Source organism: Girardinichthys multiradiatus, chromosome 4, assembly GCF_021462225.1.
Source record: "Girardinichthys multiradiatus isolate DD_20200921_A chromosome 4, DD_fGirMul_XY1, whole genome shotgun sequence".
NCBI lineage: Eukaryota > Metazoa > Chordata > Actinopteri > Cyprinodontiformes > Goodeidae > Girardinichthys > Girardinichthys multiradiatus.
In genome coordinates, this window is record NC_061797.1 from 35,540,484 (window position 1) to 35,788,740 (window position 248,257).

Sequence of the window (248,257 nt, forward strand, 5' to 3'; positions counted from 1 at the left end):
CTGGCAATGAAAGGAACAAAAATGCACAGGTCCACAATGTCAAAGGTGCAAATGACCAGCACTCAGCTGTTTTATCTTCGTTTTAAAATACAAAATTTTAAATTGAAATAATTGTTGTTTTTCTTTTTTGTGGTCACAAACACGAAAGCAGAAATGTAAATTTGATTAGATTTTCTTTTCATGTTTAAAATAGTACAAAAAATGGCATTGGCAAAGAGAAATAAAATTATTGGCCCATTTTCTCCTATTCTGCTTCACCCTGTGACATCACGGCCCATACAGGTCCTTCTCAAAATATTAGCATATTGTGATAAAGTTCATTATTTTCCATAATGTCATGATGAAAATTTAACATTCATATATTTTAGATTCATTGCACACTAACTGAAATATTTCAGGTCTTTTATTGTCTTAATACGGATGATTTTGGCATACAGCTCATGAAAACCCAAAATTCCTATCTCACAAAATTAGCATATCATTAAAAGGGTCTCTAAACGAGCTATGAACCTAATCATCTGAATCAACGAGTTAACTCTAAACACCTGCAAAAGATTCCTGGGGCCTTTAAAACTCCCAGCCTGGTTCATCACTCAAAACCCCAATCATGGGTAAGACTGCCGACCTGACTGCTGTCCAGAAGGCCACTATTGACACCCTCAAGCAAGAGGGTAAGACACAGAAAGAAATTTCTGTACGAATAGCCTGTTCCCAGAGTGCTGTATCAAGCCACCTCAGTGGGAAGTCTGTGGGAAGGAAAAAGTGTGGCAGAAAACGCTGCACAACGAGAAGAGGTGACCGGACCCTGAGGAAGATTGTGGAGAAGGGCCGATTCCAGACCTTGGAGGACCTGCGGAAGCAGTGGACTGAGTCTGGAGTAGAAATATCCAGAGCCACCGTGCACAGGCGTGTGCAGGAAATGGGCTACAGGTGCTGCATTCCCCAGACCTGGGCTACAGAGAAGCAGCACTGGACTGTTGCTCAGTGGTCCAAAGTACTTTTTTCGGATGAAAGCAAATTCTGCATGTCATTCGGAAATCAAGGTGCCAGAGTCTGGAGGAAGACTGGGGAGAAGGAAATGCCAAAATGCCAGAAGTCCAGTGTCAAGTACCCACAGTCAGTGATGGTCCGGGGTGCCGTGTCAGCTGCTGGTGTTGGTCCACTGTGTTTTATCAAGGGCAGGGTCAATGCAGCTAGCTATCAGGAGATTTTGGAGCACTTCATGCTTCCATCTGCTGAAAAGCTTTATGGAGATGAAGATTTCATTTTTCAGCACAACCTGGCACCTGCTCACAGTGCCAAAACCACTGGTAAATGGTTTACTGACCATGGTATCACTGTGCTCAATTGGCCTGCCAACTCTCCTGACCTGAACCCCATAGAGAATCTGTGGGATATTGTGAAGAGAACGTTGAGAGACTCAAGACCCAACACTCTGGATGAGCTAAAGGCCGCTATCGAAGCATCCTGGGTCTCCATAAGACCTCAGCAGTGCCACAGGCTGGTTGCCTCCATGCCACACCGCATTGAAGCAGTCATTTCTGCAAAAGGATTCCTGACCAAGTATTGAGTGCATAACTGTACATGATTATTTGAAGGTTGACGTTTTTTGTATTAAAAACACTTATTTTATTGGTCGGATGAAATATGCTAATTTTGTGAGATAGGAATTTTGGGTTTTCATGAGCTGTATGCCAAAATCATCCGTATTAAGACAATAAAAGACCTGAAATATTTCAGTTAGTGTGCAATGAATCTAAAATATATGAATGTTAAATTTTCATCATGACATTATGGAAAATAATTAACTTTATCACAATATGCTAATATTTTGAGAAGGACCTGTATATGGCATGGGTGAGAGTTTTTGTCTCCAGCACAATTTCTTGCCCCCTTTCCTACCTACACGGTTCCATTACATCGCTTCCTACAAGCTTTTTGTACACATAAAAAAACAATTTCATTCCCAAGTGTGTACTGCTTTGTCCCATCAAATTAAGTCATAGCTTTCTACTTCCCATTGGGAGTGCTTCTAATTTTTGTGGCATGACCATTTGGTGAGTAAAAAAAGATAGTTTGTAGCCACATTTATGTTTTGTGGATTGAAGAAAGTATAAATAACTATAGAATTATAAGGGAAGAACGACTCAATATTTTCCCATTACTGTAAATAGAGGGCTAAACCATGTGATATATTAAATCCAGGTAGAAAAATGTAATTGAGGTGGGTATGAATCGATGCATGGTTACAAAAAAGTTGTGTGTGAAAAGGCCAAAACTACAAAGGTATGGTTAGGGGTAAAAGGATCAGCACCCATAGGGGTGGCACTCAATACAACAAACATGCGACATGTTCTGTGATGAAGAAATGCGTGGGACAACACCTTTGAGATGTAACAAAGAATGAGTACCTCCTTCAGTCACAGTATATGAGAAAATGGTCCAACTGTGGTTTCTCATAGCAGGTGTTTTGTTGTTGTTGTGTTGTTGTAATACAATGAAACCAAATGTTTAATTCTTCTAATCTGTTTTTGACAACAAAAAAGAAAAAATGGCTTGTATTTCGATTTATTTAAAACAAAATGACAATCAAATGACCACAATTTTTTTCTGATTTTTCTGATAAGACATCTAGTTACTGAAATATTAACATATCCTGCTGGAGACACTGTTTTCTCTGTAAACCTCAAAAGTGTTGTCACACTTCACCAAATATAGATTAACAGGAACATAAAAACAAATACACATCCAAAACTCTGAGTTTGGACCACCATAAGTTTTCAAAAAAGTAAATAGTTTTCCCCCATGTGTGCTCAATGTGAAAAATGCGTCCTCTTGCCATACATGGGCAGTGATGTCACAGGATGAAGCATTCTTTGCTAGCCCAAGCTGAGGCCAATTTTATCTTTCCCTTTGAATGCGAGTTTAAGTTTTTTACTATTTTAAAAATAAAAAGACTATTGAACTAAATTTAAATTTATGCTCACCCATTTTTACCACAAAAAAGAAAACTAATTTTGTCTTTCAGTTTTATATCTTGTATTCTAAAACAAAATTCAAATCACCTCTCTTATTTTTATTTTTCATTGGTGGAGTCTAATTAGAAAATCAAATAACCAAACATGCTTCAACCTGACAGCTATGTCTCCCAGCTAATTTGCTTCATTTAATTGGATTGGTCTTCCAATTGGCCCAGGCATTCGCTGATAGATTATTTCTGATCATGTTTGGCCCTCAACCCTACCTCTCTGTGTGGGTCTAATCCAGGTTAGAACAGGTAAGTGTAATGACACACTGCACTTTTTACCTTTAGAGCCCTCTAGCCAGTCAGTACCAAAGGCCCTTTGGTTTCTAATCATCATCATTAACCAGAGGTGCAGGCATGAAGATTTAGGGCAGTTCTGCTGAAACTTCATCTTCTCCTTAATATATCTTAAAAAGCATGTTTATTACCCATTTATTGCCACATACTGTGAACTGTGTGAGCTTATGCTTAGTTGATTTGAGTGGATAATGTAATCATAATACTGTTGTGCAATAACACTGTTGATTTTCACTATATTTCGCTTTCAGATCCATCCTGTAAATAATGCATGGAAGTTATCACAAGCCATTAATGATTGTTTCTTACCTGAAAGGAGGAAGGAGTACATGTGCGGCAAGAATAAAGCAACAGTCAATCTGTCTGTAGGTTGGGTGTTCCACTCCTTTTAACCTCTGTGCCTCTTTCCAGCTTATCAATCTCCTCAGGTTAATCTTTATAGGGTAAACAACACTGAGGATGATGCACGTTAAGGCCATAATGGGTTGCTTGCTTTGATTGTCATCTTGGCTGACAGCATTTGTGTTACTGAGCAGTTATTTCCTGCTTCTAGTCTCAACTAATAAGTTGTGGCATGTACACATCACCCTTCTAAAACACATGTAGCTACTGTATATAACAAATAAATCATGTACTAATGCCAATTATACATTTGCCCATAAAGAGCAATAGACGAGATCTCTCTTTCTCAAGCTAGTGTGTAATGTTTTACCAAAGGTTTTTGCAACACTGATAAACATAGTTATAAACTTTTATGTATAAACACATAAATGCTGCTGTTAAAAAATCTGTCAAAAATTACAAATATTTTTGTTTTTTATGATTGCCCTGCAGTAAAACTAGCTATTGAGATATATCATTTATGTTCAATTCTATGTCAGCTTTTTGACATATGGACTTAAAAGCAGTTCCAACAATTAAAATGCAAAATATCCCTTCAATTTTCTTTGAAAACTATGTTGGCAGCACACATTTTCAGTTGTTTTTAAAGGTTCTGCAGATGACACCCTCTTATTTTTCTTACACAGACACTGTGCATGTACATATGCTCGATGCATGTGGGCGTACAGACAAGCGCTCAGCTCACAAATGCAGCTCAAAGCATCAATATCACATTTCCTGTGGTCTTTATTTCACAGCAAATGTACAAAGTTTAACTTTTTTCCCAACTTACAGCAATTTTCTCCATATAGATAATCTGTCCCTTTGTTCTCCATATGAGCCTGGTTACAAACAAATTTCCCCTCATCTTAATATGAACAGTAAAAGGAATTCCTACCAAAGTTTTTATTGTTTGCTACAACCAACAACATATAACAATATATATTTAAAATAAAGTTAGGTTGTCTAACAGAAATTATATAAAATGAAAAAAAGAATCTAAAATATTGTTTCTTATTTGGCCACTTAATATATTTATATTACTTCACTTTATTTATACTTACTGTCCAGGTTACCATATACATCCAGAGCCTGATATGATTTACATATGCAAAGAAACAACGATTTAAACAAATTTGAGGGGAGTGTTTGACTAAGTCTCTTGTGAGTATGCGTCTTTGTTCCTTTTCTTTTTTTCTTTTCTTTTCTTTTGAACTTTTATAAATAGCATTTAAGGAATAATATTAAATACTAAGCAAACATTTTGCATCAGTTTTGATGCTCTGTTACTATTTTTTGTATTTAAACTGCATATGATGATAGCAAAAACTCTCTATACTTTCTACTACTTTCCTCTTAAAGTGACATTGTTCCTAAACGTGTGTGTCAGTGAGGAGAATGAAAACTCTCCAATGTTGAAGTCTCCAAACCCACCCCAGTCTAATTCAGGTTACCTGCATCTCTTATCTTCGTTGATGACCTTTGAAAGGAGAAGATTAAGAAAACAAATTGTGTGGGAGGCTGTAGATGTGGTTTATGATATTTTGTTCTTGTAAAGAAAGTTACAGAGGAAAAAAAAAAAAAAGAAGAACCACACACTGTCTGCCCCCACACTGGTCCTGTTTCAGACGTGTCACTCTTTCAAGGATTGCTGCTTGCACTCAGTGCAGAAATGCAGCGGAGCACCTTGACAATGTGCTGCAACTTTACACATAAATGTCAACGAATATCAGCCTTTATGTGGTTCTAAGGAAGAATGTCAACTGATAGAAAAAAAAGACAAAAGAGTCTCCTCCAACTGCTGTGGAAAAAAAAAGAGAACTCTCAAAATCTAGTATCAAAAATTGTCAAACATTGTGATCGTGTAATCCAACAGCACCTCAGGTTCATGTTTTATTTTGCTCAATACTTTTTTCTGTTAAAAATTCTGACATTTAAAACCGGACATGCATTACTGAGAGGATTTCAGGGTACTTTTATGGTGCCCTCTTATGTTCAGTATGTAAAACTGCATGTTTGCTGAAGCACTCAGATCAACCCATTAATTGTGGATTAAAAATAAAGTCTTAGGTGGAGCAAGGATTACATTTCATGGAAAACAAAAAAAGCAGCTCATTACACTGAAAAACATGTAGAACACAAAACCCTAGATTTCACAAAAGTTAAAGCACTGTGTGTTACATTAAAATGGTCATTTGCTAATTTTGTGAATGAAAGAATCCACTGATTTAAGGTGTTAGGTTTGATTGTATAAAACAATATGGTATTTGAAATGTGTTTCAGCATGTTTTTTTTTAGAAAAGAGGAGATGTAATTGGTAATTAAAAAGTAAATTCAGATAGGATTTTCAGATTACAGTTTTTCTCAATTGCTAGGACAAATTTCTCGAAAGCCGCTCCCCTTTTTTCCAAACTGTGAAATTGTGCCCCGAGTCTATCAAACTTAAAAACACTACTGAGCAGTTTCTAAACACTACATAGAAAAATGGGGGGGTGGGGGGCAACTGGCTAGTTCCAGTTGCAGGAGATTTACCCTGGTGTAAGGTTACCATTCATATACCTTCCACTGACATGAGGAGAAGAATTCTTCAATGGGGTTCAGGTAAGGGGAGTATTGTGGAAGGCAAAGATTGATAAAACCTTCGTTCATTTTGAACCACTCTCTAACCTGGAGGGCTCTGTAAAATCTCACATTGTCCCAAACAACAACATCGATGAGATGTTCATCCTGCTGCCCTAACATCTAGCATCTCACAGGTGATTGAGGAAAATGAGGAGCTGGTGAGTATTGTAGGACCCCAGATTGGCATGATGGTGGACAACCCCATGATTGCTCATGGCAGCACACAATGTGCCCAGGGACACCAACAATGGCCTGTTGACCAATAACGCTACGGTCTCTCCTTCTTTGGTGAGATTAAACCCAGCTTAATCCGTATAGATGTATTCATGGGGTTTACTGTTGCTGTGTCATGCGCAGTCTGTTGCGCTTGAGGACACAATCAACAGTAAAAAGGCTGACACTGATGATACTCTTAAAATGTACATGGTCCTCATGATTTTCTGCTAAATTTCACACAGTTTAATGGTTTTGTTCTCCCGGACCATATTGACAATTAGGGTCTCTTGTTGTGGGGAGAACATACATGTCCTCCCACCCCTATGTGGCAGTCTTTCAGTTCTACAAAAAGTGAACATGCAGTTACAAAGATATACATGGAATACTAGGCCTACAAACAGACTAACCCTCCATTACAATACTACAGTACATGAGCACAGTGATGTACTGAAACATATTTACTTACAGTATACTGTGGTACAGTATATAGTATAGTCATACAGTAACTGCTGTCAACATTTACAAACTATAATGTCAAAAAAGGTAACTACCTGTTCTCTAAATCTTCGGCTATGGTGGACACAGTGAGTCTACTGATGTTTGGTTATACCCTTTGTCCAGCCTCTCTCATTCTCATACCATAGACAAGAACATGGTGTTGTGACTATGAATCTGAAAATATTATTTAATATTACTATTTTAATGTTTTATTAAATAATATTTCAGTCGGTTAAGGGTTGTCCTGTGAATACCAGCCCAGTAAGGCGATGGTATCAGGACAAAATAGAAAGGTGTGAGACGAGCTCTGACATTATTGAACAGCAAAAACTCTGCACACACATGGAATGAATTCACACAATTTCTTAAAATACAAGAATTTATTAACAAAAATAAGTCAACTCAAAGTCAAACATATTCCAATCAACAAACTCTTTACTACGCTAAAACAATCCAACTAAACTACCAAGTAGAATTAAAGAATAACGAAGACTAATGGGCTACGTACAATATAAACAAGTTGATTAAAATCATGACCAAAAGAGAGATGCAACATTATCATGCAATGTTCATGTTTGAGAACCAAGGATTATCTTGAAGAATCTGGAAACGGAGTTAAGTTAGTCTTGGAACTAACTTGGGCAATAATCAATACACATTTAGACAACCATTCACAATGCAAGATCAGATAAAATATTTTAATAAAATAATGTTTAAAGAATGATCTGCTGAATAAAACCAACCTTCTGGATGACTAATTCTCAACGGTGTCTCATTATATGCCTTTATTTATTAAAATAATATTCAAAGAAATATTATTAAGGAAGTGGTAAAATATTCATGGAAATATTTTGGAAAAGAGCCAAAACTTTCTGAGGAAATGGGACATAATGGTGTTTACTTAGTTATCAAGTTTAGTAAAATAATGTTTAGGGAACTATTATTTACTAGATTGAAAGCTAACAACCTTTCTGAAATATTCTTTAACAGCAAGCACATGTTCTTACCTGTTACCAGTTAAAGCTAGCAAAAGAAGTTGATAGCTTAGCCCCAGAATCAAACACACACCTTGAAAATACCGTCAATAAAATGGTTAAAATGCATAAGTGCGGACGGCGCGTTATGATCAATCTTCTGTTTAAAATCACCCTTTAAAGAAAGTTTGTCTTAACTTTAAAAACCCACAAACAGAACACAAAACTGAGCACGTGTGCTGCAGATAGCCTGCTAGCACTAAAATAGCAGAGTTTCACAAACAAAGCCAAACTTCAGAAAATGAAAACGTTCAGGGCGCGGCGCTGATGGTGTAGGGGTTAAGCGTGCGACCATATACGGAGGCTACAGTCCTCGAAGTGGCTGTCCCGGGTTCGAGGCCAGTTTTTCTTATGCTCTGCATACTACCCAAAACCATGCACTGTTTGCTAATGCACAAACCATGCACATTGCTAATGTGTAATATACACATATCTTTATGTGTGTATATTAAATTTGATTGTCTTTTATACTAAGCAGTGCTGGTAGAAAAGGTGACGCTGGAGGACCTCATAGGACCTCATACTAGACTCAATTTGTTTTTCAATTCAATTTGAATTCAGTTATATATATATATATATATATATATATATATATATATATATATATATATTTACAAAGTCACTTTAATCGAATCATAAAGATTTCAAGATAGGTACCTACATTCCAATTAATCCTAAATACCAAACAGTGCAGTCAAATTTAGTTTATTATTTTAATTGGTTATTAAGTTTTCTATTTAAGCAAACCCGGCAGATTGAACCGAGTCAATGTGTTGCAGCATTCACTCCTCCTGGATGAGCATGTAGCGACAGTGGGCTGTCACTTTCATTGACTTTGCAGCAATCCCTCATACTGAGCATCCATATAGCGACAGTGGAAATAAAAACTCCCTTTGAACAGGAAGAAACCTCTAGCAGACCAGGCTCAGTGTGAGCGGCCATCTTCCACAACACAGTGGCGGTTTTAATTTATATTGTGAAATCCATTAAAATGAAAGGTACAATACTTGCGTTAGTAATTCAAATAATGGAAAAGATAGATGGAGATTTTAATTTATTTTTTTACTGTGAGTGACTAAGTTCCTGTTATGTAAAGGTCACTGTAATGACAGTGCCAATGAGATACTGAAGTATAAAAGTGACTAGGAAGAGAAACAGTGTATTTAATGTGCAGTATGTTCACAATCCTGTGTTAAAAATTTTTTATGTTGAAATCACTACAAAACATTACTTCTTAAAGCCACTTACAGCAAATAATTTTCATAAAAGCATTAAAATGTCTCAGTTTTATATTGTTTATGTTTATTATGTTTTTTGAAAATATACTTTAAATGATGTAAATATGTTTTAAATCTTTATTTGATGGTACAACACCTGGTCTGAGTTTCTTTCATGCTTTCTTGGGATGCAGCTTACACCTTAATAGGGGCTGTGGCCTGCCAGAGCTTTGGCCTGGCAAACATGTGAGACCAACTCTCTGACTGAAAGCACAAGCGATGTTCCCTAAAGCAGCACCAGATCAATCAGTGAGTTGATTCATTCAGCACATGTTAAAGGTGGTCGATGCACAATCAATGCTAAAAATGCAGCTGCATCACTAATGCAGAACGGGGTTTATATGTGTGTGCTGGACGCATAATTATACGTATAAGAAAACCATAGAAGGGAAGATATTGTAACAGAAATAAAAAAGTAAAAAATGAAAACTCTCAGTTTTGGAGAGAGAAAAACAAGAAAACAGCAGAGATCTTTGTTTCCTTTTGGAAGCTCTGTTGACGCAGGGTTGGGGAGAATAGTCTCCTCTTTTATGAGATTACTCACCAGAGGCAAAGCAAAAATGCTGGATTATCACCATAAGAACTCCACAACAGTCATGCAAAACAATTTGTTGTGTTTTTCTCTATCTACTCATTTATATGTGAAAATTAAATATGATTTCATACTTGACTAAAATCTAAATAAAAGATTTTTGCACAAACAAATCACCGAAATACACAGAATTTGTCAGCTGCTTCATTTTGTTTTTTGATGCTAAATAAAGCATGACTCAAAGTCATGTGGACTTATATTGACAACCACAGTTGTGTCAGTGACTGTCCCTTTTCTCATCCTTGTCAAATCTATTATAGTCTGTGACATTACAGTGCTGACTCACTAGGCCCACGATCTGCTGATTGATTCATCATTAGAGCATGCATACAGTGTAGCCTACAAGCCATTAAACACAATGGTCAAACAGGACACTTGTTACTGAATTATAGATTTATATATCTGCAAAGGGTAGGCTGACATAACACTAAACCCTATGAATTGAGAATGGGGGGTCACTCAATTTCATATGTGTGTGAAGGAAGTTACCTTTGGCAACACAGTGTGCATACATGCGAGCAAAAAGTTCTGATTAAATATTTATTTATTTATTTGTTTGTTTGGTCAAGAACAATGTGAAGGAACAGCCAACATTTGCCAAAATGTCCATACAAAACTGATATTTTGAGGAAAGCTGAAGATAGTTTGGAGTTGTATTTTAATTTATTTTAGAACATTTTTAGAGAAAAGAAACCCTTTCCAGAAAACCGAAGGGATGCAATAATTTGTTGTTATTTGCTCCGCCCCCATTTAGAAACGTCGTCACTCTGCGACACTGACATCTTCAGTAGTCGCCAAAAAGCATGGCGTTTCACTGTAGTTGGTCGGGATGCTAAAAAAGCTACAGCTTTTTTAACTTTTGGAGATTTTCACCGATCTGCAGCGCATGTAGCTGGTTTGTCATCTTCTGGTTTGTGGTTTTCTTATTGAAAAGTTGCTGCTGGATGATTGAGGGGGTACTTCAGCTTCATAATGCAGACTTTGAAGGTCGGCTGGGTAGCTCCAGCAGCTTTAAAAGCCCTCGGATCAGGCAGGCTCTTCTACCCTGAGCTCATCACAGCGTCTTTAGGACATCATTTCTCTATAAGACAGTCTCGCTTCTGTCGAACTGGGCTGAACTCAGAGGACACGGTCGTTATCCGCATCCCTCGTTACTTGACAAAGCGCGTAGACAATGTGAAGCAAACCCGAGGCAAATCCCAGATCAGAACCGTCAAAGCGGGCCCGCTGATGATCCAGAGCAGGAACTCATCCCTAAACCAGTCTACTGGGTACATCGTGGGGAAGTTCGAGCAGCCCGTCCTCTGCTCGAAAGGATGGAAACACAATAAGTCAACCGGTGACTACTTCACCATCAACAACACTAAGGAAGTACCTCCTTTTATTGCAGGCATCCAGAAGGAGGATACTGAGCAGAAAGCATCCACAACATTTCAAAACTTTCACATCTGCAAGGAGCTGGTTGAAACTTTGGAGAGAAACGGGATCACGCACCCCACTGTTGTCCAGCTGCAGACCATCCCGAAGGTTATGAGAGGTCACAACATCCTGTGTGCTGCAGAGACGGGCAGTGGGAAGACCCTGAGCTACCTGCTGCCTGTTGTTCACAGACTGCAGGCAAATATGCAAGCCGAGAACACAGACAGGATCCGAGCTCTGGTTCTGGTGCCCTCCAGGGAGCTGGCTGAGCAGGTGGCAGCCGTGTCCAGGACTCTGTGTGCTCCGTTGGGTTTACGCACAAGGACTGTGGGTGGTGGCCGAGGTGTGGGCCACATTAGGATGGTCTTTAAAAAGGATCATCCAGATATTTTAGTGGCCACTCCAGGTGCCCTGGTTAAAGCCCTGCATAGAAACTGTTTGGATTTCATTGAGCTGAACTTCTTGGTTGTAGATGAGGCCGACACTATGTTTGACCCCAGCTTCTCTGGTTTACTGGAGGAGATTTTGTCTCATGCAAACATTGCGAGTGATCCCAGGGAGACACGTGGCCTGGGTCATAAAGCCCAGCTGCTCATGGTCGGGGCGACCTTCCCAGATGGTGTTGGCGAAGTTCTCAGCAAGGTGACAGACCTGGGCAGAATTATTACAATTAAGAGCAAGATGCTGCACTTTCTAATGCCCCACGTCAAGCAGACGTTCCTGAAGGTAAAAGGTGCCAGCAAAATCCTGGAGCTCTACCAAGCCCTGAATAAGCTACAGCATGAAAATGGAGGGGGAGCTGCTCTAGTGTTCTGCAACAAGTCTTCCACTGTGAACTGGCTGGGCTACTCACTCGAGGAGATGGGGGTCAAGCACTCTCGACTGCAGGGGGAGATGCCTGCAGTGGTGCGGGCGGGAATCTTTCATTCCTTCCAGAAGGGCACTGTAAATGTCCTAATATGCACTGACATAGCTTCACGTGGCCTGGACACTACCAGGGTGCGCTTGGTTGTAAACTACGACTTCCCAGAATCCCACACAGACTACATCCATCGAGCAGGGAGAGTGGGGAGAGCGGGAGGGGTGGAGGACGGGGAGGTGCTCAGCTTCGTCACTCACCCCTGGGATGTGGAGCTGGTGCAGAACATCGAGATGGCAGCTCGCAGGAGGACCAGTTTGCCAGGGATGAAATCTGATATCCAGGAACCAAAAGCTAATGTGGTAAACACACAGTAAATTACTCATGTGTTAGTAGATATTTACATAAAACAATTACAGAAAGTGATTGTAAAACACATGAATGATGAATACAATTTTTGTAGTATTGGTATGTCATATTTCTGTGATTATTTTTAGATACATTTTAGCTGTAATTGAGGGTCTATGTCTGAAGTGTGGCCGGAGTGCTCTTAGCAGCCATTGGAATAATTGTGTGTGGCCTTCGCCATCAGTTCAAGAATGGTACAAATTTGGCCCTGCAGCAAATAGAGCTGATGCAGTTGGAGAGTTTTTATTATTTGTTTCCCTGACAAATTTCTACCCTTAATGGGAAATGTTAGGCACAACACAAATAGTTTTTCTTTTATTAGATTTTTTTTTTTTCTTGCTTTCATCTCATAGTTAGTACAAACTATGTACCACAAACATCACAGTTTTAGTGAAAGCCACCTGCTTGTTTTCAGTGTTGGTGGTGCCAGAAGATGTTATGTCTGTAGTACAGATAGAATTCTCATGAAATTGAACAACCAAACTGTATACTTCAGTTGTTGGGAATAGTCTAAAAACATTTTCTAAAAATAGAAAACATTTGACCCTAAAAGTTAACAAACTGTAAACCTTTCTTTTATTAAGGCCTACAAATAATTTGTTCATTTCTACTGTGTGATTAAAATATGTTTAATTTATTTTAGAGCAGGTCAAGAGAAAAGAGTTCACAATAAGACTGTTTTTAATTGTTGCCTTAAAGAGATGGTAATAAATTATGAATCATTATTTAAAAATTGTTTATTTCTTGCCTGATTAGAACTCTCTGTGTTTGTTTTGCTTAAATTAAAAAATTACATTTTCATAAACTTGACAGTACGATTTGTTTGTCCTGTTTTTTTGTATCTTTTTTTCTATTTTGAGCTCACACTTTTATGTAGCTTGTAGTATGTATCCTTAACCACACGGTGGCGACTTTTACTTGATTGCTAATCAGAGAAGTTGTATACCTTTTTTCTGATTCTCTTGTGGAAGACCTTATAAGTAGTTTTAGTGAAAGCTGCCTGCTTGTTTTCAGTATTTGTGGTGCCAGAAAATGTCATGCCTGTAGTACAGATAGATTCCTCATGAAATGAATAATCAAACTTTAACAGACAAAATTCTACAATTGTTAATATGTTGACTACTTTAAAATAACCTGAATTGTGACCCAGTTATTGTAATTAAGTGGGTCTTATTAAAAGCAAATGGCAGTGGATTGCTGGAATGCTTGTGACTTTGTAGAGATTATTGCAGTCTGTGTCAGGCAGACTGTGCTAACTTTTAAGTAACAAGAGGCTAGTAACAGAATGTCTGGTATTTAGCTGTGGTTATCCTCCTCTAGCCAAGGGTCAACATCCTTAAGCTTTGACCCCTCCTCATTTAGGATGGTGTTTTTTTTATCCAACTGTACCCTGACAACACAGACCCAGTCTCCAATTATAGCATGTGGAGCAACAGCTACCAATCCCTTAACTTATATTTTTAACTGACCCCAGCTAAAGTAAAGTATTATTAAAGTGAGAAACATGTGCACATCATGTATCACACTTCCAGCTATCAATTGAGCCTCCATTACTGAACAGAGTTGGCTGAAAGAGTCGGTTATCTGGTGGAAAGTAGCCTACTTTGTGGCTTTGGAGGTAAAATTGAATAAAGAGGACAATACAATAGAATATGTTTCTGTTAGTTAAAAACACTTAATACCAAGATTAAGTAGCTTCCTGCACCAGGCAGACTGACTGAGGAACTGACCAGTCAGGGCTTCAAGTCAGAAAGGGGGACCTTCATTAGAAACTGGTGGAAATTATGATTTTTTTGGACAGACATCAGACTACAGTGTAGGAAATATTATTTAGTTTAATATGATTATTGGGGGTCACCAAAGTGAAAGTGTTTACTTTCAAGAAGAGCAGAACATTGCACCTCAAGAAGCATTTTATTAGACCTTCATGGACAATTTTACTACATTGGAAAACAGTTCACCCTTTATATTCAACCATTTACCCTACTGCTTTGAACACAGTGTTAGTCAGAAATCTTTAGGATAATTTTAAGAAAAAAAAAATTATAATTTGTGGGAATATGTTAAGGTTTGTAGAGTTTTTGCATAAAGTAATATAATTACATGAATTTGCATTAGCTGTGTTTTCTGCAGACCAGCTAATTTGGAGACCAGTCATGGTCTAACAGTTTTCTTAAGAGTGGTTTGCAAAGAAACCTACCAAAAAAAATATAAAATAAAAAAGCTAAAAAAATGGGATAAATGAGTAGTTACAATTGAAAAAATACAATTTAAAAGAATAAACACAAAAGGGTTACATTAGGATGTTAAACCCCATTAAACATTAAAAGAAAATTAAACAGATGAGTTTTCAGGAGATTAAAGTCTTTTTCTAAATAGATAAATTGTTCCACAGAATGAGTTCAGCTACAGCAGATTACAACTTCAAGAGTGCTTTAAATAAACACCAGCAAGGCTCAATAGACACTCAATAAAATCTTAAAATGTATCCAGTAGCGAACAGAAAGCCATTAAAGCAAGGTCAAAATTGTTATATGTCATTCAATGAGGGAGAAAGAAGAGCTGGTAGTGTCCAGATTACTAATTATTTAGACTATTTTCACGATTTTATTTTCACCTGATCTGAACACATCTGGAAGCAGTTGTTAATCTGTGTCTCTGACTGGCAGAAGATAAAGTTTTCAGATACACAGTTGCATCTTAATAAGTTTGAATATCATCAAAAAAAGTATAGCTGTAATTGGCTGCAAAAGTGAAAATCATGTTAAATAATTACAAACACAATAATATATTTTATTATAACTCATAGCTTGTGTCAATCCAAAATGAACCTTCTCATAAAACTAGAATATTACAGAAGACCAATAATAAAATCAATTTTGATACAGAAATGCCAGGTTACTGAAAAGCAAGTCTATGTATTGCAATGTCTATGCATTCAATACTTGGTCGGGGCTACTTCTGCAATTAATTAGTACATCAATGCAGCATAGCATGGAGGCGATCACCCTTGAGTCTTGACAACAGTCCAGAGATTCTCTATAGTGATCAGGTCAGGCCAGTTTTCTGGCCAATCAAGCGCAGTGAGGCCATGGTCATAAAACTAAGAATTGGTACCTTCAGCAATGTGGGCAGGTGCCAAGTCATGCTGGAAAATGAAATCAGCATCTCCATAAAGCTTGTCAGTGAAAGGAAGCATGAAGTGCTCTAAACGTTCCTGGCAGATGGCTGTGCTGACTTTGGACTTTATAAAATATAGTGGTCAAACACCAGCAGATGACATGGTTATTTAAACCATCTCTTACTGTGGAAACGTCACACTGAGGGGCCATTTGTGGCAATTGGAATAGTTTGTTGTGGTCCTCGTTCATGAATGGTAAAAAATTAGTCCCCCAGCAAAAGAACCTGATGCAGATAGACCTTTTTTTTATATTTCTTGAAGCTAGAGGTTTTCAACAACATATTTATGTCTTCTTAAATGGAAAGTGTTTGGTACTAAACAAAGTATTTTCTTTTATTTGCCATGTTATTTTGCTTTTTAATCCAAAACAGACTTGGGCACACCCATTCATTAAACTTGACGAAATACAGCAAGAGTTTTCGAAGAAGGTTCTTGTTCTTTTTACCAGACATAGACAAAAATAATTTGAAGATGAACAAAATAGAAAACATTTAACCCAAAAGTTAGGAAACTGTACACCTTTCTTATATTAGGGAAAACATGAGACCTTTCTTAGTTTGTTCTTTTCTACTTTGTTTCAGTAAAATATTGCATATTTAGTTTATTGCTTAGTATATAAAAATAAAATAAGTCACAATAATATTTTGTGTTTTTAGTTTGAAATAAATTAGACCCTGAGTGCTTTCAACCTGCTGACGTTGGCCCGCAGTGAAAAAAGTTTTGAAACCCCTGCTCTAGACTCTTCAGTCTTGATAACCAAATGAAATGCATACTTTACATTCATATGAAAAGGTGACTCTGGACCACTAATCAATGGTCAAGTCTTTATCCCCAATGCAGATAAGACTATTTAGATGTCCCTGTTTACAAGGAATGCAGCTGTTGAAGCTCCTGTCCTGGATACGTCCATGTGCTTTGCCTCTTGAAGCACTGACTCTAGTCACATACCACGTCTGGTTAATCTACCTCCGCCTCTTGAATAGCCTTTGGATTCAAATTCCTCCCAAATCTGCAACAATCTCAGTTGCTTGTCCGTTCTTTTTCCTTCTACTTAACTTTCCATTAATGTGATTGGATAGAGCACTATTTCAGCAGTGCTCTTTTGTTGCTTACCGTCATTTTCTGTGTAAAATTCCCCTTTTTATTGGTCTTATGCAATATTCTTATTTTCTAAGAAACTGAAATTTGGGTTTTCATTAGTTGTTAGTCTTACTCAACAAAATCAACAGTTAAATACTTGAACAATATAATTCCCTGTGTACTAAATCCTTATATTTTAAGTTTCGCTTTGTGAACTTAATTTCCTAAATAAATAAACTTTTCAATAATATTTGAATTTATTAACATTCAGCTGTATGGAATATCTATTCTGACTCATGTAGTTTCAAGAGTTGCACATCTGAACCGACGGACTACAAAACGTTCTGGCCAGTAATAATGACGCATTTCCTCTTTGTCCCACTCCCCATTTACACACATCCACGCACATCTAACAGTGTCGCCTCACCGCTCTCTCTCTCTCACACACACACACACACACAGACACACGGTCCGGGGCCACTTGGAAATTTCTCTCACCGCGCAGGATATTTCAGTGCTAAGCAGCGGGACTGCAGGCTGGCTGATTGTCGGTGCATCTTGTCGCTTGAAATGCACCAGCAGCGCATCTGAAGGTAGGTCTATACTACAGTCCTGTAATCGGCTTATTGTGGAGCTCATCTCCTCCGCAGATCTGGGTGACCTCCTCTCTTTATTATATTCTAACAGCGCGCAGCGTGGGTCCCAGCATGCAGATGGGGGACTGTTAGTGGGTGACTGCACCGTTTTATACTGTGTGGATATTTCTGAATTATACTGTTAATTCTCATATGAAACAAGGTAACTTGTTCGCTGGCTTAATTTTTTCGTTTGGTTTTTGCAGCGACTTTGCAAGCCATAGGGCTGCTACATCTGAGGGTCGCCTGGTGAGTTAACTGGTATTAAAATCTAACAATCGTGCTCCTGAAGCCGCAGGATCCAGCTTGCGAACTGCGGAGGGGATTTTCGCGGTGGGCGTGCAGGAGTCATAGAAGCGTGGAGAGTTCACGGAGAGGCTAGTAACATGAATTTCACCGCACTGGCCAGAGAGAAACCAGGCTCCGCCATGTTTCCATGTCAGTCAAAGCTCCCACTAATTCCAAAGGCAATTGTTTCTAACTTTTTTAACCTCCACAGAGACGCACATTTTAACAGTGACAACCCGCACAAAGCGCGTTTCTCATTTGTTTTGGATCACACTTTATAGAACTTGTAGGGACGCGGCTGTATTCTGGAGCGGCGACGCTATCGCTCAGTCCAGCGTGGGTTCCCACGCTTTGGTGTCCATTCTCCAGAAAACCTGCGTCTGTGATTTCATGATCAGTGCTGGAGGAAGCATCAAATGTAACGCAGTAGCAGCCTGCTTGTGTTGGATAAACGCTGAGGATGCATTGGTGCCTGTCTGTCTCGGCTTCGCTGCCACACCCCTTCATTGAAATCCGAGGCGCCGATATTATTTTATGTACAGGTGATCACATGCTGGTGCTGCTGCGGGAAATCTCGTGATATCTGCAGATGTCATCGCCCCTGCTGATCCCTTGTGTCTGTTTGCATGTGCCAAGTTTGTGCGCACGGATCAATACGCTCCCATGGCTGCTGTAGTATTGCAGCCGAGTGGGTCAATCAGCAGCCAATGTATTTCAGAGTGGCTGTGTGTAGACTGAGTCGACCAGGAGGCAAGCGTGACGGGTCATATGAGATGGGGGGTTGGGCTGGTGGGCAACCCACAATCTTTGATGTGCAAGTGAGTTTCTGTGGCCATTTTAATGGCCAAAAGTAAATCCTCTCAGTAGCCCTCTCACCTCTCACACACTCATCTGCTCTCTCCCTCTGGCTGCCTGAACCTTGGTTTGTCAGAAAAAGACACATGACCATATAGGCTGCAGGTTCTGCTTTGTGTGTGTGTGTGTGTGTAATGCCTCAAGAGCCAGTGCTCTCCTAACTGTTGTCTTATACATCTCACAGGTATGCCTGACATTAGCCTGTGTGTTTGGGTTAGAGGTGAAACTACATGGAATCCCAATCTTCGTCACAGTTGCAAAGGAACTGCTTACATGCATTAACACAGAAATAATAGATTAAGCCAGTTAGATGGACTTTCACTGTCTTTGGTGCCCTAACCTCACACACAGGATGCATCTAAATTAATTTACTCAAAAAGTTTAATAATTTCAGTAATTTGAATTCAAAGTGATTTGATTAAGGATTTGAAACTCATGTCGATTCTTTACACACTCAGTGATATGTTTTAGGCATTTCTTTTAATTCTAATATATTTGGCTTACCGCTAATGAAAACTCAACATTCAGTTTCTTAGAAAATTAGCCTGATTAAAATGTATATTTTGATAGACATTTTATGATATGACCTATGTAATCACAAGGAGGGTAAGTGCATCATCGCCAAAAAGCTGAGTGTTCAGAATTGTGTAACCATGTATAATTAATGGAAAGTTGAGTGGAAGGAAAAATGTGAGAGAAAAAGGTGCATAAACAGACATAATCATATCTTTGAGAGAATTTTGAATCAAAGGCGATTTAAGAGTTTGGAGACGATTCAGAAGTTTCTAACAGTAGCTGTGCTCTACTTGAAGCGCTACCACTGTCACCTTCTTTGTGTAAATCCACCGCTGCACCAGATACATCAGAAGTGTCTTGCTTGGACTAAGGAGAAGTATGGCTGAACTATTGCTCAGTGGTCTGGTTTACAGATTAGAGTGCATTTTGTATTTCATTTGGAAATTAAGGTCTCAGAGTATGGGGGAAGTGTTGAGAGGCAAGGAAAGTACGTTTCTTGAGGTCCAGTGTGAAGTTTCCACAGTGAGAGAGGATTTGTCAAAATTGGCGCAGCCAATCAAATTTTAGAGCACTTAATGGTCCTCTCTGATAAAAAGCAACATGGAGATGCTGATTTCATTTTCCAATCGGACTTGGGGTGGAAAAATGCTTAAGCTTAAAGAAAGTGGTGGGGAAAATATGATGAACACCCAAAGGAAGAGTGAATCTATTTCTCCTAATACCATGAAGCCCTTAGTTTAGACTCATTCGCCCAGTAAAGATGGTGTTCCTGTGGGAGTGAATAGCATCCATCCTGAATCTGCAGCACCAAAAGAGAACATTGCTGCCCCTCCGCAAAGGGTCCCATATTAAAAATCTGTCCTTTCAGAATGGTGTCTCCTTGTCTAATAAGCCAGGCCTTTTGCGCTTCTGCGCCCATCGCCTCTTTTTCCTTTCCCTTAAAATGTCATATTTTTCACCTAAACCCTGTAGTTAAGTCTTGGCTTCAGCTGCTGCTGCTTCTGCTTGGTATGCTGGTCTGTCCTCGGCGACAGCTCCAATCATTTATTTAAGCGGCCAAACTCGCATAATGACAACAATCAGCAGTCTTCTCATTACATTACTAACTGCAATGACCTTTGGGGGAATGTGTTTATTAGTGTCTTCTGCTATTTCATATTCTTATAACAGAATTATCAACCAATAAACCATACAGAGTAGCTGTTCAGTTATATAGTGCTGAAATCACTTTAGGAAATGCACTGGTAGTCAAAGTAACCCTTTTAAAACCATGTTCATTTTTAAAGCATAAGATGTAAAATGAATCTGTTGTGAAGATTTAGTAGAGTCTATATAACGTCTGTAGGTGGATGATGAAGAAAGCTGTAAAGTATCAGTTATAGTCATTTGTTTTGCCAGTATCCTTTAGGGACTAACATTTCCTCCTGTTAGACAAACAGGGCCATCATTGTAGGGGTTACTCAGCTACACGTGGCCAATTTATTGATCTTTCTCTTTGTTCCGCATGAAAACAGGCCTCTGTCATGACCAGTGGCCGCTGAGGAAGTAATGAGCATGAACCCATAATGAAATTTTAATCACAATGTGGATCACAGAAAGAGGGAGAGCAAACACTTTGCCACAGCTGTGCTCGGTCAGGTAGCCCTGCTGTGCAGTCAGGGAAAAAATGGCCAGTCGGGAAATGTTATTATCATCCAGGTCAATCGCTGGTGCAGAGGTACGGTCTGCAAGTACAGCTTGGTTATTACCATTTTCCTGCAGGAGACTGCAAGTAATGGTGTAGGAAACAGAGTTTGCGATCGGTGTGATTAACAGTCGTTTAGATTCAGGTGGATAAAATGCAATTTTAACACACGCAATTTCTGATTTGCATTTGATACCTGTTCCAGTGATGCTTTGACATAAATCTAAAAAATTATGATCTTTTTTCCCTTTGCCTGTTTCTTTTTCAGTGTAACATTAAAACATGTGACAAATGTCAGGAAGTGGTTGCCATGTTGGTAACTAAGCAAGCTGTGTTTGGTGGCCAAAGTTGCCAAATATGGTTTCTGTACTGTTCTTTCCTTCCCCCCACTTCAGAGAGGTTTTCCCAAATTGGAGGTTATCATTGCGTTGTAGATAAATTGAGAGAAAAAGACTGTTTGGCTGAATTTAAAATTAAATGTAACATGTTTGTTATTCAGAGAGGAGGACATTGTTCTGCTGAGAGTCTACTGTGGACCAGTTTAGATGAGAGGTTGCTATTATGTTATGACTATTATTTAATGGCTTCTCAACTGGAAAGTGGAAGGCATACCCTGAGTTGGGAATGATTCTCGGCTTCCAGCAAAGGAGTTCAGATATCTAGATGTCCTCTTTTTGGGTGATGGGATGATGGAGCAAAAAATACACAGCTACATCAGGACTTTGTGCCCACCCAGTAAAGAGAGCACTCCACCGGACTCTGGGGGTGGAGAAGGAGTTGAACCAGAACACCAAGAAGCACGCGATTGCTGATACCAGTGGCCAAAATTGGTTTCTTTCAAAGCATGTCTAGGATTCATATTTGGTCACTCCAAATGTCTGTCTGTGTCTCTGCTGTATCTAAATCAGCAAATTTATTTAGCCTTCGTTTTAGCAACCAGACACTTCTTGAAACCAATTACCCTGTCCACCCTAATCTAAATATTTAGCAAAAAAATATGAGGCCTTCTCCACACATCCGCTCTGTGGCTTTCAGTGTTGTTTTTATCTTGTTTTCCTCATCGGTCGCAGATTGTCCTGACTCTATCATTGCTAAATTTGAAAGAAGTTATTGGCATTTGGGGAATGGTAAAACTCTTTAGCCATACAAACTGTTTAGGATTTTACCTTCAGGCCGTCGCTACAGAGCACTGTTCACTAAAACCAGCCGCCACAAAGACAGTTTCTTCCCCCAGGCTGTTTCTCTGATGAACATTCAATAGAGTACAAAACAACAGCATATAGATGTTGCAAATGCACCTTTTCTATTAGATATGTGTATATTGTACATTGTAAATTGTAAATTTGTATATTCTGTAATGCAAAAACAGAACAAAAGAGCAAAGTGTACCGGAGTCAAATTTCTTGTTTGTATGCACGAACTTGGCAATAAAGCTGATTCTGATTCTGATTCTGATACTTAGGATTTTTATGCTTTGTTAATGTTGATGTCATCACCTCCTGCTGGCACAAAATTGTATTTTAGTTTTTGTTTGAATTATGGAAGGTATAGAAAAGTTTTTTCTCTTATACAAAGGGATGACAAAAATATCCAAAACTCTATTTTTGGGGCCCAAGTGAAATAAATATAATACAAAATACTATAATATTAAAGATACATAATAATGTATCTTTAGTGTTCTTCTGGGAAGCTTTGGGTCTTTCCATACATTTAGAATTTCTTTAAAGCAGCGCTTTTAGCACACTGCACTAATACTGCTGCAGAAAGACGTCCTTGTTAAGAAAACTCTTGCCCCGTTTGTTTTTTTATAATCACTATTTTTGCTTTGTACTATAGTTGTGCTTACATATAACTATATGGTTAGAATGACTTGTTCCACCCATAAACACTTAAAGACACATAAACATAAACCCTCCGTTCTGCCTCCACACCTTTACAGATCAGTTTGAAACATGCTTTTGACATTTTATTGAAGGTTTAGCTTTCAGTCTGTCGTGGTTGGCCATAATACATGAGAGTTTCATGATTTCCAGCCCACTTTTGTTTTTTCACCAGTTTATTATGTTTGCCTTGCTGTCTGTAATTGCTGATCTGTGTTACAGTTAACATCATTAGTGGTGGCGGCTGCTTTCCCTCAGATTGGCTATATACTCATAACTACCTTTTGCTGTTCTCATGCATTTCTGCCACAGTAGATTTTTAAGGATTGCTGGCCGCTGCTTTTGGACTAACCTAACCTGACATGCCAGATGGTTTACTTCAGAGCCATCTGGGAAGTTCTGTATGTAAACTGTTTACAAAATGACGGCATCATCCCAAAAATATCACAAGAAATTAGATGGTTTTGTATTTCAAAGCATGGTGGAAACTGTAACCACACAGGTGATTTAGGCAGAACCCCATGGAAATGACCCTCAAAGTATTGAGCACCAATTCTTCTAAATTCCTGTTTTTATTTTTTCAATGCAAATTGATTACTTGGTGGTGGTGAGATGGCTGATCACATAATCGGACATACTGCGTGTCAACCTGCTTTGCAAGGTATGCTGAAGTTAAATCAGCACAGGCTGACCAAGGCAACAAGAAGTACAATGTGAAAAAAGGCATTGGAATGTGAAGCTCCATTGCTGTGCCAGATTCTGAAGTTTGGTGGAGGAATATCTGGCCTAGTTCAAGTTGACAATATTGCAGAATTTCAAATTTTTTTGTGATCATCCTTGGCCTATGGAACCTTTTAAATCTGAAAGTCACAAGATTCCAAGTAGCAATTTTATAAGAAAGGCAAGCTTTCAGTCACTTTCTTTCACATTAAAACTAATAAACCTACTATTGTTGAGAGTTTAGTTTTTGGTCAAGCTCCACATTTGAGAAATACCAATTTATTAATTAATTTTGAGACTACATTTTTATGAAACCAAATCAAGGCGTGACAAGTTGTGAAGCACAGAGGCATAGATATAGATGCCGTATATTTTAGATTTAGACATAATTTGTATTTCTTCTTCCCACCTCACACAAACTTCTCATTTGCCCACCTCCCACACAGTCCACCATCTCATCTAATTTGCACTAGAAGCAAATACCAGGAACAACCGTTGCCTGCATAATAACAAAAATTTTCTGCACTTTTGGCCTTTGAAATTGGTTAATTTTAAATACTTAAAATAGCTCTAAGATAGGACATGTTTACATTTATTTATTTAGTCTATAATTAAATGAAGTGCCTGTTTTTCTGAGGTGGATCAGCCTGCAGTGTGAGTAAATGGTGATCTGCAGCAGTCTGTATATAAGGCTCATTGTATCCTTTGATGCAACTCAAAGATCCACCAGTTTGCACCAAATATACAACAGTTTGAGCATGTTTCAGCATTTTGGAGCCAAATTGGTTGTCATAGAGATGAGGGGTTGAGGCTGCTCTCTTCTTAGCAAAGATTTGGTGCGACTGGATATGGGCATGGGCCAGTATGAGATCCTTCTACTATGAAGACAAAAATACTCATGGTATTTGTACAAAAATATACAACATAGGTAGAATTTCATCAAATTGCTTTTATTGTTTTATGTTTTATTGCCACTTGCACCTTGTCAACCATAGTTGAAAAAAATTGTTACCATAATCCTGGTGTAGATTCTTATTCATCCAAGACAGGTTGATCCCAAGTGCTTAAGTAGAAGGCAACTGGATGACTTCTCTTGTTTCTTAAAGATGTTTCGCCTCCCATCCAAAAGGCTGAAGAACTGAAAGAAGCCTTTTGAATGAGAGGTGAAACATTTTCAACAAATAAAGTCCAGTTGCCTTCTACTTAAGCAATTAGTATTGTTACCTTAATAAGAGTGGAAGGTGGTGCTCCTGGAGTTCCTACACCACTGTCAGAGTATATGCTCAGAAATGGGTTTGTGGCCTCTTCTGCTGTTGCTGGACTGCCCCTCTGGCAGAAATCCCTGCTGCCATAGTTGCTACCACCTCCAGGCTCATGCCTCTTACGTCACCAGGGCAGAAATGTAACCTAATCAGGTGTCTCTGGCTCTCGGTACATAAGCACACTTCTCTGCAAACAGTGTCCAGATGGCTCTGTTGTCCATAGCCATGTGTCCCCAGTTACTATACAAGAGCCTGTGATTTTTAGATTTTTCCTGGTGTTACATTTAAAAATGTTTTTGATGGAACAGTTCACCCCCTGTTTGATCTCCTTGTTGTTGCCATTTGATCTTGAAACAGAACGCCCAGTAGCTGCCCAAAGGTTACAGGAGAATACCTATTATATTGCAGGGTGGGATCCATAAACTGAGACAGAAAGTCTGCAGTCAGGAACTGAACCAAGCAGCTATCCTCCATTAAGTTTAATTTTAGAAGGACCATGTAGATTAAGGCATGTTAAAGCTGCAGTAGAATTAGAAAAACGGCTTATAGTACTTATAGATCGCACTGTAAATTGAGGAGAAGAGGGTGTTGGCTATCAAAGTGTTTGAAGCAAAAAGAAAAATCCAGACATGACATGGACGAAATTCCCACTTTTCTATTTTAAAGATGAGGCCCCCCTCCCCACAGCTATGGAGGTCCCTCAGCAGCTGGCTGTAACCAAATCTGTTGGAGAAAGAAGTGGTGTTCTCATTACTCAACAGGCTTGTTGACAAATTTCAACATTTATATCACTCATCAAAGTATGTCTGTCTCTGTAACACTCGTTTGTGAAAATCTTCCAATGTTGGAATCCCCCAGGAAGTGACTTTGGGGTGGCTCAAAGCTTTGTTTAGAAGTTGAGTGAACGATCATGGTGGGTGTATACTGGAAATGTATCCCGCCCCCTTTCGGGCCCTCCTGCAGACTGGAGAAGCTATTCTTGGGTTTTCCAGAAGGAAAAATTCCTATTTCAAATGTTTAGCAGCTGACTTGAATGACACATTGCCCCTCTTAGGATAAGGGCACCATGCTGGCTGAGAGGTTGCATGTAGCAGAATATCAAAAGATGCGACACACTAGAGAAGTGAGATGAGCCCATACATCAGTATACAGGAAATTTTTGTTTTATTTTCATTTGATATTTATCTGTAACAACACACAATCTGTTTAGGAATATATTTTCCCTTGCCTAAATCTTATACAACGCTAACAGTGTGGTAACTTGGTTTAAAATAAAGTATCATTTGCCAAACCTGAGACAAGTATGTTGACAGCAACTTATTTAGTCCTTCTAAATGAAAAATATTGTTCATGTTGAGTCATATGACATGGTTTTTATTATTCTTATTCTTTTTTATTTTTTATTAATAATGCTGTTGTAGAGTGAGGCACCAGTCAATCAGCCAGTGTTTAAAATCAAATTCCTTTAATCTAATATGCTGAAATTTCTTTTTTTGAAATTGTGAAATTTGTTGTCTGTAACACATCATTGTCAAACAGCACATACTTTGATGTGCTTGGTTTTGAGTTGAGTAAAAACCAGTTACGGTTAGCCACATGTTCCTTTTTTTTTTTTTTTTTAAAGACTAATGACACTAGTGGCCTTTATTATTATTTTTTGTTATTTTCTCAAAGTAAGCAGACAGGAAGCAGGTTGAAGAAAGGGGGAAGACATGCACCACAAGTTGCCGGGACTCGAACCCAGGACAGTTGCGTTGAGGACTGAAGCCTCTGTTTATGAGTTGCGCGCTCGACCACTTCGCCATGCCCCAGCCACTTTTCTGATGCCCAAACTGGAATAACCCCGTAGCTCATTTTCTGTTGGACTCAAAACTTACACGTCTGAACTTCAGCCGTCATACGATCATTGTTACATCTAAATGTCAAATTAGAACAGTTTCTATACATATGAGTTTGAATGTTGTAGGTTGGATTTAAAAAAAAGGCAAAAATCTGGTTGGACCAATGCATTGTGTTGTCATGACAAGCACCTTCTCCACCCTTAGTAGTTATTTGCATGAGTACATTTAAAGCTTAAGAAGTCAGACTTTCATTTAGGTTTATTGGCTAAAAACATATGTAGATTAAAATGACATGTAAAAACTGCTGACAGGGAGCTGTGTGAGCCTTCAGATCCCGATCCCGTGTGCTGTCTGCTTTTTATTACAGGCACATCTTCATGATCTTATTGTTTGATCTAAAAAAATAAGCCCCGCTCTTTATCAGTAACACCTATTATTTATCATCTGTAGGTATGAATTTCCAGCTTGTAGCCTCCTCCTGTCTACCCACCTCGCCTGCTCAGTGAACCAGCCCCTTGATCTGAGGTGTGGAGCTGCTTGGAAGTTTATCACATAAAATATGTGTTGTTAGCTAGTTAAAAACATCTGTTCTCAGTTATTAGTCCCTGTAGCTATAGCTGAATATAGCTCTAGCACTTCAAATATTTGTGGGTGGCAACACTATGTTAAGCTCCATTTGACATGAAATGCATTAACGGATGAAAATAATTATCCACTAATGACTCTGCAGTCTAACTTACCCAGCTTTGCAGTTGCAGTGGGTAGTAATAGTAAATTCACTCATTGACACATTGTGAGTCTTCAGAACGTTTTTAAACGGCAGGTATACAGGAGGTACGGTAGTTTAGGGAGGCTAATTATAATGTTCAACAATTGGTATGCTTTTGGAGTCTCTTGTTCATTAAGTAGGAAAAAATCTAAATGCTTAACTTTTGTTCACTTGGTTTCTACAGTTTGAGACCTACTTGGGATTAAATATGGATCCAAAAATCTCAAATGATTAAGTTATTACAATGTATTTGACAAGCAACACATTCTGCATGCGATACGTTTATTCATAGCACTAAAATTATACTCCTCTATGCTTGGCTTCTGCCAAGCAGTGCTGTGTACACAAACAATATGTGGATATGTAAACTATTATTGGGCCTATTGGCCAAGAAAACGCCATTGCACCTGAAGTTGTTGGGTTTGCATGAATCATTTTGCTCCAGAATTTATGCCTTATTAGATATTTGTGGCTTTAAAATAAGCCCTATCAATTTTCTTGAACTGAGCTTATTCCATACACGTGGATCATTTGAATTCTAATACCTTTAAAATATTTCCTTTGTCTATCTGGATGTCAGGGTGTACTTCAAGCTCATACGGGTCTGACAGTTTTTGGTTTTCTCTCTCTGTGAACTATTTACTGCTGAGTTGTCTTTTTTTTAAATGGTTTCACATAGTGCAAAGTGCACACAAATAAAAGTGCCTCTGGCCATTTTTAGCTAAATGCTGGCATGGTTGAGCTTCATTTTAAGCATCCCCTGTGATTTTTGTCACAATGTATGAATTTTACCCACAGCAAGAAAACTGTTACTTGTTTTTCTTGCCATTTCAGACTGGCCATGTCTCACTTTGCAGCCCTCTCAAGCCAATCTAACCCGACATGGCAGAACTCTGTGCATGGATGGTCCCAGAAATAGCCCTTTAAGTTGCTGTTAATGTATGAGCATTACACAATCATGCTGTCAGTGCTCCGTGCCCTTGGCCCGAAACTTTCTGTCTGCAGGAGTCCAGCCTGCGTTCCCTAATTCTCTGCAACCCTCTGGTGCTGCTTTGTTAAGGTTCTTGGGTTTGAATAAAGCTATATAAGGGAATCCTCTCTTTGTTTATTAGTTAAGGGAGAGTACATGGGAGTGCTGCCAGGCCCTCGAAGTAGAAAAATTGGGACAGAGAGAGAGAAGAGGACCAAACACCACTCAAACAGTGTACTCTGCCATGTGGAGCTGTAAACATTACTCCTTTTTTAAGGCAGTGAAATGATTGTGGCAGCTGGCCTGTATTACTTCTGGGAAGCTCAGTGTTAAAAAGTGGCTGAAAATAGCCTTTTCCTGGGCATACATGAGGTTAGACACGAGGATGCTGTCATTGTATTAGCTGCATGTAGATCTTGTTTTATACATGTTACAACTCATTTATTACAGCAGGGAATTGCTGGTATTAATGGTAGAATATCCAGGTTTGGTTGGGCTATACCACAGCTAATGTAACACTTACACATCTGTTTTCCATTTTGGAGGTGGTTCAAATTGTTGCACATGATCAATCAATGACAAGAGGGTTCCTCAGTCATTTCTTAGGTAGAAAGTTCTGCTTTGTTGTGGTGGATCCTTGCTGTAACATGTGGTTTAAGGTCTAACCCTTTTCTCCTTGCTTTTCTTTTTGTTGGGTTGTTTAAAAAAGTAGATAAATGTGGTTCTTCATAAGAATTGTATAGTTAATGTTAGAGACCCACAGCAGCATATTCAAAAGCCCATCGTGAAGAACTTGAACTGAGATAATCCAGAGTCTGTGTTTTCTGCGTTGGCAGTGTAAAATGGTGACATTGATGGCCATGTTTCTGACTTTAAAGTTGGTGTGCGCTGTTTCATATCGACATGTCTGTGGGGAGCTTGTTCTCCAGCCGGCAAAGAGACAAATGAAGCATTGTCAAATCCCTCTGTTTAGATGGACTCAGGCATTTTGTCTTTCGTAGTGCGTAGAGAATACCAGCCTTGTCCTCTGTCTGGTGACTTATCTTCCCATTGCAGAGCAAAGCTTCAGGAAAATTATTTGGGAGGGGGAAGGGGGCATCTCTTCAGCCTTTTAACAATGACCGAATGATGTGTTCGAAGTGACTTCCCTGTAGTTATGATGTTAAAGCAAATCATCCCATTTACTTGTTAGGCTCTGATGGTAATGTCTGTGCAGAAAGTCTGTCTGGATTTCTATTTGGCAACAGATGCTGCAAGGACTGTTGATTCAAATGCCAGTTAACATTGCCAGATGAGAAATGCTGCATTTGATCTAATTCCTCTTATATCAAGTACAGCTTGTTCCCTGAATGGAGTTTCAGCTGTGCTGCCAGACATTTTGTATTTTAGTTATTTATTTATTTTTTCGCACAGCTGTGTGAGCAGGTGAACGCTCCTTAGCAACCTGGCATGGCAATGTGTTTCGGGCTGCCAAGCATTCCACAGCTTTCCTTCACTCTGTAGGGATTTATAGAGGCAGGCTGTGTTTACCTGAGGAGGACACTCACTCATCCTTCGTTTGTTTTTGTCTTTTTTACAATAGGACTGGCATGAAGTGTTTGAACTATAAAGGTCAGGTCCGATGAATGAATGAAAACTTAATTGTGTTTTAGAGAGATTTTAAGTGACAGACCAACACATATTAGAGCATAACTGATGTTGAACTAAAATAATACATGGTTATAACATTTTTTACAAGTAGAAATCTGGAAAGTATAGAATGCATTTGTATTCAGGCTTCCTGAGTCGGAACATTACAGAACCAAGTTCCACTTAGTTGCAGCTTTTAGAATTTTTTTGGATGTAGAACATCTGGTAACATCAAGTGTACAGTCTTGCCACATATTCTCAATTTCATGTAATTCTGACTGGGCCATTTTAACAAATTAATATGCCTTGATCTAAACCACTCCACTGTATCTCTAGCTGCATATTTAGTGTGGCATCCTCAAAGCATGATGCTGGCCCTACCATGTTTCTGTGTGGTAATGGTAGCAGTATATGTTTTTGACTATACATCCAGTATTTTGCATGAAGACAAAAATGCCCAGTTGAACAAAAAACACCCTTTGCACAAATGGATTGCGACAAACTTAAAATGGGTCTTCTCGTGGTTTTCTTTTTTTTTAAATGTCTTCCTTCTCGCCACTCTTCTATAAAGGTCACAGCTATGGATCTCTTATGTTCCTCTAAAGCTGCTATTGTTGGGTCTGGTATCTCCATCTTCCTCTTGACAAAATTCCATAAATTCTTTGTTGAATTTAGGTCAGGAAAATTTGCTGGCCAATCAGGCACACTGATACCACAGTCATCTTCATAAAGCATGAAGTCCTTTAAAGTTTCCTGGTAGACGGCTGTTCCAACTTTGGACTTGATAAAACATAGTGGACCAACATGAGCAGAAGACTTGACTCCATAAGAGTGTGGAAACCTCACACTAGGATGGCCAACCCCAACCTTCAAGAGCCGATCTCCTGCATATTTCAGACGTTTTCCTGGTCGAAGTCACCTAAATCAATTCATTGGTTTATTAGCAGGCTCGTGCTTATCGTGATGACATGCTGAGGAGGTAATTCACCTGTACAAAATAACATGCAGCCCACAAATACACTGCTCTCAACTTGTCTGCAGTAGTAACCGACAGCACGCAGACCAGGTTAGTGATGGATAAACCCTGCAGAGCATTTAGAAGCTGAAAGCTGAGAATCAGACAGTTCAGTTGAGTCTCTCTGTGGTTGACCACTTGCAGCCCAGTGATGTGTGACCATGTTCTTAAATGGAGCTGTGAAGAATACACATGATCAATGAGTTACTTTCATGATATATACGTTTCAGGTCTTAAAAAAGGTGAAGAGTCTATGTACTTATGCATAATGTGTGCGCACAGACTTCTTATGGTTTGAAAAATACTTCACCGTGGGTTATGAAACCAGTTATATTGTAGCAGTCCTTTTATGCAGCATGGTTTAAATTCATGGTTCTGCTCGCCTCCTTCCCTTCTGTCTCTGACTTTGTTGCGCCTGTGGTATTCCTACTGAAAGATAAGCTGTCCTGGAATCAGCCCCAGTCTGCTGACCGAGCAGGAAACAGTAGCAGTCCTCCCTTCCCAGCACCCCTCCTGTCTGCCTCTCCACTCCCTAAGCTGAAGCTCATTCGCCTTCCTGCTTCTCTTGCATCCGTTATCTTCCTTTCACTCAATTTCTCTTGCCCCTATCTTTGTTTCAACACTCCGCCCACTTCTCCCCTGAAACCTCCCCAGCGGCTAGGGAGCGTGTCACCACCTGGGCTGTGATCTATTCACAGGGATGCAATGGCACCGGTAGAGCTCACTGGGGTGTAAATCAGCCGACACATCCGCAAAGTTGATAAAAAGCAACGTAAACTATAGATGAATGTGGTTGTCATGCTGCTGGTGTGATATTTTGAATTTTTTTAATCTGGTTTGCATGAGTTAAAAAAACACTTCTCATGCACCAATTGTGATAATGGAAAATGGGTTAATAGGCGTTAATTTCCCTTTCCAACATGAAAGAGCACATTTTTGAGAAATAATGAATTGAGATTTGACATGCTGTTGGATTAATGAAGGTGGTTCATGATCAGCGGGGGGTGGAAGTACAAACACTAAATCCTTTAACAAACCTTGTGGTTAAATAATAGTTTTAATCAGCTAAATAAAAAGATTTAATAGACCAATAAAATTGTTTTCATAACCACAGTGCCTAACAAAAGGATTTTACTTAGGGGTATCAAAATAAATGAGGCTAAATGCAAATGTGTTGATTTGTTTGTTTGTTTTAGTATCCTTTTCATTCCACCTTACAATTATGCACTTATTTGCAGCGGTCTATCACATTAAAAAGTGACAACCTGTAAAAATGCATTACTATTTGATGAACTGCATTTATCAGACAAAATTGCATTTCGCTGATAGAAATGCTTTTTGCACACAGTTTAGTTAAATGTGAAAATGTTTTGCAGCGTCTAAAAGGTGGTTTTGATACAAACAATGCCAACGGCAAAGTTGGTAACCACTTAAATTAACTCCAAACTGGACTGTTTCCATATCATCTGACCCTAAAGTATTTGCACTTGCCTTATGGTAGACTGTCCTTCGCCCACCCCAAACAATGTGGTCTATTTAATGTTGGTGAGCTGGGGGTGGCTCCTGTCTGCTCCTAACAATGGACCTGAAAACAAGCGGGTTAGGCTTTTACTGCAGACTGCCTTGGAAAAAACAGGCTTATAGTAACTGGATTGTTCCTGTCACAATAGGCAGTCAGAGCCCTCTATGGTCGCTTACCTCCTGTGTCATGTTTTTGTTCTCCTTTTTTGTCCCAGAGCTTCAAAAACAGCACCACTCTTCTTTTTTAATTGGTTTTCCTGCCTGTTGGTCAACTTGCCTACCTGAGATTCTGATCACATCCGCCTGTGCTGGAATTTCCGTGGGCCTTTTTCGTTTAGGTTTTTGGAAAGTGTCACACTTGGAATGGCCTTCATCTGTTATAAAATCTTTACTGCAAAAGGAGCTAATGAGAAAGATAATTAAAATATATGCTGGCCCATATTTCTCCTGAATGTATGTGTTTTCGAGTGCTGACACAGCTGGAGGTACAGTGACATGGCGCTAAATGCCTGCTCACAGCTGTCCACTCCTCTATCGGATTATGGGACGCTCATATCCGTACGGCTGAGATGCACAAGGAGATTAGATCTGCAGCTCAAGAAGAGGGTTGGTCCATCCTAATCTGCAGGGCTGCCAGCGCTGAGATGCAGCTTTAAAAACGGGGCTTTGATGATTTATTGCATCTTGTAAAAGATATATTCTCTCCTGTGGCTGCCTGCACTGTTTTCTGCTTTTATGGGTCATTTGTCAGGATGGGTTTCAGGATGCATGCACTAAACAGAATGAGAGGTAACTCATTATAAAGCCTGATGTGAAGCAGTATTTCAATTTATGCTATTTTTGTTCTTGTTTGGCCTTATCGGGCCAGCACATTAGGAGCACAGTAAGTTGGATGCTTTTCGCACCAGTTAACATTATTACCACATACTACATTAATTAATGTATAGTAGCTCAATTCCAGCATCAACAGTGGGTAAAACAGTTCTCCTCCTGCTATTCAGATGCTGTATGTGGACAGACCTGGTATATTCTTTGACTTACTACTAGGGATGGGGCAGTATAAGATGACATTAAATAAAAGAACATTGTATCACAATATTTAGACAAATTTTAAACCAAAGATCTTACTTATGATCTAATTTCTCATATTTAAAACAGATAAGCAACAATTACTTGAGCTGCTGCTTAAATAATATATTGTATTGATTGCACTTATGTTATCCAAATACTCACCTCCAATAGTGATCTCAATACAGAGAGCTTAACCAAAAAACAGTATAAACACCCACCAAATTTGGTAGTTTTCCAGCATGTTTGTGGAATGTTTTATACTTTTGCCATACTGCTCTGTTTAGAGGAATAAAAGTGTAACAAGTTGATTTTAGCAGGTTGATTAGTCAGGCTATTTGCTCGAGCTGTGAGCCTGCATGTGGCTGCTTTACAGCTATACCACACAAAGCTTTGACACCTACTTTCATAATGAGGAAAAATAGTAGCTTCCCTTTATTTCAGCCAACACTGCACAGCAACGGGTAGGGGTGGGGCAGTGCATCATTACTCTTTGTGCCAAATACTGTGGCAGTGTAAATTAACTTGATCTTTCAGGTAAAGTTGATCAGGAGTTGTAACCAAATCACTAAAGAGAGGCACAAATTAATTTATGAACTTTATAAGTTTTATAAGGTTATGAATATGTTTCAATACACTAAATTTGCAATGCTTAGAATTGTCACAGTAAGACTCTTGAAGGCCTTAATTTTAGGCCATGCACACTAACATTTCTTCCTAACTGAAACAAGAGTGTCCAACAAACCTAAACAAGCAACATGCAGGTCACAAATGTAAACACCTTGTTTCTTCCCTGCTGCCACCCACTCTCCTCACTCCATGAATGGAGCTGAACAGGGGTAAGGAGGTGTTGGAGGCCTGGATTTGTCTAATTGAATTAAAAGCTTGTGAAGGATCCCAACCCATCCCCACAACCAAACCCTCTGGAAGGATGGAACTCATCACTGAGAATCTGCCATCCCAGGAGATCATAGAACAGTTGCCTTGTATAGAATAGAGCTCTGTTGTGCGTTTCCTTGTGAGGAATACCACTATGCCTATTATGGTGTTTGTAATTGTGGCTGTGTGGTGTTTGATTTCCAAAGATTGTTCATAGCAAAACCACATTAAACTGTGTGCCTGGACACTTACTGACCTTCTGGTTGGCCTGACCTCCCGTCCTTAAATGGAGAACGCATGTAACATCTAAACCTGAGCATTTCTGTGATGCAAAGCAACAGCTGTTCTCCAGATGTCCTTAACTTCCCAAACAAAGGGTGTAACATGATAGCCCCTATCCCCAACATGTACAGTGTTAATATGATGATACAATTTTTTGTGAGTTCTCTTTAAAGAAGAAAATAAGATGAAATAAGAGCAGTGGTAGAAGTACTTAATTATTTATGTTAGACACAGAGTGCAGCGACTGTGTCATGCCACAGTTTCAGAGAGCAGTTACAGAAAAAAGGGTTTAACTAATGTTTTAAAAGAAAGATGAAAAGCTTATGGTGTTGACATTTTTAACAGACTTTAGCATCTTTATTTTAGCTAGCATTACAGAAATGTCAGTGACTATGTATGTATGTGTGTGTGTGTGTGTGTGTATGTGTGTGGGTGTATGTATGTATGTAAAGAATGTTGATATTTATCCTGGCTATGCCAATATTTCTAAGTCCAGAATGTTTTCCTGACATGCAGAATTTGAAAGCTAAAACAGCAACCTCCACTACTCTGTTTACCCTTCCTGTTATCAGTCTAGCTCTCGCTTGCTAGTTTGTTGCTTGATTGAGGCACGTATCGACGTTTCATAAAAAAGTACTGTTTTACATATCTGTGCTTTAATGTCTTCATTTTAATTCCCTCATTAATAGTGACATTTGCTAAGTTTGATGTCTTTACTCAGTAACAGCATCTATAATGAAGTGTGGTGTTGCTATTAACATATAGTGTGATGTATGTTGATCAGAAAAGAAGGGGTTTTTAGGTTTCTGATCCTACACATCCTACAAATAAAACTTTATAGGATCTTTTAGTTACGAATTATCGGTGAAAAGTTTTTGAAGGGTCTCTATAAAGGTCTACCAATAAGTCACCAAATAGCCATAAAAGCCTCTTTTGCATCTGACTATTTAAACTTAAAGACTGGCATATAACATGGTTATTGTACGTACTTAAGAGATAAATCTGCTGCCTCTTGATTAAGGATGACTATTTTTTGCAAATAAGTTAAATTTGCTCAAGCTCGCACGCACACACACATTGCTGGGTTCTACTAGATCTACACATGTTCTGCTTTACACAAGCAGTTGGGGGGAGGAGTGTTTCGCCAACTTATTAACTTATTCTTTATAGTATGCATTTATTAAAGGAAATGTATTACTACCTATTAACAGTGTTGGCTTTATTTATTTCTTTTCTTAATTTCTCTGTAGGTCTAGTTTTGCTATTGTAGTGAGGTGGCCCCCAATGAGACATAGTCGGTACTGAGTCCCCTACCACCCCCCTGCTTTATTTAATTTATCAAGCCCTGATCCCATGGACCCATTTAGCTAATTGCATACCAGGGTCTGCTACTTATCTAGTGCTGTTGGGAGATGCTAGCAAATTAGTTAGTTGGCTTTAATCAGTCTATAGTGCGAGGCTGAGCTGTGTAGTTTTTGATGATTTAGGACATGCTGTCCACTTACAGACAACCACACAGGAACAGCATGCTTCCAAAGTTGCTTTTCTTTCTGCATTGCTTTTAAAAAATCAACACAGCTCTACATTTTGAGTGTTTGTGATTTGTTTTTGTTCGTTTTATTGGTAGTCAGATGTGGTGATGATAGTGTGACTGTCTGGGACTGCTTTGGCATGTCCAGACATCAGTTGTTGTCCTTGGGCTCTTTGGGTTATGCAGCAGAACAATGATTCAAAGCTCATCATCGAGTCTATCTCTGACAGGCAAGAAATGAAAGTCTGAACTTCAATCCAGTTAAAATGCTGTGACCTGATCTAAAAATGTTACTGGAAAACTTTCCATTGTGGTTGAAATAAAATAATTCTGCAACGATGAGTGTGCATAATCTCATTACCAGTTTTCACTATGGTCTGATGACAACCAGTTCTCAGGTTAAGTGGGAAATTACATTTTTACATTGAGTCAGGTTGGTTTGGATGGACAACTTCTTTCCCTTAACAAATGAAATCCACATGTGAAAATTGCATTTCAGGTTATCTCTGTCCGATATTTTTTGTCTGAAACATTTAAGTGTGATGACAAAGCAAAGTAAAAGAAATGTTTATGGAGGCAAACTCTTTTTCACGGTACTGTATGTTCTAAAAGACTTTTAGCCAAGGTTCGTGAGATGAAGGATACCCCAATTGTTGAGCATCAGTTTGAGATTGTATCCCGTTGATGCATCAAACTGCCTATTCGCTGACATAATAACTGACATGGAAACTGTTAAATTTATAGTTTGTTAAATTTGTTTGTACAAATTCTGAAAGTAAGAGGAAAATGTGGGTTTGAGTTTGCCTCCAGCACTAAACTTAGCACCCAGCCTTCTTTAATTATAATAGGGCTGGTCAGTTGTAACCGTGTATGGGCAGTAAATCAGCAGAATATAATGAGGCTCCACAGTTTTTGCTTGATATGTGAACTTCACATCAGAGTGTCTGTAATGCAGCATTATACTTTATTGGCCCACAACCCTTCAGACATTCATTTGCAGATCCTATGTAATTGATACACGTTGCCCCTTTGGCCTGTGTGCAATCCAGCCGTGTTAGCACTGTTTGATGTTGAGACATCATGGTGGGCAGTTTTATTAAAGGCTTCTGTTTGGAGCTGATGCAAGATGTTTCCCAGGCACCTCTTTTGTGACTTATTCCCACTTTGCCCCCATCGGCACACTGTGACTAATAAAACTGCAGGACGAAAGAAACAATGAATTCCTGAGTGACAGCCAAAGCTGGCTAGGTGTGATCTGCTTCACCTCAGGCAACTCAAAGTTGTTAAAGGGACTTCCATACTTATTCACTTCCCTTTATTTTTAAATTCGGCAGATTTTATCAACAGCAAAATGTCTCTCTCAATCTTTTTGGTTTCGGAGGATATGGTTGAGCATGGAGGATTTGTTCCTCTCCTGATTCTGTTGTTCAAGAAGAACCCCCTCGCCCCCCTCAGGGTTGGAGAAAGGAATTGCAAGAATGCAAATGTTTTCCCAGTTCTATGAGGTAATGTTTGTGTCCCATAGTGTGGTTTTAGTTTAGTTTGTGTTATCACATTTTCATTGCTAAAATAATCTATTTCCAGTGATTAATTACCTTTTTTTTGAACTGTCGTTTGATCTGTAAGAAGTTCCCCACCTATGTCATGGAGGGAGTTTAATAATTAGTTCTATATAACCATTCATTACCACAGAATATAAACAGCGCAGGGTCCGCTTGATTAAACCTCTGTGTATAACTCTGATATAATCTAATAAAATCTGATGCAACAATAGGCTGTTTCCTATGTTTTGTAGGATTGGATCACACATATATTACCAGTTAACACTGTCTTATTCTTTCAAATGTCTTTTTCCATTTTATTAAAAGCCAGACTCTTCAAACACTATTTTTACAGCTGTATAGTACTGCTGTCAGATGTATACTGCAGCGTTTTGCACTTGAACAAAGGTTGCGTTTATATTGACTAACTTCCTCATTGACTGTCATTTAATAGATAAACCCTTTAAACTAATGAGTGAACCCCATTTGGTTTTTTTAAAATCCAAATTTTTATGGGTTACTATATATTTTTGTTCTATTTAAATAATTTAATAATAATAGAGTGAACTAAATTGCACATTAAGTTAAATAAGGACAGAATCGAGATGTTACAATATAGTAGCAGCAGTGCTGTGATTCAGATTAAGAAAACATTTAAGCTCCTGTTTGCAGCAGCATACCTCTGCCTTGTCTTACCAAAGCAGGAGTAATTTCGCTGTTTTCCTTCAGACAAACTTCAAACGTGTACTCTTTGAGTACATTGTTTTGTCTTGCCAAGCACTGTAGCCTCTTGACGCATCCTAGCATGCTGTCATTCATATGTGGCCCCAGTTGTTTGAGCCTTTTTCCAGCGATTCCACAAATCTATTGGTAACGGTTATATCTAAGGAGAAAGAAACCCATACAGTGATTCGGAAATGGTATGTTAGTTTTTGTTAAAAGTTACATATGATAAGAATTCCTCTTTTCAAAGCACCAGTCCCATTATTTCATATGTAGTTCTTTTCTATTTATTTTCGTTACTTTTTTGCCTCAAAAAAGAAAATATTATTTCAGTTAAATTGTTGTTTATTTTATTTCAGTTTTGAAATGTGGAATCTGTAATGGAAAAGCCACAGGAAGTACATTGTTTCCATTTAGGCAGCATACAGTTAATAGCAGAAACTCATCCAAAAATATTTTTGCCTGACTGCTGAGATGTACAGGGGTTAGACAATGAAACTGAAACACCTGTCATGTTAGTGAGGGAGGTTTCATGGCTAAATTGGACCAACCTGGTAGCCAGTCTTCATTGATTGCACATTGCACCAGTAAGAGCAGAGTGTAAAGGTTCAATTAGCAGGGTAAGAGCACAGTTTTGCTCAAAATATTGAAATGCACACAACATTATGGGTGACATACCAGAGTTCAAAAGAGGACAAATTGTTGGTGCACGTCTTGCTGGCGCATCTGTGACCAAGATAGCAAGTCTTTGTGATGTATCAAGAGCCACGGTATCCAGGGTAATGTCAGCATACCACCAAGAAGGACGAACCACATCCAACAGGATTAACTGGACGCAAGAGGAAGCTGTCTGAAAGGGATGTTCGGGTGCTAACCCAGATTGTATCCAAAAAACATAAAACCACAGCTGCCCAAATCACGGCAGAATTAAATGTGCACCTCAACTCTCCTATTTCCACCGGAACTGTCCATCGGGAGCTCCACAGGGTCAACATACACGGCCGGGCTGCTATAGCCAAACCTTTGGTCATTCATGCCAATGCCAAACGTCGGTTTCAATGGTGCAAGGAGCGCAAATCTTGGGCTGTGGACAATGTGAAACATGTATTGTTCTCTGATGAGTCCACCTTTACTGTTTTCCCCACATCCGGGAGAGTTACGGTGTGGAGAAACCCCAAAGAAGTGTACCACCCAGACTGTTTCATGCCCAGAGTGAAGCATGGGGGTGGATCAGTGATGGTTTGGGCTGCCATATCATGGCATTCCCTTGGCCCAATACTTCTGCTAGATGGGCGCGTCACTGCCAAGGACTACCGAACCATTCTTGAGGACCATGTGCATCCAATGGTTCAAACATTGTATCCTGAAGGCGGTGCCATGTATCAGGATGACAATGCACCAACACACACAGCAAGACTGGTGAAAGATTGGTTTGATGAACATGAAAGTGAAGTTGAACATCTCCCATGGCCTGCACAGTCACCAGATCTAAATATTATTGAGCCACTTTGGGGTGTTTTGGAGGAGCGAGTCAGGAAACGTTTTCCTCCACCAGTATCACGTAGTAACCTGGCCACTATCCTGCAAGAAGAATGGCTTAAAATCCCTCTGACCACTGTGGAGGACTTGTATATGTCATTCCCAAGACGAATTGACGCTATATTGGCCGCAAAATGAGGCCCTACACCATACTAATAAATTATTGTGGTCTAAAACCAGGTGTTTCAGTTTCATTGTCCAACCCCTGTATATTAAGCAGATATGATGCAGTGGCTGCAGTTTTCTTTATTATCTTCTCAGTGGAATTTGAAAAGTTTATCACCACTTAGTAAAGAAATAAACAAAACTATAGCTTATTTAGGCCCCTGCCATTGTCAGCAAGTCAGCATGTTGTTACCAGTTTCTCGAGCCAGGCTTGAACTCCAACATAGCACCGATTTAACAGTGGTACCGAGATTGTTTAAGAGTGCAGTTGCTTGGCCTTTATTTTCGACTTTTTTTTTTCTCAATGTCTTTGCTTCTGGTTGCATTGCTTTATGATTTCAAGGGATTTTAATTTCCTTAGATCTGTTCCTTTTCAACCATGTGAGTCAAATTAAATCTGTTAACCAGTGCATACATTTGCACATTTATTCAAGTTCTACCTGGAATATGTAAGAGTTGGGCCAGCTGCACTATACACAAAGCAACCATAACCATCCATATTTGGAGCATCTTTCACTTCTCTGCCATCAGTCCTCCAGCTTGTCAGTGCAGGGGCTGCAGCCTGTGTCATTTCCTTTGTCTATGGGAATGATACTTTGCTGTATGGACAGGTGTAATAAACCACACTGCCCATTGGGAAACATTATAGCTGTCCCGCTGTTGGTTATTTCCGTCAAACTGCAAACTGTGGCCACTGCAGCAACCATTAATCCCGAATAAAATCATCAGAGAAGGCAATTAATTAAAGCAAAACATCAGCAGTTTAAAGTAGCAAGTGGCTCGAACCGATGTGATAAGCAGTTTTATTTTAAAAAAGTTGGTATATTCATGTGTTTGGATTTTTGTTCTTTATAGCACAAAAAAGTAATAACTGGAATAGGATTTTTCAGTCTTATTAACCTACTTGTGTGACTAAACTGAAACCCTAAACAACCCTTCTTCAATGATTTCATGGTGCTTGCTTTCTGTTGGATATTACTGAATCACGTTGGTTGTTTACATAGCATCGGAAACTGTATGATTGTGTTAGTCTGACTAAACCCTAAGTATTAAAATTCATGCAGAGTTCAGTTCAAACGGGCCTAGCAGCTGGCAGCATGCAACAGTCTTTGTTGCGGGTTTACATCTGGTTCTAATAGAACCAGTTGTTGCTAAGAAAGCTACAGCATTGCAGATATACTTGCAAACACATGTTGAAAATGTACAGAGGCTGCAAAGCTGTACGTTCCTGATTTAAGGTTTGTAGAACTGTTTTTTTTTTTTTTTTTGTTAGATATGAACCAGAACTAGAATTTGGTGGCCAATTTCCAATCTCCAGTTTTTTTTAAATCCACATTTTTCTTCAAAGAGCATATCAAAAGATACAAAAACAGCATTCAAAATATATTTTTTCTTGCTTTTCTGCCAAATATTTTTGTCCATTATTTGTTTTAGGAGTGGAGGGAGGCCGTTTTGTATATGTTACCAAGAAGGGTTCAACATTTTTAACAGTATTAGCTGCCTTTATTCACAATATTCAGAACAGCAGAAACAGTATAGTCTGTGTGTATTCCCTGGAGAATGTAGATCCTAACCTTGACTCGAGTTTTCCGAAAGGTTCCCGAACAAAAAGCTTTAAAGCTTAAAAAGATTAAAGAGAGCAGCTTGCTGTACTCTATTCAGCATTTCCTTTATCTTCTCAAACTCTTGACTTTTCTCTCTGTTAGCCTGAGTGAACCGCAGACATGTCTTGACTGGATGAAATACAGTTTTCCTTTTAAATAACGTATGAAAGATAAACACTCACCTACTGATTCTGAAAATGGCTACCTGTAAAGGTTCATTCAGTAAGGGCTTCCATTCAGAATAGTTTTGATGTCAGCATGACCCAGCAGCGCTTGCATATAGTGCATTTATTGATTGGAAATAGGTAGCATTTTTTAGTTTGAATTGCTCAAGCTAAAAATTGGCCAGTGGTAACCAGCTGATTTCACTGTGATGCTTGACAGAGAAGCCAAGTTATGTTGAATAGTGTATGTACAGACTGCTCTTTGTTTCTGATGCCCTTTGGTGCGTCATTTTATTAGATTTTATTTTATTTTTTTGGTATATTTTCATTAAAATTTTAGCATTGTTGATGTTTTTCAGATTAAGCTTTGTTTTGTGTCGCTAAGTGATGATTTCCACCCATGAGTTTAAATCAGTCCCATTTCTTTTTCCCTTTTTTTTTTTAAAAATTTTGACTACCTTTATTTGTAGAAATATACACACATACATACATATATACATTCAGTGCCTGGCCAAAAAAAAAAGTCACCACCAAAAAAAAAAGGTCACAAATTCTAATATTTTGTTGGACCGCCTTTAGCCTCGATTACGGAACGCATTCGCTGTGACATTGTTTCGATAAGCTTCTGCAATGTCACAAGATTTATTTCCACCCAGTGTTGCATTAATTTTTCACCAAAATCTTGCATTGATGATGGTAGAGTCTGAGCGCTGCGCAAAGCCTTCTCCAGCACATCCCAAAGCTTCTCAATGGGGTTAAGGTCTGGACTCTGTGGTGGCCAATCCATGTGTGAGAATAATGTCTCATGCTCCCTGAACCACTCTTTCACAATTTGAGCCCGATGAATCCTGGCATTGTCATCTTGGAATATGCCCGTGCCGTCAGGGAAGAAAAACTCCATTGATGGAATAACTTGGTCATTCAGTATATTCAGGTAGTCAGCTGACCTCATTCTTTGAATACATGATGTTGCTGAACCCAGACCTGACCAACTGCAGCAACCCCAGATCATAGCGCTGCCCCCACAGGCTTGGACAGTAGGCACTAGGCATGATGGGTGCATCACTTCACCTGCCTCTCTTCTTACCCTGATGCACCTGTCACTCTGGAACAGGGTAAATCTGGACTCATCAGACCATATGACCTTCTTCCATTGCTCCAGAGTCCAATCTTTATGCTCTCTGCAAATTGAAGCCTTTTTTCCAGTTAGCCTCACAGATTAGTGGTTTTCTTAAGGCTATAAAACTGTTCAGTCCCAATCCCTTCAGTTCCCTTCACATTGTGCGTGTGGAAATGCACTTACTTTCACTATTAAACATAGCCCGGAGTTCTACTGTTGTTTTTCTTCTATTTGATTTCACCAAACGTTTAAGTTATCGCCGATCATGATCATTCAGGATTCTTTTCTCCCCATAGTTCTTCCTCGAAGACGATTGGTCCCCGCTATCCTTCCAGGTTTTAATAATGCGTCGGACAGTTCTTAACCCAGTTTTGGTAGTTTCTGTAATCTCCCTAGATGTTTCCTCTGCTTGATGCAGGCCGATGATTTGACCCTTCTGAAAAAGACCAACATCTTTTCCACGACCACAGGATGTGTCTTTCGATATGGTTGTTTAAGAAATGAGAAGCAACTCATTGCACCAGTTGGGGTGAAATAACCTGTTGCCAGCTGAAACATAATTTGTTTTTGGCCTGGCAGTGTATATATCTGTGTTAGTTGCTCTTGCCCCCAAGTGCTGCCACATATGGCATAGCCTATTACAGATGCAGGGGAAAATAATCAATTTGAGAAATTTCTGTTTTGGATGAGAGCATATGCTTTATGATCCATGTTATTCTTGTTTATATGAGGTCATTATTAATATATTTATGTAACGCGCTGTTTGCCTCACAAATGTTTCACCATTTGTTTTTCAGCTGTGAAGATCAGCAGATAGACCCAAACTGCACTTTCCTCAGTAAAAAGGTAGGAAACAGTAAATGACAACATAAGAGTAGAATGGTACTAGAGCTGCATGAACTCTGCAAATATGTGATGCTGAGTGGAAGTGTGAAATTTCACGTATACATACATATAATAAAGCCTTGCTATGAAAAGTTAGGTTGTGAAACTGATAATGATTATTATTGTAGACACAATTTGTTTTGTACCAATATCTACTGTTAACACTTTTTCATACATCAGTATCTGTAGAGTGACAGATGTATAGTGTTTATAGTGAAACTTTAATGCTTCACTTAGATGTAGTATGAGTGTTGGAGGATAAAATCCAAATGGCTGCTGTGCTGTGTGGTGCACGTTTACCCTCAAATGTCGAATCAGAATATGGACTAGTTTCCAGCTGCTATATGGATGTTCACTCTGAAACGATTTGGGCTTTTACATCTTGCAGGCTATCTGTGTTTCTCTGCTGTTTTAAGTTGCTATGGGAGCCACTGCATTTTCTCTCAGATGTATTTTAATGTTATGTAGGTTTTAGACATTGGTCGATTTCTGATCTCAAGGTACATCAAGGCTTTACACAGTTGTGGTCCAGACTGCCAGAGTCTCTATCATGTTGTTCCTAAAGCTTAATATCCTTTTAATGAAATGCCAGAGAAAATGCTAGAGTGATCAGAGTTTTCACTGGCTAGATGGTGCAAAGTAAGGCCATGCTGCCCCTGCACCTCTGTTGCTGTGCACTGCAAGTCAGCTGGCTTCAAGAAGACTACTATACTCGCTCCACATTTAAAATAATGGAAAATTGACATATTTGGGGGTAATTTCGGTCAGGAAAAACATGGGTAGTCTTGAAAAACCAAAGGAGCAAGACCCATCACTCTAAAATAACAGTTGGCAAGCTACAAACGGCATGTCTTTTAGCCAAACAAATAGCTGGACTTATTAGCCACCTAATACCATCTTTTTATACTTTATCCGCTATAAAGCGCAGACGATTATGGTATGAAGGTATGTTCTGAACAATAAGCACTTGAAATCTATTTAAAAATGTATTAGATGTGTTTTTTTAATTTTGTTTATTAAAAGCAACTAGAATATGTTCTACATATTTCCTTCACATTTTTGTGATAAATACAATGAAACTGTTATTTTTGCTCACGTTTATCATCACCAGCCAACAAGATATAACTCATAAACCAATGCACATAAGATTGAAGACTGGCTGAAACAAAATGATCTTCAGCTGTATTTCTGTTGGTCCAACAAGAGGGAAAGCCTCCAATATAACCAAGATTTAAAGTGAAGTAAAGTTTGTCAGTTAACATGTGATCTTTTCTGTAAGATACTATGTAATAATTGTCAAAAACAAATAGAAACCAATGGACTTGTCTATGAATTATGAGCGTGCCACTGTGTAGACATCTGTCTGCCAATAATGTTGCTTTTCAAGCTGACTCGAAGAGCTGATTTCAGAGGGCAATTAGCTGGCAGCATCTGGTGCCCAGCTTCTTTGTAACCATGCTTCACTCCACAAATGGCTTTACAGTCACTCTGTGTTTTAGTTTTCCAGCAATTAATGAGCTCAGATGTTGATTTGCCTCATGCTGCGCTTCAGCAAACAACCACATCACAATGTAACTGTGCGTGCTCAAAGTTCTGAGCCGACACGCAATAAGGCTGCAGGTCAGAAAGTGGTCTTTGCAGAAAAGTTGGAATGCAAATGATCATCTGATGTGTCTTTCTGAGGGTCTGCTGAAAAGTGTTCACTTTCCCCTCAGCTTCAGGCTGTCTGCCACAACTCAAGCATGTTGTTCAGTTAATAAACTGCTTTATACACTGCTCAAAAAATAAAGGGAACACTCAAATAACACATCCTAGATCTGAATGAATGAAATATTCTCATTGAATACTTTGTTCTGTACAAAGTTGAATGTGCTGACAACAAAATCACGCAAACATCATCAATGGAGATCAAATTTATTAACCAATGGAGGCCTGGATTTGGAGTCACACACAAAATTAAAGTGGGAAAACACACTATAGGCTGATCCAACTTTGATGTAATGTCCTTAAAACAAGTCAAAATGAGGCTCAGTATTGTGTGTGGCCTCCACGTGTCTGTATGACCTCCCTACAACACCTGGACATGCTCCTGATGAGACGGTGGATGGTCTCCATTACTCCTCCCAGACCTGGACTAAAGCATCCGCCAACTCCTGAACAGTCTGTGGTGCGACGTGACGTTGGTGAATGGAGCGAGACATGATGTCCCAGATGTGGTCAATCAGATTCAGGTCTGGGGAACGGCCAGGCCAGTCCATAGGTTCAATGTCTTCATCTTGCAGGAACTGCTGACACACTCTAGCCACATGAGGTCTAGCATTGTCCTGCATTAGGAGGAACCCAGGGCCAACCGCACCAGCATATGGTCTCACAAGGGGTCTGAGGATCTCATCTCAGTACCTAATGGCAGTCAGGCTACCTCTGGCGAGCACATGGAGGCCCGTGTGGCCCTCCAAAGAAATGCCACCCCACACCATTACTGACCCACTGCCAAACCGGTCATGCTGAAGGATGTTGCTGGCAGCAGATTGCTCTCCACGGTGTCTCCGGACTCTGTCACGTCTGTCACATGTGCTCAGTGTGAACCTGCTTTCATCTGTGAAGGCCACAGGGCGCCAGTGGCGAATTTGCCAATCCTGGTGTTCGCTGGCAAATGCCAAGCGTCCTGCATGGTGTTGGGCTGTGAGCACAACCCCTATTTGTGGACGTCGGGCTCTCATACCATCCTCATGGAGTCGGTTTCTAACCGTTTGTGCAGACACATACACATTTGTGGCCTGCTGAAGGTAATTTTGCAGGGCTCTGGCAGTGCTCCTCCTGTTCCTCTTTGCACAAAGGCGGAGGTAGCGGTCCTGCTGCTGGTGTACTGGCCTGTCTCCTGGTAGCGCCTCCAGGCTCTGGACACTATGCTGACAGACACGGCAAACCTTCTTTCCACAGCTCGCATTGATGTGCCATCCTGGATGAGCTGAACTACCTGAGCCACTTGTGTGGGTTGTAGAGTCCGTCTCATGCTACCACGAGTGTGAAAGCACCACCAACATTCAAAAGTGACCAAAACATCAGCCAGAAAGCATAGGTACTGAGAAGTGGTCTGTGGTCCCCATCTGCAGAACCACTCCTTTATTGAGTGTGTCTTGCTAACCGCCAATGATTTTCCCTTGTTATCTATTCCATTTGTACAACAGCATGTGAAATTGATTGTCAATCAGTGTTGCTTCCTAAGTGGACAGTTTGATTTACTTGGAATTATATTGTGGTTATATTGTGTTGTTTAAGTATTCCCTTTATTTTTTTGAGCAGCGTATTATACAGTTTAATCTTATGCCTACCTAGTGTTAATGGCTGAAATCGCAGCTTCCACCAGATGTTCCCCGTCCGTCCAGTTGACAGCCAGGGAATGGTTCTCACAACAAATGACTGGCTCAATGGGAAAAGTAGTCATCTTGCTATCTGAAAGTTGTGGGTTTGATTCTAGCTTCCTCCTGCCACATGTCAATGTACCCCTGGGCAAGGCGTTTAACCTCAAGTTCTCTACCGATCTGCCTATCGGTGTATGAATGTGTGCACGTTTGTGTAGTCTAGTGTAAAGCGCTTTGAGTAGTCAGTATTCCTGGAAAGGTGCTATATATGTTAAGTCTGTTTAACCTTTAACATTAGGTCTGATCTGAGCTCAGAGTTAGTGGCAGTGTTTTTGCCCAAGACGGTCTTCACTAATGGTGAGGTAGTACGAAGTCATTCAGGTTATTACAGTTTACACATTCCATCTTTGAAAGTTTCCACCTTAATGGGGGTTATACCTTAGGGCATGGTTCTGCTACCTTTATAATCTTAAGAGCCTCAGTCAGCTGAATAAAACTCGTATAGAGGCACGAACGTTGCATTGCCTTTTGGAAAAAGACGGTATAGTTTTTTTTTTTAAATAAATATCTACAGTAAGGTTATTATGCTTTTTTTCAACTTTTAAATGACCTTTAAAATCTGTCCAGAAACAAAGCTGAGAGTATACTTGTGTTGAATTACTGGAATGTTGTTTTTTTCATGCAGTTGACACAGACCGTTCTCACTGCAATGACTGTACAGGCAAACTTACGTCCGACTATGACCAGATGTTGTGGAAGTATTGAGTCATTGAGTGCCATCATTTAGCAGCAGGACCAGATGTGTGGATCTGAGCAGCGCTGTGCTCTGTAATGACTGAGGTGATGTTACAGTTAGCAAAGAGAACACAAACATGCTTATTTGTGAAACTTTTTCAGAAAGTTTACACTGCACATTACAGAAGGGGATCCAATGTGGTTAAAGCACGTCATGGTTCCAGGGCGAGACTGTGACTGACCAAACTGTCTATAGTATCAGTGGCCCCACAGGATGATGAGACACCTTGTCATAAACTCGTAAGCTAATCTCTGTGGTTCTTACTAAGTCTGGGAATATGACTAGCTCCTGGCCAAATGCTGCAAATCTTCCATGATCTCACAGCTGTTTTTTCCTCTACGAGGCATTTACTGGTAATCTTTGATATGCCTTCTGATGGGGGATCACTGAAGCATCAACCTGTCTTTGTTTAAGGCAGAATAGCTGTTTTTTCTGGAAGGTTGGGAAACGAGCTAAGGTTCAACCTGATTGGTCCTGATTGGCTCTAACTTGTATGTGCACTCCTCAGTTTTATTGAAACTTAAAAAACTAAGGTCAAATAAGCTGAAGGAAAATCTTCTGGTTCTGTTACTTATCTCTAGCCTTTTGTTGTATGTTTTCCCTCCTTTTAAAGATGTCACATTTCTGTTTACAATCAAATAAAGACAGTTTGTCCCCAAAAGCATTAGGTCTTTTGGAAAAGTTTTTTTTTTTTATGGATCAAAGTTATTAAATAGTGAACAGGGTTGAACTTTGCTTAGGACATGTGTTTGTTTATAAACTTTAAACCAATAACCTAAGTCCATCTCAAATTGGCATGGGCCAGTTACCAGCATCAGGGTAAACAAAGGTTTTAAAAAGTTGTGGTTCTAAAACCGCAAAAGTGTTTGATCATATTCTTTCTATGATTCAAAGTATTTACGATGAGAAGCCAGAGTAAGAATAACTGGAGTTCTCTCTCTGTTTGGAGCAAAATGATGGCACCAGTGCCCCTCCCCCACCTGTTGCAATGCACAGATGGTCATCTAGTTGAAAGAAGGCCTCTAAACTTTTTACATGCTTACAAGAAGACTTTCCTATTTAGAAATTTTTCAGATTGTAAAAAAACACAAATGTTATGCATGGAATCTAAAGGAATGCCATCCATCATACGCTGTTTTTAAAACTACAACTGCGAGCCAAAAATGCCAAGTCTATGTATCAAAATAGAAATTCATAACTGCTATAGATATTATACTTGTAACTGTAATAATAAATATGTTATGTTTGAGCAGCAGTAGGGATATATACCTTTAGATCACGTTATGCATTTTTGTTTAAATGTTTTTATCTAAACACTGGATACAATGAAATCATGGTATTTTCACTCAACATTTATTATACCGTTAAGCTCATATAGTGACTCATGCTTTATCTAAATACCTTTAAAACCTGACAAAAGCACAAAAATGACATTGAGTTCAGGTTTTTGAAGGTTAGGCAGAGATATGTGATATGAACTTGAAATTTCATCCTGCTTTTTCTGGGGTTTATTGTGATAATGATATAAGTGACATCTTTTTGTTTTGGTATAAATCTACCACTGCATACAGTCTACAGCCTCAAAAAAAGCAGTATTAGAAATACACTTCACTAAAAAAGTTGGTAATGCAACTGTGCTGCTGAACTGTGTAAAGTAATGTTACCAGTCAATCATATTTTAAATAATAAACACAGTATTTATTTAATTCTCCAGCAAACGTAGCCATGCATACAGTGCAACCAGCTTTTGTGGCTTTCAGATCACATTGGGCATTTTAGGGCTGTTATTGTGCTATGTCAGAATAGTTTAGTTTAATCCATTGATTTGTTTGAACATAAGCTAAAAGGAAACAAAAATACATTTCTTTACATGTTTGTCTGCTAGCCAGACAAACATGCTGAGGAAAAGGAATAGATAATAGTAAAAAACAAGTTTTCTACCTCCTTTTTAATATATATCCTTATCCTTAAGTTATTTACATATCAAATAAAACCATAAACACCCCCATATTTTCTAATTTCAATGTTACCCAAGTTAGAATTTGTGCACAATAATTTCAACCAATGTCTAAATCCCTAGTGACAGAAAAAGTATGAAGAGCAAGCCTCACCAGAACCCATTCAGAGCTGCAGCTCTCTCCAAACCTCTTTTTTGTTTTTTATTCATTTAAATTAATGCTTTGTTTCAAGCCTTCACCCAAACTATTCCACAGATTCACCCACAAACCAAAATACACCTCCCCCTTTGTTGTACAGTTTGCTTCAATTTGCATCTGAAATTATAACCCCCATGGCTGTAGCTTTTTTATGTTGCTTAGAAGAGAAATGTTTCTTACCTTGAACATAAATACTGTTCAAGTCGAACCATTTTAATGAATCCACTTCTTTCACAAGCTGCTGCATATTTCCCTCAGAAAAAGGAATATTTGACATCCATGACTAACACAAATTACTGCCATCCATATTTAACTGCTGTAGTGTTTGTCTATGTGTCAGACAGTTGTACCAAAAATAAATAAGATAATTGCTGGAAGCCATTTGCACTGTTTTTTTTAATTTTTAATTTTTATTTTGACTGAACGGAAAATTAGGAATGCTTTATTGTAAGACACCCTTTCAAAAGTGGGTAAAACAATAAACACAATGTCAGATCATTATGTTTCAGGAAGAAAATTTACTTAAGCAAAAATGTAACACATAGTAAAAACAACAAATATAATTGATTTAACTATACGTGGAAGATTTAACTATCCATCTGTCCATCCATCGTATTCCGCTTATCCGAGATTGGGTTGCAGGGGCAACCAGTCCAGGAGGGAACCCCAGACATCCTTCTCCCCAGTGACATTCTCCAGCTCACTGTGGGTGTTCCTAGGCCAGACGGGATACATAGTCCCTCCGAGTTCTTGGTCTTCCCTGTGGTCTCCTCCTAGTGGTCCCTGCCCAGAAATCTCCATGGGGAGATTTAAGTAATGATTCCTAACATAATGAGGCAAAGCTTATAAAACCACATAGGACATTAACAACAAAAATCTCTTTCACCTAAGTTAGAATTGTGTTTGCAATGGGGAGATTGTTTATGGTTTTAGAAGTGTAGCCTTGCTACAAAGAATGCAGAAAGGGAAAAGAGTTGTTTTCCTGTGTGGAACTAAATGGGATCATAAGCTGAAATGGGAACAAAAAATAAATGCGCCTTGCAAAATATATTCTTGGTCTATTAACTATCTCCCTCTTCTTTGTAGCCTGTAAAAAATAATTTATCCAAACCTAATTCAGTTTTAGATAGAATGTAGCTCTGTGTAAGAACAGCATATTCAGAATACAACTTTCTTTCTGCCAGAGTATTTAGAATAAAATATCATTGACAGAATTTTAGAGATATGTTTGTGTTAAAGATCTCAATGGTTGGGTGCTTTCTGTCTTGCGTAATGTGTCTTACATCTCTGTGATGGATGGGTTTTGCATGGCCCTGCAATGGAGAGTTCAGAGAGTTCCCTGGAATGGGAGTAAGTTGCGCTGCCCCTGGAGCTCTGAGTAAAACTTTGTCTGAATACAACGAGGAGTTTTTAGAATGCACACTGATCCCTTTATACATCATCTACTAGTATGTACCTTTATGTCTCAATACTGGCTGAATAATCTGAGGGACACCTGAGTGAAACCAATTTGTTTCTACTGCTGCAAATTGCAGTCATATTAAGGTGCTGTCACTTATTATCTTGTTATGTATGATGGTATTTCAAAATTTTACATGGGTCCAAACATGAAAAAATAGCATTTTATGAAAGCCCCATCATAAATATGATCTATGCATATTGATACTTCTCAATTGCATTTACTACGTGTGTGTTGGGATGAAGGATGTAAAATTTAGTAAGTTTGCTTTAGAATGTTACTTTTTGCTTTGACATCATTCTCATATTTATGTCCTTTTTTCATGCTTACCCAGTTGACCATATATTGGGCTGAAAGTTCAGCCTGAGTGCTAATTTGCTAAATGAATGAGAAAAAGTATCCAGCTTCTCTGCCAGGTCAACTGCTAAAAGCATTTGGCATGCCGATGTGGAGGAATGCTTCATCTTTGCAGACAGATTATTGCTACAACATATGTTGAGCACTTCTATGAACTTTGTAGCTGTGCTATCTTTGTATAGTGTATATTATGTATTTAGCTGCAACGATTATGTCCAAACATCTGTGGTAGGTCAGCTTAGCTCAAGATCGAATTACTTGGTACCTATTTTTTTGGAACTTTGTGAAATGAAGGCACTGCTGATCGCAAACTAATGAGTTTAAGGATGATCCAGTCCTGAATTACAAACGAATCCAAGTTTGTCCAGATGCCAAAGAAACAATGAAATGACCCTTTTTACCTAACTGCTTCAGCACGCTGTTTCATAATTCGGTAAAGGCAAAAGATTTACACTTGAACAAAAAGATAAATTTGTATTGGACTTAAATTTCATTGAAGTATTTTCTCAAAGGTGACACAACTTTCACCCCAGTTTCAGATTGTTTGTGTTTAGAGGTGAGATTTGTGTGGATGACTAAGGTTTTGGAGCTGGTGGAAGGTTTGCACTTGGAAAGAATTTGTCCCCAAGTGTGTGTGTGTGTGTGTGTGTGTGGAGCTGCATAGATGGCATCGTGTTTTGCCAGTTAATAACCAGTGTACAGGTCCTTCTCAACATATTAGCATATTGTGATAAAGTTAATTATTTTCCATAATGTCATGATGAAAATTTAACATTCATATATTTTAGATTCATTGCACACTAACTGAAATATTTCAGGTCTTTTATTGTCTTAATACGGATGATTGTGGCATACAGTTCATGAAAACCCCAAATTCCTATCTCACAAAATTAGCATATCATTAAAAGGGTCTCTAAACGAGCTATGAACCTAATCATCTGAATCAACGAGTTAACTCTAAACACCTGCAAAAGATTCCTGAGGCCTTTAAAACTCCCAGCCTGGTTCATCACTCAAAACCCCAATTATGGGTAAGACTGCCGACCTGACTGCTGTCCAGAAGGCCACTATTGACACCCTCAAGCAAGAGGGTAAGACACAGAAATAAATTTCTGAACGAATAGGCTGTTCCCAGAGTGCTGTATCAAGGCACCTCAGTGGGAAGTCTGTGGGAAGGAAAAAGTGTGGCAGAAAACGCTGCACAACGGGAAGAGGTGACCGGACCCTGAGGAAGATTGTGGAGAAGGGCCGATTCCAGACCTTGGGGGACCTGCGGAAGCAGTGGACTGTGTCTGGAGTAGAAACATCCAGAGCCACCGTGCACAGGCGTGTGCAGGAAATGGGCTACAGGTGCCGCATTCCCCAGGTCAAGCCACATTTGAACCAGAAACAGCGGCAGAAGCGCCTGACCTGGGCTACAGAGAAGCAGCAATGGACTGTTGCTCAGTGGTCCAAAGTACTTTTTTCGGATGAAAGCAAATTCTGCATGTCATTCGGAAATCAAGGTGCCAGAGTCTGGAGGAAGACTGGGGAGAAGGAAATGCCAAAATGCCAGAAGTCCAGTGTCAAGTACCCACAGTCAGTGATGGTCTGGGGTGCCGTGTCAGCTGCTGGTGTTGGTCCACTGTGTTTTATCAAGGGCAGGGTCAATGCAGCTAGCTATCAGGAGATTTTGGAGCACTTCATGCTTCCATGTGCTGAAAAGCTTTATGGAGATGAACATTTCATTTTTCAGCATGACCTGGCACCTGCTCACAGTGCCAAAACCACTGGTAAATGGTTTACTGACCATGGTATCACTGTGCTCAATTGGCCTGCCAACTCTCCTGACCTGAACCCCATAGAGAATCTGTGGGATATTGTGAAGAGAACGTTGAGAGACTCAAGACCCAACACTCTGGATGAGCTAAAGGCCGCTATCAAAGCATCCTGGGCCTCCATAAGACCTCAGCAGTGCCACAGGCTGATTGCCTCCATGCCACGCCGCATTGAAGCAGTCATTTCTGCAAAAGGATTCCTGACCAAGTATTGAGTGCATAACTGTACATGATTATTTGAAGGTTGACGTTTTTTGTATTAAAAACACTTTTCTTTTATTGGTCGGATGAAATATGCTAATTTTGTGAGATAGGAATTTTGGGTTTTCATGAGCTGTATGCCAAAATCATCCGTATTAAGACAATAAAAGACCTGAAATATTTCAGTTAGTGTGCAATGAATCTAAAATATATGAATGTTAAATTTTCATCATGACATTATGGAAAATAATGAACTTTATCACAATATGCTAATATTTTGAGAAGGACCTGTAGAGCAGGGAAATTGGACTGAGGTGAGCATGTTAATTTTATATTGGGAAAACTCCCTCATGAAAATTCAACTTTGTTCCTGTTTTCCAGGTTTCTACCATTCAGCTTATGAGTTGCTTATTATATTTTACTTCTCAGTGATTCCTTTAATTGTTAAACTGAGTCATCAGGATCTGTGCATGTGCAATATCTTCATAAACATATCAGAATAGGTAGTAAGACCTGGGCCATCACTCTGTCTCAGGTGGAGGAATTGATCCATAAACTGTGCCGCTTTGTGGTCTGAATACAGCTGAGATCATTTCACAGATGACTCCTGCAAATCTTGATTAATTTGACATTTTAATCCATAAATAAATATGACAGCAGACACTAGTTGATTGCTATTGTTTTCTCATTTGGCTGTCTTTGTGAAAAATGTCAGATATTAGTCAGGTTACAACCAGTAAGTGTGATACCATGGTAATCTGTGGCTGAAGACATCATGTAGTAGCTAAAGAGAAGTTGCAGGCTGATTCTATGCTTTATAGACAACTAGCCTTCAAGGGGAAACGATAATGTGGGAGTAAGTGGTTTCAGGTTAACATGGATTTGTGGTTTCTCTGCTTTTTGTTTATCTTCTTAATTAATTATTTTTATTTATTAACATATATTCAGTAGATTTTCCTCTATCTTTCTTCACTGTACAGGGACATTTAAAAGAATAAATGACTGTATGATGGTCTATTATGTTATAGTGGGCATTGCCAACAGGCTTTGCAATGGACTAGTGGGACTGTTTGCCTCTCTGCATGAAACCCGACACTTGCATTGGAGTTGTTGTTGACAGAGGTGCATCACCTGCCTGCCAGGCTCTCTTTCTCACTCAGACAAATATAAGTGCATATAAATTGTGCATATGTAAAATATGCATGTGTATACCTGAGACCTTCCTGTTACCCAGTCTGTCACCTGACTCCCCTATCCATGTTAATATTTATGCAAAAAGCCTGTCTTTGCTCCATGTCAGGTATTTGCCTGTGAAGCTATAAATTCATCCTATTTAACTGTGACATTTAACGATCATTTAAACTTAGTGGTGGAGTCAAAACCCAAGGTAAAGAGGAAACTTTGTTGAGCATTGGGCTTAATGAACAGAAATAAAACAGTAATAAAATAAAAAACTGGCCCCTCTTTAGCCTGTGTCCCCTTTGAGTCATACAGTGAATATTTAACAGGAGTTAGGTGTCATATCTCTGTTCCTCACCCTCCCTGTATTCCTCACCGTCTCCTCCTCCACTGCCAACACATGAAGTGTGCTGAATAGTGATGACTTCACTCTGAACCGTGCCCGATGGGTCTTATGTGACTAAGACTATGTGCTTTAGATCCATTTCATATTTTCCCAGTGAGCAGCCAGAGTATTGAATGCCTTGTTTGCACTGCATGAATATGATGACAGCTAAGTCAACAGATGGATTCGTAGTTATCAGGAGCCATGGTTATTAAAAGAAAAGTTTAACGGTCGTGATTCATCATGGAATATTACTTAGAACCTATAGCATTATGATTATGTTGGAGGATGTTTGTGGACCTGAGAAAACACACATCAAATATATATTTAGTCCTATGAAAAGCCAGTAGAAATAAAAAAAATTGTGCAGGTTCCATGTTAGAGGTAGTAGTTCTGAATCCAACAAAAGGGAAAAAATTGGAAGATTGCCCACATTGTATACATCATATGCATATGCCCCTAAACTCCCTAAAAATACATTAAAGTGCACACTTTTGACTGGTGTGTTTTAAAGTACCAAAACACTGGTTTATTTGGGTACATTAATGATAATATGAAAAACAAAATCTTTTTCTTTTTTAGTATTTGCCCCTCAGATTGCCATTCAGAGCTTATAAAGGTTGATTAACTTGTGCATTTTAGTCTGTTGTATTAAATGTCAGACTCATCTTTTAGGAATTAACAGACATGTTTCACTTTATTAATGTTGCTTCAGAATAATCTTTTAGTACTGAGGTTTCCCATTGTCATCCAGCTTTAGTTACAGTATGTAAATCAATTATTACAGATTCTCATAAAAAACTCTGTTAAAACAACCTGGGATAAAACTGTTGAACCTGAACAACCTGATCAATTTCATTATTATTTAGTTGCCGTACATGTTAAATGTTAAATAAATATCGTAAAACACACCATGCTTCAGGAATGACCTTATCTATCCATTCTGATCAACTTCACATGTTTTTTATTGTTTTTTTTCTTTCTCTGCTTCTCATATTTTAGAGGCAGCGAATTGCAATTTGACATTTTCCTCTTTGTGTGTGTTTCATCATTGATCACAGCATTGGAAAATGCGTTTTGGAAATGCCGTCACAGCGTCTCCAGGAACATTTGTTTCTTTTTACAGCAATCTTGTAAAATAAGAGGGGATGCCATTGTCATATCATATGACCAGATTGTGGTTATGTGATACTATGATTTACCAAGTAAGACAAAGATGTCCTGGTTTAGAAAAGATTTTGTAAACTTTCTGTAAAGGTTTATTAATTCAACCAAGTAGCTCTCTGATAAACATGAGTAGCGAGAAGGATTAATATGTCTAATTGACCATTTTAGAATCAAGGCTACCAACATGCGCTGGTTCTACCTAGGTTTAGCTCTTTGATTTATGAACTGTTCTAATGTTGGATTGAAGCCAATGATACTGTAATAGGGCCTTGGTATTCCCAACGGGATCCGCTCTGCTTCATTGTGAATGTGTTAGTTCTTTTTCTTTCATCCAGACATTCTGATGTTACAGAAAATTAGTTCTGGTTGGTTTGTGATATATGTCTTTTTTTTTCTTTTATAAGCTAACTTGTAAAAAGATAAGGTAAGGTAAGATAAAAGAAAGAGGAGATTACGTTTCTGGTATAAGTTACCATGGTGACAGACCCAGGTAAGAAGTCAAACAGCTTCTTGATACTGATAATCCTGAACTGAGCCATAGGTTGTCCTGAGGCCCCCAGGTCTCATTAATGGCTTCAGAAACCCAGAGTCATAGCACACACTAGATTCACAGGTTGGAGGCTTTGGGCTCTGTCCACATTGATAGTTGTAAATGTTGCCACAGAGCTCTGATTATTATTACAAATGATTGTAACTGTGGCACATAAAATTAGGAGGCAACGTCAGTTCACTGAAATAGATTTGCTATCATCATTAGTTTTCTTTTAGAAAAACAAATTCTTTAAACCTATTTTAGATTTTCATTTCGACAGTCATCTATTATTTAAAAACTTTGTTGAATTGGTAGAAACCCATTTATAATTTGAGAACCAAATGGCATATCCATCAGAACAATCCAAGAGTATTGTGGTGAATTCTCATCCTCTTCAGGAAGCAGATATATCATCAGTTGTCATGGATGGTTTTAACATAAAACATGTGACACCAATATCCCCAAAAATGGTTCTGAAATTATTTTATCTTACAAATGATAATAGGATACAAAGTTTATCACCATTTCCTGTCTGTCTACTATCGAAAAATAACAAAAATGAAAAGGCCACCAGTGTCTAGCGCAACAAAAAGGATGATTGACAATCATACCGATCAGAATTTTGAGATCAATTTCTGATTTCCAGTTTTTGTAAAGCTTTCAGCTCCAGATACCAGTTATAGTAGATTCTGATCACTCTTTAAGAACTAAAATTTAAGAAGGTCTTAAGAAAATTGTTCTAGTCTTCCTGCTGTGAGTTGTCTTTTAAATATTTATATTAGGAACAGAAGCAACATCACACAGTTTGTACGACAAAGCAGACGCTCAGTTTTACTATTTTGAATCTAAGGCAAAAGGACTACAGATAATTACAGTTGACATTCTAAACTGTCGTGGTTGGCGTGGTTAGAAGCTGTAAACATCGGTTTCTATGTTTATTCACTAGAGAATCTAGATCCCTACCTTAACTGCTTAAAGCCTGACTCTCTCGTGGCCTAAATGAGTGAACGTGTCCTGACATGTCATAGAAAATACTTTGAAAATACATTTGCATCTATAATTCTCCATTAATACTTGAAGCTAATAACATTTGTAGGTTTTTGACTTGCAGCTCATATGCTTCTGTTTGAGTGTAGATCTGAAGAAATCTCAGTTTGTAATTCAATTCAATTTTCAATTCAGTTTATTTATATAGCGCCAATTCACAACACATGTTGTCTCAAGGCACTTCACAACAGTCAGGTACATACATTCCAATTAATACTAACAGTTGAACAGTGCAGTCGGAGTTAGCTTATTATTCAAATTGGATAAAAAGTTTTTCTATCTAAGGAAACCCAGCAGATTGCATCCAGTCAGTGACTTGCAGCATTCCCTCCTCCTGGATGAGCATGTAGACAATTTGTGGACATACAGGTCCTTCTCAAAATATTAGCATATTGTGATAAAGTTAATTATTTTCCATAATGTCATGATGAAAATTTAACATTCATATATTTTAGATTCATTGCACACTAACTGAAATATTTCAGGTCTTTTATTGTCTTAATACGGATGATTTTGGCATACAGCTCATGAAAACCCAAAATTCCTATCTCACAAAAGGCCTTTAAAACTCCCAGTCTGGTTCATCACTCAAAACCCCAATCATGGGTAAGACTGCCGACCTGACGGCTGTCCAGAAGGCCACTATTGACACCCTCAAGTAAGAGGGTAAGACACAGAAAGAAATTTCTGAACGAATAGGCTGTTCCCAGAGTGCTGTATCAAGGCACCTCAGTGGGAAGTCTGGGAAGGAAAAAGTGTGGCAGAAAACGCTGCACAACGAGAAGAGGTGACCGGACCCTGAGGAAGATTGTGGAGAAGAGCCGATTCCAGACCTTGGGGAACCTGCGGAAGCAGTGGACTGAGTCTGGAGTAGAAACATCCAGAGCCACTGTGCACAGGCGTGTGCAGGAAATGGGCTACAGGTGCCACATTCCCCAGGTCAAGCCACTTTTGAACCAGAAACAGCGGCAGAAGCGTCTGACCTGGGCTACAGAGAAGCAGCACTGGACTGGAGTGGTCCAAAGTACTTTTTTCGGATGAAAGCAAATTCTGCATGTCATTCGGAAATCAAGGTGCCAGAGTCTGGAGGAAGACTGGGAGAAGGAAATGCCAAAATGCCAGAAGTCCAGTGTCAAGTACCCACAGTCAGTGATGGTCTGGGGTGCCGTGTCAGCTGCTGGTGTTGGTCCACTGTGTTTTATCAAGGGCAGGGTCAATGCAGCTAGCTATCAGGAGATTTTGGAGCACTTCATGCTTCCATGTGCTGAAAAGCTTTATGGAGATGAAGATTTCATTTTTCAGCACGACCTGGCACCTGCTCACAGTGCCAAAACCACTGGTAAATGTTTTACTGACCATGGTATCACTGTGCTCAATTGGCCTGCCAACTCTCCTGACCTGAACCCCATAGAGAATCTGTGGGATATTGTGAAGAGAACGTTGAGAGACTCAAGACCCAACATTCTGGATGAGCTAAAGGCCGCTATCAAAGCATCCTGGGCCTCCATAAGACCTCAGCAGTGCCACAGGCTGATTGCCTCCATTGAAGCAGTCATTTCTGCAAAAGGATTCCCGACCAAGTATTGAGTGCATAACTGTACATGATTATTTGAAGGTTGACGTTTTTTGTATTAAAAACACTTTTCTTTTATTGGTCGGATGAAATATGCTAATTTTGTGAGAGAGGAATTTTGGGTTTTCATGAGCTGTATGCCAAAATCATCCGTATTAAGACAATAAAAGACCTGAAATATTTCAGTTAGTGTGCAATGAATCTAAAATATATGAATGTAAAATTTTCATCATGACATTATGGAAAATAATGAACTTTATCACAATATGCTAATATTTTGAGAAGGACCTGTAATGCTTAGCTCTCTGCCCACATCTCATAAACAATTAGTTTTTTGCCTCCACATTTAGCCCAAACAGCTCTCAGCTTTAGTTCTGGTGTCCTATACCGGCTAAAAATACCCTGTCCAAGGAAAAAACCTTCAAGCTAGGCCCTTGTTCCTCTCTTGGAATAACACAAACACTCATTCTGAGGTAGGTAAGAATTAAAGATTTCCCAGATCAGGGCCTCTGATCTCAGAAGGGCACGCCTTCTGCAACCTTCATTCAGAGACTTCAAAAAGATGGATACTTTGAACTACCGTTCAACACATAAGCACAAATGATGGTTGGAGCTTTTCACAGAGCCAAAGATGCAGAGAAACAATCCTCCCTTTCACAGCCGAAATGTCCTACACAAAAGAGCAAGATGGCAGTGCACAGAATGTCAGCCAGAACCCCACGGCTGGAACAGGGTTGGTGAAAATGCTTTCTTCGAGGACAAACGGCTACCAGATATTCTACAGCCTGCAGGCTTTAGATCTTCATAAGTGATTGCTTCGAACTTGAGCGAGACTATTTGGCATACCAACACAAAACGTTGATAAAATCATCACATGGACTCTTAGAAAGGCATATATTACATAATATGTACATTGTATGTAGTGAAATTTTTTGTAGAATCCAGTATGTTCAAGTTAAACTCCCTCCATTAAGTTTTAGCGCATGGAAAGTTCTTCTTGTGTGTTTGGTTACAGTAGTGGTAGTTTATTTACTCCCAGGTAATGTTATCTGTAATTTGCTAAAGTGCATCATATTTTATAAGCTCATCTTTTTTTCTGCCGTATTTATTGCCATTGATCAGATGGGAGTAGTCCCTGCAGCCAGGAAATATGGGAAAGATTGCAGGGATGTGACATGCAGTAAATGTCTGTCTGGCAGCAAATCGAACTGAGAACTCGGTGCTTGATGCAATTTAAGGCCATGTGATTTCCGCCCTGATTACTCTGCTATCAAGTGGCCCAGTGCCTCATTTATTGTAATGTTGCTTTCCTCTCAATTATTGCAAAGCAAACCCATAAAGCTGACCATGTTAGAAATATCAAAGAAAAGTGCAGAAAGTATGGTGCAAGTTCTAGGTTATTAATTAAATACTTGTCCTCCTTTTTGATTTCTTTTAGCGATTAAACACCAAAGACATGAAGTATTTTTAAGGGTGATTATTAGCTGCTCCTTTGGGTGTTGGGTTTACTTTTAGTGGCTTTGTTTACTTTTAAGGCCACACTTTAACTATTGATCTTCTTAATATGTTTATTCAACTAAAATATCTCTTTGTCTATCTGCAGCCACTCCATTCTGCACAGACTCAATATTATTAGGTCTTTCAAAAACGTCCAAAAATTAGGACTGGGTTTCTGAAAATAGACCAAAGTTACTTATAATAGGTTGACCTGGTTATTCTATAACCAAAGACTCATTATAAAACAGCAGTGTGTAATGGAGTGTTTAAGGGCTATACATGTCTACATAATGTGATCTCAGATCATTCCTTATTTTAGGTCAGATTTAATTCAAGTCGGAATGATTAGGTTTAAATTTCAGTGTAAATGTGTCTATTGAGTCCTTTTCGGAGTATTGCAGTTCATGTAAAAATAGCTGAATCCTCCAGATCAACACATTTAGGCTCCTTAGCTGCTCTTGGCTACTTGAATAGTATACTTAAATGTAACAGTATTACCTTTCTTCTCCACCACAATATGTCTGGCAGAAGTATCTCCTCACTTTTTGCTTTGGGTATATATGATACTAAGCTAAAAACACAGCTTCAGAACCTGGTGGAAGACCCAACTGACCCAGCCGTTTTTTACTTACTGCGACAATATTTTAAGAGGAACACTTTTAGTTTCAGGTTTATTTCCCTCTGTAACGCAAACAAGGTTAACAGGTTTTAAATTTGACAAACCAGAGACACTGTCACCCTTAAGGTGTTGCTGCTTAACTATAGGCTATTTAGCTTAAAGATTTAAATTCAGTGTCCTTAACATGAAGCTGTGTTAAGATTGCTAACTCATTTAATATCTGTATGTGTGAATTTAGAGCATATCTCCATTTGCAGTTTAAATATTATGAAAGAACAGCCAACTCCACTTTAGTCAGCATTGACTTAAATTAGTTTATGCTGATAGATTTGTTGTAGTCACTTATTGCTGCACAATATTTTGAAGCTCAGGCATCTTCAAAGAATCAATGTGTGCAAAATCTAATCACCAATGACTGCTTGGATGCAATGTTTTATAAGATATAATGTTTATGGTGCCTTGCTGTTAATTTTTTTTTTCAGGAAAATATAAAATTTTTCTTTTAAATATCTTGGTCTTTCAAACTTCTGTCCTAAGGATAATATCTTGGTATGTTTGAGGTAGCCAAGAAACATTATTACTGGCTTGTTTTGATTATGCACCAACATACTGGTAGTGTTAAATGGATGAATTACCTAAAGTTATTGCCATAAGTCTAAATATTTCATGTCTGTCCTCCCTGAAATTTGTTTTAAAAATGAACCAGTTCATCTCAGTTGAGGTTTTATGTGGTTAACTGTGGTTAACTGAAATATTATTGACTCCTTTTGTAACCCTGAATACCTTTAATGTTTGATTCCGGCTGCTGAGTCAGCTTGTTGGTCTCATTGTGAAAGAGTGATTTTCTTCACAGGAGGTTCAGTTTTGATTGGAAATAATCCTTTCTATGGTTCTGGCAATGCTATTAGATTTATTTTTATTTTTATATTGCATAAACACACAGGAAAGGAGGGCGTAAGTTATCTGGGAAGCCCGGTTCTAGACCAGATGGAAAACTTTTGTCAATGGAGTATGGTTCTATTTCCTCTGTCAGCCTAATGCAGATGAAAGGAGTGTAGGTGTAACAGTTGGAGTTTGATTTAAAATCATCTGAAGGAAGCCTTTTGTTTTTGTATTGCGTGAACCGTATGTAACTGATTCCATATTGATGTTTCATGTGTGTGTGTGTGTGTGTGTGTGTGTGTAAAGTCTCACTATTCAGCAGGTTCAGACTGAGGGTTGTTTCCAGGTGGAGGTTTACAGAAGCTCACTGCTGTTGTTGCCATTTTAACTTCTTTTAGGAGAATGTAGCCCTGGTGTTGTAAACTGCTAATTGTGTGCAGCTGCAGGAGGAGGACCTTGGTGCCGTGTTTAAGACAAGAAGGTTCCTGGGTCCGAATTTTGCCTGGGAGTTTGTTAATGTGTCTGTTTTGGCTCTGCAGTGAACTGGCAGCTTCTCCAGCCTGTACCCTGCCTCTCGCCCATTTATGCTGGCAACGGGCAGCAGTATTCATATCATCGTTTTCTCATGACAAAACTAGTTGATTTGATTGTCCCCTGACTTTTTCTTTAGGACCACAAGACTTGTGAAATGTCTTCACAACAATTTGGTCGATTACCATATCATACATATTCTTTTTAATTTCCTTAGGTTTGTAGTGTTTTTTAAACAGAAATTCATCTTAACCAAAGAGTGTCATGATGTTGTCATGTCCAGGGATGGTTGCAGAATGAATTTGTAAATTTGTTGGCTGCCTAATGAGTTGGATTAGCTGGCTTAGTTTTTTTGGGGTGGCTTTACAACAACATTTGATCTTTTGAAAATTCTGTCTCATCACAAGGAAGGAAAAATCTATGATACGGTGCTTTAGTGGTAATCTGCCTTCGATTGAGGCTTTGTTTTGTCTTTATGTGCAAATGTAGAGATTTACTTTAAATTTGTTGTAAGGGCTATATTGGAGCTTTGTTCTCTCAATCAACCCTCTGATCTCTGAGTTAAAAATATCAGGAAAGAAAAAAAGCCCAATATTTTATCGACCATGTTTCACTGGTATACAAACCAGTCATTGTAGTAAAGATGTTTGTGTACTGTGAAGTAAAGTATGATTTGCTGAGAAATCACATCTTAGTGGCTCAGATGGGTATAAGGGAAGAATAAATAGCCACAGTGTGTGACATAACCAATTTCCATAAAGCTTCAGGGGATTAAGTTTGAACCAATTTCATTTATTTATTGTTTAGGCTGTTTTGTTTCTCCTTTTTTTAATATAAAACTATTGTTAGATGTACCCATTTCTGGTTTCACTTCTAATATCCTGCTATTAATGTATAAATACTCTGCTTATTCCAGTTGATACCAGAGATGTAGATGCTTGGTTCAAACTGTTCTGTGTTTACTACCAATATACACTGCCTGGCCAAATAAAAAGTCGCCACCTAGATTTAACTAAGCAAATAGGTATGGGCCTCCCATTGGATAATTACTGCATGGGCGATATGTTTCAGCTGGCAAAGAGTTATTTAACCCCAACTGGTGCAATGAGTTGCTTCTCATTTCTTAAACAACCATGTCGAAAAACACATCCCATGGTTGTGGAAAAGATGTCAGTCTGTTTCAGAAGGGTCAAATCATTGGCATGCATCAAGCAGAGAAAACATGTAGGGAGATTGCAGAAAATACCAAAATTGGGTTAAGAACTGTCCAACGCATTATTAAAAACTGGAAGGATAGTGTGGACCCATTGGCTTCAAAGAAGAAAGGTGGCTGGAAGAAAATCCTGAATGATCATGATCGGTGATCACTTAAACGTTTGGTGAAATCAAATTGAACAAAAATAACAGTAGAACTCCGGGCTCTGTTTAATAGTGAAAGTAAGTGTATTTCCACACTCACAATGTGAAGGGAACTCGAGATTGGGACTGAACAGTTTTGTAGCCTTAAGAAAACCACTAATCAGTGCTAACTGGAAAAAAAGGTTTCAATTTGCGAAGGAGCATAAAGATTGGACTCTGGAGCAATGGAAGAAGGTCATATGGTCTGATGAGTCCGATTTACCCTGTTCCAGAGTGACGGGCACATCAGGGTAAGAAGAGAGGCAGGTGAAGTGATGCACTTATCATGCCTAGTGCATACTGTCCAAGCCTGTGGGGGCAGTGCTATGATCTGGGGTTGCTGCAGTTGGTGGTTCACATACGGACCTTCAATACATTTCCAACCCAAACATGCGGTTCCATGGAGGTATTGTTTTCTGTGTTTTGGGGAAAATGTGCGTCTGAACAGCTGATTTTATGTGTGACCAGCTGGTTGAGGATGTCATTAAATACAGCTTTGCAATGCATGCATGCATACATTTAATTCAGAAAGCTGATGTGTCATTTTTCTTTTCTTTCAGTCTTCAGGCATGGTTTTTGATTTGTAAATGGTAAAATTATATTTGGATTTGACCCATTCTTTATGGTGCATAATATTATTGTAGTCACTCTTGAGTTTTATTAATATTTCCCTGCAATACCTCTTGGAAAACCTTCTTATTTCTCCTGGTCCCATGGCCAATCAGTGAACATCAATCTGTTCATGTCACATGTAGTCCCAACTCAGCCCAGTCATACCTGCCCATTAGCAGGGACCAAGAAAGTAGGTTTTGGTACGGAAAAAACATTAACGAAAACGCTCACAAAGTGGGCTGAGTGGAGTGGGGCCGGGCTCAATAGAGCCAGTAAAAAGGCATTAAATTCTATTTAAATTTTAAGCAGCATATATTCTAAAACCCTGAAAAGAGGCTTTATACTAAAATCACTAAAAATAAGAATGAAACCGAATAAAATAAAATGTCTAATAGGATATTTAAACTGCTACTTCCTATAGTGGGTAGTGCAGTGAATCAGACTAACTCTAACCCTTACCTTAGCGCTTTGGTTAACATTGTAAGGATTATGATTATTAATTAATGAATATTTATCAAAAATTATAATTAAAAATCAGAATTCAGGAAAATAGTTTTCTTAATCAAAAATCATTGCTTACGAATAAAATCAGAGATGTCCTCTGGTGTGGTGATTATGGGCTCAAAGCACTGAATTACAATTAGTTAATTATCATTAATAATTGATCATTTTAACCAAAACCACGCTAAATGTCACTGTTTACTCATCTTCTTCACTGATTGGTGGGGGAACTCTTGCACCTAACTAAATATGCACTATTCTACAGAAGAGGGTAAAGTGACTATCTAAAATAATTATTCGTTCGTTCGTTCGTCGTCTTCCGCTTATCCAGGACCGGGTCGCGGGGGCAGCAGACTCAGCAGAGACGCCCAGACGTCCCTCTCTCCAGACACCTCCTCCAGCTCCTCCAGGGGGAGCCCAAGGCGTTCCCAGGCCAGCCGAGAGACATAGTCCCTCCAGCGTGTCCTGGGCCGTCCCCTGGGCCTCCTCCCGGTGGGACGTGCCTGGAACACCTCCCGAGGAAGGCGTCCAGGAGGCATCCGGTATAGATGCCTGAGCCACCTCAACTGGCTCCTCTCAATGTGGAGGAGCAGCGGCTCTACTCCGAGCTCCTCCCGGATGGCCGAGCTCCTCACCCTATCTCTAAGGGAGTGCCCGGCCACCCTACGGAGGAAGCTCATTTCAGCCGCTTGTATCCGTGATCTCGTTCTTTCGGTCATGACCCAAAGTTCATGGCCATAGGTGAGGGTAGGAACGTAGACCGACCAGTAAATTGAGAGCTTTGCTTTTCGGCTAAGCTCTCTCTTCACCACAATGGACCGGCACAGCGCCCCCATTACTGTGGCAGCTGCACCGATCCGTCTGTCAATCTCCCGCTCCATTCTTCCCTCACTCGTGAACAAGACCCCGAGATACTTAAACTCCTCCACTTGAGGCAGGAACTCCCCTCCAACCTGAAGAGGACAAGCCACCCTTTTCCGGTCGAGTACCATGGCCTCGGACTTGGAGGAGCTGATCCTCATCCCAGCCGCTTCACACTCGGCTGCGAACCGCCACAGCGCATGCTGTAGGTCTTGGCTAGAGGGGGCCAGCAGGACCACGTCATCCGCAAAAAGAAGAGACGAAATCCACTGGTCCCCAAACCAGACCCCCTCCGGCCCTTGGCTGCGTCTAGAAATCCTGTCCATAAAAGTTATGAACAGGACCGGTGACAAAGGGCAGCCCTGCCGGAGTCCAACATGCACTGGGAACAGGTCCGACTTAGTGCCGGTAATGCGGACCAAACTCCTGCTCCGCTCGTACAGGGACCGGATGGCCCCTAATAAAGGGCCCCCGATTCCATACTCCTGGAGCACCCCCCATAGGGCATCACGAGGGACACAGTCGAATGCCTTCTCCAGGTCCACAAAACACATGTGAACCGGTTGGGCAAACTCCCATGAACCCTCGAGCACCCTGTAGAGGGTATAGAGCTGGTCCAGTGTTCCACGGCTGGGACGAAAACCACACTGTTCCTCCTTAAGCCGAGGTTCGACTATCGGTCGGACTCTCCTCTCCAATACCCTGGCGTAGGCCTTACCTACCTACCTACTTACCTATTTATTAAAAAAATATATATGCGCATTGAGTGTCTATGAAGATCAAACCAACAGTTTTATAGACAAAATGTGCAATTAGGGTTAACTTGGAAAGTGGAGCAAAACCACTGTACATGGGAGCCTTCTTGGTGCGCTGATGCGTCTGGATGGCGGCTATCAGCTGGTAGAACGGTGGCTGCGACCCATTAGCCGCTAACAGCTGATTGCCCCATATCTCGAACAATAACATGAACACGTACCCTACACAGCAAATCAAACAGCTCAGCATAAAACACTTCAATCAGTATTGCATGCAATGAGTTCATACCTTGTATTAACTACTGGTGATTCTAAATCACCTTTACTATGCCTCACCCTGCCCAAATACAGCTATCTGATTTAATATAAAAAGAACGAAATTACTTTGACGTTGACTTCTTCTCCTCGCTCGTTTCAGGATGGAGACGTAGGTCTGAAAAAAAATAAGGGGGGGGGGGGACTGGAGTGTCACGTGTCCACGATCAACTAAAAAACGGTAAACTTCTCCTCCGTCCAAACTGGGGAAATGTGAGGAACCATTGCAGTCGACTGAATCAACAAGGAGGAAACTTATCTCCTTGGCAACAAACTTCTGTTGGTTTTCACCTTTGCCGGAGTGCCGGCGGGGTCTTTGATCGGTTATGAATCTTCTGACCTTCTTGTATCAGACAGATTTCCAACTTTCAAAATCCCATAATCCCGGGTGACGTCAGAGCTGCAACGCCTGTTGTGCTGCAAATGTCGAACTGCACAGCCTAGTTGGTCTGTCCGACCAAAATGGAAAACCCCAATATTCAACCTTGCTAACGCTAGGTTGATTGTTAACCAAAAAGCCAAAGCTCTATAGACACAGAGCTAATCTGAAGCCCTGCAGTCTTCCCTGTCTGTCTAACATCGTTCCTTCATGCATTAGCAAAGGAAAATAAGGCCAACGTATCATTTTATAACAAAAAGGAAAATAGATTTTATGTCTTCATGTAATGCTGCTTTCAGTCAGTGAAATGTAAGGACCCTTGCTGCTGCTTATGTAAATTTACTGTGAAGTTGATGCATCACCACACACCATTTAATCTATTCATTGTGCTATTCTAATGATGTCTTATCAATAATTTAGCTGGTGTACATCACTGAATGTCATGGGTGGAACCTGTGGGACATTATTTACACATGCATGTGTTGGTAAGCTTATCCTTTTTGCTTCCACACACAGATAATCACATAACATCCTCAGTAAAGGGTTTGCTTTGTAGTACAGTGTTGATGAATTTGCCAAAAAAACAAAGCGCTCTATAAAAAGTTAATACCTAACATGTGGCCACAAATGAGCTGTTTCCATGTCTGAGCTTATTGATGAGGCATCAATATGCTGTTTTATCACCCTGCTCTTTATCCTGTTGTCATGGCTCTGTGTCTGTATGTTCTCTGTTTGTTCTGTAGGCCAATGCTGCAGCTATTAGTAAAAGACAGGAAGAAAGGAATTATAAATGTAACTTTTATACAGCTTGTTTACAGAAAGAAATAAACACAAAGGAGAAACCAGACAGTTAAGACATTAGTAAGTTGTCAAATCAATTCAGCTTTCTGGAGAAAAAATATGTAATAAAAGAAAAATATATATATGCCAGTAAATTTACCCCCTGTCAGTTTTCTAGTCTTTTATAAAAAGTTATTTTTCTGTTGAATTATACATGTTAAAGTAAACCATCATAAGACTAACAGCTGAAGAATGATGCAAAGTCCAGGTAAAAAGAGAACTTGCAGCTTTTTCAGATTTATTAAAATGGTAGCACAGTAATTGAGTCTTGTATTTAAGTGACGGGCAAACCTTTGTGCACCCAAAGGTACAATTTATTGTAAACATGAATAACCTGGAGAGTTAGGGTTTACCTGAAGTCTAAAAGGCAAATTTCACACTTTTGATTTCCATCTTTAATAGATAAAGACACACAGAGACCGCTATGGTGGCTTGTATGGCCGGGTCGTCATGACGAGGTCTATTTTCGAGATAGGGTTGTGTCAGAGATGACATAAAGGTGAATTTTTAGTGTTAACAGCTTGAAGGCACTATTGGCAGCTTCAGTGTGTGCCAGAGTAGTGTGTGCCTGAAGCTTTACAGTTGGCATCAGTAGGTCTGTGCTACACTGTTTCAGATGCCAGAAATGACACCTTTACATTAACCTTGTTAAATTTTATTCACAAACTCACATCTCCTGGAATTCTTAGCGCTTCCCCATTTTAACTTTCAAACTAGGAGCGACAAACTAATCCTTATTAAAATATGGTAAAGAATGTTCCATCTTCTGCCAACAAACCAAATGTGCTTGAAATAATGCATTATTTTATTGCTGCCAGTGTCGGTTGCAGCAGAGAAGTGTGAACATGGCGAGCCAGTCAAACACCTTCCCTCCTGTGTGTGAACAGATCTCACATAGGAAGCAGATTCTGAGTGTCTGGGTCAGGGTCATGAACAAACGGAGTGGAGGGAAGGCTGCATATGAATGTCAGCAGCGACCTGACCTGATCTTTGACCTCCGACCTCCCTGTCACAGCAGCTCTCTGTTCCTGTTGGTGTCACACAGGATGTGCTCTGTTAGAGATGGCACAAACCTCTTTTGTTGCCCTTTCTCTATTTAGATTGTCGTCACAGTAGCTCTGAATCTAAAATTTATGAATAGCAAAATTATTATATTCATATATTTAAACTTCTTTTAAGCAACACATGAAGAAAAAAGGCCTCTACATTTCCAACTACTTTAGTTTTGCTGCCTTACTGGCTCAGAATATTGTGAGTTAGTTTTTTGTCCCCATCAAGGACCAGATGGGCCATCTCCAGAAAGTGATAAATTTGTTGTCGGCTCTTTTATCTTATGAAGCATAACAATGACTTCTCTGTGCACAAATTAGCACTTTCATAAAGTTTAATTGTTTATGACAGTGAACGTGAGGGAGATTGTTGGTGCTTCTGTGCAGTAGAAGGCACAAGTTCATGCAAATAAACTGCAGCAATTTTTCTAGTAGGAAAATAAGATATCCTGCTTTTTAGTTGTTCAAACTTTGAAATCACATTGTATATAATGGCACATTTGGGCAAAGTCTGTCTCATTTGCCTTAGTTGGTAAGTTTGTCTGTATAATAACCCACCTCACCTGTATTGTTTGTGTTATTGTCCAGGCTTAGCTGCAGTCCCTGTCTACACCGCTGGCCAAGATGGTGGTGCTGTCGCTCAAGATCTGTGTGCGGCAATGCAATGTTGTGAAGACGATGCAGTTCGAGCCCTCCACAGCTGTCTACGATGCGTGCCGAATTATCAGAGAGAGGGTCCCGGAGGCTCAAACTGGACAGGGTGAGCCTTAAAGAAATGACGAAACATAGTTCCAAAATAAAAAATGGCAAACATACATGCAGTGCTTTGTAAAAGTATTCATATCCTTTGTACTTTTCTGTATTTTGTCACATCACAACTACAAATTTGTGTTTTTATTGTTTGTATATTTTATTGTTTTTTTATGTGATAGCAAACCACAAAATGGTGCATAATTGTGGAACGGAAAGGATGCATTGTGTTCAAAAGTCTTTTAAAATAAAAATCAGCTGCAATTACAGCCGCAACTCTAGTAGGTTTCTTGTCTCTACCAGTTTAAGCTTAAACTTGAGCTCAGCCAGATTGGATGGAGATCTCTGGAACAGATTCTTAATTCAGAATCAGAATTTTATCTTTATTGCTAAGTTTGGACAGACAAACAAGGAATTTGACTCCAGTACACTTTGCTCACAGTGCGAATTTTTTTTGGGGTATATATAATAGTGGAAATTAAGAATATCCTTTTAAATGTACATATATACATAATTGGATTTAACTTCTAGGTGACGTCCAGGGTTAGTTTTTCGCCACAATCAGCGTTTTTGCAGAAAGGCCAGGAAGTTCAACTTAAGTCTTGTCTGACTAGTGCAACTTGTCCCACATGTTTGCTCTGTTCCCTACATTGCTTGTGGCAAACTTTAAGAGTGAATTCTTACGACTTTCTTTCAACAATGTATTTGTACTTAACGTTCTTACATAAGAGCCATAGTAGTAGAGTGTTGTGATTTTTGTGTCGATGGATTTTCCCACCTGAGCTGTGGATTTCTGCAGCTACTTTAGATACCATGAGCTTTAATGGCTGCCTCTGGTTCATGCTGTCCTTGCATGGCATCAGTTTAGCTGGTCAGCTATGTCATGGTAGGTTGCAGTTGTTCTAAATTTCCTCCATTTTCTGCTGATTGATTGAACAGTGCTCTGTGAGATGTTCAAAGCCTGTGGTATTGTTTCATAAGCTAACCAAGCTTTAAACTGTTTCACAAATTTATATCAAGCTGCCTATAGTGGTTTTTGGCCATTATGATGCTGTTTGTTAACTAATGTTCTCTAATAAACCACTGACGCCTTCACAGAACAGCTCTACCTATACTAAGATGATTACTAAGGTGACTCATGATGGCAACTGTTTTCACTGGATTTTATTTAGGTGTTTGAAAGTAAATGGGATAAATACAAATGCACAAAAACTTTTCAGATTTTTCTTTGGTAAAACTTTTATAAAACATGTATAATTTTTTTTCCAATTCACAATTAGGTTTGTGGTTGTACTGTGACGAGAGTTAAAGGGGGATGAATACTTTTGATAAGCTATTATTTTAAGATTACTACTTTTTAAATAAGAGACATAAAAATTGGCAGATGTTTTTCTGTGTTCTTTAAGTTTCCTCCAATTACTAAGTTTAATCTAATTTTGTATTTAGATGTATCTAATGTATATGCTTTTCATTATGCCTTTATTAGTTCAGCTATAAAATCGGAAATGTTTTCCACATCTAGTACCACATGTTAGAGCCTCATCAATTTTAGCTTTAGATTTTTTTCAGTTTATATCAGACTTATTTGTTCCACGTGGCTTCACTAAAGTCATCATTCACTTCTTGCTTTATTTGCAAATGTTTTTTTTTTACAAGGGATTGCTATTCCAATAAACCTTTAATATAGAAATTCCTGGAACAATTGTCCCAAATCTCATTATCTCCCCTGAACTTGAGCAAGTGTTGTGTCTGATATTGAGCTTTTTTCACTGTGCTGTTGTCAAGATGTGTTCTTATGCTTTTCTTTCTTCTTAAAAAATGTTTTAAACCTCTGTTTGTCCTCGTTGCTCCAGCCTCGGATTACGGCCTCTTTCTGTCCGATGAAGACCCCAGGAAAGGGATCTGGTTGGAGTCTGGAAGGACACTGGACTATTACATGCTCCGTAATGGGGTAAATACATGAGTCTGTGTAACCCGCAACCACACAGGGTAAAGCTGCAATCATGGCGTGAATGTTTGCTTTGAACATAGTGAAAAGCTTAAGAGAAATCTTAAATTAATATTAGGAAACCGCAAACATACACACAGTTATCTTGGTAGCTTTGTGTGAGTCAAACACCAGAGATGGATGTGTGAATAACCTGGACTAACTCATCAGCAGTCTGTCTGTAAATCCCTGGCTGTAGTTGTGCTGCTCTTAAATTGGTTCCCCTCTTCATGTTCACCAAAGGCAGCCCAGGTAGGAGGCATGACTGACAATTTATTGTGAACCAAATCTCACCCCATTGCTGTGCTTGTGAGGGGAGCAGAAGGCTGTGATAGGCAGCCGTTAAATAAGGTTTTCAGGCTTCTGTTCTTTCTTCTTATTATGCAACCTGATCATTTCCTCAGCAGCAACTTTTTCTTCACTTCTCTGTTTCTCTCCTTTTGAAATGGAACTTAAAATGTTATGTATTCTAGTTTTGACTGTTATTATTTTTAATGTTGTTTTCCCATTTGTGTTTGAACAGGATATTCTCGAATACAAGAAGAAGCAGAGGCCCCAGAAAATCAAAATGTTGGATGGAGCCGTTAAAACAGTAATGGTGGATGACTCAAAAACAGTGGGCGAGCTGCTTGTGACTATTTGCAGCAGAATAGGTACGTCATAATCATCCAATCTGCATTCCTTGTCCTTTTTTAGTAGAATGTACTTTAAAATTAGATGTTGCAGTTGAACAACTTTGGTTTTACTGCAAAATTTGTCAGTGCAGTTTTGTTGCAGATTCATAAAAAATACTGCGCTTTGCAAAAGAACTCACACCCATACCCATACTCAGACCTCAATGTATTTTATTGGCTTTTTCTATGATAGTGTCAGACAAACATGAAGTTACCATAAATCTATGCTTTTTCTCATTTTGTTTTACAAATAACAATTTGAAACATGTGGCATGCATTTGTATTCAGCCCCCCATTACTCAGATACCCCTTAATAGGATCAAGTACAACCAGTTGGTTTCAGACATCAACTAATTGGTCGCCTGACTTGTGCAATTAAATCTCTGTATGAATCAAGTTGTTCTGTTCAGGCCTCGTAAGTTAAAGAAAATTTGTAAATGAACGAGATTATGAAGACCAACGAACCCACCCGACAGGTCAGGGGTAAAACTGTGAAAGATTTTAAAGCAGGGTTAGGTTATAGAACACTACCTAAAGCTCTTGATCTCACACAGCACTGTTCAATTATTAAACGTGGAAAGAGTATGACACAACTTTAAACCTTCCAAAACTTGGCCATCCACATAAACTTGACTGATTAGACAAGGACCATTAATCAGAGAAGCAGCCAAGAGGCCCATTGTAACTCTGGAGTAGCTACAGAGAACAACAGCTTATGTGGCAGAATCTGTAGACAGGATTTGCTTCTAGGCATGCAGCTATTAGACATGCACTTCACAAATATGACTTTTGTAGAAGAGTGGTGTGCAGAATTACATTGTATAACTAAAGTCAGAAAAAGGCCTATTTGGCCATGTAGGGGAGAGAGCAAACATGTGGATGAAGGTGCTCCGACCAGATGAGACCAAAATGTAATCTTTTTGTCTACTTAAAAAACCCTGTTTTAGGTAGAAAACTAACACCACATATCGCTCTGAACATGCAGTCCCCATGGTGAAACACACTGGTGGCAGCATCAAGCTGTGCTTTTTTAACAGCGAGGGGAAATACGTTAATGGGAGGATGAATGAAGCGAAATAAGGGAGAATCCTGGAAGAAAACCTGTTGGAGGCTGCAAAACACTTTAGGGTGGGGCTGAGATTCACATTCCACCAGGACAACAACCCTAAACATACGGGCCAGAGCTACTTTGGAATGGTTTAAATCAGCAAATTCATCATCCAGACAAAATCTCTACCCATTTCCAATTCTGAATCTGTGTCAAGACTTGAAATTTCATGTTCACCGTTGCTCTCCATCGCTTACTGTGCTTGAGCTGTTTTACAGAGAGGAATGGGCAAAAGGTAGATGTTTAAAGCTGGTAGAAAGATATGCAGCTGTAATGGAAATGGAAATTGGTTTACAAATTGTCTCAGGAGCGCTAAATATGCATGCACGCTACAATTTCAGATTTTCAATTGTAAAGTATTTTAAAACTAATTTTTATACCATTTCTCAAGTTTGTGCTTCTTTGCTTTTGTCTACCAATAAATATGTTAAAATTTTTTGAATTTCTTTTGGCACTTTTGTAACGTAACGTGGAATTTTGTAAAAATTCCAAGGGGCTGAATACTTTTGCAAAGCACTGTAAGTGACACATAACGCTCATAAAGATTTGATTCTGATCTGTGTAACAAATCAACCGCACTTTTGCCAGAATTACATGTTTCCACTTTTGATCTCAGGAATCACAAACTATGAAGAGTACTCTCTGATCCAGGAGACGGTGGAGGAAAAGAAAGAGGATGGAATGGGTACGTTGAAGAAGGACAGGACACTGCTGCGAGATGAGAGGAAGATGGAGAAGCTGAAAGCCAAGCTGCACACAGATGATGACTGTAAGTTAGTAAAAGAACAATTAAACTGGCTTGGAATGTCTTTCCGCCCAAACAATATTAATCTTTCACAAAATGCATGGATATGAGAAAAGTCTGCGTACTCAGGGGCAGTTGAGTTGCTTATATTTACATCCGTCCGTGCGTTGGTGAAGTTCTCAGTCATCCAGGATATGACAGTCCTAAGTGCTTATAAAGAAGGCAGTTGGACTTCTTCTCTTGTCTCTTGAAGATGCTTCACCTGACATCCAAATGGCTTTTTGAGTTCTGAACACAGGTTGATAGTAACAGACGTATCAACTTTAGTTAGACTGATAGAGCTGTTAAGGCCACTAATGTGGCCGTTATTGTCACACGAGTCACTGGCCCTACTCTTCATTTCTGCTTAATGTTTGTGTCGTGGTCATTTGACGATGCAAATATGTCACCTAATGAGATGTGACATGTTTTAGTCATGTCTTAAGGTGTGACTGGCTGTGGAACCGTCTGGAGAGACGAGGCACGGCTGCACTGTAGATGAAGACTGGTGCCATCTCCTGGGTTTAATGTTGGTTTTCTTGGTTAAGGTAGATAGCTTCTTTCACTCTTATCTCAAACTACCTGTTTTCCCATCCACAATATACAATTTGCCATCCTCAAAAGAGTGTCTTTGTGCTGTAGGTGTAGATGAGAGGGAAATCTTTCTCCAGTATCCACCACTCTTTACTGGAATTTGAAAGCTGTACATCTAAAGCTCTTACGACTATTTGAAACTGAAAAGACTTCCTATGAGGCTGTGTTCAAACCACTTCTTTACACAATCAGTATTCCTCTTCTCAGTAATCTGATCTGTGTTAAAATATGTGGTAAACTGATAGTTTTACTTTTTCAGACAACTGAGCGATTTACACTCCTGATAGCTTTTAAGATTGTTTTCCACTGTGTCGTCTGCACACTTTCCTTTATAGTATAAGGTAAAAACAAATGTAAATACAGGACAATACATTATTTTCCTGTAGTGCATTGAGAACAACTTTAGCAAATACAATCAGTTTGCTTCATTTGATGTTGTCTTTTCAGTGAACTGGCTGGACCACAGCAGAACGTTCAGAGAACAGGGCGTGGACGAGAACGAGACTCTCCTACTTAGACGCAAGTTCTTTTACTCGGACCAGAACGTGGACTCCCGAGACCCCGTCCAACTCAACCTGCTTTACGTACAGGTAAGCACATAGCCTGTGCTCCTAAGATGTATTTAATGTATTTAAGCAGTTAGTGACTGGTGAAGCACCAACTTGTCTGTCTAAAGAACAAGGGCACTCTGTTGTGGTTTTTGAATCTGGCATGATATTGGAAATCTTAAAGAGGTTGAAAGTTTAAACCCACATTCAGGATGTGACTTCAGAAGGAGAAACTGTAGAGAGAAGTAACTTGTTGGACATTTTAGGGGACATATTACCAGAATGCTACATGTAATTATCAATTATCAAGTGACAGTCACCCACGCTCATAAGAGCAACCTGTCCTAAAGCCACTTGCAGTGGTATTAAATTAGAAATGCTTTCATGAATCAGTAGCAAGTGATTACTAACAAAATCTACTAATTGATAACCTACAGTGCCCTCTATGGTTATTTTCAATCCTGATAAAGATTTGTACAACATCTTAAAATAAATTATCACATTTACCTTAAATGAATTGCATGTTTTCTTGTCTTTCCCATTTTGAAGAGTGGGTCAGAGAAATGGGATTCTGTGTCATATGTATACCCCAGGGAAACATTCATAATGCACCAGATACAGAGAGTAATGCATTTTTAACATATAACAGTGTAAAACAAATGACAGTGGTTTTTTGTGTTGTTGCTTTTTTAAACGCTGATAGGATGTCACCTATTTTCATGGTACTGTTGAAGTGACAATAAAGATGTTCTTTATTTTAAATGTTTTATATTTTGAGTTTAGTGACATCCAGATCAGGTTAAAAGTGTACTAAACCAACCAGAAACACTTCAATTAGATGTATATATTTATTTATTTTTTTCTTAACGTGGGTTACTTTATCTCTACTGAACTCAAATTAAAGCTTTGATTCCTAATAAAAGTTTATTTGTGAGTTTATGCTGCTGCAGTAAAAGCTGTGCCATTAAATGCAGAAGGTGGAAGGGCAATTATTGCTTTTCCAAGATAAAGGGATCCTCCAAATATAATTTCAAGTGAATGGATTGCTCTAGTAATAAAAATATCATTTTCATGCTAGTGCTATACTGCATTCTCAAATGTTGTAACAGCTGTGTACTTAAACAATAAACAGTTTATCTTATTTTTAGTGATTTTCACCATAATCTGCAGACAGTTATTATGTTTGTTGATTTTCATAACTTATTTTCCTGAAAAGAAAAAGCTTGTCATGTTAATAAGTAACATGTATGCAAGCAGTTTTGGGACAGCGTAATACAGTTAAACCTTCCTCAATTTTCTTTACTAACTAAATGAACTGTTTTGTTGCTTTTATAGGCACGAGATGACATCCTAAATGGTTCCCACCCTGTATCATTTGAGAAAGCCTGTGAGTTCGGAGGCATCCAGGCCCAGATCCAGTTTGGACCTCACATAGAGCATAAACACAAACCCGGGTTCTTAGAGTAAGTATTTGTCTTCATTTTATGATTTCTAAAGGTTAAACCATGGAGATTAAGGATAAAAAAGAAAAGCTTTAGAATACAAAAAAATTGAATAGAAAAGACCTCTTTTCTTTTCTATGAAAGTAAGGTGAGTTCAAGGTTTAAGATTGTGTATAAACTGTTGAACTCATCTTCATTGCAATAATTTCGACCTCTAATATGTTTAATTTCTTTCAAAGTCTGAAGGAGTTCTTGCCCAAAGAGTACATAAAGCAGCGAGGAGCTGAGAAGAAAATATTTCAGGTGCGTTCATTTTGTGCTTTCTTCATCTTAACAGTGCTGCAGTAAGTAATACGTTGACTAAAACAAAATCATACCTACAGGAACACAAAAACTGTGGAGAATTGACAGAAATTGAAGCAAAAGTGAAGTATGTCAAACTGGCACGGTCTTTGCGAACGTATGGTGTCTCCTTCTTCCTCGTCAAGGTAAGCCTGAAGCAGTGCATATATTTTTGTTCTTTAACAAATAGATTCAAACAAGCTGTATTAAATGTTCTGAAATGCCCAAATGGAAGCACAGAGCAGGAGAAGTCTGCTGCAGGCAGTTCAGGGTGGGCCTGGAAGGAAACCATTGCTGTCTGTGCAGCAGAGATGGTTTTTGCAGACTCTGCTACTCATGTATCTGCTGTGACATTAGACAGTATTTGTGTGCTATACAGAAGGTATCCTGCATTACATCATAGGAAATCTTTTTGTATGCAGAAAGTTGTTTTTAAAACCTGTTTCTGACTTTATTACTTTAGCACAGACAATTTAACATTTATCACAAAACAATTGCATTTTTGTCTCACCATCAGACAGTTTAATCACTAGAGAATAAAGGCAATAATTAGGCATGAATAATAAAATCTAATTCATTACATCTTCCAAATGCGGCCCACATGCTTCAGTTTTTGCTCTACCTCTTTATTCTTCCTAAACATGAGTCAGAAATCTAAGTTTCCTTTAACTTCTTGGTCCTCCATCTGATTTCCTCTTGAACAGTTTAGGATCGTATCTTCTCTCTTAGTTGTGAATCTTGAGTTTAATCTGGCGGAACAGAAACATCTCTGAAATAACCGTAGAAAAATTCAGCCGGCGGCTCCTAACCTTTAAGTCTCAGAGCCCCACAGTCCCTGCAGGACTTTTGCACACCTCACCTCTTTGCCCTCAGGTCTCAGCCCATCGCATTCTCTCAGCTCCCCCCGGCCTCACTTCTCCACGAGGCGTTTGCTCTTTTCTACACACTAGTAACATAAAAGATTTTATGCATTCTAGAGAGAGTGTTTGCAAAATGATATTGAAGGTTTAGAGAATTCAGAAAGACATTGGAAGCAGTTGATAGACAGATAAAGATATTTAACCTGCGTTCCAGCAAATGACTATGAAAAAGAAATTAATCTTAAATGATGAAGTCTAGTAATTATTTTTTTTGTTTGAATTTGTAATCTGTGCTGTTTTGTGCCTTTGATCACAGCTAAAAATCTGACAAGGTCTGACAAACTTATAATGATTGTAATTGACTAATTCTAATTGCATTTAAATAAATTAGAATATTATTAAAAGTTCATTTAGTTTGGAAATTCAGTTCACTCTAATAATGTAAATTCATTGCGCACACACACAGAGAGCACTTTGGACCACTTAGGACTTGTCCAATACTTTTTCTCCTTAGCACAGGTATGATATTTCTTACATGGTCCCAGAGTGGCCTAGCACAAGGAATGTGACATTTGTAGCCCATCTCTTGGCGATGTCCATACCTTGGTAATCTCTCACAAAGTCTAAATTGGCTTTGCTGTACAGTTCTCTCAAGACTGTGGTTATCCCCGTTTCTTTTGCACCTTTTAATACCGCACTTTTTCCTTCCGCTCAACTTTCCATGGATATGTTTGCATACAGCACTCTCAACAGCTAGCTTCCTTAGTAGTGACCTCTTGTGGCTTAACCTATATGTGGAGGGTTCAAAGACTTTAAAGTGTGCAGTCATTTTCATGATTATGTGTGCCATAAAATTTCTGGATTAAAAATATTTTTATTGATTTTATGTTATATTCTGAATTTTGGAGGAACAGCATTTTGGGTTTTCACTAGCTGTAATGATATAATTGAACAGAAATAAGTACTGAAATGAAATAAATACTGAAATGAATCTATGTACAATGAATCTTTCTAATTTTCATTATTTGAATTGAATTACCAACTAACTTTATTTTGTTCTAATTTGTTAAGAGGCACCTGTACAATGTGTGTAACGTTTGAAGCTTAAATGTTATCTGTTGATATGTTGGTTTTGTTTTTTTTGTTGCAGGAAAAGATGAAGAGTAAGAACAAGCTGGTGCCTCGTCTCCTGGGCATCACCAAAGAGTCCGTGATGAGAGTGGACGAGAAGACCAAAGATGTGGTTCAGGAGTGGCCGCTCACCACCGTAAAGAGGTGGGCTGCATCGCCCAAGAGCTTTACGCTGGTAAGACCGCCATACGTTACATTCAGTCCATAGACTGGATAAGAAAAGCTGCACAAACAGCAGATAAGCTATACTGCTATACAGAATTCCTACTCAGTTTTGAAATGTCAAGGAGGGTATGGAATCTACACTGCTCAAAAAAATAAAGGGAACACTCAAATAACATATCATAGATCTGAATGAATGTAATATTCTCATTGAATACTTTGTTTTGTACAAAGTTGAATGTGCTGACAACAAAATCACACAAAAATCATCAATGGAAATGAAATTTATTAACCAATGGAGGCCTGGATTTGGAGTCACACACAAAATTAAAGTGGAAAAACACACTACAGGCTGATCCAACTTTGATGTAATGTCCTTAAAACAAGTAAAAATGAGGCTCAGTATTGTGTGTGGCCTCCACGTGTCTGTATGACCTCACTACAACGCCTGGGCATGCTCCTGATGAGACGGCAGATGGTCTCCTGAGGGATCTCCTCCCAGACCTGGACTAAAGCATCCGCCAACTCCTGGACAGTCTGTGGTGCAACGTGCCGTTGATGGATGGAGCGAGACATGATGTTCCAGATGTGCTCAATCAGATTCAGGTCTGGGGAACGGGCGAGCCAGTCCATAGCTTCAATGTCTTCATCTTGCAGGAACTGCTGACACACGCATTAGGAGTAACCCAGGGCCATATGGTCTCACAAGGGGTCTGAGGATCTCATCTTGGTACCTAATGGCAGTCAGGCTACCTCTGGTGACCACATGGAGGGTCATGCGGCCCTCCAAAGAAATGTCACCCCACACCATTACTGACCCACTGCCAAACCGGTCATGCTGAAGGATGTTGCAGGCAGCAGATCGCTCTCCACGGTGTCTCCAGACTCTGTCACGTCTGTCACATGTGCTCAGTGTGAACCTGCTTTCATCTGTGAAGAGCACAGGGCGCCAGTGGCAAATTTGCCAATCCTGGTGTTCTCTGGGAAATGCCAAGCATCCTGCACAGTGTTGGGCTGTGAGCACAACCCCCATTTGTGGATGTCGGGCCCTCATACCATCCTCATGGAGTCGGTTTATAACAATTTGTGCAGACACATGCACATTTGTGGCCAGCTGGAGGTCATTTTGCAGGGCTCTGGCAGTGCTCCTCCTGTTCCTCCTTGCACAAAGGCAGAGGTAACGGTCCTGTTGCTGGGTTGTTGCCCTCCTACGGCCTCCTCCACGTCTCCTGGTGTACTGGCCTGTCTCCTTTTAGCGCCTCCAGGCTCTGGACACTACGCTGACAGACACAGCAAACCTTCTTGCCACAGCTCGCATTGATGTGCCATCCTAGATGAGCTGCACTACCTGAGCCACTTGTGTGGGTTGTAGAGTCCGTCTCATGCTACCACGAGTGTGAAAGCACCACCAACATTCAAAAGTAACCAAAACATCAGCCAGAAAGCATAGGTACTGAGAAGTGGTCTGTGGTCCCCACTAGAGGCTGACATTTTTTCGGGAGTCCCAGGGTCACTCCCGCGGGATGGGAGACAGCATCAGTAAAGATCACGTGATTGGGACGGTACAGGATAAAAAATGAACAGCAGCAGACGGGAGCGGGAGCTAACCAATAGGAGGGAAAATAAACTTGGATCAATTGTCCTTGGAAATGTAAAACTGAGACTTTGTTATAAACTTTAAGAAAAAAAAAACTTGGATCGACGCCGCCATTGTGTAGTTAATGCGAGTCAAATGAACTACATGACCCATAAGCCAACAGTGCTTCTCCTCAATGTTTTCCACTTGCGTTCAGAATGGAGGGAGCAAACGCAGGTGGAGAACTGGACGTGGTAAAATTGGATTTGCAACGTAAAGTCAGAAGTAAAGATTTATCTATTAAACTCATAGAGCTGACAGAAAAGTCGCAAATATTACCGAACTTCAGGAGAGTTGAATGTAGCGGTTTTAACACGCAGTCTGCTGCTTGTAAAACGTGTTTAGTCGTAACCAAGTTCACCAGTGATTAAAGGACACTTGTAAGACAGATTCTGGATTAAATCAGCCCTGCATCTCTTCATTCATCAAACCAAAAGTACCATCATGTGTCAATTCTCATCTGACCAACAAACTTGCTGCATGTGCTCTAAAGATTTAAGAGCCTTTGCCACAGTAGAGGGGAAAGGTACGGAGCCCGAGAGGGGACATGGGGAATTCTTTTTTTTTTTTTTGCGTCCCCGCGCAATACTTTTGCGTTCGGCATTTTGGAACAGCAGCACAGATGACAAACTACTCATAAAACAAACAGCACTGATATGTCATTGATATGGATTATTTGTCATATGCAGGTTAACACGCAGTAAACAATGCGATGAAATGCTTAGGATAAGAAGAACCGTTCAAATCACGATAAAAACAAAAACACTAATGGCGTACAAAAAAAAGTACACATCATGCAGCAGTAATAAGCAAACAAAGTGTCACAGATGTGGTTTCGTGCAGTATTATTGTCCAGAGTTCAGTAGTTTCTTTGACAGCTTGTGGATAAAAACTATCTTTTAGTCTGATTGCAGTTCATTTTATTTAAGGCCGATTTCAAAATAAAACTCAATAAATCTCAAAAACGGGTGTAGTGTTTGTTTCATTTTTGAAGTTATCTGGTTTGGAAACTATCCCACAAAGTATTGCGAAATAACGCAAAAACTATTGCGTGAGAACGCAAAAAGAGAAAAAATTCCCCATGTCCCCTCGCGGACCTCGTTGAAAGGCTTCATCAAGGGAAGATATTAAATAAATATGTTGTGAAATAGAAAAAAAATTTGAATGTACAATTTATTTAATACATCATTAAATATTAAGTGTACCACTAATTACGTCATGTCGTCTTTAAAATTATGCTTAATTATTCAGTGGCATATTTAAAGGCATAATAGTGATCATGATATAATGGTACATTTATTGTTTCTAATGTTATATTAAATAAATAAATGGTACTTTTAATTTAATGGCACATTTAATGTTACATTTCTTTCATGTTACAATTACTTCACTTATGGAACATTCACAACATTTATTTATTTAATGATGATTTTATTGTATTAAATTTGTCCAGTTCGACCCTCCATTCTTGATGCCTGTATAGGAGGTCATGTCAGAATTTGAATCAGGTGTTCTGGAGCAGACACACATCTAAAACATGCAGGGAAGGGGTCCCTGAGGACCAGGGCTGGGAACCATTGAGGTACAGTTTCTAAATTGTGAAGTTAATGCCTTTTTGCACTTTTGTTCACCAAGTACAGTTCTCTTGCTAGGTGCATTTTTCTTTTGTTTCAGCAACTTGAAACATAAAAGTAATGTCATTGTTCAAAGGAAACAATCACTTAATAAATGAGTAAAATACAACTATGTACATTTTGTTTATTCAGCTAAGATAGGCATGGTCTGTTTCCTTGTTTGATATTTTTATTATTTCTTCATTATTATTCTTTTTTACTTTAACTGGCCTTTACTACAGCTAAAAACAGGGACCTAACTGGTCCTTTGGAGAAATTGCCAAAAGACTAAATGAAGAAAACAAAAAAGGGAGTGGCACAGGAGTGGGAGTTGTTCTAAATGGGAGTGGGAGTCAATTTACCAGGAGTGGGATGGGACAGGATTTTTTTTTTTTTAGGCTGGCCTGGGATTGGGACGGGATAAGACATTTGTCTGTGGGAGCGGGTTGGGACAGGAGAGAATATCCACTCCCGTGTCACCCTCTAGTCCCCACCTGCAGAACCACCCCTTTATTGAGTGTGTCTTGCTAATCGCCAAAGATTTCCCCCTGTTGTCTATTCCATTTGCACAACAGCATGTGAAATTGATTGTCAATCAGTGTTGCTTCCTAAGTGGACAGTTTGATTTCACAGAAGTATGATTTACTTGGAGTTATATTGTGTTGTTTAAGTGTTCCCTTTACTTTTTTGAGCAGTGTAGTTTGATTGTTTGTCTGGATAAAAACTGAAAATAGAAAATGGAGTCTAGGAAAGGTTTACGTTCCCTGACCCATTCAATAATCGACTATCTGAAAAGTAAATCTGAAGGTTTTTTTTTACCTCGCTTTGTATTTAGATTACCTTTTTTGATTTCTCACATCAAAAATTAAGTTTCATTCAGCTCATTATTTGTTTGACTTCATGAGTTAAATTCACACAGAGAGACAATTTTGATGGTTTTTTTAGACTGTAGACCTTCTCAGATTAGTGATTCAAGTGGACATATGGTGCTTCATATGGGTCTGGTTTAGCTGCCAGACAAAATCAAATGCTTTTTGGTTTTTTTTGTATACAAAATAAGGTTATCAAAGATCACAAATTGGCTTTGAGAAATTGTATTTCTTGTAGGATAATTGAGACTAGATTTAACAAGCCTTTGTTTTTTTAGATTTTAAAATGAAGGTGATCTAAGTTCTACACTGCTGAATCAGACGCTAACTTGCTCTGTGATTTGTGAAATATGCATACAAAAAACCCACCTAGGAAAGGATTTTGTGTTTAAATGCTGAGAAGATTGTAAAGAAAACGTTTAGACTGAAAAAGATATAGAATTTGGAAATAAAAATCTTTAGAAAGTCTGATTGTTACTCTGACTTTGCTGCCCCAGAGAATGTTTTTTTTTACTTGCATGTTTCATATTGGACGCCTTTTCGTTCATTTCTTTTCTTCAGTCACTCTTTTCTCTTTTATGTCAATATCTGTCGTCTGTGTCAGCACACAGCAGTTCAGCAACAAAACACTGTTCTAGTCTTGTGGATCTGTAGGATTTCTGTCACTACTCGATTGACACAGCCTATTAATCGGAGGCTAATTTGTTGGAGTGCTTAACCGTTTAGGATGTCTATGTTCGTGTCACTGATTTAGAGGTTGTTTAGCTTCTCTGCCTTTGCCCTTTTTAACTTTTTTGTGGAAACATGCTAAAAATAAATGGAAGCTGCAGCCAAATCTTTCCCCAAGGACGCAGTTAGCCTTCCTGTATTAAAGTTTACCTCGAGAATGGCTCTTGGGTTAATCTGACTCTCAGAATGCAGCCGCAGCTTCATATCAGCCAACACAATGTGTGGTGTTCATCTGAGTTGAGCCGTCTCCGTGGATTCACATTAATCCTCACAGAAAATCCTCAGCCTGTATACCGTACATGCTCTGCTTTCTGCTACCCCTTTTTACAATTTCACATAAATCGCATGTTTCACTCTGTGTATGCATTTCTGCAGGACTTCGGGGAGTACCAGGAGAGCTACTACTCTGTGCAGACCACCGAGGGGGAACAGATCTCCCAGCTCATTGCTGGTTATATTGATATCATCCTCAAAAAGGTGAGATATTTATCACTGGAGATGCCTAATCCTGATGATTCAGTATCCTCCTGAGGGCTACATGTTGTCAGCTTTGCGGATGACTGATGGAAACCATGCTGCTCTGTCATGTAGCTGTTGTGAAATGAAAGTAGAAGAGGAAAACTGTCATCCTGTGGTGCTGCTATAGCAGGAGCTCATATCAAGCCTAGAATGTAACGTTTTATCAAGTAAAATGTCTTCTTCATTTGAAATGTATATCTGGATAACTGAATGTGTGATGGAGACAACTTGAAGATCTTGTATCACCTCCTGTTTTATTGTCCTCCTAAATAAGCTGGACTCAACTAAGCCTAAGTCTGATTTTCTACTATTTTGCCGATTTTTCCTTCTTTCCTGCAGAAGCAAAGCAAGGACCGTTTTGGATTAGAAGGTGATGAGGAGTCAACCATGCTAGAGGAATCGGTTTCCCCTAAAAAGTATGTAAATCAGACCTGCAGACCTGCAAGTGTTGTTTTTATTTTTGCCCATGCATGAAGCATGGCTTGAAATTTTGCAGCTTAGTGTGTATGTGTGTGTGTGTCCTGTTTCGACAAATAATTCTGTATTTGGACAAATAATGATCTTCTGATTGTATTCTCCCATTAAAACCGTTATATTGCAATTTTTAAATAGGGATATTATGATGATGTTAAGTAAATAAACAGCATACAAAGCTATTAACGCATTATTATAACAACTAAAACTAAAGCAACTTAAACACCCATCTATCTTCCTGGTATACATTTTAACATGGAAACACATCCTTAGCATTTTTTATCATTCTGAGAGATGAATATGACCTCATTTAGCTTCAGGTAAAATTGTTTTTCTGTCTCTGATAGTTTTTTCTGCTTTTAGCTTTTTGCTACATTTGTGATTTTATATACTACTATTTTTTTTCTATCTGTGCTCGTGCCAAAGGCAATAATCTGTAATGCTGGAGAAGGAGTGCACACCCAACTTTCCAAGTCTGTTCTGCAGCAAAACAAACAAGTCTTTGTTTGCCTTTCTTTTCTTTTTTTGACAAAATATTAGTGAACAAACAGCATCATGAAACTCAAAGAACAATCCAGGCAGGTTGGGGATAAAACTGTGGAGAATTTAAAAGACCATTGTTATAAACCAGTATCCCAAGTTTTAAACAGCTCCTGGAGCACTGTTCAGTCCTTTATCAGCCAATGGAATGAGTATAACACAACTACAAACCTTATAAGACATTGAGGTCCATCTAAGCTTTTATGCCAGGCAAGGAGAGGTTGGTAAGCCCATGGTAACTCTAGAGGAGCTGCAGAGCTCCACAGCTTAGGTCAGAGAACTTGTCACCCAGACGACTATTACTAATGGAGTCTGCAAATCTGGCCTTTATTAAAGAATGGCTACAAGCCATGTAGGTCCTTAGTTCCCAACCCTGGTCCTCAGGACCCACTGTCCTGCTTGTTTTATGTGTTCCCTGCTGCTGCAGGCAGGAAGACTAATGATGCAACATCCCCATTATGTAACATGGTGGTGGCAGCATCATACTGAAAGGATGCTTTTTCTAAGCCGGGGTAGGATAGCTCAGTTGATGGGAAGGTGGATGATACTAACTGCAGGGTAGTCTGGTAAGAGGCTGCAAAAGACTTGAGACTTGTACAGAGGTTTACCTTCCAACAAGGCAAAGGCTCTAAAGATACAATGAAGCTACAATGGAAAACATAGGCATGTGTTAGAATCACACAATCAAATTCATGACCTAAACCAAATTGAGAATGTTTTGCTAGATTTGAAAAGGTAAGTTTCTGGTTTTTGCAAGAAATTTATAAGAAAGTCCAACAAGTATGAATACTTCTGCATGGCTCTACAAAAAATATTGCTTTACAAACATCAACCTGAAAAGTCATAGATGCTACCTTGCTGTTTGTAGATTGAATATTGATGATGTGCATGCTGTACTCTTGAAGATCCACGATACTTCAGCAGCAGTTTAACCGTGTGGGCCAGGTGAACCATAGCTCCGTGGCCCTTCCGGGGGTGATCCGTTCTGGCTCGATTGGCACCGAGTCCCTCAGCATGGGCACCATGCCATCTGCTCAGCAGCAGATCACGATGGGTCAGATGCACCGTGGCCACATGCCTCCACTGGTATGAAATGAGTGAACAGATGTTGTTTGGTGTCTTAAAGAGCTTAACTGATTTTTCTGTGCATTATTATTAGAATCTAATATGCCACCTTGATGAGGCAAGATGGTAAGCTAACTTGTTTTTCATAAATTCTTTGTATGCAGAGTTCAGCACAGCAGGCTCTAATGGGAACCATCAACACCAGCATGCAAGCTGTTCAAAAGGCCCAAATAGACCTGGGAGAGGTTGACAACCTCCCACCGCTGGGGCAGGACATGGTAGAGTCACTCTCTTACATTTAATGTAATCCTAAATGTTTGATTTCAGCAAGCATCCTTTGATGAAATGTACTGATGTGCAGAAATGTATGTTTCTAATCTTTGTTTAGGCATCCAAAGTGTGGATCCAAAACAAGATGGATGAATCGAAACATGAGATCCACTCACAAGTCGATGCCATCACTGCAGGAACAGCCTCTGTTGTGAACCTCACCGCCGGTTAGTAATTCTTCACGCAACAGAATATCACATTGGCTTTTTTTACTGTGCAGCAGTTTTGAAGTACACATTTTAATAAAAGCAATGAATGTGAATGGGCTTAACCCACATTTTTACAAGTGCATTTGAGGCACTGTGTGTTCTGCAGTTAAAAATTATTTGGCCAGTTTCTTTGGGTAATGTAGAACTTTTCCATCGGCCTGCTGTTCATTAGAAGCCGTGTAAAATCTAATAGTTCCCTCATATCCTGCTGTGGTTTAGAGAATGTGGGTCCGGCAGCCTTCAAACCACTCAATCTCAGCAATTTCTTCACTTTTCCTCCCTATGTATCTTTTGTCAACTAGCAAAGGATTTTGTCTTTGCTTTACATTTACCTGATATTGTCTTCCTCCATTTACTCTCAGGTGATCCCACTGACACAGACTACACAGCAGTGGGCTGCGCCATCACCACCATTTCCTCCAACCTGACGGAAATGTCAAAGGGTGTGAAGCTGCTGGCCGCGCTGATGGAGGATGACGTGGGCGGAGGTAACGACCTGATGAAGGCTGCCCGGACACTTGCAGGCGCCGTGTCTGACCTCCTGAAGGCCGTGGAGCCGACCTCCGGAGAGGTGAGAGAGGCATTTCGAACATCCAGACTTACATTTTTTTGCTTTTCTCATACTTGAAATCTTGTCCAGCAACTTCAGATCTTCATTAAAACACATTATCAGACTGAAACTGACTATGTGCGAAAAAGAAGCACCCCTTCTGATTTGAATTCAGGTAGCAAAACAAACTCCTCAGCTGCTGTGCTCAGACCTGATGTCAAACAGCCAGCCTAAAAGGCTAATTAAATTTGTCACCGAGCAGCTGCATCCCAAGACAACCCGCCTTCTCTTAATGATTTTGTCTCTCTCCTGGTCCAAAACCCAATTACATAAACATCCTCCTCTGGTCGCTTCCAGCTAACCGAAATCTCCTGGGTGATCAAAATAAGGATGTAAGACTGCTTAAAAGGGTCTATCCTGGAGCTGGTTTAATGATACTGCAGGAAACTAATGGTTGTTTGCAAAAATAGTCAGTTTTAAGATTTTTATCAAACTCTGTGAGTGTATGTGGATGTTTTGTTGTGATGAAACAATGAAGAGGTTATATATAAATATTTTTTTTAATCACCCTTGCTTAACAAATGTGTTCAATATTTGTTTTTCAGCCAATTTTCAAAACCACAAATACTGACATGTGTCACTCTAATGCTATCATATACAGCATAGTGGAAGAGATTTTTTCTCTGTTTGTGTGACTTTAGCCCAGACAAACGGTGCTGACGGCTGCAGGCAGCATCGGCCAGGCCAGTGGGGACCTCCTGCGACAGATCGGAGAGAACGAGACTGACGAGAGGTTCCAGGTAACCCATCAGCTTGCAGTTTATCATTTTGTTTTAGATATGTTATAAATATGAAGTGAAAAGTGTTTTTTTTTTTTTTTTATGTCCATGAATATGAAACGTTATGAAAAGTAAAAAAGAAAGTTTTAAAAATATAGGATTTTAGGGTTTTTTTTTTTTTTTTTTTTTGGTGTGTGAAATGTTTATGTAAGATCTTGTTTAACACAGTTGTACAATTGTTGTACAATATTGTCTAAATATGCTTGTGCAGATTTATGGTGTCTTCCTTTCTTTTTATCTGTGATTACAGGATGTCTTGATGAATTTGGCCAAAGCAGTGGCCAATGCGGCAGCAATGTTGGTGCTGAAGGCCAAGAACGTGGCCCAGGTTGCAGAGGACACCGTCCTGCAGAATCGGGTCATTGCTGCTGCCACACAGTGTGCTCTGTCCACCTCCCAACTCGTGGCATGTGCAAAGGTACAGGCGATATACAAATAGACCATAACAAATTATAACATCATCTAGAATTTTCTTAATAATTCAATTCAGAAAAGGAAATTCATTCATTATGTAGATTAATTTCTCCAAGGCTTCCTATGCGCTTTTGAAAAATATGGATTTTTATCATATTCCACACCTTCGTAAAAAAACGTTTAGACTTTAGTCCTTATTCCAATACCTAGAAGATAAAAATAGGAATGTACATTGAGACAATGGTCTGTGTCATTAATTTGCCACTTTCTGTTTTTGGGGGATTTTGTGTTACTAGCTAATAAACACACAGTCAGAAATCAGAGTTTTAATCTTTACCCATTTCTTGAACTACGCTCGGTTTTGATGTTAAACAAAGTATTAAAGATTTCTCTTTGGGAATGTTGTGGAGTGAAGGTATCACTGATCAAAAACTGGGATTTAAAGGATCTTTTTTTCCAGGATTTTCCATTAAAGAAGTATTGTACAATTTAAATGTTTGAAGTTTGTCCAGATGTCAGAAAGAAACTGTAAATTAGCCCTTTACCACAAATTGCATTCAGAAGCCACCTTCAGCAAATCTGTAGAAATCCCAGTTCAAGCAATGATTGTGGCTTAGAACTAATGAACAAAATATTTTAAAGTACCAAAAATCAGTTTTAAAACAAAAATGTCATGTAATTGTGGGAAGACTGCTGATTTGTCAGTTGTTGAGTAGTTACTAACACCCTGTGGAGGGTCAGCCCCAAAAGATCAATACTAAAGATAATGGCTATTCTGAGTGTTGTATTCAAGCATATTATTGGAAAGTGGAGTGGAAGAAAAAAACTATGGTAGAAAAAATGCACAGGCAGAGGGATTAACTACAATCTTGCTAGGTTGTCAGTCAAAACCCATTCAAGAGTTTGAGAGAGATTTACAAGGTGTGGACTGTAGACTTAACCAGAGACTACATCTGAAGTGCATTGTTATGGTCTAAGTGAGAAAAGGAATGGACCGGTCCTTAGTAAAGGTGATCTATGGGACAATTTCAAGAAGATGAAACACCAGACCAAACAATGCAGACTGGTTGAAGACCGCACAGGCTGATCTCCTCCATGGCACTCTCCAGTGGTGCAGTAATTCATTGCAAAGTAGTCCAGACCAAATATTGAAGGCAGATACTGTACAGTATATGCACATACTTTTCTTTAGGTCAATATTTCTGTGTTTAAAGTTTGTGATTTTATTGGGTTTGTGTAATAATCAAATTTTCTGAGAAACCTAATTGTTCATTAGCTCTAAGCCATAATTATCTAAATTAGCAGAAATGAACACTAGAAATATATATAAGTCTTGTGGTAATGAATCTACATTCAATGAGATTCACTTTCTGGAAATAAGTTAAGATTTCAAAGCTGTTCTAAGTTACTGGGAGCACATGCTTAACATTTCATAATATTAATAAACCAAAGTCACTCAAGTAGACTAAAGAAAAATGAACATGTTTAAGTATTAGAAATGTCTGCATGTTTTTTTTAGAGTGAATATATGTTGTTGCTCTGGTGTGCTGTTAAACACTGTGTTCTCATCATTTTGCTCATCCCTAATCGTATTAGCCACATGTGTGTAATTAGCTTAAATGTCCTGCTGGTTCTCAGTCTGAACAGTTTCATTTTTCAGCAGCAATATGCTAATATCTGCCAAATCCTTCTTGAATCATATTTTACTCTTTTTGGATCGTTGTTTCACGTTAAACTGAAAAAGTGGATCTTCAGAATCGAAATGAACTGAGTGTTTGAGTAGCGTTAAAAAATGAGTTTAAAAATATTTTTATAGCAGGTAAGTCTTCCACTCAGTGAGAAGAGGCTTTCCCCTGACAACCATTCAGAACAAGACCACCTCCTGGTGACAGAAGTTAAATATTACCTCATTCCTTAGTCACAGCTTTAACACTTTTAACTAATCGGTTGTCTCAGGTGGTGAGTCCGACCATCAGCTCCCCGGTTTGTCAGGAGCAGTTGATTGAAGCCGGGAAGCTGGTGGACCGCTCCGTGGAGAGCTGTGTCCAGGCCTGCCTGTCAGCCACAGAGGACGGGGAGCTCCTCAAACAGGTCAGCTTGATTCATGAACAGATATATAAAAAATCTCAACTTTGCCTTGTTTTAAAGGACCATTTCTAGAATTATCCAAACAGACTACAGTGCGACAACTTGGCCTAATAAAACATGAAATTTAATCTGTTTAGAAATGGAACTGATGACGTTTGTATTGTTTGGTGAAGGTGAGCGCAGCAGCAAGTGTTGTGAGTCAGGCGCTGGCAGATCTCCTGCAACACGTGCGTCATTACACGGCCAGGGGAGAGCCGATCGGGCGCTACGACCAGGCCACAGACACCATCATGACGGTCACCGAGAGCATCTTTAGTTCAATGGGAGATGCAGGTGAGTCCAAAACTGACTGTAAAAGCACACAATTGAATAAAAAACTAAATATATCAAGATGTATTGACTAATAATGCATCTTTAATCGGAAAAGCAGGAATTCTAGACTGGATTTTGATGAGCGCATGTCCCAGTTCTGGTAAAAAAAATAAAATAAACCACACGTTTTATTACTTGTTCTATTCCAAACAATTTTTATCATCATATTTTTTTTCTCCAATAATAAGGGCTACGTTAGCTGCCCATCAATTACATTGGCCGGCTGGGTTCCAGAAGTCTTGTAGTTCATTTAGGTGTAAATTTGCAAGCTTAAGTTCTGATGTTTTTATTCTTGTCAGAGAGAAGAGGCTTTCGGAACAACCATTCAGAACAAGACCTACTTTAGTCTTTGACTTCATTGTCATGATCTGTAATAAATAATGCCTTGCCGTAATCTGTTGCTTGCATTTCGTTTTACATAATTTTAGAATCCTGTAACTTTCCTTATGTCCTGATATCTAAAAGTCTAAAATTAAAGGAAAACATCCCTTTTTTTTTTAACAAATGAATATTCTACTAAATAAGGCTTCATATTTGTGCCAGCATTAGTGGCATTGTCCAGTTTGGTTGTTTTCTGTTAATTCTATGGTAAACATGCGTTTATTTCTTTTTAAAACCATATACTTGGTCTTTTATTGCTTTTGTGTTCTGATGATCATTTATTTTATGGGCTGCAGTAAAATATTTGCTGGGAAAAAAAACACTAACTTCGAACACAACATTGATGTTAGTCTATTTTTCATGCTCGAAAGATACTCTTAATTCTTAAGTACCTTTATTTGCCCGTACGGATTCCCTGCATCAACTGTAAGACTTCTGAAATTGCCTAATCTATGTGTTTGTATATACACAGAACATTCACAAGGTTTCCACAAACACTGGATTATCAGAACTCTTTGTTAGTAGTTTTTGATTGATGCCTTGTTGTGGCTTTACTCCCATCCCGGCCCGTCTTCTCCTCAGCTTTACTGACACAGTGATGTGTTTGAAGTGACCGCTGTCAGCTGAAAGCTCAGAGAAAAGCTGACAGTCATGTTAACACATCTGACAGTAGAGAAAGACCAGTGGGAAGGAAGAAGATGCACAAAGAATGTTGTTGGCTTGAAGGTCAGCTCAGGCAAATGGGTCAGCCCGATAAGAAAAGTGGAATGTCACTTTTCATCTGCTGTGGCCTGTTAGATTAAAACGGTCTCTTATGTCCCAACTGATAGTAAAGGAGAGAAAGCAAATGGAAAAGAATAAAAAAAGAGAATTAATTATTAGCAATGCATAGTAATATAAGTATGAAGGGGAATTCTAAAAGTTTTTCTCAAGGTTTTTTCTTCCAAGTTCCACACAGAGCAGTATCCATTATCTCACCCCATTGCTATGCTACAAAGCACCACTGCTGGAGCTGTTGCATCAGCTGTGGGTCCGTTTGCCCCTCTGCAAACTCATAACCTAATCATTAAGTTTAGACCCATGCTTCTTCCATTTTCCACCTATGTACACTGCATATTAGTTCAATTCTCCATGTAAAATATGTTAAACTCTTATGATAATTAATCATATAATTGGTTAACTCTCAATAGCATCTCAATAAATTAGTATAGCTATTTAAGAAAATATCAATTTAAAAAATAAAACGTTGCTGTTATATAGATTACATTCATCATATTTCAATAGTTATATTTCTATTAATTTTGACGATTTTGATTAACAACTAATGAAAGCCCAAGAGTCAGATTCTAAGACGATTCAGATTTGACACAAGTTTTTATTTTTTTAAATAAAAGGGATTTTAATACAGAAATGCTATGTTATGGCCTATCCAATCGTGGAGAAGACTGCTGACTTTACAATTGTCCAGTTTATATAGTCAGAAATAAACTTAACACGCTGTGTAATACCTCGATACAACATTCACTTTTTTAATTAAATTATTGCTGGAAATAAAGTTTTTAATATTATTCTAATTAATTTAGATGTACCTATACTCAAGTAAATTTCTTCTACTTGAGATTCTTTTCAGCTAGAAAACAGACTTTATCAATTATAACTGAACAAAAATGAATGACTTTGCATGTTTAAATTTGTTTCAAACTATTTTATTGACAGGAGTCATGGTGGCAACAATATGGCCAGTGACCAAAACAATAGCAATGTGTTTTTAGACTCTTTTAGACAGTGTGACCGATGCTGTTAGTTGTTTGCAGTCAGGTCCGTTTAAAGTTTTGAAGCAGGAACAAACAAATGAAAGTGAGAAGACATGAGAATGTCAGGATAAAACAAAATGCCAAAGAAAATTGAGTCATTAGAACAGTAAGAGTTTGGCACCAGAGAACAGAATTCAGATCCAGAAAAGCTGAATTTGCACAATCAACACATTAAATGGAGAACGGTGTGTTTTTTTTTTTTTTTTTTGGTGTGGGGTGGTGTGGTAATTGTGAAAACCTTAACCTCTTCTCGTTCATTCTGCCCTGTGTTGCTGTACAGGAGAGATGGTACGGCAGGCTCGGGTTTTGGCTCAGGCCACCTCAGACCTGGTAAACGCCATGAGGTCCGACGCTGAGGTCGAGGTGGACGTGGACAACTCCAAGAAGCTGCTGGCAGCTGCCAAACTGCTGGCAGATGCCACTGCAAGGATGGTGGAGGCAGCAAAGGTGAGCAGCTTGTGAGACTTAGCACTCTTACATTTATGTTTTGTTTTTAGTGGTAAGTAGATGTCAGAAGCTGTAGGTACAAACCATATGTAATGTTAAAATAAACAAACAAATGCAAAGAATAATTTTTTAATCAAATAGTTTTTATAGATTATGAGCTGAGAGAGATATTTAACAGATGTGTCCACTTCTTCGCAAATATCTCAGTATTGAAAACGTTTTTTCAAGATATACGTCTGTGTTTTTAAGGCCATCTTAACATCTAATAGGTTGATGACAGTGGTGGCATATTTCAAAACCAGGGAAAGGGCTGAGCTCTGCTTTACTGGTGACCTTTCTCTATGACAGCAGAGAAGAAGACAGAGTCAGGAACAACAACAGTAATGTGTGTTGTTGAAAAATGGGACTGAGAAGGACATGTTTAGGTACTGAATCTGGCTTTGTCTTGTTGGTCCCTTCTCAGTTTCTTGATAAAAGATGCAAATTAAAAAATTACTTTTTCCTTTTTTCTGTGGTTTGACAGCTTAGGAAAGAGGTATGTAGGGTCCCTGCTCAGCCTTAAAATGTCTGAAAGTTGCTTTTATCATTTTCTGGGTCTGGATGAATATAGAAAATAAAATTGTATGGAAATGTTTTATTTTTTGTTTTTCAGACGTTTACCTTCTCCTATTTCCTAGAGGACAAATGTGACATGACATGTTTCACCTTAGTTTATTTTTTTTAAAACTTTTTTAACTTATTGACTGGATGCATACTTATTTAAAAAATCAAAAAAGGGTCATTTTCCAACTAGTTTGGTCACTAAATTCAGACTGAACTGGACATCAGGCTCTTAAACTGGATTGATATTGATAGGTATCAAGGTTCACAAACAGTCATTTTAAAAAAACTGCACTTAGTCTAGTATACTCTACTTCTCGTTTGACAAATCCAAACGTTATGGATTTTAAAACGGAGTTGATCTAAGTTAGCCTAGATGCCATAAAAGTGGTTAAATGGCCTAATGCCACACACTACCACAGGAAGGAATCTGCTGTTTCATTCTTTGTAGAACCTGAAGTTAATAAGACTTCAGTACCACCCAATTCAAGGTCATTATTTTTAGTCAAATGGCCAGAATGTGTTTCTGAAAAGTGCGATAAAAATATAGTTAGAAAATGGAGTCTTTGAAAGAATGGATATTTCAAATTGAAAATGTGTTGGAACCCTGGGTATGGTGGGTCTGGTTGCTGGGCAGTGTCAGATTTGTTTATGCAAAACACATATTTACCCATTTATTATCACCAATGAAAATGTGATATTATATTTATTAAAATGATTACATTTTATATATCAGTTATTGCCTCTCTAACCTCATGAACAAATTTTGTTATTTGCAGGTGTAGACTTTTTCCTTGTAAATGGCAGTTTTCTGGAGAATCATTAATAAAAACAAGAAATACAATATATGTTTCCTCTCCGACTGCTCGTGGGAAGCCTCGCCTCCCCGTCTATCTCCCCACATCATTCTCATTATCTGTCGACAGGATCATGCGCTGATTTTAATAACACTCCTCTGCCTCCATGGAAATGAAATGATGCCCTCCAGCTGGTTGGCAGAGTTTGATGCCAGATTTCTCACCATCACAGCTGTATATTTAGCTGTGTTAATGGAGGCCGAGGCCAGCCGCAGATTTGGCATCTAATTATTGATTTAATTCACTTCATTAATTTCTTTGTGATGGCTTTTGAAAATTGTGATGGGTTATGCTGTGTTTTATTCACTTTTAAGTAGATTTGTAGGTTTTTCTGCAGGAGGAACTGTTCCATAGACTTCTAATTTTTGATTTTTCATTACTACTATAGCTTGTAAAACACTATAATCAATTGAAATATTGCTGTTGTTTGCAGTGAGTTTAAAAATTACTCTGATGATGCGTTGTTATGGAAAGCCATGTTCTCAGTTAACCGCTGCAGCCTTCTTCTACAGTAGCAGGAAGCTTTATAAGTGTTGGCTTACACAAAACTCAGCAAACCTGCACTCTTAATTAAAAAAAAAAACAAAGAGAGGAAAAGGGAAATAGCTCTTTGTTAATCTTAGGAAAAAAGACTAAATTTGACCACTGACTAAGATATCATTGCTGAAAAAGCTACTGTTTAAGTCAACATTATTAAAGTTGTATAGTTTTCCAAATCATATTTACAGTAATCGTCTCCAACAGTCTGACCCCAGCTCACCCTTCATACATGTCATGTACATGTAAATAAATTTAAATATCATAAAATGTTAACTTCAGTTCAAAAAGGAAACTCAGCACCTAACAACTGTCAAGTAGGCAGTTTCCCCTATGATTATGTAACAATGCATTTCTGTATCTGAAATTGATCTTATATTGGCGTTTATTTAATATCTAACTTTGCAAAGAAACTGAAATGGAATATGTCACTCTGTATATAGTGAATATATTATATATATTTATAATATGTAAGCTACACTTTTTAAATTGAAATACTGAAATAAGTAATTTTTTTAATAAGAAACTAATATTACTGAGATGCACCTTTTGGTGCCGATGTGTGTGGTCTCAGGGTGCAGCAGCGTACCCAGAGAATGAGGACCAGCAGCAGAGACTGAGGGAGGCTGCTGAGGGGCTACGTGTGGCCACCAATGCTGCGGCTCAGAACGCCATCAAGAAGAAACTCATCAACAGACTGGAGGTTAGCAAGGCGAAATCATCCATCCAATTCATGTTTTGTATTTATGTTTTAAGTTACAGATTTATGTACGTTCAACTCTCAGCTAAATTCCACAACTTTTTTAACCTAATGTCTTGTTTGATATCCTTACATTGTGTAACCTTTATACGATCATGCATATAATTCCCGTTTAAGAAGTGCAGTAGCAGAGTCAGATTTTAAAGACGGATATACAGGTCCTTCTCAAAATATTAGCATATTGTGATAAAGTTCATTTTTTCCATAATGTCATGATGAAAATTTAACATTCATATATTTTAGATTCATTGCACACTAACTGAAATATTTCAGGTCTTTTATTGTCTTAATACGGATGATTGTGGCATACAGCTCATGAAAACCCAAAATTCCTATCTCACAAAATTAGCATATCATTAAAAGGGTCTCTAAACGAGCTATGAACCTAATCATCTGAATCAATGAGTTAACTCTAAACACCTGCAAAAGATTCCTGAGGCCTTTAAAACTCCCAGCCTGGTTCATCACTCAAAACCCCAATCATGGGTAAGACTGCCGACCTGACTGCTGTCCAGAAGGCCACTATTGACACCCTCAAGTAAGAGGGTAAGACACAGAAAGAAATTTCTGAACGAATAGGCTGTTCCCAGAGTGCTGTATCAAGGCACCTCAGTGGGAAATCTGTGGGAAGGAAAAAGTGTGGCAGAAAACGCTGCACAACGAGAAGAGGTGACCGGACCCTGAGGAAGATTGTGGAGAAGGGCCGATTCCAGACCTTGGGGGACCTGCGGAAGCAGTGGACTGAGTCTGGAGTAGAAACATCCAGAGCCACCGTGCACAGGCGTGTGCAGGAAATGGGCTACAGGTGCCACATTCCCCAGACCTGGGCTACAGAGAAGCAGCACTGGACTGTTGCTCAGTGGTCCAAAGTACTTTTTTCGGATGAAAGCAAATTCTGCATGTCATTCGGAAATCAAGGTGTCAGAGTCTGGAGGAAGACTGGGGAGAAGGAAATGCCAAAATGCCAGAAGTCCAGTGTCAAGTACCCACAGTCAGTGATGGTCTGGGGTGCCGTGTCAGCTGCTGGTGTTGGTCCACTGTGTTTTATCAAGGGCAGGGTCAATGCAGCTAGCTATCAGGAGATTTTGGAGCACTTCATGCTTCCATCTGCTGAAAAGCTTTATGGAGATGAACATTTCATTTTTCAGCATGACCTGGCACCTGCTCACAGTGCCAAAACCACTGGTAAATGGTTTACTGACCATGGTATCACTGTGCTCAATTGGCCTGCCAACTCTCCTGACCTGAACCCCATAGAGAATCTGTGGGATATTGTGAAGAGAACGTTGAGAGACTCAAGACCCAACACTCTGGATGAGCTAAAGGCCGCTATCGAAGCATCCTGGGCCTCCATAAGACCTCAGCAGTGCCACAGGCTGATTGCCTCCATGCCACGCCGCATTGAAGCAGTCATTTCTGCAAAAGGATTCCCGACCAAGTATTGAGTGCATAACTGTACATGATTATTTGAAGGTTGACGTTTTTTGTATTAAAAACACTTTTCTTTTATTGGTCGGATGAAATATGCTAATTTTGTGAGATAGGAATTTTGGGTTTTCATGAGCTGTATGCCAAAATCATCCGTATTAAGACAATAAAAGACCTGAAATATTTCAGTTAGTGTGCAATGAATCTAAAATATATGAATGTTAAATTTTCATCATGACATTATGGAAAATAATGAACTTTATCACAATATGCTAATATTTTGAGAAGGACCTGTAAGAAGGAATGTGGTTTCTATAATCGTTTCTTCCCTCAACATGTATTCTGGGGAAGAAATGTTATTTTCAATCATGTCACATTTTGTAAGACCTTTACACTGCATATTTAGTGATAGAGCTGTGAAATAGCAGTGTTAATAGAAAGAGATGTAGATCTAGATGTCTACTTTTTTATAGCATTTTTTATGGGAATATTTGTTTTAACTTCTTAGAACGCCGCCAAACAAGCTGCGGCTGCAGCCACACAGACCATCGCTGCTGCTCAGAACGCTGCCGCCTCCAACAAGAACACAGCCGCTCACCAGCAGCTGGTGCAGAGCTGTAAGGTGAGGATTAGAACAGACAAGTACCTTTTTCTGTCTGATGCCTGTTGTTATTCATTTATTAAGTCACCTTAAAATTGTTTTTACGATATTTCTGTCTTTATTAGCTGTTTCCTATCTCTTTGAACTCAAAAGTGCCTGCTTGAGGATTTACAAAGTTGTTTAATAGGATTTTGCACTGAGCTTCACTTTTCCTTTTGTATTTGTACTGTATGTATGACCACAGGCTGTTGCAGACCACATACCGCAGCTCGTCCAAGGAGTACGAGGTAGCCAGGCCAAACCAGAGGACCTGAGTGCACAGCTGGCTCTTATTATTGCCAGCCAGAACTTCCTGCAGGTACAACATGCTCTGGCCTCAGTACTTCATACTTTAGCTGCCAAAAGGACCTCTTAAAACTTCATATTCCCCAACTCTTCCCCAAATAACTTCAGTTCCATATTGGGAACCAGGCTGAAATCATAAATAGTGCTTTTGTCATGGGAGGACACATTAAAAGTAGGGCTGTAACCTGTTTTTTCCTTAAAGAAACATTCATGGTGTTGTGTTTTTAATGCCTCAGGGCAACATGAGGTAAAACATCTGAAATAAAATGGCCAGACTACAAGCCCATTTAATTTAAGCAAAATATTTTCAGAGAGTATTTATTTAGTAAGAATTGTAAAACAAAAAAAAACAAAAATCCATCTCCTCTTCATTTTCTAGCCTGGTAGTAAGATGGTGACCTCTGCCAAGTCGTCTGTGCCCACAGTGACGGATCAGGCGGCCGCCATGCAATTAGGCCAGTGTGCCAAAAACCTGGCGACCTGCCTGGCGGAGCTGAGGACGTCTGCACAGAAGGTAGAGCATGGAGACTCACAAAAAGCACCACAGTTTAGTCATACAGGCAACTGTACATGCATAAAAAAAAACAATAACACATAAGATGTTTAGTATTTTTAGTATTCATGTGGAGCATGTATGTATGTTTTATTTTAAGCCTCCTTGTTTTTAAGTCTTCACATTGGTAAAACAAAATAATTTTGCATATTCTATAATTTAATAGTAAAATTCGTTGAAGATTTTTTTTGGTGGCTCTCCAAATTTGTTTTTTACAAACAACACATTTGAAAATGTTGAAGTATCTTGAGATACAGCAAAATCACGTAAGCTGAGCTGTTTTTGAAGGCCAAAAATTACCTTCTAGGCCCATGATGCTTGTGGCCCCATGGAGATCGACTCTGCGCTCACTGCCATTCAGACCCTGAGAAGCGAGCTGCAAGATGCGAAGCTGGCTGCATCCAACGTCCAACTCAAACCTCTGCCTGGAGAATCGGTGCGAGAAATTCTAGACCCAAATGATGTTCTTCTGGAGGGCCATTCCTCCAGATATAAATAAAAAGTCAGCTAGGCTAACATTTTTGTGTTTTCACCTCCTTTGTTGTTTTAGTTGGAGAAATGTGCTCAGGACCTGGGCAGCACCTCTAAGGCAGTTGGATCCTCCATGGCTCAGCTGCTTACATGTGCAGCACAAGGAAATGAACATTACACTGGTTGGTTCTGTAAGATTAGTTAGACAAATAAATAAAAACTCAAATGACATCTCACCTTGGAAGACATTTATTCTATGGTCACACTTGCTGTTGTGTTAACCTGTTCCCAGGGATAGCTGCCAGAGAAACGGCCCAGGCCTTGAAGACGCTCGCCCAAGCAGCACGTGGCGTTGCTGCTTCCACCATGGACCCAAAGGCTGCGGCTGCCATGCTGGACTCGGCCAGAGACGTCATGGAGGGCTCAGCGGTTCTGATCCACGAAGCAAAGCAGGCTTTGATGTCCGACGGAGACGCTGAGAGCCAGCAGAGGCTCGCACAGGTAAGAGTGTTCAGGTTTTACTCAGAGGACAGAGGAATGCTGTCTAGTCTAAATGAATGAATGAGCAATTTATTTAAGAAATAACAGAAACCTGCAAGTTTGTAAGAATTTCCAGGCTCTGATCTATTTTTATTTTGCTAATTTTAGCTGCTGCCTGACTCATGAACATCACCAGCAGATTTTTAGCTAAACCAGGTCACCTCCTCTTACCCCTATAAACCCTATGTGTTGTGATCCTGCCTGTTCCAGGTGGCCAAAGCCGTCTCTCATTCCCTGAATAACTGCGTCAACTGTCTGCCCGGCCAGAAGGACGTTGACATGGCTCTGAAGAGCATCGGCGAGGCCAGCAAGAAACTTCTGATAGAAACTGTGAGTCAGCATCACTCTTACTGTTTGTGTTTAGAATTTCTTTTCGCTGCGTTGAGGAATACAATCAGAAACAACTTCCATGCTGCACTAATTTCACTCTTGTTGCTGAATCTAAGAAACTGTAACTAATCACTCCCCTGCATGCCCTTTTCAGATCCCTCTGGCCTCCAAGTCGTTTCAGGAGGCCCAGAATGATCTGACTCAGACCGCAGCAGACCTGAACCAGTCGGCGGGTGAGGTGGTCCACGCCTCCAGAAGCTCCAGCAACCAGCTGGCTTCAGCCTCTGGAAAGTTCAGTCAGGACTTTGATGAGTTTCTGGATGCTGGCATAGAAATGGCTGGGCATACGCAGGTTGGATTTATTAAAAATGAGCTCCACAATTATGTCAAAGATAAACGTTTTGAAATGCCTTTTCTCGATTTTATTATTGGTGTTATTTTGGTGTGGTTTCAGAAAAAGGATGACCAGGTGCAAGTAATTGGTAACCTGAAAAACATCTCAATGGCCTCCAGTAAACTGCTTTTGGCTGCTAAAAGTCTATCTGTGGACCCTGCAGCGGCAAACGCCAAAAACTTGCTTGCTGCTGCTGCAAGGTATGACAACTAGCCACATACAATGCCTTGAGAAAACCGTCATACCCAATGAACTTTTCTGCATTTTGTAAAGTTACAGCCCAATAGAAAATATGCATGGTTTTCAACATGTTTTGTAGAGTTCCTAAAAGTGCAACAACCATTTGTATTCTGCCAACCTGAGTAAATATTTAGTTGAACCCCTTTTGCCTGCAATTGTATTGCTGCAAATATTTTAGTGTATGTCTCTACCAGCTTTGCAAACGTAGAGATTCAATTTTTTGCCGTACTTCTTCACAATAACACTTAACCTCAGATTTTAGTTTTCTGTCACATAATGTCTTTCACATGTAGGTGAAAATGTTGTATTTTGAGCTTAAAACATGCCTTCTCCCATATATTAGTGTTCCCTACATGGCTTTTGGTGAGTTGCAAAAAATTTTATCACCTTGCTTTTTAAAAATTCAAATGTGTTTCCACACTTTCAAAACAACAGACTTGTGGAGTGCACCACTAATAACCTATCAAACTTTGAATATCTTCAGGTCTTCCAGAGTTACCGTATGCCTCGTGGCTGCTTCTTTGAGTAATAGGTGGCCAGCCTTATCTTTGTTGGGTTGTAGTTGTCCCATAATCTTATCAGATAATGGGTTAAACAGTGCTATGCGAGATGTCCATTTCTTGGGATATTATTTTATATCCTAACCTTGCTTTAAACTTCTTTGCAACTTATTTCTCTGATCTGTCTGCTGTGTTTCTTGGTCTTCATGAGGCTGTTTGGTCACTAATGTGCTTAACAGACGTCTGAGGCCATTACAGAGCAGTTGGATTGATGAAATGTAATTAATAAGGTGGAATCTATAGAATCCATTTCTTTCCACTTCACAATTATGCACTCCTTTATGTTGGCTTATCACCTAAAATCCTCCACAAACATAGACGTTTGTGGCTGGAACCTGACAAAATGTGGAAATGGTCATGGGGATGTAAATAAAAAGCTGTGGAAAATAAAGATAGTAAAACCATATTATTCTTATTCCACAAAAAATAAGCCCATAAATGTGCTTTAAAACATTAACATTATTTAAACCTACAGTTCCATGCAATCCTAAAAAAAAGCAAAGTAATTTCATACATTTCCATATGTGCTCCACCATAAGTGCTATAGGTTCGTGCATGAAATGTTAATTAGATGTGCTCATATTTTACATGCAAGGAAATACTAATAACTGTATCCCTTTGATTATTGTTTTTGTGTTTCAGGGCTGTGACTGATAGCATCAACCAGCTGATCACACTGTGTACTCAGCAGGCACCTGGTCAGAAGGAGTGTGACAATGCCCTAAGAGAGTTGGAGGTAAATCTTTATTTTCTGTTTATTTCTCGGTTATGTTGAAATACGAGCCACCCCTTCTCCTGCTTGTTTGTCCATCAGGCTGTCAGAGGAATGCTGGACAACCCCAGTGAACCGGTCAGTGACCTCTCCTACTTTGACTGCATTGAAAGCGTGATGGAAAACTCCAAGGTAGGCCTTCAAATCTAGCAGCCTAATGATAAGAGCACCATCTGCACTAGCGCAGCCTAACCATTGCTCCCTCTCCTGCTGGTGCTTTGTCCAGGTCCTGGGAGAGTCCATGGCTGGCATTTCTCAGAACTGCAAAACCGGGGATGTGCTTGCATTTGGAGACTGTGTGGGTTCTGCCTCAAAAGCCCTGTGTGGCCTCACTGAAGCTGCAGCACAGGTACAGTGAGGGTAGAGAAGCTGTTGCATGCATGTAGGTGATTGTGAATAACACTTGTGTATATTTTTCCCAGGCCTCCTACCTGGTGGGTGTGTCGGATCCCAACAGTCAAGCAGGGCACCAGGGATTGGTGGATCCAATTCAGTTTGCTAGGGCCAACCAGGCTATCCAGATGGCCTGTCAGAACCTAGTGGACCCACAAAGCAGCCCCTCCCAGGTGCACAAATATACATGCATACAGTGAATCGTCAGAAAAGTTCTTATTAGCGTAATTGTATGCAAAATTGTTTTTTTCTTATTTGCTACAGAAATCTTCTTTTGTTCCACATTGTCTTCTTTCTACATTTTTAAAATACATGTTGACCTTAAACATACTGGTTTTATAACATGTTTCTTATATGTTGCTTTTCATACATCCTAGGGATTATAGTGTAACTGTTTTTGTGCAAAAAATGATCATTAAATTAACCAAAGTTGTCTTTGTAGTGTGCAAATCTTTTACAGTTTGGTATTCAAAGGGCCATCCTGCCTATATGAACGCCCAATATTGACAATTATCTCATTATCACCTGCATTTTTCTGTTACTATTAATTATTATCTCCCTGAGTGCTCTTAGTCCATTCATTGCTTGTCCAAAGCCTAGAGGAGATGCTTGTTAATATGAAAGTACTACACTTATCTTTGTTCACACATGACTCTAGTCGGCATTTTTAGTTAGATATGGACTTTCAATGATTGTCATTAATAGTTTTTTTTGTAATAGGCAGAATGCTTTTTACAGCTGCCTTGTGCATAAATAACTATTTTGAGGTCAAGTCTCCATAGCTCAGTTTGCTTTTCATTGTTTACAATGTGACAGGTGTTGTCTGCAGCCACAATTGTTGCAAAGCACACCTCTGCATTGTGCAACGCCTGCCGTCTGGCCTCCTCCAAGACTACCAACCCAGTTGCTAAAAGGCACTTTGTGCAATCTGCCAAGGAGGTGGCTAATACAACTGCCAACCTGGTCAAAACTATCAAGGTATGACAGAACTGGCTTAACAGAATGCAGCAATGATAGCAAAACTGAATTATCTTTGAATCACATTTCTTGACTTTTACATTCATTCACCACAATGGGACATTTAAGTTAAATAATTCTGAGATTAATCCTAATGTTACATCTCTTTGACTCTGCAGGCTCTAGATGGTGATTTCTCAGAGGAGAACAGAAACAGGTGTCGAGTCGCCACAGCTCCGCTCATCGAAGCTGTGGAGAACCTGACGACATTCGCCTCCAACCCTGAGTTTGCCAGCGTCCCAGCTAAAATCAGCAACGAGGTGTGACTACAAGAACATCTGGAGCTGCTGTTTACACCTTTGAAGTCTAACATTGAAGTGTGAAAGACATGCATGTGTTTGCAATTCACTTAATTTATTTTTTGCTCCCCATTAAGGGCTCAGCAGCTCAGGAACCCATACTCCAGTCGGCACGCTCCATGCTCGACAGTTCCACTCATCTTCTCAAAACGGCACGATCACTGGTTATCAACCCCAAGGACCCGCCCACTTGGTCCGTTCTGGCTGGTCACTCTCGCACCGTCTCTGACTCCATCAAGAGTCTCATCACAGCCATCCGGTTAGATCTCACGCTTTTCTCACTTCTATGCAGCGATGTAGTTGTTGAAATTACAGGTGTGCCTCAGTAAATTAGAATATACCGTAACTGAAAACTTTATTTATTTCAGTAATTAAATTCAATATGTGAATCTCATAAAACCGATCTAATTCACACAGGGTGACATGTTTTGAGTGCTTATTTCTGTTCATTTTGAAAACCCAAAATTCAAGTAGAATATCACATAAGTCAAATAAAAAACACAGAAATGTTGTGTTAAGGCCTGCATAATCATGGAAGACTGCTTACTTGACATCTGTCCAGCAAACAGTTATTGCCACAGAATCACTACAAAAGATGACTGTTAAAGAAGCTGGTTGTTCAGAGTGCTATATCCAAACATATTTATGGAAAGTTAAGTGGAAGGCAAAAGTGTGGTAGAAAAAGATGCACACAACAAGGATAATCAGCCAAAAGTCCTCTTTTCAGATTACAATTTTGCAGTTAATTTATAAATTTTGATTCCAGAGTTAGGAAGAAGAGTAGAGAAGCACATAATCCATGCTGCTTAGGGTCTATTGAGAAGGTTCCACAGTCTGAGATGGGGTCTAAACCAGCGCTGCTGTCTATCAGGAAATGAGCATAAGCAGTATGGAGATGATGACTTTAATTTTCAGCAAGACTAGGTACCTGTTCACACTTGCAAAACTGCCAACACCTGCTGTAATGACCATGATAGGCCAGTACATGAGACACCAAAGACAACAATGCAGATAAGCTGGTAACACCTCAGCAGAGCCACAGGTTGATATTCTCCATGACGCAATGCATCAAGGCAGTAATTCATGCAAAAGGAACCCCTGCCAAATATTGAGTCCATATACTGTCAAGTACATGGACATACTTTACAGTAGGCTGACACTTGTGTATTAAAATGGATTTTATTTGTCTTCCTATGTTCTAAGAAAGGGAATTATGATTTTTCATTAGCTGTAAGTCATCACCATAAAAATAAATGTTTGAAATATGTTACTGTGTGTAATGACTCCTTTTAAAGAGCTTCAGGTTTTGAATTGAATTACTGAAATAAATCAAGTTTTTGATGATAGTCCTATTTATCAAGATGCACTTCTAAAGATGGTAAACTTGTTCAGACAAGATTATGGATTAAAGAATTAAGTTTGGCTAGTAATGCAAATACGACTCAGTTTTCATCTGTATGCAGGCCTGCATGATGACATTGTTGCAGGTTTATTCTCCACTTTCACACCTTTCTGCTCCTGACCTTGTTTAGAACAATAGTGATGCCCCAGAGGGGCTGAATATGCACTGTATCTGGGAGCTTTCTGCTCTTTCCTGAACATCTGCAAATTAGCATTCAGATGCAGCCAGTCAGCTTAGCATCTCTTTCAGTTCTGCTGCTCTTATCACATGCTTCCTGAAAATTCACAAGTGAGACTTTGGCCCATGCCTTTAATAGGATTCTGTGATCTTCCACTGTTCCAGGGAATACAAATGGCAAAGGACTTCTCCATCCTGCATAGGTCAACCTCATAACTTTGTTCGTCTCATTAAGCACAAAGATGAGGTTTTCTTGTAGATTTTTTCACAGTCCCACTATGGGGCCAAATTGATGTTTAACAGACATATTCAGCCCATGAGGCCAGACAAGCAGATGGCCCTGAGGGACCGAAGCCAATTTGCTTCACAGCTTGATTTCCTTGCACAAATTCGAGATCCATAATTTCAGCACTGAGATTGGAAATCCCAAAGAAAAAGTGTAAAAAATACAGCAACTCCCTTTCTCTTGTACCATTTTGTTACTTCCTTATCTATTCATTTTTATCAGTCTCCAAATATTTTATTGCTGTCTGTTTTTTTTTTTTTTGTCTGGTTTTCAGGGACAAGGCCCCTGGCCAACGGGAGTGTGACTCATCAATTGATAACATTAACAAATGTATCCGAGACATTGAGCAGGCCTCTCTGGCAGCCATCAGCCAGAACTTACCCAGCAGGGATGACATCTCACTGGAGGTGAGCAGCTAAAGATTTTTATCGCAATGTTTTCATCCCATTAGGTCCGTCTGAATGTTCTGATGAATCCTAGAACCTGCATCTTTCTTTTTTGCAGCTTTGTTTTGCGTGGTTTCCTGATGGCTTATTTGCACGAAGACACATTTTAACTAACCAAAATGAAACCATTTAATTTCTTTTGTTCCTCATTCAGGCGCTACAGGAGCAGCTTACGTCCACTGTGCAGGAAATTGGCCACTTAATTGACCCCGTTTCCACAGCTGCCAGAGGCGAAGCTTCCCAACTAGGACACAAGGTATGTGGGCCAGAGACGTTAATCGCTGGTGCATGGGACTGGGATTTTAAAAAACACATTTCTTTAAAGTAAGGGGAATGTGATAGAATTATGGAAAGTATAAAACCTTCATACATTCTCATTAGAGTTTCACTGATCAGGATCATCCTGGTCAAGGCTAATTTCCAATTTTTTTTTTTTTTTTTTAGATCTGACCTACTAATTAAGTTTTTGACTGATTCTGAAGTTTTTTTCTAAAGGCATAAAAGACAAAGAAATTTGCTTGTATTTTTGAATCCCACTGTAAATGATGACATTTCAAGATGATTCCTATTGATGCATTAAAGGTACAGGCTGTTAGTTGATGCATTTATAGACCAAAATGGTGGAAGTTACTAGTTTTCATGCGGCAAATAACAGAAAAAAATCAAACTTTTCAGTGTTTGACCTGCACATTACTGATCAAGGGTATATTGTTCGATTCTGATCTCTGGCATCTTTCTTTTTAACCCCACCTTTTTGCAAACAGCACAACATAATTTTAAAATAAATAATAAAAGAGCAATCCCTCCTTTTATGTTTTTAAGCATGATATTCAAAATCGGCTATCTGTTGAAAAACCAGCAGATAGCCGAGGCCCGTTTAGCCAGCGCGGAGCCACCGAGGGTAGTTCCCCGTTGCAGTCCTCCAGCAGAGCCCGCGCAGCGGGGCCTCAGGCCGGCTGGGTGACAGTACGTAGAAAGCATAGTCCTAGATCCCAGCCCACAGATCACCACCAACCCGTCTGCGTTTCTAACTGATTTTCCCCGCTCAGCGACACACCTGCTGAGAAGCCAGCTCTGGTAATTGGCAGCTCCATAGTCAGAAACGTAGCACTAGAGACACCAGCGACCATAGTCAAATGTCTGCCAGGGGCCAGAACGGGCGACATCAAATCATACCTGAAACTGCTGGCTAAGGATAAGCGTAAATACAGTAAGATTGTTATTCACGCTGGCGGTAATGACACCCGGTTACGTCAATCGGAGGTCACCAAAGTTAGTGTTGCTTCGGTGTGTAAGTTTGCCAAAACAATGTCGGACTCCGTAATTTTCTCCGGTCCCCTCCCTGATCTGACCAGTGACGACATGTTTAGCCGCATGCTGTCATTCAACCGCTGGCTGTCTAGGTGGTGTCCAGAAAACAATGTGGGCTACATTGATAATTGGCGAACATTTTGGGGAAAACCTGGTCTGATCCGGAGAGACGGCATCCATCCGACTTTGGATGGAGCAGCTCTTCTTTCTAGGAATCTGGCCGAATTTATTAGTTCTCCAAAACTCTGACAACCCAGGGTTCAGACCAGGAAGCAGGGTTGTAGTTTAATACTCCTCTCTGCAGCTTCTGTACTGCTACCCACCCATTACCCTATTAAGACAGTGTCTCGCCCACGGCCAAAATTGAATAGATTAAAAAATATTCTAAAAGGAGGAAATCAGGAAAAATCTCATAAAAATAAACACAACTCAGACCAAAAAGAAAAATAAAACAATTAAATGTGGCTTCCTGAACATAAGATCTCTCTTCAAAGACATTGCTAGTTAGTGACCTGATTTGTGACAATCAGATTGATTTATTTTGCATCACAGAAACCTGGCTGCAGCAAGAGGATTATGTTACTATAAATGAGTCAACTCCTACTAATTATTTAAATTTTCACATTCCTCGAAATACTGGGCGAGGAGGAGTAGCAACCATCTTTCAGTCGGATTTATTGATTAGTACCAGACCAATCAATAGCTACAACTCTTTTGAGTATTTAATCCTTATTTTTCCTCATCCAAATTGCAAAGCACTAAAACCACTTCTGTTTGTTGTTTTGTACTGTCCACCAGGCCCTTACTCTCAATTTTTAGATCAGTTTTCAGACCTTTTATCTAATTTAGTGTTAAATACAGATAAAGTTATTATAGTGGGTGATTTTAACATTCATGTTGACACTGAAAGTGATAGCTTAAATATAGCGTTTAATGCTATCTTAGACTCAATTGGCTTTGATCAAAACATTAACAAACCTACCCACCTTTGTCTTCATTCTCTGGACCTTGTGCTGACATATGGCATTGAGTGGAAGGACATAACAATATTTTCTCATAACCCTGTCCTGTCTGACCATTTCTTAATAACCTTTGAGTTTAATTTAACCGAGTACTCCACACCTGAAAGAAAATTTCATTATAGTAGATCATTATCAGACGATGCTGTAACAACATTTAAAGAATCTGTTCCACTTTTAATTTCCTCATTATCACTGAAAAGCACAATGGAGGGCAATATTTCTGTTTCTGCCCCTTCACAAATTGATTCTTTTGTTAATAGTGTTTCTTCATCAATGCGTGATGCATTTGACAATGCAGCCCTGTTGAAAAAGAAGGTAATCATTCATAGGAGGCAGGCTCCTTGGTTTAATTTAGATCTGTGTACTTTATAGCACAATGTTAGAAAATTGGAGAGAAAATGGCGCTCTACACACCTAGAGGATTCCTACTTAATCTGGAAAAATAGCCTACTGTTGTATAAAAAGAAATTTCGCCAAGCTAGAACAGCTTATTTCTCATCATTAATAGAAGAGAACAAGAATAATCCTAGGTTTGTCTTTAGTACAGTTGCTAAACTTATACAGAGTCATAGCTCTGTTTAAGCCATCCATTCCCTTAGCTCTTAGCAGTCATGACTTTATGGGATTCTTCTTAAATAAAATGGATTCTATTAAAAATAAAATCTTTCACATGCTCCCGAAGATGATTACTTCATCCTCAGCAAGCATGACAACATTCGAAATAACTGCAGAACCTGATTTGTGTTTGGACTGTTTTGATTCTGTGGAGCTTCCTGAGTTATCAGAAATATGAGCTTCATCTAAACCTTCAACTTGTATGTTAGACCCAATCCCAACCAAATTATTTAAGGAAGTGTTCCCTCTGATTACCAGCCCCATTTTAGATATGATTAATCTATCTTTAGTAAATGGATATGTACCACAGGCTTTTAAGTTAGCTGTAATTAAACCTTTACTTAAGAAACCTTTGTTTGATTGAGATGACTTGAAAAATTACAGACCTATATCCAATCTTCCATTCTTATCTAAAATTCTTGAGAAAATAGTTGCTAATCAAATGTGTGAGCATTTACACAGCAATGACCTGTTTGAAGAGTTTCAGTCAGGTTTCAGAGCTCACCATAGCACTGAAACAGCTCTGCTGAATGTCACTAATGATATTCTTATGGCCTCAGATAATGGACTTGTGTGTGGTTCTGTTAGATCTCAGTGCTGCATTTGATACAGTCGATCACAATATTCTCTTAGAAAGGCTGGAATATGCTGTAGAAATCAGGGGAACTGCGCTAGGCTGGTTTAAATCTTATCTGTCTGACAGAGTCCAGTTTGTTCATGTAAAAGATAAATCATCTTTAAACTCCAGGGTTAATTGTGGAGTACCACAGGGTTCAGTACTTGGGCCAATTCTCTTTACTATATATATATATATGCTTCCAATAGGTAAAATTATCAGGCAGCATATAATAAATTTTCACTGTTACGCCGATGATACTCAGCTTTACTTATCCATAAATCATGATGAACCCAACCAGTTAGACTACAAGCATGTCTTCACGATATAAAAACTTGGATGACTTTACATTTTTTGCTTCTAAATTCAGACAAGACAGAAGTTGTCGTCTTTGGACCGGAGTCTTTCAAAAAGGAACTGTTTAGTCAATCACTTAACCTGGATGGCATTAAATTGACCTCAGGTAATAAAGTAAAAAACCTTGGTGTTACTTTTGACCAGGAAATGTCATTTAAATCCCATATTAAACAGGTTTCTAGGGTTTCCTTCTTTCATCTCCAGAACATTGCCAAAATTAGAAATATCCTATCCAGGAGTGCCGCTGAAAAACTAGTCCATGCATTTGTTACTTCAAGGCTGGATTATTGTAATTCTTTACTATCAGGATGTCCACAAAATGCAGTAAAAGCCTTCAGCTGATTCAGAATGCTGCAGCAAGAGTTCTGATGAAAATTAAAAAGAGAGATCATATTTCTCCTAATTTAGCTTCTCTCCATTGGCTTCCTGTTAAATTCAGAATAGAATTTAAAATTCTCCTCCTCACATATAAAGCCCTTAATCATACATCAGAGATCTGATTGTTCCATATGTTCCTAACAGAGCACTTCATTCTCAGACTGCAGGTTTACTGGTGGTTCCTAGAGTGTCTAAAAGTAGAATGGGAGGCAGATCCTTTAGTTTTCAGGCTCCTCTCCAGTGGAACCAGCTCCCAGTTTTAGTCCGTGAGGCGGACACCCTCTCTACTTTTAAGGCTAGGCTTAAAACTTTCCTTTTTGATAAAGCTTATAGTTAGAGTGGCTTAGGTTATCAGGGAGGGAGCCTTCCTCCCTCTCTGTTGGATGGAGTAAGGGGGAGTCAGGTTTAGCCTAAACCGGCTCAGTTATGGTTGAGGTGCAAACACAACCTCGATTTCTGCTACCTGTATGACCCCTTCTCTTTTCCAATGGTTATGATCAGTCTGACAGAGAGAGGTATCCCAATCCTTGTGGTTTTTAGTATAACAATGACCATCAGTGGGACCCTTTGTGGGGTTCCTTGAGACGACATTGTTGTAAATAAGCGCCGTTTAACTAAACAATCTGAACTGAAACTATCTGTGTAGTTATGCTGCTATAGGCTTAGGCTGCTGGAGGACATAATGACCACTTTCACCCTCTTCGCTACATTCTCACACTACTCTCCAATTTTGCATTATTTGCTGTTATTTCAGCTTTTAACCTTGTTCTCTCTTTTCTCTTCCTAGAAGCTACACCTGGCCTGGCTCTGTGTCTACCTGTGACACCTTTCTGGAGAGGGGCATCGTCTGAGCTTCTGTAACTTAATGCTCACCCTCTACCGATGATCCACATGGCCCTGTCTTTTAGTGTTTAACCCTTTCTCTCCTAGACATGGCGATTGACTGAGCTTTACTGTAACTAATTATATGTGCTCTTTTTCAGACTCTAACCTTGAAAACGGGCTCAGAGTTTATCTGTTCTTTCTTTCTAGGTGAAACTAATGGAACTACATCCATTAATGTTTATTTTTCCTTCCCATAGAAAGTACTCCTGGATCAGTGCTTCTGTGTTCTTTTTGTGTCTCTGCTCTGTTCTCTCAAACCCCAAGTCGGTCGTGGCAGATGGCCGCTCACACTGAGCCTGGTTCTGCTGGAGGTTTCTTCCTGTTAAAAGGGAGTTTTTCCTCTCCACTGTCGCTACATGTATGCTCAGTATGAGGGATTGCTGCAAAGTCAATGCCAGGGACTGTCCACTGTCTCTACATGCTCATCTGGGAGGAGGGAATGCTGCAAGTCACTGACTGGATGCAATCTGCTGGGTTTCCTTAGATAGAAAAACTTTTTATCCAATTTGAATAAATAACTAACTCTGACTGCACTGTTCAATGGTTAGGATTTATTGGAATGTATGTACCTGACTGGTGTGAAGTGCCTTGAGACAACATGTGTTGTGAATTGGCGCTATATAAATAAAACTGAATTGAATTGAATTCAATTAAAAGCAGGGTCATATTCCAGGTTTAGACAACTTTGGAAAAAACATAACAATAAACATTTTACCTACAGCGTGTTGACTTTAACTTACTGATTGAATGCACACACTTTCAAAGGAAGCCAGAGCCATTTCAGAACTTTTGGAACTTTAGACTTAAACTTCAGATTCAGGTAAAACTGGCCCTGTGGTCCTTAAATTTAGTCTGCTTAAAAGGCCAAATAATGCACTAAAAATGCTATATTTTGGATTTTTTTTTTTCAAACAAAATAAAGTTACCAAAGTTACCAAATTGTGCTTGAAAGGTTTAGATGTATTCTAGAATACCCCAGTCATTATTGTGCAAGTCAAGAGTTTTGAAATAGAGCTGGTCTAAGTTAGTCCAGATGGCAAAAATGCTGTTTAATGCACTAGTTTCAGCTTTGTGACTGAAGACTACTACTAATCAGTTCTGCTGGAATATTTTGTGCTCAGATATCCAGAATAATTTTTAAACTCCACAGAAAAAAATATAGAAAATTGATTCTGGAAAAGGATGCAAATCTGAAAGGGAACATGTGTAGGAGCTCTGTAAAAGGTTTGTGGCATGCTCAAGAAGCAAATTAGAAAGTTATATTTTGTTTCAAGTACAGGTGAGACTTCTGTTCACAAAACATGCATATTTTTCCCATTAGGTGACCCAGCTTGCGGGTTACTTTGAACCTCTCATCAAGGCATCCGTGGGTGTCGCCTCCAAGCTCAGTGACCACCAGCAGCAGATGACTTTCCTGGACCAAACCAAGACCCTGGCTGAGTCTGCACTGCAGATGCTGTATGCTGGAAAGGAGGGTGGAGGAAATCCAAAGGCAGGAAAATTTCCAAGGCTCCATTTAATGTTTTGTTTACACTGGATCTTCCCCTGGAGCTCTAATGTCTCAGATGATCTAAGAGGTCTCAAGGAGGATATTTAACAGTCTTTATTGTGGCTTCTGTCACAACTTTATAGGCGTCCCATACCCATGATGCCATAGCGGAGGCTGCTCAGCTCATGAAGGAGGCGGTCGATGACATCATGGTGACGCTGAACGAGGCCGCCAGCGAGGTGGGACTGGTGGGAGGAATGGTGGAGTCCATTGCTGAGGCCATGGCCATGGTGAGTTTATCAGGATGAGAAGAGTTTTAATTGCTCCACAGTGAATGAATGAAAAACACTCTTACTCTTATATTTAGACCCAAACAAACCTATTAAATCTTTTTAGTTTCTGACTTTTTGACATACATTTCCCACAGCTATTGCCTCCTTGACTGCAAAAGTATTCCTACCTCTTGAATTTTTACATATTTGTTTATGTTACACCCATAAATGTTCCATGTTTTGACCCAAGCTTTGTCATCCCATTGTTTGCAACATCATGATTGCAAACTTTGATGTGTTTGAACACAATAAATAGTTCAGTGGGGAGAAATTGACTGTTAATGCATACAGCCTAAAACAAACCCAGGCTCTATTTCTAACAGCCTAACTGTTGGCAAAAATATAAGGTGCAAAAAAAGTCAAAAACCTTTTACCCCAAGGACAGAGGGTGAATAACACCAGCTTATTACATGTTTCCTTGAACCTCTGAACTATAATTATCACTAAGGTGACAGTGCCTCAGACGTGAGAGCTCACCAGAGAAATCGGCGTGTTTGAATTAAGTTCACGTGATGGATTATTTAATGAAATGTTTGGTTGTAGCTCTGCATTTTGAGCATTTGGGAGTCTATTTGCCTCTGTGTCATTAACCGCAGTTGATTAAACAGGGATAATTGGGATATGGCTTGTAGTCCTCTGTGATTTGAGCAGAGCTCATTTAAAGCTTTTTCTCTTTAACTGTGTCACTGCAGATTCCAAGCTGCTATTTCTCTCCACAGGGGTAGCAAAGATCATGCACTCAAAATATAATGAATTAATTCCAGTCCTAGCATGTTTTTCCCACATTATCTTGTTTTTGTTATTCTTTTCTGTGACAAGCATATCTGTTGAATGCTGCCTAATTTCGTAAAACTGCTGGTAACAATATGACTGAAGTATTTGATCACAAGCCTGTAATCAAATGCTTCAGTCAATATTTTTACAGCTGTAATTGCATAATTTAACGGGTGTCAAGAATTGATACTGTTTTTTAAAGTTTTGCAGGTGAAGGGATGCCTGAACGCACATCAGGCGCTGTGTCTTAAGGGGTAGCTTACCAAAGCTGAAAAACTGAATGATTGTCCCATTTTTTTAATGTTTTTGTGTGTTTAGTGAACACATAAAAATATGGTTAAAATGTGAGCTGCAGTGCCATTTCTAACTAGTTTGTGTCCATGTTTAGCTGGATGAGGGAACACCTGCTGAGCCTGAAGGTTCCTTTGTGGATTACCAGACTAACATGGTGAAACATTCAAAGGCTATTGCACTCACTGCTCAGGAAATGGTAAGCCTTCATGACCAGCACAACTAGAATATTAATAATACACTTATTATTATATGTTCATGTAAACAATTGTGGCATGTAGAAAATGCTCTGTGCAAAGTCACTACTTTGCAAACGCTAATCACTAGACTGAAACAAACCCATATGTTTTTTTTCTCCCACTCTGAGGTTCATTGTGTGTGTTTATCCATCAGATGACCAAATCAGTGACCAGTCCAGATGAGCTGGGGGCTCTGGCGTCTCAAGTGACCGTGGATTACAGCCAGCTGGCGGTTCAGGGACGGCTGGCTGCTCACACTGCTGAGCCAGAAGAGGTGAGGAGGAAACTCAGACCTTTAGTCACCCTCATAAAGTAGCTCAACTATTATATTATATATAACTGTTATAGTCTATGCTATGTGCTGCTTGAACATTTTGTCACACTGTAGCTACAAACTTAAAATATATTTTATTTGATAAAACAACAAACAGAAGTGCATAATTGCAAAGTGAAAAGAAAAGGATTCATAGCTTTTACAAGCATAAAAAAGTACAGCATACATTTGTATTGCCCCTCCTTTCTTTTGTTACCTCTAAGTAAAATCTAGATGGCCAGGGTATGCGGGGAAGCAGTCAAGAGGCCTATTGTAACTTTGTGTTGAGATCCACACCTCAGGAGGGAGTATCAATCAACAGGAGAACTATTATTCATGCACTCCACAAATCTGGCCCTTATGTGAGACGATAGCTGCAAGAAGTTCTTTTTTTAGCTTGCTGCTAGCCATGTAGGGATCATAACATGTGGTAAAGATGTGTAATAAGGAGCATTATGAGACCATAATGCAAAACACTACCCGTGGAAGGGCATGGGACAACTAACACTGCACATCACCATGAACACACCATGCCTATGGTGAAACATGGTGGTATCAGCATCGTGCTCTGGGGATGTGATTCTTCAACAGGAAAAAGGAAGCTGGTTAGAGTTGATGTTATTCTTTCTCTTACTTTCTATTAATTTATAGTCTTTGTAAATAGGTGCAGCAGTATTCAGATTGACTTCTGTGTCTTTGCAGATCGGCTTCCAGATTAAGACCCGAGTGCAGGAGCTTGGTCATGGCTGCATCTTCCTGGTCCAGAAGGCGGGAGCTTTGCAGATCAGCCCTTCTGACAGCTTCACCAAGCGAGAGCTCATTGACTGCGCTCGTGCTGTCACGGAGAAGGTATGAGCTTATAAAATTTAGCTGCACGTCATTTCTAAAAAGGTTTTCTACCATCTGCAGTATTTAAAACATAAATAATTTTGCAGTGAATTGCAAGTTGTAGCATTTTTTTATAGAATATATTATATTTTATTTTATTGAAAATGTTTGGGTTTAGTTATTAAAACAATATTGAGTTTTCAGGATATGCAAACAATACCTTATGAAAACAAAATCTTGCCTGCCTAATTGCCCATCCTCATCTGTATATTTATGGAATTTAATCTCTCTTATGTGCCCAGGTGTCCTTGGTGCTGTCAGCCCTGCAGGCTGGCAATAAGGGCACCCAAGCCTGCATCACAGCTGCCAGCGCGGTGTCGGGCATAATTGCAGATCTGGACACCACCATCATGTTTGCATCTGCAGGCACACTCAATGCAGAGAATGACGAGTCTTTCGCAGACCACAGGTTGGGGCATGAAATACTTGAATTCAAAGAGTATTGCAAAGGATTTTTCATTCCAAACTGAAATAATGAATCAGAATAAGAATCAGCTTTATTGCCTAGTTTGTACAGACAAACAAGGAATTTGACTCCAGTATACTTTGCTCTCAATAATAAAGAATGTATTTTTAAATGTACATATATACACAATTTACTTTACAATGGAATATAACGTGCGATTAGTCCAAGTATGCATGTGTTCATCAGAGAAACAGCCTGGGGGAAGAAACTGTTTCTGTGGTGGCTGGTTTTAGCAGACAGCGCTGTGTAGTGCCGACCTAAAGGTAAAACCTAAACAGTTTGTGTGCAGGGTTTGTGGGGTCTGCAGGGATTTTAGCTGCCCTTTTCCTGAACCTACACCTGTTTCAGTCCTGGATAGATGAAAGGTCAGCCCTGATGAATCTCTCTGCAGACCTGATTGTTCGTTGCAGTTGGACCTATCCTGTTTTGTGGATGAGCTAAACCACACTGAGATGGACAAAGACAGGACAGACTGAATTATGGCAGCGTAGAAGATGACCAGCAGCTCCTGTAGAAGGTTGCCTCAGGAAGTACCGTCTCTGCTGGGCCTTCTTCCAAACATTGTCTATGTGTGAGGACCATCTCAGGTTTCGAGAAATGGTGGTTCCTAGGAACCAGAAGTGTTAAAGTGCTAAATGCAAAGGAAGTCTGTGTAATGTTGAGCCTCTCTCCATGTTTAGAGGACACATTGGCTCCTGTCAAGAGAGTCCTGAATGCAGTACAGTTCAGAAACGGACGTATCTGCTGATCCGAGCTGAGACCTGTGACATTACATGACACGACACAGTGACATAAATCCTTTCAGGCAGTGCTTAATGAGTTTGTTTTTCTACTCCTCATGGAGGAGTAGAAAAACAGATGTGTCAGTGCTGCATGAAATAGAGCAGAATGCCTTATTTTCAGGTTATACTGCAACCTTCAAAGAGACTTTCCTGCAGCTTTGTTGTTGTCTTCCTTAACAGTTTTAGAAAAAGTTTTGATTGGAAATCAAAACATCTGCACATCATTCAGATGATTGTTTCTGCTAGTGTTAGGCTTTCTACTGGCATCTAATTGCTTTAAAGCTCAACTGAATGACTGCCTGTTGTATCTTATGTGATTTTTTTATTTTCTTTTACTCCCTTACTTTACCTTTTTTTCCCCCTACCTCTTCCTTTTTGCTATCAGGGAAAATATTCTGAAGACTGCCAAAGCCCTGGTTGAGGATACCAAAATGCTTGTGTCCGGAGCCGCTTCCGGTCAGGACAAGTTGGCCCAGGCTGCCCAGTCTTCTGCCAAAACCATTACCCAGCTCACTGATGTTGTCAAACTGGGAGCAGCCAGCATCGGCTCTGACGACCCTGAGACGCAGGTTACCAGCTCTTTCAGTTTACTCAAATAATAAGTTGTGAAGCGCTACAGGTCCTTCTCAAAATATTAGCATATTGTGATAAAGTTCATTATTTTCCATAATATCATGATGGAAAATTTAACATTCATATATTTTAGATACATTGCACACTAACTAAAATATTTCAGGTCTTTTATTGTCTTAATACGGATTATTTTGGCATACAGCTCATGAAAACCCAAAATTCCTATCTCACAAAATTAGCATATCATTAAAAGGGTCTCTAAACGAGCTATGAACCTAATCATCTGAATCAACGAGTTAACTCTAAACACCTGCAAAAGATTCCTGAGGCCTTTAAAACTCCCAGCCTGGTTCATCACTCAAAACCCCAATCATGGGTAAGACTGCCGACCTGACTGCTGTCCAGAAGGCCACTATTGACACCCTCAAGCAAGAGGGTAAGACACAGAAAGAAATTTCTGAACGAATAGGCTGTTCCCAGAGTGCTGTATCAAGGCACCTCAGTGGGAAGTCTGTGGGAAGAAAAAAGTGTGTCAGAAAACGCTGCACAACGAGAAGAGGTGACCGGACCCTGAGGACGATTGTGGAGAAGGGCCGATTCCAGACCTTGGGGGACCTGCGGAAGCAGTGGACTGAGTCTGGAGTAGAAACATCCAGAGCCACCGTGCACAGGCGTGTGCAGGAAATGGGCTACAGGTGCTGCATTCCCCAGGTCAACCCACTTTGGAACCAGAAACAGCGACAGAGGCGCCTGACCTGGGCTACAGAGAAGCAGCACTGGACTGTTGCTCAGTGGTCCAAAGTACTTTTTTCGGATGAAAGCAAAAAAAGTCATTCGGAAATCAAGGTGCCAGAGTCTGGAGGAAGACTGGGGGGAAGGAAATGCCAAAATGCCAGAAGTCCAGTGTCAAGTACCCACAGTCAGTGATGGTCTGGGGTGCCGTGTCAGCTGCTGGTGTTGGTCCACTGTGTTTTATCAAGGGCAGGGTCAATGCAGCTAGCTATCAGGAGATTTTGGAGCACTTCATGCTGAAAAGCTTTATGGAGATGAAGATTTCATTTTTCAGCACGACCTGGCACCTGCTCACAGTGCCAAAACCACTGGTAAATGGTTTACTGACCATGGTATCACTGTGCTCAATTGGCCTGCCAACTCTCCTGACCTGAACCCCATAGAGAATCTGTGGGATATTGTGAAGAGAACGTTGAGAGACTCAAGACCCAACACTCTGGATGAGCTAAAGGCCGCTATCGAAGCATCCTGGGCCTCCATAAGACCTCAGCAGTGCCACAGGCTGATTGCCTCCATGCCACGCCGCATGGAAGCAGTCATTTCTGCCAAAGGATTCCCGACCAAGTATTGAGTGCATAACTGTACATGATTATTTGAAGGTTGACGTTTTTTGTATTAAAAACACTTTTCTTTTATTGGTCGGATGAAATATGCTAATTTTGTGAGATAGGAATTTTGGGTTTTCATGAGCTGTATGCCAAAATCATCCGTATTAAGACAATAAAAGACCTGAAATATTTCAGTTAGTGTGCAATGAATCTAAAATATATGAATATTAAATTTTCATCATTACATTATAGAAAATAATGAACTTTATCACAAGATGCTAATATTTTGAGAAGGACCTGTATATTCTGTCAGTTTATGGGCTTTCCCAGACTTCACGGTCAGTGTCCCTGTCTGACTTTTTTTTTCTAGGTGGTTCTGATAAATGCAGTTAAAGATGTGGCCAAGGCGCTAGCTGAGCTCATTAATGCCACCAAGTGTGCAGCCGGGAAGGCAGCAGATGATCCATCTATGTACCAGCTGAAGGGCGCCGCCAAGGTAAGGGGATCATTCTGAAACTTTACCACCGAGTTTAAAAGAGTCTGACGGATCAGTTTCTCCCCATATTCGTATTTATAATAAGGTTTCTCTTATCGGCAGAAAAATCCTCTTAAAATACATTTTCTAGTTATTTACATCTCATCAAAGGAGGTCTGAGGGAAATGAGGAAGTATGAAATGCATACTAATAAACTCTCACCATCATGAAACGCTATTATTTTTAAAATGAAATAAACACCTGAATCCTCGTTTCTGACACACATGCAGTGTCAAACAGCAGCTCATAATTCACTGATTACACTGTTCAACTTTTTGTTATCACTCTGTGCAGTGAAGATGCCGGTTCTCAGTCAGCAACAGCTCATGGTGTCATAAAGTCTTACAGATGATGAAAAAACATGCAGATTCAGGTTCAAAGTGAGAAAAAAGAAGCCAATTTTAAGATTTTCCTCTTGTCATTCATTATGGTTAATTGCATCTTTATTTGCACATTCTGTTCCTGTTTGTAGTTTTCAGTGTATCCCATCATGCAGGAATAGAGATTATCCATGGGTTGGAATGCACAGCCTCAGTAATAAATATTGTTTTTGTCCCTTCTCTTTTTTTGATGGGTGCCCCTTAGGCTCAGCTTGAGTGGGGTGAGACCGCCAGGCAGTGGGGGAGAAGTATTGGGGAGAGAGTACTTAAAAATGTGTAATGATTTGTAAACTTTGTCTACTTACTACTACTTGTCATTATGGTCAAACAGCATTGTTTCCGTTGACCATAAAGGTTTTCTCCAAGACTCCAAGGCTGCTGGATTGCCCAAGTGGGCAGACGCAAATGTCCTTTATAATTCAAAGTGTTCATTACTGACCAGTTGATTTTTTTATTTCTTGGTCAGCATATTCTCGGTTCACAAAATATTATTGGAGGTGTATGTATGTATTTGAGCCTCTTGTTTAATTTAACCCCTGCATGGATTGGAGAAAATCCCACCAAACCATTCAAACCAATTCTTGTTTTTAAAACGTGTTGAAGTTGTCGTGTCAATCCACCCTAGAAAAAAAGAATGGCTCAAACGCATCATTAAAAGCCTAAGATTAACATGCAGAGGATGAGTGCATGTAAACTCCTGACTGTAACTTTCCATTGTACTTTTCCCTCCCATGGTTTCAGTCACCTTTAAAATGTTGTAACCAAACTGTAAGCAAATTTTCCTCGATTAACTGATTCATCGATGATTCGTCTCATGAGGATGGGATACCTTAATTTGGCCATAATACCAGCAATCCTGTGTGCCAGGTGATGGTGACCAACGTGACGTCTCTGCTGAAGACTGTCAAGGCTGTGGAGGATGAGGCTACTCGGGGCACCAGGGCGCTTGAGGCTACAATCGAGTGTATTAAACAGGAAATGGCGGTAAGAAGGGGGACATACACCAGGGGGAATATTTGACAGCATTGCTAGATGCTGAACAATACATTAAATTACTTTTTATAAATATTTACGGACGTGTTCAGGAGTGATGCAGGAAAAACTCAGCAGCTTCGTTTCACCAAGAAGTCACTGATTTAATCAGTCTCTTAAAGTATCTTTGCTACCTGTTTCCGTCCATCTTCTCAGTTGTTTCAGTCCAAAGATGCCCCAAATAAGACCACCACACCAGAGGAGTTCATACGCATGACTAAGGGCATCACCATAGCTACTGCTAAAGCTGTGGCAGCAGGAAACTCTGCACACCAAGAGGACATCATCCATACGGCCAACCTGAGCCGCAAGGCTGTGTCTGACATGCTGACAACCTGCAAGGTGGTGAGCCACTTCAACATGCAAGCTATTGTGTCCTAAAGCAATATAATTGTTATTGTTGTTTGTTTGTCCTGTCAGCAAGCGGCCTTTCATCCAGAGGTCAGCGAGGAGGTCAAGAACAGAGCACTGATGTTCGGGGTAGAATGCACAGCTGGATACATTGATCTGCTGGAACAGGTGCTGCTGGTAGGTCCAAAACCACATTAGGAATTGTGTGTAGGGAAAAAAAAGATTAACTGTTGCCTAATTCTCATTTTTGTGATATAAAGTAGCTTCCACTCTGCCTGTACAAGTGTGTATAACTGGTGAGCATGTGTATAGGTCATGCAGAAGCCCACAGCTGAGCAGAAGCAGCACTTGGCAGCTTGCTCCAAACGTGTGGCAGGCGCCGTCACAGAGCTCATCCAGACTGCTGAGGCCATGAAAGGTAACGGCAAGTCTCTTGGACTTTCCCACATTTTGTCACATTACATCCACAAACTTTAATGTATTTTATTGGGATTTTATGTGATAGACTAACACAAAGTAGATCATACGGTTTTCAAAATCTCAAGTGTTGTGTGCATTTGTATTAAGACAACCTGAATACCTTCTTAAAACATTTGGCATTCTACAATTTCCGCTGCAAGTCAAGTCTGTCAGTAATGTACATCTACAGATACATTTTATCCATGCTTTTTTTGGAAAACAGCTCAAGCTTAGTCAGATTGGGTGAGGAGTATCTATCTGAACAGCAATTCTTGCCACAGATTCTTAAATGGATTTAGGTTTAGACTTTGACTGGGTCATTCTAACACATGAATATGCTATGATTTAAATCCTAGCATGGTAGCTTTGGCGGTGTTTAGGGTTGTCGTCCTCCTGCAAGATATTCTCTCAGAGGCTCAAGTATTTTCCAGCATCTAACACATTTCCCTCAAGGATTGCCCTATGTATCATCCATCTCCCCATGAACTCTGACCAGCTACCCTGTCTCTGCTGAAGAAATGCATCCCCACAGCATGATTCTGCCACCACCATGTGTTATGGCCGGGATGCTGTGTTCAGGTTGATGTGCAGTGTTAGTTTTTGTCTCATATATTCTTTTGCATGTGTCGGCCATTTATTTTTATTTAGACTATTTGTTTACTCATTAGGCAACTTTTAACATCTGGTTACACTGGATTTTATTTAGTGGTATCGGGGTAAAGGGACCTGACGACAAATGTGAGCCACATAATGCTGGAAACCATGTGTCATTTTTATACCAGCTGTGGCTACAATGTAGCTCGCCACTGTCAGTGTGTGAATGTGTGGATGACTAAATGTAGTGTGAAGCGCTTTGCGGTCTTTGGGGACTTGATAATGTGCTTTTCAAGTACAGACCATTTACCATTTCCATTTTACAATTATGCCCTACATTGTGTTGGTCTATCACCTAAAATATAAGTAAAATCCCTTAACGTTTGTTGTTACAACGGGACAAAATGTTAAAATGTTCCAGGGATTTGAATACTTTTGCAAGGCCCTGTATCAAACAGACATTTTGAAGCACTTTTAATAAGGTTCATGTCCCCTTTTATCTTGCCACAGATGGAGGTAAGTTAGCACTGATTTCTGTACTGTGACTTGCTTCAAGGAGATGTCTCTTCAGCGCTACCAAGGGTTTCTTTAATCAAACTCAGCCACTGTCAGGCTTCTTGAGCACCATTGTTTCCATTTATCGCACTTTATTTCCATTTAAACGACATCACTTCATTGTCAGCCTGTTTGTTCACTCCATCAGCAGTGCATGGGGATGTAAGGAGATTTGTTTTTTCCCATGCTCACAATTCTGATGTTTTCTGTTGCGATCATCGTGTTGAGGCATGCTCTGATGCTACACTGGTTTCTATTCTGCATCTGAGTTTAAAGCCTAACAATGTGTGTATATGGTGCTTCAGGTACAGAGTGGGTGGACCCCGAGGATCCAACAGTGATCGCGGAGACTGAGCTGCTCGGGGCCGCGGCGTCCATCGAGGCAGCAGCGAAGAAGCTGGAGCAGCTGAAACCCAGAGCAAAGCCAAAGGTGGGTAATTTCATGATGAATAACCGTGCTGAGGGATAAAGTTTAAACATTTGCTAAACTACACAGAAATATAGACATTAGCTTTGCCAGCTGCTGTCAAACGTTGAAAGAAACTGCGATTCTAGGGTAGTATGTAATGCTGTAATGGTCTTATTTATATCCTTTCTTTTTTCTCCATACAGCTGGAGAAAATTATCTCATTCTACCTATTTCTCTGGCAACCCATTGATAGGACTTTAAACCATAGAAACCATATGATGGAATGTTTTAGCAGTTTTGAAACTGTAACTTGTGACCAAAATAACTAAGCTAAAATCTTCGTAAACTAGGGGTGCATAATATATCGCAAATTTATTGTAATTGCTGTATTACTCTACACAATATTAATATTGCAAAGAACTGCTTGGACTGTAAAAAATATTACTTAACTATGTAAGTACCATGCATTTGAGCAATCTATGTAAGTGATATTTTTGGTGATCACATCGCTACCAACATTATTGAATGTCGCCTGTTTTCAGTGTTTTAAAAAAAAAATGACTTTAGATCTTAAGTTTCATTTTCTGCCTGCATGTAATTGGCAGAATATTTACTTTAGTTATTAGGGTTACAGTTAAAACACAACATGTTACAGAAGAAGTCTTTCTCATTTTTGTGTGAAACACACAAACCCTCCATTTACATCCCATGCTCCCACAACAACACAGTTTACAGCTCCCCCCTCCTCTTCCTTCTCCCTAATCTACTCATATGTCCTGGTTTTAGCTTAATCTGTCAGAGTCTGCTGCCATTTAAACCCACCCTCCCCCCCCTTTTTCCAATACTACCTTGCCCGCCCCACCACCGGAGGCCTTCTCTGCAGGGCTCTGTCTGATATGTTTGATATATTAGGTTGTTATTCAGTCCCAACTATATATCAAACATATTCCTACAGTGTCCCGCTCTGTCTACAGACTTGTGGTATGAATGTGTGTCTGTGTTTGGGAATGTTTGGATGTCTAAAATACAGAATGTTTGTTCCTCTTCAGTTGATCCAGCTTAATTTTGTTTAGCTTTGACAGTCTTTATGAACTAGTTTTTAAGTATGTTTGGTATTTCACTGATGGGCCATCCTTCCGCCCTCAGCAAGCAGATGAGACGCTGAACTTTGAGGAGCAGATCCTGGAGGCTGCCAAGTCTATCGCCGCAGCCACCAGCGCTTTGGTCAAATCTGCCTCAGCTGCTCAGAGAGAGCTGGTGGCCCAGGGAAAAGTGGGCTCCATCCCTGCCAATGCCGTGGATGATGGACAGTGGTCTCAGGGGCTCATCTCTGCTGTAAGTTTTTGCTGCTGAAGGAAGTTATATCCAGCAGATAAGTGTAGGAGCAAAGATTTGTAACATTTCCTTTCTTTATTTTCTCACAGGCTCGTATGGTAGCCGCTGCGACAAGCAACCTGTGTGAAGCAGCAAACGCCTCCGTGCAAGGCCACGCGAGTGAGGAGAAGCTCATCTCTTCAGCCAAGCAGGTGGCAGCCTCCACCGCCCAGCTGCTGGTGGCCTGCAAGGTGAAAGCGGACCAGGACTCAGAGGCCATGAGAAGACTGCAGGTATGTAGCTAGCCTTCTTGACCTGATTAATGACATTCCAACTAGGAAAAATATTTGGGATTATAAGATATAAAGTGGCTAGGGTAATAACAGCTTTTTATCCTTTAATTTATACCACTTGGCAATTTCTTTTTTTTTTTACATGACTAATCCATCCTTAGCAGGAAAAAAAAAAACAACTCCCATTGTGAACACATGTTTAACTTGATTTGTAGTGTCCACACACTACATTTCGTCTTGAAAAACATCTTAGTGCAAATGTTCCATAGTCTTTCCCATTTTCAGCAGTTCACACTTCAATATGCTGCAATTGCATCACTCATTTTTGGATATTTTCTTATTTTTTGACTTGTAATGCTACAGTGCCTTGCGAAAGTACTCGGCCGCCTTGAACTGGTCAACCTCTTGCCACATTTCAGGCTTCAAACATAAAGATATAAAATTCAAATTTTTTGTGAAGAATCAACAACAAGTGGGACACAATCGTGAAGTGGAATGAAATTTATTGGATGTGTCAAACTTTTCTAACAAATAAAAAACTGAAAAGTGGGGCGTGCAATATTATTCGGTCCCTTTACTTTCAGAGCAGCAAACTCACTCCAGAAGTTCAGTGAGGATCTCTGAATGATCCAATGTTGTCCCAAATGACTGATGATGATGAATAGAATCCACCTGTGTGTAATCAAGTCTCCATATAAATGCACCTGCTCTGTGATAGTCTCAGGGTTTTCTTCAAAGCGCAAAGAGCATCATGAAGACCAAGGAACACACCAGGCAGGTCCGAGATACTGTTGTGGAGAAGTTTAAAGCTGGATCTGGATACAAAAATATTTCCCAAGCTTTAAACATCCCAAGGAGCACTGTGCAAGCAATCATATTGAAATGGAAGGAGTATCAGACCACTGCAAATCTACCAAGACCCGGCCGTCCCTCTAAACTTTCATCTCGAACAAGGAGAAGACCGATCAGAGATGCAGCCAAGAGGTCCATGATCACTCTGGATGAACTGCAGAGATCTACAGCTGAGGTGGGAGAGTTTGTCCATAGGACAACAATCAGTCGTACACTGCACAAATCTAGCCTTTATGGAAGAGTGGTAAGAAGAAAGCCATTTCCAAAAGATATCCATAAAAAGTCTCGTTTAAAGTTTGCCACAAGCCACCTGGGAGACACACCAAACATATGGAAGAAGGTGCTCTGGTCAGATGAAACCAAAATCAAACTGTTTGGCCACAATGCAAAACGATATGTTTGGCGTAATAGCAACACAGCTCATCACCCTGAACACACCATCCCCACTGTCAAACATGGTGGTGGCAGCATCATGGTTTGGGCCTGCTTTTCATCAGCAGGGACAGGGAAGATGGTCAAAATTGATGGGAAGATGGATGGGGCCAAATACAGAACCATTCTGGAAGAAAACCTGTTGGAGTCTGCAAGAGACCTGAGACTGGGACGGAGATTTATCTTCCAACAAGACAATGATCCAAAACATAAAACCAAATCTACAATGGAATGGTTCACAGATAAACGTATCCAGGTGTTGGAATGGCCAAGTCAAAAGTCCAGACCTAAATCCAGTCGAGAATCTGTGGAAAGAGCTGAAGACTGCTGTTCATGAACGCTCTCCATCCAACCTCACTGAGCTCGAGTTGTTTTGCAAGGAAGAATGGGCAAGAATTTCAGTCTCTCGATGTGCAAAACTGATAGAGACAAACCCCAAGCGACTTGCAGCTGTAATTGCAGCAAAAGATGGCGCTACAAAGTATTAACACAAGGGGGCCGAATAATATTGCACGCCCCACTTTTCAGTTTTTTATTTGTTAAAAAAGTTTGACACATCCAATAAATTTCATTCCACTTCACGATTGTGTCCCACTTGTTGTTGATTCTTCACAAAAAATTTGAATTTTATATCTTTATGTTTGAAGCCTGAAATGTGGCAAGAGGTTGACCAGTTCAAGGGGGATGAGTACTTTCGCCAGGCACTGTATGAATGTAATAATGTTGTATGAACAGTTTCCCATTGCCCTGTTTTGCTTTTTTATTTTCTCCTTCTGTTCTGTAGATTGCCGGGAATGCAGTAAAAAAGGCATCAGACAATTTGGTACGGGCCGCTCAGAAAGCAGCTTTTGACAAAGCGGATGAGGACAACGTGGTTGTCAAGACGAAGTTTGTGGGTGGAATAGCACAGGTAATGTTTTTTATATAAAAAGTCTTTTTAGTGGTTATCTAGGTGTTATCTGATGAATGGCAAATATAAGATAGCAAGAAGCAAGCACAAGGAAGCTTGTCTGTGATATAAAGAATGGTCAAGTTTATTATCACTGAATGTGCCCCTTTTTGTTTTTATCTTCATTTATTCATTTATACAGAAACATCTCTTAAGACCTATTGTAAATTTACAAGAGACCTGTTACATACATCGACAACAAACATAAAAACAGTAATAATGCAATCCACTAAACACTTCTGAAGATCAATACCATACAACATCAGCAGAGGGGTTTTTACTGATAATAAGTGCAATTGCCTCCAGGCGTACACTACCGGTCAAACGTTTAAAAACGCCTTTCTCACTTAATGGGTCTCTTTATTTCAATGACTGTTTAAATCGTAGATTCTCCCCAGAGACAAAAAACCTGTGAATGGACATACATGGAATTATGTAGTGAACAAAAAGTGTGAAATAAATCTAAACATATTTATAGTTTAGATTTTTACAAAGTAGCCGCCCTTTGCTTTGATGACTGCTTTGATCTCTTGGCATTCTCTCCATGAGCTTCATGAGGTGGTCACCTGAAATGGAGTCTTGAAAGAACGTCCCAGACGTTCATTGAGAGACGGCCAGAGGTTCATATTTCAGTCATTACAGAAAAGGGCGGCTACTTTAAGGATTATAAAATATAACATTTAAAGTAATTTTACAGTTTTTGGTTTACTACATAATTGCATATGTGTTCATTCACTGTTTTGATGCCTTCATTGAGAATCTACGTACAATGTAAATAGTCATAAACATAAAGAAAACCATTAAATGAGAAAGGCATTCTAAAACTTTGGACTGGTAGTGTATATCCCAATCTTTTTATTAAGAATTTGAACTCCCAAAGTGTGACCAAATTGAGAGCTTCAGATCCTGCTGAAGTGTATTCCAGGTGGACGGGCCGGAGTAAGAAAATGCTTTTTTGCCGAGCTCCGTACGCACTGTTGGAATAGTGAATGTAATAAGTTCCAGAGAACGAAGACTGCGATGTTTTTCACATAAAATGTAACATGACAGGTATGATAGAACCAGACCACGAATGGATTTCTAAATAAACATGAGTTCAATGGTGAGTGATGATTTTACTATCTGTGATAAATCTGAGAGCTCCATGATAGACAGTGTCCAACAGACGTAAAGAGCTGGTGGAGGCATTCATATACACAATATCTCCATAGTCTAGTGTACTCATGAAAGTGAAAGACTTAAAACAGAAGAAGGAACCTTTGACATTGGAACACCCTTTCTGTAACATTTAGTGACATACCTGTAATTTTTTTATTCTTTTATTTTCTTTTATATATTTTTCCTTTTTTTAAATGACTTAACATGAAATGTGTCTTTACATTGAACAATTAACAATGTACACATGTTTTAGCCAGTGTGAAAGTGTGTTTTACTTGACTAATGGGATTTAAATTGGTGGATGTAAAATCAGACCTCCTATCTCACTTTGCATTTATTAAAACCAAAAATGATTTTTGTACCCCATGAGCCTTTTACCATGTTTCAGCTGCAAATTTTAACTCATTTTAATGGGACTTTAGGGGACAGACCAACACAAGGTTAGCACATGGTTGTGAAATAGAAGGAACATGACGGCATGGTATTAATTTCTTTCATCAAATACAAAAACAATAAAATGTGCTGTACATTTCTAATCCAGCCCCCCCTGAGTCAATACTCTGTAGAACCGCATTTTGCTGCATTTACAGCTTCAAGTCTTTTGGGGTATGCCTCACCAAACTTTGCACATTCAGAGACTGAATGTTTTTGCCTATTGTACTTCGCAAAACAGCTCAGGCTCGGTGAGGTAGGATAGACAGCATCTGTTAACAGAAACCATCAAGTCATACCACACACTTTTAATTCAATATAGGTCTGCACTTTGACTAGGCCATTCTAACATTTAAATTTGCTTTGATCTAAACCCCTCCAGTGTTGGCTCTGGTTTGGGTGCTTAGGATCGTTTTCCTAATGGAAGGTAAACTTCCATCCAAGTCTCATCTCTTTCTCAGTCTTTAACATGTTTTCACTAGGATTCGCCTGCATTAATCTCCATCCATCTGTCCATTAGCCCTGATCAGCTTCCCTGTTCCCATAGCATGATGTTGCCACCATGCATCATGTTGTTCCCAAGTCACAATTGTGCACTGCTTTTTGTTTATCTAACTGCCTTGTTTATCCAAGGCAAGGCAAGTTTATCTATGTAGCACATTTCAGTAGCAAGACAATTCAAAATGCTGTACATGGAAAAAAAAAAAAAAAAAGAGTGGCATAAAGGTAATTAAATAATTAACGGATGCAAAAATTAAGGAGAATATATATTAATTTAAATGATAAGATGATAATAAAAAAGATAAAAAATGAAAATATTATAATAAAATTATTGATAAGAAAATGAAATTAAAATTGTACTGAAAACTTAACTAATAATGTTTAGATGGCGCAATCAAAGGTCACTCTAAACAAATAAGTTTTTAATCTTGATTCAAAGCAACTTACGGTTTCAGCATTTTATAGTTTTCTGGCAGTTTATTCCAGATTAGTGGAGCATAAGAACTAAAATCTGCTTCTCCATGTTTGGTTCTGGTTCTGGGTAAGCAGAGTAGATTTGAGCCAGAAGACCTGAGAGGTCTGGTTGGTTGATACACTGACAACAAGTCTGTAATGTATTTTGGTGCTAATCCATTCAATGATTTATAGACTAACAGAAGTATTTTAAAGTCTATTCTCTGAGCTACAGGGAGCCAGTGTAAGGACTTTAGAACCGGGGTGATGTGCTCCACTTTCTTAGTTCTTGTGAGGACGCGGGCAGCAGCGTTCTGGATCAACTGCAGCTGTCTGATCGACTTTTTAGGCAGACCTGTGAAGACACCATTGCAGTAATCAATTCTACTAAAGATGAACGCATGAATTAGTTTTTAAAGGTCCAGCTAAGACATTAGTCCTTTAATCCTGGAGATGTTCTTTAGGTGATAGAAGGTCGACCTTGTTACTACCTTTATGTGCCTCTGAAGGTTCAGGTCTGAGTCCATCACTACACGCAGATTTCGAGCCTAATTGGTGGTTTCTAGCTGTATTAACTGAAGCTGTGTGTATAGGATTCCAGTCCTATACATTGACGTTTTTGGACATGCCATGAAAAAATGTGGAAAGGTTCAAGATGTATACTTTTACATGGTGTATTTACTTTTTTAATACTATGTTGACACATAAAAAAATGCGATGCCTTAAAGAAAATGTTTTTTAATGTTATCATAGTCATATCAATAAATATGCATTTATGTATATGTACCTTTTTAAACTGCACAGGTCTGCCACGTCTGCAAAACTGTGCATTAAAATAAAATCTTCTGTACCATCTTTTCAGATCATTGCAGCCCAGGAGGAGATGTTGCGGAAAGAAAGGGAGCTGGAGGAAGCCAGGAAGAAACTGGCTCAGATCAGGCAACAGCAGTACAAATTCCTGCCAAGTGAGCTACGCGAGGACACCAACTAATACCTGCTGTGTAACATTACACTGATGTGAGGAGCACATCTCTTTTAGATGTCGCACACCTGGACAGGTGTATGGCCCACAGTGACATCTGGGACTGGTTCTTAAAAAAAACTAGTAAAGCTTAAGCGGAAACTTCGTCGCATGAAAGATCTTAGATTCAGCTATGAGTGAGTTTCAAATACTACTGTGTGGAGCCTAACTACTTACTGCAAACAACATAAAGATTGTGGTGAACTGACAACTTTTTCCTCTCATATACTGTTTATTATAACTACTTAACCCAGAATGTGACATCCCTTGAACAAACAGCACAGCTCACATATGCTCTTGTTATCCCTATAAGCTTTTATGTTCCATTTCAGTTTGCAGCTCCATTGCAAAAGCTTTTAAATGAATAAATGATTGTACTGCTGTTTCTATCGCTTAGTCATATAAATGCAACATAAATCTGAAAGGAAAAAAAAACTAAATCCCCAAAACATTTCAGCTCAGTTCTCTGACTGTGTGAATGTTGGCCTTTATGCTCCAGTTTGCACCTTAATCTCTGTGTGAATCATGTGACCCGCAGTTGCATGTTTCCGCTTTAATTCAGTGGTTGTCAACCATAATGTGAAGGAAGATAATTCATTTGTTTAAATATTGTTTTTCCTCCATTCTGCTTGCTGATATTTCTCGTCTCTATAGGAAAAACAGATGAAGATGCAACAAATGTTACTTGTTCCTCAAAGACACTATGAATATGTTCCATCATGTGTAACCACTCTGTTACCGTGTGAATGTTTTTTGTTTTTGTTTTTCTACACAGGAAAACATGTTACCACAGAGATTATTTATTACAGCGGGAAATTTTTAGCTGGGAGGGGTCTTTTTTTTCAGGGTCAGATATGGTCTCGCTTTCTAGCAACCAACAGCAGAGGATTGTGTGGCTTCCAGGCAGGGTATTAGATTTTCCTCTAACCATAAAACATGTATTTTTAATTGCTTGTCCTTTTAGGCGAGTATGAACGATGCAATAACATAATGGGTGCTTTAGGGGGCAGCATTGGTTACCTCCACTCAATGCAGAAAAAAAATTAAATACAGGGAAATGTGTTTTTTAAATGAAATATTTGTTGATACAGATTGAATAGTGTTTATAACCTGGCAGTTGCATAATGGAAGTTAAAACATTTATATAAAAGTCTCTTGTTAACAACAAGTTAGTTGATTATTTGTGGATAATGTATTCTTCTCTTCTACAGTTACTTAATGACAAATTTTAAAGCAATATCCTCACTGCCTGGAATTTATTTTAGTCAAATTAAGCAACAAAAACCTTTGCAATAAGATTAATCTCTCAAACATTTGACGGCTGACAGAAAGTAAAAGTGAAGCAAGTGCAAAGATAATCACTTCGTTCTGTTTGTTTTCGCTGCTCTGCTACTGTAATCAACAAGCGGAACAAGCTTTTGTTTACTGCGTTTGATTGTGATGTGTTATCCAACTGTTCCCTCTTCTTATTCTAGAGGCCTTGCTTCAGTTTAAAATTACACTACAGTGAAAGTTTAGGTACTGCTGTGAGAATGTAAGACTTTATGCTTCGAGTAATTCACACCTACACATAGGAACTCTGTATCCTGCAGCAGATAAACTGTTTTTTTTAAGGTACGTTTTGTTTCAGTGGATTTCTGGTATTGTGATCTGTGTGTGAACATTTTTTAAAAGGAGATGGAGGGGCACCCACCACTTACCAGTACAGTCTGTAGTGTTATTATTAGTGCCTTAGTCGTTTACTCATACAGCGTCTGCTGCTGCAGTGACAGCTTCACGTAGAGGACAAGTTATTGCTCGGAAACGTAGATTCATGTCTGGTATTTTAACATACTGTTCCTTTAAGTGCTGAAACATCTGCGCCTCCATTATCTCTCCTCTCTGCCACATTTGAAGCCTTTTTGGTGGATGACAAAGGGACCGTCTGTCAGTCAGAAAATGTGTTGAAATGTACTATATTACATATATAAACACATTTCTGTGCTGAATCTTATGGGCATGTAACCACAGTGCTTCTGAACAAAATCACCCACCAGAGACTCAAGTGTGTCAATCACCTGCTTTGTGTGAAAAGAAGTCCTTGACATTTTACATGACATTTGTTTTCTTGTGCTTTTAATATCCTTTTGAAAGATAAATATGATGGGAATATTTCAATATATCTTTTACTGTTGTATTGCTGTGTGGAGTAATAGAATCTCTCCCTCTACCCTAAATAAAAATTAAATTAGAAGGTTGCTACACTAAAGATGAATGAGAACTTATTTATCTGGCCTTGATAAAACTTATTTTTTTGTATTCACTAAAAATAAAGCATTTCAAAGTAATTACCTTTTTTTTTTTTTTGGTTGTTTCGTGTCATTGATATAATTGCAGACATTTTCTACTGCTTAGCTCATAATGGCACCACAGTACTTCCACTCATCACACACTACAATGTATTGCATTGGGATTTTATGTGTTAAACAGAAAGTGGCACATAATTGTTAAGAGAAAGAAAAGATATACACGTTTCAAAGGTTTTCACAAAGAGGTATGGTGTGCAATTGTATTCAGGCCCCTGTACTGTAATGCTCCTAAATAAAGTCCAGTGCAACCAGTTGCCTTCAGACATCACCCAATTACTCTATAGTCCACCTTTGTATGATTTAATCTCAGTAGAAATACGGCCATTCTGCAGAGGCATTTGTGAACACGTGGCATCATGAAGATTGATGAAAACAGCAGACAGATCGGGGACAAGGTGGTGGAGAAATTTAAAGCAGATTTAGGTAACAAAACAATATTCCAATGTTTGAACATATCAATCCATCATCAAAAAAGGTTGGTAAATCTGTTCACAGGAAAACTATTAGTATTGGCCCCCAAAAATCTGGCCTTTACAGAAGAATGACAATAAAAAAAGGCACTGTTGGAAAACAACATGCAATACATTTCATGTAAAACTAAACATTTTGGACTAAATCCAAGATCCTTTGCATGGCAAAACACACTATCCTTACGGTGAGACATGGTGGTGGCAGATTCATGCTGTGGGGATGTTTTTCCTCAGCAGGGATAGGAGCGATTGATGGAGCTAAATACAAGGCAAACCTTGTTAGAAGACCTGTCTATAGATGTAAAAATCTTGTAATGACGCATCCCAAAACACCTGCAGCTGTTATCACAGGTGGTTCAAGTGTTGACTCAAGGTGGCTAAATACATATAAACATTTTGAAAACCATGTGTAATTTTCCATCCACTTTACAATCACACCTACTACTACTTCTATTTGTCACATACAATCTCAATAAATGTATTGAACGTGGCCTTATATGGAAAAGTTCAAGAAATAACTGTCCTTTCTGCAAAGCAATTAACTATTATATGCTTACTTTTTGAAAGATGCAGTATGTTTATGAAGCACGGGTTAACCTAATAAAATCAAGCTTTTGATTTATCAAAACATGGTTGTTAAAATACAATGTGAATCATTGGTAAATATTAGCAGTTTTGAAAATGCAGTTGAATATTGCAGTAATTCAACATGCTTAATGTCTGTAGTGCTCGAAACATTTACAGGTCCTTCTCAAAATATTAGCATATTGTGATAAAGTTCATTATTTTCCATAATGTCATGATGAAAATTTAACATTCATATATTTTAGATTCATGGCACACTAACTGAAAAATAATTCTATCACATAAAATTCAATCATCAGATAAAATCTTTAATGATCATAAAAATCGACACTTTTATTAAGGCAGCATGGTTTAAAAAGAGATTTCCAGTAAAAGTGTTTCATCAATTTTCTATCAGTATTTGAAATCAAGGGAATTTTATTCATATAGCACATTTTAGAAACAGGCAAAAGAAAATTCGGAGTGCTTTACATGATGGAAAAATAGTACAAAATAGTAAAGTTATACAGAATGAATGAATTCAGATTTTTGGGCTGAACAACCCCACTGTCGGAAAATGTTTTAACCCATTCATTGATGCACCCAATGCTTTTTGGTCCATATTTGTATGTAACATAAAATGAAACATTTCTCCCTGGGTAGGAGTCAACTCCTTAGAACTGTTCTGACCCATTATGAGTATCAATAACTACAGAAAATCTTTAATGTATTTTAGTGCAACGCCATTTAGTGATTTTTAAATTAACAAAAGTATTTTAAAGTCTGTTTTATTGGAGACAGGAGCCAGATAAGGACGTTAGAACTGGGGTGACAGTGAGGACACAGGCAGCAGTGTTCTGGACCAGCTGCGGTTGTCTGATTGACTTTTATAAAGTGAATTTATAACAGAGAAAGATTCACCAAGAAAGTTGATGTCACAGACTTGAATATTTCAAAATTGAAGCTCTTTTTAAAAATGTATGAGTAAACAAATGTAAAAGAAAGACAGTGAACAAGTTTTCCCCTCATTTCAGGCTTACTGAGTCTTTTAAAAGTGTTCTCGGCATATTGTATCTTTCTCACTTATTTACAAACCAGTCCTTTTACCAAAGGAATTGTTTTAACTGTATCCCGGAAAACTGTATTTTATGTATATATGTCATAAAATCAGAACTTTTTAAAAATATTTCCTACAGCACTACTTGATTATTTTGTGCATTTTTTAAAATAAACTTTCTGAGACATTCTTGGGTATATGTATGGCAGAGACAAATAAGAGCAGGGCGATAATAGCTAGTTAAACACAGACTATAATGGCTTTATGCTTGGCTTAATGCCCAGTCACATCACAGTTTCAGATAAGGTTTTACAAGAAAAACAAAATGCAATCACTTGCAAAGAACTTGAATCTAGTATTGAAGAATTTGTTACCCCTTTCATTCTTGTTCATTTGATTTGATCAAGAGCAAAGCTTTAATAAAATCTTTCTACAATCTCTAAAATCTGTCTTCCATCAGTATGCAGCTCACATTTGGTAATCACAATTCCTCACACGTAAACTGAAATAAAAATGTTTTTTTCTTTTTTAAATGTACAAATGGCAGTATTTTCTCTTCCTTTTTTAACAGCGAAGAGCTTTTTCTTTGCAATCTTTGGGATTTGCTCTTTTCATTTTTCTATGCAACTTTAAACCAGTGTATGTAATTTTTTGTTTTTGAAATGAAAGTGGGAAATGGATCGCAGGCATTTTTATGCTTGTAATAATTTATTATTTTTTAATGATCAATTTTTTGATTATTTGTAAAGCAAAGTATGAGCTTGAAATTGGAATGTGTAACATAATATGTAGAATGCTGAGACAACTCAGGAGGAGGTACTGAAGGTGTTGGATAAAGCAAAAGCAAATAAAGCTGTGGAAATAGATACATTTCCAAATAAGGTTCTCAAAAATCTAAATTTGTTAAAAATATTGACATTTTTATTCCAGACATGTTTCCATTACGGTATAATTTCTTTATTTTGGAAAAAAATCGATTATTAAACCAATCCCCAAATCTACAAAAGCTGAACCTCGGGTTCCTTTAAATTACAGAGGTATCAGCCTAATGAACATACTGTATAAAACCTATTCTGGAATACTTATTGACAGATATGTGAATTACTTAGAGACTTCTGTTGTACTGGTGGATGAGTAAAATGGTTTTAGAAAGAGTTCAGCGTGTATTGATTATATTTATGTTTTGACTACAGTTGTGAGCATGTTTATACGAAAAGAAGAATACTTGTTTTGTCGATTTTAAAGCTTTTGATTCGATTAATAGAGATCATCTATTATATAAACAATTAAATCGTGGTATTAGTTAAATTTTTACAATGCTATCAAAGCTCTTTATAATGACCCCCTTTCGTGTTTACAGATAAATCACCTTTTGACTGGCTGGTTTCCCATTTTCTTGCGGCGTAAACAGTGAGATGTACTTTCTGCAACATTATTTGCTCCTAATATCAATGATCTAGCTGAAGAAATTAAGCAAGCTAACTTGGGTATTTGTAATGATGGTTTGAATTTAAGTATTCTATTATATGCAGATGACATTGTGTTGGCTGCAGAAACAGAGATTATGTTACAGAAAATGCTTGAATTTTTTATATTTTGAGTTTATAGTGCAGTAAATGGAGACTGACAGTCAATAGTGAGAAAACTCAGATTATGCATTTTAGAAAAAAGGGGGTGCAACAATGTGATTATACATTTAAATTTAAAACAATGCTGCTAAGTTTTACTAGCTTTTACAAATATCTTGGTTTTGTTTTTATTGAAAATATGCACTTTACTGAGGGAATAAAAGTTTTCTCAGACTCAGCAGGAAGAGCTTTGGGAACCATGCTAAAAAAAAAATGAAAGAGATGTCCTGAGCTTAGATCTTCAATTTTTTTCCACTTTGGTTGACTCTGTGGTATGTCCACTTTTACAATGCTGTCCTGCCCAGAGCTATGAAGGGTTTTCTCAGGGTTCACAGGTTTGCTGCTAAGCCAGCGGTAGAAGGAGAAATTGGCTGGGAGCCTTGGTTTAAAAAGCAAAGATGTGAAATTGTGAGGTTATGGAGTCACCTTGTTTGCATGTCAGAGGAAAGACTGACCAGAAGGATCTTTAATTGGGATTGAGCTCACAGTTACCCCTGGTTTAAAGAGGTTACAACAATATTTTCTCTGTGACTTAAATAATATTTATCTGAATAATTTAGTTTGTGATTAAATATAGTTAAATGAAGAATGTTTAAGAAATATAAAGATAAGTGGTTCCAGGAAATTTGTAGGAAAACCAAACTTAGAACTTATGTTCAAATTAAGGATGCATTTCAAATGGAGTTATTTGTAAAGGTAAATATAACAATAAGACAAAGGTCACTGTGTGTGCACTTGTACTCCTTCTCTGGCAGTTAAAGTAGGCAGATTCAAAGGGGTTCCTGAACACCAACATTGAAGTGCGTTGTGTGAACTTACTGTTGTTGAGGATGAATTTTAATTTTATATTTCACTGTCATCTGTATTATGACCTAAAAAGAAAAATCCAGTTGTTTTTGTTGACAGAAGCAGATATGTTAAGCTGGCTATTTAATAAAGAGACGTTTGTTTTAGCAAAATGTATTAAAACCTGAGGGCAGCAAAGACAGGGAGTTTTGTATATTTATAATGTTTATTTGTTAGGTAAATTAGCTTCTGTAAATGTTTGTCCTGCTTTGTGATTTCTTTTCGGTGGCCATCTTGGTGTTCCTTTTGTATATCTGTTATATAGTGTCTTGTAAGCCTATGCAGGCTGGACACCATTGAATGGGGCATGACACTTTAATGAATACATCAAATCAATGTACTGTTAGTTTGTACAATTTGTTTTTAAGTCAAATTTGGAACAACATTTTCTCTATGGCATCCTCTACATCTGTTCATGACACCCCTGTATGATGTATGAAGTAGCAGCACTGACTGGATTCAGACCGAGTCAAGTCCTCTAGTGGAAAACAAGAGAGGTAGGTTCTGGCAAGAAAACAAGGTTCCCTTTTATTTACAGGGCAAGATAGTATTTCTGAGTCAGCACAAATCTAAATCACAAATCTATATTAAGTCTTGGCTATGTACTGAGGCTAAATTTGTCTGGCACTAAAATCCGAGGAGGCAACATCAATTATGGGCACAGCTGCTCCTGGGACTGGGTTCAAACCTGCTGTCCCTCCTCTGATATTTACTTAAATCAGCTTTTTGTTGCAATTCTGTGAAAGCTTGTTGAAATTACTAAAGTCTAAATGTTGAGGCTTCAGCTTTTCATGTAAATTTGACTCAAATGAGATAAAGGAAGCAAAAATCTGGCAAAAGTACTGAGGGTCTTTAATTTATTGTAGATTGGCAGTGGACATGGGACTGCTCATCTAGTATTTAATGCTTTAAATGTAAGTCTAATAAAAGCCAGAAGGCCGATACTGTTACTGATGACGGCACCAAGTTACATGGCAACACTGGTACCTTGATACCTTAAAGACACCTGCTGCAACTTAGAGTCATTATTTTATCGTATTTTGTTACAGTTCTCCCAGCTATCTAATTTTATTTTGTATTAATACAAATCATGTCGGGCTGCACGGTGGCGCAGTTGGTAACACTGTTGCCTTGCAGCAAGAAGGTCCTGGGTTCAATTCCCAGCTGGGGGTCTTTCTGCATGGAGTTTGCAGGTTCTCACTGGGTACTCCTGCTTCCTCTCATAGTCCAAAGACATGCCTGTTAGGTTAATATATCACTCTAAATTGCCCTTAGGTTTATGTCTGAGTGTGTGCATGGTTGATTGTGTGTTGCCCTGAGATGGACTGGCAACCTGTCCAGGGTGTACCCTGCTTCTTGCCCATAGACTGCTGTAGATAGGCACCAGCTCCCCTGTGACCCACTATGGAATAAGTGGTAGAAAATAACTGACTGACTATCCTGATGGATGATTACTGACCAGTGGCACACAACAAGTATCATGCACATAATCTATTCATGCAAGTAAGTTATCATGAGCTCATCTACATGTTGGAAAGAAAACTGGTAAGGTGAACATTTAGAAAATAAGTTGGAATGCCAGCTTTGCACATCTATGGAAGGTTTTTTGTCAATTATTTTGCAAGATACAGTAGCTCAAGCTCAGTTGGATGTGATCGAGAGCATCTGTGAACGTATTTTTTAATTGTCGCTAAAGATTCTTAGTTTTCATCCGAGCCATTCTTCCATTGAAACCCTCCTGTATTTAGGGTTGTTGTCCTGCCTGTAGGCAAATCGTTGCTCCACTCTTTTGCAACCTTTAACTGTTTTTTCTCTGTGATTGTCCTGTGTTTAGCTCCATTCATTTTACCCCCAGCTCTCTTTCCTCGCCGAATAAAAGCTTCCCCATGATGCTGCCACCACTGTGTTTCGCTGTGTACTCAGGGTGATGTGCGGTGTTAATTTTCCACCACACATAACATTTTGTATGTTGGCCAGAAAGTGTTGGATGAGAAATCTGACCAGAGCAGGGCCTTTCACATGTTGTTGTGTCCCCTGCGGGACTTCAAATAGAACTTCTTATGGCTTTCTTCTTGCCACTCGTGCAAGACTTAGAGTTGTGCTGTTTAAATATTATGTGTAAGTGAACTGTTCACTTATGTTCTCTTAAAAACCTCTGAGGCCTTCACAGAACGGCTGGATTAAAATGCCCAAAGATGAATTTACATATATTTTGTAATTAGGTAACGTCAAAAAGCTTTGAAAAACATCTATAACTTTTCTTATTCATAATTTGGTGCAACTATGTGTTACCCCATTATATAAAATCCAAATAAAATAGAAATACGTTTGTGTTATTATTTTAATTTAATTTAATTTTTTATTATTTATTATTGTTTGCTTTAATTTGTGTTTTCTTTAAGTTTGTGATTTTAATGTGACAAATTTTGAAAAGTTAAATATAATTTTCTTTTGTGACAATGTTTGTTTCTCCATTTATTCAGAGTTTAAGGGGTGACAAAGATTGTGCCCTGAGGGTCTCTGATCTCTGAGGTAAGGTAAGGTAAGTTTATTTATATAGCGCTTTTCAGTAACGAGACACTCAAAGCGCTGTACATACAATTACAATACAATCACAAAGAAAATAAACACAGATACAAACAGAAAAACAAATCAAATGATACCACAATCCTTCTAAGAAACCTAAAAATCTATGAATCCTTCTGAGAAATCTAAAAATCTGTGGCCAACATTAGAATGATACAGATAACATTAATAATCCTTTGGGTTTTACTGGTAAGAGCTGGTTCTAAACCAATCTCTCTAAAGAGGTAATTATATCATTAAGTCCTCTATGTAGGGGAAAGCATCTTGTGCTAAGCTTTTACTGGTACAGAAGTTGAACTAAGTAATAACAGTCCATTGTAGTCTAATTAAAAAGCTGGGTCATTGGTGTAAGAGCAGCTAAAGTCCAAATTACTAATAATATTTGGTTTTCGCTGGTAATCCTTCTGATAAAACTAAAAATCAATGAAAAAGTAATGAAATACTAATAATAATTGGCTTTTGCTGGTAATCCTTCTGAGAAATCTGAAAATCTATGAAAAGTAATGAAATCACACATTTAGGTAACGTAAGATAGGAGGGAAAAAAAAAATCATATTTCAGACTCTATTTTGAGCAGAATAGTCTGAAATAGTACAAAAACCTTCAGCAGGGGTAAGCAACACACACATAACTAAAGATTTAGCAAGGCTACGGTGTAATCTTGAAGGTGCAAATGTAAGTCTGAGTGTGTTTGCAAGAATTAGACTGTCAACACTGATAGAAGCACCATTGTCCTTGAGAAGAGAGGTGGAAGTTTTATCAATCGGCCGCATAGTCCTATCAGCACACAGCTGGTAGGAGAGTGCTGGGGGAAGATGTTATGACTGGCATGTCTTACTGGCTGCTCCACTCTCCATAAAACACAGCAGGATGACAACATGGTGACAGCTGACTGGCTCAAAAAAGCTTCACAGGAAAGATGTCATGCACGCTAGACCACCAAAGAAATAAAATAAAGTGGTAGGGCATGAGTAACCTTAAAGAGATCAGCAACACGAGTCTCTTATTTCATCTGTCTCTCTCTAAAAATACAATTTGAAAGTTAATCAAGGATTGAAAACCAGGTAAATGAAAAGCGCTGTTGAGATGACAAATATTTTACCAATTCACCCCTTTAAAACTTTGATGGCTCTTTTTCTAGAAACCAGATTGAGGCTGAGTGACACAGTGCCCTTAAAAATTATTTATCCCCCGACATATTTCTTTGCAACACTTGAATGTTCGACATCATCAAACATCAGAAAAAAGAGAACCTGAGGAGATACAATTTTTTTTATTATTTAAGAAAAGAAAGCTTTTTAAATCAAATTGGCCCTGTGTGTGAAAAAGGAAGTGCCCCTAACAATAATTGGTTGTGCCACCATTGGCGACATCAACTGGCAGAGTCTTAAATCACTGGGGGTGGGGCTTAAGGAGACTGACTAGTGAACACAGAGCCAGTGTATCATGAAGCTAAAGACTAAGGGCCAATACAAACATTTCAAGGACAGAGAAATGTGCTTTCTCTCCCAGGGCTGCAAGAGCAATATCCTCTCATTCTGTCCTGGAGCTCTGGTTTGAGAACTCTGCAGCTTAATCTTTTGGGAAGAACATTTTTCTTGTTTTATCCAGGTTCATTTGATTAGTCAGTAATTTGGAGCAGGTGTGATTATTACAATCACAAATGCTGCAGGAGTAAATATCTATAGGGATTTCCTGGGAGTTCTGCACTTGAGTTTGTGAAGTAAGAAATATCATGTCCAGAAAGCCATTTTAAGTAAAATAACAAATTTCTCTGTTCCTGCAGAATATGTACAGGCTTTAACACCTTAATAAAAATAGAACCAACACAGAAAAAACAGAACACACGTAAAACAATTTTAAAACAAGAGTTAACTATTATGTGGAACATCTGAAGTGACAAAACCAAATTAGTAAAGTAATGAAACACAACTTTTTTTTTTTTTATAGATTTTGCTTAGACCGTTTCTTATTGTTCAATCATAAACACTCACCTTAACTGGGGCCTGCAGTGCATTAGATGCTATTCTGGGTTATTTTTTGACCTCTTGGATAAGTTTTTACTGCACTCTTGGATTTGGAGTAATTTTGGTAATGTAGCAGATCCACGGAAGGTTTATCGTTGTTTTAGTTCCAGCGCCTTAGAAGTGGTCTTGTGACCCTTTCCAGACTGATAGATGTCAATGACTGTTTCTCTTCTGCGCTCTAATTTCTTTGAATCAGGGAATTAATTGTTGTATTTTGAGATGGTACAGCCTATCTCATGTTGTCAGACAGGTCCTACATAAATGATTTGTTTATTCTGCAGTTCTGACAACTGAAAACAGGGTTTTGTATTTGCTCATGTTACTTTTGACAATTACATTTGTTTGATAATCCCAAATAATTAAGTGTGATAAAAAAAGAAAAGAAAAAATCTGTACCGGAGCCATTCGATTTTTACGGAACTGTAGGAGTGTATGGCTAGAGTCTAACTGTTGGTGCCCAGTTAATCAGATGCTAAAATATACACATTTAACACATTTTGCAGAGCATAATGGCAATGGAAGAGGAGAATGAAGCATCATGGCAAAGACTTTCAAAGCATAGTCTGAGAGTTATTTTTTATATACTTAAAACCCATAAAGCTCTTAACAGTACTGTTAAGGGTTGTAATATTCATTTTTCATTTTCTCCCTTTCTTAATTTGCTGTTATCATGTACAAATGTTGAGCTACTGTAACCGACTTGTCATTGGCCAACCCACACCAGTCCTGACAACAAACTGTGTATGGCAGCTGTGATTGTGCCACAGAACTATTACAATGGGGGGGTTGCTTAAATTACCAAAGCTTCTGTATTGTCCCCCACAAACACCCTGCTCTGAGCAATCCTTAATCCACCACAGGAGCTGGACAAGCTCGATGACATGACATGTACATCTATCCGATCGTCTCCGATTGCTGCCCTGGTGTTGATGTATGTTGTAAGGGAGCTGCTGAAATTGTCAGTGTAGGACGAGCAAGCCGCGCTGGCTAACATGACATGCCTCAGAGGGAAAGGAGATTTCACAGGGTCTTATCCAATCACCTCTGTGTGTTATGTGTGAATAGTTTTGATGCTTGAAATGCTTTTGTAATTCATCATCTCTGAATGAACAAGGAACCAAATCTAAAAACTAGGATTGACTGTCATCCTTAGATTCTTTCATTTGAATTAAATAAGTAATAAAGACTGAAACAAAGGTTTGTGATCAGTTTGTTTATCTGTCTAAAGGTTTCTTTTCCATCTTTCTGAGTGATAATTGAGTAAAGATTATCAGCATGTTTCTACCAAATAACACCCCTCAGAGCACTATTACCTTTTGACACTCCACTTCCTCTTGGAGGGTGATAGAAATAGGAGTGGATGTCTGTGAAGGGGTGGCCTCTCTGATGGCTGCACCCCATGTATAGTCACACAAGTGGTCTAATGTCTTGGAAGAGCGAATCAGTGAGGAGATTTGAAAAAAAAGGAAAGGTTCCACAATGGCAAGCAGCTGCTGCCCTTTCCAAAAAAGCATTGGGTGTCCAGTATCTGACATATTTGACTTTCTACAGGCTCCACAACCTCGTACTCCAGCTCGGCGTTCAGTGTGGTTCAGACGCTCCCATCTTTTCTGTTCAGTTTCTCAGATTTGCAGGTAGTGCGGCCACTAAGCAGCCATGGATGCCATCAAGAAGAAGATGCAGATGCTGAAGCTCGACAAGGAGAATGCCTTGGACAGAGCTGAGCAGGCCGAGTCAGACAAAAAAGCATCTGAGGACAGAAGCAAACAGGTGGGTATCTGGTTGTAAACCTGCTCCTGTGCTTTTAATTACAAGATGCTTGTGGCACACTATGCAATGTACACCATAGGTCCTTATCTTATGCCTGGGCATCAAGACGTGTTTTTTATTTATGGATAGAATCAAAAAATGAAAAGCTTGCATATTACAATTCATTTTCTCTTATATGATTTTTGAATTATTAATTTATAAATTGATATCTGGGAACATGTAGATTTAACACCATAATACTTAGACTGTATTTTATAAATAAGAACTGTAACCATATAAAGTTAAACAATACAGGAAAATGTCAGTCGTTTGACTAAAAGACAACCACGACAATTTCTTTCAGTGAACTTTGCATGACTGAATGTATCTTCAAGCCTATTTGGAACCTAAACACAAGTTTTCTGGTTTGCCTCCCCACCAGCTTGAGGATGACCAGGTAGCACTGCAGAAGAAGCTAAAGGCAACTGAGGATGAGTTGGACAAGTACTCTGAAGCCTTGAAGGATGCCCAGGAGAAACTGGAGCTTGCTGAGAAGAAAGCCACAGATGTGAGTTTGCATTGAGGGGAGAAACCGTTTCTGAAAATTAATGCAGCTCCCCGTGCAGACTGCCGCTAATGCTTAGGTAACACAGTAATACATTAGAAAATACACCTGTAGGCTGCATAGGTAAAATTTAAGGGTGTAGGTAAATTTAGCCCTTGGACTGGATATGGTAATGTCACAGTTCACAGACTAACTGTTGCTTTGAGGTGCCATTTGAATGAATGTTATTGCCAGTGTCCAGTTTCAGTTGGACATTTTTACAGGCATATTTTGGCCTAAAAAAATTCCTTGATACATTTGTGGACTTTCTGGGATTGGTTGGCACTTCCAAGGTCAGCCCTACTGGGTTAGAGTTACAACTGTTGATTTAGTTTAATGTTTAGCCAATTAGGCCATGTCATATTGAGAAAAAAAACATACAAACATATAACAACACTTTGCTTTAAAATAAACCTTATTTACAATCTGCCTGGAATTAACTTAGGTCTATAGTTAGTTCTGAAAACAACTCTGCTACCTACTGCCTGTAGATTAATTCGAACACACATGGCCGGTAGTAATGCTCTAACTCACTAAGATGTTCCCAGTCATTCTAGTATGACGGCTTTACAGGTGAAAAAATAAAAAATTGCAACATCGATTAACAACAAGGGACTACTGTAACTGTAAAATTTTGAAGTACTGATTTTCTGTTGAAAGAAAATTGGTGTAAATCATTTGGCAATTAAAGTGGACCACATAAAGTGCATCACTGGCTATATTTTTACTGAAACTTTTATAAATACCGGTTCTGTATTGTTTTTGAAAATACTGCAGTATTTCTGCTGAAAAAAATTGTTTTGTTGTTAGACTGAAACTTGCCATTTTTTCTAATCAAAACAATATGTTTGCAGATTTGACCAATTGTGTGAGTTACAGTGTCTGTTTAATTTGTAAGGCAGAAGTACAGTACATGACACGAAGTACTGCAGGGAGGGAAGGGGAGCTAATATCTATAAAAAATCAGAATGATGGTCATAGCAGCGCCTATGAATGTCTCTCTGAAAAGTATGCAAAAGTAGCTAAAGAAGCTGAGGAAGCTGGGTATTTGCCGCCTGACAGAGCCCAGAGACAATAGAAAGCCTTGCTTTAGTGCTCCTAAGATAGTACTGACAGATTGTTGTAATTAGGTTTGTGCATCAATGAGTTTACTGATGACTCTCATTTCCCAAATTGTTAGTTCTATGAACAGTATTTTTGTAGAAATGTTAAAATACAGAGTTTAACAGATAGGGTCTGAGGAGTAGAGAGCAAAGAGCTGAATGAGGAATAAATGGTTGAGGAGAATGGAAATAGCACAGACTGGGGATTAGATTATTCTTTAATTGCCATCAACAATATTAGAAAATGTTAGAATATGAGTTTAGCAGGAATATTTTTATAATATTTTTTAGCTTTCGCTCAATATATAGCAGTGCCGGCAAAAAGTAAAACTCAGCTTGGCTTTTGGCCCTCTGCTTGCCTGAAGTCCCCAGAAGAAATTGAATTTGCACAGGAGAATGGAAAAATGCATCTTTGTACCCACTGCCTTACACACAAACCATGAAGTAAAGCCTTCATAGCTTGAAAGTTATGCAAATTTAGAATTGTCTGCTGTTGATGTCTAAGCTGGTAAATGGTCAGTGATCCTTATTACTATGCAGCATGCCTACACATAAAGGAAGACAGTAAAAACAAAAACAAAATATAATACATATTACAATAAAAAAAAACGTGTGCATGAAGCACATCCTAACTTTGTAAATGGATCATCGGGAAATTCCCTTTTTTCCATGCTGCTTGTGAGCACTTTAAACATGGCCTTTGTTGTGAATTGTGAATGGGTGAAATAAATTAAATAAACCAAGCATGGACTACATAAATTGACAGCGGCAGCTTTTGATATGGGGGAATATGGCTTTCTGCCAAGAGTGTCACAAACAAGGGGGCGCCACAAGGAAAAAAAACCAACATCAAACAAGGACCGGTGGGCCACAAATTAAATTCCGTTTATGGTTTCTTACAACCTTGGACTGGCTCTGAAATTTTGTCTATTTATCAATTTATTATTATTTGTTTGTCCAACATTTCAAAGTCTTAAGTCATTTTGTATTTTATTTATTTATTTATAATTTTTCATGCCTAAACATAATTGAAAACAAGCTGAAATACATATACATACATGCATACATACACACACACATATAATATATATATATATATATATATATATATATATATATATATATATATATATATATATATATATATATATATAACACACACACACACACACACACACACACACTAGTGACGTTGGTATTAAATAAATTCAATTAAGGGTGCAAGAGTAAACTGTGATTTTTGGGGCTATGATCTTAATGGGACTGGCTCAATTTAGGATTCGGGGATGCAAGTCAAATTGCAGCACAATTATTTAAACATACACTTTCAAAAAACTATAAAAAACGATATGAAACCTCAACTAAAGATCACACAAAACCAATTTATGTGGTGCATTCTTTAGTCAGTGAATATATTTAATGGTTTGCGGGTAAAATGAGTTACTTCCGGGGCTGGTGGCACGTCCCAATCCTCATCAGCGGTTGATTAAAGGCGGTGGGGGCAGGGATCAAACGCGCAGCATCCCAACACAGTGTGTGCTCCGTGGGCGAGGCAGCCAGCACAGAGCCGGGAGGAAACTAGCCTAGCTGAGACAAAATTTAAAAAAACAGAGCGAAAGAAATGGCCGGTGGCAGCTCCCTGGAAGCCGTGAAGAAGAAAATCAAGTCGCTGCAGGAGCAGGCCGATGCGGCGGAGGAACGGGCAGCGTTATTGCAGCGGGAGCTGAACCAGGAGAGGAGCGCCAGGGAAGCAGTAAGCTGCTAATCATTCAAGGCAATTAGTCCCTTTGGCTGCGGGAGGCATTAGGTGCAAATCTGGTCAGGAAGCGTGGCCGCTAGGCCCAACACCGCTCGGTTGCTGTTCGAACAGAGCCGAGTGGGTATCAGGCAAATGAGTTTGAGCTCAATGGCTCAGTGTTGGAGGTGAGGACAGGATGATGTCTGCAAGGGACACCACCCTGAGCCCGCCTTATAAACAAGCGGCCGCTCCTTTAATAAAAGGCTAGAACAGGTCCTCAGAGGGAGATAAAACCCTCAGTAACAGTGCCACCAGCTAGTTCAAGTGTGAGGAGGTGCCTTTATCCTCTAAGCTGCGTTGTATAGCTTCTTTATTTACTGGACAAAACAATAAAGTGGCAAAGTAGTTTAGTTCACAAAGTTGTACTGCATTTTCTCTACATATTTAGTTGAAATCATCAAATAATACTACTCCCTATCTGCATTATCCATCTTAACATTTCTCCCCCACTTGCTCCTGAAGAAGCCCCTCGTCTTCCAGCTCAGACCTGCTTTATCAGTGCTCGACCACTAAGCTTGATCTGACTCTGGTTGTCTTGTTGCTGTCTCCCAGGCTGAGGGAGACGTAGCTTCCCTGAACAGACGGATCCAGCTGGTGGAGGAGGAGTTGGACCGCGCTCAGGAGCGTCTGGCCACGGCTCTGACCAAGCTGGAGGAGGCTGAGAAGGCTGCCGACGAGAGTGAGCGGTGGGTGTCTTGGCAGGATGTTAACTTTCCTTTCTCTTGATCACATGTGAAGTGCTTTAGAAAAGAGAAATTATTATTAATAATAATCATGATCCTTTATTTGTGATTGCTAGGTCAAAAACTGAACAAAAAGATCGATTAGTCATGCTCAAAACTAAGAACTTTAGCCATTTTTGGTCTACAAGCCCATCACTCAACAGCATGTAGATTGTTGCAGTTTTGTTTTATTAAAAATACAGATAAAGGTTAGAAACACTGTACACTTTTGTTTTAAGGTTTTGTTATTTCTTCCATTTTATTTTGTTGAAATAAAGTCCACTGACTTTATACAAGAACCTGCAGCACATGTACGCATTATAGGCCTTAAAATGAAAAATTGCATTCAGCAGGTCCGACCTCAGACTGGAAATCTGTAATAGCCAGGAAAGGCTGCATCAGTGCATCTTTAGAAAATAAAGGCATAAATCACTGCATTCTTGTGCTAAAAAGATTTCAGTCAATATGCTAACTCTTACATTTTGTAAATTTCTTGCTTTGGGTTATCCAGATAACTTTTTTAGAAAGATAAATATGTCCAGGATTTGAAACGGTGTTGAAAATGTGTGCCTCAGTAGTGCCACCGTTGGCTGAAAACAGCATTGCACAAGGGTCAAATGTCAGGCAACAAATTTAAGCGAGATAAAAATATTTAATCATTAAATAGTTTTTTAGTTAATGTGAAGAACTATACATGGGTGGTCCTGTGGCATTTCCTAGTGATTATTGTGGCCACAAACGACCTGCCACGTGCAATGCTTGACTTGGTATTTATTTACCCAGAAGTCCTCACACATCATCATCATCATCATCAGTGTTCCTTATTACATGAGAACTGTCACTGAGAAGATGGTAAATATCTATTCCAATAAGACATCAATTTTACTTGTGTGTTTTGTGCGAACTTCTCCTTTTCATTTGCTTTTATGAAACAAAATGCTGTGATCTAAAAGCTGCAATCACCTGTGATTTGGTTTTCCTTGCTTCAGAGGCATGAAAGTCATTGAGAACAGGGCAATGAAGGATGAGGAGAAAATGGAGCTCCAGGAGATCCAGCTGAAAGAGGCCAAACACATCGCAGAAGAGGCTGACCGCAAGTACGAGGAGGTGAGTTTCCTACCTCTTCACTGCTTAAATGTTTTCCACCCTCCATACTTTACCAACTTCAATACTGCCTCCATCTGTCTTTAGATTCAAAGTAGAAGCATGAAGGGATTTTGGATCTGTTTGCACAGTGATTTAAAAGAACGCTGTTGTTTTTGTGATTTCAGGTGGCCCGGAAGCTAGTGATCATTGAAAGCGACCTGGAACGTACAGAGGAGCGTGCTGAGCTGTCTGAGAGGTAGAAACCCCCTTCCTTCATTTGTTCTCAGTGAAAACCTTAAATAGGATATACAATGTGCTTTGTTGTTCTTTGCTCGTTCCGCCATGCTGTAACTCCACAGTAAATGCTCTGAGCTTGAGGAGGAGCTGAAGACCGTGCAGAACAACCTAAAGTCTCTGGAGGCCCAGGCAGAGAAGGTAGGCTGGTTAATCAGGTTTGATGGCATCTTGATGTAAACTCAGAAGAGAGATGATGGGTGTTGCAGATTGTCTGATTCTAGTCTTTGTATGTAACGACAGTACTCGCAGAAGGAGGACAAGTACGAGGAGGAGATCAAGGTTCTCACAGACAAGTTAAAGGAGGTGAGTGAGCTACATTTGTGCAGAAGTCGTCTATTTGTAATGTTTTAAATCTTGTCCACCCTGTCTTGCGTTTAGTTTGACATTTGTGAAAAAATCTGCCTTACCAGCTACTCTTTGAAATATAAATGCTGCTAATTGCATATTTATTTGTTATTAAAGCACTTTTATATCAACTCATGAAGGCTTCAGTTAATGTAAACCTCTTATCGGTGGTTTGCTGATGTTACTGTGTTGCTCCACTCAGGCTGAGACTCGTGCAGAGTTCGCTGAGAGATCAGTCGCCAAGCTCGAGAAGACCATAGATGACTTGGAGGGTATGATTACTTTATTACTTTCACTCTTTGTTTCCCTTAGTTGTGCTGTGCTTTTCTTTTTACAATTTTAAAGCGATTTCTTCACATAGTCATCGGGTGTAACTGCTGAGCTTTTTGCCTCCTAAAAGTGACACAAATAGAAGACAATCTGCAAGATTCAGAACTGCTTTTGGGTACAGCTTTGGACCTGGACAAATTTGTTGGTACTTCCTGGTAAAGTCTTAAATTAAATGTCTTGTTGAAGTAGCATAATCACCTATGAAAAAATTATGAAAATCCAGCCCTTAGTTTGAGTGCATACTTTCAGTGGGGGGGGGCTAGGTTTAGAAACTATAAAAATAAGTAGTTATGTGTCAGAACGGTACATTTGATCTTATGCTTTACAAGCGTGAAAAAGTTTGCAGTCATCTCCTGCAGGATTAATAACTTTAAACGACACATACAGGTACAGAATGTCAAATATGTTTGTATAGTAGAAATCGATAAGAAGCTACGACTTAATAATAAAAAAGGTGTTTCCCATTTCACTTCCTGAAAGAAGTGCCAAGCAGTTGGGCAAGGGTACGGATTCAGCCGCAGCTTGAAACGTTCGGTGAAAAACCATCCAAATAGGTATGGTTTGTTGCCAAAATGTTTGATCTTATGCGCACTGTTAAGTATGGTGGAGCATCTGTGATGTTGTGTCCCTGCTCGTCTTGCAAAAGCTAAGGGAATCTTTTTAGAATACATGGCTTTATTAGAAAACTCCAGAATGGTTTGTCTTAAATACGACAATAATCCAAAACCTGTGGCCAAATAAAAAAAAAAAAAACAATGGTTTGTCACACACGATTAAAATTTTCTATGGTGATCGCAGTACGCAAATCCTACAGGAAAACCTTTGGGCTGAGCTGAAATGAAGGGCACACAACTCTGGACAATAACAATATAGAGTTTCAGTGAATAGAAAGGCTAAAGGTCTATCTCTAATAACAGGAATACCAACAATTGTGCCGTGAAAGATTCTGTTAAGCAGTCATTGCATAAATATGTAGTGTCAATATGCTTACATTAATGGTTGGATTTGATTTTATCTGCATGGTCAGTTTCTGACTGAAAGGAGAAAAGTACATGCGTGATATTATTCATGTTGGCAGTATTTCTCACTGCTGTGCGATTTGTAACAAGGTCATGGAAAATGTGAGGCAGGTTTTCTGACTCCTTGGGAATTTGACCCGACATCAGCAGCTGTTCCTTTACCCCTCCTTGTTTCTGCCCCACCTTCCTTTCTTTAACAGTTTTCCTTTTACTTCCACTCTCTGACACTTCTATTTTCTCTTCTTGTTTTCGCACCATCCACTGCTACTTAATAACAATTACGACTCAATAGATGAGCTGTATGCCCAGAAACTGAAGTACAAGGCCATCAGCGAGGAGCTGGACCACGCCCTCAACGACATGACTTCCATGTAATTTACAACATGCTTGATTTTTGATTTGTTTTTAGATCCCAAGATCTCTAACCACTGTCTCAATAGCTCCCCCATGTGGCATGTTTGAGTGCAGTGATATAACTGGTTTAGGTTTAAAAATGTGCACTTTATATTCTTTAAAGTTTCCTACATTAACTATATTTTGACTAACACCTTAGCTTAAATTATGCAAATAGTGTGTTGATGATCCTTAGTTTTCATCTCTTTGGTGCATCACAATAATCATTAATTTTCCAGCTTTTCTTTCCTGCGTCTGTTTTTTTTTTTTTTATTTCCTTGTTTAGTTTTTTTTTCAGACTTTTTTTTCTCCTTCAACACTTTATACTTTTGTGTTTTCACAGCTAAGCCTTTCCTCCATTCTTCACTGTGGAAGCTGGTCGAACATCATCATTTCACTCCTGAGCAGCTCAGCCCAACTTTCTGTACCTTTTTTTTTTTTTTTTTTTGTCTTATTTCTCTATCTCCCTGCCATGACTGCACATCGGGCCTTTGCTGCCAGCTCCCATTTTTTCCATCTGTTATACAAATGTTTGAGCCATATTGCTTTCTGTAAAATAAACACTTCCATCTGTGTCTATGTTCCATCTTTTCCTTTTTCTCGCGATGTTTATTACTATTTGTCCTTTTTTTTGACGTCTTCACTGTTTAATTTATTTTGACTGGTAGCTTTTAAATAAATTCTTTAGCTCGCCCCCCCATTTGCTGTTCTTTTTTTCTGTTTGAGAGGACTAATATGGAAATGCTGATGGTAATGGCATGAATTTGGCAGTTACATTAATGTTTCAACACTCTCTGAGATGTTTAGTTTGTGTATAGAACGTGCACAATTCTGAGAAGGAAATACACGTGGTAGAGTAAAAAAAAAAAAACACACGAGGTTTAGTGATGCCAAATCAAACCAGTTGGCATTGCAGAATATTCCAAGCACTTTAGAATATTGCAGTAAAAGAAATGACATGATCCCCATTCAAAGGCTTGCATATCCCTAATTGTTAACGTGGTGAACTGGCTGTTTTAAGCATGTCAGATGATATAGACAGGGTTCTTACGCTGTGTGGAAATTCAGTCTTTTTCTGGTCTGGATTAGTATGGAAATGACTGGGGTGGGGGGTTGTATTTCTATACTTCATCTCAATGTCCAAATGTTGTCTGTTCATCCATTTTCTTTACTTCTTTCTGTGTGTCCTTCCATTTGACCTGCCTCCTGTCCTTTCTTCTTTGCTTCATGTCCTTTCGTTGCCCTCATTTTCTTTCCTTTTTTCTTTTGTGTATCCTTCTTTATGGTGCCTTTTATTCCTACCTTGCCCTTCCTGCTTTCTCCATGTTGCATATTTATTTAAATATTGTCCGCAGTATTAATATCTTCCATAGACTTATGATAAACCTTATTTTTTTTACATTTTAAAATGGACATAAATGGTAAATAGCCTGCATTTGTATAACACTCTATCAAGTCCCCAGAGACCCCAAAGCGTTTTACACTACAGTCATTCACACACTGACAGTGGTAGACTACAGTGTAGCCACAGCTGCCCTGAGGCGGACTGACAGAAGTGAGGCGGTCAAACACAGGTGCCGCCGAGCCCTCTGACCATCATCAGAAATGACTGAAAAGTTGAGTCTGGAGAAGTCTGAAATTTTCACATGCAAGATATGTGGGAACCCTGTAAAAAGGACATGAAATTTTGGCCAATCTAAACCTTTTCTTTTCTCTAGCCACTAAAAGCTCATCTTAGCCCTGGGCTTCAGGCACATTGTTTTGTTGGAAAATCCAAATGGTTGAGCATAAACTGACCCCCAATATTTTCTGAGAACATGTTGCATTCACCCCCAAAATTTAGTTGGTCCACTTCCTACCTGACAGTGGAGAGTGTTAGACTTTTATTGGCTGATGCTAATGTAAGATTTTCTTTGTCCGAACTGCAGATTCAAATTATGTCAAACAGAAAGCAAAACAAAGAATAGGTCGTTTGTTGGTGTTGACAGATCCAAAACGTTTTGATGTATTTCAGAACCAGACCATACAGAGCCAATCAATGGAAAATATGCCTAGTTTCATCACTGTCAAATTGATCGGTGCTTTAGACTGTGCACACAGCGGTTTATTGACTCTTCTCCCCACTATGCGTCTATAGTTGTGACCATAAAGTTCAAGTCTGGTTTCATTGCTCAAAGACTTTTTCTCAGGAAAAAGAGAAAAAATAAAACATCTTTGTACCATCTTCAATGTTAGTTTAGTTGAATCTCTCAAAGAAAACCCAGATCAAAAAAATCAAACTCGGCATCAATGCTTGTTTACACAGGCTTTAAATAAAACCTACCTTTGATAGCAAATTAAAGCAGAGTGTGTCAACTCATGTAAGTATGCATTATCAGGGCAAACACTCAAGAGTAGTTAGGCTATTGATTAGGTGCAAGTTATTGTTACCTGAACACTATTCCTCCGTAAGAGCTTTCCTGCTCTGTTTGCCCAAGGTATGTAAACTCATGCGTACCTCTTCGGAAGATTCAGCATTTTTAACCAAACAACCTGGTCCTAAAGTTATATGTGGCAGGTCTTTGCAGATAAGACTAACTTAAGTATATTAAATGGCACTAGGTAAGAAAACATCAAGGCAACTAGAAAAGGCAACTAATGTTGAAAAGTCTCAAGGATTAGTTTCAAAGATGTGTGATTTCAGTGTTTGTAAAAGTTACAATAAGAGGCTATTTAATGTAATCATGTGGTTATTTTGAAAGAAGAACATGGCAACTTAAGACTTGGAAATGTAAACAAATAAGTACTTACCCATTCATGATGAGGTCTGTGGTTTATCAGCACTAAACAATTTCTACATTAACACTCTGTCTTCATGTACTAACTTGTCTTGTCTCTTTCCCTTTTCCCTTACTGCTTTCTGACTGTCAAGACCATCTATACAAGCAGCTTGAGAAAAACCGTCTTCTGACCAATGAACTGAGAGTAGTCCTAAATGAGGCCTAATCTGGAAAAGGATCACTTATGCTGGCATTTTTTTAAACTGCAGAATCCAGAAGCGTTGTGGATTTATTAGATTAAGCAGGTAGAAAGATTGTATCTACACCACAGAAATATACTCCCAAACTTGTACATTTTATGCTATGTATACTCAAACAGGTGTTTAAGGTGGGATATCAGAAGGTAATCATGATTGGAGAACTTTTGCTGTGTGTTGTGTGTTTTTGTCACCAAATCAGTGATTTAAGTTTATTATACTGCAGGTTTGACTTGCTCTGCCTTATTGCTACTGGAGTGAGTTACATCTACATGTAGCATATCATCTGGAGTCCCAGGGACATCTAGAGTAACATTTGGTTTGGGTCTCTTGCTTTTAAACAAGAGGCAATCTGAGTAAAACTCACTGTCCATCTCCAACAGACTGAGAAGGTCTTGAAAATAAATGTTAAAAATGTTAAGCAGGGTTTCTGTGAGTATCGTAGGTTGACTTTATCACTTGTAGGATGTTTTAAACCCACATTATCTAAATTTCATGAATTTCACTTTAATTCAAGAAATTTTTCATGAAAAGTTCATTCTTTTATAAAATTAGATGAAATAGGATTTTCTTTTTTTTTTGCACTTTTATTCTGTAACAAATGACCAAAACCCAGTTTCAGATGCCAAATTCTTTTGGTGGTTCAGATGGAAGTGTGAACATCCTGGTCATGTAGTTCTGTCACAGCCAGAACTACTTCAATATGTATAAATGAATGCCACCAGTGAAAATACAAGTGTGGAAGAACAAATCTAGGATGTAACTAAATAGAATTTAAGACCCATTATGGAAAATCTGGAAAAATCTGACTTTCCAAGTACTAAAATTGATATTAAATTTAAGACACACCACAGAAACCCTGTTTAAATTAACTAAAACCTTAATGGTTTAATTAAACACAATAGGAATATAATTTGGCATTCAGTGATGAAGAAATTTAGTTGCCATTTCTGCCTGATTTTGGAGTCTAACAAAACCGTCTCTAGTTTTAACATTCAACTGTATGGGATTTAGGTATCAAATGCTTGTTTAAAAAATATTTCAGTTAAATTTTTGAATATTGTGAAATTGTTTGGAGCAATGTAATTTGCCCCAATAAATACATCACTGGTAGTCGAGACTTTATCTTTGTCAATAGCTTGAGTAAAACTTTGCCAAGTATATTAGAATTTTTTATATATATATATATATATATATATATATATAATTAGAACAGCATGAAGCTTAGCATGAATACTTGGTAGAAGAAAACTTGATGGGGGGGGAAATGAGAAAAAAAATGTATGTATGTTACTTTTTGTGTACCAGAACCACAACAATGTATATCCTCTGCACTGTTTTATCTAATGGTCCTAAACCAATGTAATGCTGTATTGACAGACAAATCTGCACGCGCTAAAGAAGAGGGCCTGAGGGTTAAGCAGATGCTGGATCAGACCCTACTGGAGATGGTTAATATTTGACCCAGCTCTGTTCCTCTCCACTACCTGACTTTGTGTTCCGATTGACCGGCTCCCACAAACTGCTGCTGTTGCTACAGTGGACATGTGGGTCTGTGCTTATTTGTACCTCTGGCATTGTTAACTACAGGACACAAGCTCTGTATGAAGTAGCAGAAAAAGCTTTGAGCTACAGCTCAGCTACAGTGTTTATATTGCACGTTCTGTTCAAAGTCCTGTTTAAGTTCACTGTTCCTGTCTAATGGTTTACATGTATGTGTTTGGAATTTGCACTTTTGGTGAAAAAACAAACTGCACATGATCCTCATAAATGAAGCCATAATTTAAGCCAAACCTGTATAAAAGGGACTTTTATTACATGTACTTTTGTAAAATCATTTGTTAGTTTTCTTTCATATAAACTCTCATTCAGTGTCTGATCTTTTTCTTTCTGCAGTTTAAGGATTTTCTTTTTTTTTTTTTTTTTTGCACATGTGCTGTTCTGTGCCAGCTATGTGAAGCAAGCACTTGTGTTGAGTACTGTTTCTAATGTTTTCTCTTGCAAAAGCTAATTTGATTTTTTTCTGACCTTTTTATCTTGGAAATGTATAAATCATTAATAAATGATGGAATGAAAGCTTACTGTTTTTTTTATGTTGCTTAATATAATAACAAAATTGTATTTTATTTTTTTTAAGTGAAAAAACTAGGAAACAAACATATGTGATGTTGCAGCTGCAAACTTCAATGGCCTTTCTTAAGATTTTATTTGACAGACCATATAAACGTAGTGCACAACTACAAAGGTAGGAATGCACTGGTTTTTAACTTCTTCTTTTTTTTAACAATGAATGCTCTGAAAAGAGGGTTCCTGTTCTCAGTTTTCCAGGTTTGGATAAATTGGGGAAAACAATGGATATCGTTTTTCCAGACTTTTTCTTTACAACTAAAATGTACCACAAGTTCACAAATTGTTCTTTAAATAATAATTCAAGATACCCTAGTCCTTATTTGCCAAATACAGGAGTTACACCGGAGTACATGAATAACAGTTTTCCTGTGAACAGATTGTCCCGCCTGAGCCATGGTTTTCTGGTGCTCCATCAGTTGCCTCATGTTTCAATCTCTGATATACAGGTCCTTCTCAAAATATTAGCATATTGTGATAAAGTTAATTATTTTCCATAATGTCATGATGAAAATTTAACATTCATATATTTTAGATTCATTGCACACTGAAATATTTCAAGTCTTTTATTGTCTTAATACGGATGATTTTGGCATACAGCTCATGAACACCCAAAATTCCTATCTCACAAAATTAGCATATTTCATCCGACCAATAAAAGAAGAGTGTTTTTAATACAAAAAACGTCAACCTTCAAATAATCATGTACAGTTATGCACTCAATACTTGGTCGGGAATCCTTTGGCAGAAATGACTGCTTCAATGCGGCGTGGCATGGAGGCAATCAGCCTGTGGCACTGCTGAGGTCTTATGGAGGCCCAGGATGCTTCGATAGCGGCCTTTAGCTCATCCAGAGTGTTGGGTCTTGAGTCTCTCAACGTTCTCTTCACAATATCCCACAGATTCTCTATGGGGTTCAGGTCAGGAGAGTTGGCAGGCCAATTGAGCACAGTGATACCATGGTCAGTAAACCATTTACCAGTGGTTTTGGCACTGTGAGCAGGTGCCAGGTCGTGCTGAAAAATGAAATCTTCATCTCCATAAAGCTTTTCAGCAGATGGAAGCATGAAGTGCTCCAAAATCTCCTGATAGCTAGCTGCATTGACCCTGCCCTTGATAAAACACAGTGGACCAACACCAGCAGCTGACACGGCACCCCAGACCATCACTGACTGTGGGTAGTTGACACTGGACTTCTGGCATTTTGGCATTTCCTTCTCCCCAGTCTTCCTCCAGACTCTGGCACCTTGATTTCCGAATGACATGCAGAATTTGGTTTCATCCGAAAAAAGTACTTTGGACCACTGAGCAACAGTCCAGTGCTGCTTCTCTGTAGCCCATGTCTGGGGAATGCGGCACCTGTAGCCCATTTCCTGCACACGCCTGTGCACGGTGGCTCTGGATGTTTCTACTCCAGACTCAGTCTACTGCTTCCGCAGGTCCCCCAAGGTCTGGAATCGGCCCTTCTCCACAATCTTCCTCAGGGTCCGGTCACCTCTTCTCGTTGTGCAGCGTTTTCTGCCACACTTTTTTCTTCCCACAGACTTCCCACTGAGGTGCCTTGATACAGCACTCTGGGAACAGCCTATTCGTTCAGAAATTTCTTTCTGTGTCTTACCTTCTTGCTTGAGGGTGTCAATAGTGGCCTTCTGGACAGCAGTCAGGTCGGCAGTCTTACCCATGATTGGGGTTTTGAGTGATGAACCAGGCTGGGAGTTTTAAAGGCCTCAGGAATCTTTTGCAGGTGTTTAGAGTTAACTCGTTGATTCAGATGATTAGGTTCATAGCTCGTTTAGAGACCCTTTTAATGATATGCTAATTTTGTGAGATAGGAATTTTGGGTTTTCATGAGCTGTATGCCAAAATCATCCGTATTAAGACAATAAAAGACCTGGAATATTTCAGTTTGTGTGCAATGAATCTAAAATATATGAATGTTAAATTTTCATCATGACATTATGGAAAATAATGAACTTTATCACAATATGCTAATATTTTGAGAAGGACCTGTAATGCTCTCTTTGCCCATCTTTTCAGGTTAGTTAGTTTCATGCTTTGATTGGTTCACTGCTCTACCATACTCTTTTGGTCTCAGACAATATATTGAATAGTGCTCAAAGCTTCATATATGGTTTTATCACATAATCCTTCTGTTAAATCTCCATAGCTTGATTAACCTGACCTGCCATTGAATTCCTTGGTCTTTGTGATAGTGTTTAACTTATGTTCTCTAACAAACGTCTGAGACTATGGCAATGCACACAGCTGGGCTCTTTTTCAGTAATTACGTGACTGATGTGGGTAAATGTTTGCACTGGGTTTTATTTAGGGGTATGTTTATTGGCATGGCATACTTTTCAGATTTTTATTTTTAAACATTTCAAAAACATGCGTCCCTTGTATTAAACAATTATAAATCCAAAGATGATGAGGTCTCTGGTTGTAAAATGAAAAAAGTGACAATGTTTCAATAAACAAGACTAACCTGTAATCTTTATTTGCACAGTAGCAATGTAATGTCATTTGTATGATGGAGTACAAAGAAATATTTGTCACCTTGTAATGTCTTGAAAAAAACAAGATGGGTTATTAATCCTAATAATACATAATAATGTATTTTGGGTAGATTTAAGAACGTGTCCGCCCTAAAACTAACTCCAGACGCCGGTGCGTTATACCCTCCTCACCGCTTGGGGGCAGTATTGTCAATCAGCCAGACAGCGCAACAGCTGTGGAAGTGCAGAGGTAAAAGCTCCTAGCTGTACGGGCTACCAGAGCATCAGAGAGTGAAAATGAGTGAAAGTCCGGATTTTTGCGAACCTTTTCAGGACAGTAAGGCTGCTTACGTGCTTAGTAATGTCGCCGAAGTGGTTGAGAGAGTTCTCATGTTCATACCAACCAAATCACTTCTGCAGGTCGCCAGGTAATGGCAGATATTCACAAGCTAAACTGTTAACTTGGCTAGCCTTAATGTCTAATGAATAAAAATGAAAATATTTATAAAAGGTTAGTTGTGGAGTAAAGAGACAGCTAAATGGTTGTTAGAATGATACATTGTATGCCAAGAGTGAGAGCAGAGAAGCTAATCCCTTTCTAAGTGCGTGTTTTTGGTTGGACTGCAGGTGAACGTGTGTGTCCTTTTTGTTAGTGTGTGCAGATTGTGGAGGAACTGTGCCCGCAGAGTGCTTCGGATTCAGCAGCACCTGACCTGGGTGTCAGTCTCTGGACCCTCCACCACAGAGCTTCACTCTTTCTGCAGCATCCTGGCTGAAGAAGTAGAGGTAAAGTTTGGCTTTAGCTAGACATGGAAAGAGAAGTAGAAGAGAAATAACCCAGCGGGGAGGATAAACAAAAACGCATTGGAAACCTTTTTTTGTTGGTTTAAAAAAACAACAACACTGTGCCATCGTGACGTGTTCTGTATACAGGTGCACGTCAATAAATTAGAATAATCATTGGTAAATAAATTTCAGTAATTCAGAAAGCGAAACTCACTGATTTACATACAGAGTGATGTTTTTCAGACGTTTATTTCGGTTTTGTTTCATAATTATCTCTTATCAGAAATGAAACCCCTATAATAACTTTACCAGAAAACTAAAAGTTCAGTCAGACCAATCAATTAAAAAGGGGATTTTTAATACTAAAATGTCAGTAAGCTGAAAGGTATGTCTATGTACTATACACTATATGGATTCAGTGCTAGGTTGGGACTTTTTTGCATGAACATTTGCATCAGCATGGCATATAAGAAATCAGCTTGTGGTAGGGCTTAGGTTGCTTTAAAATTGGCATTTAGTCCAACAGTTGCAATAGATCCACATTCCTGATGCTTTTTGTAAACTTCAGCACCTTGGACTCTGGCATCTGTGTCTGGTTTGAAGATCATCTGCAGTGAGACTGTATAAAAGCCTGAACACTGTATATTAAGTTCATGCAAAGTGTTATAACACTTGTAATATATCAACCAACAGACAGTTATTTATGACATTAATATCGCAATGACAATGTCTTATTGATATATTGTGTAGCCCATATTTATTATTTCACATTTGAGGCAATTAACAAACTAGTGAATAAATTACACAGGTGATGAGTCTCTTAGTTCTGGATTTGATCCTTCTGTAGTTTCTCCCTGGAGGGTAACAGGTTAAACACATGCGGCTTGAAAAGGTAACTATTTTGGACAATATCTCTCACTCTGATGAGGCAGTAAGAGTTGGAAGAGGTGGAATCTAGAGTGGGGAGGGAATGATTGACCATTTTTATGTTTTTTGAGGGGTTACCCACTCTTTGGAGCCTGCTGGCCTCCCTCACAGAGACATCAGCAGCCTCTCCCCGCAGAAGGTCACCAGCAGCTTATTATCCAGCTTGTTTTTCTGTCAGCACCCTTAGGGAGTGTAGTTGCTGCTGGTCCTTTTTGTTGATTATTTTGTGGATGTAACACTGGTTTATCTTTTGACTTTTGGAGCTCATGATGCATGAATAATTCATAAAGCAGACTTAGATGTGTTAAAGCCTTGGAAAAAAACTGACTGGGGTCACTTTAAATGTTTATGAGAAACTCTGACTTCTTGGAAGATACATACAATAAAATGAGGATTAACCCACAGGTTTTCCACAGATCTGTATCTTAGGCTACTGACAGAATAGGTAAAATTGCTGTTGAGTATTTTAGGGACTAAGAGACTTTAAATCAAATAAACAAAGGATAACAATGCTGCCTGTCAGCTATAATTGTTTCAAGCAACAACAGAACATTATTCATATGTTTAGGAATAAGAGTAGAGAAAAAGGAGTCCTGATAAAGTTGAGAAAAAATTGAATGATGTGTCTTCTACATTTCTGTCATCAAAACATAATGTTCTTTTTTTCATCACAAAATGCTTTAACATGTTGAATTTCTCTCTGATTGTTTTTAGAAAGTATTCCTCCTGCCCAAAACAGTTCTGATGATGGTAGACTGTGAGGCCTTGAGTGGACAAGCTTATTGCTATGAACAGAGCAAAGGTCAGTAGTAAGTAGTCACTGATAGAGGTCACGGAGAAACCTCTATCAACCTCTGATATAGGTTGGCTTAGTTGATAGTGGGCCCACCACCTGCAGGGGGAACCGTGAGGGACCGGTGCAAAGAGGATTGGGTGGCGGACGAAGGTGGAGACCTCAGCGGCCCGATCCCCGGATGCTTAGGCTGGCTCTAGGGACGTGGAATGTCACCTCGCTGGGGGGGAAGGAGCCTGAGCTTGTGCGGGAGGTCGAGAGATATCGACTAGAAATAGTTGGGCTCGCCTCCACGCACAGCGTGGGCTCTGGAACCCATCTCCTTGAGAGGGGTTGGACTCTCTTCTATTCTGGAGTGGCCCACGGGGAGAGGCGGCGGGCTGGTGTAGGTTTGCTTGTTGCCCCCCAGCTCAGCCGTCTCGTGTTGGGGTTTACCCCAGTGGATGAGAGGGTCGTATCCCTGCGCCTTCAGGTTGGGGAGAGGTCTCTGACTATCATTTCAGCCTACGGGCCGAGTGGTAGTGCAGAGTACCCTGCCTTCTTGGCGTCCCTGTCGGGAGTGCTGGATAGTGCCCCTCCCGGGGACTCCATTGTTCTGCTGGGGGACTTCAACGCCCACGTGGGAAACGACAGTGACACCTGGAGAGGCGTGATCGGGAGGAATGGCCTCCCCGATCTGAATCCGAGTGGTGTTTTGTTATTGGACTTCTGTGCTAGTCACGGATTGTCCATAACGAACACCATGTTCAAACATAAGGGTTTCCATCAGTGCACTTGGCACCAGGACACCCTAGGCAGGAGGTCAATGATCGACTTTGTTGTCGTATCATCAGACCTTTGGCCGCATGTTTTGGACACTCGGGTGAAGAGAGGGGCTGAGCTGTCCACTGATCACCACCTGGTGGTGAGTTGAATCCACTGGAAGAGGAGAAAGCCGGACAGACTTGGCAGGCCCAAGCGCATAGTGAGGGTCTGCTGGGAATGCCTGGCGGACCCCTTGGCCAGGGATGTATTCAACTCCCACCTCCGGGAGAGCTTCGACCAGATCCCGGGGGATGTTGGAGACATAGAGTCAGAGTGGACCATGTTCTCCGCATCTATTGTCGATGCTGCCGCCCGTAGCTGCGGCCGTAAGGTCTGCGGTGCCTGTCGCGGCGGCAATCCCAGAACCCGGTGGTGGACACCGGCAGTAAGGGACGCTGTCAAGCTGAAGAAGGAGTCCTATCGGCTGTGGTTGGCTTGTGGGACTCCTGAGGTGGCTGACGGGTACCGTGAGGCCAAGTGTGCTGCAGCCCGGGCTGTGGAAGAGGCAAAAACTCGGGCCTGGGAGGAGTTTGGTGAGGCCATGGAGAAGGACTACCGGTTGGCCTCGAAGCGATTCTGGCAAACCGTCCGGCGCTTCAGGAGGGGGAAGCAGTGCTTCGCCAACACTGTTTATAGTGGGGGCGGGAGACTGCTGACCTCGACTGAGGACATTATCGGGCGGTGGAAGGAGTACTTCGAGGATCTCCTCAATCCTGCCATCACGCATTCCCTGGTGGAAGCAGAGGCTGGGGACTCGGGGTTGGACTCTTTCATCACCCAGGCTGAAGTCACCGAGGTGGTTAAAAAGCTCCGCGGTGGCAAGGCTTCGGGGGTGGATGAGATCCGCCCTGAGTACCTCAAATCTCTGGATGTTGTTGGGCTGTCATGGTTGACACGCCTCTTCAACATCACGTGGCGGTCGGGGACAGTGCCTCTGGACTGGCAGACTGGGGTGGTGGTCCCCCTTCATAAGAAGGGGGACCGGAGGGTGTGTTCTAACTACAGGGGGATCACACTCCTCAGCCTCCCTGCTGAGGCCTACGCCAGGGTATTGGAGAGGAGAGTCCGGCCGATAGTCAAACCTTGGCTTCAGGAGGAGCAGTGTGGTTTTCGTCCCGGCCGTGGAACACTGGACCAGCTCTATACCCTCTACAGGGTGCTCCAGGGTTCATGGTAGTTTGCCCAACCAGTTCACATGTGTTTTGTGGACCTGGAGAAGGCATTCGACTGTGTCCGTCGTGATGCCCTGTGGGGGGTGCTCCAGGAGTACGGAATCGGGGGCCCTTTATTAGGTGCCATCCGGTCCCTGTACGAGCGGAGCAGGAGTTTGGTTGGTATAAATAAAGGCAGCTAATTAGACCCCGTTGAGAATTAGTCATCCAGAAGGTTGGTTTTATTCAGCAGATCATTCTTAAAACATTATTTTATTAAAATAATATTTTATCTGATCTTGCATTGTGAATGAATATAGCGGAGCAGGAGTTTGGTCTGCATTGCCGGCACTAAGTCGGATCTGTTCCCAGTGCATGTTGGACTCCGGCAGGGCTGCCCTTTGTCACCGGTCCTGTTCATAACTTTTATGGACAGGATTTCTAGACGCAGCCAAGGGCCGGAGGGGGTCTGGTTTGGGGATCAGAGGATTTCGTCTCTTCTTTTTGCGGATGATGTGGTCCTGCTGGCCCCTGTAGCCAAGACCCACAGCATGCGCTGTGGCGGTTCGCAGCCGAGTGTGAAGCGGCTGGGATGAGGATCAGCTCCTCCAAGTACGAGGCCATGGTACTCGACCGGAAAAGGGTGGCTTGTCCTCTTCAGGATGGAGGGGAGTTCCTGCCTCAAGTGGAGGAGTTTAAGTATGTCGGGGTCTTGTTCACAAGTGAGGGAAAAATGGAGCGGGAGATCGACAGACGGATCGGTGCGGCTGCCACAGTAATGGGGGCACTGTGCTGGTCCGTTGTGGTGAAGAGAGAGCTGAGCCGAAAAGCAAAGCTCTCAATTTACTGGTTGGTCTACGTTCCTACCCTCACCTATGGCCATGAACTTTGGGTCATGACCAAAAGAACGAGATCCCAAATACAAGCGGCTGAAATGAGCTTCCTCCGTAGGGTGGCCGGACACTCCCTTAGAGATAGGGTGAGGAGCTCGGCCATCCGGGAGGAGCTCGGAGTAGAGCCGCTGCTCCTCCACATCGAGAGGAGCCAGTTGAGGTGGCTCGGGCATCTATACCGGATGCCTCCTAAACGCCTTCCTCGGGAGGTGTTCCAGGCACGTCCCACTGAGAGGAGGCCCAGGGGACGGCCCAGGACACGCTGGAGGGACTGTGTCTCTCGGCTGGCCTGGGATCGCCTTGGGCTCCCCCCGGAGGAGCTGGAGGAGGTCTGGGGAGAGGGACGTCTGGGCGTCTCTGCTGAGTCTGCTGCCCTCGCGACCCGGTCCTGGATAAGCGGAAGACAACGAGTACGAGTAGTTGATAAAGAATAAGAGAAGATGCAGCTTGCGCTGGTCATTGAATTGTCTTTTGAATACGTGGCTTATTTAATTTTGGCTGTGGGTTTATTTTCCAATATAAATAAATGCATTTAAATTCTTATGCAGAAAGTACTCCAACATTTGTAACTAAATTGATGTAAATAAAACATTTCATAAGAAAAGAAGAAGCAAAGACGTCTTTCTAAAGCTCGTTCAGGGTTGGAGCGAAAGCCAGTTCTGTGTTTTGCTTTGTTTTGTTTAAACATTTTTTTTTTTTTTCCTTGTTCTAAACTGAAGCAAAAAAGAGTCGCCAATGTTCAAATACAGCTGAAGAACTGAACCAGATTTTCCCCAAAGGCTGTGACATCGTTGGCATTGCTACGCCGGGCATAGTCTGTAAGTTTTTCTCTTTTCTTTCTTTGCTGAGATGTTTTTACCTATAGAAAAAATAGATTTGTTTCTTCATGCTTTAACTATAAAATGTGCCTAAACCTGCCACAACTCTCCTGTTTAACCAATGCTATAAATCTGTACTATTTTCATGTTTTATCTTTTCTGATGTTTTTTTCTGAAGATGAAAATCTGACCCTTTTTAACCTCTATAAGAAGAATAATTAATTCCCTCTGCTTCCGCCTGCTTGGAAAGCACCACTCGTGGCTTCCGTCTCACTGTGTCTCACACTGATCGATTGCCTAGTGTCCCTACTGCCGAGCCTCCCATTTCTCGTTATAATCACAGTCCTCTAGAGAAGTGATTCTCCATCAGTGTTGTTCTCGTTCCTCCAGAGAAAGTGCTTATTAGGGGTCTCTGTCTGCCATCTTTAAAAGCTGCCTGAGCTATTGGTGACAACAGACATTTTGCAATATTGCAGCCAGGGGTCACTGCGGGTTTAGTCTGTTTAACTGATTCTGCTAAATTAAATCTTTGAGGCGTGCTTCATTGGAGTGGCTTATCAATACAAACATCTGGCAAAGTGCTGATTAAAAAATATATATATTTTCACGCTGCAGCTGATGTAATAAAAAGTCAAACTCTGTTGATGTATTTTGTGGGCCACCTTCAATTTGATTAGGTTTATTTTGTCATACTTATGTAAACTTCAGCGCTATTACTTTTTACAAATACAAATGTTGTGCATTTGTATTCAGCAATCTTTACTCTGATAATCTTAGATAAAATCCTACTCAACCAAAAGTCACCTAAGTAGAAAACCAAGCCCACCCATTATGTAATTCAATCTCAGTACAAATACAGCTGTTGCTTCACAGCTGGATACAAATACTAGTTTTACCTTTTAAATTTGGAACTAGATGGGAATGGATTGCAGTCAGAATAAGCAATGAGCGATTTTCTTTTTCTTTATGTTGTACCAGTTCAGTTGTACATCAGACGTTGGATCAGGAATAATTTAACACCCTGTTTAACATCCTAATCTAATAGAAATTATGGTGATTGAAACTGCCTGTCTTCTGGGCCTTTATTTTTATGGTAGTGCGGCTTGATGTTCTCTGATTTCCATTGCAACATATCCATATCCTGAACAGAGTACCTATGATTGTGTCATCAATTCATGGTTGTCTCTAGGTTTTTTATTTTTAATAAAACTCATATTTCCTTCTGTAAAAAAGGTTTTCTGCTGCAGTTCCTCTAATAGCCTCTAGATGGTGGTTTAGAGACTAACTGCGTAAAAGTCAGCATAAAACTCTTCTTAAAGAATATTTTACTTGAATTTGATGTTTCCAATGGTTTATGTTGCTCCTGACTCTCTTAAAATGAAATGAATAACCAATTAATAAGGGGCCGTCTTTAATGCTCACTGCTGAGCAGAGGTGTTTGTGCTGTCTTATTAGAATGAATAACCTGGTGGCTGATAAGGAGTTTGGAAAATGCAGACGATATAGCATGTATATTCATGCAGCGTTGTGCTTGACCTATTAAACAGTGACTCCAACTGGTTCCTGGACCAGTCCTCCTAAGGAGCACCAGGAAGGGGAGGCAGGCTTTGCAGTCATGTTTCCCAGCACTGAGGGTGTTCACATTAAGCCCTTTCACTTTTGTAAGAAGACTATCTCTTTGTCAGCCATGAAAGAAGCAGGTGAGTGTAGTTATTCAGTAAGTTAAACAGAGAAGTGCAAATCCTTAGTAACATATTGTATTCTTTCTTGTTCTTTTTTCCCAGGACTAGTTGACAACCCAGAGCTCCGCGTAGTGCTGCTGTTCATCTATGAAGCATATAAATCTGGAGGAGCACGGTTCCTCAACCAGATTCTTGAGCCACTGACAAACAGCAAGGCTTTAATTGCAGGAGGGCTGGTGGAAGGCGTCTTCGCTCCTCCCAAGGACTGGTGAGTTTTGTTGAATAATAGCAGAGTTGCATCTAAAAATTCAATTTTAAGCATATTTTGTAGTGCCTTGAGTTTTCATCATCTTTATCTCTATCTGTAGCTGCAGCAAGGGAGCATATGGTGTGATTGGCCTGGCTCTGAGTGGCCGTAAAGTTCAGGCAGCATCTGTGCTCCTGGACCAAGACGTTGGCAACGCAAAGGAAGCGGAAGCCACAGTCCGACGGCTAAAGGCAGCCAGGATTCCCGAAAGAAACACCCTGGGCTTCATGTTTGCCTGCGTGGGGAGGGGCCAGAACTACTACCACAACCAGCACAACGTAGAGGCAGACGCTTTTCACAAGGTCTTTCCCAATACGCCACTGTTTGGTCTCTTTGGCAACGGCGAGATTGGCTGTGACCGGATCGTTAAAGACGACTACACCCTTTGCAACTCCGAGTCCGACACCTTGCAGCATGAGTACACAACCGTCATGACCCTGGTCCACTTTGGCTGCTGACTTTGGTAACAAGGAAATAGAGGAAAGAAGTTGAAGTGTCATGGTTCTGTTAACAACTACTTGGAGCAGCAAACATTAGGTACAAAGTGTTACTTAGGATAAAGCTGTCTTCAATTATGCTTACAAAGCAGGACAGTAATCCCCTCTGCCATAAATGCTTGATGGCAGCCCTTGGTCCATTTCAAGTCTTTGTGTCTTTGTGATTAAAGGAATTTTCCACAGTGTACATAAGAAAAACAAATTCTGCTTATCTTAGTATGTTTGTATTTTACATCCCAATTTTCTCGCACATTCGAGGCATATTCTTGCTCCCTGACTGCACTTTTTGTTCATGGCAGTAAAGAAATTCGGTTTGTTTTTCCTCCACGAAATCAGGGTAAACGTAAGTATGTTTTACACAGTTTTGTGTCAGCAGTGTGAACCTGCAGATTTTATTTTGTTTTTGGTTCTCATTTTGGGTCACATCTGCTTGACTGGTTGTATTATCTCGGCTTCTGAAGCCTAAAGGAAGAAAAAAAAAATGATGCTGACCGTCAGAATTTTGGCCTCTGTCAAGTTTTCTGCTTTAGAGTCGAGTTGTTGGGTAAAAACAGGTACACACGGAGGGTTACAGGGAAGATTTCTCGGGTTTTTGAGTCACTCCATGCTAGATTATTTGAAATGATTTTTTGTCCTGCATGATAAATGGTTAGTTTGGCATTTTCTTTTTAATTTTTGGATGCAAGTTGTAGAAAACACTCATCTTTACAGATGCCTCTTCAGTGCCTGGATTTATACTCCTTCAAACTCTTCACGCAACAGTGTATGTTCTTAGGATTGTATGTTATAAACCAACAAAAGCAAGTGTATAATTGTTAACTACAAGGACCAAATTGCATTGTTTTCATTTTTTTCTTTAGTGATGAAAATTGAAAAGGTGTGGCTTACATTTTTAATCTGCCTCCCCGAGTTAATATTTTCCCTGCTAATGACAACTTAAGTCTTATGATACATCTCTACCAGCTTGTCCATCTAGATGCTGAAATTCTTCTTTGCAACATTGCTCATCCTCAGTCAGATAAGGTGGAGGGCATCTCTGAAAATCAATCAAGGTTTTCAGCAGATTCTCTGTTAGGTTTAGGTCTAGACTTTGACCCTACCATTGTAACACATAAGCTGTAATGCGATTGTAGCTCTGTCTATGTTTTGCGTCATTATTCTGGTGTAAAGGGAAGCTACACCCCAGTCTGAGCTCTTAGGTAGCCTCCAAAAGGTTTTCTTCCATTGTTGGCATGCAAATATCTACAGCCATCTTCCTGTCCTTGAAGAAGAAAAGCATCCCTGTGGCATGATGCTGCCACCACCATGCAGGGTGTTGTCCACCACCTATAGAATGTTCAATTTTAGTCTGATCTGACCAGAGCACCTCCTACCGCATGTTGTTTGTGTCTTTGGAGTATTGTTTGTTAACCTAATCTTGCTTTAAACTTCACCACATAGTCATCTGTCACCTGTCTGGTGTGTTTCTTGGTCATCATGATGTGTGTTCCCTAATGTTCTCTAACAAACTTCTGGGGCCTTCACAGAGCAGCTGTGGTTATTTAAACATTAAACACAGGTGGACTCTGTTTACCAATAGGGTGACTGTGTAAGGGAATTGATTAAACTTTGTTTTATTTAGGGAAATCAGAGTAAAGGGGGCTAAAAATAAATGCTAATGCTTTTGGTTTTAATTGTAAAATATGTTAAAATGTATAATTTGCTTTATATTTCACAATTATTTGTTTCTTTCTGTAGGTCTATGCTGTAAAAGTAATAAAGTACATTGGAGTTTGTACTTAGAGTAAAAATATGAAGCAAGCTGTAGGAATAGCATTGCATTATATCTAATAGCATTGAGGCCACTAAAAATATGCTAAATGCTAAACTTGGTCACAAAATGGTGCATTTCATTATATAATTCAATAGAATATCCTTTATTGTTTTTGTCATAAGTACAAAGAAACTGAAATAAGCTATTTGTTTAAAACCTAAAATAAAAAATACATTATTACATCTCCCTTTACATTCTGGCTTGAGTTTAGTAGTTGTTGGATAGAGACTGTTGTTGAATCTGCTTGTCCTTACTTTAATTGATCTGTAGTGTCTGCCTGATGGTATCAGATCAAACAGAGAGTGACCCGGGTGAGAAGTGTCCTTTATGATGTTCTGGGCTTTTTGGAGAAGTGTGGGGTGAGGGAAGCCAATGATCTTTTGGGCCGTGTTAATGACCCTCTAGAGCGCTGTTCTCTGAGCCACTGTACATCTGGTGTACCACACCTAGATGCCGTGGGTCAGTATGCTTTCAATAGAGCATCGATAAAAGGACACTAGCAGTCTCTGTGTGATGTTTTTACTGAGCACCCGCAGGAAGTACAGCCTGCTGGGTCTATTTCAGCAGGTCCTCCTCGATGTGGACTTCCAGAAGCGGAAGTTGGCCACCCTCTCCACAGTCCCTGCTGATGCTTAGTGGTGAATATCTGTTCTCTTTTTCCTAAAGTCAATTATCTTATTGGTCTTGGAGATGTTGAGAAGCAAATTGTTCTCTGTGCATCACACTGTCAGCCACTCCAACTCATCCCGATAGGCGGGCTCATCCCCCCATGCCACCTCACCGTGGTGTCATCTGCAAATTTGACAGTGGTGGTGTTGGGGTGAGTGGAATGTAGAGCAGGAGGCCAAATACAACCCTGTGGAGAGCTGGTGCTGATGCTGAGGGCCGAAGTATAACCAGTCTGACCCTCTGGCTCCGACCAGGAATCTGTGGATCCACATGCAGGTGGAGTGTTGCTATCTCAGTTTGTCCACCAGTCTGTGGGGGATGATGATGTTGAATGCTGACCTAAAGTCCACAAAACGCAGCTGCAAATAAGTCCTCCACTGTTCTAGATGGAGCAGTGCAGCATGGAGGGCTGTGGCTACTTCCATCTTTTTTGGCTCTAATAACCCTATAGTCAAACTGGTGGGGGTCAAAACCTTTGGGGAGGAGTGATGTGTTGTGAGCCCTGACCAGATGTTCAAAGCATTTCAAGACTACTGGTGTCAGTGCAACTGGCCAGTAGTCATTAACTTGGGCAAGGGGACAATGATGGAAGATTTCAGACAATGAGGACAGTGGATTGGGTCAGAAAAAAGTTAAAAATCCTTGTGAGGACTCTTGTCATCTTGTTAGATCAGTCCCTCAGTACCCATATACATCGTTTATCAGGGGATTGTTGTATCTTAAACATTGCTGATGTGTAATTGTAAAAAAAAAAAAAAAACCTGAAACGGTGATTGTAACAATTTTCTTTAAAATGTTCCAAAAACATTATTTTTAAAAATAGTGTTGACTATCCACCTTTTAACTGTAATATAATACACCCTGTGTAGTTTTTGAAAGAAATATGGATGAAATTAGTTAATCAAAGTTGTTATTGCCGCACTTTTTGTATATGTCCAATCATATTTGTTCTGCTCAAACCCTCAATAAATCACATATACATTTTATTACTATTATTTTATTATTATTGTTATTGAGTCGAATCATGCAACATAGCCTATTCAAAAGGCGCTGTTAGCAAAATAGTTGAACAAAATCGCTTGAAATATGCGTGTCAACCTTTTACATCCTCAGCAGCCCACGTCCAGGCGTGTTTAAAAGAAGCCAGAGACGCTTCAGATTGATGGATGTGCGCTTTAACCATCGACTGGCTAATCCCGATGAGTGACAAATTGTTAAGCCAATTGCTGTACAGGCAGTTTATATTCCCATAGTACCTTTATTTTGGGACACCAGAAAAAGAAAAAAAAAACAGCTCATGACACCGAGAGGAGTGACCATTTAGGCGTAACGCTAATAAAATCATCTGTGGCAACGATCCGATTCTAAATTGGCCTCAACTGGGAAACTGAACACCTTTACTTGCTGATTTTTCTTCTCCCTCTGATGCACACAGATCCACCCCACGGCTAATATTTTTACTGCTCTCTTCTGACCGGATCGATGCAAATGTCACACGATTTACAGGCTACTGCCAGACTTTGGCACGAAAACGTCAATGTTTTGGCCACCTTCGCGTGAAATTTGCGGTGTGCCGTCCTCCCGCTGCTCCGAAGCCGTTTGGCTGAGAGAGCCGAGCCTCCGTCAGGCTCTTTTCAGCACCTGGACAGCTCCCCTCTCGTAGGGGAAGCCCTCGGCTGGAGGGCGCAACCTGGACCCCTAACTCAGCTCGTCTTATCCGGGGAGGAAGGGCCGTTGGTTCGATCTTGATGTGAATGTACTTAAGAACAGCTAATATGGCTCTTGCCGAGTGACGATGCTTCAAGCATTCGAGCTGCAGCCTCTGTTTGGTTTTGCACCGAAATCCGCGCAGCGCAGAGGAGCAGCGAAAGCAGCGGCGGTGCTTGTCCAGTGCAAAAGGATTGCTCCAGCCTACACACACTGCTCCCCTGCTGCTGCTTCACTCACTGTGATCACCACCGAGGGAGACATTACTTTCTGCAGGGGAGCAACGGGAGGCACAATTACGCATCAACAATGTAAATCTCTCATAGGTAAGAGGCTCTCTCTGTGGTCTTATGCGCAAGTGTTATTCAGAGCATCTAACAGCAAAATGGTCTCAGTGCATGTTTACCACAGTAGCTATCATTACTAGTGGTTTAGGCGTGGGAAGTCTGACAACCAACTCTGGAGATTGGTGGATGAAGAGCTGCAAGTACATTTCTAAATAGGAGTTAACATCTATAAAAGTTATTTTAGGGCAGGGGTCTGCAACCTGTGGCTACGGACTTTCCACAATGGCTCTTAATCACTTTGGGTAAAATAAGAAAGAATAAGATAATGTTTTTTAATATAGATAAAATCATTTTTCGTTTTTTTTCATGGAATTATTGCATCGAATTTCCATAACAGAATGACACTAAAAGTACCAGTAATATTTGTTGAGATCCATTTTTCTAGACATTAGGTTGGAAACTGATTTTTTTTTTTCACATTTCACATACAAAAAAATGCATCCATCCTCTTTTTGCAAAAGTTATATGTTTTTCTTTAGTTTAAAACAAAAATAAATAGTGATTCTTAAAATATGACAAGAAAAAATTACCTATAGTAGATATGTATCAAAATGTATTAGTTGTCTTTTTGCAAAAGGTCATGTAACACTTACAGCTCTAACTGAGTTCTACGTTGCTGGACTGAGGGCAAAAATGACTCTTTGGATTGTAAAGGTGCTGACCCCAGATTTAGGGGATTATAGAAGCAGTTTTTGCAGGTGTCTTCATCTTATTTTAATTTGACTGAAACAAGTGTACAAGTATGTCGAGCAAAAGATCCAAAAACACCTGGAAAGATTAAAACAGAAAACATAGAACTACCGTGTCTCTTTCGTAAATATTCATATCCTTGGAAATTTACACATTTTGTCATGTTACAACCATAAATTTTAATGTAAGTTTGTCAGAGTATTGGATCAACACAAAGTAGTGCATATTTGGGAAGCTAAAGAAAAAAGTTTTACATATTAAAAGCTAAACTATGTCATGTATTTAGTCCACTGAGTCAATACTATGTAGCTCAACTGTTGTTTGGGGTACAGTTTGTCTCTACTAGCTTTGCACATCTAGAGACAAAAGGTTTTGGCAAGTGTTCTAAGTAAAACAACTCAAACTCGGTCAGATTCAATGGAAACTATCTGTGAACATCAGTTTTAAAGCTTTGCCACAGACTCTCAACCTTGCCACAAGTAAATTCTTCCCCCAGACACAAGTCTTTTGCAGCCTCCTGCATATTTTTCCCCAGGAATGTTATGTATTTAGAGATAATCATCTTCCCATCAACTCTTATCAGCTTCGTAGTAAGGTCACTTCTGAATGCATTTGGGTGTACTCAATTGTTTTTTAGGAATATCAGATTAACGCAGTTTAATGCATATGAATTTTACTCTTTCTGATTTATATTTGTAAAAAATATTGAAAACCAAGTATAATTTCCTCTCCAGTTGACAGTGCTACCATGTTTTAGTACATCTTATAAAGCTTCACAAAATTACACTGATGTTCGTTGTTGTAACGATGTGGAAAAGTTCACGACGTGTGAATACTTTTACAAGGCACTTTATTTATTATAAAAGAAGACTTTCCTGCTGTATGAAACTGCATTAGTTTCAGTCAGACTGTACTGAATCATCTCTTAAGTGCCATCAAATAATCTTTGAGTTCTTTACAGTGTTACCAGATGTGTTCTCTCCAGGTTCAACATGAAAGCAGGATCTCTCAGGTTGAAAGGTGAACTGCAGCTCTAAAACAGGCAGAAGTGAATAGAGATCGCGTGGAGAGACCCCACCACCTCATCGCTTCCCTTCTCCATCACCCATCATTATGGCCAATGCTGAGTAAGTAGAGACCATGCACTATGTTAATCACTGATCTCTCCACTCAAAATTTGAAAACAAAACTCTTTTCCTCAGTTGAGCTCTTTCCCAAGCATCCCTCCCTTTTTCTGTTTTTTCTGCCACTCCTTCTCCATTTTCCCGTTGTTTAGCAGGTTTATGAGTCTCCATTAGAACAATAATGAGCTTTATGTGCTCAGACCCTGATCCCATTGAGGTGTTGCTGACCCTCGACTGTCTGAACGAGCATGCATGTTTGGATACAGATTCGTGGAAACACACCGGCAAGGTGTTGACTGTAGAGAGATTATTCTGCAGACCCAAATGCTGATCACTATGTTAATTCTTGAGGTGTCCTTTATGCGTCACTGTAAAATGTGTAGTCAGAATAGTTGAATTACAGAGGGAACATGAAGTTTACTGTGTCTGTGACAATGAAGAGAAAAAAGTGGGCAATGCTGAAAATTGTTTTTCTTCGTCAGCGCCTACTACTGCTGGTGTCGTATGACCCTGTAATTTGTCTCGTCTTAACTAGCTGCATTTATTCTCTTGACCTAGATGAATGGCCCCAAATCATCGCTCCATTTTGGCTTTTATGGGAATATCAGTTTAGTTCATTATTTTCTACAAAGCTCAGTCCAGTGGCTCTTTGGGATATCGCCATATGATAACATGACTGGAGTGACATGCATCCTATAGGTATTTATGGTAATGGACGGCTGACAAAGGAAGACTCTTGTACACGCTATGTTCGGATCTCCAAGGGATTTCTTTAATCTTCTCTCTGTGACCCATGTAGGTGTGTCAAAAATGTTCTTAGCAATCCAAGGCACCAGTTTAATGTTTAGCATTTTGTTGCCTATATATTTTCATGTGAAACCCAAGTTGGAAAAGCAGCTTGTAACTGCATCTGTCAGGTAAGCTGTTTGGTTTATGTTGTATTTGCAGCCTGATTGATTCTGTGGAAAAAAGGGCATCTTACAGATGTGCCTCAATTACAGCGACTTTGAAAATTTAATTTATTTCAATGATTCACCTCGAAGAGTGGAACTCAGGTTTTATATATATTTGTCACTCACAGAGCGATGTATTTCAAGATTTTCTTTTTGTTCATTTGGCTGATTATGGCTCCCAGCTAATGAAAACCCAAAATTCTGTTTCTTACAAAATTTGAATAATACAAAAGACCAATTAAAATTAAATTTTAACACAGAAACATTGGCCTACTGTAAAGGATGCCTATGTCGTGTACAGTATATTGACTCAGTGCTTGGTGGGGGCTCACTTTGCATAAATTACTATAGAACTTGTAAGGTGTTAAGGAAGCCCAAATGTATTTTAAAGTGGCCTTCAGTTCTTCTCCATTATTGACACTGGTGTCCCTCATCTTCCTCTTGACAATAATCTATAGTTTCTTTATGGGTTTATGTCAGGGGAGTTTGATGGTTAATTAAACAATTATATCTTAAACAATAAACCAAGTATTGGTTCTTTTGGCAGTGTGGGCAGGTGCCAAGTTCTGCTGAAAAATGAAAAACAGCATATCTATAAAGCTTGTTAGCAGAAGGAATCACAAACAGCTCTAAAATTTCCAGCTAGACAGCTGCATTGACATTGGACTTGATAAAGCAGAGTGGACTAAAACCAGCAGATGACATTACACCCAAAATCATAAGTGATTATGTAAACTTCCCACTGGACCTAAACAACTTGGTTTCTGTCCCTCTTCAATCTGATTTGAGATTCTGGCACCTTGATTTCAAAATAAAATGCTACATTTTCCCTTTTCTTTCTTCCCTACTTTCATCTGAAAGTACTTAGCATCAGTCTGGTCCTTTTGTCTCCTTGGTAGATATATGCCACTCCCTATGTTGTCTGTGGGGCAAGAGTGGCATAACACAGGTAATGCAGCAGTTGGAGTCCATGTCCTGGATAGATGTGTGTGTGTGTGTGTGTGTGTGTGGTGGCTCTTGAAGCACTGACTCGAGCTACAGTTCACACCTTGTGAATCTCCCCCAAACTCTTGAATGGGCTTTGCTTTACAATCCTCTCAAGGCTGCAGTTATTCTTGATGCTCATGCACCTTTTTCTGCCACACTTTTTCCTTCCACTTAACTTTCCATTCCTATGCTTTGACACAGCACTTTGTTAACAGACAGCTTATTTAGCAAAGAGTTTTTTGTGGGTAACCTTCCTTGTGTAGGCTGTGAATGATTGTCTGACCACAATAATTTATTAGTATGGTGTATGGCCTCCTTTTGCGGCCAATACAGCGTCAATACAATACAGCGTCAATATATATATACATATATATATATATATATATATATATATATATATATATATATATATATATATATGTATATATATATATATACATCCCTCGGCCAGGGATGTATTCAACTCCCACCTCCGGGAGAGCTTTGATCAGATCCTGGGGGATGTTGGAGACATAGAGTCTGAGTGGACCATGTTCTCCACATCTATTGTCGATGCTGCTGTCTGTAGCTACGGCCGTAAGGTCTGCGGTGCCTGTCGCTGTGGCAATCCCAGAACCCGGTGGTGGACACCGGCAGTAAGGGATGCTGTCAAGCTGAAGGAGTCCTATCGGCTGTGGTTGGCTTGTGGGACTCCTGAGGCGGCTGACGGGTACCGTGAGGCCAAGCATGCTGCGGCCCGGGCTGTGGCAGAGGCAAAAACTTGGGCCTGGGAGGAGTTCGGTGAGGCCATGGAGAAGGACTACCGGTTGGCCTCGAAGCGATTCTGGCAAACCGTCCGGCGCCTCAGGAGGGGGAAGCAGTGCTTCGCCAACACTGTTTATAGTGGGGGCGGGAGACTGCTGACCTCGACTGAGGACATTATCGGGCGGTGGAAGGAGTACTTCGAGGATCTCCTCAATCCTGCCATCATGCATTCCGTGGTGGAAACAGAGGCTGGGGACTCGGGGTTGGACTCTTTCATCACCCAGGCTGAAGTCACCGAGGTGGTTAAAAAGCTCCGCGGTGGCAAGGCTTCAGGAGTGGATGAGATCCGCCCTGAGTACCTCAAATCTCTGGATGTTGTTGGGCTGTCATGGTTGACACGCCTCTTCAACATTGCGTGGCGGACAGGGACAGTGCCTCTGGACTGGCAGACTGGTGTGGTGGTCCCCCTTCATAAGAAGGGTGACTGGAGGGTGTGTTCCAACTACAGGGGGATCACACTCCTCAGCCTCCCTGGTGAGGCCTATGCCAGGGTATTGGAGAGGAGAGTCCGGCCGATAGTCGAACCTCGGCTTCAGGAGGAGCAGTGTGGTTTTCGTCCCGGCCGTGGAACACTGGACCAGCTCTATACCCTCTACAGGGTGCTCGAGGGTTCATGGGAGTTTGCCCAACCGGGTCACATGTGTTTTGTGGACCTGGAGAAAGCATTCGACTGTGTCCCTCGTGATGCCCTGTGGGGGGTGCTCCAGGAGTATGGAATCGGGGGCCCTTTACTAGGGGCCATCCGGTCTCTGTATATGTATATATATGTATATATGTATATGTGTATATATATATATATCTATATATCTATATAGATATATAGATATATATATGTGTAAAAAAATTACATTGTAAACTATTTTAAGTGAAGTTTACAGAACATATATAAGATAAGAGAAATCAGTCTTTTCAGTCGTTAGCTCATTGAGGATTCAAATTCCCTAAATATCTAAAGGCATTTAAATAATGTGTAATTATTTGGCCTTATTTGATACTGAGGGTGTGTAAAAAGGTCTGTGAACTTCTCCTTTTTGAAGAAACCATGTGCTGTCTTCGTCCTGCCCCACAGGGCTCTTTGGGTCTCCTGTGTCTTCTGCTGCTTGTATCTGTAAAGGTTAGATAAGACACTGGTCACTCCAGGGCCAGAACAGTCCATTGTGCAGTTTGCCAATTCATCATAGGTTAATCTGTTATATTATTAATGAGCTACTGTGCTTGGCAGACTTCATTAATATCTGCTTGCAAAAAGTAATGGAAGTTTCTCTCGAAACAGAATTGGCTTTTCAAGTGAATAACTTGAGACACTTCTTAAATTCTGTTAAAGTGACAGATTCTACAACATTAACTATGTTAAACACAGACTTTTCAATTCCATGCCCATGCTCAGCAGGAATTACAGCATTACTTACACTTTGTTAGAGGCAAGAGAAGACATGTCTTTTGCTCATGGTGCCAGAATCTACATTGGGTTTAATGTGGGAATAAAGGGCTCCAAAAGGAAGATCTGACATGTTTCTGACTGAAGCATATCATCTTCCTATTGGATAAAAGTAAAAAAGAAAGTAAGCTGTTGGTTGTCTCTAACTCCTCTGAGGTAAAGCTGTTAAGCGCAGTGGCATCCACCTTCTCTAAAGTTGTCTTCAGCAGCTGGTAGGAGCAACGAACTTCTGGTTTGTCCTCAGGATTCTGGCCAAGTTTGAGATGTGTTTGTGAGCTTTATGAATTTTTCAGAAACATTCTCTTTGTCTCGTTCCTGTCTATGGTGTATTAGTCAACTGAGAGAAAGTACTTTTCAGAAATGCTGTTAGACTTTCAGAAAATAAGTCATAAGCAGTCAGGAGATCAACTCTTTTGATTTAAACTTTGGGTTGAAAAAGTAATTTAGACCATTTCTTTAATATTATCTTTGTTTACCCTATTAATCACCAAATGAAATGGAAATTTGCTAGATTTTTATTTAGGCATTTTAAATATTTAAATTATTTGAAAACCTTTACATGTTTACTATTATCTCTCTTACTATCTCATACCCCTTGAATTTTTTCACATGCGATCCCTTTAAGACCACAAGCCTCCATATATTTTCAGCACCCAACTATTTGGGGAATGCTGCTACCAAAGGTGTACTGACATTTTGGCCACCAATATGTTTGAACATGGAAATTATTTGTTCAGTGTAATGTTTAGCGTTCGATTTTCCACACAAGCACCATTTTGAATTAGGGCTGGACGATATCAGAAAATCTTTCAATGCCAATAATATTGGTAAATTTACTAGTTGTAATATGTGTCTATTTTCTTTTTCATTTCTTCGTCGTTTTTTTCCTCCTATTCTTTTATCTTCACTTATCAGAATAAAGGGGGCTGAATACAAATTAGTACCACAAAAATATGAGAATTATTTTTAATTTTCCTTTTCTTTCACAATAATACCCTACTTTGTGTTGCTCTAATAGATATATCCCCTAAAATACATAGAGGTTAGTCATTTGTGAGGTGAAATTGTGAAGAAGTTTAAGTAGTATGAATACAAGGCACTGTAATAAATAGTACACGGATCCATTTCTGAAATTTTACATTTGATTTCTGTTTCACATTTTTTTTTTTATCTTGGGCCTGTCCTGGCTAGCCAGTAGCTTTAAAACTAATCTCAGTTTTTTCAGAACATGAGAGGTATCTCTTGCATGTCCATACTGACCTTTATAACATCTTAATGGAAACCCACTTTTAAACAAATCCGGCACATCCCTTTAAAACTCAATGAAGTTATCTTGTGCAGTGTATGAAGCTCAAGCTTCCATGTTTCTGTGCTTGTCTGTTCAGTGTGTTGGCATGCTAATATCTGTGAACAAGCAACAGAGCTGAATTCCTTTTTGTTATTGTCCCTTGGCTTCTTATGTATGTAGAAAAAGGGTAGAATTGCATGTGAGGATAACATTCATCTGAGAAAAAACATTCTTCTGTGCTCCTGCCCCCCAGTTAGTTCCATGACCTTCTCTTATGGCCAGTGAAATCCCCTAAGCATATTTTGTCCCATAATGACCTTTCCTACCTGGCCCACAACATTACAGTTCACTATTTAATTTTATCTGCGGCCCTCAGGGAAACCTACTCCCCTGAATATCACCTCTGTCCTGTGGCTGCTCTTCTGGAGTTGCAGCTTTGTTCGTTCTCTTCTGGATGTTTTAAGAGTTTTCCCATTGCCCTAATTTTTATTACATAAACATGCCAACAAAGGTCAGTATTAGTTGCAAAGAATGCAAGTGCAGACAGAGTAAGGATCTATGTTTCTCAAGTTTGTTGATAATTATGGGGATATTAATGCCCTGATGTCTTCACAGCACCTTGGAAAATGTTAATAGATCTTGAACTGTTTCATGTAACAACCACAAACCTCACTTTGTTTATTGCCATTTTATGTTATATACCACAACAAAGTGCAACATAACTGTGAGGTAGAAAGAAAATGAAACATGGTTTTCATTTTTTTTTACAAATTAAAATATGAAAATTAATGAGTCATTACATTCAGCTAAAGCTTAGCCTAATTAGACGAAGAGCGTCTATGAACATCAGTTTTCAAAGTTTGCAAAAAAGTCTCAGTTTGATTTAGGATATACTCTGATGGGGGCCATTTAACACAATGGATATGCCTTGGTTTGGACCATCCTATTGTAACTCTGGCTGTATGTTTAGGATTGTCGTCCTGCAAGAAGGAAAATGTCTGCCTTATTCTGAAGTCTCCTTTCAGCTTCCCATCTAGACTGACAAGCTTCCTAGTCCCTGCTGAAGAAAAAGTTTCCCAATAGCATGATGCTACCATTACCATGATTCAAAATTAAGTTGTAGTCTTCTTTGACCCGAACACCTTCTTCCAGATGTTTGCTGCATCCCCTGCATGGCTTTTGGCAAACTGCAAGCATACCTTCTTATAGGTTTTTTATTACTCTTCCTTGAAGGAAACAGAACATGTTTATTTATATATGTTACACAGCTGGACTCTATTTACTCATTAAGTGACTTCCAAAGACATTTAGCTGCACTGCATTGTACTTAATAGGATCAAAGTTATTGCCATATTTTTCACATTTTGATTGTAGCGGATATTAAAAACAATGTATTATTTTCCTCCCACTGCTCAGTTATGGCCAACATTGTGTTGGTCTATAACATAAAATCCCAATAAAATAAAGTGAAGTTGTTGGTTCTTACTGTTCAGAGCCAATGAATCATTTTGCAAGAGGTTGTTACATTGATGCAACTTTATGCTACAGCTTTAATGACTGCAAAATACAGCCTACTTTGTAAAACAAAAAATAAAATGATGCACATATTTCAACTATGAAAAAGTGAGCCTGTTCAAATCTAAGTAACTGAATGAAAGAAAGTTAAAATGCACTAATGATTTTATTGCTTAAGCTACAAAAATCCCTAAATATTTTACAAACCTATGCCAAGGTTAGCACCTTTTCTTGACTTTCAGCCAGGCAGACAAGTGAAAGCCTCATCGCTGCAAGCTGTGCACTGGTGAGTGCCGGACAGCTTGTGTCTGTCATGAACAGTTATGTGCACACTTCTGATTGCTTGGGAATCGAGCCAAAGCCTGCTGCTGTGCTGTGAATTTGAGGTGGTATGGATGAGATGTTGCTTGTAGGAGAAGTGTGGAGAAAACAACTTCTTTCAGGCCTACACACTGTGACAGAACACCACAAATCCGCAGTCTTAGCGGATCGATTCTTCTTAACACAGTCTTGCCTTAGTGAGACTCCAACATTTCCAGAAAACAAGAATGTGCTTGTTCGCTGTCACTTACAGTAAATGAATTGTGGTGGAAGACAAAGGAAGATGCTGTATTGACTTTGTGATTTGGTTACATTAGTGCAGCACCTTCTTGAAAATTAAAATTGGTGGTTCTGCCACACAGGAAATCTGATGTTCTCTTGTTTTTGTGAGGCAAAACATAATCTGATCCTGGCAGAGACGTTGCTGGCTAGTTTTATACAAGTTGACACCTGCATGTACTTTTACAAAAAAAGTAACGGCCTCAAACTAAAAACTGGTTTTATTAGCCTCAGACATGTAATAAATATTGCGTTTCTGTATATGAGTCAACACCATCCCAGCCTCAGGCGACTTGCATTTTGACTATACAGAAAGTATGAATTTTCAGAAGAGCGTTTGGCCCTTCCTACCGAGGGGAAATATGCCTGTCAAACTAAAAATGAGGGCTGCAACTCTTGAGACTGAAATACAATAACAATTTTTGGTAATAAAAACAAAAAGTCAATTCTGTTTTGTGTTATACTGGGATAAACTGCTCTTAAATAGTTTAACCCCATTTGTTTCTTTTCAATATTATTAATGCTATATGTTATGTTTCAAATAAGATAAAACAAATTATGCAAGATTTTTAATATGCATTAGAGTTGTGTAATTTCATAAAAGATGTCACAACATTTTGTGCTTGCTCGCCATCCACATTCTTAACGTAGGACATTAGTAATGACTAAACCAACCAAACTTACAAAAAAGGAGAAAAACAATCTCCAGCAAAATCAGGTAAAGTCTTTAAAAGTTATATATCACTTTCAAAATTATTTCAAATACTGAAACCGGTAAATGCAGTTATTTGCCAACAAAAATAAATCGGAGTTTCTGCAGGCTTTTAAAAATTATGTAAAAGCCTTTAATTTATTCATCTCAGTTAGGCTTTAAAAAGTTTTAAATGAGCTCCGATTCCCCATGCAATTACTTTTAGTTATTTAGATCTTAAATTTGTAAATTTGTTCATTTTTTGCTTTTCCCATTTACATTTTCTTTTTTTTTTTTTTACTTTTGAGAAATACCTTAGTGACATATAATTGTTCCATGCGCTGTGGTTCTGACGGAGAAATTTAAGCATTACAAAGCTCTCGATATAGGGCAGTAAACAGTCCCATTAGAAGGAATAAAAAGCTGGAAATTCAGGCTACTTGTGAACCCTTGAAAAATATTTCCTTCCCAAAACTGCCATATAGTTTCCTTGGGGAAATAAAACCAAAATATTCTTGTTAGTTATTTACAGCTAGCTCGTTTGTCATTAAAAAAATGTATTTAATAAGTTTAAAAAGTTTCTTGAAGTCAGAGATTTCAGCGGTTGATTAAAACACATCAACAGTCGTTATGAAGCCTACTGTCCTGTATGCAGTTGTTAAAGCTGTTAAAGCTAGGTAACCTAAAGGTGTAAAATCACTGGAGTCAGAGCTAAAAAACACCAACTTCAGTGGATAAAGTTATACTTAGGTTGCTTAGATTTGTAACTAACTGTAACGTACTGCAGGTAAAAAAGCACTCAAGGAATGTTGGCTATAGTGTGTTTTCATTGTGAACTCATAAGCGAACTTATTTTGTTTTTCAAACAAAATCCAATTGCATCACAATTCTTAATATGAAAATAAATTCCTCAAAACAGGACATGCCCAGTGACATTTGTTTTTTTTTTTTTCAAATGCATGTGTCTTGTGTTGAGAGAGACAAAATGCTGTTTCACCTCTGTAAACATTTTAATGTAATATCCCTGGTAACATACTGTATGTCTACCTGGTTACTTATTTGCCTCTTTGAGTCAGAGTGGAGACCAGATCAGCTGTGTTGGGGTTGTTGACTTATTTTTAATTCTTGTATGCTACATCTCTGCCAAACACACCAACACGACATTCATTCACAGAGATCAGGATGCCCTCTAAAAAGTTAGGCCACTCTAGAGCTGCTTAAGTCTCTTTTAGCATCGACAGTACCAGTCTGTTTCAGTAAATCAAGGCTGCCTTGTAAGGTGGTCATATGTGTAAGCAGGTGGTTCTGCATTATTAGCCTACACAGTGCCTTGCAAAAGTATTCATACCGTTTGAACCGTTTGAACCGTTTCACATTTATATCATATTCTGACCACAAGCTTCAGTGTTTTTCCTGGGAATTATATGTGATACACAACACAAAATAGGACACACTTTAAAATGAAGTAAAAGGGAAATGGATACATTTGTTTTTAACAGTTTTCATATATTAAGAGCTGGAAGGTGAGACGTGCATTTGTGGTCAGCTTATTTACTCTGATATCCCTAAATAAAATCTAGTGCAACTAACAGCCTTCAGTAAGTTCCTAGTAAGTAAATAGAGTCCAACCTTGAGTAATTTAAAAACATTTTTGTGTCCTTTTCCTTCCACATCAGAATAATGAACTACTTTATGTTGGTTTGTCTGAAAAATATCTAGTAAAATATATTGAAGTTTGTAGTTGTTATGTGTGTTTTACATTGATCTGTCCTGAAGTGACTCTATGGAAAGAGTGTATTATTATTCACCATTTCAAGAAATACACCACAGATTTCTTTTACGCACTCAACTGTCCCTAGTTGTTTGTGTTCTTTTAGGTTAAGCGTTGTTATTTCCCAGTCCATGTTGTGGTAACCGTCTCTACTCTTGCTATCTCTAACTCAGTTTGCTACCATTTAAGTTTTCTTTCATATTTTAAGCACTATCTTCTCTTCCATTCATCCATTTCAGTCTTTGTGACCTTCTCTTCTTCCTTGTCTCCTTTTCTTGTACCACGTCTTGGTTTCAAACCCTCCTTTGAGTTGTGTAACCCCTCCTGTCTTTCCCTTGCCTCCAATCCTTTCTAGTTTCCCCTCCACCTTTTTTCTTGACTCCCTTTGACATTTGAAGGAGAGTGGGGATTCACTCAGCTGACAAAGGGAGAGGCACTGACGTCACAGCAGGCATGATACACCAGCATCTGCTGTGGTCTAAAAATACACACCACAGGGCACACACACAGTCAGTCTGCAGCTGCACTCAGCATTTATTTCAACCTCCACGCTCTACTGAGATGGCCCAGCTTTTACTCAACTGGGGCTTGTGGGCACGCTGTGCTACATGCTGCTTTGCTACACCTTAACAGCCATGATGTCTTTAGACATCTTGCTTTAAGAACATAGGTGTATAAGGGAGTAGGTTTGCTTACGAAGATAGTGGAGCATGCATGCATTCTTTTGACAAATTTTTCAAAGCGCTTATAGTGAATGTAATTAGTGGAAATTATGATATTCCAGTATATAACATTATTTTTAATAGCCTTTTGGATTATGGTAAAGATGAATGACATGTACTGTATTTTTCAAATAAAAATATTTTAGCGTTTCCCTCCAAATGATCTGTTTCAATTAACGTTTACTAACATTTTTGTAATTTGTAATTTATTTAGTTGAATAAAATTTAAAACTGTGTCAAAGTTATGGTAAAACTTCCAAACTGTTAGCCTTAGCAATGTTTGCATTAGATTTATATTGTTGCAGCTAATATTAGGCCTCTTAAAATGGGTCGTAGGAGAGCTACTTACGCTTTCAATATGGATAATTTGCTGCCTGGCATCAATAATGTATGTATGAAAATAGTATTATAAGAACAGGAAATGTGATCTGCAACATGTTTTCACTACAAACGCGACCCTTTTAAGCAAACTGAGCAAATTGTTTACAGCCCTAATAGCACATGTATTTAGTGGAGGTCTGGTACATGTTCAGTGTTAAAATCCAAACTATTTTCAGTTGTTTTGGATTATCATAAAGATGAATAATATGTTTTTTTGCAAAGTATTTTCTTGTTATAGAATTTCAAAAACTTTCTAGATCTGTTTTGATTTCAAATTGTCTTACATATTGGTATTTTAAAATTATTCCATTGCTCATCAAAAAGCAGGATAAAGTAGTTACCCTGTAGTTTTCATAATTGGGTGAGAGATTATGCTAAATTATACAAAAACGTTTTAGCATTAGCACTGTTAGCACAAGTTAACAATGGTGTTGCTAGTATTAGCTGATTAAAACTGGATACATTGTGAGTTACTACAATCTTGAGGAGTGATAATTTCTTGTCTGGTGTTGATTATGTTTTATTAGAAAATGCAGTGTAAGCTACAATGGTTTTTCACTACAAACTCAACCCTACTTTTTTATTGTAATTCTTATTTTTAAAATAATTGAACACATTTTTCAAAGTCCTCATACTAGACAAGATTAGTGAAAAATCCCAAATCCTGAATTTGTTTTTGAATTGTTTGTTGGATTGCCATAAAATGCATTAAATAATTACTTGTTTGTGCAAAGTATTTTCCTGATACAAAATATTTTTACCATTTCCATTCTAATCATGTCCTCTAGTTGAGCTGAGCTGTTTTAGTTAAAGATTCTATTTTATTTTTCAATATTTTCTTTTTTTTTGATGAAAATTACATAATTAGTCTAATTAGTCTTTTTTTGCTGATGTTAACAAGTTCTCTTAACTTTTTAACACTAGCAAATTTAACTGTTATGGTTTGCATTAGCTGAAGAAATCAGGTGTATAAGTATTTATCTAAGCATATATAAAAACCAGTCAAATGTTTAGACACACTCATTAAATTGAATGAGAAAGTGTGTTCATGCCCCCTCTTCTATATTTGCTGTTATACTCAGGTTTTTAATGACAAAATATTAAACCATTACCTGAAATGCCAAAGTGAAAGGTCTAAATTTTACAATTTTAATTTAAAAATCACAATTTATTGATTTTCCCATTTGTTGGGTCCAAAGTTACATTACAGATTTGATGTATTTTATGTATTTGTACACATTTCTGAAATAAATTGTTAATTTTCTGAATCTTGCACATCTTTTTCTCTCTTCTGTCTGCATGTGTGTACATGTTTGGCCCATCTGTTGCTGGGTTTGGCATATAACTAGAGAAGTGGAACAGGCAGGTCTGTCAGACTTGGAGATCATCTCCCAGCCGGTGGAGGATGAGAACCAGCGCCTGGCTCCTCCAGTCCAGCTGGTCAGCTTTGGCTACAGAGATCTGCCCCTCGCAGCTCTGGACCTCTCACTGGCCGGCTCGCAGCTGCTCTCCAACGCAGACGAAGAAGAAAACAGGGAAGGGTAAGTCACTAGCAATGTATGGGAGACATTCAGGACTCTTACACATATTTGGCAACAGACAGGTAAGACTGACACAGTGGTGACATACAGTGAATTGCAAACATATTCATACTCTAAGAAATTTTTCACATTTTAATGAGACCAGAATCAAACACTTTGGCCTACATGCAAAAGGCTTTAAGTGTAGGAAAACACACCAACCCTGTGATGTAACATGGTGGTAGCAGCATCATGCTGTGGGGATGCTTGTTTTTCAGCAGGGACGTGGAAGCTGGCCAGAGTCGATTGGAAGATAGATGGAGTTGAATACAGAGCAATCCTGGAGGAAACCCTTTTAGAGGCTCCAAAGCACTTGTGACTGAAGCGGAGGTTTAACTATTTAGCAGGGCAACAACCTCAAACATTCAGTCTGAGCTGAAAAAATTAGTTTACGTTAGAGCATGTTCATTTTTTGGAATGGCCCAGTCATTGTTGAAAACCTAAAAATTATCGAGAATCTGTGGCAGGACTTGAAACCTGCTGTTTGCAGAAGATCTCGATCTAACCCGAGTGAGCTTGAACAATTTTTTAAAGAAAAATGAGCTAAAACCTTCTCTAAAAAGTCTGTAGAAGTGCAAACCTGCTAGGGACATACCTTAAATAACCTGATGCTGTGATTGCAGCAACAGATGCATCTACAAAGTATTGACTTAAAGGAGCAAAGTTAACTTCCAGAGGTATAAAAAGTCAAGACATTGTAAGCAGCTGTAAACTATGTTGTGATTTTTTTTCTTCTCTAAAGAAGGCTCCTAAACAAAGAAAATCATTGTTATATAACAGTTATCGTTTCAACCTTAAGTGTCTCCTTGTCTTTAGTTCATCTGGTTTTAGAATGTGGATTCTGGTTCTTACCATTTTGTCGTTGGGTTTACTATTTTTGAGATTGGTAGGACTTAATAACATTTGGTGTGTTCTTTGTGTTATTACTATATAAAAAGAAGTAAATACCGTTTTTTTCTGTGTCTGGCACATTTTGTAGCAATTCGGACATTTAAGCACAATCTCCTCCACTACAAAGCATGCTGCAAATTCTCCAATCACAGCACTGCGTCACGAGCTCTGGTTTCAGTCTTGGTCAATTCCTTTATGTTTTTTAAAATTTTATACTTTTATCTTCATACCTGGAATACTTTGTATTAAATGAGGTGTAATAAAATGTTTGAGAAACACTGCCTCAGAGAATGTAGAACCTTATTGCAAGATTTATAAAAGGCTGGCAACATTTCCATCTTGAGGATAAATCAGACATGTTAAGCATGATTCTAAAATGTAACCTATCACAATGATTTTATCACCTTAGTAAATAAAAAAATAAAAACATTGTGTTTGTTAGAAAACTGTAACAATTTCTAAGGACATTATTTATAATTGAAGAAAAAAACTATTCCAGATTTAATATGCAGCACATTAAAGAGTGGAAACCTTCATAAATCTGTAAACAAAGCTTATTTATTACTTCAATGAAGACAAATGTATTAGATTCATTTATTTTTTATTTTTTTTGCATGTGGAGGGTTAAAAGGTAGCATTCTCCTACATGACAGGTTCTATTAATTACATTGAAATGGCCTACTGAGCTGAGTAGTATTCAGAGGGTATCATCATTCCTCAAGGTTGACTAAGACATCAGACTTTGGGGCAAACGACAGTGGCATGCCAGTCATCCCCTACCTGTCCTATCCACATATACAGCTCTGCTGAAGAGGTGACTACCTTTTAATTTCCCAGTGCAGCAGTCAGTAAAGAACCTGACTGATGCAAAGCAAACGTTACTGATCTCTTCATCGTCAGCAGGGCTCTGAAGAAACCTGACAAGACAGCAGTGCACAGCTTGTGTTGGTCTTTGCAGAAAATTTAAAGACGTTAGCTGGCAGGGGTCACGAAGTGGATGAGCATTATTGATTGAACATGTCAGCAGTGTGTAACCCAGATACAACGGAAATGTATGTTGGCATTTTCAGCTCACCATATGTTTGCAAATGCAAGCAGAATTCCCTTTAACTTCACATGAACGCCCCATCGGTTCTGCACAGAAAATGCGAGACTACCACAGATAATGTGTTAAGGATCTGTGACACTGTGGGCTTCTGGTTTCTTATAAAAATATGGTGGCATATGACATTAAATTAAAATTGGTCATCTCTGGGCTTTCAGCAACATAATAATTCCAGAACATTTCAACAAACACAAAATAAACCTTCCATATCCTTCACAGGCTATTAACTTAAACCTAGAAAACTTAAGGGTGATCTGAAGAGGAGAGGAACTCAGGACTCTGGATAATCCAGAGAGATCATACGAAGAGAAATTGTCAAATGTCCTTCTCTCTGTATGGTTCAAATTTGTAAAATGTTACAAATTATGCTACTGCAATAAAATGCACATTTATTTTGTCGCTTTTTAGGGTTAGTTTCAAACTACCTTTAATTTCCTTGTACAATGAAGTGTCCAAGGAAGTGTCAGGTCTCAAAAACCTATCTACAGCAGATGAAGGGTGTCTGAATGTCATGACATTAAAGACCTGAGACAGAATATTTAATGTCTGTTAGATTTTTTTATCTTTGGTAGTTTTGCATGTTGGTATCTCATCATGGCACAGCAGTGTTTCTTGTTTAATTAAATAACCTTTTAACAATGTTTTTTTTCACATGCACAATCTATTCACTGTCTAGTAAATGTGGATCCAACCTTAGTGTGAGCTGTCTCTGGGATGCTCATAAACACCATAAGATGTGGTACAGGATCCAGCACACACATCCAAGGACTCCGTTTGACACCAAATCAGGCCTCACTCCATTGGTTCCCTTCAGTTAGCCAGTCATAGCCAGGAACAGATGGATTTCACAGACGTACCATCAACAGCCGGTAGTGAAGACTATCACACTATGCTGATTTTACAACTAGTACTACCCAACTATATCCTGTTCCATATCAGGATCAGTAGTAACATCACTTTCCATCGCTTTGCATGCTGAATAGATGTGTCAGTGTTTGTTAAAGATTTGATTTCTGTGGAGTCGGTTTTGTTTGGTAACACTTCGGTGTACAGTGATAAATTATGAAGGCAGCATTTCTCTCTACTCAACCTCTGAAATCATCGAGGCACACTTTTATTGTTGTTGAGTGATGCTAAAACGAGACCACCAGTTTGTGAAAATTAGCTCCAGGCTGAAGGCTGGAGACTGATTCTGTGTTTTTTGGTCCGCAGGCAGAAAAGTGCTCTTAACAGTCATTTTACTGTTGAGCTCAATTTAATCAAAGTGTTCCGTGTGATGTGGCCGCTTTCATACCAAAGTCATTAGAGCAACGTATCTGCCTATGAAAAAATGATGCTAGTAGGAGTTACAAACGTCATCATACTTTCTTTAAGCTTTAATGAGATTCCATTTTCAGTGCCAGCCAGAAAGTTACATGCACTCATCTCTCATCATAAACCTTTTTTGTGATTTATTTGAACTTCAGGGTGGAATGATTGCGCAAACTGCAACTTGAATTATTTATAAAAACTAGAACCATGTGTAAATGTATGTGGATTTTCTTCAATCCAGACAGGGTCCAAATTATACGTACGTACGAATTATGCCCCCTTTTTTTTTTTCTTGGCAAAAAAATGCCCCACTTTTTGCCACATGTTTAAGATCATCAGTCAAATTTCATTGTCAGGCAACCTGAGCCCGAGCAATAAAAAAAGCAGTTTTTAAATGATTAATTTATTAAAGATAAAAAGACACACTTGGTGGCAACAACTGTCGACAAGTGTTTGCATTACTTGGCAATGAGTCCTTACATCACTGTGAAGGGTATTGGCCCACTCATTTTTACACAGTTTTATTTCAGCAACATCAGAGGGTCTTTTATGATTGGTCAAAGTAACAAAAATTAACTTGAAATGAATTGAAGTAGTGAAATACTGAACATGGTAAAATTCAGTGCTGTAAAAACCAACATGTGATCAATTTTGCCTCTGTGAAAATTAGAATCTGTGACTTTAGAGATCATTAAAATGATAACATGGTAAATATTAATGCTAGTTAGTAATGTCAGTTTTATCATTCATCACGTTCACAGTGTAACTTTTGTTACTTCCGGTAGATCAGAATATGGCAGCAGCCCCAGCGCGACTTTGGAGTTTTGTAGTCCGTGACCCACAATTTCCCATGATTCATTGCAGGTCGAATCGGATTGGTCGAGTTCGTGCAGCAATGGCGGATGATGGTGGCAAAAATTGCAAATAAAACGCTTTCTGTGACCTCCAAATACACTTTTAAGATGTTTTTAGGCGAGAATTAAGTTCCACCCCGTGGCCAATGGTATCACTGCCGTACTACTGAAAATGCATGTGAATGGATATGGACTACATCTACTCCGCTATTACACCGGGGCTGCTGCCGTATTCCGATCTACCTTAAGTAACAAAATTACTGTAAATGTGATGAATGATAAAACTGAAGTGATAAAATATTTATAACATTAATATTTACCATGTTTTCATTTTAATGACATCAAAATTCACGGATTTTAATTTTCACAGAGGTGAAATTATTCACGTTGGTTTTTACAGCACTCAATTTTACCATGTTCAATATTTCACACCTTCAATTCATTTCAAGTTAATTTTTGTTACTTTAACCCCTCAAAGTCTTTAGGCAGGTCACCTCTAAGTTAAGTCCAGACTTTGATTAGGCAACTTTAAAATCTTTTTTTTTGCAGGCATTTAAAGGTGGACTTGCTAGTATGCTATAGATTATTGTCCTGCTACATAACCCGTGTGTTTGAGCATAATGTCACAAACTGATTTCAGGACATTCTCTTACTGGATTATCTGGTGGAAATCAGAATTCATGGTTCTATCCATTATTGTGCATCTTCCAGGTCCTGAAGCAGCAAAGCAGCCCCAGACCTTCACACCATCATCACCCTGTTTGACTGTCAGTTTCACATTCTTGTTCTGAATTTTTTTGTTAGTTTTACACCAGATGTTGCAGGATACACTTTTCAAAAGGTTCTGCTTTTGTCTATCCACAGAATATTATCGCTAACATCTTGGAGATCATTAATATATTTTCTGGCATATGTGGGCCTTTTTTTGTGTTAGGATTATGAATCTGAGAATATTATTTAATATTTAACATTAACATTTTATCAAATAATATTTGGGTCTGTTAAGGGTTGTCCTGTGAATACCAGCCCCATAAGGCGATGGTATTAGGACAAAATAGAAAGGTGTGAGACGAGCTCTGACATTATTGAACAGCAAAAACTCTACACACAAAATTTCTTAAAACACAAGAATTTATTAACAAAAATAAGTCAACTCAAAGTCAAACATATTTCAATCAAACTCTTTACTATGCTAAAACAATCCAACTAACTACCAAGCAGTATTAAAGAATAGGGAAGACTAATGGGCTGTGTACAATATAAACAAGTTGATGAGAGATGATTGAAAATCATGACCAAAAAGAGTGATGCAACATTACCATGCAATGTTTATGTTTGAGAACCAAGGATTATCTTGAAGAATCTGAAAGTGACGTGAAGTTAGTCTTGGAACTAACTTAGACAACCATTCACAATGCACTCGTACTCGTACTCGTACTCGTCGTCTTCCGCTTATCCGGGACCGGGTCGCGGGGGCAGCAGACTCAGCAGAGACGCCCAGACGTCCCTCTCCCCAGACCTCCTCCAGCTCCTCCAGGGGGAGCCCAAGGCGTTCCCAGGCCAGCCAAGAGACATAGTCCCTCCAGCGTGTCCTGGGCCATCCCCTGGGCCTCCTCCCGGTGGGACGTGCCTGGAACACCTCCCGAGGAAGGCGTCCAGGAGGCATCCGGTATAGATGCCCAAGCCACCTCAACTGGCTCCTCTCGATGTGGAGGAGCAGCGGCTCTACTCCGAGCCCCTCCCGGATGGCCGAGCTCCTCACCCTATCTCTAAGGGAGTGCCCGGCCACCCTACGGAGGAAGCTCATTTCAGCCGCTTGTATCTGGGATCTCGTTCTTTCGGTCATGACCCAAAGTTCATGGCCATAGGTGAGGGTAGGAACGTAGACCGACCGGTAAATTGAGAGCTTTGCTTTTCAGCTCAGCTCTCTCTTCACCACAACGGACCAGCACAGTGCCCCCATTACTGTGGCAGCCGCACTGATCCGTCTGTCGATCTCCCGCTCCATTTTTCCCTCACTTGTGAACAAGACCCCGAGATACTTAAACTCCTCCACTTGAGGCAGGAACTACCCTCCAACCTGAAGAGGACAAGCCACCCTTTTCCAGTTGAAAACCATGGCCTCGGACTTGGAGGAGCTGATCTTCATCCCAGCCGCTTCACACTCGGCTGCGAACCGCCCCAGTGCATGCTGTAGGTCTTGGCTAGGGGGGGCCAGCAGGACCACGTCATCTGCAAAAAGAAGAGACGAAATCCACTGGTCCCCAAATCAGACCCCCTCCGGCCCTTGGCTGCGTCTAGAAATCCTGTTCATAAAAGTTATGAACAGGACCGGTGACAAAGGGCAGCCCTGCCGGAGTCCAACATGCACCGGGAACAGGTCCGACTTAGTGCCGGCAATGCGGACCAAACTCCTGCTCCGCTATATTCATTCACAATGCAAGATCAGATAAAATATTATTTTAATAAAATAATGTTTTAAGAATGATCTGCTGAATAAAACCAACCTTCTGGATGACTAATTCTCAACGGGGTCTAATTAGCTGCCTTTATTTATTAACATAATATTTAAAGAAATATTATTTACAGAGTATTTTGCAAAAGAGCCAAATCTTTCTGGAGAAATCGGGCTTAATGGTGATTACTTAGTTATCAAATTTAGTAAAATGATGTTAGGGACACATTATTTACTGGATTGAAAACTAACCTTTCTGGGCAAATATTTGGCAGCCAGCATGTGTCCTTAGCTGTTAGCAGTTGAAGCTAACAAAAGAGGCTGATAGCTTATCACCAGAATCCAACACACACCTTTAAAAATACCGTCAATAAAGGGGTTAAAATGCATAAGCACGGATGGCGCGTTATGACCGATCTTCAGTGTTTAAAATCACCCTTTTAATAAAGTTTGTCTTAACTTTAAAATCCCACAAACACAGAACACAACCTGAACATGTGTGCTGCAGATATTCTGCTAGCACCAAGATAGCTGAGTTCAACACAAACAAAACCAAACTTAATAAAATGAAAAACGGTTAGATCATTTCATTCTAAATCACTTCTATATTATTCTGGCCAAACACTTAACCTCATGAACTGTGGTGAGGAACGTTGTCCAAGGCTGCGAAGTTTGAAGAAACGTCCACAGTCTTTAAACAGTTAGCTACAGCTAACCTCCTTAGCTGTGAGGAGTGGCGGCTGTTCTGTCGGTCGGCCAAACTGCACGTTACCGTAACCACGGTGATGCGGCTCCTGTTGTCCTTCTCTCAGGCAGGGAAAACCGCTTCACTCGGCTTGTAGAGACAGCGTCTCTGCTGGGGACTTCTCTGGGACAGTTTGCTTCTGCAGGCCTCAGAGAGAAAGTAAGCAATGCTTATACCTTCATTAGTAATTCATCAGTACTTAACTTAGCGCATATGATCGATGATCGTATGACACCCTTGGATCCAGTTTGAAGAGTTTATGTCTTTTTGCCAGGAAAGAGACATTAGCGCACTTGTCTCTTCTTATCCCGATGATCACCGGCGTGGAAGACATTGGACCATTGGAAAGGTGGGGGGTTTATACGGGCAGTGGCATCATGGGAAGTCTGCTGTTACCCCCAATTCCTAAGTTGTGCCGGACGTAGGTTAATGGAATATATTTTGAAAGTTCCAGAAAAGTCCATACCGCATTTCCTGTTGTAACTCATGGCTGTGGTCCCAACAACAGCGTCTTTGTTTGGTAGTTACTCTCTTGGAAGTAATTTTAATGTCCGGCTTTTCCTGCGAAGGTTCACCACTAATGTTTCCTCTGTATGTAATGGCTCAAAGTGCTTTGTACGCACTTTGAGCCAAAAGTCTTGGCTTTGCAACCCCTTGCAGACTTACAGATATCAATGAAGTTGTTTCCACATTGTTGTTGAGATCAAGACATGATGTGATGCTTTTTGAGATCTTGTAGCCTGCTTCATGTTTTCAAACAGGTTCTGTTTGGTTGATATCTTGATTTTACAGTTCTTATAGTTGGATGTAGCTACTAAATTCAAACCTAGCTTCAAAAAAATAAAAAATATGAATAAAAATTGGTCTGCCACAGTTTATTCATGATTTAACAAGGGGGTAGTTACTTTTTAACATGGGGCAAGGTTGGTTTGGATAGCTATTTCCCTTAATACATGAAAGCAGTATTAGGAAACTGTGCCCTGTATTTGCTCGTAATATCGATCATCTGAAACATGCAAATGGTGCTAAAAAGCAAAAATTAAAGAATTATGTAAGGAAGCAAATACTTTTTTACAGCACTATATGTACATACATCCTCACTAATTTAGATAAATGGTCCTACACAAATGTTTGAAAGATATCACTCTGTGTATTATGAATTTTTGAGAACAATCTCAATACTTTTAAGAAGATGCAAGATTACATTTTAAATGGAGAAGGGATATACTTTACTTAACAAAACTTAACTCTTATCTGAATTGGAAATAGGTATGTCAGAGTTTTTCAGTTGTTTCTAACGTCAGAGACCCACATCTATGCTATCAAGCACAGAGAAGAGAAATTGTTCATATATTTTCTTTGATTCAGTGCTTTCGTTTCACCTGACTTAACTGGTGGAGCAATATGTGAGAGCTGCCAGGCCAATATCTGTGCTCGCTCTCAGAATGCAAATGGGAAAAAGCTGAAGTGCATCTCCCAGGGTGAAGGATTGCTAAACTCACCTTTGGGGAAATGGGGCAGAGGAAATGAACCTTTTTATATAGACGAGTGGAGTGATGAAGGAAAGCTGAAAGGACGCGAGACATGAGCAGTTGGACTGCAGTTCACGGCTATCAAAATTAAAATTTACGTGGATGAGGAATGTTTCAGTTTTTCTGCTGACATACACCCCCCCCCCCCCCCCCCCCCCCCCCCCCCCCCACCAATATGTACACATACACAAACCATGCCCACTTATTCCAGTAAGCACTAACCAGCTCGTTGGCTCGCTGAGACAGAGGTAGAAGCATAACAAGTAAGCAAGCCTTCCACTGTAAATTGTTAAGAATGCTTGTTTGGTGATGCTAGACATCATGATAGCTCTACTGAAAGTGAGAATGTCTCAAGCACAGTGAAGGTGTTTCATCAACACGGTGACGGCTCATTGGGTGAGGAGTGGGAGTTATTTTCAGTGGTAGTGTGGGAATAAGTTGCTGTCAGCAAGTTTTCTCATTTACCCACTCCAAAGAAAAAGTGCAAGTGAATGAAAACATATTCAGGTTTGACTGATATGTTTTTCTCTTTTTAGTTTATTTTAGAGGTTATTTGTCAGCTTGTAGTTTAGTTTAAAGCTATGAAACCGTTCACCTTTACTGTTTAGTCCCTAAATAGAAACATAAAGAGAAACTGCAGCATCTTTTGAATAACTGGCACCATGCTATATAAGAAGGAAGCAAGCAGGGGGGATTAATCAAGAGAAAAGGCTTCAAGCTGCTGCTGTGTGATGTACCAACTTCTGTCAGGCATGTGTGCATATCATAGCCTGTAACATTGTGAAGGCGCAGCTGACCTTACGGTTATCTCTAGTGTATTTGCTCCACTTGCTCTTCGTAGTGGCAGAGCAGTTACCTATATACAACCCGTTATTCTTGTGCTCCCCCTGTCTCTCCTCCACACATGTATATTTTTATGCGGGCATTTACACACAGGGAAAGAGATGCAGGAAAGAAGGCCAGGCCTGAAAAGCTTTCTAACGGCGCTGTGTAATGGTTATCTAATCCTCTGTAATCATGGTTCACTTCATATTCCAGTTTATACTGGGCTGTCACACCTCATTAGGAACAATGGTACTCCTTCACTGATGCCTCTGCATATTTAATAAGCTTTTCTTCGTTCACCACCTCTCTGTGTGTTTTGTATTTTTTCATATTTTCTCTGTATTTTTGCTTATACTTCAAATCTTTTTTCTCGGCTTCTTTACACAATCACTGTTTAATCCCCCCTCCGCCCCCCTTCATTTTCCAGACTCACTCAAAGTCAGCCTCACCACACTGAACTACAAGCATGTACCACAACACTAGATTCCAGAAATCAACCTGTGTCTTTCAGATTCATGTTTTAATGGGTAAAAGGGCGCAGGAAGGTGGATGGGTTGGAGATTTCCTGCACATGTTCACTGTGTTGCCAAACAGAATGTTCCCATCAGGAGCAAAGTGGGCGACATTGTGGGAGGTGGTTGTTTTACGTAGCATCAGGGGGCAGCTGCAGTGTTAGCAGTTTTGGCATGGTAAGTGGAGTGTAGTTATTATTAGAGTTGGGCCCATCCATCTTCCTGTCTAGCAAAAACCCTGGAAGGACAAAGGTGGTGTGGGCTTGTGTTCAGCACTTTAATGTCCGCCGACTCACCTCTTGGTTGTCAAGCCGCTTCTGTTTTTTTTTTTGCCATTTTCTTCCTAACATTCTTTTTTTTGGTTTGGTAAAAGGCTGTTTTGGTTCTTGTCTTGGTATTCACAGACATCTCTCAGCTGCTATGTTTAGGTGTCCCCCCACAAGATTATTTTCCTCTATCGCATCCTCCTCTGTCACAACAGCCATCTGCATATTCTCCATTTCTATATCAATAAACCTTTAAGGCCTTAACATACCAGTCCGCATCCACGATTGTGAGCCGCTTGGACCACACTGTCAAAAATGCAGGTTTTTTGTCCCTGTGGTTCCTGAGACATATAATATATAAATAGGGGAAACAGTAGATCTTTCCACACTATGTTTTTAAAACAAGCATTGCTGTTTTTTTTTTCTTCTTCTGCTCATCATCTGGCCCATTGCTGTCTTTATCTGCTGTGTGTCTGACACCACCCTTTGGTAGCTGTATGATTGTTGTCACTGCAGAGTAAAAGCGGAAGAATCTAGGCTGGATACAAAGTCCTCACGTTCACAGATAAGGACAAACAGAAAAGCTTAAGCTCATTTGCATACCCTGGAAATACAAAGTTCTACTGACGTTAAACATCTCCTCAGCGTCTGACACAGTTATTTATAATATCCTGATAAACACTATCTGGTTTGAATATCTGAGTATGTCCTCAGATGGTTGCCTAATACTTATCTGGTATGCGCTTCAGAGTGCTTGAAAACCAAATCATTTATGAATCTACAGAACGGTCATGTTTAGTTCCTCAGGGTTCTGTTCTGGTACCCATCATCTGAGTGATTTAGGATTCTTGCTAAAACCCAGTATCATAAATTCAGGTGTAATTTGTCTTAATAAGAATGGGCTAGCTGAGCAGGCAGTATCTTTGGTGTGAGACTTCTGGATAGCTCAGACAATAGAACTCATAAAAACCCTGTTCTAAAGTTGCTACACTGGCTACCAGTCAGTTTCAGGACTAATTTTAAAATCTTGGTCTTAACCTCTTGAGCTTTAAATCGATACTCTCCCTCTTTTATTGCCGATTTGATTCAGCTATGCAACTCCTGTCATTGTCTGAGGTCATCTAATTAGAACCTTTTAATGGCCACCATATCTGTTTCAGCACTCAAGGATACCAATCTTTCCAAATTGGAGCATCCAGACTTTGAAATGTACTATCTTTATTTTTGCAGAGTTTGGACTGTGGATGTTTTAAAAAGCTAAAGACATGTAAACTTTTATTTGGTATTTTATTACTGTTTTGTTTTTCTACATTGTATGTTGTTGCATATTTAATTGGGTTTTGTTTTGTGAAGCAATTTAAGACATTGTCTTTAAAGATTGCTATATAAATGGTCTTTTACTAGTTACTAGCAGATCCTAGTACAGATGACAAAATATAGTATATCTCTCAGGCTTTGTGGTCCAGCAGACAGGAGAGCAGACTGTGAGATTTGAATTGTGTGGTCTTTATCATCTTTTTTCCTTCTCTCTGGCAGCTTCATGTTCAACATTTATTGCCTAATATGGCCACCATCTTTCATCATGTCCAAAGAATCTCAACCATACCTCTCTATTCAGTCCTGCTTAGTTAATAGTTTACAGAACCACCATTTGCTGCTCTTACAGCTGCAGAACATTTGGGCTTTGTCTTTACTAGCTTTGCAGATGGTTGACTGAACATTTTGCTCATTCTTCTTTGCAACATAACCCAAGCTCTGCCAGGTTGGGTGGAAAGGGTCTGTAAATACCAATTTCCAACTCTTGCCAAAAAGTTAAAATTTGATTAATGTCTGGACACATGAATATGCTTTGACACGCTTTTTACACCAAACCTGAGGTAGGATTTTAAATTTGCAATAAGGGATAGGGTTAACAAGCTTGCCTCGCTGGATGAAAACAGGGGATTTGGATTAACAAAATATTCACTCTATATTATTCGTTAATTTTCTTTTTAAGGTGCCAAATTGGCTTATCAAACCACCTTGTGCAGCTGATTGAAATTACAAGTTAACACCTGAGCAGTGAAGTGATGTCACATCCCATCCCAGTGATGGGTGTGTGGACGCCAGGCACTGGGACAAAAGCATATGTTGTTGGTATGACTGGTCCAAATGTGCAAGGAGGCCATGGTTAGGTACCAACACCAGATGGTTTATCTAAATTTGTAGTAAGCAACAGGAAGAAACAAGTCCTGCTATCCTGTACCACCTACCAGCTTTGTGCCAAAGGTCCAAAAGTCTGTTTTTGAAACAACAGTGCATGATTTTATGGAGAAATTGGTTCTGTGGCGCAGTTTCTGAAAGATTAATAACCGAGCAAAAACCATTTCACTGCACAGTTCGTCCAAATTTAAATGAGGCAATTTGAATGCATTTAGGAGAAAGTCCACCATTATTTATGTACATTTAGAGAAAATAGTATTGCATTCTCACAGATTAGAGCTGCTTGAGTTACTCAGAATTTGCAAAAATATAATAAAATAAAGTTAAGGAAAGCATTTTCTCAAAACCTGGTTTTATTTTTAATGCAGGAGAGCAAACAAAGACTAAACTAAATCAGCTGTGCCACTAGCTAAACAAAAATAGGTCAGGGTTCTCACAGAAAGTAGAATTTAACCAAATCTCCGATGAGGTGGGCGTGATATTTCTGTACATAATTTTCTAAACAAACATTTTTTGTAAAGTGTTTAGAATCAGATTGAAAAGAGGACAAATGCAAGCTGATGCAAAAAGAAGGTGCATTTCTCCCATTCGCTGGACTTTATGGGTGTTTGTGTCTACATTTATTTAGTGCTTCTTGGATATTAAAAATATGCAGAAATAAGGTAAAAAGCATTTAAACAACAGTCGCAAAATATGCATAAGATTGTGTTGTTTTGTTATTTCCTTCCAGTGTTTCCCCTTAACATTTGCCTGTTTTTAATAAAAAGTAGAAAAGTAAAATGTAGAGATTCAGCTTTTTAGAATAATGCTCTCTCACCTGGCTGAGCCAATTTGTTCTGATTTAATTAGAGTGCAGAACCTGTCTCAGACTCTGACCTGCCTTCATGTTCGTTTTTCAAGTCCTCTGCCACAGGGACTGCTGCAGGCCCGTCTAGATGAGAAACACAATCTTTACTGTCCAGTTTATGTTTTTCCTGCAGTAATTCGTACGTTTTAATTGCCATTTAGAACTCTTACTAAAGTTACTTAATTAAAGCAATATTACATTGTCTACCTAAATAAATAAAAAACTGATTTAAACAAAATATATTTTTTTTGTCAGCTTCACTATTTAACTTTTTTGTATCCTAAATGTACCATATGTAAATGGCTTGAGACGCCTTCTGTTTCATCTGAGATCCATTTACTTTTTGTCATAAGTGTATTCTGATCAATGCTTGCTGTGATTGCCTGGATACATATTAGTATGGACATTATTTTCACAGAAACAGATAATAAAATAAATTCACTTACACTGACCTTCATGTCCGTGTTGCAGCATACAGCTGAATCCTTCACCCATATTCCCAACAGACTGCCAGGGAAGGGTAAATCCCAGTCACCTTTACATGTTATGTGCTGCCTGCAAGAAACAGCTCACAGTAAACCTTTGTTCTGTTTAATCTGCAACAAATCTAATCTGATGAAACATGTATCTTGTATTCCATGCGTTAAAGTGAATTTGAAATCATGTATTTTGGTTTCAGCCATTTGCTCCCTCATTTTTGCATATTATGGGTTTATGGTACCAGCTAAGATTTTATACAGTGCAAAATTTAAGATTAATTTCGTGCTGATGCAACAGCTAGATATTCTGAAAACGATTACATGGAAATCATATTGGTGATGCATTACAAGTCACAGTGGCTACTTGTTAGTCATTGTACACTACAGTATCAAAGGTTTTCGCTCACCGATCTAAAATACGGTATTTATGCATTCTTGTCAACTCCTTGGCCACACACATGAAATCCAGCACCTAGACACACACGGATTAAGTCAACTGAAAGGACTCCTAATGATTCAGCATACCAAGACTGGCTGAAGAACTAGACAATTTCATTCTCCCAATTTTGTAGGAACTGATGGTTGATGGACGCTTCCTATTCACACGTAACTGCGCACAGTGCACAAAGCAAGGTCCATAAAGACATGGATGAGTGAATGTGGTTGTGAAAGAGCTTGACTGGCCTGCAAAGAGTCCTGACCTGAACCCAACAGAACACCTATGAGATTAATAGCAATAGAGACTGCGATTTAGGGTTAAGGTCCAGCATCGGTGTGTGACCTTAAAAACACGGTTCTAGAAGAATCGTCAAAAACTCCCAGAAACACACTGTTAAACCTTGTAGGAAGCTTTCTGAGAAAAGTCGAAGCTGTTATAGCCGCAAAGTATGACAGACATCATATTAAAACCGATACATTAGGAATGAGATTCACTTAAGTTCATAAGTGTGTGAAGGCAGATAGGTGAACAAGTTTGGTAATATAGCATATAAAAGATGTAAAGTTAAAATGGCTTTCTATCCCTTTCAAAAGAGACAAAAATCAACAATATACTTAAAGTTGTTCTTGTACAGCTTTCTTTTGTCTTTAATTATATCTCAAGTTAATATTCTAGTCAAACTGTACAGGGATTGTTTAGGGTTAGAATTGTTTTACTGCACATACAACCCATTTTGCATTCATCAAGTACTTATCTTACCTCATATACTCAACCATGTATTTTAAATCCTAAGGCAAAAAGCCTCATAACAGTGGAATGGATGATTATTACATTGTTCTGCACCTTTTGAAGGTTGTCAGATGATGAAACAGCTGAAAAAACTGTGCAGCACTATAGTCATGCTGCTGTCACAAGTGTTAACTGATGATGAATTTTCACAAGCTAAAGAAAGATCTGAGAGGATGATGAACACAAGGGACAGAGCCAGATTGAACTAAACCTAAACTTCATTCCAAACTGTCCACGAGTTTAGTATTTTATGTTCTTTTGATGTCTGCATGTTGGAGCGTACATTTGTCTCCTTCACTGGCATTACATTTCTTATTTCTTTACAGCAAAACATTTTTTATTCATCTTTAACTTCTACAGACCCATTAGCACCTCCTATTCCAGGAACAGTTGCCATAACGCCTTTTTAAACTCCTCATGTAATTGGCAATTTTAGTTAAAATAAAACAACCTCTGAGTACAAGACAAGTTTTTCTCTAATATATTACATCAAACATCAGTTTAGGAATGTTTTCCAGTGACTACATTTTGGGAATGCTGAGTATCGCCAGATGACCATGTATCACTGAGAAGTTTAACAGTGAATGCAGAATCCTCAATCCTGCCGTCACGCATTCCCTGGTGGAAGCAGAGGCTGAGGACTCGGGGTTGGACTCTTTCATCACCCAGACTGAAGTCACCAAGGTGGTTAAAAAGCTCCATGGTGGCAGGGCTTCGGGGGTGGATGAGATCCGCCCTGAGTACCTTAAGTCTTTGGGTGTTGTAGGCTGTCGTGGTTGACACGCCTCTTCATCATTGGGTGGCGGTCAGGGACAGTGCCTCTTGACTGGCAGACCAGGGTGGTGGTCCCCTTCATAAGAAGTGTTCCAACTATAGGAGGATCACACTCCTCAGCCTCCCTGGTAAGGCCTACGCCAGGGTATTGGAGAGTAGAGTCCTGCTGATAGTTGAACCTCGACTTCAGGAGGAGCAGTGTGGTTTTCGTCCCAGCCGTGGAACACTGGACCAGCTCTACACCCTCTGCAGGGTACTCGAGGGTTCATGGGAGTTTGCCCAACCGGTCCAGATGTGTTTTGTGGACCTGGAGAAGGCATTCGACTGTGTCCTGCGTAGTGTCCCGTGGGGGCTGCTCCAGGAGTATGGAGTCGGGGGCCCTTTATTAGGGGCTATCCGCTCTCTGTACAAGCGGAGCATGAGTTTGGTCCGCATTGCCGGCACTAAGTCAGACCTGTTCCTGTTGCATGTTGGATTCCAGCAGGGCTGCCCTTTGTCACCGGTCCTGTTCATAACTTTTTTGGACAGGATTTCTAGACGCAGCCAAGGGCCGGAGGGGGTCTGATTTGGGGACCAGTGGATTTCGTCTCTTCTTTTTGCAGATGACGTGGTCCTGCTGGCCCCCCCTAGCCAAGACCTACAGCATGCACTGGGGCGGTTCGCACCCGAGTGTGAAGCGGCTGGGATGAAGATCACCTCCTCCAGGTCCGAGACCATGGTTCTCGGCCGGAAAAAGGTGGCTTGTCCTCTTCAAGTTGAAGGGGAGTTCTTGCCTCAAGTGGAGGAGTTCAAGTATCTTGGGGTCTTGTTCATGAGTGGGGGGAGAATCAGTTTGCCTGATTTAATCTCCCTCCTTTGTTTGTATCAAAAGCACTGATAATTGTATCAGCCTGCTAAAGGTGCATAACTATTTGAAAGAATCAGAGGACAAGTGGACAGAACAACTTAGGTGTAAAGGGCAAATAAATTTCCAAACAATCCTATATGAGGTTTTTCCTCTGCTTCCACCTCTCTGCCTGCTCAGATGATTTTCTTCTAAGGTCCCTGCTTGCTTGCAGTCTTTTACTCCTAAATTTTTATCTCTTAGCCAAAATTACGGAAATATTGGACTAAAACAACTTCTTACCAACAACTCCTAAGGATTATTATTATTTTAATTTTTTTCTAAAGAATTTTGAATTTTTTATAATCAAACCCGAAAGAAGTACAAGTTGACGCCAGCTAATCAGCGCAAGATACCTCCCTTCACCACAGAGGACTTCGACAAACTTTTACAGAAATTGGCTGTTTTGGAGAAGAAAATCCATCGACTAGAAGTGACTGTGGAGGTGAATATGGGGTACAACGATGATTCAACTCTGCCTGTGATCCCAAACAGTGACAGCCAGCTCAACGACTCAGCCAGCAAACAGAACACTGAGAATAAACCTACCATGGCATGTTTTAGGCGCATGCCCAAAAAATCAAGGTGGACGACTCACTGGAAGATCTCAGCAATTAAATAAATTAGAATGGCCAGAATTACAGAGAAATGCCCCCGTTTCCCCTGGGAAAAGGAGACTTCGACAGCGAGCTGCTGTCACAACAACTGATAGGAATGAGACTGCTGGAAATAATGGAATTCCCCTCCAAAACAGATTTGCCCCACTACAGAATGAAAACCAGGAAAATGATCCATCTTCTGAGAACAATAAAAGGTATGAGAACAACCTTCATTCTAAACAGTCTTCTCCTAAATTGCCAGAGAAAAACCGCCCCACCGGACCAAGAACCCTAATAGTGGCAACACAGCTGTGGATGGAATTAAAAACGTCTGCAACAAGAAAAACACAGAAGTTATGGATCTCAATATCAAGGTGTTTCTCAGCGGACCCTTTGCACCGATTTTCTGTGGAGAATGTTTTTGAGACTTCTGAGGATTAATAAATGTTGAAAAAAACATGTGCTACTACATCTGTGAACTTCATCGACAACGTCAAGCAAGATGGTTTCTGTTTGAACAAGATGGGAGCCAGACGTCTCACATCTAATCTCTTCTCAATCCTGAAGACAGAAGTGCCAAAGATCTATGTGACACTCTTAGAAATTTTGGTTTGACTCAACATGTTAAACAGCAAACGCACAAACAGGGACATATTTTGGACTTGATCATCAGTAAGGGTCTAAACATTTCCAAGGTGTCTGTAACTGATGTTGCTCTATCTGACCACTTTTCTGTTATTTTTGAAAGCATCATCTGCAATGACTCAGTTTGCCAAAGAGACATGATAAGAAAACGCATCTTTACTCTTCAACCTCCACTTTGCCCTGTAACACTATAGATGAGCTGGTAGATAACCTTCATTCTAAAATCTCGAACATCATTGATTCAGTTGCTCCAATTAAAGTGAAAGTCGTTTCTGGGAAGAAAATGTCAGAAGTGAAAAAAAGGAGTGTCGAAAAGCTGAACGCAGGTGGCGAAAGACTGGACTCCAGGTTCACTATATTATCTATTAAGAGAGACTATACAGATATAACCTACAACTGAAAAATACATAGAACCTTTCTTTTCTGAGATCATCAGCAAAAACTTTAACAATGCCCGTGCCTTATTTGCCACGGTCGACAGGTTAACAAACCCTCCTGTAACTGTAGCATCTGAACTCCACTCTACCAGGGCCTGCAATGAATTTGCTAAATTCTTTACTGAAAAAACCCAAAAGATCAGAGGGGCAGTGAGCACATCCACATCAACTCCAGTACCAAAGTTGTCTCCAACTAGAACTGATTTTGACAAAATTTCCCTATTTCACCAAATAAACTACAAAAACTTAGAAGAAATTGTACAGCAACTAAGCTCTTCTTCCTGCTGTCTCGATCTTTTACCCACAGCTTTCCTTAAGAAAGCTTTGCCTGTCATAACATCTGATTTAACACAAATAATAAATGTGTCCCTTTTGTCAGGTGTTTTCCCCCAGGCCCTAAAAACAGCAATTATCAAAACTGTGTTGAAAAAAAGCAACTTGGACAAGTTGCTACTACAGAACTACAGACCTATCTCAAACCTCCCCTTCATCAGTAAGATTATTCAAAAATCTGTGTTTCAACAGTTAAATACCTTCCTAACAATGACCAGCCGCTTCGTCAGGCTTTCCTGCTCACCACAGTACAGAGACTGCTCTTCTCAAGGTGTTCAATGACATCCGTATAAATGCAGACTGTGGAAGAACCACAGTGCTGGTATAATTAGACCTTAGTGCAGCATTCGACACTGTTGATCACTCCATTTTATTAGAGCTCCTGGAAAACTGGGTCGGCCTTTCTGGTACAGCACTCAATTGGTTTAAATCCTACTTGAAGGACAGGGGCTTGTTTGTGTCAGTAGGTAACTTTACATCAGAGACCACAAAAATCACATGTGGCGTTCCCCAAGGGTCCATCTTAGGGCCCCTCCTATTCAATATCTACATGCTCCCCCTAATTCAGATTTTAATAAGCAACAACATAAGTTATCATAACTATGCAGATGACACACAGCTATGCATTACGATGTCACCAGGTGACTATGAACCCATTCAACGCTGGGTAAATGCTTAGAAGAAATCAATGCATGGATGTGCCAACATTTTCTTTAGCTGAATCAAAACAAAACTGAAGTAATAATCTTTGGACAAAAGGAAGAGCGTTTAAAAGTTAGCACACAGCTTCAGTTAATACAGCTAGAAACCACCAGTCAGGCTCGAAATCTGGGTGTATTGATGGACTCAGACCTGAACCTTCAGAGGCACATAAAGACAGTAACAAGGTCGGCCTTCTATCACCTAAAGAACATCTCCAGGATTAAAGGACTAATGTCTCAGCAGGACCTTGAAAAACTAACTAATTCATGTGTTCATCTTTAGTAGAATTGATTACTGCAACGGTGTCTTCACAGGTCTGTCTAAAAAGTCGATCAGACAGCTGCAGTTGATCCAGAACGCTGCTGCCCGCGTCCTCACTAGAACTAAGAAAGTGGAGCACATCACCCCGGTTCTAAAGTCCCTACACTGGCTCCCTGTAACTCAGAGAATAGATTTTAAAATACTTCTGTTAGTCTATAAATCACTGAATGGCTTAGCACCAAAATACATTACAGACTTGTTGTCAGTGTATCAACCAACCAGACCTCTCAGGTCTTCTGGCTCAAATCTACTCTGCATACCCAGAACCAGAACTAAACATGGAGAAGCAGCTTTTAGTTCTTATGCTCCACTAATCTGGAATAAACTCCCAGAAAACTGTAAAAGCGCTGAAACCCTAAATTGCTTTAAATCAAGATTAAAAACTTATTTGTTTAGAGTGGCCTTTGAATGTGTTATCTAAACATTATTAGTTAAGTTTTCAGTCCAATTTTCTTTTTGTTTTCTTATCCATGATTCTATTCTCTTTATTTTTTTAATTACCTCTGTTGTTTGATTTTCTGTATTGTTGTAATGTTTTTCCTTATGTACAGTGCCTTGAGTGCCTTGTTGCTGAAAAGCGCTATATAAATAAACTTGACTTGACTTTGGAATAGCTCAATAATCAGATATATATATAAAAACCTGCACAGCTAAGTTCAGTTTAAAAACACCAATGACCTTTTCTACTTAAGGTCCTTTTGCGCTATAGTGACTCAGGGCAGTTGTGTTTGTCAGAGTATCAGGGGAGGCTGGGTCAAAGAACTAACATTTGGTTTAGTTCTAATGCTTTAACAAGGTTCACCAATAAACTGCGTGTGTCATTAGCAGGATGTGGGCTGGGCCACATTTAACATGACATTAAGTAAAAAAAAAAACACATTCAGCATAACTGCTCTACCGATCAATGCTTAGTGTTCATTCTGCCTATAAACTCACAATCTGAATTTATTTCTGAACGCTGACTTATGGACTTCTGCAGAGCAGCTTGTTAATAGAACGTGATTGTTATTGAAGCTACACAGATTGTAACAACTAGTTTGCAAACCTGTGTTTGTGCTAACAATTCTGAAACAGACGCAAAGGCAAATCTGCTCCATAAATTGGTTCACCAAACAAAGACCATAACTCTGAGTTGATGCAGTTTGTCCACATTTAAATAAGGCATTATGCATGCGTCTAAGGGAATGATAATAATAATGAATACCGCACTTTATATTTACAGAAATCTCAAAGTAATAATATTAATTGAAAAATCAATATGATAAAATCAGAAACCTTAAAATGCAAACAAAATATCCAAGAAAATAGTAACTGCAATAAATACAAAGAAAAATAAAAACAGGACAAAACATTTAAAGCGTGATCATTAAAAACATTTGGCACAAAGAAAGGGTTTCAGGCCTGTTTTAAAGCATGCCCTGGTCTGTGGAGCTCACAGATGTGGAGGAAAAGGCCCAGTCTCCTATGGTCAGGGAGCGAGTCCTAGGAATGTGAAGAAGTTGGTGTTGAAGGAGCGGAGAGTATGTGACGGACAATGAAGAGTGAGGAGGCCTTTTAAGTAAGATGACACATTAACGTGCGGACAGTGAAAAGTGAGCAGGGAGATTTTGTAGGTGATCCTGGCAGAGATGCGACCCAGTGATGTGTCCATGTTTACACACTATTATCAGGACCCTGACAGCGCTGTTCATACATTCATCAATTTCTGTATGTTCTTACCAGGAATCCCAAAGAGAAGTGGATTGCTATGGTCAAGTCTGCTTTTAGGTCTCTTGCTGTAATTAGCTGTACCATAAAGTGATCAGTGGACCCTTCCAAGCTGGAGGAGACTCTAACCTTTATAAAGTTCTGTAAGGACCATATTTCATTTTTATCACCTTCACTTAACACTTCTGCTCAGAATATTATTGTTCTAGTCTTTTTCTGCCTTCCAGCAGTGGTATGAAGCATTATGTATGTATGTATGAATTAGAAAAAGGCATTAGATCACCGTGTCATGATTTCCTTTTTATTAAATAAAAAAAAGATTCATACTGCAATATCACCCTCAGTTATTAGTTCTTTCGTAAAATTTTTCTTGTAGATTATACAGTTTTGCAGTAATAACAGCTACAGATGGAACATCTCATCCTTGAAGGGTCGCAGGAGGCTGGTGTTTATCTCGATCATTCAACAAGAGGCAGGGTACACCCTCGACAGCTTGCCAGCCAATCCCAGGATGCACAGGACAAACAACCATGCACACCTAAGTGCAATTGCAAGTAACCAGCATGCACATGGAGAACATGCAAACTCTGGGATTCAAACCTGGGACCTTCTTACTGCAAGAGAACAGAGCTAACCACTACCCTAGTAGGCAGCTACAGATAGAATAAGTTTGGTGAAACAAACCCCAATTTCTGCTTTGCAAAGCTGGATGTTATAACAGATTTGTAGTCTAAAGCTTAATGCAGGATGGTAACTGCTGTGAGTAAATGTGATGGATGTTTTTTGATCATTTGTTACTCACGTCAGATTGTAATGTTCACAAATGTGCAAAATATTTTTTTGATGGTTACACTTTACCTTCTGGGTCCATCTCAAAAAATTACAATATCATCTGAAACTTGGTTTGTTTCTGTAATGCTATTCAAAAAGTGAAACACACAGATTCATTACAAAGAGTGATATATTTCAAATGTTTTATTTTTGTTAATTTTGATGAATACGGCATACAGCTAATGAAAACCCCAAATCCTCATAAAAATAGAATATTACAAATTATATAAAAGAAAATATTTGTATTACAAAAATGTTGTGCCCTGTGATGGCCTGGCCACCTGTCCAGGGTGTACCCTGCCTCCCACCCATTGACTGCTGCAGATAGGCACCAGCTTCCCTGTGACCCACTATGGAAGAAGCAGTAGAAAATGACCAACTGAATGACAAAAATGTTGTCCTACTGTGAAGTATGTTTATGTACTGTACAGTATTTGCACTCGAAATTCGGTCAGGGCTTTAAAGCTGTGTGACATGGAGATGATCAGCCTGTGGCTCTGTTGAGGTGTTACGGAAGTCCAGATTAACAGCGGCCTTTAGCCTGTCTCCATTGTTGGGTCTGGTATTTCTTATCTTTAGGCCTGGAGTGTGTAACTGGTAGAACTGTGAGAATTCCTTGTGGGCTAGCAGGGGTTTTGGGCTAATAGGGCTGTTGTAAAGTCAAGTCAATGACGGGTTTAAGACAGGGCGCAGGCCAGGCTGCCTTCTTTTGCACTGTGGTACAGCCAACCATCACTGAAGCGAGCTTTCATGTATAACATGTGACCACAACAGGGTTGCGAGTGCCAGCCACCTCAACAACATTTAAATACACAGTTTCAGATATGTTTCTGAAATGGGTGCGAGAGATGACTGATGCGCTAAAGTCAAGGCCTGAATTAAAAAAATATAACAAAATTGAAACCACTAGATATTGCAAGCCAAAAAACCTAGTCTCTATGCTGAAAAACACAATCCAGTCCCCAGTCTCTTTTGTTTTTGACAAATTATATTTTCTTGTAAAGCTGCAGCAAATTCGATTGTTGGAACTTTTGTAAAATTGCTTCAAGGATCTTTTGAAATTTAACTAACATAATAAGTAATAATACTTTAAAAGGTTTGCCATTATATTAAGCAAAATCTTCACATTCCTCCATGATGTGTTGTGTAAAATGATTTCTGGGGCTGCAGTGAAAACGGAGCCATTTTGCCACCGTTGCAGCACATATTAGCATCATGCCAAGGAATGAAGACATGATCAGAGGAGGGAAATGCTCTGCCAAACCTGCCTCTCTCATGCCAAAGCATGGGGAGATAGGAGAGGTAGCGGGCAGAGCCAACTTTCCATTCCAGCTGGAAAGCTGGAAAAGAGGCATTGTTTTCCTCAGCTCCGGCTGTCAGCCCTTGTTGCTGATATGTACGAGTCAGTAGGAACAACCCACTATTTCAAAAGAGCATTCAGACGTTTTTGCCAGACACTTTAATAGCTTTATTCTTGAATAATTACCGTATCTATCAAAACACAGTCATCACAAAATAACTTCATCTGCCTTTAGTTTTTAAAATGTGTTTACTAATAATTAGAAAGCATGTGTTCTATAAAAAACAATTCACATATTGGTTTCCCCCTTATATATATAATACAGTCTGTCTTCTGTCTCGAGCCACTATATGTGCAAAGCAGAAAACCTTCTCTTCTTAGCAGCATCCTCTACAGGGACTCCCTTCGTTGCCATGTAAAAAGAAGCACATCATTATTCTGGCCACAGTGCTGATAGTGAAAATAGAGGTTCACAGAGCCTCATTGTCCCTTTCTCGGTCAATGCTGTCTCTGACCACTGTTCGCGCTGACTGTCACCCCCAAACCTTGCCTGAATATGAATTGACATCACCTTTCATGAGTGCAAACTGACACCCTCTCTTGGTCATTTGTGGAACTTCAAGCAGAGCCTCAAAAACATCAGCTTGTTAATGTTAAAATGGTAGGATGCTTACGAGAGCAAATGTCATTCTAGCTGTTCAGCAGGAATCATTCTGTTAATAAACGTTTTAACAGAATGCAGAATATTTCTTTTATAAACTTCTCTCTGTAAGTTGTTGGTCTGACTGATTTACAGTCGGTTTTGTATTTAAATTGCTCAGACAAAATATAAAATGCCGGTAATCTTATTTATTTTGTTAACATGTCCAATACCCAGGTTTCCTTTCCTCCTAGGTCCAACTGGCTGAAGCCTTGCTGTGGGCGTCGAGTAGCTCTGTGGCAGGTCTGCCTGCTCAGTGCTGGCTTCAACTGTGTGCTGGTGGCCTGCGTTATTCTGGTGGTGCTTTTTCTGTCTTTGGAGTTGCTCATAGACACCAAACTATTACAATGTAAGCATTTGATTTCTCCTATTTTGATATGTAACTTTCTGCCTTGATATGGGATGATTTTCTGACTGTACCTATTTTACCCAGGGGGCATGCATCACAATTTTCATCAGCAGCTTGACTAACAGAGTGGGGACTTAAACTCCTACGTCCTTAATTATCCAATTCTGTCTTTGTTAACTCAACTTCTGCTCTCCTGCACAGCCACTTTTGGCCAGACTGAATATTTCCCCCAAAAAGATATTTTCAGTATAGAGAAAACACATGCCCATTCCTTTCCTAATAAACATTTTGCTGCATTCCTGCAGTCTCTTAGCAAGTATCACAATTATCTACGTAACAGAGAACAATTGCCAAAATACCTAAAAGTAAAGTAATTAAGGTAAAATTAACTTCCATTAGCTACAACAGTAGATGAAAAAAAAATAAAATAAAAAAAAATCAAAACCCACCAAATAAAACTGAACATGGTGTTTCCAGACTTTTTAGTTGTTCTATATATTGCTATTATGAGAATGAACGTTTCATTTAATTTTATTTCATTTTAATTTACATTGCCCTCACTACTAACAACTAAATACAATGATGTTCAGCATAGATTTGTCAAAGATGAGCATAAACTGGTCCGGGGTCATATGATGTTTTCACACTGAGATATTATGTAGTTTCTGAAATTTAATAGTGATAATGCATTTATTATTGATGTCATCCTATCCAGGTTTCAGTATACTCAGTAATTCCTGAATATATATAAAGAACTTATATAAAAATATATATAAAGAAAAGTAAAGTATAATCAATTAACAAAATTGCTTGTCATGCTCTGTTGGAGACTGTTTATCAGGAACAGACCTTACACACATTTTCTAAACTTTTATTTTACCATGATAATGTCCCTCTTTAGTTTCCTAAGCATAATTTAGTATATCAGTTGGTTAACTCAGCATTGCTACAGAACCTTCAGTTTTTTTGGGGTGTTTTAAGCTTATTCAATGTCATTAAATGTTTTCAAATTAAGTTAGTTGCATTTATTTTTGAGTAGATCTACTTTTTTAGGCTTTTATGCCCACTGATGTTTGGACAACAATTCCAGCTTTGAGGAACACATAAAATTAAGGAGAAAATTAAATTAAAGATGCTGGTTGCTTTTCTGAAACTGCTTACACTGAACTAAAAAAAGAACAGAAATACCAACAGTCTTGGATATTTGTCCTTAGTGCTGTCTGCCTTCTTAACGCTAAGTTCGAACTGATATGACTCCACAGCTGTGGTGAACATCTGCATTCCACCATACACCGACTGAACTGTGACTTATTGGGGCTGCTCACATGGTGAAAAATGACATGAGAAGAAATACTAAAACACATATAATTATATTAATAACATTGATAACACATTTTATTTACAGGCACCTATCAAAATTGTATATACGTTTGTTATGGATCTATTTCTATAAATGCTCATAAAATGTCTGCATTAAAAGCATGATATGTCTATATTAAATACATGCACAGTTAAAAACAGAAATCTACATGCACTGTGCAAGTTACATGTAATCTTGTTTCTCTAACAGTCTGACTTGAAAACAGGCTGAACTTTTAGTTTTCAAATTATTACTATTTGCTGAATGCCAGAGTAAGGAGCGAGAAGTGTTTTGCTACTTTCTTCAGTCAGACGTTTACATACATTTCCTTAGTATTTGGTAGAACTGCCTTGTATGACTTGGGACATTTTGTGAATCCTTCCCCAAGCTTCTCACAATAGTTTTCTGGAGTGTCAACCCATTCTTCCAGACAGAACTGATGTTACTGAGTCAGTTTTCCAGGCCGACTTTCAGACACACATTTTCAGCTCTGGCTGTTTGGGCTTGGGATCAGGGCTTTGTGATGGCCACTCCCAAACATTGACTTTATTGTCCTTAAGCCACTTTTTAACTAACTTGGCTGTATACTTAGAGTCAATCATTTGTACCTCAGCAATAGTTTCCTAGCTCATACCTTGAGATGTTGGTTCAATATTTCCACATAATGTTCAATCCTCATAATACCATGTATTTTGTGAAGTGCACCATTCCCTCTTGCAGGAAAATGCCTCCACAACATGTCGCTGCCACTTCCTTCACAGTTAGGACAGGCCTCTCAGGCTTGCAAGCTTACACTTTTTCCCCCGAAATGTACAATTGATCATTATGGCACATCGCATCATTTTTAGTGTGATCATAACACAGGATATGTCTCCAAATGTTTGTCTTTGTCCCTGTGTGTGTTTGCAAACTTTTTTTCATGTTGCACATAAAAGTAGTCTTGGCAATCCTAACGGACAGGAAAAGTTTTGTCTGATTTAATATCAGACAGTGAGGCAATAAATGACTGTCATCTAGTCTGGTTTAAATACCTGGTTTCAACAGCTGGTGTCACCAATTTTGATTTTGTGGCCTGTCTGTGACAGTGGAGGTCAATGATGAATAATTGTGATGTATACTCATAATGTGAAGTGATAATGAACAAAGTATCTTGTCAGTGGCTGCCAGCATATATCTCCATTGATCACTGGCCAACATCCAGCCTTAACCAGAATCTCAAAGCAGAGACTGTAGGATTTTAGTTTTTCTAGATCTATTGTAATTTCATTTTACTTCACTGCCTCTTAAGGAAGACAAAGAGAAGAATCTAGAGGGTTATAAGGTGTGATCGGTGCTGCAAGTTAATGGATGAACTCTCAGATAATAAATAAAAGCAATAGATGTTTTTCAGTTTTCTGGTCTGTTTTTTTTAAACTATCAGTAATGCATGGGTTTCTCTGTTTGAGTTGCTACATTGCATTTTAATTTGATGGGCATCTCTAAAACTGTTTAAGATATTTTCTCCTGATTCCTCACCCTGCAGTTTCCAGTGCGTTCCAATTTGCCACCATTATCCACTGGATCAGCCTCATCATCCTGTCACTTTTTTTTTCAGAGGTAAGACACATTTTGATTACAATAATAGCTTTTGTTCTTATTTGATAGCAGCAAAAAGCTGCCTACATGTAGTTGTCTGTGGGTTCAGATGATTAAACTGTGCTAAATGTCTGCAATGCAAACCAATAAAAAAATCGAGAGGCGCTGGCTGCTAAAATTTTAAAGAGTTGAAGCAAAAACAAAAATCTTGAACAGGATAGAGAAAACATCAAGTTATCATTTGCCATCATTTCCAATACAACAATTTGTATTCCAAAAATGTTCTTGTGCAACACTATCACTAGGCCTGTTCCACCTAAAAAATAAATAAACAGAAGAAATCATTTTCTTCTGCAAATATTATGTTGCTGCTGAATTTTCTCCACTCTGCTAGAAGGTCAAATCTCATTGGCTAATTTTCCAACAGGTCTTGCCTTTACAGACTATTAAAATTCGATCTGATTGGATTTAATCTCTTTTCAACATTTTTGTCCTGTTTTTATTCACTGACAAAAAACTACGTCATTTTTGTCATATTTCGAGCCATCTTGCATGAGTTTTAATTAAATCTTTGTCTATTTTTGCTTGGAAAACAGAGAAGTTGACAGAAGCTATGAAGGAAATTATTAGTCAAAAAAAAAAAGACTGGTTTGTATATTTTTCTGTCATTTTGTATGTTATTTAACAGTATAATAAGACCCAAATGTTACTGAAACCAAAGGTTTGCATTTGTTTTTCTGAAGGCTTCTGATCTTGCTTTTCACACTTAAGTGTTTTTTGCCAACTTTATTTATTTGACCAATTCAAATTATTTACGTATTATATAGCTTTATTTTTAATTATTATTACACTCCATTTGGAAATAACAGAGATGTAAAAAGGATTACAGGCAAGGGCCAGATCTCACAAAGGTGGCTTGGTATGATCACAACTCAAAAGCAGTTTTGCCCTAACTTCTAATCTATTTTACAGTTTTCCTGTCTTTTTGTCTCCATCAGACTGTCTTTAGAATTGTAGTGCTCGGGATCTGGGATTACATCGAAAACAAAGTGGAAGTAAGTAGTGGTGCACCAGCAAAATCTTTTACTTATATTACAATGGTGTAATTTAAAAAAAAAAAAAACTATTTTTGTGATTTCTTCTTTTACTTTGCCAACAATTTTATATTTTTATTTTATTTTAACAAAAAACAAAACACAAAAAACAATACAAAACACAAACTAAAAGACAAAAAAAAAAAAACTGCAGTGCCATAACCATTGCTGTGCTCCTTGGTGTTCGATAAAGTGTACCATAGGTCTCCATTTCTCTTTAAACTGCTCTATCAATCCTTTAGCCATATAGTCACACTCTGTAACACAAAACATGATGTAATCTCTTTTATCCTTATATTTTTTTAAGGAACTGTGGCCGTTTTCCTCCAGGACAGGGCTGTCATTCACAAATTTTGAAGTGGACAAGAGTTAACTAAAATAGAACTGACAGAATACTTACAGTTAAACAATATTTTATATAATTTGAACAACTGTCTCCAAATACGTTTGGAGTTTGACATGATGTGTCTTTCTTCTCAATATTAACTGCAAGAATCTGGAATTTCAAAGGACCACAAGCATAGCCTGACAGCTGTAATATGCTGTTGAAACCATATATTTTCATACACTGTTTTAAAAGACACACAACCTCGACTTTGCCACATTCCAAATCAAAAAATATTCACAACCCTTTAAATTTTTGCAAAGCTTCTTATGTTACATGTTACAACCACAATGTCTTATTGAGGTTGTATGTGACCAATTCAAAGTAGTATTTAATTGTGAAGTGGAAGGAAAATATCTATGCTATCACAATTGAAAATTTGAAGGCATGCAGTTGTTTTCAGATTCCTTTTTTTCTTGGAGTATGTCTCTACTAAATTTGCTCATCTAGAGACTGAGATTTTACTAATTCTTATTTGCAAAATAACTAAAACCCAGGCACATTCCACAGAGTTTTTGTGTGATTTGCTTTATTTTAAGTCTTAGTTTGTCTCAATCTACCATATAAAACCCAAATAAAATACAGTAGAGTTTGTGATTGTAATTTGACAGCACTTTATGTGAAACACCTCAAAGGCTATGAACACATTTGCAGGGCAGTGTACTTGTTTTTTTTTCATATTTCTGCAACATGCCATTGAATTGAGCATTGTGAATTTCCTCCCCGCCACACTACCAGCCGGTGGTTGGTATCTCTGCCCACCGCTGTACTTGTGGTTCTTGGTGTCCGGGGCTGGGCGCTCTGGTGTGTGCCGGCTAACTCCCGGTGGCTGCTTGCCGGGGCCTGGACCCCTGGGCTCTGTCAGGCCTCTGCTTGGGGAGTAAAGTGTCCTGGGGTCTCGGGTCTCTGGGTCCATGGCTGGATCTGCTCAAACGTAGACGGCTGCCGACGGAGCCTGTGGGCTCTTTGCTGCAGCTCCCTGGGGCTTCTGCACTGTGGCTGCTGTGTGGATCCTCACACTCGCTATTGCATATTTTTATGGAGAAACCTTGCATACACAAACGTGCTCACACTCAGACCCACAGGTGTTTAGATTCAGGTTTTAACAGATACACAAATGTTCTATATTGAGCCGTAAAGTTTCTTTTATAAATATCAAGCAGAGCTTTAAAACGTTAGCTGTAATCCTCCACGTTGGAAAGTAAATCTGTTGGACTTTTTCTTGGTACTCAGACAACAATTCTGAGTGCTACTCTGCCGGACGGGACAAAAAAAACTTAACATTTTGATCTATCTAGTATTTTTCTCACTTCATTGACTAATGGGTCATTAATTTTCATGCACAACTGTACGTTTTTCAGAAGTAATTTGACATCAACAATAGCAAATCCTTCAATTGCATTTGTTAAAAGGATTCCTATAACAGAAGGGAATGTTTCTTATTAATTTAAAGAGAACTGGTGTCAATTGTCAAAATGATCAATCAAAAGGTTTGTTGAGCAGAGGATCACCAACATACTGTATTACTGTGAGCTCTGAAGCTCATCACTATCATAGTTCACAATTTAAATCTGGAATCAGAGAGCAATAGAAAAGAAAGACAACAAAAACAGTAAGCTGGGTATTTTATTTTAATAAGATATGGCAAGTTAATAATTAACCCTTATTTAGAGAAACATGTAGATTGTCATGCAAGTTACTGGTTTACTAAGTGCTTGCAGTTGCTAGCAATTGTAAAGTATATTATGTATAAACAGTACCTACAAACTTTGCAAGCTTTATAACTGCTTCAATCTCAGCATGAACCTGCTAACATATATATATATATATATATATATATATATATATATATATATATATATATATATATATATATATGTGTATATGTATATATATATATATATATATATATATATGTGTATATGTATATGTGTATATATATATATATATGTATATGTGTATATATATATATATATATATGTGTATATGTATATGTGTGTGTATATATATATATATATATATATATATATATATATACATATACATATACACATATATATATATATATATATATGTGTATATGTATATATATATATATATATATATATATATATGTGTATATGTATATATATATATATATATATATACATATACATATACACATATATATATATATATATATATGTGTATATGTATATATATATATATATATATATATATATGTGTATATGTGTATATATATATATATATATATATGTGTATATGTATATGTGTATATATATATATGTATATGTGTATATATATATATATATATATATGTGTATATGTATATGTGTGTATATATATATATATATATATATATATATACATATACATATACACATATATATATATATATATATGTGTATATGTATATATATATATATATATATATATATATATGTGTATATGTATATGTGTATATATATATATATATGTATATGTGTATATATATATATATATATATATGTGTATATGTATATGTGTGTATATATATATATATATATATATATATATATATATATATACATATCCATATACACATATATATATATATATATATACACATATACATATACACATATATATATATATATATATATATATATACATATACACATATATATATATATGTGTGTATATATATATATATACATATACACATATATATATATATATGTATATATATATATATATATATATATATATATATATATATATATATATATATATATATATATATATATATATATATATATATATATACAAACAAGCACTATATATTAGCTTCACATTTGAACATTTCACTTCTAATTATTCATACAGCTTAATGTTTAAGCTACTTGTGTTTTTCTTTAAGTTTGTGCCAAGCTAAAGTCACATGTGCATAAAGGTTTATGTGCTTGTGTTTACACCCCAGGTGTTTGATGGTGCTGTCATCGTGCTGTCTCTGGCCCCAATGGTGGCCTCCACAGTCGCCAACGGGCCCAGCAGCCCCTGGGACGCCATCAGCCTCATCATCACACTGCGCATTTGGAGGGTCAAGAGGATCATTGATGGTGAGAGAGAAATAAAACCCCTCGTACATCAAAACCAATAAAACCATATGTAATCATGATTAGTCTTGTAAAGCAGTCCAAAGAAACAAAATAATTTCTGAAGTCAAAACAATCCCAACAGAAAATTAGCTGGTCCTGAACCTTCTAAGATCCTTGTTCTTCCCGTGTTTATACAAATGATTTGCAATTCAGAGCCATACAACTATTGATCATCTTTTAGAGTAAAATGCTGTCTCTCTGCTCTGACTCGTATCGATTTGAAGGCTATGGTTAAGTAGATTCAAAGAAAGTGCATTGAATGTAACTGTTGTCCCAATTATGCTAATGCAGGTTGGTTCAATACATGTTCAAAGGTCACCCTCACAATAAGTCTCAGACAGATACAAGATCAGTTGGGCACAAAACACACCTGAATGCAGCTTGTTCATGTTCATGATTTAACAAGTTACAGGTTCATTTCATATGTAGCTCTTATTTAATCTGTTTTATGTCATTTTATCGATCATTGAATGTCTGAATGGCTTTAATCCAGGTAGAGTTTTAATAAACATAAAGTCACACCTGTTGAGTGTCATTATTTTAATATACAACGTACACAGATTTACTCAGGGGAAGCAGAGCCGGCAGCATATTTTTGTCTTCTCTGACGTGATCCTTTAACAAGCAGCTGCAGCTATGTTTTCCAGGGAATAAACTCATTTTCCTGCTTTTAACTTTAAACTGTTGTGTTCAATATTTGTGAGTGATTGGTTTTATTTTTGTTTGCTCAGCAGCAAAGCACATCGGACATACACAAAAATGCTCAAACTACTAAATGTACAGCAAATGGTGAGTGTTTTCTATCAGAGTGAGAACTGTTAGGCGATAGCAGTCTGATGAGAATGGAAATGCAGAGGAACGAGCTGTTACTCAGTTTGATACGGATGGAAAACTGGAATTTATTAGCTGTTGTCACATGGGAAATATCACCCGCTTAAAATTGCAAAGAATGTGTGTGTGTAAAAAACAGAAAATCTCAGAACTAGTGTTTTATTTAAAAATGGAAAACTCTTAGCTATGGTTTTAGATCTGTTTCCAGCAGCTCTACTCCAAGCTCCTCATCCTATATCTAGGACTAAGCCAGCTACCTCACCTCACATCAGCTGCTTGTATCCGTGATCTCATTCTTTCGGTGACCATACATATCTCATGGGTGAGGGTTGGAACCTAGACCTTCACTCTTCATTTACAGGTCTGGATAATGCGTGAAAGCCACATCACCTTAGCTACAGTCAAGAAAGAGAAAGAGTACTTTGTAAATAGAGAAGTCTTCAAACACCGGCAGCATTTATGCTATGAGGTATTTTGTCAGATAATTCCTTGCTTCTTTATTGCAAGACAATGCTATCCCACAGCATGCACCTATCACCCACTAAAGACCTTGGCAAATTTCAAAATGAAGAATGTTAATAACGATAATAAACTACTAAAGTTATGAACTCTTTTATGAGTAAAAACAGGAAAATTATTACTTTTTTTTAAAGAAAAAAAAGAAAAAACTGTTATATATAGGCAATCACATCTCTAGAATAATGTTAACAAAGGCAGTGTTACATATATTTGGAATGTATACTGGCTTTTTCATAAATAAATTCAAGCTCCATACTAGTTCTCAAATGTGAATAAATCTTATTTGCCTATCTCAGATTGCAGGCAGACTGGAGTATGTGGGTTTGGTGTATTTTTCAGTGGCTTGTACAGTCAGACAAACATGTAATGAGGCGAGTTAACAGAGCGAAGCAACACAATGTGTCGGCCTTTTTGACTTTTGCGAGAATCCTTTGTGGTGTAAATTACACTTGTAAGTGTCTGCTGCACAAAAGCTGTTATCACTGCTGTGATACACACAGATGCTCACACAAACAGAAACATGATAAACACGTGGCTGACTGATGCACACTTCTACACAAATGTGTCACATTTTGTGGCCAGACAGCCACTTTCTGCTTGAGATTCCATGCCTGTTTGAAGTCTGACAGGGCTGACCCCTCGTGATGTCTCCTCCTTTTGTTATGTGAGCGTGCCAGCATAACTATAAATAGGCATTAGGAAGGAAGCATGTGCTGTTGGCTGGGTGCTTTGCTTTGCTTTTTGTTTTTTGGAAAAGAAAGCATTGGTTTATTTTTGTGCCAGCATGCTTAAAAGGCAGGTGCTCAAGTCTGCCAACAGTTCGAAAGACCTGAGTTCAGTTGTAAGTTGCTAGGTTTAACATTTCCAGTCAGGATACATAATGTAAGCATGTGTGATAACGTGTGGCTGAGTTACAACTGTGACAGAAAGGTGTGAAATAGTTTATCTGCCAGCTGTGATGACAACTGGTATCTAAATTTATTCCCATCATGTCTGTTTCAGGCATATATGGAGTGCTTCAGAAGCACAAATAAAATATGTTATATTGTATAATTATTTACCTGTTATACAATGCCCTACAAAACAGACCCCTTGAACATTTTCACATGGTGTCAAAAACAAAACACAGGTGAACTCTATTTACTAATTGGGTGACTTCTGAAAGGCATGTAGTTACATTTAATTTACTTATGGGTGTTAGAGTAAAGGGAGCCTAATAAATATGCCTGCCCCACTTTAAGGGGTTTTTATTTGTAAAAAATGCTAGTTGCTACTTTATTTAGGTCTAACTTAAAATCCCAATAGAAACACTGAGATTTGTAGGTGTAATGTGATAAAATATGTAAAAGGGACAGGGATACCATTCCAAGTCACTGTAGTTATACACATTGTACAATATAATAGATAGACTAGACATTTAGATAAATACTGGACAAATAAAAATCGGAATAAATAGAGGATTGCATCAGATATATTCAAACAGTGTCCAGGTGTTGTAGACTGGTGTGGCTTGAAATGAGCTCACAAAGCATAGCATAGCAAAGTATGCATAGTGAAACTCATGTCTTTTTTTATTTTCAAGATTTTGTTTTTTACATCAAACTATTCCAAAGAAAAACGAGTCAGTTAAAACCAAAATTCAATTCTAATTTATTTGCATCAAAAAATTACACTTCTTGCAAGCTTCTAGAACCATACAGGACTTGGACCTCATGTACTGAGTCAGAAAATACTTTTTGGATAAGATTTAAAAGAATGTACTTAAAATGAATCTGAGCTTAAAAGAAGCTTTATGGCATCTTCAAGTCAGGACAAATGAGGAGCCCTTTTCTTTTTTAGCACCTTGGTTTGTTCATTCAGTAAGGTTATAGTCTTACTTTTAACACTGGTGGTAGTTTATGTGATGACGGACATTTTGGGAGCGAAGGGCTAATTGTCCAGCCACACTGACCTCTGACCTTTAAGGAGTCCCGTTTCAACTACTGGACTTTTATTATGAAGTAACTGATGTCTCTCATTTTTATGCATCAGAACCCACCCCATTAGTGAGTTGTTTGACTTTTTTTATTTTTATTGTTTGCCTGTCATCTTTCTCCACTTTCAGCGTATGTCCTGCAAGTCAAAGTTGAGATGGAGCTGGAGATCCAGCAGTGTGAGAAAACGAAGGCTGTGAGGGAAGAGCAGCTTGAGCGTCTCACTCAGATCTGTCAGGAGCAGGCCGTGAGTCCAAGTCCAGAAGAAAACCCTTAGATTTAACTTCACAGCTAGTTTTCCTACACTTGGGCATACAATTTGGGTTAAATAAGTACATATCGTCTCAAGAGCTGTCTTTAAAGGTTGATTCTGTTTTACATTCTGCAGTATTTTGACAGCATAAATTGTTTTGTTAAAAAAGGGATTTCCAGAAATTCTGGAAATTGTTTTCATACTGTCTTTTAAAATTATATCTGTTAAGAAACACTGCAAATGCATTGTGTTATACACAGAAATAGTAGAAAAACCTTTGCAATTCTTTTTAAAATAATTATGGAATATTTCTAACACAAGATTTAAAGTAAGTTAAAACGAAAAAGGCGAGATCAACAAAACGTGGGGCATGCGAGGGTGGGACAATGTGGGACACGTCAAAATGTTTCCTAATAATTAGTAACAGTTATATCTAACTTAAAATATTAACTGATTCAACTAGGATACCACAGATGCTGAACTACATTTATTTTAAATACATTCTTAACTCTGAATAATAATTTTAGATATGAGCTACATTTTCATGATGTTTCAGAAATGCTTTCTGTCATCAGTGTGACCAAATTGTTTGGATTAATACAGAACAAACAGTTTTTATGCTGTGTATTATGTATTACTCTACAAAAAACTGGTCTTTAAAAAAGGTCATTGCACTTGTTAAGTAACTGTCTTGTTTCAGATCATCAAACTAATTTTAATATCAGTCTAAGATAACCAGAGTAAATATAAACGCCTTCTCTTTATCTATGTGAAAATGTATTAAACAAAATAAGTTCCTCTTACATTCAAACTATTCAAGTTCAACAAACGATCAGATCTAGCACCAATATTCAATACAGTTTGCATAGGAGCGTTCAGCTTGATGTCTTAGCACGTCGTTCAAAGCACATTGAATTAAGCATAGCCACTAAAAACTATTAGTCTGGAAAGAGTTAAAAAAAACATTTCTATGGCTTTGGGACTCTATGTATCCACAGTGAGACCTATTATCTACAGATGGAAAAAATGGAACAGTGGTGAACCTAACAGGAATAGCAGGCTAAAGAAAATTACTCCAAGGTCACAGTGATGATTCATCCTGAAGATCACAAACGAATCCAGAAAAAATGCCTAGATTTAGGTAAAGTCATTGTCCAATTATTGCGTTTACAGGGTAATTACTTTTTTGCATACAACCAAATTGGATTGAAAAACCTTTCATCATTTATTTATTTAAATATTTAAGTGTGACAAAGACATTTGTAAGGATGGAAATACATTCTTGCAACACTGTGGACTGTTCAGATAATATTCCGATTTATCCATCCTCAAAACAAACTTAATTGTTTTTATGCCCTCGTGCTTAAGGCAACTCAGCATGTGATCCATCCTATAACTGATACTTAACATCAAATACACCAAACCAGTATTAACCTCTTGCTTTATGTCTTTTAATTCAATTTTAGTAAGGGTACCCCACATTTTTGTGGCACATGGGAACATGGGAATGAACAAACAGGCAAGCAAATAAAACCTCTTGGTGGCGCTACTTGTGGTAGCCTCATGTTCATCTTTTCTATGGGCTTCCACCAGCAGGGGGCAGCAGTACATCACAAGCAAGTTGAGACTTTAAGCAGATTTCTTTAACATCCCTCAGAGCCCAAACAGATCATCTCTACTGAAAAATAAAGGCACCATATCATAAATATTGGTTAAAGTCTTGTTTGTATTACTATCTATCTCTCTATCATGTGCACTGCCCTACACATTGTATCTCTTTCTGTCTTCACTTGCTCAACAACCATTTTCAGTTTGAAATCCGCCAGCTGCGGGCACATCTGGCACAGCAGGACCTGGACCTCGCAGCAGAGCGTGAAGCAGCTATGCAGATCCACCACGCGTGGGGCAAACAGGGCAGGAGCTTTCAGGTCGTGGAAGGTTTGACACCTGGGGAGTCCGACGACGAGGGCGGGCAGAGAAACCCCAGGGAGCCACACACTAATACAGGTTTGGCTCTTCAAACTGTGCTTGTCAGGTCTGTGTTAAAGGACATTGGAACAAGGCTAGGAAGATCTTACATCAAGTGAATAAAAATAAATCAATAAACCTAAAGATGCTAATTTAATAATTCAACACATACCAACCCAGGTACAGTTTTTGTTTAAGAAAAAAATAAAGACAGCCCCATCAAAGCTATACCATAACGTATGCACATAAATATGTGAAACAAAAAGATTGTAATGGACTGTAATGAGGTTACATCACGTGAACTGGGTGCTTGAGCTTTGTACAGTTATTCTGGAGCAGTGGCCCTGGAGCAGTGGCCCTGGAGCAGCTTTGAGGGCAAACTCTTAGCCACCTTCATGCTTACACACAACAGCTATCTGACTGCAGGCACTCTGGGATTATTGTGAGGCAAAAAAGCTTTTAGGATCCAACAATTCCTGGTAAAAAAAACAAAAAAAACAAAAACATGTTCTCCAACACTGTCTCATGCTGCTGAGACTTTATCACGCCCTAACCATCTGTCTCACTGACCCATTATGCCTGGCCCAGCCGAGCCAGGCCAGGTCACTTGGGCCAGTTCAGGTACAGAGTGCTCAGCCCATTGGAACTTGTTTGGACAGAGTGGGCTCCTGTCAGCAACTGTCCCCCACCTGCAAACCATGACAGACGCTGGGGAGGCTCCACAGCAACCACAATTTTACCCTGAGGGCATAGTGGGAAATCTGGCTCAGAGAAACAAGTGAGGCTTTTTGCAGAAACATGGTCACTGAGACGAGCGCTAAGGCCACAGGGGCTAAAGTCAAGTCAGATGAACTCAAATCCAGTTAAATTTATTTGTACTCCTCAACATTTCTGCCTGTTTGACCTGCAGGTTACCATCAGAGTATCTCAGGAAAGCAGCGGCTCTCACAGGTGATTCATTGTTAAGTGCCAGAAAGTACAGAACCGTGTAGATTTAAAGACAATTTGGTAACAATATACTGTTGTAGTAGTAGTCATTGTTACATTATAACCAGACTGGTAATAACCCAGATCTTGAGATATTAGTTAACCAAAGTAAGTGGTACATTAAGTTAAGGTAAGTTAGCGAAGTAAGTTATTTAAGTAAATTCAGTCAGCTTGAACCAATGAGCCCCTTTAACAGAAAAGTGGTGATTTCCCACAGCTTCACTGCTTAACAAATGGAGAAGTGCACATTTGACTGGAAGAGTTCTAAGAGAAATAGAATATCATCAAAAAGAAATTTAGAAATTAAAACTATACATTTCAAAACTTTATTTCGGTTACTAAATTGACTGAATATGTATGACTGATTGAAACTGACTTGAATAAATTATCATCAGTTGGCTCAGAAAATTTATGACAAGCAACAGGGATGACCACAGCCTTGTGAAGCAAGGTTTTTCAGCACTTTCAGGGAGATTCCCAAGGCGTGAACTGCAGATTGAGTCAGTGCTTTGAGAGCCACCACATGTAGACATATCCAGGACATATGCTATAATAGCTGTTTTTTTTTCGCGTTTAAGCCACTCCTGCACCAGACATCATATAGGAAGTGTCTGACCTGCACTAAGGAGAAAAGGACTGGACTGTTACTCAGTGGTCTCTTGTCCTTTTTTCAGATGAAAGTAAATTTTGTATTTCATTTGAAAATTACGTCCTAACCAATATAGAAAATTGATGGGGTATTGTCAAGAGAGACATCAGAGCCAACAATGCAGATGAACTGCATGAAACAACCAGGGCTTCTTTAACACTTTAGCAGAGCCACAGGCTGATTACATCCATGCCACTCTGCATTGATACAGTAGCCCTGACAAGTGTTGAGAGGTTATGTACTGTACTGTACAGTACATGTACATACCTTAAGTAGGCCGAGATTTTTGTTTTAAAACCATTTTTACTGGTCTTGTGTAATACTCTAATTTTAATGTAAACTGAATTTTAGGATTTTATTAGCTGTAAGCCATAATAATTAAACCAATCAGAAATAGATTCTTGTAATTCATTCACTCAGGAGCTTGCACACAGAAAAAACTCTGTCTGCAATAAGCTACAATTTTGCAATTGAATTTCTGAAATAAATGAACTTTTCAATTATATTCTTATTTAGTAAGATGTACTTGTATCTGTATGATAATAGCCTGCAAAACTTGATGTTCCCTTTTAATAAAAGTAGTAATTAATTTTAAACAAACATATATTAACCTAGTTTATGAACTAATAAAAATATTCTCTTTATCTGGCAGCAGGGTAGAGTAGAACTATTGATTTAACCCTGAAATTTAGTTAAGATTTAAACTCAGCAGACATGACGCTTCTCTGGTCCCATCGTCAGATGACAGCCTAGTAAGCTGAGTGTCACAGACAGAAAAGGAAAAGCCTTTTTCTTAAGACTCATGCTTTATTAATTGTAGAGTGATTGTCTCAGTCTTGTTTTAGTGACTGCAATGCTTCCTCTCCAGGGGTGGCTCGGGGATTAATATTTTAGACAGAAAAATAAATGAAACTATCCATCAGAGTCTGAAGCATGTCCCAAGGGACAGGGGCTAGCACTCAGGGTACTCTGGGTTCGCACTCAGCCAGCGGACAGTGAGCTCAAGACCAATCAAGCGAGCAGAAGAGCACAGGGGATGGCAGCCGTTTGCCACACATCCAGAGGCCAGCTAGGCTGGAGGGATCAGTGCTTGAACAAAGAGCGCCTGGTCTCCCTCCCGTCACCCACCCCTATATGTCCCAGTTTATTCATAGCGCATCAAGGTGCAGCTAATCTAGTAGTAGCATGTGCACGATCCTGACCGCTTGTCTATAAAGCATCTGTGGCCCGGGGCACAATCCTCTCTGTCAATATTATGTTGTAAACATAAGATATAAATGCCATGTGGACTTGTTTGTGTTGTGATTACTGAAACTGACCCACAGTGTTGACGAAAACTGTGAAAATAATTTAAAATGTAAATCTTTCAATTTTTGTATGAGTTTGTAATGTTTTACCAAAGTTACAACTCCTTGTTCACTGTTCAGCATAGAGATAATAACCTTTTTCTGTGTACAATTTTTAGACCTATTGAGAAAAACTAGCGCTAATAAGTGTTCAAATTAAATTTTACTTCCAGCAAATGCATGTGTTAGTCTTGCCAAGGAGCAGGTGGTGAAGGAGGAAAGAAGAAATCAGTTCCACTTTATGACAATACTCATTTGTTTCTCAATATCTCTTCTTTTTTTTTTACTCAGATGCAGTGGTGCGCGATGACATGAACAACTACATTAGCCAATATTACAATGAAGCCAACAATGGTAAGTGACCATTACAAAGGTATATATATACACATCACCTCTCATACAATGCCTTGTCTTAAATGTTTAACAAATAAAACTTTGAAAACTGTGCTGTGGAATTTAGTCAGCTTCCTTTATTCTATTACCCATAAGTAAAATCCAGTTTAAGCAATTGTTTTAGGAAGTCACCTCATTGGTAAACAGAGTCCAGTTGTGTGTAAATCTCAGTATAAATACAAATGTTCTCTGAAGGTATTAGAAGTGTAGGCTGACCTGTAATGAGTCTGCTGCCAGCAGCAAGATGTTGCTCCTCACCACTCATAGAAACAGTATCCAAAGGACTGTTTTCCAGCTAAACTCTGTCTGTATACTATTTAAATGAGCTTATGAATCAACATATAAAAGAGACAGCAAAAAGAGAAAAGGCAGTACCAAGGTTCAAACTTGGGATCTCTGGCTCAAAAGGATGATTTCTTAGAATGCTACATTACCACCCCCATACTGTGTATTCATCGCCAGGGCTATAGTTATACTTTAGTATGTGCACTGACATTGTTTCATGGGTTCTAAAAGTAGTGGTTCATATACATAATGCACATATAGATCAGACAGACCATTGTTTAAACCATCATCCACAAATTAAAAGACTATGGCACAATTACAAACTTACCAAGACATGGGTGTCCACAGCATTAATCAGAGAAACGACTGCCATTCTGCTTAGATGGCAGAATAGGTTGACAGTACAACTATTTATTAGTCATGTAGTCCACAAATCTTACCTTTATGAAAAAATGGCAACAAGAAGCCAGTTGTTGAAAGAAAGGCATGTGCCAAGTACAGTAATTATGTGAAAGAAGATGTCTTGGTCAGATGAAACCAAAACCCAACCATTTTCTCTACATCGAAAAATATTATATGGCTGAAAACTAACACTGTATCACCATGAACACACAATCTTCACCTTAAAATGAGTTGATAGCAGCATCATGCTATAAGAATGCTTTTCTTCAGCAGGGACAGGGAAGCTGGTCAGAGCAGGTGGGAAGATAGATGGAGCTCCATAAAGAGCAATCATGAAAAAAAAACTGTTAAAAGGCCTTTAATGGTTTATATCAAATCATATTCATTAGTGAGAATGGTTTTTGCAAAGTCTAGACTTAAATACAATAGCGAAACTGTAAAAAGACGGGTAATTGATGTTCACCGACACCTTTTATCTAATCTGACTGAGCATGAGCTATGTTACAGAGAAGAGTGGCCACAAATTTCAATCTTTAGATGTTTGTAGTAGGGATTTGATCCAAAAACACATGCAGATGCATGTCACAGCTTTCAGAGTTTTACCATTGTGCATCCTCTTCACAATTATGCACTGCTTTGTGTCGGCCTGTCACATAATAATCCCAATACAGTACATTGAAGTTTGTGTTTGTAAACTGACCAAATGTCAAGAATTTCAATTAACTAATAGTGCTTGTAAAGTTTTATAATATACTGGTTAAATTCTTGTTAATTATGGTATTTTCTTTACCTCCACATGTTCTTTTTTCAAATCTTTATCCAGATACTGGAGCATCTGGTTTAGGGGCACGGGTCATCACCATGGCAGCCATTGATGTCCACCTCCCTAACAGCACCAACTCCATCCAGTCAAATCCGAAGCTTGCCATAGAGCGTGTTGGCAGCACTGTAAGCAACGCCTCCACCAGCATATCGCAGTCCAGTGGCAGCCTGACGGTCCACCCTCACAGTCTGAGCAGCCACACCCCGGGTTCATCCATGGCAGACTGTAGCAGCAGCACAGCTCAGGACGTCAGCCTAAGCTCGCATTGCTGCTGCCCTCCTTCCTTCTCAGGCCAGGACCCCTGCAGGGACCCTAGTGCTGTGGTGCAGGAGCTGCTCTCCTCCCTCTCAGAAGACTCTTGCCTCGCTCAGAAGGGTCTGGCAGTAGACCCCGTCAACCTTAAGCTTCCCAGCCCCACTGGCTCGGAAAATTGCAGCCCAGAAATGGACAAAAGAATAAATCTGTTCAATTGCAAGAACCAGGAGGACAGGCGAGGCCGGGGAAGAGGGTGTGTTCTGATGCAGACGAAGCCCCTAATCCACCTGCAGGGCAGCACCACTGAGCCGTCTCTGGAGGAGAAATACAGGCTTCTAGGCCCAGCTGACTCGCCTCTGGGGCACATGCCTGACACATAAGCTACATTTACAGAAACAGAAGCTTTTCATTTACTTTTTACTGCCATTCTGTTTGCTATATGTCTAATCTTTTGTGACAGGTTGCTTCTCTTGACAGGAACCACATTAGGATCAAAAATTGGGTTTTATCTGTTGCTTTTTAAAGCCATTGTCAGTTCATTCTAACTAAGCTTGTCACAGCTTCCAGCTAAGACTTTTGTTCCTCCAAAATAGAAAACAGAATAAAAACATTTGTAGTCAAGGCCCTTTGTAAATCTATTCAGTCTTATTGGTTTTCTTTTAATGGGTTTTTGAAATGATAAAAAAATACCCAGGTATAGCACAACAAAGACTAAAATAGGATGTGTTCTCAGACACATTCATCATCAGGAATTCTCACTTTGCAGACGTCAGAAATGCACTGAACTTCACAAAAATTAAAACCAGCCAAGGGCCACTCAAGCCTATATTGAACAAAAAATTGTTGAACAAATTTCCAGCAGTTGAATAAGTGTTTTATATTGCTTTTCTATTTAATTTTTGGTTTCTTTTTTTTGTACTATTACCTACAAATGTTGCTCATGCTATTGTCCGTCCTAACAGCTACAGGGTATACAAGACAAGACGGACTATTCAAAGAGCCTGTTTTTTTTTTTTTTTACCTTTGCCTTTCCAGTTTTAATTTGTTTGATCTTTTAAAACAATGGACCACAAATGAAAACTGGCTCAATTGCATTTTTGACCTTGCAGAAATCTTAGCAAGGGGAACAAAATGAAAAGTTACCAGAATGGTCTCTTCACATCAAACTAGACCAGAGTGCTTGTAGCATGAACCTTTAAATGATACATGACAAAAATGGCGATCAAATTCTTTGCACTTTAATGTTTACTGACACTTTTGTAAAGTTGTTGCCAATTGCAGGTGATGTTCTTTGAAGGAAAACAGCAAAAATAAAAGTTCTTATTTCCTTAACTGCTCTCAGATGTACCTGACTCCTGGAAACCTTCCGATCAGACACTCAACAATGCACTGCACAACACAGACTCATCAGCATAATTTTCTTTGTTGCATGCGGTTCTGAAAATGCTAAATTATTTAAGGTTATTAACATTAGACCTGTCACAACAGCTTCTAATTGGTGAAGCCAATGTGACGGTGCTGTTACAGGAGTCATCTTCTCTTAATCATCCTCTCATATCATTAATTTAGAAGATAAACTGCTGTACCATTTTGCTTCTTGTCACATGTTTACAAGTATCCAGAGAATTTTTTAATTCTTAATGACTAAATAATAAATTAAAATAAATTAGTATATTATCAAAAAGTTTATTTATTTCAGTAATTCACTTAACAGGGAGAAACTATGCTATATAGGTTCGCTACATTCAATGTGATATATTTCAAGGGTTTATTTTTATTAATTTCAATGGCTTATAGCTAATGAAAACCCACAATTCAGTTTCTCAAAAAAGTGGAATATTACAATATTAAGACCAATACAAAAAAGATTTTCAAAGCAGAAATTCAGATTATGGCTACTTTATTAATCCAAATGGGTAATTCATTTGTAGCATATCCTTCCATACATTCATTCCCCTCTAGCATGCATCCACAATCCAATGTTATTCATTATGTCAGCTTATCGAAGCGTATGTCCTTGTTCTGTGCAGTATATGGAAACAATACTTGGTTGGGGCTCCTTTTGCATCATTGCTAAAGCGTGCCATGGAGGCAATCAGACTGTGGAACCCCTGGGATGTTAAGGAAGCCCAGATTGCATTAATTGGAACCTTCAGCTCATCTGCATTGGTAGGTCTGGTGTCTCTCGTCCTCTTCTTGACAATATTCCATAGATTCTCTGGGACTGATTTCAAGATTAGATACAAAATTTACATTTATCTGAAAAGAGGATGTTGGACAACTGATCATCAGTCCAGTTCTTATTCTCAGCCCTGGTAAACACATCTGACATGCTCTAAGTTTCAGGAAGGGCTTAAACAAAAGGAATGTGAAAGTTATAACCCAAGTCACAGATAAATCTGTGTATAGTGGTTCTTGAAGCACTGACCCCAGCCTCAGCTGTTGCCTTGTGAATTTCCCCCATACTCACAAATGAGCTTTTCTTAACAGTCCCCTCAAGGCTGCTGTTATCCTTGTTGCTTGTACACCTTTTTCCACCACACTTTTCCTTCCACTCAATTTTCCATCAAAACACTTGCGCACAGCACCCAACAGCCAGACAGACTGGCTACTGGACAGCTGTCAAGTTAGCAGTCTTCCCTATGATTATGTAGGCCTCTAGATGTGTTATTTCTGTAATAAACAAGATTTATAAATTGGCTTTTAGCTATTATCATCAATAACCTATACATCATAGATGTTCACAAAAAGTTAAAGTTTACTTTTTTTTTTCTTTTTTTCCCCTTTTACTAACAATTAACATACAACTATATCCAAGGGATCTGCAAACTACTTGCTAACACCATTGCATCAATCTGGTTTACAAGAACACCAATGCCCATTGCCTGCCATTGCGCTAGTTAATAAATAATGATCTGCTTGGCACTTGATGCAAACAAAGGAATCCTGTTGAATACCGGTGCCAAACTCTTGCTCACCCTCTGTTTATTGCAGATGCCATTGTGATAAAAGAGGAGCCGTGAAAACAAGCAAATAATTCAGACAGCTTCACCCAGAGCTCACTCTCAGCCACACAGATCAGACAGGAAGTTATTTAACAAACATTACTAAGGAATGAAAATAACAACCATGCTTGCAGAGTAAAAAACATTACCAAATACGTTTTCTTCAGGTATGCCTAAATGATTTATATCGACAGTATATATTATTAGTGACAATTGGAGCTAAGTGTTGAGTTTGAAAGAGATGGACTTCCGTACTGACTTTACGGAGAAACTTCAAGGAGTAAATTACTTTTGGGACCTCTCCAGTGAAATCAGTAGTGCAGTATCTGTCACTCACAGGAAGACAAGCAAATGAACAGTGACCATTAGATTCTTAATTATTAAAGTGTGTTAATAAAGGCTCAGAGGGAGTCACTTTGAATGCATTAACACTACATGATCATTGTTTTCATTTTGATTAGTTGAGGGAAATCGACCTGCAAGATTAGGTTTTTACTTACTGATTTGGGTATGATAAGACCTTTGTACAAATAAGTGAAAACATATTGTTACAGAGTAAATTTAATGAATGAGTTTACAAAATCAAAATAGAGAAGCCAGTGTTAACAAAATGACCTGATATTTGTTTTTCTCTTAAATAGTGAGTTAACTTTCCAAATGGTTAAAGACAAAGGTTATTGCAAGATGAGCCTCAACACTCATTTTATTGTTTGTGTTTTAATCCTACGAAAGCATACAGAAGCTTTTTCACATGATATCCACAGGCTTTCTGAAATGCAAGCATAAAGTTCTACTGTGATGAGTGAATGGAGTGCATGACTGCGGTTTTAGGTTACAATGTGTCATCTTGGTCAGTCTAATAAGATTCAGGGTAACTTTGATTAGGTCTTCTAATGTCTCCTTTTGAGAGTTTATTTTTGTGCTGCTAATAGATTTTCATAAAATTGTCTCCTGTAAAGCACATGTTCACAACCAATGATGAGTAAAGGTGGAACTGACTTGAAAATTAACTGTTAATATTATATTTGCTGCTGCTTAAAGTTCTTAATACCACTTGTGTCAAATTAGCATTCACCTCAAACAAAAATCGCATCATAAAGCTTGGTGATGTTGTTCCAGGAGATATTTAAACATGCAAAAATGTCATTGGCAATACATGTTGCTGAGAGACTGCATTTTAATTTAATTTCCTCTAACACAAAAGCAGAAGGTTGACAAAAAGTTGAGTGGACCAGTTAGGAGGGGTCTGTGGCTACTCTTGGACTGTGTTGATCATCTTTACATGAATAATCAATCAAGGGTTTCTTCTAATTATGTATACATGTTGATGCTTGATAAATGACCAACCCAACCGCAGTGCATTAATGCAGCCGGGGTTGAATTTAGGATGATGTTGGCCCCTGGTATTGAACCAGTTTTTAATACAAAATTTTATTTTACGCATACAAATTCCATTAGAATGATTACGAGTTATACTGTACATAAACCTCAAGGATTAGAGGCGAGTGCATTTAAAATTACAGCATTTCCTAAATAATCTTTGTATCGTCCTTTCCTTTAGGACTACTTATAAACATGGCATTATTTGTAAAAATGTCCTCAACCATACCAAAAAGCAAGACCCAAATTGTAGTAAGTATGCCAGGCCTGCATGTGGTGAGGCACTGAAATTCATCAAAAATGAAGGGGTGTGGAGCTTGTGATTAAGGTTTGTTGTTACTGAGGTGTTTGGGGCCAAGGGTTTGGTCAGAGTTCACACAATGACATCATTGCATTGAAATAGATGCGTAATGATTATCTACACAAAAATCAATCATCAAACTAATTAAAACACCTCAAATTGATATGGCTTTGTACGCTTTCTTTCTAAGTTTAGTTTCTGCTGAAAGTTATATGCCGCATTGTAGTTTTAGAGAAGGCGATAACATGGAAACATTTTTCTTAAATGCAGGATCTAAATGATTTTGCCATACTAAGTCTCTCCAACTACTCTGCTAATTGTTGTCTGAACCAACAAAATTGTCAGCTACCATGTGAGTCATAAGGCACAAACTCAAGCTGAAATCTGTAGTGTACAGGGCCTTGCAAAGTTCTTTAAACCATTTGAACCTTTCACACATGACAAATTGCAATCGCAAAGTTCATTGTATTTAATTGGAATTCTATGGTATAGACCAACACAAAGTAATGCATATTTGCAAAGTTGAAGGTAAATTGTACATGTTTTTATTCATAAACGAATGTTCGGAAAGCGTGGCATGCATTTATGTATAGGTCAGTTCTTTGTAGAACCACCTTTTGTTCCAGTCACAGTTGCTAATTATTTGGGGGATATCTCCAGCAGTGTAGAACATCTACACATTAAACTTTTAAGCCTTACTTTTTTGTAAAACATGTCAAGCTCAGTCAACAGTATTTATTCAGTTTTCAAGTCTTGCTACAGATTGTCATTGATATTCAGAACTTGATATTGACAGGATATTTCTATCACATGAATATGCTTTTATTTAAACTGTTCCACTGTAGCTCTTGTCTGGAAGTTTAGGACCACGGTCCTTCTGGTAGGTGGTCCTAAACCATAATCTCAAGTATTTGCAGCCTCTTTTCTTCATGATTGCTCTGGATTCCCCCAATTTCATCTTCCCATCAACTTTGACTATTTCCTATCCTTGCTGAAGATAAGAACCACCACAACATGATGCTGCCACCACTGATTACAGGAAAATTTGAACACAGCTTAATGGCACCAAACAGCAGGGTATACTGCATATCAGAAAAGTCTAATTGAGAACAAACAGTTGTGAGGAATATAACCACATCTCTGCTGCAGCCTGACAGATTCAGAACACATCTCACGAAAGACACTCCTCTAAGAGGCTCTGAAGCAGGAGAAAAATACAAATAAATTATACATGAGTTTTTAAAAAGCTTCTCAGGTTCTTTTTTGAAACATTCTTCTTAAGTGGAAAAAAACGCTCAAGAGACTGTTGCCATAGCTACAGAGTATTTTTTTGTTGCATTTCTTTAAACAGTTTGTGTCTCCCTCCACTCAGACTCTTGTCATCCTTTCTTTAAGTAAAACTGGGTCAGCTCAAAAAGATAAAATAAAATAAAAGAGAACTAGAAACACAGAGTGACCAAACTAAATCACTTCACTCCTCAGGGAAGACAACATTAATTATTTAGTTAGTTAGTTCTCTGAACTCCACATAAAATAAGGTCTGAAACATGTGCTTAGATCTGATTTGACTCTACCCACATTTTTCCCCAGTCTAAAAGGCAAACAACAAGAAATTTACATCTTTCATGGCTCCTGCATTATCAGATTAGAAGATGCTGGAGCTAGTTAGTCATGTGACAAACATAACACAACTGACTTGGTCCCGTTGGGAAAAGGGACACTACATTGCCTTTAAAACAGCACAATGAAGCTCAACATTTATCTAGCAGCCTAATCTGTAAATATGTAGCAATGTACAGGGGTTGGACAATGAAACTGAAACATCTGTCATTTTAGTGTGGGAGGTTTCATGGCTAAATTGGACCAGCCTGGTAGCCAGACTTCATTGATTGCACATTGCACCAGTAAGAGCAGAGTGTGAAGGTTCAATTAGCAGGGTAAGAGCACAGTTTTGCTCAAAATATTGAAATGCACACAACATTATGGGTGACATACCAGAGTTCAAAAGAGGACAAATTGTTGGTGCACGTCTTGCTGGCGCATCTGTGACCAAGACAGCAAGTCTTTGTGATGTATCAAGAGCCACGGTATCCAGGGTAATGTCAGCATACCACCAAGAAGGACAAACCACATCCAACAGGATTAACTGTGGACGCAAGAGGAAGCTGTCTGAAAGGGATGTTCGGGTGCTAACCCAGATTGTATCCAAAAAACATAAAACCACGGCTGTCCAAATCACGGCAGAATTAAATGTGCACCTCAACTCTCCTGTTTCCACCAAAATTGTCCGTTGGGAGCTCCACAGGGTCAATATACACGGCCGGGCTACTATAGCCAAACCTTTGGTCACTCGTGCCAATGCCAAACGTCGGTTTCAATGGTGCAAGGAGCGCAAATCTTGGGCTGTGGACAATGTGAAACATGTATTGTTCTCTGATGAATCCACCTTTACTGTTTTCCCACATCCGGGAGAGTTATGGTGTGGGGAAGCCCCAAAGAAGCGTACCACCCAGACTGTTGCATGCCCAGAGTGAAGCATGGGGGTGGATCAGTGATGGTTTGGGCTGCCATATCATGGCATTCCCTTGGCCCAATACTTGTGCTAGATGGGCGCGTCACTGCCAAGGACTACCGAACCATTCTTGAGGACCATGTGCATCCAGTGGTTCAAACATTGTATCCTGAAGGCGGTGCCGTGTATCAGGATGACAATGCACCAATACACACAGCAAGACTGGTGAAAGATTGGTTTGATGAACATGAAAGTGAAGTTGAACATCTCCCATGGCCTGCACAGTCACCAGATCTAAATATTATTGAGCCACTTTGGGGTGTTTTGGAGGAGCGAGTCAGGAAATGTTTCCTCCACCAGTATCACGTAGTGACCTGGCCACTATCCTGCAAGAAGAATGGCTTAAAATCCCTCTGACCACTGTGCAGGACTTGTATAAGTCATTCCCAAGACGAATTGACGCTGTATTGGCGGCAAAAGGAGGCCCTACACCATACTAATAAATTATTGTGGTCTATAACCAGGTGTTTCAATTTCATTGTCCAACCCCTGTATGACTGACAAGTGGAGAAATAAACTAGCAAGCATTTCAGAATTGGAAACACGTTTTGTTTTTAGGAAATTTGCCATCAGAGTTCAGATATGATTTTAGCCTAAACGAAAATGTTTTGGCTCAACTTTAATTTGGAGAATTGCATTAATCTGTTACTGGGATCTGGTATGTTCAAGAAAACCAAATTGAATTTTATTTATGATTAATGAACATGCAAATCACTATTCTAATTGTCATTGCACAATTACATACAATGACTCTACCTCTAGCAGAGTGCTATTCCTTCAGCATTCCCCCATTCATGACATTCTGTGAACTCTGTCAGTGACTCATTGCAAATGTTTCTAAAATCAAATTTGTGTTTTAAAGAATCAGTGACCATTGCAGAATAATTCAGTCCAGGTTTCGACTGGTCTTTAAACTTTGTTTATTTACGTTTGTCACAATCTACACTCATCTTGACACACTGTCAAAAGTCATTCAGATTTCATAATAAAAGTTAAATCCTTTAAGTTAGTGTCAAAAAGGATCTACTAATGAGATACCAACTTCACTGTCTTTGTCCTCCAGTGTGTAAGGTCATATTTTCTTTTACAATGTTTACACTGTAACAAAACAGGAAAACTTGTAGAGACCATTAATGATATAACTTTTGCCTTTTTTCCAGTGCTCATGCCACCCCGTAGTGGGCAGTGAGTGACAGTGTCCATATCAAAAAACTCCCCTGAAACAGACTGTAAATACCATATGCTTTAGAAAGCATTGTTTTATATGACTATTTTATTGCTACTTTTCTAACTTTCTGACGCAGCTAGGTGCAGCACGCACTCCTATCAAGCTAGCTAGTATGCACAGACAAATCTAATGAAAAAGATTTCAGGTAAAATCCATTCTGTAAAATATTACATTTCAAACACCAAAAATGAAAATATGAACATGCAATAGCTGTATAAATGTTTTTAATAGTCTCGGTTTTTCTGTACCATATGCCAGATATTTAGCTCTATATGTCTTCACGGGGACTGATTTGGCCTTCTTGATCTTGTAGCCTTCAGCTTAGCCTCGGCTAAATCACAATCACTGTCCTGGCCAGAGCTCAGGGTGTCTGCTGGCGCATGCTGGAGCCCTGGAACATTTCCATCTGGCCTCTGGGGAGCCACACATCAATTGCTCTCAGCTAAATGCACTCACATATGAATATTTCAGTACAATTTAATGTTTCAGCTACAGCCCCAAAGGAGCAGAGCATCAATTTGTGAACACAGTTCTTCTGGAGTTAAAAGCCAGGAAGAATAATACAGTATGAAAGGCGCTGTCAATCTAGAGTGAAAAAAAAAAATCATTCAATGGGGAAAAAAGGAAACCCTCTTACCTTCAACATCAGGCTGCTCACAAACAGCTTTTTAACGTTTCCTCTGGATAGATGAAGCGGACTGAGACAGCAGCTGGTGGACTTTGCTTTACCACAGTTGAGTTTTCAAACTAGGTCCATTTTCCCCCAGGTCTGGCTGAATGCCATTTGGTCTCAACATATACACACAAGCACACAGCTGGCTAAGGGAGCAGGTCAGGGAGTTGTGCACCTGCTGTCTTGTTGATAAAAATGCTCCAAAGTGATGCTGAAACCTCTTCCAGGTGTGAGAACATGAGTGCTTCACAAAACAAGCAGGTCACAAGATAAATCGAGTTCATCAGCTGGTCAGTAAGGAGAAAACAACAGGGCAAGCCAAATTAATCCCCATAATTGACTACAATGTGCCATTTTCCTGATGTTTTTTTCAAATAATTGACCAGTTAAGTGTCAACAGGATTAAAAGGACCACACAGTTTACCTAAAACTGCATCGAAGATTTCTAACTTTAATGTCAAATATAAAACCCATTTTTTTTCAGGTAGAATATAAGAAATACAATATCGGGATATTTAATGTCTTAATAATTTTTTTCTTGATATTGCCTCAATTAATTAAAAATATGTTTTTTGAACATATTTATAAATAATCAGTGCTGTGCTCATACAGTCCTTAGATTTTCTCAGTTTTTCCTTTTTTGTCACACTTAAACATATGAGATCATCAGGCAGTAAACTACCAAACAAAGACAAAGTAAGTGAATACAAAATGCAATTTCCAAATACTGATTGACTTAATTTATTAGGGTAAAAAAACTACCCAAACCAACCTGGCACAGTTTAAAAAAATACTTGCCACCTTAACCTCATTAAGTGTCTGAAATACCTGAATATTAATTCCATCAATTACTTAAAGTTTTCCACATCCTGGAACAGCAAAGCAGCCCCAAACTATTAGACTACACCATGTGTGACTTCCGGTATGATGTTTGGTTTCTGAAAAGCTGTGTTAATTTTATACCAGATGTAACGGGACATCCACCTTCCAAAACGTTCCACATTCGTTTCATCAGGTAATTTTCTCAAAGGTTGTAGGGGAAATTTAAGATGGGTTTTTGTGTTTGTTTTGTCTGCAGTAGATATTGCCTTGGATCTCTCCCATGAATGCCATTTTTGCCCAATCTTTTTCTTATTGTTAGATGATGAACACTGACCTTAACAGTGAAGGCTGCAGAGCTTTAGATACTGTATTGGGTTCAATTGCAACCTCCTGGATGAGGTGAAGTTCTCTTGAAGTAATCTTGTTTATGGCCTGCCACTAGATGTAAGGTTCAATACAGTTCTATGTTTTGTACATTGTGGGTACTGACTCTCACTTGGGTTTGTTGGAGTCCCCTAAAGTTGCCCTAGCAGCAACTCAAAACAATGGCATCAGGAAGGTGCCACAAATACACCCCTATTCTTTATCAAACAACCCACTGGCAGCATCTAATCAGTGAACATGCCTTAAAGCATTAGTCGCTATACTAACCCTAAACATGACACTTTTTCTCACGTGTCCTGTCTGGGTATTTCAGGCATACCATATAGAGAAGCTGGTCTCAAGATTAAATCCTTATTGCAGGACTGACTTTATTAAATCAAGAGTGAATCCAACTTCAAAGTAGACAGGGCACATTGCTGTAGTACTAAACTGTGTTTGTATGATCTTCAACCACTGGGACTATTTGTGTGTTGATGCATGGGTGTGTGTATGTGTGTGAGGGGTCGTGGCTGTGTGTGGGTAAGTCAAGTCAAGTCAAGTTTATTTATGTAGCGCTTTTCAGCAACAAGGCACTCAAGGTGCTGTACATAAGGAAAACCATGCCAATGATACAGAAAATCAAAACAATAGAGGTAATTAAAAAAAAGAGAGAATAGAACCATGGATAAGAAAATGAAAGGAAAATTGGACTGAAAACTTAATAATGTTTAGATAACACATTCAAAGGCCACTCTAAACAAATACTTTTTAATCTTGATTTAAAGCAACTTAGGATTTCGGCGCCTTTACAGTTTTCTGGGAGTTTATTCCAGATTAGTGGAGCATAAGAACTAAAAGCTTCTTCTCAATGTTTGGTTCTGGTTCTGGGTATGCAGAGTAGATTTGAGCCAGAAGACCTGAGAGGTCTGGGTGGTTGATACACTGACAGCAAGTCTGTAATGTATTTTGGTGCTAAGCCATTCAGTGATTTATAGACTAACAGAAATACTTTAAAGTCTATTCTCTGAGCTACAGGGAGCCAGTGTAGGGACTTTAGAACCGGGGTGATGTGCTCCACTTTCTTAGTTAGCGTATGTGTAGAATGTGTTTGTGTTGAGAGTGGCTATGTGAGTGAGTTTGTCATCTTAAGGTACACAGTTGTTAGAGTTGTTTCTTCATCAGTTTTCATTTCAAGGGACCAGCTCCCCCAGAGACCTGCCAGGCCACCCAGGACACCAGCCATCAGTGGACCCCAGCAGGTACACCAAACCTCCAAACCTTCGATGTCCAACAGGGCATAAATCAAGTCATGTAACCCCCCACCACCAATCTCAGACCCTATTCTACCCCACCCGTGCCCCCACACTTCCAGCCTAACAAGCCCAAGCCCACCCACCAAGCCAGTGGTGGGGTGTTGCAACATTCCCACCCTACCACTGATACCTACATGCCAGACCCACCGTTAACCCAGGGCAGGATCCAAATGTCCACTCCATCAAGGGACAGCACCACACTGGTCCCAGGATCCCAACACCCCCAAGCCCCTACATGCCGAGGCAGCAAAGCCCTTACCCCCCTGTGCCACATAGGGCATAAGAACATTAAAATTTCTGACAAAACTCCTAAAGGCTGGAGTTCAGTAATCTGTTCTGTCTCAGCACACGTCTGCACGTATAACATTTACAATTATTGTTAAAGGTCAACAATTGGCCTTGTTAACTGATTAGCTGCACCACAGCTCGCCATATGTACTGTCCCCTTTAGCAATGGCTTTGTAACACTTTCTAGACTGATAGGTGTCAACAGGTTTGTTTCTCATCTAGTCTTTAATTTCTTAGGATTGGAGATTGACATGTTGGCTTTTTGAGATCTTTCATCCCACTTCATGTTGTCAGACTGGTTCTGTTTAAGTCATTTATAAATTCTATGGGGCTTGTAGCAATCAGATATGGGTGTAGATGGCGAAACCAAAAAATTCAGTTCAGTTCTGTTAGCTCATGATTTCACAAAGGTGTGGCAGCGCATTTTCACATTGGGCCGGGTCGGTTTGGAGGGTTTTTCTCCACTTAATAAATGTAATAATCATTTATAACCTTTTTTCATTTTTCATTTTCAAGTCTTACCTGTTTGAAGTTACAATTTGTTTGGTGATCTAAAACATTTAAGTATAACAAAAAACAAAGACAGGGAAAATCTGTAAGGGACAAATATGTTTATATGGCACTGTACACTGTTAAGACCACACTTATTCATACCCCTAGCAGGGTTTAAAGTAATCTTTTAATTTGATCTCTGTGTTTCTTTTTATTGGATGTAAAATTAAAGTTCTGGAGTGGCCAAACCAGAGTCCTGACTTGAACATAATAGAAAATCAGCAAAGGGAGCTAAAGATTGGGGTGATGGGCAGGAGCTTTCCAGCCTCATAGATTTGATTAACCATTAAAAAACCAGTGGAAATATGCAAAAAGCTGTTTAGAAATTCTAAAAAATGGTTTTATTGTTTTATTGCAAATAAAGACTTTTGGGTATGAATAATGTTGAACATTATTATAAATAATGTTAAGCATTGTTTTGTTATCTTTACAGAAATGCGCGTCTCATTTCCTATAAAAACAAAACTTGAATGAAAATCATTTTAAATCTGAAACTGCCAGGGGAATGTCTAATGTTGGCCATACCTGTAAAGGTATACTTATCTGGAAACAATCTGAAATTTCATGCTAACAAATGATCTATTAAATGGCAAGACTACAAATATTTCAGATTTATTTTATAAACAGCAAGTTACTTCATAGAGCTACGAAGTCAGAAATAAGTGATGTAATTGTTTTGACTAATACAGACAGAAATGCTTCTTGCCTCATTTAAGTGACTGCTAACAGTGCTGAAAAGCAACAAGATGTTGATGAGAGCATCTAATAGTAAAATACAAGATGCGTATTTGTAAAGTAAAACAGGCGGCTGACAGTTACACTAATAAGGTAATAATGGTGCAGGTTTTTCAGCCTAACAATGCAAAGCTGCCCTCAGGCACCAATCAAAAATTAATACTAATTATCATGTGAATACTGCATTAACTCTGAAGAATTATGAATTATAAATTTGCAACATGGTTCCCCTCTCAGTGCGACCTCGCTTGCATGTGGATGTGATTTTTTGTTTCCAGAAGACTTGACACAAAATAAATTAGTGTGAAGGCAAATGTGACACCTAACAGTGATGCTGAAAAAAAAAATTCAAAACAGAATTTTTATCCTTGAATAAGGAAATTATTTGATACAATTATGTTTTTTCCCCCATTTTAAAAAAGATATTAGTGTTTGCTGAGTCTGGACATCAAGACTGAACACAAAGCACTTAAAGACAAGTTAATGTCTGTTCGGATAAATTATTCAGTATCTTTAAACAAGTCATTAACTGCCTTTCAGGAATGTAGCATTCTTATCTTGAAGTCAGCAGAAAAGCCAGATTAACATATGCAAGCATAAAAAATGTAAAGACAGTCCCATTAAATAAATTTCATATTGACAATGTTGTATTCTGCATTTATCTCATATTCTCAGTTGTTTCACAACTGTTTAAAAATGAAATTTAATTCTGCAAACACGTTTATATTTGTAAGTGTTGTTGATTATGGCATACAACTGACTTAAAGTCCAAAATTAAATTCCACAGTATATTAGGAAATTAAAGAACAGCAAAAAATATTTTTAATGATGAAATGTGTACAATCTAAGAAGCATGTTCATGTAATTTATGGAATATGCACCCAATACTTGCTTAGGTCTCTTTTTGCATGAATCAGTACAGCATGGCATGAAGGTGAGCACTCTGTGGCTCTGCTGAGGTTATGAGGAACACCTGGTTGCTTAAATAGCAGTCTTTAGCTCATCTCATTAGGTCTGGTGTCGCTCATCTTGTTTTTGAAAAATACCCATTGTTTCTCTAGGGGTTTAAGTCAGGTGACTTTACTGACCAATCATGTACAGTAACACAATGGTCAGTAATTGATGTAGGTCCAGTATGGAAACTTTACAACTTGGATTCTGTGCTTCCCCATGTTTCCTCCAGAGTCTTTGAAATGTATTTCCAAGATAAATGCCAAATTTGCTTTTATCTAAAAATAATTATATGTTTTATGAGAGGCTTAACATAATATATGGGTTTTAGTTTCTAAGTTAAATTACTAAAAAAAATTCACTTTTTGATATTATAATTTATTGAGATGCATCTGCATCTACAGCATAGCATGTAGGCAGATAAGCAAACCCAGACCCCCCTATATATCTGAAAAGTGATTGAGAAGACTTAGAAGGAAGCAAAAACCCAAATTCATCTTGTTAGCTGCACAAAATAATTCTCAATTAATAACAATAAAAAGTCGGCTGCATATCTGAACTGAATCTGCTTCCAAAAGGGCTTTCTAAAAATAGTATAAGGTGATAGTTGTAACTGAAAGCAATGAACACAAACGTTTTCATTATTCCCAAATTTCACACGCATCTTATAAAAAGAACAGGACAAAAGCTGCACAGTTTGCATGTTTTCTTTTATATGTGAACAAAACCCTGATGCGACACACCCTCACTGGCACATCTGAATCTACCTTTGGGACTTTGGAAGGATGGTGATAGTAAATTACTCCTGACAATAGAAGGGAAGCACAATTGAGACAAAAAACCTTAGAGAGACAACACGTCACTGAGAAAACTCCAGTAATTCTGCCCTTGAATGCCCCATTGAATTCCAAACAGGCACATTTGGCTCTTGCCAAAGTTTAAGTGGATAAGTTCAGTCACACATATATATTTCATGACGTTAATGGGCCCAATCAAAGTGTAATTACAGATTCTTCCGGGAGCCTTTCATGCCACTGCTGCATACTGGGACGCCAGGGTCGCATCTAAACATCATCAACACAAACAAAAGCACTGTATCTGATAATGCCCTGTACAAAGAATATAGTCAGGTTTCTACTAAACTTAACCACTGACCAGCAAAATCAAACAAAACAATTCAGTCTTTTTTTTTCCTGTCGGGTACACACATCAGTGGGAGAATTATTTTAAAATGCATCATGCATATATAAACAATAGTATTATGGCTTGGCTCAAAGATTCATTGAATGATTTATATACAAGGCATTTATGTCTGCTTATTTCACTTGCTGTGGTCATCTCAACAAGAGGCTCACTGGCATATTTAAAGACAGAATTTGGCCTAAAACAAAAACTCAGCTTTAATGACAGTGACTCTGTCAAAAAAAAAAGTTTATGCAATGCTCTTTATGAAATTTCTTAAGGGATGTTGAAAAACGATAAAGCAAAGACTTCCATAAATATATCAAAATACGGTTTAAAAATAATTCATAAAAGTCTTTGTTATATTGCAAGCATTGCTTAAAATATGAATTACAACAAGACGTTACTGTTTCTGAAGCAAATCTTATCTTGCAGTTCAAAATACCGAAACATTTTGATTAGATCACATCATTTAAATCAAATATAAAGCCTTAAACTAACCATATGTATCCCAGAAACAAAGATGGATATCAATCATGAATCTGTCAAAAAAGTTAGTTT

General features: G+C 39.0%; 5 protein-coding genes across 7 annotated transcripts; all 5 read left to right on the forward strand.

Moving 5' to 3' along the window:
• The first annotated feature begins 10,707 nt into the window (after positions 1-10,707).
• Positions 10,708-12,981, forward strand: ddx28 (DEAD (Asp-Glu-Ala-Asp) box polypeptide 28). The gene has a single exon (XM_047363419.1). It carries the CDS (start codon positions 10,915-10,917, stop codon positions 12,595-12,597), a length of 1,683 nt encoding a protein of 560 aa, XP_047219375.1. The 5' UTR covers positions 10,708-10,914; the 3' UTR covers positions 12,598-12,981.
• A 4,356-nt stretch (positions 12,982-17,337) lies between these two features.
• On the forward strand, positions 17,338-135,242 carry tln2a (talin 2a). 3 transcript variants are annotated; one of them, XM_047363036.1, is made up of 59 exons: positions 17,338-17,482; positions 43,888-43,936; positions 70,834-71,005; positions 72,849-72,946; positions 73,506-73,635; positions 75,381-75,533; positions 76,590-76,732; positions 78,026-78,153; positions 78,372-78,435; positions 78,516-78,620; positions 80,485-80,640; positions 85,850-85,951; positions 86,333-86,409; positions 87,913-88,093; positions 88,237-88,350; positions 88,461-88,569; positions 88,974-89,182; positions 89,863-89,961; positions 90,251-90,418; positions 92,371-92,505; positions 92,676-92,835; positions 95,350-95,516; positions 98,085-98,213; positions 100,207-100,320; positions 100,544-100,657; positions 101,024-101,158; positions 101,505-101,633; positions 101,748-101,850; positions 101,961-102,169; positions 102,419-102,538; positions 102,693-102,890; positions 102,993-103,132; positions 104,375-104,468; positions 104,547-104,636; positions 104,731-104,853; positions 104,927-105,070; positions 105,714-105,875; positions 106,034-106,174; positions 106,291-106,472; positions 108,353-108,485; positions 108,679-108,780; positions 115,030-115,200; positions 115,341-115,487; positions 116,692-116,793; positions 116,988-117,107; positions 117,849-117,995; positions 118,277-118,443; positions 119,668-119,851; positions 121,566-121,691; positions 122,978-123,094; positions 123,299-123,484; positions 123,563-123,670; positions 123,806-123,911; positions 125,057-125,062; positions 125,407-125,531; positions 126,657-126,845; positions 126,935-127,117; positions 129,186-129,311; positions 132,757-135,242. In XM_047363036.1, exons 3-59 carry the CDS (start codon positions 70,870-70,872, stop codon positions 132,883-132,885), a joined length of 7,635 nt encoding a protein of 2,544 aa, XP_047218992.1. In that variant the 5' UTR covers positions 17,338-17,482; positions 43,888-43,936; positions 70,834-70,869; the 3' UTR covers positions 132,886-135,242. The 3 variants fall into 3 exon arrangements, with proteins under 3 accessions (XP_047218992.1, XP_047218994.1, XP_047218993.1); XM_047363038.1 differs by lacking the exon at positions 125,057-125,062; XM_047363037.1 differs by lacking the exon at positions 43,888-43,936 and having other exon boundaries at positions 17,345-17,482.
• A 10,721-nt stretch (positions 135,243-145,963) lies between these two features.
• Positions 145,964-158,979, forward strand: LOC124867242 (tropomyosin alpha-1 chain-like). Its single transcript, XM_047363593.1, has 10 exons — positions 145,964-146,211; positions 146,633-146,758; positions 150,248-150,381; positions 151,407-151,524; positions 151,689-151,759; positions 151,863-151,938; positions 152,041-152,103; positions 152,348-152,417; positions 156,799-156,951; positions 158,284-158,979. Exons 1-9 carry the CDS (start codon positions 146,098-146,100, stop codon positions 156,870-156,872), a joined length of 846 nt encoding a protein of 281 aa, XP_047219549.1. The 5' UTR covers positions 145,964-146,097; the 3' UTR covers positions 156,873-156,951; positions 158,284-158,979.
• A 2,754-nt stretch (positions 158,980-161,733) lies between these two features.
• Positions 161,734-172,188, forward strand: fbxo22 (F-box protein 22). The gene is made up of 7 exons (XM_047362904.1): positions 161,734-161,953; positions 162,179-162,311; positions 163,953-164,040; positions 167,599-167,697; positions 169,245-169,397; positions 169,482-169,647; positions 169,748-172,188. The coding sequence occupies exons 1-7, from the start codon at positions 161,823-161,825 to the stop codon at positions 170,142-170,144; spliced, it is 1,167 nt and encodes a 388-aa protein (XP_047218860.1). The 5' UTR covers positions 161,734-161,822; the 3' UTR covers positions 170,145-172,188.
• Positions 172,189-173,872: 1,684 nt separating this feature from the next.
• LOC124866884 (transmembrane protein 266-like) lies at positions 173,873-233,663 on the forward strand. The gene is made up of 11 exons (XM_047362905.1): positions 173,873-174,698; positions 176,395-176,536; positions 189,033-189,224; positions 213,942-214,096; positions 216,979-217,052; positions 218,030-218,086; positions 221,470-221,608; positions 225,102-225,217; positions 227,035-227,230; positions 230,465-230,527; positions 232,077-233,663. Exons 2-11 carry the CDS (start codon positions 176,523-176,525, stop codon positions 232,709-232,711), a joined length of 1,641 nt encoding a protein of 546 aa, XP_047218861.1. The 5' UTR covers positions 173,873-174,698; positions 176,395-176,522; the 3' UTR covers positions 232,712-233,663.
• Positions 233,664-248,257: the final 14,594 nt, after the last annotated feature.

Coding starts and splice junctions, on each gene's coding strand:
- ddx28 (XM_047363419.1), top strand. CDS start 10,915: ATGCAGACTTTGAAGGTCGGCTGGGTAGCTCCAGCAGCTTTAAAAGCC.
- LOC124867242 (XM_047363593.1), top strand. CDS start 146,098: ATGGATGCCATCAAGAAGAAGATGCAGATGCTGAAGCTCGACAAGGAG. Junction 146,212..146,632: donor CTGAGGACAGAAGCAAACAG/GTGGGTATCTGG, acceptor CCTCCCCACCAG/CTTGAGGATGACCAGGTAGC. Junction 152,418..156,798: donor GACCATAGATGACTTGGAGG/GTATGATTACTT, acceptor CTGACTGTCAAG/ACCATCTATACAAGCAGCTT.
- fbxo22 (XM_047362904.1), top strand. CDS start 161,823: ATGAGTGAAAGTCCGGATTTTTGCGAACCTTTTCAGGACAGTAAGGCT. Junction 164,041..167,598: donor TTGCTATGAACAGAGCAAAG/GTCAGTAGTAAG, acceptor TCTAAACTGAAG/CAAAAAAGAGTCGCCAATGT. Junction 167,698..169,244: donor TGCTACGCCGGGCATAGTCT/GTAAGTTTTTCT, acceptor CCTATTAAACAG/TGACTCCAACTGGTTCCTGG.
- tln2a (XM_047363036.1), top strand. CDS start 70,870: ATGGTGGTGCTGTCGCTCAAGATCTGTGTGCGGCAATGCAATGTTGTG. Junction 100,658..101,023: donor CCAGCCAGAACTTCCTGCAG/GTACAACATGCT, acceptor TTCATTTTCTAG/CCTGGTAGTAAGATGGTGAC. Junction 102,891..102,992: donor AAATGGCTGGGCATACGCAG/GTTGGATTTATT, acceptor GTGTGGTTTCAG/AAAAAGGATGACCAGGTGCA.
- LOC124866884 (XM_047362905.1), top strand. Junction 189,225..213,941: donor GAAGAAGAAAACAGGGAAGG/GTAAGTCACTAG, acceptor CTTTCCTCCTAG/GTCCAACTGGCTGAAGCCTT. Junction 227,231..230,464: donor GGAGCCACACACTAATACAG/GTTTGGCTCTTC, acceptor TTTTTTACTCAG/ATGCAGTGGTGCGCGATGAC.